General features: G+C 51.0%; 2 protein-coding genes and 1 long non-coding RNA gene across 8 annotated transcripts; 2 read left to right on the top strand and 1 right to left on the bottom strand.

Annotated features, from left to right (window-relative positions):
• The first annotated feature begins 58,370 nt into the window (after window positions 1–58,370).
• Window positions 58,371–193,189, top strand: MYT1L (myelin transcription factor 1 like). Of its 3 annotated transcripts, none has more exons than XM_061168841.1 (21): window positions 58,371–58,425; window positions 58,584–58,617; window positions 58,849–58,911; window positions 83,689–84,041; window positions 98,666–99,637; window positions 104,201–104,335; window positions 108,518–108,608; window positions 110,236–110,343; window positions 113,901–114,112; window positions 114,403–114,405; window positions 121,235–121,479; window positions 123,777–124,013; window positions 125,764–125,885; window positions 126,762–126,830; window positions 157,472–157,534; window positions 164,129–164,212; window positions 165,473–165,694; window positions 181,487–181,578; window positions 189,490–189,593; window positions 192,586–192,729; window positions 193,049–193,189. In XM_061168841.1, exons 1-21 carry the CDS (start codon window positions 58,371–58,373, stop codon window positions 193,187–193,189), a joined length of 3,549 nt encoding a protein of 1,182 aa, XP_061024824.1. The 3 variants fall into 3 exon arrangements, with proteins under 3 accessions (XP_061024824.1, XP_061024823.1, XP_061024825.1); XM_061168840.1 differs by having other exon boundaries at window positions 98,666–99,643; XM_061168842.1 differs by lacking the exon at window positions 193,049–193,189 and having other exon boundaries at window positions 189,490–189,599; window positions 192,586–192,741.
• Window positions 193,190–208,137: 14,948 nt separating this feature from the next.
• Window positions 208,138–274,508, top strand: PXDN (peroxidasin). 4 transcript variants are annotated; one of them, XR_009703835.1, is made up of 24 exons: window positions 208,317–208,595; window positions 232,748–232,819; window positions 233,776–233,847; window positions 237,520–237,591; window positions 240,830–240,901; window positions 241,256–241,327; window positions 243,369–243,538; window positions 245,898–246,015; window positions 247,986–248,155; window positions 253,304–253,576; window positions 254,671–254,787; window positions 255,913–256,071; window positions 256,856–256,968; window positions 257,693–257,849; window positions 260,405–260,513; window positions 261,073–261,230; window positions 262,275–263,778; window positions 266,452–266,586; window positions 266,894–267,102; window positions 269,460–269,580; window positions 269,755–269,890; window positions 271,729–271,839; window positions 272,403–272,728; window positions 272,846–274,508. XR_009703835.1 is itself a non-coding variant. In XM_061211329.1 (23 exons), exons 1-23 carry the CDS (start codon window positions 208,396–208,398, stop codon window positions 272,520–272,522), a joined length of 4,440 nt encoding a protein of 1,479 aa, XP_061067312.1. In that variant the 5' UTR covers window positions 208,138–208,395; the 3' UTR covers window positions 272,523–274,508. The 4 variants fall into 4 exon arrangements, 3 of the variants coding, with proteins under 3 accessions (XP_061067312.1, XP_061067313.1, XP_061067311.1); XM_061211329.1 differs by having other exon boundaries at window positions 208,138–208,595; window positions 272,403–274,508; XM_061211330.1 differs by having other exon boundaries at window positions 208,139–208,595; window positions 269,758–269,890; window positions 272,403–274,508.
• A 5,345-nt stretch (window positions 274,509–279,853) lies between these two features.
• LOC133105353 (uncharacterized) lies at window positions 279,854–281,798 on the bottom strand. The gene is made up of 3 exons (XR_009703841.1): window positions 281,062–281,798; window positions 280,819–280,980; window positions 279,854–280,333 (listed from the first exon to the last, which is right to left on the bottom strand). It is a non-coding gene; the product is annotated as an uncharacterized LOC133105353 (long non-coding RNA).
• Between the last annotated feature and the right edge of the window lie 3,974 nt (window positions 281,799–285,772).

The following is a 285,772-nucleotide window of genomic DNA, read 5'->3' as shown; positions in this document are numbered from 1 at the left end:
GAGAAGGTTTATGGACAATAGCATCTTAGGCAATGAAGAAACAGATCTACAGAAGTCAAGGGATGTGCCTGTGATCACACAGTGGGTCAGGATCAGGGCCTTCTTCAGAGTCTGTCCTGTAAGATGGGATTCCAACAGCCCTGCCCAGGGCTTGCATGAATTAATATTTATAAATTACTGAGAACATACCTGGGACTTAGTACGTGCTCTGGGAGCTTTTCTGTTATAATTATCATCCTATTACTCTATACTAATTTTGACCACATATACCCAGTTTAATGAGATAAATAAGATATGGATCTAACTCTAGTACAAGGTATAATTTTGGTGTTACACGAAAAGTTTAAAAAGGGTTTTGGTTTTTAAAAACTGTAGATTACATTTTGGGGAATTGAAAGAAGGTCTGTGGGAGAAAGTGACAATTGAGCTGGGACTAATTAAGTGAGTAGAATTTAAACTAGTGAATTTAATGGAAAGTAGATGAATTTACGGGAGAGGGCTGGTCTGGAAAATAACATGAGGCAAGAAGCCAGGAAAACATACATTTTTGCAAAGAATAAAGCATTCCTTCAAAACATCAGAATATGAGTTTTCTTGCTGTTCTTTTGTGCCTAATATCTTCTTTCTGTTATAACTTCCAGCTAAGGTTCTAAATTGTGTGTGTGTGTGTATGTGTGTGTGTGTGTATGTGTAAAAGAGTTTGATAAACCTTAGCAAATTATTAAGGTCTAAAAGAAGCAGCATTTTTATAAGTTCATTAAAAAACAGTGTCAACTGATCCAATTTGGTAGATAAATACAGGATCACATCAGCATAGAACGCAACAGATAATTATTAGGGAGGAAACAAGATGCCTGCTGCTAAGCCAAGGGTGGACCTTTTTCTTCCTTTACAGACAAGTGCAGAGAAATGCACAATGTTATGGAGGTCGGTAAATTCAAGTTGGGGGAGGGGGAGTAAAACCAGGCCACCTGGATGAATAGTTTAAAATGTCAAGACAGTTTGAGGCAAGTTATCAATTCTATCAAACGGCAGTTGCTTTAGGAAGGGCTGCCTCTTTGAAAGGATTGATACAGGCAGAGGGGAAGTGATGTAAGTCAGACAGAGAAAGACAAATACTGTATGATCTCACTTGTATGTGAAATGTAAAAAAATACAACAAACTAGTGAATACGACAAAAAAGAAGTAGACACAGAGATATAGAGAACAAATTACTAGTTACCAGTGGGGAGAAGCAATCTACGGGAGGGGGAGTGGGAGATATAAACTATTGGGTGTAAGACAGGCTCAAGGATGTATTTACAACACGGGGAATATAGCCAATATTTTGTAATTACTGAAAATGTGGTGTAACCTTTAAAAATTGTATAAAAATTTAAAAAAATTTTTTTAAGGACTTATACACATAAATTACTTAATTAATTAATCAAATGTTTACCTAAAAAGATACACTTAGCAAGGTGGGAGATATGATTAGACTGTTAAGGTTTAATAATGCTATACCTTTTAACTTTGAATATATTTGTGACTTTGTACATATGTAGCTCTGAATTCTGAATAGCCATAATAGGTTTTTGTTAACCTTTTATTTGAACCTTGTAGCTATCTGTAATTTGATGAGTTTTTAGAAGCTTGTCCATTTCATAATTTTGATTTTATTACAGCCAACGGTCACATATCTTATATATGAATCTCAGCAAGGCCGATGGGGTGAGTCGTTGAGGGAAGCCTGTGCTTTCCCTGAACCCCAACATGGAGCAAGGTGGGGGCACCTGGGCAGCACCCCTAAACGCTGCTAAAGTTGGGGAGGCAGTAGGGGTGCCCGGGGTGGGCCTCAATAGGAATCCTCAAAAGGTTGAAGGCAGTGGGGTGAAACCCTTCAACATCGAGGGAGGATTACTCCGATCTAGATTTTTCACTCAGATAAATATTATGGAAATAGGAAAAAAGAAAGAAGACCTCCCAAGCGTCTTTCTTTGGGAAGCAATGGAGGGGAACACAAAATTGTGGCTAGGAGTTTGGGCTCAGGAATCCAATAAGCAATTATACTGTTAACAGGTGAAGAGAGGAATGTGCTGGGCGCTGACGTCTAAGGCACCACAGAGAAGAACGCAGGACAGAAGGGTGAGGGGCCACGAGAGACACAAGGCTCGCACTTTATTTACCAGTTGTCCATTTTGCAGAGGCGTAATTTTTGCCAAACTATTTTTTTGTTGCATCGCGTTCTAAAGATACCAATGTAAGTAAAGCATGGTTCTACCCATGAGAAAGCCTCCTGTTTACTACCGTAAGAATCATACCCCCAAGGGGAGGGTCGCAGAAGAGAAAGAAGAGGCTGTAACATCAAAAGGCAGAATTTGTGTCAAAGGGAAGAAAGATGGGATTGGAAAAAGTGGTATGTGGTGAAAAAGAGAAACAATCAAGTGGAAATCATTGTGGGCTAATCACCCAGGAAACAGACAATTGAGACAAAAATGAGAAAATTCATTTTACTCATTGGTTTTAGGCATAAATGCTAGTATTCAACACACAAATCTTATTTAGAGTCAAGTCAAAATAAAGGTGGGGTTTTAGATGACTATTCTTTAGGAGGAAAAAGTTTTTAATAAAACGTACTGTGTTGTCTCTGTACTGTTCTTGGAATGCAGGTTTTCTGTAAAAGAGATGAACATATGTTAGACTTTGCGTGTTCAGTTAAAGATGTCAGATCCAAGCACATTAGCTTCTTCTCTCTCCTGAAATCCCACTAAAATGACAGAAGAGTCATGTTTATCAAAAAAAAAAAGAAAAAAAAAGAAGAAGAACAGAGAGGGGATAATGACGGCCCCATTTGAAGCTGGAGAGCAGAGACAGGAAGAAGTGACGTAGCAGAGCCCAAGGAGGCGGATGGGCTCAGAACCCCTCTCAGGACCCTCGGTCCCTCCAGGATTGGCAGACTCAGGCCCCATGGGAGGCAAGGTGACGCTGGACTAGAAACTGGCAGATTGGTTGAAAGGTTAAAAGCCAAGTAGACAGCAGGGATAATTTCTTTTCAGCAGAAAACTCCAGGTTTACTCTTTGATGGAATAAAGCAGAGGGTCTCTTTGGGGAGATGATAGAAACAGCTGAGGGCTGGGTGCTATGCAGAAAGCTGGATCTAAAGGAAATTCAGATATTGAGTACTGAGCCCCTCAAGATCCCTCCCCTAACCTCTACAGCACTTACTGTGTATCAGACATAATCCCGATGACATTACACTTTTAAAAAATAGTTTTATAAACTCCTCAGTGGTAACCACTTTACAAGTGAGGAAACTGATACAGAGAAAAGATTCAGTAACTTACCAAAAGCACACAGGTAATAAATGGAAGGGTTGGAATTGAAGCACATGCCGTCTGGATGCAGAGTCCGACTCTCACCCACTACACGCAACTGATGGGCCCCAGGAAGAGCCTGTCAAACGTCCTACACAGAAGCCCAAGATCCAGATGCATTGCCCATGTGAGCAGGGCCTCTAGGAGACTTTCTGATGCTGCCCTGGGAAGTCTGAGCAACAGCCAGGGACCCCAGATGCCTGAGAAAATCCCGCAATATGAAAGAGACCAGAACAAGCCAACAAACAAAACAGAAAAGGGATCAAAGCAAATTGGAGGAAATAGAAAGTATACAAGAAGAAAAAAGAAACTTCCATTAACTTTCTCAGATTATGGGAGACAACTATTGCATTTACTAAACAAGAACAAAATATTTCTTAAGTGGAAGAGGGAGAAGATGATTCAAATAACCAAGAGCGCTCACTTTGAAAGTAAAAATATGAGTGTTGAAATTTACATTTTAAGAAGTCTCACTAGAAGGGTGAGAAGGTAAAATAGAGGAAACGTGATTAGAGCAAAAGGACACAGACAAATGGATAAAGAAGATGTGGTACATATATACGATGGAATATTACTCAGCCATAAAAAGGAATGAAATTGGGTCATTTGTAGAGATGTGGGTGGACCTAGAGACTGTCATACAGAGTGAAGTAAGTCAGAAAGAGAAAATGAAATATTGTGTATTAATGCATATATGTGGAACCTACAAAAATGGTACAGATGAACTGGTTTGCAAGGCATAAATAGAGGCACAGATGTAGGGAACAAACGTATGGATACCAAGGGGGGGAAGTGGCAGGGGGGTGGCGGTGGGATGAATTGGGAGACTGGGATTGACATGTATACACTAATATGTATAAAATGGATAACTAATAAGAACCTGCTGTATAAAAAAATAAATAAAATAAAATTCAAAAAAATAAAAGAACAAAAGGTCAAAGAGATGGAAACCAAGAGAGAGAGACTCAGAGGTTGTCCTGTATGAACTGTAGCAGTTCCAGAAAGAGAAGAAGGGAAGAGAAGATCCCTGGGAGCTCTGCAGGGCACCCACCATGATCAGGGAAACAGATCCACACACCCACCCATTACGGGAACATCACAACACACATGGAACAAGAGACAGTCCTAATAATTCTGGGCATGCGCATCTAGCGGAAAGGATTCTACAAAGAATCTTCAAGAGGTAGAAGATAATGGAATGAAACCTTCCAACATCTGAGGAAGAATTATTCCGATCTAGATTTTTGTACTCAGACAAATATTATGGAAATAGTAAAAAAAAAAAAAAAAAAAAAAAAAAAACAGATCTCCCAAGAACCTTTCTCTGGGAAGCAATGGATGATGATCCATCCAAGAAAGAGGAAGGCAAGGGATGCAGTAAACAGGAGATGGAGGAGCAGACTGGCTGGGCTGGAGGAGAAGGGACCATCCAGCCCTTCAGGTGGCCCAACGTAAAGCGGCCGGATGGGAGCACACGGGCAGCTCCCTGAGATGTCATCCAGGGCCCCAAATGGACACCCAGTGTTTGCTTGCAGTGAGAGGAGGCTACTTAATTGGGAGACTTTGAGGATAAACTCTTGGGAGGCACACAGGAAGGATACAAGTGCACGAGCACAGCTGCTGACTGCGAATGAGAGATGTGGTAAAACCTACGATCCACCGTCCACAGTGTTTTCATAGTCATGACAACAAAACGTTGTTAATGGTCTAACGTAATGTCCCGTGTGACTGCATTGGCACAGAAGTGTCTGAGACAGGACGGCAGGTGTGCATGTTGGAAAGCGTTGTCTTCTTCTCCAAGCTGGGAAGTTGACAGATGAACGCTTCTGGGTGGGAAATAGTGCCCTAGAGGAGGGAGAGCTTTTGTTAGGGATGTGGATGGAGGTCAATGTCAAAAGAAAGGGTGAAAGAGTTGAAAACCCGGCCCTCTGGGGAGCTGGGAGTAGAATGCGGGTGGTATTTGGGGGAACAGTTTTCCATAACAAGCCATGTACAGCTACCTGACCCCTAAACTATGTATGTGTATAACTTTGGTGAGAACGCATAATACATCTTTTGATATGTAATATTACATCCTGTTGTTCATCATCATGGCTGGTAATTGCAGTCCTCAGACCACAGATGGTCTGGAGTGGAGGCTGAAGGCTCTCAGCTCCTGGAATTGGAGGAGCGCTTCCCAGAACCCGGGTCGCAGCTGAGCTGGGCGAGGGAGTGGCCGGTTTCTCCCGGGAGGAGGGCACAAGTCAGCTCTCCAGCCACTGCTCCCTGCGCTTCTCTGGTGACAGCACATTTGGTGACTGACAAACACTCACCCCTTGATAACAGCCTGTTCCCACAATAGCTGCTGGATTCCCAGCGGTTTCAAGGTTGTTGAGCGAGCGGGGTCCGTGTTAACAAAGACACTAAACACAGCTGTTTCATTGTCTATATTTAAAACCAGTCAAATAAAGATACTCTTGGCTCCCAGCAGAACTGTTCTGCGGGGCTCCAAATGGACCCTGGGTTGCTGGGGGTTCTGGCGGTCCCTGGATGCCCCCGGGTGTGCTCAGGGCCCCCTCTCAGCTGTCCGTCCTCAGCCACGTGGCTTGCGGGGCCTGGGTGCACTGCTGATGTTTCTTTAATGTGCAGCTGCATCCCATGTAAGCCATAGATCCACAGCGAGCCGTTAGTAAAAACAAGAAGCAGAAGGAGTACTAATAATAACATACAAATTAGCAAAAGGAGCAAGTCTGCCTCAAAATGGTCTACGCCAGCTCCGAAAGTTACGTTCATAGATCAGATTTCTCATATTGCCAGTCACAATTTCTCTGATACTCGTTTAAAAATGGTAAATGGAAAAACAATATAGAGTGAAAATTATATCAAAGAAGCTTTTTAACTACTATATATATATATATATATATATATATATATATATATATATATATATATAAATATAACCCCATTTATAATATGTTATATTTGGAGAAGTACTTACAAATATCAGCCTAGAATATTCTCTTCTACCTCACTATTTGGAAACAAATTTTAAAAAGAACAAAAGAAAGATGGAAGGAAGAGAGGGAAGAAACAAAGAAATCTGGTTTCCCTTAGCCCAAAATGGAAACATTTCAAACAGGAGGTCATTTATGTCTATTTTTCATGACAAGATAAATTACTAAATTTCAATCTATCTCTTAATACATAATCAGTCTAAAAACCAAATATGATGTAATCAATCATTCTTGAATCGGGGATAAACAATGCTTTTTATTCACTATATAACTAATCTAAAAATTAAGCAATACACACTCTTGTTAAATGGGGAAATTCAAAATTGGTCTTATATCATGAATATTAATAAAGGTAAAGTTAAAATGAATTTTATAATGCAACCATTTATAATGCACTGATCTAAAACTGAGTTTTTACTTAACACCACTTCTTTACTACAGGCTACTACATACTATGTTAAAATGAAGAAATGATTTGGGTTCCTGAGAAGGGACCCCAACAGCCCCAAACTGAAACCCGGTGTGGGCATTCCCCAAGCAGTCCCTCATCCCCGACCCCCCATGTGCCGAGCGCTGGTCGACACCACAAGATGCTGGCAGAGGTGTGTTTGATGGTTTAGCTCAGTTGTTCAGTGTGGCAAAATCTGCTCAGCAACCATTCCGTGTCTCCATGGTTGCGTTGCGGGCTATGAGCCACAACTACTGAGCCTGCGCTCTAGAGCCCGCGAGTCACAGCTACTGAACCCGCGTGCCACAACTAGTGAAGCCCGTGCGCCTAGAGCCCATGCTCCGCAACAAGAGAAGCCATCGCAATGAGAAGCCCGTGCACCGCAACGAAGAGGAGACCCCGCTCGCTGCAACTAGAGAAAGCCCGCACGCAGCAACAAAGACCCAATGCAGCCAAAAAAAAAAAAAAAGTCAACATCATCAACACACATAGCTACAAAGTTTTTTGTGTGTGATGAGAACTTTTAAGATCTACTCGCTTAGCGACTTTCAAATATACGACACAAATGTACACAGATGTAATGCTGTACGTTACATTCCCAGGACTTATTGATTTTACAAATAGACGTTTGTGCTTTTGACCCCATTCACTCGTCTGGCCTAGCCGCCATCCCCTGCCTCTGGAAACGACCAGTCTGTTCTCTGCGTTATAGAACATTCTCAAAATTATAGAAATGGAAGGCAGATTCGAGGTTGTGGGAAGGGAAGTGGGTGAGCTTATAAGAGGGTGGCCACCCTTGTGGTGATGGCGTTCTGTGCCTTGGCTGTGCGGGTGTACAGTGGACATACACAAGTGATCAAGTCACATACAATTAAACACAGACATGCACGGGAGCACAAGTAAAGCAAGATCAGTGGAGTGAATGGGTGTTGATATCCCGGTTGTGATGATATCTTAGAGTCTGGGGAGATGATACTACCGGGGGCGGTGGGTCAAGGGCACATGGGATCTCTGTATCATTTCTTCCAGCTGCACGTGACCTGCAATTATCTCAAAACAAATAGTTTAAAACAAAGTAAAATGTGTACGACAATTTCACATAATGGCCAATGCTATAAAGAAAGCCCCGTTGATCCTCATCTGAGTGATGGTGGATGAGAGGAAGGTGCCAGGAAAGCTGTACCTGAGGACACAGTGGGGCTGAACATCCGAAGGCACCCCCGCCAGCTAGTGTTATTTGCGTCATTTGTGTTTTGCAACTAAGCTACCCACTAAACACTTCATTTAAGAGCTCATCCTGGAAATTCCATTACAAATGATCACGAGCAGCATATGTGACAGAAAACTGTAAGCAGCCAGAACCATAGGAGCATAATCCTTCATCTCGTACCTGAGTAATTGGGAAAAGATGATGTCTTACAAGATCACGTCACTAAGGGACTCAGTCGTTAGTAGATGGTTCTGTGGATTCTTACATAATGAGAGGTGTTTTGTTCAAAGAATCATCAGCTCAGTTTCTTTCATTCTATTTTTTTAAATTCTGCCTTAAAGAAGAAATTTCTATTTTACATCTCAGTTGTCTTAAATCAAAATATATATACATTTAATAAGAAACATCAACTGCCCTTCAAGGGCATTTAACCTGTAATCCACCCGTTTTTAATCTACATCTGATAAATGACTCCGGGGTGAAAATACCTCTAGGAGAAGAGGTCGTGTCTACTGCTGACAGTCACCATAAGTTCCCTTCTTCCAAAAGGGCGGCAGAGTGTCTTGTATTTGTGGGTGAGCCCCAGCTCCCCGTGAGCTCAAGGGAACAAGGAAAGGATCAAGGTCACTGTCACAAGGATCAAGACACAGCAATATTTGGAGGAAGCTCCATGAACGGCTGAGAGGAGGGCATTGTCCATGTGGGGAATGAGAAAGGCATTTTCAGCTCCCTGACTTATTCGCGAATGTGGGCATGGAGAACAGAGGATGTGTCAAATACAACTTTGTCCACAAAATTCGATCTTATAGACCCCAATCAGTTTAATGAAAAGCCTGTCATTTGCCTGACTGCCCGCCCCTCACGGGTGAGCCCGGTGGTCTTTGTCCTTGCTGTCTTCCCAGAACCCCACGGAGTCCCCAGAATGATGGGGATCCATGTGATGAATCCACAGCACATTATGAAATGCTTAAAGCGACAGAGGTGAATTTCTAGGATGACCAGAAAAGTAAAACATGTAAATTAATATAACAATATTTCACTAAAATGTGATTTTTTAACAAAGTGTTGGCACTATATCAGATAGAGTGGCTTTGATCATTAATATCCAATCCTTTTCATGTATTTTCCAATCACTTAATTGTTTTGCTTTGTGTTGGTTTGTTTATAAGATTTATTTAAATTTGTCTACTTGATGTTCTTCATATAATGAGAATTAAGATGCCTTTTCATAAAACCACTGCACTGAATACCATTCAAACCATTCTTAACCAAGTTAGTAACATCTCAGAACATCTTCAAAATAACTGTGCCCACTAAGTACATATTCACCATAGAAGATTATGCACAAAGGCCGTTTTAAACACTGCATTTTGTTGTTGCTTTATAGTTATAACAAATGAAAATTTTAAATTAATACTTAAGAGGTTGTATTTTGTTTTCCTTTTTCATTAGCAAATAAGATGTCCTTATAAAACCTTTTATATGGAAAGGACTGTAGCCTATTTACTGTCTTTTGAATGGACAAGGATAAAAATAAAAACACATCTGACAAACTATGATGATAAAAGTTCTGTATCGACATGCAGATACATCACCATGCTTCCCTAATTCACTTCTAAATATTTCATACTGTCTTAATACTTTTCAGACTCAATCAAAGATAACTTACACTTAGTTTTATTGAGAACGTGTTAACAGTCTGTGTAATCTTTACATCAAAAACAGCAATTTAGTTTTCTAAAGAGATTTTTTTATAAGGAATCATTTGTCACAAATCAGTGCATTGTGATACGATCTCCAGGTCCCCCCGTAGTGTCTCCGTGTGTCTGTGCACACAGCCTGGCTGTCATCACCCCTCTGTCCTCAAGCGCAAACCTCCCTGGTGATTAGATCCCTCAGGTAGGATCCTTGTCGCATTATGATAATCAACCACATTCCTCTGCCCTTTTATTCTTCTCTAGAGTGACTGCATCTCGTGGAAGAGGAAAAATGTAGTTATTGGATCCAATCGAGTGTTTGTGTCTCTGAAATTATCAGCAACACCCCGTCAGGAAAGGTTCTGTTGGTCCACAGACGTCTGGCGATCCAAGCAGCCACGTAAAGGTAATGATCCCGTGTCCTACTTTAGGCTCTATGTGCAAACAGATGTTTGTATATTACCTTAACAAGAATTCAAAAAAGCATAAAGACAGGTTTGTGAATGGAGCATTTTGTATTTGATCAAGAGTTCAACGTTCCTAATCTTAATAAACAAACTCAGTACAAAGTCAGAATTTATCATCTATTACTAAACATAGACTCAAGTAGTCTTCTTTTATCCAATTACAACATTACCCAAAAAATAATTTCATAGCCATATTAATAGGTCTGTTCACCCTTTGGCAGTTGTACAGAGGCTGCTTCGTACAGAGTCCCTTTAAAATCAGATCTCTCTTTCCACAGTCTATTTAGGGACCCTTTATCTTTAAGGAAATTAAGCACATCTTTAATTAGGGCCCATTTGCGTAGCCCAAGATCCTCATAGGTTGCTGTCAATTACTGTTGATAAGCCTCTCTCAGTGCTGCTGTGGACCTCCAGAACTACAATCCTTGCAAACTTCCAGTTATATATGGCTAATGTTCTTTTTTAAGAATTTTAAAAATTGTGGTAAAATATATAGAACATAAAATTTACCACCTTACCTTTTTTAAGTGTACAGTTCAGTAGCATGAAGTACATTTACATTATGTAGCTGTGCGACTACCATCACCACCCATCTCCAGAACTTTTTTCATCTTCCAAAATTAAAACTCTGTCCCCATTAGGCACTCACTCTCCATTTCCCCCTCCTCCCAGCTTCTGGAAACCACCATCTACTTTCTGTCTCTATGAATTTGACTGCTGTGGGGACCTCATATGAGTGGAATCATACAGTATCTGTCCTTTAGTGACTGGCTGATTTTACCAGCATTATGTTGTGGCAGGTGTCAGAATTCCCTACCTCTTCAAGACTCAAGAAGATTCTATTGTATGTAGAGACCACATTTGGTTTATTCCCTCTCTGTCAATGGACACTTGGGTTGCTTCTACCTTTTGGCTATTGTGAATAATGCTGCTATGAACATGAGTGTGCAAATATTTGTTTCAATCCCTGCTTTCAGTTCTGCTGTGTATATACCCAGATGTGAAATTGTTTGATCCTATGTCAATTTTTAACAGTAAGGAACTTCCATACTGTTTTCAGTCACAGCTGCACCATTTTGCATTCCCACCAACGGTACACAAGAGTTCCAATTTCTCTACATCCTCACCAACGCTTCTTGTTTTTTGTGTTTGTTGTTTTGTTCTGTTTTGTTTTTAATAATAGCCATTCAAATGGATGTGAAGTGGTATTTATTGTGGTTTTGACTTGATTTCCCTAATGATAGTAATGTTGAGGGTCTTTTCATGTACTTATTGGCCATTTGTATATCTTCTTTGGGTAAATGTCTATTCAAGTTTTTTGCCTTAATCAAGTAGTTTTGTTGTTGCTGTTGTTGTTGTTGAGTGCAGGAGCTGTTTATATATTCTGGATATTAAGCCCATATTAGAAAAATGGTTTGCAAATGTTTTCCTGCATTCTGTGGCTTGCCTTTTCATTTGGTTGGTCATGTTCTTTGATGCACAAAAGATTTTACTTTTGACATAGTCCAATTTATCTATTTTCTTTTGTTGCCTGTGGTTTTGGTATCAAATCCAAGAAACCATTGCCAAATCTAACGTCATGAAGATTTTCCTATATATTTTCTTTTAAGAGTTGTATAGTTTTAACTCTTATGTTTAGTTTTGGGTTTTGATCCGTTTCAAGTTACTTTTTGTATATAGTGTAAGTTAAGGGTCCAGCGTCATTCTTTTGCATGTAAGTATCCAGTTTTCCCAACACCATTTGTTGAAAGACTGCCCTTGCTCCATTGAATGGTCTTGGCACCCTTGACAAGAATCATTTGACCATATACACAAGGGTTTATTTGTAGGCTTTCTATTCTATTCCTTTGGTCTGTGTTTCTGTCTTTATGCCAGTACCACACTGTTTTGTTTACTGTAGCTTTGTGTAAGTTTTGAAATCAGGAAGTATGAAACTTTCAAATTTGTTCTTCTTTTTGAAGATTGTTTTGGCTATTTGGGGGTTCCTTTAGGGTCCATATGAATTTTAGGATAGATCTTTCTATTTCTGCAAAACAACAACATTGGGATTTTGATGGGGATGGCTTTAAAACTAAATTGCATGACTAAGTTTCTTAATCAGACAGAAATAGAGGTTTCAATGTTTTATGATAGTGAATTTTCCTACCCAATTTGAGCATGTACCATTACCTTAAATAAATTTCTTTTCAGTGTGAAAAATATTAAGATTTTATTTTATTTTTTCTGATCCTGGTCTGGAGAACAATAAGTGATTGTAGGGAATGTTAACTATTAAGTTTTACACAAATCTGCACTGAGAATGAAGAGACAATTTCTGTTGAATTTCTTAAAACTCAGAATTTTGAAATCAGTAATTCCTTAGTAGAAAACCACCAATGTCATGGAATGTTTCACATAGTCTTTGCCATCAAAGGTAAGCTTATCTGGCATTCAGAAGTTCTTTATTTATAATAAGAGCCTAATACAAAACTTAGGTATGATGGGGCATCACTCAAGACCATGGTCAATATTAACAATGTGGAGTGGCACAGTATATTTGAATGAGTGATTAATCACACTCCTGTGTCATTTTTGAAATAACAAAACCTACCAATGATCAAGCTCTAGCACACACGCCAGCACCGGGCAAGCACTAAATTCCTCCCAAATTCTGCTAGACTGAGAGATTATCCTTCCCACTTCAGAGCTCAGTAAAGGGAAGATTAGAGAATGTAAGTGACTATGCTAAGATGACATAATTAATAAGTAACCAAGACAGTAACTGCACCAGACTCAGGTGGCTGACAACAGGATAGAAAGGAATTTTGTTTAGAGAGCTACAGTTGACACAAATCACTAATTCCAAGAAGCCTTCAAATTTCAATCTTCAATCCAAGTCTATTTCTAAACCAAATGAAAATATTCAGAAGTTAGCAGTAGAATAGATACAGCAAAAAAAGGACTCAAAGGAAAGGTTTTGTTCACAACTACCCTTTCTGTCCCAGATACCAAGGGATAATTGTGTATTAATCATTATGTTCATCCGTTTCCCATTTTTTCTACACTGTTGAGTACCTATTTTGTTCCATGAGCCCTTCTAGACTCTGGAGGTATAAAATAGATGAGGCACAGGCACTGTCCTCAAAGCATCACAACGGTGTGGTAAGGACCAGGAGTAAACAGGCCTGAAGGCCCTTCCTTCAGGGCAGAACACCTGCTTGGTCCCTCCGCCTTCCAGAGCCGAGCATGTTTCCCGGCCCTGTAAGGAGTTCGGTCACTTCTCATGGTATCAACAGAGGTCTGGGTAAGATGACTTAGGAGGGCGGAGAAGAGGTCTTAGCTCTGATTAGAGGGGCCAAAGATGTCTTTGCAGAGGAAGTGACCCCAGAACTGGGTCTCGAAAGTTTAGTTCATTAGATGGATGAATTGGGAGTGACTTCCCATGTAGGAGAAAAATACAAAACCCAGAGATGAACTCAGGGCATAGACATAGAAACCAGTAACTTGGCATGCACAGCTACTTGTTAGGACAAAGGACTTAATTCCTCCCGGCTTGGGTTTGGTGTTGGTAAAACAGTTGTGATTTCTGTGGTCCACAGGAGAGAGAACGTGATATGGCTCCATCTCACTGTCTTTTCAGACGGAGGGTATAATATGGTCCACACCAGGGCTCTCAATCCCAGAAACTGATTACTAGCTGCTCTCACTCATTTGCCCACCACCCTTTCTACTTCCAATGCCCAGCGTTATCGTATTCAACCATCCAGATTATTGTTACCTGCCGCCATGTGGTTGTTTGAACTATGGGTTCCCAGGATTGTTCTTTTGCTGGTTCTACTCCTTCGCTTGCAACTCAGAGTCAGAAGGACGCAGGTGGAAGGGCCCATGGTCCTGTCGCCATTGCTAAGCCGGCAGCGGTTGAATAGAGACAGCCCCGGTCCTGCAGCCCTCGCACTCCCAGCTCCTCCCCACCCTGTGACCACCACTGGCTCCCCGTGGGCCTTATATCATGTCCTCAGCCCTTGCTTCCCTTAGCAACCCCAGTCAAGAAGGACTTTGGGGCTTCCTCTTATGGGAGAAATGAAAGTGCCGTGGTACAAGATTTAGATTTAGGGCATTTTCTGTCCGTGTGTCCCAATTAGCCACCATGATTGCCGAGTTGAGCACCTGTGGCTTCCCCGCAGCTGGTGCTCTAGGAAATCCAATTTCCTCTGAACCAGAGCCCAAAGAGAAAATCACACTCCCATCCAATTTCCATGCTAAAGACTTTACTTAAAATAAAATCAATATCTATTTCCCAAAAAGCTTCATGAATTGTGTTCTGAATGGCGACTATTTTAAAGAAAAGTGTATCGTGTGACCAGAAGGAGGAATCTGCTGAAATAGCTCCAACTTTATAAATCTGTGGTCTTTGACCCTTTGAAATGGATTTATTTTAAACAGCTGACAAATACTATTAGTTTGATCCTAGCACTGCCAGTTACCATTTGTATCCCTTTGGGCAAATCCCTTCAAAGTCTTACTTTCTTTTTCTGTAAAATAGGGATAAAGGGCTAGATCAAGTGTGATGGATTACATGAAAATACTGTAAACTACGAATGATGGTGATTGTAGCTAAGTATTCATTAAGTAGCCACAATGTACCAAGCTCCGTTCTCAAAGTACCACTCACTACATCCCATTTAGTGCTCGAAACACCCTGTGTTACTCTTCTTGTCCAGATTTTTATCCATAATTTATATCAGAGGAAACTAATGTATAGAGAAGTTAAATAAAATGCCCAACGTTACACAGTAAATGGCACGGATGGAATTCAAACTTAGGTGGGTGTTTCAGCTCCTGGCCAACGTTCTTAACTGCTGGGACCTGCCCCTGCCACGTTCCCAAAGCCCTATGCAAATATCACACATTGCTATCCTTGTGTCTATTCCACATATATTTACAATAGATATAATTTGTGTGTGCATGTAAAGTATTGTGTGTATATATATGCTTACACACCAAGAATTTGTAAAACTGCTAGGTTACCACTAAATCACACTGTTTTGCCTAAAAGGAACAATGCTGTTAATGATTCTGAGTTCACCACTCTCGTGCCCCCTCGCTCAGAAAACAACCCAATAATTTCGAGTCATGTTTCCTCAAGATCATGCCTAATTCATGACCTAATGCTTTTCGATCGTTTTTATAGTGATTCATCAGTATTGCTTAAATCTTCTTTATGACCTTTGTCACCTGCCATTATCACAATGTTTATAAAATGTAATGTTATAAAATAGTACAGATAGTGAAAAATAAATAAAAGGGTTTGAGCTTTGATTTTTCTGGAATTTAGGAGAGAGTGGAAATCTGCATTTTACATGACTTGTCTCAAAGTCTTGGACCACCACTCTCTTGGAAAGTAGGATGCAAATGACTAATCCCTCTCCCCTCCCCTGGAGAGTGACAGGGACTGCTGATGATGACACTTCTCTCCCCCCAGCTGAGAACGATTGCCTCCATCCGTGGGCGTTTTGAGTGAAGCCGAGTTGGGGAATAGGCGGGTCGTGTGTGGGTGTGGATGACAAGGGGCATCAGATCCAGGGGCTTCTGCCAGCCTGAGCCCACCTGCGGGCGGGGAGCTCACCAGAGAGGAGCTCCTCTTGGCTCCGTGGAGGTGCTGCCGCCGCGATCGAGGTCAGCCTGGGGCCCCTTCTCTGTGACCTCATGCTCCTCCGGCATCCGGGGTGACTTGAGACTGGGAAGTTCCTGGACGCCCCGCGGGTTTATGAAAGCTTCCGAGCGACGTGCGTTTTCCACACATGAGTTTCAGAGTCGGAATGCCCTTCCCTCCTGTTCCCCTGGAGCAGAACCAGGAAAACGTGAAAAGCCAAAGATGCCAAGAGAGCCCAGGGCTTTGCTGAAGCTGCACATTCAGTTCAGTGAACCTCAGGCAGCTCGTTCAGCCCCGACCTCAACAGGACCGCTTTCTAAGTTATTTCTCCGGGGGGAATAGAGTAGTGCAGGGTTCTAAAGTGACCCCTGAGGTCACTGGCACCAGGAGATTTGAACATCAGACAGTATATCATAAATTTCTCAAAAAACCCAAAAGGCAGAAACACCTATAGGGCAGGGGCTGTGTGTCTGGCGTGTCCGTGCCTTCCAGGCACTCACAGTCTGAGGTCCCCCACACTCCACGATGTGCTCTGGACAGCCCCACACTCACGGCAGGGACCTGCACAAATCCCTGGGGAGACTAACAGTGCAATTATCGCCTGAAAGTCTGTGATGCGTGAGAAATTTGTGCCCTGAGGTCTTGCTGGGAGATTTTGTGGTGTTGGTTGAAGCCTAATGCTGACATTATTTACCATTTTCGTATTTCCTCTTTAATCATAGTTTACATCCTTTCCTTGGGTCTTAACGTTTGTTTGACAAAAAGATTGTGCACCATTTTATTTATAAAGATCTACCGTTACTAATAGGTGTAGAGAAGAACATTCTGCTTAAATAAACTGGTAGCATCTTCCACTGAAGCTTTGATAATTACACCTCTTAGTCTGCTAATGTCAACAGTTCCTTCTAGATGGAGTTAGTGGAACTTTTGTTATCATGGAAAAGTGGTATGTTGAGCTTTTAAATTTCCTTCCAAACAATGGAAAATTGCCACTTGATTTGACAGCCTGAGCCTTGTGTAATATGTACCAAAGTAGTGATGTTTAGTGATGTATAAGCTTTCTCCTCACTCCTAGAAGAGAATTTTCAAGGAGCCCACATTCCATAGAAGGTTCTAGAATGGCCATTGGAGGTATATGCATCTTTTCTTTGGGGGAGGAAATACAACTATCCTCAGATGTATCATTTTCATTTGCCTTGTGGTTGTGTTCTCATTTGACCAGAATAAAAATCATGTTAGCCCTTATCTCATGGGTAGCTTTCATGCACAATTTAAATCCAATGTAAAATTCATGGGTGGGAATTAATAGACACTTGCCAAAGCATAATGAATAACGTATTACAGTCTTGAAAGTGGTGTTAAATTTAAACACAGATCATATAGCAATTAAATGAATAAATCTTCCCTAATCAAAATCACTTTCAAAATATGGAAATTTTAGTGCCTGCCTTGTTTTAGGGTTGCATTAATAAACAAACAAACAAACAAGGAATAACCCCATTAGAACAGAGCAGAAAAAAGGTAGATAGTGACTTACTAGCATATTAAATTTGACAACAAATATTAACTAAACATGGACAAAGAATATGGAAAGATATTTCAGAGAAGATGCAAGTGGCTTTTACGTTAGAAAAAGTGTTCAACCTCATCAGCATCATCCGTGTGACCCACAGACTGACAATGTCATAGCATCGTTTACCTACCAACCATGTTCAAACTGTATTGAGGAGTGTGGCTTACAGACACAGTTATTGGCAACATCAGTGAAGCTTAGAGAGGATGTTGCCTTCATATTAGCACTTCCACGTCCACGTACTTAGTGCACAGATATTCACACTCAGGAGCTGCATGTATGTTGTATGTATGAAGCTGCAGCAAGGCAGTGCCCAGGGAGCGTGGCCTCTGCAGGGACTGTATCCAAGCATGACTTTGGACAATCTACGATCTCTGCCAGTCTGTTTCCTTCTATGTATGTCAGGAATGATCACAGCATATTTACCTTAGAGTGCTGTGAGAAGGACTGATGGATTAAATGGCATTTGTCACATAGTGAGCAGTTTAGAAGAGTTGGCTATTTTTGTTACACATTATAGACTTGTTTGTAAGAGCAGGAATTTGGAAACAACTATTCGTCCATAAAAGACTCGTTAAATGAATTATGTTGTGTTCATGCAATAGAACACTATGAATTATTTTTTGAAGGCGGGAACTTGTATGAACCTAGCCCAGCATATGTCGTGCGATGAAAACTCGCAGGGTGCAAAGCCACGTGAGTGTTACCATTTGTATACTTGGAAAGCGTGTTTGCACACAGATGCTTGTCAGCGCTGGAACATCAGAGGAGGGACAGTCAAGGTTGCCTCAGGGTTAGGAGTTAGCTGACTGGGCAGGGGAGGAGTTTCTTCTCCTCGTTGTATGCCTGTGGATACCTTAAGCATGCTGCCCCGAAATTCGTGATCGATGTTTATATTCACTGGATATTCGTGGAGAGACTTGAGTGGAGCCGGCAGAGGCCGTGACCCTGGGGGAGCCGACACTCCCAGTCAGATGGTCCCGGAGAAGTTGGCAGAATGGATCTGGGGTGGATTCGTGGGAAAGGAGTGGACAGAGCAATACCAGTGCCAAACTCAGGGGAGAAGAGAGGTGTCCTGGAGATCAGACAACTCCTCAGATCTGAGAGGCTGGTGGAGACGGGATCCTCCGCCAGCACCAGCAAAGGCACCGCGGCAGGAATCCCAGGTTCCGCCTGGAAAAGAGGCAATGAGTCTAATTTCTGGTGTGTGCAGCGCGCAACTGCGTGAGCAGAGGACAGGAAAATGGGGAAAGCTGGTTCTGGGAACATCTTTTAAACACATCACCCGCTCTCCTACGAAAAAATGCCAAACTATGATGGGCAGAGAATTCCATCCACGTGATACGGGTTATTGGTTTCATTTTGCTAACACTGTATATCGTGAGCAGGTGGGTGGTACTACCCGTGATCTCTGAGTTCTCCACACTCTTGCAGATCTGCTGCTTTGCCCCCTCCGCCCCCGGGTGGCTCTGCAGGAGCCCCCTCCTCCCAAGGCCTCTCCAGGGCCTGCTACTTCCGCACTTTAAGGAAAGGCAGGCAGAGCCCACAGCAGCCAGGCGGTCTGCCTGTTAGAAGCCTGCCCCAGAAACCGTGTCTGCAGGGTGATGGATGAGGTTAATCTCCCGTCGTTTCATGGGAGATTTACATGCATAAGTCTCATTAGTGCTAATGGGAGTTTCTTGCATAAATCTTACATGCGGGAAGGTAAGGAAAAAGCCGGTTTTCTTTTCTTCTTTATCGGTTTTCTTGCTTAAGGCTTTGTTCCTGCAGTCTGCGGGCTGGCTTGGGTGTCTTACCACGTGCCTTGCCTGGAAGCCGCTGGTGGTCTTCATTTACATGGAAATGGACCCTAAACAGGGTTCTGAACTCACATGTTTAAACACCTCCTACTTGCGCCATCATCTTTGCAAGTACAGATACCCAATTAGTGCCACTGATCCAACAAATTTCCATGTGTCAGTTGTACCTGCTGTGAATGTCATTCTGTTTGGTGATAACAGGGCCTGCATCCCAAAATAGAGATGGGGGGAGAGGGAAAGAAACACTGAGTCCTTGTTGTGAACTGAATTATTTTTAAAGTGACTACAGATCCCTGTCCTTTTTAAAGTGCCAGCCTATCTCTGAAGCTAGGATTGGGTTTGGAGGGAGGAAGGCTAGACCGGCCCCTGTCGCTCAATTGCCATCCCTTCCCTTATGTCTATTAAGCTGTGGGTCAGTTTATAATACCAAGGCAAACATGTAGAGTTAGAGCTGTTTCCAGGAGGACATCTGAACTGACAAACACAGGCTTAATTTCACCCTGCTTTAATTTCACCCTGCGTCTGAGTGGGAGACTGGCATTTTTCAAAGCCCGTTGAATACTTTCCGCTATTATTTTGAACGTATGCCAATTTCCCATCATGTTCACACTCAGAGTTGTGGAGTGTCGCTTGTTGGGAGGTGGGAGACGGTTGTGGAGGACTTTTTGACATTATATAGGTTCACTTTATTTGTATTTAAACATTTGCATATGTAGCTGCTGACAAAAGGTAACCACGATGACTTCAGGTACATCTAGTTCTGAGGGCAAGTCACGAGTGTGGTGGCTTGTGATAGAAAAACATTTTCTTTGTAATTTAAATTGTGTATGATTTACAGATAGATATTAACAGCAGCTATTGTCTATTGTATATGTCCATGTATATGTAAATGGATAACATGCTAATGCATAAAAGCAACATGTGTGTGAGTGAGACAGACAGATTAATAGAAGATTTTAGTGTATCAATAGGAAAAAGAGATACAAAATAATAACTTTAAAATTTTCCAGGAAACCAATACTTCAGTTGGTTAAATTAACAACAGAAGAAAAGTAACTTTCTGAGCTTTTTCTTCATTAATCCATTTTCTAGAAAAAATATCTGTTTGATGGAATCATTCTCTGTTAACCAAAATGATAAAAATTATGTCTTCCCCTCTAATCAAATTCTCCTTCAGTCAAATTTTGGCCTCATCTTTACTAGAGATTATTTGTAAATTGATGTTCATTTTGATCACTGTGTAGATAACTGGATAGTTTTTTGTGCATCCACATTCATGCATTCACTTATTCAACATATACGACTGAGTACCCATGAAATGCCGGGCATTGTTCTAGATGCTGGGGATGCTTCAGAGAGCAGAGCCCCTGCCCTCACTGAGCTCGCCTTTCAGGAAGACGGACGCAGGTGACGCAGGGCAGGAAAGGAGCCTTTCTGGGGAGGGGGGGGTCTCCTGAGCAGGAGGGAGCAAGGCTCTGTTCCAGAGAGAGGGTGACCTCAAAGAAGCAGACGTGGTCCAGTCACAGCTCCAAGGAGGCAAAGACAAGGTGTAGATGTTGGGGAGATGGGGTCGCTGTCTTGAACTGTTTCTGGCTTCTTGATGAGGTGGGAAGCCAGGTCATCCATGGGCTTGAGGCGAGGAAGGGACCAGGTATGGAGGAGGAGGAGATGTGATGGAGGGAAGGAAGGAGGGGACGGGGACCTTGAATTGCCAGCAGGAACTGAAGACCCACCTGAGGCCACATCATGCTTTGAGGTGAGACAAGACAGTCAGGGCCGCGTCCTTCCTTCCAGCCACTCTCTGGGGGAGGGCTGGCACAAAGCAGACGGCGAAGCCAACCTTCCCAGGGGAGGAAATTTAAGTGAGATACAGGCAGGCAGATTAAGGAGCAGGAAGAGCCGCCAATCGTGATCCGCCCAGTGTGAGCGCCCAGGAGGGGAGGACGGAGGACGGGGAGCCGAGGAGGAAATGGTGCGACCGGCAGGTGATCTGCTGGTCCTTGTGCAGTTGTTCAAAGGCTGGTTGGAGACTGGGAGCTGGAGGGAGGGAGCTGGAAAGGCACCAGGTGGCAGCCAGAGAGGGGGGCGTCTGAGTGAGAAAACAGAGGGGAGGCCATGGGAGCAGAGACTGAAGCAGGAAAAAGTGGTCCAGGAATCAAGAGGCCGGGATTCTGGAAGGATGGGTGCTGTGGGTGGAGAAGTTGTCAAGGATCTTGCGGGCTGGCTGGAGAGCATCCTGTGATCCTCAAGGAGTGGGGTGAGGTCCCCGTGTATTGGTGACATCAGGGAGTCTCTCTGAGTCTAGGGTGACCTGAGACTCAAGGCTGGAGGGATTTAGGGAGGATAGGAGGGAGCTGCCAGGTGAGGGGCCGCCCGGGGTGCAGAGGCCTGGGGCGGGGCGATACACAGGATGCTCTGCTGCCCGCCTTGAGCTCCAGAGGCTGCCTTGGGATGATTTCAAGAATGAGGCATGAGAGGTGGGGTCAGGAAGGGGACAATGCCCAGAACATGAGGCTTAGAAACTGAGTAAGGGTCACCTGGGAGCCTGACAGGAGGTGCCGACCTCAGGGCCGCTGGCGGCTGAGGCTGGCAGGTGAGGCCGGAGGGACGTTCATGGGATGTCCTCTGTGATTTAGCACGAATCATAGCTAATATGTTAGAGCGGGGCTCCTAAGGAAATTAAGGGATCAGTGTGACGAAGCGCACGATGTGTAACATTGTGACTCTGGGCACAGAAGTCGTTTAATGGCTCAGGAAAACATCATGTGTATCTCACAGGTTATTTACATTGTTTGCCCTTTGAGTGTCCTTCAGAGTCGACACAGATACATTACAACCGCCTTGAAAACAAAGTCCACAAATAAGGTTGACATAACGAAAGTTTACTTGGTAACAGAGCTAGACGGATGGAGAGGGGCTGCATGAAACGTTTCCCTGCAAGGACTTAAAAAAATAAAATCCGTGTACCATGCAATCTCACCAGAAGGGAAGGACTTTCCTTCAGCCGGAGAATCTTCAGGTTCTCAGTTACCACATATGATGGTTCAAGTGGGAAGTTGGTTGTTAAGAAGGATCTTGGCTGGACACAGCTGCCGATGACTCACTTGAAACCGTCTGCTTTGGCTGCGAGATGCAGGTATTCGGAGCCCCTCCCCTCCTCCCAGAGAGCCCACCAGGATGCCACAGGGACGTCACCCTGCACCTCCAGGGAACATTTGTTCACAAGGACTTGTTGGATGGACAAGGTGTGTGTAGGTGTATGTGCTGGGCGCACATCGACATTCATTCACTCCCCACACGTCCAGCGGACGCAGATGAAGTGCCGAGGGCGATGATTACACTGCCGATGGACCCCTGGTCCCTAAACACACAGCCTGCTGAGGCCGGGTCAACCCAGAAACCAGGGCAGAGGCAGTGAGACTGAAACGGCAACACCTGGACAGGTCACCAGGTTGTGACCAGCTCATACTGCAGACAGGGCACCCAACAAAGTTCGCCCAAGGCTGCATTTCACACACACAGCCACTCACACGCTTTCAGACTCACAGTAGTAACAACAGCCAGGTTTAGTCCTCCTCGTGCTCCCTCCCCTACGACCATCCCTCGGAACAGACATCCTGGTTCCTTCTCGCGTCTCCAGGCTCTGCCCGTCATCCACTGAGTAGGTCCTGTGCTCCTGGAGAGTAAGCAGATCACCCTGGCCCTGCAGATGGTCCTGGCGGCAGGACCAACCACTAGACTACACACAGGAACACAGGCAGATACATACGGCCCCTGAGCAAGAGGGCAGGCGGGAGGGACAGAATGGGCGGCTGGAGATATGCAGGGAGCCAAGCCAGCCTGGACAGGCCACTGGGGAATCAGGGACAGAGGGTGGGATGGAGGAGGGGGAGCAGGCAGGGGTCCAAGTCCCGGGCTGGGACCGCAGCTCAGGTGGTGGAACCACTCACGGGGCTGGGCGGAAGGCTGGCCGGCCACTCATGAGCAGGAAGACCCCACCCAGCCAAGGTCACACTTCAAGGTTACATAGTTTAACCTTAGGTTAAAAAGGCATCTCAAAATTTTATACACGGAGTTCAAGTGCAATAAAATAATAACATGATAAAAAGGGGCACATTCTCTAATCAAGTGAGTCTTAAACAGCGCCGGCCCTCCTAACATTCCCGTAAGAGACGCGCATGTCATGAAATCATGCCATTTAATTCCGCAAACATGTTGAACCCCTAGTTCTGTTGCTCAGCAAATGTTCAGTGTTTGAGTGATTTCACTAAACCCACGTGGAGTGCTGAGGTCACTAAGGCCTAACCCAGCTCCCAAGGACCTTATCATCTCATAAGGAAAACAAGACAAATGGGCAAAATAATCGCTTTTCAGGGCTGTGTGGAATCAGTGCTGGGGTGGGGAGGGGCACAGTGATTTAGGGACTCGTCCACACCAGCATCTTTCATCGCCTGAACCCTACTATGACGTGTCCCGGACAGGTGACCCCCTCCTTGTAGTTGGAGAAAGAGGTACTTTCGGGTCTCATGGCTGCAGTGACGGTCCCGCAGGCCTGCCGGCCACGTTCTGTGCCAGGACGGGGAGAGCCACTGGGGACAGCAGGGGACAGTTCCAGGTCCCATGGAGCGTGCAGTCGAGGGACGGGGCCCACAGAAAACAAGCAAACAGACACATGAAGCGACTGCAAGTTGCAGTAAGTCTACTGAGCAGGGCACGGGTAGTGGGGGAGAAGATGAAGCACTGCCCCATCCATTCTCAGAGGGTGGTTTGGAAACTCCTCTGCTGGGAAGATGGCGGTGAGGCTGGGCAGATAGTAGAGGAGAGACTGAGAAAAGTGGGGAGAGTTTCAGGCAGAGGGTACCGCAGAGACGGGTCAGGACTGTACCAGCTCGTTTGGGGAACCCAGAGAAGATGCTGGAGCCCGGTGGATGCGGGGCAGCGTGGGGTAAAGCAGGTCAGAGGCTGCAGAGGAGCCTTTCCATGCTGCCTTGTCACAGTCAGAAGGGGTTTGAAGTCTTAAGGCAATGGAAAACCACTGGTGGGTTTCAAACAAGGCAAAGCCCAGAATGTATTTATATCTCAAATTTGGTATTTAACAGACTGGAGGTTTGATTGTCAAGGGGCAGGAAGGGAGAGGAGAAGACAATTAGATTATCTCATTGGTCAGGTGAGAGATTATGTAACTTGGACTAAGTGTGTTGATGAAGAAAAAATGATTTAAGATGTGTTTTGGAGATAGAATCGTAAAAACTTGTAGATGTGGGGCTTTGAGAGGAAGGGAGGAATGAATAGTGACCCTGTTTCTGACGTGAACAGGCATGTGGACAGATTCTGTTACCTGGATACAGACGGCGTCAGGGAGAGAAGCTGGGGTAGGAATCAGGAGCTCCATTCCAGGCCCAAGAAGTTTTGGATCGGACATCACGCTCAGAGTATATATCTAAGTGTCTGAATGTTGGTATTGTGTTGATACTAACGTTCTTTTCTGAGCTAACTTCCCCTCAGTGTTTGTAGGACTTTTAGAAATCATAGAGAACTTAATAAGCTTTAATCCTTCTCTCACATTTTTAAAATGAGAGGAATTGAGCGGCTTATCTGCAGTTATGCATGTACTTAGGGAGAACCAGGACCAGCCCAGGCTCGTGTCTCCCACACTGTGTGCTCCCTGCTCAGGTCCTGAAAACACAGGTGCATTTATCCGTCGGGGTTAAACCCACACTCTGCGTAACCCTCCTCATTTCCACGATGTGACTGTGAACGGAACTGCAAATGGGGCACTGAGTCCAGGGCGCACAGCACACCGCCCACCATGGGCCGCCAAGCTGGTCAAGTCACTGAATCTTTCCAGACATTCCGAATGGGGGACAAAACAGCCAGGACAGTGAATCATCTTCATCCCATAGACCCCCCCCCCCCACTACCTGTCATCTCTGTTAGAATTTAGTGACTTAAAACCACATTTCTGTAGCCAGGTGAAACCTAGAATATTTTAAAAATGCTAATTCCTGGTGTCTCCTTCATATATTGAACAACGAGGCTGTTTTTCTCATGATATCAAAGTGCTTTTCACTCAGCAGCCCCGCACGGAGATTGGCCTCGAGGCCTCAGCGTCCAGGGCGGAGTCCTGTCTCGCTGCCCTGGGACAGAGGGAATGAGAGGGATGCAGGGCTCTTCTTTCTGTACCGGCCACGGCACCCTGGAAGAGTCACCCAATCTGAGTCCCCCACCTTTTCCTAGCGGTTTTTAAAAAGGTGATTAATTGGATCCGAGTTGACTCAGTCCTGATTGTCCCGCGCCCCCAGGGCCTCCCTTCCTGCGTCTGCCGCTGCTCCTCTTCGGTATCAGCATTGCAGCTGCGAAGCCATCGTGAGGGTAATCCCACAGGCCCGAGGTGCCCTGGAGCTCAGTGGTGCTGACAGGCCACGTCTCTGAAAGCCATGGAAACATAAAATTAACTTGTAAAGATAGAGGCTTGTTTGTTGGAAATTAGTAGCCACACTGTTTATTGGAGCTGGTGATGAAAGGCCCATTATTTTGAAAAATCAGTCCTACAAATACTTAATACAAAACCAAAGTATTTGAGAAATAGCTACATCCTCACAACGTGAGACACTAGAAACTAATGCTTTTGTCAGAATTCAGTATAGATGCTATAGATCTGATTCAGGTTCGAAAAGTGAAAACATTGGGGCCATAAGCATCCATAAGCACCCAACTGTATAGTCCCTCTGGTTAGAAGTCGAAACAGAGACATAGCTTAAGGCCGGCCGAACATATAACTAAAATGATATATAAATCATACTGGTTCAGACTGTGCCATGGTTTCCCATTAACTTACAGTATACTTTCAGGGACATTATTACAAGTTCATGAACTTTTACCTCAATATACTTTGGAGGAAACCTACATTTGTAACTCCTGCATAATGTCTAAGGATATACATTCAGCTTACAAATAACTTCCTAATAAAGCTGAGAAGAAAATATCTTAAATTGGCATATTTGTTTAAATTATAGTTAAGCCAATTGCTTCCTCTTATTCATTTTCATGAATCTTTAGCATCAGGAACAAAGCCTGGCAAATAGCAGGCATTCCTTTTGTATTTAGAGAGTAAAAAACACACGGATGAGCAAGTGAACACATGATAAGTAAGGATCAAAGGTGTTAGAAACAAAATATGAATCTGGATACTTTAAGACACGCTAAACTGTACTTGAGCTAATTGTTGCTGTAACTGGCACTCCACCAGAAGATAATTTGTTCTTGGTACCCTTGCCTTAGAAGGGAAGAAGTGAGTACCTCAAAAACCTTATGAAATATGCAAATAAGCATGGTTAAATGTTAGATAAGCAATTAGTAAGTCACGGTGAGATTGTGTGTATTTACTTTTCTCTAGTCTTACACCCAGAAATATGTGTTTGGTCAATATATATTGACACACGAACAATTGTCAGAGGCCAGTAACTTTCTAAATTAGATGCAACTTCTTCAGTTGGGAGTTCTGAAGATAATTTATTAGATTTCTTTTTAATGAAATAGAACCTAGATTATTTTATGCACATGAAGGTAATTCCAACTCCAAATCGTACGAAGCATGGAGAACCAGTTAAGTGAATCTGTAACACATTTGCGTGTGTGTACCCACGGGCACATCTGTGCATCCGTGCACATGCATGTGACATGGGCGTGGACATGCATGCGTCAGCCAGGCATTCGTGTAATTTACTGTCACTTTAGTCTAAAGTGGAAACGGCTGACTTGGGTAATTACAGGTCTGTAAAAAATCACCTTTCTCTTTTTGGTACGTTTAGAACAGGGTCCTTCGCTCTGAGTTATTGAACACCTAGAAGCTTTTTCAAAAATTCTAGAATATTAGCATTGAAAAAGACTTTAAAAAACATCAGTTCTAGGATTCCATTTTACAGATAAGGAAACTGAGGCTCAGAGGGACTTATTCAAAAAGAACCCATTTAATCACCCTCCTCTCAGGGGTGTCCTTACACACACGCCCCATTATTCTGGCGCAGGTGCTCCCCTTCTGGGTTAATTAACGGTTTGGGTTTTACCTCCCGTTAGACTGCAGGATCCTTGAAGGCTTAGGTGCTTTGCCCTGTGTCCCTGGTAACTGGCCTGGGCTCCAGTAAGAGCTGAGAAAGGAAAGAAAGAAGGTTTCTTAGCAAACTCAAGGTTAGCAGCTGTGTCTCCAGACAAAGTCTTGTCTTTGTGTTACACCACATGCCTTCCAAGAGCATATTTTGGAGCCGTGATGCTAGCTTTTTTAAACTACACACAAAATATTCCTTCCGTTAAAAAATGTTCTCTAAAGTGTAGGTCTTGGATAAAATCTGCCATTTCCGTGGTCCTGCCTGACCTTCCGTTTCTCTTCCTGCTCTTCACATGGCCTCCCTTTCATCACAGATTTACAGCCTCCCTTTCTGTTCATCACTTTCTGACCTTCACAGTGATTGGAGCTACTGGCCCTGTCACTCAGTCCCTTCGATTCTGCCCCATAAATTTTCAGCTGCCAGCGGTCACCCAGGTATGAAGCCCACGCTCCTTATGGGGCACCTGCCCCTCTAGACCCCGGCCCCCCGCAGGGTCTCAGGCCTGGATGGGCTCACACACCGGGCTCACCTCCCTGCCAGACCAATGGTCTCATTCTTCTTATTCTCCGAGAGGATGCTCTGCTATGGGCTGAGCATCGCAATAGATTATTAGGAAAGGGTTTTCTTAACTAACCCAGTGTTGGGACCCCAAATATGATAGAAACTCAGTTCTATCAGATGATGAGACTGGCTGTGAGGAAGCAAGCAAAAGCCATCATGCCACTATTACCGTCTTCAGTTTTCACATTTGCTGTGGTTCCTAAGCTCTAGACTAACTGTCCACTTAGCTGCCTCCTTCAGGCATCTTTCTGGGCACGGACACCACTTCTCAGCCTGACCGTATCAGCTCCGCTGTGACAGTCAGCAATGTCACCTACTTTGCCGTCGTCACAGCTAACGGGAGCGCTGGGTTGGCGAGTTTGGACACTTTGCTGGTTTTGCCACATTAAGTTTCTAAACAGTGTCGCTGGTGATTATTTCAAACCTCTCCTGTACATCGCATTCTTTCTTAACTTGTATTCCTAATATACTAACATAGTCAACTCATATTTGACAGCTACTTTTTGTTATATAATCTTAACGATACTATTTTACAAGTTGACTCAGTTCACAGAAGTCTACTTAGTACGTCCTCCATATAAATATAAAAATGTTCTGCTAGCTGTCATCTGCAATAACTTCTGTACTTTCTACCAACCAAAATTTTGACCTTCTTCTGGCGATGACAAGGGGAAGTTTGCATATAACGTGTGGGTGTGCTTCACCCCGTCCCTCCCTCCAGGGTCTTTGTCCTCTTTGCTCGGCTGGTCATGGCGTGACCATTCGTGCTCAGTGAAAAGCATTCACCATCCCAGCGTAAACTCACAAAGGCTGATTCTGCCCTTCCTAAGGGCGCAAGGGAGTGGGCTTCCTCAGCGCCCACCCACAGGGCTCAGCCAGCAGCAGAGCTCGGGGGGAATGAGGGCACTGGGTGGGTGGGTGAGCAGGGGACAGCCAACACCACACCTGCCCCAGCAGCAGGGACGGTACAGAGGCCACCAGGGGGACCCAGAGGTCCCCACACATACTGGCCTCAGGTCAGGAAAGGCTGACATCGATGATTAGCAGGGCCCCAGCCATGGCATTTGACCAGGGACGGAAGACAGACCACCAGAAGCACACCCAGGAGGCCAGGGAGAAGCTGCTTTTCACTAAGGCCCTGAGCCTGAGAGAAATCGACTATTGGGGTCCCCCTGGACAGGCTCACACATACCTGCTCTCACCCCAGCCCTCCCATCGCTTCCGGTCAGGCCCTTGCCCAGCCCCTCCTGCCACCCCCTTTCCCAGCGCAGGCAGTGGGAGTCCCTGATTAGCAGGGGCCCAGAAACCCACCCAACCCTACTCAGACCTGGTCAGGAGAACAACAGAGGGAACAGAAGTGGTCTAACTGTCCCCTGCAGGGAGCCTGGAGAAATGCCGACCCCGAGTGACCAAGGCTGTGCGTGGTGGGGATGGTAGGGGCGAGACCCCTGCATGGTTTGGTTCTGTCCGTGAGACTGGAACTCAGACATTAAAGCCGAATGCGCAGCCTAGCTCACCGTGGTGCCCACTAGGTGTCTGAGCACGAGGGCCTGTGTGCTGCCCCCCTGCTTTAACAGCCAGGGTGTGAGAAGACACCACCCCCCAGCCGCCCGCTCCTCTATTTCTCCCTGAAGCTCTGCCTGTCTTTGTCCTAATCAGGCATGTAATTGATTGGTTTAGATTTTTGTTTTGCTTCATGTATCTTGTTCTGAATATCAGGTTTGAATATAATTGCCATAGGTCACACTACCTTTTTAAAAAATTTATCCAGTATGCAGGTTTGAGAGCTGGGGGTGACAGGAATGTTATATGTAAATTTATGTAAATGTATGCTAATGACCCATTGCAGCCCGTAGGTGAGTGAAGTGGCTGTCACATCATCACAGGTTAGTTCACCAGGGAGCCCCGAGCACTGCCAGCTCAGGACGACTGCAGCATATTTATGTCCCCGTTGAAAACAATCCAATAGCTTTTCTCAAAAGATCTCACAATTCCCCCAGACTATTCCTGTTGATGAGAAAAATCACACTGGTGATCTTCCAAGTTATCTGTGCTTTCTTTTATATAGAAATCAGCCTACATGTTTCTTACATTTGCTGGTTTTTAAGTTGGTTTCAACTCAGTAAATACCACTGGGCGCTTTTCGCTGTGAAACACCGTGCTCGGTAAACGCAATACCGCTCTCAAGTTCCAGGACCTCGCAGCTCCGTAGGCAGCACTGCAATGGAGCTGGAACTCGGATCTCCAGAGGGGGAATGTTCCATGTAACTGTCGGGTTGGGGGAAACACCCCAGGATTCTAAGCAGTAGGGGCTGCTCAGCTGTGCTCTAAGCTCCACTTACAGAGCCAATAAACCCTGTGCCCTTCACCCCACTTCATCCAGAGTGTCGGACCTTCCATGCATCTTATACGTGGGGTTTCTGTATAAGATTTAAAAAACAAAAATCTTCCGATGTGAAAACCAGCAAGGCACACAGGATGGCTTAGACTCTAGAAGCTGATGAGGTAGTCCAGTGCTGAGACGGTGCAGCCCAGGCTCAGGGGGCTGCAGTGGGAACAGGTAGAAGCCAAAGGGGGAACGTCAGAGTCCTCTCAGAGCTAAGACAGAAAGGCTTCAAAGCCTTGCAACCGATTGAAAATTCGAATGGGGGCAAGGAGCGAGTAAACGGTGGCTTCCTGCTCAAGGAAGGGTGACTGAGAAGGTCCAGGTGGTGTACAAGGACCTGGGAGTCAGAATGGCTGGTTGGCAGAGAAAGAAACTAAGTCTGAGGAGCCCCTGGATGTCTGGGCGGGGGGATGGGGCAGACGCTTGAAATTCGGGCGAAACGTGGTGGAAGAACAGGCTCGGAAGTGAAACTTCCTGAGTTGTTTAATTAGAGGTAAAGGTTAAAGTCCTGCCGTGAACGAAACTGCCAAGAAGGAGACTAGAGGCTCAGGAACAGAATCTTGGGAAGGTCTTAATTTGCGGGTAGGAAGAGCAGCTTGAAAATTAAGAAGTGAATTGCATTAGCCACAGAAAGAAGGGGTTTCTAGACCAGTAAGAGGACCCATGATGTCCAGTGCTGCCTGAGAAAGACCGCTGGATTTGGTGGGTTTAAGAAGATCATCTCAGGAAGAGCAGACGGGAGACACAATATGTTAATGCTGAGATTACAGTCAAGATCAAAAATTTCAGAATTATTTGAAAGTGGCTTTTGTTTTGAGGCAAATATTTTTAAATCAATGTAAAATATCTTCTGAGAAGAGAGTTCAAGTTTTCCAGATATAACGACAGCAAGCTGGCGATAAGACGTTTGCCCTGACACCTAAGGCAGCAAATCATGTTTAATCTTATCAGGGCTTTACAATTCTCTTCAAAGGAAGGTCTCACCTCAGGAAATACATTCCATGTTGATTCTGATGTTTGTGGTTGAAAGCGTCAGTTACCGTGAGTCTGGACGCTCCTCTGCGTCAGAGACCAGACGGTCCTAGAACCTCCGAGAAGGAGGGAAGACTCACTAGGAACTTTCTCAGTTTCCACTCCACCCAACTACTCGCTGCTCTGCTGTCCAGAGAAAGAACAAAAGGAAACCTGTGTCTTCGGGGCCGGACACCCCACTCTGCCCGGCCCTTTACCAGATGGTGAAGGTGTAAGTGTCTCGCCTCCACCAGGTCCCCTGAGCAGGTGCTGGGAACTCCCTCCCACATCTTGAGGGTGTTAAGTACCACCCTCCACCGGAGAGGGCTTTATACAAGTGCCAGAACTGGTGAAAAACAGGTAAATTGTCCCATAGTTTTGCATGGAGGTCAGCCAGGCCCTAGAGCACAAACAGACCTCAGGGCATGGAAAACCCTTCGGCAGTCCCCGGCGGCCCTGGGTGAAACACCCCTCTTTTTATTGGCAGCCTGTGCACAGCTGAGAACCTGATAGGCCGCCCAGGATGCTCGGGTGTGGTTTAGCCCCTCTTGCGGAAGCAGCTGGGGTCCCAGGTTGGGCAGCTCCACAGAGCACGGCCGGGGCCACAGAAGTGCCTCGGCCCCTGCTCTGTGCTTCCCTGCAAGGTCCCCCTGCTGCCCTTCTCCCCCCAACCTCCGGTGACCTGCACCTGTGCCCCCCTTCTCTCTCCACGCCGTGATCCCTTCTTCCTCCGTCCTTCCTTCTGACACTCAAGGATTTGCTGCAGAGGTCACAATACCTGAGCATTGACTGATTTATCTTAATTTGGGGTTCCAGCTACAGTGACCTTAAATCCTCCTTCCCGTCATGGGGAAGGCTCAGACTGACATATGAGGAAATGTGGAAAACAAATATAAAAAATGATATTCCAAGATTTACTATTCACTTGTCACATCCCGCTTTTCCACAGAGACAACTGGACAGTTTCTGGGCCCTGATCTGAAGGGAAAAGGGCAATTGGAAATTTTCCCAAAATGCCCCTCATCCTGGAAGGTGGAACCAGGGTGACGGGCCTCATGGTTGGATGTGGCTATGACCCTTGACCTTCAGCTCCCTCCAAATAAACAGCCCCCAAAGGGATTGTCAGCAGTGGCTTTGAAGTAAGAGCCAGGAATGGAGTGAGAAGGGTCAGAGCCTTCTTCCCTGGATCCCAATGTTGTAAACACTTTACCCCCAAGGCTGGCCAGGGGCAGAGCCTCTGAGAAGGCAGAGCAATGAGATTCATGCATTTGCTCAGCTGCTTTGACAGCACTGGGCTTATATAACAAGATCACTGTCTCACAGTCTGGAGGATGGACTCATGCCCGAGACCCCGGTGTGGGCAGGGCTGGCTCCTTTCGAGCCATGGGGAGTTTGTGTCCTGGGCCCCTCCCCCAGCCCATGGGGGTTTGCTGGCGATCTTCAACATCCTTGGCTTGTAGAAGCATCACCCGACCCCTGAATAACGGTCACAAGGCACTCTCCCTGCCTGTGTCGCTGCATCCCAAGTTCCCCTTTTTATAAGAACACCAGTGATACTGGATGAGGGCCCACCCTATTCTGTATGACCTCATCCTCCTTTATTTAATCTGCAATGGCTCGGGTTACAAATAAGGTCACATTCTGAGGTCCGGGGGTTAGGACTTCAACCTATGACTTTTCAAGACACAACTCAACCCTAACAATTAGGTTGAGTGAAACAACATTTAGAGGAACGATGGTGGCACTGCTTTCACAGCACAGGAAGCTGGTCCTACAACGGCCGTGGAGGCTGTGTTCTCTTCCAGACGGTGGGGAAGTCTGCCCAGTCCTTGGTCGCAGCAGTGAGCCCTGGCCGTGGACCACACTGGCTGCTCTAGCCCCTCAGACGTGCTGCCAGTTCTCAGCGGCAGTCATACTTTAAGATGAAACATCCCTGGCATGATTTGGTCACACATGGGTGGATGATCCATCTTCTATCACATTTGACCGATGTGGCCATGTCAGCTTGCGGGCTGAAAAATGGCAGTTTTGGATGGATAAGTAAGGATGAAGGTTGACCTTATTCATCAACACATTGCATCTGGTTCTGACCCCACAGAAGCTCTGATTCCCCAGAGATTCTCAAGAGGGAAAGGAAAGATTGACGTATCTCCTACTACAACTTCTGTCACCTTTCACCTGGTTGAATTTGCATTTCTTCTTATAAAAAATTATTTTAAATTAATGCTATGGAACTCTGAGTGTGACAAAGAAAAACTACTTTTGCATCAAATAAAGAGGATATTAACCAACCTAGAGCTTACACTGTAGTTTCAGACCACCTGGAGGTGGGTGTCAGAGCTTGCGGCGTGAGACAGGGGCTCTCACCTGTTTGGAGATAGAGGAATCCCAGCTCATACCCTGCAAAGGCCTCCCCCGACTTGGAGGGGCCCTGTGTGTCCTCAGTAGAGCTGTGCTGTGGGGTTTCGTGGCAAAGTCAAGCCCTGTGCAGCCAATATTCAGAGGTTGCTCCGTTTACAACCAAAGCACTGTGCAAAGTGTGTGAGTGAAGTTGGGACACCTGCGGGGCTGTCTGCCCTGCAACCCTAAGCCCTGAGGTGGGGAGCCCAGCCCGCATCTGCTGACTCTCAGAAGTTTCTGGAAGTACAGTTTGGTGGCTGGCGCTCTACTGCACGAAGACGGAGCTTGGTCACGGCAGGGTCTCAGGATATGGACACCATCAAAGACACAAGTACAAGCCATATCGCCGGTCCCTCCATGGTCTAAGTATCAGCAGGTGTCAGACCTGTGGGGAACGGCCTGTTTGCCAAGAGGAGGGACCCGGGCTGCTCTGGGCCGCACTCTGATTCCCAGGTGGGGCACTGAGGACCAGGCATGAAGGGCCTGTTCAGAGCTTAACTGGATCACGTGCCCCCTCTTTGAATTCCGACCTCCTGCCACGCTCAGCACAGAAACGAGACCCGTTCTGTGGCATCAGGAGCCGGGAGGACCTGCCCTGCCTGTTTTGTCCCTTTAACCCCAACCTCTTTCTCTCCCTGGGCCTGTGCCCCCTCCTCCTCATCCTCAACCAGCTACCTCTTCCCTCAGGTTTGACCGCACTCACCCCCTAGAGAAGCAGGGTTCCCGACCTGCAAAGAGCCCTCTTGCTGCCCGAGACCCTGGCCACTTCCCTCCCGAGCGTCACCCCTTTGCCCGTTTCCCACCTTTGCTCAGAACTCGCAGTGTTACTGCCGCACCGGGCAGACAGCTCACGGGCTCCCAAGCAGGGGCGTCACGGTCCCAGGGCGGCTGCTCCAGGCTGCAGTGGTCCCTGGGACCAGGCACATCCTCAAACAGACTTGAGCTGTTTGTGGTTGGGGAGGATTTAGGAAAACATCCTGGGGTAAGTCTTTCACTCAGAGTCGGAAGAGCCGTCTTAATGCGGCATGAAAAGTAGAAGTTACACAAGGAAAGACTGAGTGTAACCCTGTCAACGTCTAAAACAGGCACAAACCGAGCAAAAGGCCAGTGATAACCTGGGGAGAAGTATTTGCTGCGTGTATAACACAAAAAACATAAATATTCGGAAGACATATAAAGACATAATCAAAAAGGTAAAGGAAACAATCAACTAAATCACAGAAGAGGAGAGAGGAATGGCAGTCAGCTCGGACTCGAGTCACCTGTGAAACAAGCGAAGTTTGGTAACACAAGCTACTGCAAACGTGCTGGAAATGTCGCATCCATACGTTTACTGGTTGTGAATGGATTCGGCCACTTCAAAGGGCAGCTTGCTGGTATCTGTTAAATTTTTATATGTTGAGAAATATCATTCCGTTTGCCTCAGGAGGAGACCAGACAAGAAGGTTTATTAGAGCACCAGCATCTTTTAGTGAAAAACAGGAAGCAATCTGAACTTATAGCAGGACATTTGATAGTTTCATGAATTGTGTGTAGCCATATTATGGAATAATTACCACCCATCATGAAATTTGAGGTATAGCTTATTACACCCACATGGAAATGTTTCCAACTGTAACTGAAAAAAAAAAAAAACTTTGTAGAAGAATGTGTAAGATGTGATCGAATTTATGTTTAAAAATGAGCAGTTCTATGCATTTACCTATTTGGTAGGGCTGACTGTGTCTAGGTAAACTGTATGTTTGCGTGTGTGTGTTTAGATAAGCATGTTACAGCAGATACAAGCAAAGCTAATAAACATGTTTGTCTCCCTGGAAGGGCCTGAGACGGGAGGGAAAGTCTGGTGGCTAAAAAGGATGTGTTCCAAAATCCCACCCCCCTCCCATCACAGGTATTATCAACATCTGTACTTATTTCTTGCCAGTATTTGTTCATTTCCATGGTGTTTTTGGTTAGGAGCATATTATACCTGTACTTTTGCAACCTAATATTTATTTCAAAATTGCATCGTAAGCACTTCAAACAGTGCTACAATTCTTTTCCGTGGGGAGAAAGGCTTGCAGTGATTGGGCACTGGTTCTGTGCTGGGCATCTGAGCCATTACCTCATTTAAGTTTCCCACCACCTAACGGGCAGGAATTAGCCCACATCATGAAGGGAACCTGGGACTCAGAGCAGTTGGGTCAACAGACCGAAGAACTGGCTGGCAGCTGGATCAAGGCAGAACCCAAGGCTGTCTGACAAAAATCGACAGTCCCCCCCCGCCCTCACTCTGGGAAGCGGATGAATGAGGAACCCCGTCACCTTCCGTGTTGCTGGGAATTAGGCTGTTTTCCATTTTCCACTCTCCTGCGTGACGTGTGCGGCGCAGAGAAGGTCGAGAGTGAGTAGGAGAAAGAGGGCCGTCTGTGTCAGGTGTGCTCGGGGAGCCGGGCCTCAGCTGGTCGATGAGAAGGCTGAGGCCTGCTCCCCAAGGTGACTCAGAGCTGAGTCCTGGAGGCCTCGGAACTAAACAATAACCCGCTGGTCTCCCTCCTGAGACACCGGCTCAGCTCGAAGTCCCAGGTGACGCCCCCCTTCACTGCTGTGGCTGCTCGAGATGGAAGGCGGCACAGCTGCTGGGGGCCTGTGGACTCAATTATCACCACCTCCTTTAAATCATAATTTAAGCAGGTAGATGTTTTTTAATTGCCATCTGTGTAGTGAAATCCATACCAAGACAATCAGGGTCTGCTTTAATTGGACGTAACCTGGCTGATAAGCGTCAGAACGACAGAGCTGAGATTGACAGGTCAGGGAATCAGACACTTTGGCCGCATATAATGGTTGGTCCTATGTGGCTTCATGGTCTCATATCACGTAAATAAATATAGGTGTGTGTATGTATGTATATATGTGTGCACTCTACATTATTATTTTCCTCTTCTCATCCAGCAGGCCAGCTTCTCTCTCCTGATTCTAAGTATTACTTTCTTTTATTGCCTTTTAAACTCTGCCTTCACACATGTCCCCCACCTCCCCTGGAAGCTGCCTTGCCCATCAGCAGCTGAAGGGGCCACACTAGGGGAGGCACTGGATTCCCCTTATTTCTATCCTGTGCCCCCAAGGAGTTGCCCCGTTGGGTGCCCTGTAGGATGCAGACAGCCCCTGCATCTGCGGGGCCCTGGAGTGGGTGTCCTGCTCGTCCTCGTCCTAAATTCCCAACAGGCTTGTGTCAGGGCTTCAGAGGCAGGAGGAAGAAGTTCCCTGCTTGTCTGTCCAAGCTCCCGGAGAGCCCTCCTGGCCAGCCTACCGCAGGGGCCACCCCTGCCCTCCCCAGCCCCCTCCCCCCGACATCCCACACACCCAGGATTGGACTATCTCTCCTGCCTTGGCTCTGGCTCCCCTGAGCAATGTCCCTGCTGTGTCCCCAGCACCCGACAGACACCTGACTCGGACGCGGTCTCCGCACCTAACTGCTGAAGGATCAAGTCACTTAATCCTTACCAGGCTTCATCTGAACCACAATCAATGTAAATGCTGCTTTCTAAGTTGGCCTTTCCTCGAAGGACGTGGTGCATGTCTCTCCACGTTACCAGCCTTTTGTCCGTTTTTGTAATTCTTTCTTTCATTCTGGCATCATCCGATTGCAGTGAGTACGTGGACGCTGGGACCCCGGTGGGGCTGCTCAACCCTCGTCTGGGTGAGGTGTCATCTGCAGGAGAGACTAAGGAGGCTACTTCACAGGATTGTTGAGAGGAAGGGGTGGTTAAATGTCAGGAAGGAGGGGCCCGGGACCCAGTGCACAGTAGATGCCACACCTGTTAGCTGGAAGTTTCTTCCCAGCCACTCCCTCCCTTGTTCTTTCCTCCTCCGTGTGGTTTTTCTTTCTCTAGAATAATGTTGAAGCCTCCTGAGCGTGCAGGGAGCACAGTAGCCATACGATGCTCTGAGCACCAGACACTGTAACAGCTGGTCCGACGGGCTCCTGCTTTGCCCTTGAGAAGGTGCAGGTGCAGAGAGGGTGGGACCTTCCCACGTCACCCAGCTGCTGCCGGGGCAGTGGCCCCGCTTCTCCCGGCTCTGGACCCCTGAAGGTGACAGGACAGCAGCCACCTCCAATGCCTGGGTTTCTTGCAGGGGCCAAACAGATGACTGTGAAAGCTCTCGTGAACCTCCCAAGTGCTGCACACCTTTTAGTTTTGCATCATTATGACTGAACCCCGAATTAGTCTCTCGTTAAGGCCTTCACATACACCCCTGTAGAATCACAGTGTTTGAGGACCCTGGCGCCCTTGGTAAATCCACATGGGCACATTTGTGATCCGCGTACCCAGGAGGCCACGTCCTTTCTTGATTCCTAAGTATGCAAGACCCAGCCCAACTCGATAACTTGCATCTTACGTTAGGATCAGCAATATCACCCACAGCATAGTTTTGGATTGCAGTCTGCGCTGCTCCAGGGCAAGCAGGTCAGCGTACGTGAGAGGAATTAGCCCAAATTCCCTCCTTCCGTGTCGCGAGCCCTTGCACCCGCCCCGCCCAGCTCCCCCTGCAGCGCAGACTCTGCCCCGTGCTCCTCCACCTCCTCCCGCACGAGGTTCCAGGCGAATCTCCTTCCCCCAGGTCCGCGTGGGCAGTATCTCCCTCCCTGACCCCTCCGGCCCCAGCCCTCTCTCCGCACCTAGCGTGTCCTGTCCGCCCGCCCGCTGGCTTCCCTTCCACCTACATGCGCCCCATCTGTATCCGTCCTTCACCTGGTTGAGCTCCAGCACCCACGTCACAAACGGGAAGAAGACCGGGCACAGATGTCCCTTCTGTGACAGGCCCACAATTAGAGGCCCTGCTCCCACAGCGCAGGAGAGACACGAGGCCCTGCTCCCCCAGCGCAGGAGGGACGCGAGGCCCTGCTCCCCCAGTGCAGGAGGGACGGGAGGCCCTGCTCCCCCAGCGCAGGAGGGACGGGACCTCCACAGGCCCAGCGACAGCCTCCCCCCTCCCCCGCCCCAGCCAGGCTCCCCTGGGCCCTGCAGAGCTGCACACCCTCCAGGACGACTCACCTTCCCAGGGCCCCTTCAGCTGTGAAGAGGGGTCACTCGGTGGCCCCGTGCACGTGCTGTGTGGGGATTAATTAAGTGACTGTAGGTAAAGAATGAAATTGGAGGTCTCCCACGAAAGGTGGCTCAGGAGGACATGGGCTGATTATTAAAATATTAAATCCCCACTTTGCCGCTAGATAGAAAGCAACTCAACTCTCCCAACCGCTCGGGAGGAAAACAGGATTCCTGCACATCCCACCCCCTGGTGAAGAATGAAATAGCATCAGTTAGGATGCACTGTACTTGCTGTGAAAGAACAGGGCGGCCGTCTGGTAGGGATCCAGGCCTTCTTCAACAGTTAGTTATTTACCAGGTAAATTTGGTACATAGAGAAGAGGTGCAGCGTCCAGTATCTTGGTCAGATGCTGCCATGGTGATGCCTTCAGCTAATACTGGTCAACCAGACGGTCTACGTGGGGGGACCTACACCACCGCGCACGAGGGAGGGGCCGTGAGGACACTGCAAACACTGCAGGGGCATTTCGTGTTGACACAATTCGGTCACCCGCCCGGAGCCACCCCGGGAACTAAGATCTCACCTTTCTCGTGAGCGTCCTCTCCCCTTTGTGAGAGCAATCAAGCTGCAGTGGGAGGGCAGCCTGCTTCCAAAGTGCTGCAGGGCACTCCCAGGAGCTGACGCTGGGCCCCCTGCAGGTGGCCGGCTGGTCAGCCCAAGTCACAGACACGCCAGGTCTCAGAAGGCAGCATCACCTGAGCACCTCCCCGCTCAGCATGTGTGCGGGCTGGCGGCCCTGAGGCCGAGGTCCTGGCCGGCTTCGCCACGGCCAGCTGTGAGCTGGGCCCAACACAGCCCTTCCGCGGGCCTGAGGGGGAGTCCGATCTGCTTACTCCCTAGCAGGACTGGCACAGTCAGAATCCAATTTGTTGGTCGGCGACAGTCAGGTACACTATCAGGTGCTATCTGAGAAGCGTCATGTTAGCTGGGAGGAGAGGGCTGGTAATGGGGATCCCCCAGAATCATACAAGGGAAGCCTCACACCTTAAACCCAGGGAGAAAATGCCCCTGGGCCCAAGAGCATCTGGCCCCAGGCATGGAGGCAGGAATGGGGTCTGCTCCCTGGTGGCTCAGAAGGTCCGGCTGGTTCACTGATAACTCCTGAGAGTTGCCCGGGGTGTCTTATGAATATTTTTAACAGCTTTATTAAGATATAATTCACCTACTACACAATTCACCCATTTAAAGTGCACAATTCAGTGGGTTTTCGTGTATTCACAGATAAGTGCAATTGTCACCACAGTCAACTTTAGAACATTTCCATCACTTTGAAAAGTGACCCCATAGACTTCAGCTAAGAGTAAAACCTAGGATTTAGTCTTAGGTTTTCTTCTAAGTTCTTTATAGTTTTATCTCTTACATTTGGGTCTTTGATCCAATTTGAGTTCATTTTGTTACATGGTGTGAGACAGGGATTCAAATTCATTCTTTCGCGTGGGGATGTCCAGTTGTCTCAGCACCATTTGTTGGAAAGGCTATCCTTTCCCCTTTAAATGGTCTTGGCACCCTTGTAAAAATCAGTTGACAAAGATGTATTAGTTTATTTCTGGACTCACAATTCTATTCAATTTGTCTATAGGTCTATCCTTATGCTAGTACCACACTATGTTGATTACTATTTTTTGTAGTACATTTTGAAATTGGAAAGTGTGAGTTCTGCTTTGTTTTGTGTGATGTTAGCTGTGGGTATATCTTCTGAGTCTTAAAGGTTACAAAGCTCATAGATAGCAGAGCTGGGATACGATCCTTGTTCTTTCTATGGTACCTCATTCCTAGAAGGGACATCTGAGTCATTATTGGGTATTTCTAGTGATGGGGAAGTTTTACTGCAGGAGCATCATTACATCATTGGACCAACTCCATCCTGACCTTCCTGAAGACTCCAAGAGGTACCAGGACTTGACCCAGGGTAATGAATCTGTACGTAGAGAGGCAAGACATGCCTGTGACACCGTCATGCCTTTCACCCTGAAATGCTGCCCTGAGCAGCGTCAGGCCCTGGTCTAGCAGACAACATTTAACACCTCCACCCCACCCAACACGGCTTCTGCACAGCTGAGCAGAACCTCCCAAGAGAAAGCCAGCCTCCAGTTTTCCTGACTCATAACTTCTTGGGTCACATTGAGCCCCCCGTTCCATTCTGAATGTCTTCACCTAGATCTGAAGAGCTGGACAGGAAAACGGTGTTTCTTGATTTCCTGCTGCCTGTACGTCTTCCCTGCTGGCACCTTCCATACAGAGAAGCAGCCATAGCGGTGGGAGGAATAGGAGAATCCAGTCAGGACTCCGGCCGGAATGGGCCTGACCATGGCACATTCTCTGTTTTATGCTGTAAATACCCAAAATATGAAAGGAGGGTTTTTGCACCACTTCAAATAGAAGAGAAAGCAAACTGTTACAGTACCATGTAATAATGCGCTTTCTGTCTGAAATAAGAAAAGGTACAAAAGAGAAGACATGAATGGGATGGGTGAATAAATAAATTTTGTGATAAAAAGAAACACAAGATGCCATAGGAGCATGAGGAGGGCACCTGAGCCAGCCTGGGGGTTGGGGTGCCCCTCAGCTTCTCCCAGAGGATGACAGGGAGTGAGTCAAAGGGAGAGAAATGGTCACCAGAGGCCTGGTCTTAAACCTCTTGTAAAGACAAATAATCACCAAAATAAATGCAAATGTATAACTGTGATAAAAACCAATTTGGGCATATAAAGTAGGATTCTTGAAATTTTAAAATTCAATTGAAGAACTCAAAGATAAATTTGAAAAAACCTTCCAAAAGATAGAGAAGAAACAGAAAGAATGAGAAAAAAAAAAAAAAAGCCAAGCTCAATAGGATCAACTTATCAGTAGGATACATTTAGACAACACAAATCCATTTGGTTGACATTTTTTTAAAAAAACACACAGTAAAGAAAATAAAAAGGGAGAAGTTATCAAAGAAGGGAGAAGCAACTTCTCAGCGATGAGCAGGCTTCAGGCCGTGTGTGCACTGGGTGCTGAGCAGTAAGCGTGGAGAAGAGATTCCCGCAGCGACACACAAGCCCAGGGTGAGGGCGAAGGCGAGGGAGAACTGCTTCTGATGAGAAGTGGCATCAGACTGGCCTCAGCGGTGGAGGCCACGCTGGAAGCCTGGCCTTCTAGTCTTGGGGAAGCAATTTACACTTAGGAGGTCCTGCCTGAGAGCGAAACAAAGACATTTCCTGACATGCAAGATCTCAGAGGGAAACTTTCCTGCAGGTTCTCATTCTGGGAAGAATGCCTGGGCTGAGTGTCAACAAAGTAGACGAGAAGCTCAGGGAAGAGACCGTTTTGGGGCCTGGAAAATAAACAGCCCCTGTGCCCTGCGTCTAGGGGGAGGAGGGGCACACAAAGCCGTGTGAGGCCCGCTGGGCTCCTTCAACACCCAGCAGTCTCTCTTGCCTTCAGCCTCTCAATACAGACACTTGTAATGCACGTTTTTCAAAAGCAAATAAAAAAATAATAATAGGTCTGAGACCTTGATTTCTTAAAATAAATTTCCCAGAGGGAATTTCTGCCATTGAAAAAGAAATGGACTGAGTCCCAAAGAAGAGGGGTTCAGCTCGGTTCTGAACCCTGGAACCACCTGGCAGGGTGCCTGACCCCCCCCAGGTGCTGGGCTGTGTGTGGAACTTGGCCCGTCCCTGTGCTGCCCAGGGAGGGAACCTCTGTCTTCGTGCAATAAGTACTCTGCTCCGAGTCACCGGAAGCCGTCCTCTGATTAAATAATGTCGACGTGCAGTTTTCAGGGGACACTTCGCTCTGTGGCATCATCATCCCCTGCTCTCCCACGGGTTCTGTAAGGGACGTGGTCTTACACAACTTTGTTGTCACCAAAACACAAAACCCACAGACGAGTGCACTGCAGGTTTATGTGACAAATGTAGTAAATAGGAATCTCAAATCTAATTTAATTTATGCTGAGATCAGGAGTTGAACCATAATTAACAGTTTGCTTGTCATTCGTTCATATATAATTTAATTGTTTAATTTTTAAATATTATGAGCTATTTATATGTATATTTCTGGATAATATTATTCACACTGAGTTGAATATTTGCTGTTTAAAAAGCGCTTTTTATAGCTATAGTTTTATAAAATAATTTATTTTAAAAGGCCAGCATCTACATATGTCACAGTATCAAAACTGAGCATGTTGTCAATGTATTAACCTGTTTTAATTTGTGTTTTAGTAGATTATGTTGTATTGTCTCAATTATTGGGGTTTCTTTGATAAATTTAGTGATGGGTATGGAATTTCTGTTTTACCCAAACGTACTGTTTTTTGGTTTTTTTCTTTCTGCTTTCATCCTTTCTCTTTTTCTTTACACCCCCCAAAAATTATTTTTTGCATATTTAAGGTTGCAACTGTGTTGATCCTAACTCTGAGCTATTCTTTCTTTTATTCTTCCTTTGAACTTATGTAGTAATGTCTTACCCATCTTGCTTCATACCGAGTCACCCAAGTCTAGCTGAGTGCAGGCAGGCGAGCCCTCAGTAAATAGTGGTTGAGTTAATTAAAGGCGTCCCTATTTAGGGAGCTGTCTCCATCATCATGGTTATAAGTGAGAAACTGAAACTCAGAGATATTATGGAGGCATATTAATAAATAGATATACAGTGATAATAATATATCAACATACTACCATTTACTGAGCATTTACGGTTAGCTAGATCCTTCTTGTATATTATCTACTTTAGATATTGAAAAATTCTAGGAAATTAATGCTTATAAACAACCAGCTCAGGTTATGAGGTAGTAAGTGATAGTGCTTTTGTGACCCAAGTCCATCTGATTCCAAATCTTTTAACCATTAAACATTTTACTGGCTGGTTGGGTCACTTGTGTAACAATACGCTCAATTAGATCAAAAATTCCTCCTGCGCGGGTCCACAGGAGCACTGTCTTCTTTTTTCTCTCTGTCTCTCCCTTCCTTTCTTTTTCTTTTTTCTTTTCTTTGTCTTCCTATCAACAAAGCTGTATTAACCAGCCCCTGGCTGCAGCACCTAAGACAAGGCAGGTGGTTAGGCTGCTCCAGAGTCACGAGGACCCGAGGGCTGAGCCCTGAGACAGATGAAGTGGGAAAATTTAGGGGAAGTTATTAAATCCCAAGGAGGAGGTGGGGAGACATTCTTTGTTCTAAATGGCAAACTTGAAAAGCAGAAAGACAAATCTGGTCTAATTCCTTTCTCTTTCTGAGAATTTATGAGTTTAAATCTTCTGTGGTCGATGTCCTCGTGTTCCTAGCAAGACACACATGAGCAAACTCTTAGTCCTTGTCGGTGTGGATCAAATCAGGCCTTGGGAAGATTAAGTGTTCAAGGAAAGGATTTACAGCTCAGCCCTCAGTGTGGATGGGAGTAGACAGGGCAGCTGGTTCCCAGGTAACGGGAAGGATGGCTGAGTTCCAAGGACAATGACCCGAATGACTCCCGCTCTTTCTTATTTGACTCAACTATCTGGTTTCCTGTAGTTCAAATGAGGAATTACAGAGAAAGCTGATGTCATACCTGAGCATTTTCCTGGTTGTCTGTGATAAGCTGGTTATCCGAAATGTCAGTGCCCAGAGGTTTTCATTCCAGCAAGCCACATGAGCAAGAGGCACTGGACCCTTCGGAATGAATGAACCCATGTGAATGAATATCCACAGCAACTGCTGGGGGAAAAGCACCCAAAGTCACCACTCAAAAGCTCGTGCAGGACTCTGGGACTCAGATTCCTGGCCCTGGGTCTCAGCCCCTCCGGTTCTCCTGGTAGGGGTGTGTGAACAGCCCAGCTGCATTGGGAAGAGTCCTAGATTTGGGAGCAAGAGGGTGCAGTTTCCCTTATGACTCTCCCGCTGACTAGCTGGGTAGCTTTGAGCAAATATCTCAACCTCTCTGTCAGTTTCTTCATTCAGAAAGTCAGCATCGTTTGGTTGATGCATAAATAACATACTGGATAAGGTGTTGTAAAGTCATCTAGCTCCGCAAAAGTTATGGAGACCAGCCTGGAGGGATGCTGGTCCCCCTGGACCAAGAGTTCTAGAACCGCCTCAGGTAGGGCAGAACGTTCCACAGTCCGCACAGCTGACTTGGCTGGCAGGCAACAAGTCTTCCCAGATGGAACCCAGGGAAGACCCTTTCTCGGAGACAAAGCAGCAGCCCCAAGTCCAGGAGACTAATTCTCAAGGGCACCGTTGTATGTGGGTAGGACAGAAGACGTGGTCCCTGGGGGAAGCTGGAGGGTCCATGGTCACTGCCGAGGGCACGTTCTCTATTCACGCTGCTTCCTGGTGTCGTCATGAAATCATTAGGTGGTTTACCCTGTGGTCCCTGTTTTGCAGATGGAGAAATCGAGGCACAGAGAAATTAAGTGACTTCGCCGCAGTCACAGGCTGGGGAGGACCCGGATTAGAACTTAGAGAGAACTTGACTCTGGGCCTGTGTCCTGCCCACGGAGTCACGCTGCCTCCGTTCCTAGGAGAGAAGACTTCCTGCAAGGTAACCCCCCCCGACCCCGCCCCACCGGCCGCGAGTGGTCCATGGGGAGGCCGTGCACTGCGCATGCATGGACCGCTGACGGCTCAGATGTCTGGTCTAGAGCGTTGTCGGCAAACTGCATCTTTCCGTGATGACGACGGCCGCCTGCTCCCCCACCTCCGCGGCCCCTTCCCCCCTGGTGCCCTCGTCCCGCCCCGAAGTGTCTCCACGTCCTCCTCTTCAAGGCCTTTGTTTCATCCTCGTCTTCTCCTCTTTACGTATCTACCACCCCCGCCCCCCATGGGCTGACCAACCCTATCCCAGGGGTTTAGAAACGAGAGAGAAGCTCCCTTCGACCCTCCCCGAGCTCTTGTCTCACCCCTGGGCCTGTGAGGCCAGGCCTGGAGGGGCCCCCTTCGTGGCCTGTCCACTGCAGGGTCTGTGGGCCTCCGGCCTGTGGTCCCGCCTTTCTCCTGGGACTTGTCTCAGAAATCCACCACCAGTCTCGTGAGACCAAGCCCAGGCCACATCAGGGATCAGAGGGGTCATCCAGCCCCGCATCCCACCATCCCAGGGATGAAACTTCCCCACACTGACCCGCGGCCGCCTGACCACTTCCCAGTGTGGTCAGTGTCAGAACAGCGGACTGCATGCAGTGCCCCCTCACACCCTGGGGTCCCAACTCAATACTCCTTCCCCCTTACATACTTCTAGAACTTTCTCTCACTTTCTGTTATGTGCTGTTTCTTTAGCTTCCCTTCCTACCATTTGGGTGACTTTTCTTTTGCGGGTACATTTACTTCAATCTCTGAAAGCTCCTTGAGGGGAGGGGTGCATCTCGTCTGGTGTGTTCCTCCCGCTGAGATGGACACGTGAAGTCACAGGACTAGTCAGGACACAACAACCCTCCTTACGTGGGCACGGCACTCCACAGTTTAAAGAGCCCCAGGGCGATCCTGAGTTTTCACACCCATCCGACCCCTCACTGAGCTCGCAGGAAGACACTCCTCTCACTGCGCAGTTTGTACGGATGATCAAACTGAGTCTTGAAGGGTGAAAATGTGCAGTAAGTGGGAGAAACTAAATGCCAAGCCCAGCCCTTTCTCTCTAAAATTCATATATGTTGCCTATTCAATAATTTCCAAGATATTTTAATTTCTCGAAATTTTCAGTGAATTGTGTATTTCATCTCCCCTGAACACAAACTTAGTTCACAGATTACACTTTCTCTCACTTGTAGACGTAAGCTTCTCTAATTTTTCTGTTCTTTATTCATTTAGTAGTGTTCCCCTCAAAAAAAAGAGTAAAATAGTTTTATAAAAACTGGATTTTAAACAATTTTATAAACTAGAAAATCACTCGGATAGTTTCAAATCTTTATATCAATGAACATTTTTATTAATTGTTACAATGTCATAACATATTTGAATCTTGGAATTTTATTTTTTGTGCCACTTCATCAAAATTTAAATTGGGAAGAAAGTTGGAAAATACTGAATATAGACCAGATATATAGTCTCAGAAGCAGACTTATAGATCTGCTTGTGAATATAGAACATTATTAACTATTTGTTCAAAGCAGTTTTCTCATCACATTTGTGGTTTTGTCACTGTCAGAAAGGGATGTGTTGTCTCTCTCTTCTTTTTCGCTCCCACCCGAGGGCCCTGTCTGGCTGAGGCAGGTGTTAATTAGACAAGGGGGCATCTTTCTTGGCCGGGTCACAAACACACAGCCCAGGATAGAGAACAGACCCCAGAAGTGGGCAAGACATGCCAGGCGGGAGCAGCCTGTGCCCACCGAGGTCATGAGGGGCTGAGCCCGGAGAAAGCCCAGGGGACCGGGGTCCACTGGTGGTCAGGCTGAGGACCTCAGGAGACGGGGCTGAGTGGGGAAGGCACGCCGGCCATAGAGCGCTGGGACTCTGTCCAGATGACTGTGGGATGGCCTGCATTGTGTGCTTCTATTTGGGAAAAACACCACTAGCAAGGAAAAAAAAGAAAATACTTGCAACAGATAAGATGGGCAAAGGGGTTAACACCTTAAACATACAAAGAGCTATTATGAATTGATGTGAAAAATTTTCAAAGAAGAAAAATAGGCAAAGGGTGAGAATAAGAACTTCCCAGCAGGGGAAACTTAGGAGGCTGAAGCTGGAAAATACTGACCCTCATTCTTGGTTGGAGAAGGAAAAATGTAAGCAACCATGTGACAGGTAACTTCACTCAGTAAAAATAACAGACTGGTGGGATCCATTGGAGATAAGCACTTAGATAATGGGCATAATCATACTTTACTAACGAGTGCATGGATTTTTACATTTTCTGACAGTACTGACAATATCTTTTAAGAAAACCATATTATGGAAATGTGTACAAAGATGTGTGTGATATTTATTGCACCTTTTTATAGTGGAATAAAACAAATAAATGAAATACACAACCTAACTATCCATTAGTAGGGGAATTTACAGAGATGGTTGGATAAATTTTTGGCTGCAGAATATTATGTAGCCATTCAAAAAATGAGTGTAACAAAAATAAACTCAGAATGGCTTAAAGACTTAAACATAAGACATGACACCATAAAATTCCTAGAAGAGAGCATAGGCAAAACATTCTCTGACATAAATTGTACTGATGTTTTCTTAGGTCAGTTTCCCGAGGCAATAGAGATAAAAACAAAAATAAACAAATGGGACCTAATCAAACTTACAAGCTTTTGCACAGCAAAGGAAACCATAAAAAAAAAAAAAAAATACGAAAAGACAACCTACAGAATGGGAGAAAATATTTGCAAACAATGTAACTGACAAGGGCTTAATTTCCAAAATATACAAACAGAACATCTCATACAACTCAACAACCAAAAAACAAACAACCCAATCCAAAAATAGGCAGAAGACCTAAACAGACATTTCTTCAAAGAAGACAGACAGATAGTCAATAGGCGCATGAAAAGATGCTCAACATTGCTAAATACTAGAGAAATGCAAATCAAAACTACAATGAGGTACCACCTCACACCAGTCAGAATGGCCATCATTAAATAGTCTACAAATAACAGATGCTGGAGAGGGTGTGGAGAACAGGGAACCCTCCTACACTGTTGGTGGGAATGTAATTTGGTGTAGCCACTGTGGAAACGGTATGGAGGTTCCTCAGAAAACTAAAAATAGAGTCACCACATGATCCCGCAGTCCCACTCCTGGGCTTATATCTGGACAAAACCATAATTAAAAAAGATACATTCACCCCCTATGTTCATAGCAGCACTATTCACAGTAGCCAAGACATGGAAACAACCTAAATGTCCATCAACAGAGGAATGGATAAAAAAGATGAGGTACATATATACAATGGAATATTACTCAGCCATAAAAAAGAATGAAATAATGCCATTTGCAGCAACATGGATGGACCTTGAGATTACCATACTAAGTGAAGTAAGCCAGGCAGAGAAAGACAAATATCACATGCTATCACTTACATGTGAAATCTAAAATAACGACACAAATGAACCTATCTATAAAACAGAAACAAAATTACGGACATAGAGAGCAGACTTGTGGTTGCCAAGGGCAGTGGGGGGAGTTGGGGGAGGGATGGAGTGGGAGGTTGGGGTGAGCAGAGGTAAGTTATATATACGATGGATAAACACCAAGGTCCTACTGCATAGCACAGGGAACTATAGTCAGCATCCTATGATAAACCATAAAGGAAAAGACTATTAAAAAAAGAAAAGACTGTAAATATATATATGCATAACTGAATCACTTTGCTATACAGCAGAAATTAACACAACATTGTAAATCAACTATATTTCAGTTAAAAAAAATTGAGTGTAAGCCATAGGCATTGACCTGGTGAGATAGCTGTGATTTTTAATAAGTGAAAAATAGCAACATACAGAAAAGTTTGTGCGTAATGGAGCCAGGTTTTATAAACAATAAACATACGAAGGGAAAGCTGCTCTATTTATTGATTATGCTTTCAGAGTAGAGAGAAGGTTAGTAATCTTGGGCTGAGGAAGTTGGATGAAGAGACTGTAGGTGTTGCTGTATCCCCACCGCAGAGCTGATGTGTCGCTGCACTTCTTTTGATTTTTTTCAACGCAGTGATGTAGAAGAAGTAAAGAAAAGGAAGGCAGGCATTGTTGCTCAGAATTAAGGAAGTCAACGGGAACTTTTCTGGGTTCCTAAGCCAGAGAATTCCATGATGGAAATAGGGTAGCATCACGGCTGTGCATGTAACGGGTTGACAAGGGGACAGGCCTCTAGGAGAGGATGGCAGTGAGTCGGTCTTAAAAGGTAAGGACTTTTAAACAGGTGCGGTATCCAGGGAGATGGAAAGAAGTGGGGAAAAAAAATACAATGGCAAAGAGTGGAACGTGATAAATGACTTGATGGAGAAATGAAGACTAGGAAAAGGCCAAATGTGATCTTAAGGTTTCAGACTGAAAGAATGACCCCTTCCTTTGATGTGTAAACAACCACTGAGAGATAGTGGACCGATTCTAGGCTTTCACAGGCTCCCTCCTCCCAAGACCTTACAAAACAAGGGAGGAACGCCTTCTGACCATGGTGCAGAGAAACAAACCTCTAATGAAGAAATGTACACGATGCGGAGGAGGACAGAAGTCACAGCCATAATAGCAGCACAACAGGAAGAAGTCGTGCTTCGGGGAGGGCCCTGCACGGAACAGAAACGTAGGAGGCTGGTTCTCAGATGAATTTGCTGTGAGATGACCATACCCTGGAAGCAGCCAGAGCGTGGACTCGAGGCTGAAATGAGAGGTCAGGACTAGAGACACTGGCTTGAGCCGTGGCAGCGGGGCAGTGGACCGTTCCGCTCTGGGCGTGTGTGCACCTGACAGACCGGACGGAGCCGGGGACTGGGAGCCAGTGATTCGGGGAAAGGGGGCGGTAGCGTGAGTGTCTGCTGAGGGATGAGACATATCGGCTTTGGGGAGTCAGGGAACAGGCCCCAGTGACCTCAGAAGCGGGTTCCAGAAGTGACGTCCTCTGGTGGCTGGGAGAAAGGCCACTGCTGGAGAAGTTGCACAGCGAGGGAGAGATGGGACCATCACCAAAGTCAGCAGGTCGGGTGGGGGGCCTGAGCCGAAGGGGAGCAGGAGGGCCCGTGAGAGGAACAGGTTAAACTCGCTGGGGCGGGGGTGGGCAGGGAGAAGCCCAGGACCCCCGGGAGGTGGCCTCGCAGCCCTGAAGTTGGGGGCAGATGGCGGTGGTCAAGCGCTTGAGCATGGGACTCGGCCGTGACCTCCAGCTCCGCTGTCTTTTCTAATTGCCTGACCTTGGCCCAAGTCACTGACCGACCCTCTGAACGTCCTGTACTTTGTAATCTTGACCCACCACGTGGTGTTGCTTCCAGGCAGGAGCCAGAGTCACTGTGAGGACCCTGTGAGGCGTCCCTGAAACCATCTTCAGCCTGTCTTTTTTGAATATTCATTCTATACTTTTTTGAAGCCTCCCCTTCCTATGGAGGGATACTGAGTTCTGGGAAATGATTCCCTTTTTTCCCCTCCTTTTCTTTACTGTGTAGAACATCCAAGCCCCTTAAATAACTTCCCTCCATCCCCACGTTGCCAAGAAAGTTTGCCCAATGTCCACACAATCTTTAAGGGAGCTTATGTATTTTTATTTAGTACAACTCGGCAAATATTTATCACCGAGCAACTGCTCTGTGCCAGGCACCGTGCCAGGAGCTAAAGAACCAGAGACCGACACGCCTGTTCTGTCCCAGCCTGCCTGGCACCGCTCACTGGGGCCAGGTCCACCCGTGCACAGGTGGGTCTGAGATGCCCTCGTGTCCCCAGGTGCCAGGACTATAGCAGTTCTCCAGCCTGGTCCAGGGAACTTAGGAGTCTAGAAACTATTAAAATACTTGGATTAAGGAAGATTGTCAAAAGTGCAAGAGAAATACTTGCAACTAGAAAAGAAAGTCGTGTTCCCCACCTCTTCACACACACACACACACGTTTTAAGTTTTGTAAATATAGCCAAATTTGGGGCTCTAGAAGTCATTATGGAGACTGTACCCTGAAGCTGTGCACCATGGTGCTTGTTCAGATACTCAAAGGCCAGTAAAATGTTTGGCATTAGGAAAAGCTAGTTAAAAATGCACAGATGGCATCATCTTACCCTACATCACAAGAGTTGTATATGTCCTTAACTTGGGTATTATGAGCATTTCTGTTTCCGTGCCTTTGAGAAAACACGACACCTAGAAAACCAAGCTGGGAAGGATGCACAGACATCTTTAAGCATCTCTTGAGTACCAGGCACCGGGCCGGGTTCTCCCATAAAATCATTCCATCCAAGTCTCTTGACCACCCAGCGGGATAAGTAGGGATTTTGCACATGACAGAACTGAGATTCACTTTGTTAGTAAACGTGAAGCCACCGTCACACCCGGGCCACCTGCTTCTGAGATGCACCTGCCTCGCCACACGCACAGGTAGATGGGCATCCACAGAGATGGGGGAGGATCACTGCTGACACAGAGGAGTCCCAGGATGCCAGCCCCTCCATCAGGAGAGCCGACAGTTAGAAGATTACCCCACTGTCTGCAGGGCCCAGAGATGTTCAGGAGCCGCACAGGACCTTGCGCCCAGCCCACATCCACCCTCCTGGTGGGTCCCTGCTGAGTGTCGGCACCCTGGGAGGGGCAGGAGGTGCAGGTGTCTCTGGGGAAGATGGAAGCCTAAACAAGCACCTTAAGACAAGAGTGTAATTCCTTTGAAGACAAGTACAAAGTCTCTGCAAACTTATCTGCAGGAACTTTCTGGGAAATTAAAGAACAACTACTCCAAGAAGAGGGATGGAGAGGAATTTAAATACATCATTAAACACTGAGCCAAACCTCCTGGCCAGAGACTCAGGTGGCTTTTGGAGAGGCTGCCATGTTCTGAACCTTCAGCGAATCCATCCGGGCCTCTGAGACGCACACCTCAGGCCCCTGCTGCCCATGGAAGTCCTGATGACAGATACGGGGTCTGGAGCTAGGACGGGATACTATTCCTATAAAATTACATAAAATCCCACAACGTTCATGTATTTTAGGTCTGGCTTCTCCTTGACTCTTGAGAGGCCCTGGAACTTAGATGTTCTGCTCTGCTGTCCTCAAACGCAGTTGTCCTCAAGGGCAGAGAGCCCTGGGCAGGAGCAGGGGCCCCCAGGGAGACCCAGCCCCAGGCAGCCTGGACACAGCTGTCAGCATTGCCCGAGCCCCTCTTCTGAGACAACTGGGACCAGATCAAAAGCAACACGGTCAAACACCCCGGGGCTGGGCGGGGGTCACACACAAGGTATGGGGTGGACATGGGGCTGCCACGTGGAACACAGCCACGCCGCCAGCCAACTGTGGCCAAGAGAGTAATGTTTCCAGATCCCCTGATTTTTCCAGAAAAAAAGTCAGGAATTCGGATTTGGATATGAAATCTCCAGATGTTTAGGCGTGGGCCTGATGTGTTACGTATTAAGAGCCTCAAGGAAGGGGTGTTTCCTCCTGCTCCAGTGCAGGTCACGGTCACGCTTCTAATGCCGTGTTTTACAATGACTTTAGGAATTCTTTGTAGGCCACAAAGAATTGCTTGACGTTTACTAAGTACTTATTGACCAGTTCATAAAATAATTAGCCTCCAAACCTCCTTATTCCAATGAACTTCAAATATGCTACTTCCTCTGTTATCCTAGATTTCCCCCAAAACTGCTACTCACAGAATCGTCCGGGAGTGAGGAGTGTATGCGGTTTTCCCTCTGGTCCCCGAGCACGGAGGCAGCGGCTCACATGGGGGTCAGGTGGGCAAGGCCCCGCTCACACCGTGGTCAGGGGCAGGAGGCGGGCAGCGGCCAGCGGCTTCCTTCTCGTGTTTGCCCAGAGAATTCCTGGTTTCTCGTCTCAGTCTCTCTTGCCTCTGTTGGCACCAGCCATCCCTCTGCAAACACACGCGTCTGGGGTGAAGCGGTGGGAGCTGCGGTCTCCTTCCTTTGAGGGGAGTTGACTGGGTACCCTCCTCTGTGACCCGGAAAAGGAGAGGAGGAAGCAAAGGAAAAGTTAGGAGCGGAAAACCCAAGGCTTTGCCTGTGTTTTATTTGTCTAATTTTTCCTTATTTCCATCCTAAGAGGTGGGATAACTAAACTGAAAAATTATAAACCGTGGACCATAAACCCCTTTATTTCTTCTAATTTTGTAACCTTTGGATAATAACGCTATCCTTTCTCTTAATATAAATATTGGATAGGAATCCTCAATTTCAACATATTTGCACTACGTTAAATTCACTAAAAAGCAGAAAATGTCACATTTTGGAAAACACTTTAAATTATTACAGTATTTTTTTAAACTCTACTCAAGGATGACTACGATACATCATCTCCGATTCTCGCTGATCTTTCCCGGTGGATTTTTTTATGAACCAAAACTTCCCTGCGTCTGAACTGAGACGAGGAAGCAGCTTCCGTCACGTGGCGCTGCGTGGAGCTGGGTCTCGTTTACCTAGGAGACCTCGGTTACCTAGGAGACGGTGACCCCGGGCATGAAAGCTCTCGGGAAACAGCTGCACGCAGTTTGATCTGCACACTTGGTTTTGCCAGAGCTTCTAGTTTCCCTTCATTATACCTTCCCCGACTTTCTCAGTGTCACACAACTCGGGCTGCCGCCTGCCTGCAATCTTCCCTCCTCGGTGATGCTAATGAACAGTGAGTGACCGCAGGTTGGGTGGCAGCAGGTGAAAGGTAGGGCCTGGCTGATGACAAGGCGACACCTACTTCCCCAGTGACTGGGGAATGGCTGGGGAGGAGGAGGGAGTCGAGCCCCAGCTGCCCACCGCGGAGACTGCGGCCCGAGGGTCCCCCTGCCCCGTCCCTGCGGAGGGAGAGCCGGTGATGGTGCATGGAGACATGGGTTAGGACTCCGATGGGCCCTCGCCGTCCCAGGACCCTAATCCAGCCCCCCCCAGGAGCATTGCTGCGGCCTGGAGCCTGTTCAGCCTCCAGAGGCCTGAAGGAATCTGCGAATGTGCGGTTTTGGTATAGTTAATACTCTGTTATCTTCACGAAGGCTCAACCTGACCAGGGTGTGCATTTTACTGGTGGGGAGGATGGGGGAAAATCAAACAGTAAAATAAATCCTGCTTCCAGATTCAAGTTTACATATTACAACATAATTCACTGCCCTCTCTTCAGTGAGTCATTCTGACGGCTTCTGTTGGTTCAAAAGTAAATTTTTTAAATTCTAGACTTTAAGTATAAAACCATTGTAAGCTCCTAAGAAAACTTCTCTTTATTTTTAAAATAAACAGTGGGCTTAAAAATAAAAGAATGAATGCTGTAGTCGTTCCTTAAGGGTGATTTTTCTAAATGTGAATCACTAGCGTGGGAATCAGAAACCCAGGCAGAGGTAACCAGGCTGCTTCTGTCCAGGCCCAGGCAAGACCAGAGCCCGTAGGTTAGAAAGTGCTGCTTACGAACTGTTCAGGCATCACCAGTGAAGCTCCTGCAACTCAGGTCTCAGACCCCTTGGAAGAGCAAATTCAAACACACAGCTCCCCTGATGCTTCCAAGGAAGATGCCGTCAGGTGGGAAAGGGTGGGTGAAAACAGGCAGGAGTGGGCACGCAGGCAGGGGGCCTGCAGGAGTCGGGGGCCTTGCCCACACTCCCAGTGTAGACTTGGAAAATGAAAACACCTCCTCACATTTCCCACTATGAATTGTATGCTTTCTGCTTAATCCGAACCTCGCTGGCAGTTTCCAGACATTGATACATGAGTGTGAAAAGGACGTTTGAATCTGTTTTGCTACTTCGCCTTTTCAGATTCTTTTCCCTTATGGGTTATGACAAAATATTGAGTATAGTTCCCTGTGCTGTACAGTAGGTCCTTGTTGCTTATCTATTTTACATACAGTAGTGTGCGTATGTTAATCCCAACCTTAAAGGCTTATTTACAAAAGAGCAAAACCCACTACAGAGCCTGGAATTCAAACAGGATTGGCCCTGGAATAGAGCAGTGGCACAGAACAGTCCACAAAGGGACCCAGCGGGGGTGGGAAAATAGCACAGCAAGAGGGTGTATTTTCGTTGGGGCGGGGGTGGAGCTAGTATTTACTAATTGAAGGATTAGTGGCAGAATTAACTGTCCATCTAGAAGAAAATAAGGTTGTCCCCATATGTAAAAAAAATGGATTAAAACTTAAATGTAAAAAATAAAATAATTCTTAGGCAACCATGCGAGCAGTCAGCTAGTAAGCCAAGGTTTTCGACTTTATACCCACAGAGGGATGGCCTCAATGCCCTTTTGGTGACAAGCCCCCTCCTGGGCGACGGCCAGAGTTTATTTCAGATGCTGCACAAGCATCCGTGACAAGGGTACGGGCTTCCCGAGCGTGACTGGCCGTGTCCCCCTGAAGCTCCGAGGAGCCCACGCCCGCCGAAGGAGGCCCCCCAGTGAACCCCGAGCACCCCCAGGCCCCCGGGACTCCCCACGTGCCTGTGCCCCAGGGCCTTTGCACGTCCTGTTCCCTCTGCCTGGAACATCTGCCCCGACCCTTTTTTAACCTGAAACCTGCAATTTTCCTCGAAAACGGCGCCTATTTTGATTTTGATTCCCCCTGGGAGCCTCTGTCCAACTCCCGAAGGGTTACCTTCAGCTCGTCTGTGTTCTGTTATGTTCTCAGCGCCCTGACACAACGTCTCCACTCGGTTTTGAGTTCCTTAAAGAACAGGCTTCCATCCCGTCGTCTCTGCATCCCTGGTCCTACGACAGGTGTGCAGTGTCAGGAGATGCTCCACTTGCACAGAACAGGACCCAGCATTTCCTCCGTCACCCACCGCCCCCGGGGCGTGTGGGCCCTGTTTGCGCGCTTTGCTAAACTGTTAGCGCTGGAGAGGATTTCCAGGTGCAGTAGCCGCCTCAGAGCTGTGATGTGCCAGCCGGGGTACTGCTGACTCACACCGCGTCTGCCTTCCGGGCTCCCGCACCCTGAGCGGGGCTGATGCAACAGAGGAAGGACAGCCACCCAAGGAGGCCCGGCACCGCGCGCCACGTCGACCCTCCTTGAAACGTTTCCCAGCTCCTCTCCGTCTCCCTGCGTCTCTCCTCCCTGGTCAGCTGCATCTCAGGACTCAGGCCGACTTGGTGGAGGCCCTTCCTCCCGGGAAGGTCGCCTCCTCTTGTCTCCTCTTGCCCCACTCTGCTCCCCTCTGCGGGCCCCTCTGTCTCTCGAACTGCTGCTGAATTCATTTCTTTATAAATATGCTGGCGAGGGATCCCTCCCGCGCTCAAGAGCCAACAACAGCTATCTATCCGCTGGGTCAGTAGTGACCCTCCAGGTCTGTCCAGGCCCCCAAGGTGCCCTTCCCACTCTCCCTGTGGCCCAGCACTCCCTGCTCCACCAAGCCCGTCATCTCAAGTTTCCACCTTGTTCCCGCCATCTCCTTGACCCACCATCTCCCCAGCAAACGGATTCGCCAGCTCATTCACCGGCGCGTTCATCCAAGCACGCGTTTCTAGTATCTGCATGTCAGCTGAGCCTCTGCATGTATCTATATACACGGATCTATGTGTAAGTCCCTTCTTCCTTCTACACCTAAACTAATCGTCCTGAAGTATCTCAGCTTTCCCTGAGAAATTCCACCTCAGCGATTCACCTCGCATTGGCTCCTCCTTTCCTGAAATTCTTCTTAGGTTATTAAATCTGGCAAATCTTATGTCTGTGCAGATACATCGCCCATTAAGATATGAAGCTCATTAAATGAACTCACATTGTTTATTATAGGTATTTTTATTATTCCACACACAAGAGTAATAAATAAATATTTGTTGGTCAGTTGGTATGAACGTTAAAGCAGGAGCTGCCAGCGTGCTGTTACGATTCTGTGCAGAATCTCGCCTTGCTGATGGTTTATTTCAATAGCAGATCCACCCAGGTCTTTTCTATAATGTCACCTAGCAGAGCCACAATTGTCCAACTAGAGTCTTCTTTCCCAAATTCTGACGTTTCTTGTCATAAACTGTGAAGGAAGTGAACTGTGCATACATGACTTTTTGTTGTTGTTGTTGGAGTATAGTTAGTTGATTTACAATGTTGTGTTAATTTCTGCTGTCCTCAGTTATAGATATATATATTCTTTTTCATATTGTTTTCCATTACGGTTTATCCCAGGATACTGAATATAGTTCCCTGTGCTCTACAGTAGGACCTTGTTGTCTATCCATCCTATACATACTAGTTTGCATCTGCTAATCCCAAACTCCCAATCCATCTCTCCCACACACACCCCCCAATACATGACATTTTACGATGTCTCCACCTTCTGCCCAGAATGCAGCTCTGGCCACAATGGGCAGGGTGAAAAATGACACAGTCCAGGTTGGAATCTGGTCAGAGCAGCTGTCGTCTTTACTGATCATCTCTTGTCAGCCCCTCTGATGCGTTGAGTGGAATTCTCCCACGTTGCGGTTTTGCTGTGTATAAATTACTCCCATTCTCCCACCTGGCAGCATGTTCCCGTGGCTTAAAGAGGAAGTGTAGACAGTGGCTGGTTTCAGGACCCTGCACCAAAGCTGCCCCTTCAATGATCTTGGGCAAGTCAGAGCTGTAAAGGAAGTGTAATAAAGACACCTCCCTTACAGACTCGTGTGAGGACCCTGCAAGGTAATAGATGGAAACACTCTGTCATCTCCAAGTGTGAGCCTTGCTGTGACCCTGGAAAGCGTCCTGACGATTTAGATCAAGGTGGATGCAATTGTCCTCCAGGACTAGACCATGGCGAGAGTAGCCCGCACGCTAAAACGTGTCCTTCTGTGATGCCCACCTCCTCCCCGCCGCAACTCCTCGATCAGGTTAAACACTTCAGCTACAAGGAGAATCTAGACATTAATATATGCATTTTTTTCCTTCCTGCAAACTTCAGCCCTATCCATTACATTCTTGGTACAAAGTACAACTCAGACTGACCGACCCAGATGTGTCCTAATCAAAGTCTTCCACTGCGGGGGCCCTGCAAGACGAGGTCTGCTTTGTAATTTTTAAACAACACGTTTAGATTGCCTGGTCCTTCCCCAGCAGCACCCCTTCACAGAGGGAAACCGTCCCTGAATCGCCAGCAGGAAAGTACGCTGACCGCCTTCCTCTCTCCCCAGATGGAGGTGGACGCCGAGGAGAAGCGGCATCGCACGCGGTCCAAAGGGGTTCGAGGTACGTCCCTGCTTCCAGGTCCCTGGGGCCCTGCTGGGGTCCCGTTTGTCCTGCAGAAGCCCTCAGACCCGGCCTGGACACCGCCCTCTCGGTAGTTGTCTGTGGAAGAGGGCTTCTTGGGATCGATCATCAGTTTGTCTCTTTTCCTCTCTCTGCAGTTCCTGTGGAGCCGGCCATACAGGAGCTGTTCAGGTTAGTGAACGGGACGGGCAGTTAGCTTGTGCAGCTAGCGGGCAGGATGCATCCCCAGCAGCGGTCACAGACTGTGCGTCGCAGCGGAGACAGGGCTTTCGCGCTCCCGGGGGACCCAGGGCCCGCACCCCAGCCCCCTCCTCCCAGTTTCCAGTCCTCCCTGTCTGTCGGTGTCCCCCGCTTCCCTCCCGTCCAGGTGGCACCTGAGTGACCCACCCTTTCCTCTTGCAGCTGTCCCACCCCTGGCTGTGACGGCAGTGGCCACGTCAGCGGAAAATATGCGAGACACAGAAGGTAAGGCCTCGGCTTCTCGCGCCATGCTGAGTGACGCGTGGGCACAGTGAATGGGGACCATCTTGGGAAAGCTTTCCCGTCCTCCTCGGACGTGGGGCTCTTGTAAGACGTTCTGACCACCTTCTGGGGCAGCGTTCACCCCACACCAGGGGTGACGACTGGGGACCAGCCTTGCACCTCTCCCCACTTGCTCCCTGGAATCCTCCCCTAGGTCACTGGGAGCCATTTTTCTCCTCCTCGTTTTCTCCTTCCATAGCTCAGGATGGTAAACATCCGGTGGTAAAGTAAAGCGTGAACTTCCTGATCTTCCTGTGGGCACTCGGCTCGTCCTGGGAAAGGAGGTCCAGGCCTGGCACCGGGCAGCTGCAGGGGAAATTCAGAGCAGGAGGAGAAAGTCCAGACAGATCACGCTCGTGAGGCTTTGGGGATTAGAGATGATGCTCATACATACCGGGATCTCACGTCTGTGACAGAGGTGGCAACACCTGGAGCACAGGATAGGGAGGTAATTGGTGCTAAAATGCGCCACAGCGGAATCGCATCCTTCACACCAAGACTGCGAGTCACGTGCAGCTAGCTCAGTCTTGAGATTCACTTCTCCTGAGATCCCTTTCCCTGTGGTATTAAGGCAGCTTCACCTTTCAGTGGAAGGTTTGGGTTATGATGAGTTAGAAATGTTTACAAGCCATGACACATTTTTGGCTAATTCCCACAAACAAGGGTGCGAGGACTGAGGCCCTTTAGCCCAAGCAGCCATCAGGGGCCAGGCCCAGGTACCCAAAGCTCGGGAGCTGGAGCAGGTGCCCTGAGCACCCCAGGGTGACCGTCCTTCGCTGCTTTCCACTTTCTTTCCTTTTCAGCTGAACGCTTATTTATGGATGAAATCAAGCAATTATTATGATTGCCCTTTAGCAACATCAAGGGGAAAATTACAAATTACTCCAAAATACCCATGCTAGCATTTAAGGAGGCAGGGAATTTTCAGTGGGCATCCATGATGAAATGGTTTCATACCAAAGGAACGACAGGCCATGGTTAAGAGAATTTTGTGACTTAAATTATTATATTTAATTTATTATATTATTATTTGATTGTGAAAAATTATTGAATTATGTAATTTAAATATGTGGGTTTTTTTAACTATTTGTTATTTTATGAAGGAGTACATATGTAAATTCTTTTTTAAAAATCCAGTTTTTAAAAACTGGATTGTTTGTGTTTACAATGGAAAGCAAGTTAGCCAACCATGAGTGGATTTTTTCCCCTAATCATCTCTTCACTAGACAATAGTTAAACTTGATTATTTTGCTACTAGAAGGAATGATTAAATTTGACTAAAAAGTTTTAATTAGGTGTCAGCTAGTTTTAATTGGGTGTCATAACCACACTTTTGCTGGAAAAATCATGAAGTTCCCAAAGAATTGTTTCAAGCATTTGTATTCCTACCCAAGGTGCATCCCCTAGAGCTGTGGACTGATGGGCCCTGTGGGATGCAGTGTGTGTGCACAGCTCTCCCTGGGATCTCCTCCACTGCTCAGAAAATGATGCTCAGCCTCAGGCTGGGAACAATTCGAAGACAGCTGGGCTCCACCCTCCTCTGAGACCTGATGCTGCTGAGAGCACAGAACACCCTGAATTTTTCAGGAGTGAAGTAGGCGGAATTTTAGAGAGGAGTCACAGAAACAGCCAAATTGGAAAATTTTACAACAAAAATAATTTCAATTTTTTTAATTTAAAATGTTATTTTTTACCATGAGTCATAGTGTTTGCAATTATTGGAATTCCCACTGTTTTAATAGAAATAGTGAATGGGGAGGCATACTGTGGGAACCCAGTACACAGACACTGGGCCCAGTTTTCCCTTTGCCACGAATCACCCAAGGGGCTTTGGGTGAATTATTTAACATATGTTGACTTCAAATTTCCTGGGTTTTAAAATGAGAAAGTTGCAGACTTTGTTATGTAAAACTAATTACCATTCAAAACTTATGTCACAGATAAGACTTCTCTCCAAGGAATCTCACTGAGGTATCAAGTGAGGCTTTCTAGATTTTATTTTTCAATGTCTGTGTATTATCAGCAATTTTTAACTAAGGGGTGATGTTTGAATTGCTCAGACTGAAAAGGGGCTCCTTGTCGTAGATAAGATTCGTGTACGCATCAATATCTTCTGACTAGTGCGATTTCAGATTTGTGAGACTTCAATTATATCTGGCTTTGTTTTTTTCTATTTTTAAAAGATTTCCTAAATGAAAGTTTCTCCCCTCTGACAGCTGCTCATGCACATCAATACCTGCACTACCCGCCCACACCAACACAGGTGTCACCTTGCCCTCTGCCCTGTCCCTGCTGAGACTCGGAGCACACGAGGCCCCTTCCAATAGGACAAGAGCAGCAGGTTCAGTCTGGGTCTTGATGAAACTGCCCATTACTTCGGTCTTTTAAAGACACATTTTCCAATGAATATATTCCCGTTAAGGCTACAATTTCATTTTACTCACATATCACGCCAGTTCATAGCCAAATAAAAAGGCATTCTTTTAGTATATTGAAGTATCTATTTATTTGAACATGCAAAAATTAATTGGAGGCAGGTGAGGGGAATCAACAATGTAAAAAATAAAATTTTTAGGAAATTTGGTATCAAGTGGTAAAATGATGCCGCTCAGTTAATCTTTATTTTGAACACAAGATAATTTCTAAGGAAATCAAATATTGATCACAGTTTCAGTGTACCTTCTTATTGCTTTGGAGGGCATGCACGTTGGTGAGTGGCCTTGCTGCTTCAACGGGGATTTGGCTTTTCATGATAGCTTCTAAGACTGACGGCTTTTTTCCTGTGTGATAGAGGTAGGGTTGTGGATTTGTAAGAAATGGGGAATAGGTGATAGAGGAGGATCAATCATCAGATAAGACCTGTGAAATTAAACAATAATCTGAATTCACAAGGCATTCACAATGTAAGATCCTGGTTAAAAATTGAGAGGTAGGAGTTAAAGTTATAATACTTACTTTATTGGTTGGTCTGCCTTATTCAAAAATTATGTCCTTGAACTAAAGACAATCTATTCATGGGTATTTATTTGTGTTAATAGTTCACCATCAATTTGAGGTGCCTGATAAACACATGTACAACTGCACAGTTAAAGGTTGAATCAAAGAGATAAATTAGGAAAAACATAAGGGAAATGAAAACGTAATTTTACCAGAAACCCAGGATGTATCAGGAGTTCTGATACCGTATTCCATTCAGTGCTGAGTCTCTGGGCAGTCAAGGTAAAAAAGAGGAAGACGAGTGACAGAACCTCGTCATCTGATGCAGGCAGCGCACCAGTTCCTCCGAGGGGCTACCCTCCTGGCACTGAAGGTCCATTTCTTTGAATCCCTGCACACTGACCAGCGGGGATCCGAGCTCAGTCAATATTTTTTGCCCTGATGCATGTGAACAGGGCCAGGCCTCCAGGCAGAGAACAAGATCACCAGCCGTTATCTTCAGAAACATCATTAGTATCTAGACACGTGACTCTGACTTTTTTAGGCTTTATATTATTAGCACATAAGTATGACAGAACATCATGGATTTGCAGTCAGGGCCAGAAGTAAGTCTCCTGTCATGAAGCAAAATACCGACTCAGTCTTTTCTGTACACAGCAAATCCAACCTCTTCTTTCCCACTCACATCTTACATCTTTCGTACACCTGACAGTCCACTGCTCTGAGTGCACACGTCTTTTCTAAACTGGTATTTATGGGTAGCTGAAGTTTGCATCTCAAACTCAGGGGCCGATCCCAGGCTTTCTTTGCAGGTGCAAAACTACCTCTCTGCCATCCTAAGTGAGTTTTCCAGAGTTTGGTTCTTAGACGCCCAAATTCAGGGAAGGGAGCGTCCTGGATGCCCCACTCTCCTCCCTGGACCACCTCCTTCCCAGTGTTCAGGCAGACTCGTGACCTGTAAGCATTTAAAACACCTATGGGTGAAAAAAGAGCGTTTTCCACGTGCCTGCAGCCTGGGTAGCAGGAAAAAAAATGGAATACGTGGAGGCCATGCACTTGGAGTTTAAGAAGTTGCTGGGCTGTTGGTTGGTTGGCTAGAGGCTTCAGGCAGGCAAGGTGTGAAGGATGCAGACCCAACCCTTGGCCTGGGGCTCCGAGGGCAGGAAGCGCTTCCCGACACCAGACCCCGAGCTGAGGGGGCGTCTTGGGGGACTGGGCCCTCTGCATGTCCTGGTGATGCCCCCCTCTACTGAAGATGAACGTCTTACGGATGGAGACATGTGGACAGGGGGCCACAAGTCACTCTATCTATAATTGTTTTAGTTTGGTTCAAGGACCTGAAAAAGAGATTGGTTATTAATCCAGAGAATTAGATGAACAGATATTAAGATAGGAGCCAAAATATGGAACGTCAAAACATGTCTGCAAAAATCTACTCCTGAGCATTTGACTAAGATTGCACATTCTATGCCATATAGTCACAATTTTTTCTCCCCACGTTGATAGAACATACTGTTTGTGTTAAAGATACAGTGCAACTTGATGTTACAAAGGGGTGAATATATAGACACTAGATTCATCATCAAAGTCCCAATAAAACTTAGAAATAATAAAAAATATTAGTATCTATTTCAGATTAATAAACATTAAACAATGCAGAGGAATTTGAATTTTAGCCTTCCTTATAATAGTTATATACATACTGGACCATTTGGAATTAATTGGATTTACTTATTTCTTTCTGAACGGTGATTTTTGTATAAGCCTCCAATGAGAGAGGGAGAGGGAGAGACGGAGAGGGAAAGAGAACCCTTAATGTGGATTCATTCTTCACATCACTGGTTTTGTGAACCCTCTGAATTTACTTCTGAAATTTAATGGATTTTATTTACATTTACCCTTCACAGCAGTTTTTTAAGTTACTGTTTGTTGAGCATAGGGTTCTGGTGAGATATTTGATCTGAAATCTAGCTTGAGAGACTTGCACAAGCAACAATCCCCCAAAACCCAGGGAATGGCTTTGGTATTATATTTAAATCCTTCCCCATTTAGAAAATTCAGAGTCAAATCAATTTATCTTGAAACTTTAAAATTAAAAGCTCCAAATGGTAGATTTATTTTTATTAGAAAATTATTAAATTCTCTCTGGCTTATGGTGCACGTTCCTTCTTCAGATTTTTCTCCATCGCATATACCTTTGCACCCACCAGTGTGATTGCCATGGCGGCAGCCGCGGGTGAATAATTGCCTGTCTTCACGGGAGCTTGTTCTGGAGCTGGAGCTGAGGGCTTGCTTCCTGATGTATGCATGCCTCATTTGGATGCTGCCAGCAGCCTGGGGGCTGTATTATTCATGCCTTGACAAAGAGCTCTCACTAAAAGCCTTGGAAGAGAGCCAGGCACTGGGAGAGATAGTGGAGCATTTCAACGTGCAACTGAGAGGAGAATCGATAATCAAAAAGGAAAGAAAGAAAGAGACAGAGAGGAAGAAAGAGAAATAGGGATCCCTATACCTCCCTTTTACTGGTTTCACATGGGTAGAATTTCCATTTGCATTAAAATAAAAAACCCTAAAAATAATTGCATTTTTTTCTAACCACGCTTGAAAGTTTAACACAATTTTCCACATTTAATTGCAAAGCTGATTTTAATTAGTAGGGTCCCGCATGTGAAAAATGAAGATCCACTTGGGTGCGTGGAAACACTGCAGTGTCGGCTTTATGCTCTAATTAATGTATGGCTGCCATGCAGCAGGGCACACTCTGGGGCGTTTATGAAGAATTCTGAGCACGCAGCCACCCAGCCAGGAGCCATGAGAATCAACAACTCCCCCTTCATTCTTTATGAGACATCGCTGTGCATCACCCCATGCATAAACTTTACGGCATGCCTGTCCTTTTTACTATTTGTCACTAATATTATGAATCAGAAGTTAGGGCACACCTATTTTAACATTAATTTGATAGCTTGCCCGGTTGCAGAGAGAGAAAAAATGTTGTGATCTCGGGAATTATCTGTCTGAAGTGGAGATTCAAAGCAAGTGGGTTTCCCAGACTCACCATTGCTTGATGCCTTGTTGTGAATTGTATGTGTGCAAACACAAAATTCAGGCATGGTCTTTCCGGACTGCGGTGGCACTTAACCTTCATTGTCGCAGTAAATCCTCTATTTAAAAAAAAAAAAAAGCTTCCTGGCCATTATCCCAAGAACACAATGTGCCTGCTGCCCGTCTATAGCGTGTCTGCCCAAATGGACAGATCTCTGGCCCTGGCTGGGTCTGTTACATATTTCAGAAGACAGTGTGACTGATTCAGTGTATTTAAAACCACAAATAAAACAGATAATGCATTTCAGGGTGGATTTTTGACATTTTATAGAATTCAGTATACTTTTAAAATAATTCCACATTCATAGAGGAGGAATATAGGTATTTTCAGGTAGGAACTAAAACATAAGTATACTTAGAGAGTCTCTAATATTTACCATCTGTATTGGTTAAGAACTAAACACAGGAATTATAATCTCGGTCTGATTTATTGGCTAGTGATTAAAGATATATAAACATGGCTTTGAAACATCTCCAGAATACACAGCAGACATCGGTGTGTGGTACGGCTACCGTCAGGGTTTACCGGTTCCTACGACCACCATCTGCGCTGGGATTCTAGCAGGTATGCGGCCGCCACGTTTCAGAACTGGTGGGCGGAGAGGGGGTCCTGACGTGAGGGTGAGGGGTGGAGGGGGCTGACCCGCTGGGCGATCGTGAACCAGGAGCCCCGCACACCTGCCCGTGGCTGGCTGCGCAGCCCCGAGCTGGTCTTCCGCAACCTGTGTGTGGGCTCTCTGCGTGTCCGCACCACCAAGGATGGGAGAGGTGATGCCCAGAGTCAGTGGCTGCTGGATGGTCCTCAGAGAGGTGTGAATGGTGGGGGAGGGTGGACGGGATGGACGTGTGAGCCCCTCACGCTGAGTCCAGCATGTCCAGGTGACAAGTCCAGGCAGCAACTCCAGGTGCCTGGAATCTGCAGTCAGAACCAGTGATTCTGGAGAAGTCAGCCTTGCGACCAGCTCTTCAAATCCATATTTGAGAGCAATCACGTCGTTAGTATTATTACTTACACCCACACTTTGAGAAGCCCAAGGAGTCCCGAGGATGACCTTTGTCCTTCTGCAAAGTGGTTGCTTCTCCTCCTTCTCGGATCTTCTGTCCTGAAGAGAAAACAGGGCTTCCAAGATGAGACCCCAAGAAATGACTGAACCCCCAAACTCCAGAACCTTCTTCCTGCTAAAACTGGTGGCAGAATTAGAGGAAAGAAGCTCTGCCCTCTTAGCTGTAATGTTAATTTGATGAGATTGCAGTGTTTTCGTCTGAAAAAGTTTCCGTGTGACTTAGACCATTTCCAACTACAAAAGAATGGAAACCCCACTGCAAACTGGCTTAAACAGTACAGAATGAATTGTCCGCCTAAACTGGGAATTGAGGTCAATTCACTTCTGCCCCATCGTCCGGCATCTCCCTGGCAATCACCCCCACACCTGGTTCTCACCTCATCCCAGGGCTGCCAGCCAGGGACCCAAAGTCCAGAGGAGGCTGGAGGGGTCAGGTCCAGCGAAGAGGAGCTCCGGATAAGCCACCTACACCGTCCTCATAATTCTGGTGCTCCAGTGGGTCCACAGCCGGGCCTGAGCCCTCTGACTGCCAAGCCATCCCTGGGCTGAAGGCTGAATCAGCTCCGCTCAGGCAGGGCGTCCTCCCCAAAGCCCGGAACGTCAGTATCACCTGGGAACTTCCTGGAAAGGAAGCATCCTGGCTACAAGCCCCACCCCAAACCTGCCAACTCAGAAGATGTGGCAGGGGCCCCGCTGTCTGTTTCCCTCCCCCTCAGGGGATTCAGATGCCCCCCGAGTGTGAGGTCACGGCTCCCGAGGGCACAGGCCTGTGTGTGCCAAGGGCAGTCACCTGCTCTAGTGGGGTTTTCAGGTAATGCAAAGAGAGGCTGTGTCCCGGGCGAGCAACCAGCAAACAAAGCCAGGGTATGTGTGAAGCTGGCAGTGGAGGAAATATTTAGTGGCCGTCTGTCTGGGGGAGGACGGGACGGCCTGGTGTGGACAGGTCAGGGCTGCAGAGGCTCAGCCTTGTCCCGTGAGGGGACCCCCTCCCAGAGCCAACATGGGCTTTGGGTCACGTGTGCGAGGGGTGCAGAGGCTCCCGGCTGCTCAGAGCCCCCAGCCAGCCCCACCCTGTGCCTGTCCCTTGGGCCAGCGAGGCTCTGTGGTCCCCGGCCGTTTCTGCCCTGCGTGCTTGGCCTGAGCAGAGCCTGGTGGCCGGGAGCACACGGGCAGTAAAAGTCCAGAGTGCCTCGGCTGGAAGAAAATCTGGACGCGCCCTGGAGATTGTGCACAACCTGTGGAGGGCTTACTTCCCTCGTTCAGACAGGGCTACCTGGGCCCCGTGAGCCTCCGCGAGGCCCTGTGGACCTGGGAGCAGGAAGATAAACACACCTTCCCTTTCCTGTTAGGGGAAAGCTCTGAGCTCCCCCTGTATAATTCAGCAGATTTTAAAAGATCCACTCGTAATTTAGTAGCCGCTGTGCGGGCCGTGGATACTACCTAATGCTGTATCTGACATGGCCAGAGATACGCTTCCCACAGGAGTGGATGCATCTCCTAAAACTCTGGGGAGGAGAGTAGGGGAGTGAGCAGCTCGGAAGAAATTTGATTCCTCAGTGATGCGTTAGGATGCAGTGATGCCCAACTCGCCCCGCCAGCCCCCAGCCCATCCCATGGCGGGCTGTGCTTCTGAATGAACTGTCCGCGCCCCCCTGAGAGCCCTCTGGACCCCCGCACCAGGGCGGGACTGAGAGCCGGGAGGGCAGGGAGGCAGCAGCGGCCACTGGGGAGGACCGGGCAGACCCCGATCCTGGAGCCGGGGTCTCCGGTGTAGGCTGTGCTGCCCGCAGTGCGACCGAGGCAGCCTCGCCATGGTTCACGCACATGTCGGGGAGCTAATTATGGAGCGGCTTCTTGGTGCTGCATCTAGGAGCAGACCCCGCCCTCAGGAGGGGGCAGAGGCCCCCCCCCCCACCGCTACTGTAGTAACAGACTCTCTGGACCACAGCCCCTCGCCTGCCCCCCATCTCAGGAGACGCTAATCAGATGCTTACGACAAAGCCACCACCTTGAGTGACTAATGGACTGAACTTTCCCTGAGGCAGCATGGTTTTGCCAGAGATGCTTCTTAAATTAACCCAAAGCGATTTCTAATAAGTGATGGTGTAGGCAGAGGGGAGGGGGTTCGGGGGCCGAGGCTCTCACTGGAGCCCCGTCTGCCAGGCGTCAGGACCACCCAGCCTGCATACCCCTGGACCGGGCAGCCCGTGGATGCTGCCCCTGGAGCCCACGCACAGCCCGCATATCCCTGGGCCGGGCCGCCCGTGGATGCTGCCCCTGGAGCCCACGCACAGCCCGGCCGCGGCCTCTCCCTGAAATGGGGCAAGAAGGCCTGGGACTTGCAGCTTTGAAACTTCAGGACCTGGAAAAGATAAAAAGGAGTTTGCTTTTCAAATTGTCTTAACTGATCCTCCCAGGGAATTTTTATTGACAACAGAAACCAAAAGAAATACTGCATGGGCACAAAGGTGACTTAGGATTAAAGGTGGGAAATGCTCATTTTCTTAAATAAGGACTAAAAATGGGATTACAAAGAGAGAAGAGTGGAAGTGGGGGCAGATTTTCGTGAACATCTGTCTCGTTCTTGTCACTGTGCTCCTTTCAGGGAATGTGACATTTGCCCAGAACATCAGACTTTTTCCTTGGATTTTTTTTTTTAATTAATTAATTTATTTATTTATTTTTGGCTGTGTTGGGTCTTCGTTTCTGTGCGAGGGCTTTCTCCCGTTGCGGCAAGCGGGGGCCACTCTTCATCGCGGTGGGCGGGCCTCTATCGCGGCCTCTCTTGTTGCGGAGCACAGGCTCCAGACGCGCAGGCTCAGTAGTTGTGGCTCATGGGCCCAGTTGCTCCGCGGCACGTGGGATCTTCCCAGACCAGGGCTCGAACCCGTGTCCCCTGCATTGGCAGGCAGATTCTCAACCACTGCGCCACCAGGGAAGCCCTTCCTTGGATTTTTAATGCATTTTACTCTTTTACTTAGTCTGATGTTATAGGTGTAAATTTGTATTTTTTAAATTTTTATTTAACTTTATAACATGAGCCTTTTCTGATGTCACTAAATATTTTAATTTTCACGGCTAACTTCCATCCTATGGTGATATTGTAACTTATGCAACTCTTATTATTGGAAATTATTTATTTAGGTTTTTTTTAACGTTTCCGTGTTGTAGATCATGTGTGATGAGTGTTGTAGATCATGTGTGATGAGTGTTGTAGATCATGTGTGATGAGTGTTGTAGATCATGTGTGATGAGTGTTATAGATCATGTGTGATGAGTGTTGTAGATCATGTGTGATGAGTGTTGTAGATCATGTGTGATGAGTGTTTTTGTGGCTTTTGGCTCCTTCTTTGGGGTAGTTTGTCACAAGCAGGAGCCTTGGCTTGAAGGACGTGAGGACGGAAATGGTTTTAAGAGTTTCTTTCCAGCAAGATGGAACCTGTTTGCATTCCCAGCAGCAGAAGGGAAAGTGTCCCTGTTTCCTTCTGCAAATAATATGGAATAATTGTTTTTAAAACATTTCCTTCTTACTAAAAAAAAAAATGTTTTTGTGAAAGGATAAACTTTTAAAGGATTGGTAATTTTTCAAACAATTCTAATGCCAGAAAATTCTAGAAAAAGACATGGTTTGAAATTTAAGCCACACTTTTTTCCTCTTAAATGGTCTCACTTGTCAGCGTTCAGGTGAGCTGGACCCCAGCTGCCTCCCCCCAAGACTGACCCTGGGGTGAGACCCTCCAGAGCTGAGTAAAGAAGAGGCTTCCAGGCAGAGGGGCGATGCTTCGTGCCAGGCAGAAGGTGAAAGGCTCTCTTTCTCTGTCTCGGTCACCTGGTCCCCCCTCTCGCCACCCACCAGCCTCAACATTCCAAGCCCAGGAGCAGAGGAGAAGCCAGTGTCCGGTCACCAGAGCCACAGCCACGTGGTCAGGGCGGGAACAGAGCCCCTGAGGGAGGAAACTGTGCCTGAACGTTATATAAAAGTGTCTTTAGATTTTAGAATGGTAAAAATTCAGGCCAGCAAAGAGCGGCAGAGGCTCTGCATCAGGGCCTGAGGGTCTCTACTGCCCTGTGCTCCTCCGGCCCAGCCAGGGGCCTTGGCTGTGGCTGTCGAGAGCGCCCCCTGAGAGTGTGGGTACAGCAAGCCGGGAGCGGGCGAGCGCACATTTCTGGGGCTGTTGCCGTGCAGAGGCCCTGGGGTCCAACCAAGGGTGGCGTTCGGCACAGCCCTGCCCTTGGCAACTATCCCTAGACACACACGCCAATGACACAAAAGGCAAACGGACGGTTACCAGTTACCGTACACATGGGGGATGTGGGCGTGTAGACGGTGCTCTGAGACCAGGAAGGAGCAAGCAGGTGGAGGGGCTGGATTCCACCCCGCTGGGGAAACTCGCCCAGTTGCCTTATCTCAGAAAGTACAGTGCTCGTTAGGGAAATGCGCAGAGGCAAGTGAGACGTGGTCACCTCTGTGACCAGGTAGAACAGGACCCTACAGACTGCTTCAAAGATGCTCTGTTTGGCTAATTACTGAGTGTTCACTGCACACACAGCCGTTGAGCAGGAGGAACATTTGGGGACAAAGGGACACCCTGCCCTTTGACCTAAGATGTGTGGCCCATGCCAGCAATGCGTCCAGACATACAGGATGCAGGGGAAAGTACGACCAGGGAGACAGAAGGAAGGATCCTGGGAGAAGCACTGGACACACGACGCCCGTGAGAGCCTTCCTCCTGTGAGCCCTCTGCCGTGTGCCCCCAAACACTGAGCAGGAGACAGGGCCAGAGGGACAAATCATCTCACTTCCCTCCTGGGCACTATGCATGCCCACCTTTATCCAAGGAACGGCATGGACACAAACATTCTCAACTTGCAACATCTTGGAAAATGGAAGTTGGAAGAGTTTCATTGAGTCCCAGCTTTGGCTCCAGCCGGGCAGGACCTCAGATTTCACCCGTGTTTCGTCTACATCCTGTGTTATTTACACAAGGATTCATCACAACTTCCCTTTAAAGAGTAGATCTCTTTCCCACACTCGAAACACAACATCTGAAGCAGGATCTTTGATCCGCACAAACTTTCTTAGACACTTGTCACCACTGCACAGCTTCTGCCCAGATGTAAAATTTTCTTCCTAAATGGATTGCCATCAGCTCCTCAGAAGACAGAGGAAACATCTCTCTTTGTCTCCCCAAGGCATCCTTTCCTCGGCTCAGGGTGGCCGTTCATTTAGTACCTGCTGGAAGATGTTGCTACTGACATAATGAAAGAGGGAAAGTGATTGGAAAGATAGAAGAACAATTTCTACAAGTAAAGAGATTGGGTTAGGTTCAGTTCTACCTAAATTTATAATCAGTGGGATCTTACTATCTTCTCCTTGGAGGAAGTCTTCTTGATTACCATCTGACATCTATCACCTCCACACCATGAGTCAGGACCATGGTCGGACACAGAGGCATCACGGGAAGGAAGCGATTCCTCCCCTGAGGAGGCCAGCTGTCCTGCGGATACACATATATGACAGAATGTCCCAAGGGCCCTTGGAGTCATGTTTGGGGACCAGGGAACAGAGAAGGAAGGGGCTCCATCCCCCTGGGCTGGCCAGCCTTCCCGAGGGGGAGACTCTCCACCTGGTCGGTGGGGGGAAGGGGGCCCTCAGGGGAGGGGATGGTGGGAGGGCTCGCGTGTTCAGTCACCCTTTCACTTGGTGACTCTGAGCTCTTTGTTAAGCAGCACTGTGCCAAGTGCCCAGATCCGCGTAGTAACAGACCAGATCCCCGGCGTCAGATGGGCTCGGAGCCCGAGCAGAGAAGCACCAGACCCAGACACGGAGTGCCAGCCCATGGGAAGCTCAGGCCTAGGGGAGCCAGCCTGATGAGGCCGGGTGGTGGGGGGGCCCAGGGAGGCCAGAAGAGGAGGCAGGGTCCTTAGTGGGACTGTGGCCGCCCCCAGCGGGGGCGGGGGGAGAAAAGCACAGCCAGGAAGGAGGCTGTGGCCATAAGAAGATCTCGATCATGGAAGGTCCCCCATGGGGACAAGGGCATGTAGAAGCCCCGGCCTCAGGATGTGGCCCAGTGGGTCACAGAGGACCGTATGTGCGCAGGAACGGTTAGGTTTTGTCCTCTCAGGAGGGAGAGAGAGAGAGAGACAGGGTGGGAGGGAGGGATGGAGGGGGGAAGGAAGGAAGTCAGTGCATTGGAGGAGGAGATAGGAGTGAAAGCTCTTGGTGACCAGAGGGACAGAAGCCAGCCTGGCCTGAGGCGGGGGCAGACTGGAGGGCGAGGAGGACACACTGGAGACATTCAGGGCATGGGCACAGCAGGACTCAGAGCCGCCGGGGGGGTGAACCAGGAGGAAGAGGGGCCGGGAGACTCAGGTCCTGCGTCCTCGGGTCCAAGGTTCAGTACAAGGAGCAGGAACCGGAAGGCGGACAACGCATTAAGACACGCTCGATGTGGCTTATGTTGCACGGCCGACGATTTCACGCTCATCTCACGTCCTCTGCGGTCCGAGGTCGACTCCACGCGTGAGCAGCTTGCATGTACCTTACTGTGTGCGAGAACATTCTGTCTGCCCCGTGCTGTGTGGTGAGAACTAGACCTCAGAGGCCGAGTGCTCTGCTGGGGTCCAGGTGATGGGCTGGTCACTGGCCGGCAGGCCAGGCCTCCCATCCCCAGCCCTGCCCACTTTCCACGGTGCCGCCGGCCTTTGGACCGCATCCCAGGCTGGGATAAGCCCTCTGTGCTGGAGTTCACTTCAGTGAGGGACATGCAACCCAGATGCAGACAGAGAGGGGGCAGGAGCGGGGTGGTCTGAGCAGGGTGGTCGTCGCGAAGGGGGCTGACGTTAGTTCCAGCCGCATCGCAAGGCATGTGGCCCTGGGAAGCACCGTGCATTCATTTGAAGGGACCCATATGCAGCCTTTTGTTTCAGGTTCTGTTGTTGCTGCTGTTTTTCCAGCAATGGGGCCATGTGACACCTCTGACTTTTCTTGTCATCAGTTGTCACTTTAGCATCCTTCAAACTCTGAGAAGCTAATGCTCTCCAACGGGTCCACATTCTGTACACGGATCCTCACTCATGTCTTCGTAGTACCTGATAGTTTTTAATTAATGAGAATGACCTGTTAAAAAAAGATGTGAGGAACCCAGTTGCAATAGGAACCATGAACGGAAACAGCGCGGAACCCTGGAATGAGAGCCCTTAGCAATCAGGCAAGCAGCTGAGCCCCCAGGCCCCGGCCCACAGAAGCCTTCCACGGACAGGGAGACCCCAGGGAACAGAAGCCCCGAGACACCTGGTCTCTAGCCCAGAAAACGTCCTTAAAGACCCCTGGGGATCTGACCAACCCCTTCCTCCTACAGACGAGGACCTGTGACGCACAGGGATGGAGCGACCCCCTCAAGGTCACACAATTAATAGGAGGCTTCAAATCCAGCTCTTCTGATCCAGACCAGTATTCAGTTCCCAACCAAGACGTCTGAGAACCTTTGCATCTGCAGGACTGAGAATTATCTGTCTACTCACAGGGAGGGGAGGTGTGCACTGCCTGAGAAAACTGAGAGAAAAGAAGAAAAATTCTCATCTATTTAGTGCTATTAAATATGGAGACAAATAAAACATAGCAGCGTCATTTACATCCAACCGATGGCTGAGCTGAAGGCAGTGGTTTAACTCCTAAGCTGGGAAGCCCTCGCCGAGGCTGGACAAGCACAGCTGGCTCTTCTTCCCAGGCCCCTCGCGGACCTCCTGCACGACCTGAACCGAGCCAAACATATAAACATCTCAATGCTTCAACCACCTGAATTTTAAATATTCCACAATTGAATAATTTCTTACCAGCCATAGAAAAACAAAGTACTCTGTCCTAGAGCATCCGAAAAAGAGGACTCTAGTACGTATTTGAGGAAGAGTAAGAAATCTTTAATTTTTCATTTGCATGTATTTTCTTATATATTGGTCCCTGGGGCAAAGATGTAAATGGCAAAATCATAAATTCTTATATAGTTTGATTCCCAGTTCTTCCTATCAATCTTTTTTTTATTGAAGTATAGCTTTTTTACAATGTTGTGTTAATTTCTGCTGTACAGCAAAGTGATTCAGTTATACATATATATTCTTTTTCATATTCTTTTCCATTATAGGTTATTACAAGATATTGAATGTGGTTCCCTGTGCTATACAGTAGGTCCTTGTTGTTTACCCGTTTTGTATACAGTAGTGTGTATATGTTAATCCCATACTCCCAATTTATCCCTCTCCCCCATCTTTCCCCTTTGGCAACCAGGAGTTTGTTTTCTAGGTCTGTGAATCTCTTTCTGTTTTGGAAATAAGTTCATTTTTATCTCTTTTTTTTTAGATTCCACATATAAGTGATATCATATGATATTTGTCTTTGGCTTACTTCACTTATGAGAAACAGAAAGAGTAATGATAACCTCTAGGTCCATCCATGTTGTTGCAACTGGCATTATTTCATTCTTTTTTATGGCTGAGTAATATTCCATTGTATATATGTACCTCATCTTCTTTATCCATTCATCTGTCAGTGGACATGTAGGTTGCTTCCACATCCTGGCTGTTGTAAATAGTGCTGAATATTGGGGTGCATGTATCTTTTTGAGTTATAGCTTTTTCAGGATATTTGCCCAGGAGTGGGATTGCTGGATCATATGACCACTCTATTTTTAGTTTTTTAAGGAATCTCCATACTGTTTTCCATAATGGCTACACACCAATTTACATTCCCACCAACAGTGTAGAAGGGCTCCCTTTTCTCTACACCCTCTTCAGCATTTATTATTTGTAGAGTTTTTGATGATGGCCATTCTGACAGGTGTGAGGTGATACCTCGTTGTAGTTTTGATTTGCATTTCTCTAATAATTAGCAATGTTGAGCATCTTTTCATGTGCCTCTTGGCCATCTGGATGTCTTCTTTGGAGAAATGTCTATTTAGGTCTTCTGCCCATTTTTTGATTGGGTTGTGTGTTTTTTTGATATTGAGTTCTGTGAGCTGTTTGTATCTTTTGGAGATTAATCCCTTGTCGGTTGCATCATTTGCAAATACTTTCTCCCATTCTGTGGTTTGTCTTTTCAGTTCTTCCTATCAATCTTAACTACTGTAATTCAAGGTAGCAGTACTGGCGCAACTTCAGGAGCTCCACAGTATCCCTTCAGTACCGAGTATCACAGCAGCATTGAATATCCCAGTAATATTGAGCATCCCAGCGGTGTTGCGCATCCCAGCAGTATTGAGTATCACGGTAGTATTAAGCATGACTGCAGTACCAAGTATACCTGCAGCATCGGCTGTTGCTACGGTATTAAGTACTGCTGCAGTGTCTAGTACCTGTGCTAGCACAAAGTGGAACAATCACTTGCTAACGATGTCACAGTTGCTGCCTCCAGTGTTGAATTCGTCTGGACTAAATGCAGACCAAAACGTCCGTGTTGCTGTGTTGTTGTTAAATGTGACCCAGAGCACTCTTGTCAACTTGTAAATATCAAGACCGATAAAGTTGAAGCCGGTACGCTGTTGACAGTCTAAGCACACACGGTGTTCATTTCCAGCGGTTTCCTCTCTGGACGTGTTCTCTAAGCTGATGTAAGTAGGGTGCTTCAGAGGCTTCTCTCCTGACATGGCAGAGTTGTGCTCACGTAGCAGGCGGAAAGTCCGGTCATATTCTGACCTCATGCCTGTCACTGACTCTCTCTGGCCTTAGCGTCTTCCTTTTCTAGGTGAAGGGGTAGATGGAGTGATTGCTGGGGTCCTCTCTCCTCCAGACTCTGCTGTTCTGAGAGTGTTGTCTTAGGAGTATCCCAGCACGTGGTTCCCCAGGCCGTCATGAACTGGCCACTTCAGGAACCCTTTTAACCATCCGAGATTTTTAGCTCAAATAGGAGGGGTCAAAGTGAATTTATAGAGCAGTTTAATTTGTCGATCTCACTGCCAAGGAGTACACTGGCTGTTGGGGTGATTTTATCTGACATTCTCAACATTCTCCCCCTTCCAGTCTTATAGGTGGCAGGTGTAGTAAATGCTGTTTTGCAGATGGAAAGGCGAGGGCAAGCATTTCATTGAAAGCCGGGTACTGGTGGAACCAACCTGAAGACCAGGAGGCTCATAGCAAAGTCATCAGTAATATCAATCAATAGAAAGCAATGTATTGAACACCCACTCCTTCACTGGCACAGTGGCAATTTAGAATAATTACTTCTATGGCACACCCTAATGTCAAGGAGGAAACAGTTAAATTGAGATGATAAAATGAACACACATGAAAAAGTCAATAACAATATAGTTACAAAAAGGATGCTAAGTATCTGATGGTGCAGAGTTTTTAAAGACAGAGGATCCTGAATTCCAGACTGACCAGGAGTGACTTTACGGAAAAAGCAGAACTTGACATGGTCTGGGAGGGTCAGCGTGAGAGGAAATAGAGAAGTAGGGCTGGAAGGAAGGAGGGGAGGAAGGAGGGGAGGGAGGAGGGGAAAGCAGGTGCTGCTGGCTCTACGCTCATACCAGGGCTGCTTTAGTTGAATTCTTTTGACTTTGGAAGAACAGAGAAACACAGGTTATTTCAGGTGAAAAGAAAAATGGGAGGCGGATACTGTAAGGATTTCAAGATTTCTTTTGAAATACAAGAAACAGTCTCAGCAGCCAGTTAACCAAATCTCCTGGAAAGCGGGTTTGGGAAAAGGGTGCTAGTTTCTCTGTGTCTCCACCCATCCTCCCTGGTGGACGTCAGCCCTGTGGACCATGGACCCACCAGGCTGCTGCCTTCCCCTGGGGAAGTGTTCTTCTTGAGTCAAAATAAATTACACAGTGATTATTTTATGTTTTATTTGAATCTTTAAACTGCCATTCAAGGCAATAAGTATTTCATTACAGGCTACATCATTTAAAATGATAAAAAAAAAAAACCCATAAAGCAAGTCTCTGCCTTCCAGAAACAGATTTTTTTTAATTCTCTAAAGCCATAAGGTCAAGTAAATATTTTGAAAATTTATTCATTGACTGTCTTACAATGCCTAGAACATTTATGTCACATTTAACTTAAAAATATATACTTTTCAAATCAGTCTGACTCTGTTTACAATACTCTACAGAGAATAAAAGAACAAAATTAAGGAAATATGTCAATATGTAGTCAAAACTGAATTGGTTTTATTAATATATATGTTGTTGAAAAGATATCAGGAAGATGTCTGGAATGCCAGCCATTTAATTGAATAATTCAGTGAAGTAAGTTACTTCTGCAGTATTTTTAAATACCTTTATATATTCTAAAGACATGTAGGAATACCCCTTTAAAAGTTCAGTGGTAAAGAGGGATGTCAACTGTACACAAGAGGAGGGAGAAAATAACAAAAAGAGAGCTCAGATTTCCGGAGCACCTTCCACATAGTCAGAAGGTATTTTATATATATTTTTATGTTTTTCATTTGCTGCCAAGAGTCTGAATTAGGTATTACTGTGCCCATCTTACAGATGGAGAAATTGAGGCTGGTAGGGATTAAATAAGCTGCCCAAAGTTGAAGAGTTGTGTAATCTTGAGCAAGTTACTTAAGTATATGTTCTCAGCAGAGTCGCTTTTGTGTTTATGTAGCTCTGATGCTGTTCACAGACTCTCCGCGTGTGTGATGACCTGGACCCTCTGCCGTCTGCGTAGATACGGCCCAGCCTTCCAGGCCAGGTTCAAAACCCACCTCCTGCTGTGACATCCATCCTGGCCCAGGTCACTCTTCTCCCACTCCTGTGGCCTCCCGGGGGCTCCGAGTGCTGTCCCGGGGTTGCAGGTTTCTCTGCTCCCACCCCCTCCAGCCAGACAGGGAGCCCCGGGGGACCAGCTCAGGCCTCCTCGGAGCCCTCAGGGCACTTGGACAGTCCTCTGTCCTCTGCGTCTCCTTCCGTCAGCCCCCCTCCCTTTCCTCAAATGCCCGTCTTCCTAGGGGTCTGTCAGTCCTCTCTCTCCACTCTTCCCCAGGAAGCCAGCTCCATCCCGCCGTGCACTGACCACCCCAAACCAGTGTTGCCAGCCAGACCCCTCTCCTGAGTCCACCCCTCTTGCTGCTATGGAAGCTGGGACACCGCACGTTTAACCCACCCGAGTCAGCCTGATCTTCCTGCCCCTCTCCCACCAAAAAACCCAACAAAATCCTGAGTCTTCCGCATCCTCCACATCCGTGGGTGTGAGCCTGGGCTCCTCCAGCTCCTTCACCACACTGCAGCCACAGGAAGGGTGTTTATAGTGCAAAAACGACGCGCTGTTGAACTCTTCCCACTGACCACCTTGTGATGGGCACCTCCGTCTCCAGGGCTGTCCCTCGCCATCCCACAGATGCAGTCGCACTACCCTCTGTCTCTGTCTCTCTCTGTCTCTGTCTCTCTCTCTCTCTGTGTCTTTCTCTCCTGCCCCATCCGTATCGGTTCCTCTGTGAAGCTTTCCTGACCCTCCGTCCTCTCCACGAGGGTGACTCTCTCTGCTCCTGTCCTGTGAGGTGAGGGCTGTGTCTGCAGTGCTCGAGGGAACGTTTCCTGAACAAATGAATCCATCTATTCATTCAGCAGCATTTATGGCGAGCCTACTTACCACATGATAGATGTCAGAGAAGCCAAGACGGGGGGAGCAGGGAGGGTGTCAACACCTGTTTAGTGTTACTCAGCCTTGAGATTTTCAGCAAGGAGCTCAGGATCTGCCCCTCAAAATGGGAATTATAATAGCACCTGTCTCACAGGGTCATTGTAGAGTTTAATGGATCCGTATATGTAAAGATTTTAGGAAACACCAGGCACATAGTAAGTGATCTGTGAGCGGTGTTGGCATTAGCCGAGCTGACAGTAGAACCCAGGACTCCAGAATCATGTTCAAATAGAATTTCTATTATTCCAAAATAATTATTTATCCTTGACACATTGAGGCTCTTCAAGCAACACAAGAAAAATATCACCCATAAGAACAGAGACCACAAAGAACCCCTCGTGAGCCTCGGAAGTGACCGTGGCCTTTCTAGGCTCCACGAGCATCGCCCTCAGCGGGGAGAGGCCAGAGCCAAGATCATCTCATCCTACATCCTTGTCTCCTGTCAGCAGCTGTAACAAGAGGGCTGCGAGCAGGGCACACTTGGCCGAACGTGTTTTTCAGTTTCTGAGACCCTGTCCCCTGTTTGTATTAAAATTGGAGATGTGAAAATGTCAAGCAAAAGACCATTAAAAATAACATGGAAATTGGCCTCGAGAGCATGTAATACACAATATTTTATATAGGTGTTCGCTGCAGAAACTCCGGAAACTCCGTGGCAGGTAACCAATTTTCTAGAATGACCTGACACAAAAGACTAAACGCTGTTTAAATCAAGTTAACATCAAAAGGACTGTAAAAGCTACAGCAACTAAAAGACCTACCAAGGCACCCAAACGAGTAAAGTAGCTGCAGAATAGCAAAGCCTGGAGGCTGATTCGCAACTTTAAGTAACTCAAGGAGGTTAAAGCATGAGCTGCCGTGATCTAATGAGTCATCATACTGGCACTTTGAAGTTTCCACTGTGTGAGAAACATATAAATGCATTTATGGTCATCTTCGAACGTTGCGTATTATAGAGAGTGATAAGGATGCAGGAGAGGGTGTGTGAAGTAGTTGTCAGTACATTGCAGACGCCGACCTGGCCTCTGGGCTCACTTCTCAGCTCGGAAGCGGGCAGACCTGGCAGGTCCAACAGCTACTCACGCCGGCAGCGGCTCAGCTACAGGGATCAGGAGAGACATTCACCCCAGCAGCACCCTGGTCCTTCAGGGGCGGCTGAGTCTGAGTCTGCTGTAAGTATACAGCATGTATTCCCTTGAGTGGCTGGGCCAGAAGACTGGGCTTTCTTGCAGTCACAGTTTTGTGAGCTGCCTCCCAAAGCTCAGCCCCTCCCTCCTTGTCCCCTATTCAGCTTCCCTCAGTGTCCAGTGAGAAGCCTTCCCATCGGTTTCTCACTCAGTAAATATTTACTGAGAATCTACTATGTCCAGTATGGTAGCCACTAGCCACATGTGGCTATTGGACTCTTGAAACCTGACTAGTGCATCTGATGAATTCATTTAAAAATCTCCTTTAATTTTATTAATTGGCTACATATGACTAGTGGCTACTGTATTGGATACTGCAGCTCTAAAAATAGAACAATCCCTTAAACACAGGCCATTTTCTCTGTCTCATGAAGGAGGAAGACAGTATGTCAACCGATAATCACACTAGGATGTGATAAGTGCTTTCATTACTAATAAGTGGAGAAAACTATGGTTTGTTCATTCAACAATATTCATGGAGTAGCCATCAAACACAAGGTTCCATTCGCTGCTATGGGAAATAGGCAGCTGTTCCCATGGGGGAGGCCTGACGACAGTGCTGAGAAGCAGAATGGAGGAGTGCAACACCGACTGTGAATTCCAAACCCTAAGTGAAGCTTGGACCCTCCTGCGCAGGTGAAGCGCCAGCCATGGCGCCTGCCAAGTTCTCTACCTGGGGTTTCACGTTGGCACCAGATTCCCGATTTTTCCTAAGACTCTGCCATTTGTTCTGTCATGCTAGGGACATTCCAGAACTGTGGGGGGTTGTTGGTTTTTTCGAAAGACTCGTGTGTGTTGATAGACATGAGCCCGGATGAATCTGGAGGAGGTTGCAGCTGGAAAGCAGTCTGGCTTTTCCAGCACTTGGGCCAGCAGCCCCTGCTAGGTGAAAGAGAAGCAACACCCGCTCTTCCTCAGCTGTGCAAATTCTGCCCTGCTGGCCACCCCATCAGCAGATGTGAGGTCCACTTATGGGTTTGGGAGGCTCCACACTCCCCAATGCGTGTCCCAGAGTCACTTCCCAAGGCTTCACTTTGAAACATTCCAAACCACTGGGCTTCATAGACCAGGAAGCGTCTGTCTATGGGAGTGGGTTCTTCATCCGGGAGCTGTTTGGCACAAGTAAAATGAAATCTGTCCTGTGGGCTTGAATTTGGTTGTCGTGTTTAAAGTAGATACCAGGAACTCACAGTCAGTGTGAATGGGTCAAATAGAGAAGGGACAAAACGAAATCTGTTTGTAGGAAGAGCGCAATTTTATTTCCAGTTTACATTAGTAGCTGTAGAAAAAAGCTTGAGCATCAAACCATGTAAACTGGCAGAAGACACTGGAAGCTTGAGGCCAGCTAATTCCAGAAAGTTGGAAAAAATGAATCCAAATGGTTTACAAAATGTAGGATAAGGAAGTAAAACCAATTCAGGTAAAAATAGAAGGGCAGTCTCCATTCTCCTACTCTGAATTTTGCAACCCTACCGTCTAAGGTCTGAGCTCCCCGTTAGCATCTTGCGATTTGGGGCTGCTGAGAGGGGAGAGAATCAACAAGAAGCCCACCGTAGTGCTGGGTTTACACCATCTACAGACATTCCCATTGCCAAGTGGAGGTGGGGCCGTTTTGAGTAACATGACTGAATAGTGCAAGGTCAACTGTTTTCCCATCATTTCCCAGCATCTGAATGAATCTGATAGTGAAAGCAGGCCAGTTGTCTGTCTCAGTGAACACCTGGTGTGCAGGTAGCACTGATGCAGAACAGACACACCCAACAATTTGTTGATGAACTAAGACAAGAGAGAAGAGTTTTGGGGAAGGTAACAGTAGTCCTCATGAGCTGCCAGATCACAGACAGGGCCCGAAGAAAAAGATTACTTATTGTTACACTTACTAATTTAGTCAGATAAATGCAGAGTGAATACACTAACAAGTCCACTCAGATCCAGGACCACGTCTTGAGAAGATTCGCTGGAACGGAAGTTGGACTTGACCAATTGTCAGGGATGGAGGCAGGGAGGATTCAGTCCTTCAGTGCTATGGAATGTTTCGCTGAGATTATTGACTCAGATTCTCCCCAAATCCATGTAACTGTTCACATAAGAGAAATCTCAGATACCTGTTTATTTCCTATTAGAAACACTCTCTAGACCAAAATTTGTTTCCTTCAGTTTTTTCTGATTATAATAAACATTATTTGTTTTGATTATTGTATTTTTACAATATGGGAACAGTCAAAAGGCAGAAGACTCATCACTCTGTGTTTCATGGGTGGGAGCTTTGCCTGCTTCCCCCCCGCCCCGACCCTATCTCGTCTCTCACACCCTCAATCTGTCCTCACTGCACCTGCTGTCAGCTTCCCAACATGCAAATGTGATCGCATCATCGATTGCATGGAGGAACTCAAATAACTCCCGTCATTAGCCTGCAAGGATGGTCTGACCCTGCAGGGCTCTCAGTTCTTCGTGCCATCCTCCCACTCCCTCCCAGACATCTGGGCATCTCCTTTGAGGCCTGTCTCCAGCGTAGCCTCTTCCTGGGGACGCCCCAGCTCCCTTGGCTGGCCGCCCCTCTATTTTATGACATAGTGCCCTCTCTATACTTTTATCATAGTGTCTGTCACACTCTCTATTCACTCAACAACTATTGGATGAGTGCCCACGACTCCCCGGGTATTTGGTGCACGGTGGTAAACAGTGGCCAGAGGTTCTAAAGCAGAATTACTGCCATGTCTGAGTCCCCACTGGACCATAAGTGACTTGAAGGGTGGATCTGTGCCTTTCACCTCTGAGTCTCCTGCACAGCACAGGGCCCAGCAAAGAGGAAGCTCCCAAAATAAATACACACTGGGTGGGTTCATGACTGAATGAATATTTTACCATTCCTAGGTCCAAAAGTAAGCTAATCATAGTCTGCAGGAATCCCCTATCAAAGTGTTCACTTAGTGATGAAGATCACACATCTCATTTTAGACACACAGAATAATTGCCAACAGCATTTTCCCGGATGTCTTTTCTCCCCATTCCTTGCAGTATATATACATCTAGAGTTTCCAGGAAGAAAAAGACTCTAATTAGCAACAATGCTTTGGAAAATTGCCCTTTTTCAAGGAAAGGTTATGAGCTCTTGCTGTAAGGGTCTTACCCAAGTTTGGGCCAATTTTAGCATGATTAGTGCTGACTGCCAAATACACCAAGTCTGCTTTCTGTGACGCCAGGGCAGGACTGACACCTTCTACAGAGTCTGAAACTTGCTCCCATCAAAGGCATTTACGGTCCATCTCCTTTGAGTGGTCATTCTGTCTACAGATATAATTTTATCTCGAGAATGTACAAATCCAAATATATCCAAAGCTTTTTGGCAACTTCTATATTTTCGTATTTCACTAAAATGTATATATGTTAATATCGTACGCATGAACTAATTCTTTTTTTTAAATGTGCGTCGCACACCGTGTGCATTTGGTAAGATGTTTAGCGGACTTGTGTTGTCAATTACATGATGTGGTGCACGTGCTTCCTAAACCATCCCCGGGGGTGCTGGGCGGATCCCTGTGTGCTCACGTGGATGGTAGCGATAAGGGACGAGGAGAGGAGGGAAAGTGTTAGCAGCAGCAGACGCAAGCCAGCTGTGTCTCTGTGCAATACTGCTCTGTGCACAGGTGCCGGCACACCCGCGGGAGTCCTGTGCTCACATCCTTTCTGCATTCGTGCCGAACCTCAGCCTCTTCACCCAGGACTCCTGTTGCCCTGAGATCCTCAAAGATAGTAACTCAGATCTTCCCTCTCTTTTTTCACAGCGTGTATGGCTGCCCCTTGGCTAAAAAAAGAAAAACACAAGACAAGCAGCCCCAGGAACCTGCTCCCAAGCGGAAACCGTTTGCGGTGAAAGCGGACAGCTCGTCGGTGGATGAGTGCTACGACAGCGACGGCACGGAGGACGGCGACGACAAGGAGGACGAGGAGGAGGACGACTCAGACGAGGACGACGAGCAGAGGGAGGACGAGGACGAGGACGACGAGGGGGACCGGGAGGAGGAGGAGGAGATGGAGGAGGAGGACGAGGAGGAGGACGAGGACGGCGAGGACGTGGAGGAGGACGAGGACGACGAGGAGGACGAGGACGACGAGGACGAGGACGAGGACGAGAACGGTAACCTTTAACCTCGCAGCCGAGGGCCGAGCGGTGGGCGGGGCCCGTTCCACGGCGCATGCGTGGTTGTTGCCCACGGGATCAGGCGGCCGGGGGCAGCGCCGGGAGGAGCCTTCCCTTTCCTTTTAGAGAATTTCTTTAAATCATCCGTCAGACGTGAGATGTCGTTACTCAGACTGGTCATCCCCAAAGGTTGCTGAAATATCTGTGGTGTGCACACGTTTGTTTAGCTCAGCAACTTTCATCGAGAGAGTTCCGTTTGCCTTTTCTCGGGGGCTCCACCCGAGAGATCCCGTCCTGAGCCTCCCCGGGGGCTGCGGTGTTGGCACGGGCAGCCCGCGTGCCTCCCGGGAGCTGGCAGCCTGTGTGGCCCCTGCTGCATGAGCTGGTGACGCAGGTCTGTCCGTCGGTTGCCACGACTTTCCTTTAGTGGCCATCAGGCATGGGGACGAGGGGGAGCCCGGCTGTGATGAGGTAGTGAATCAGCCCGTCATCTGCTTCCACGCTCAAGAGCTGTGTTTCTGATCCAGGGAGACAGACCCATGAAGAGCACGCTGCTCAGGGTAGCGGCATCTTTGGGGCAAAAATTTCAGGTGGTTTTGCTTTTGCATCCAGCTTACTGTTAGTGTCAGACTCAGAAATAGGACTTCAAAGCCAATCCCTTCACAAAAGTCCTTTCTTTTCTAGAAAGAAGTGGCAGGTTGCTGAAGAGTCTTGTTCTAGGCTTTACGGGCTTAGAGTTTGCCTCAGAGAAATGGCAAAGCAGGTTTAAAAAGTGAAGGGAATATGTTTTCCTTACACTTCCTCCTTGGGCTCAAAGCTCTTCAAGAATCTGAATTCTGAGAAAGGCTAATACCGCAACACAAAGGACAATGGTTTCAGCCAATGGAGAGAGAGTTTTTAGATCAGGCAGGTGTGAGTTGGTTGCTTCTAATCCCGTGGAGTGGGCATGAATCAACTTTCCTTCTTCAGAGGTTACACTAGTTTGTTCCAGGAAACCTGGCTTTTATGAAAGAATCCTCGATTGATACTGTAGTTTAGCGTCCTTATGAAAACAATTGACTGCTTAACTTACATGGATAATACAAACATATCTGTATATAGATGTATACACACGCACACACACACACGCATAAACTTCATGCATTAAAATCTGGTGTCCCCAGGTTATTTTTCTCGTCTTGTTGTCATAGATCGTGGTGTGGAGACAGCCTAAGGAGTAGCATCGGCACACACCCACAGACACACACCACTCGCTCTGCTAAGCAGACTGTGGTGTCATGAATGAGATGATGGGACTTCATGCTGAGTATTAAAAACAGCAGCTCTGGGTAATAAAATATGTGGAGAGTTGGAGAATCGACCAATTTGGCAAATTATTTCTGGACCCTGTATTACATGTGTGTAGTTCTGGGTGAAATCATTCATTGTTGAGGCTGACTCATGATTTGTAGCTTAACCATGGCTTCTTATGAAGATAGTATAAAATACTGCTCTTTCATATTCTCGTTCTATGTTTAGAGATCAGTAGACATTAATATTTGAAGTTATGGATGTTTGTGTGTGTGGTGAATTAGGGTGGGAGATATTTGCACATATGCATCATTTAACCAAATGCCTTAACCAGAGTCTAGGGTCTGCTCTCTGTTTGCTAGAATTAAACTTTCAGTTTTAATTTACTTAGGGCCATGTTTTAAATAATCTACTTTTAAAAGTGCAAAATGACATATTTTGAAAAAGCGATCACAGGTTTATTGAAACAGCTTTAGCATGTGACTGCACTGGCTTCATTCACTCTGACTTTTAACGCTTAGAGTTGTTTTAAAAAGTGAGAAAGCAAACCAAAGATAAAGACATTTTTCTAGGAAAATTCATGTAAGTGGGCATAATCAAGGGTGCATGATAGAGCCATGAAACAATTGCATAATTATAACGTCGGCCCCAGAATGTCTGATTATGTGACCCACCCTGCCTGGTGACCAGCACTCAGTGTTCTGCAAACATGAAGCCCCAGTTGGAGGCATGTAAGGAAGTTGATTCCAGAAAGAAAATGCCCAGTAGGAGGATGAATGATCAACTGTTGGTCCCTGGTGGCAGAATTCATATTCAGCTCTGGATTCTCCAGCTAAGCACCTTCTAGAATTATCTATTCTGTGAACTTTAAAGGAATCAACTAAAACTACTAAAGAGAGGTTCAGCCGTGGTGGCCATTTATGGATCATCAGGCTACCTCTTCTGCTGTAAGACAAATATGTCCATTTTACCAAATACTTTGGCAGTAAAGTGTAATAAGCTACTCCCTCGTAGACAGCCTCTCATCAAGTCCTAAGTCCCAAGGAGTTGTTGGATCAAAGGTAACCCATGTGATGGACCCTGAACTGTGGTTCTGATTGCTCTAAGTTCTGAGCAGGAAGGCCCAAAGGCTTGCTTGATTTCCAAGTCAAACAAAAGCATCCCTCCTAAGAAGAAACCACTTCTGAGGCCTGATTCCTGGAGAGGGTTTCACCAAGCTTTTCTGTTACAGGGAGAAAAAATCTCCCCTGGAGGAGCCCACGAACAGGTGTTCCAAGACCCCATGTAGCCAATATCACACAAAGATATGCCAGGTGGATTATCCAGTGGGTTATTTCATAACCCCCAGGGTCAGGAACCTTCAGGAAGGTTCTAGATCAAGGAGACACAGCTCTGCTGATGAAGTGCTCATTTCACATGATCAAACTCCTAGCTGTGTGTGACTTACGACAATCAGGCTTTGAAAGGCATGTGTCCATCCATCTCCCATTTTCATGTCCTCCCAAATGCATTTTATTTTACCTGATGGCTACGTTTAGTGCCAAAATCACTATCAGTCTGTGTGAGTATCTGCCCCCATAGCCGTGTCTGTAACATGAGAAACTCATTTCAGGACACCGCACATTGCATGTCTTTGTCCCCTCCTTGTATTGGCAGAAATTGTTTCTGAAAAACTGGGGAAGGTACTTTCTGTGTCTGGTGACCAGAGTTCTGGGCCAGCATCTCGAAGTCGGTCTTGCGTGTCCCTTGTTGACCCTCTTGGCGGCTGTTGCATTGCTGAGCCAGCAGCAGATCCTCTCCAAGGGGGACTGTGCCTCTTTCTTAGTAAACTGAAGCACAGACAGTGACTGACAGTTAACAGAGTGAGAAGCAAGGCAGGCAGGACTCGGTGTGCGGAGGCATCTCGGGCGCCGAGGCGCTGCTCATAGGGCCCGTCACAGCAGCTGATGGTCAGCCAAGGAAACCAGGGCAGCCAGATGGAGTCGCACGGACAAAGCTTAAGCTGCCCTCGGCTTCACTAGTAGATATAAAGTCTCAGACTATTTCTACCATTCTCCACCTCTATTATAAACTGAAATGTGAAGTTTATTGAGAGGTTTTGTTACAGAGAAAACAAATGCTTATAAACCACCAAATTATTACATAGGAACCCACCGATTACAGAAGGACTATTATTTATAACTTGCAAATTAGGTGTTTATTCTAATTCCAAGAATCCTCTGGCGTTGTAGTTACACGTGAACCAAAATATTACTAATAATGTACATTTACAGTCAGTATAGTAATGTACACACTGTGTCTGATCTTCACAGTGATTGTGTAAGACAGGGCAGGGTAGAAATTATTTCACTCTCATTGTGCTAATTAGAAACTGAGACTCAGAAAGATAAGATTATTTTCAGCAAGTGATAGATATATGGTCAAACTCTGTTGGTGGTTTTTCTTACTTCAGAGCTCATGTTCTTTTTGTCACTCTCTGCTTATTTGAAGAACAGGAAATGCTATCTGTGTAACTCATTTCAGATTACATTAAATGCATCACTAATTAATCAGAAGTATATTTTGTCCAGTTGACCTATCATAGGCTGGTCTTTTGCATGAAGAATTTTATTTTCAAAATGCATGTAATGGTCTAAGGTGTAATTATGAGCTTAAAGTTCCCTCGTTATCCTAAAGTTGAGAAAGTTATTATTCAGGGGTCATAGCTTTTTCTAATAGCAGATTTTTTACATGGTATATAGTAAGTACCTTTTCAGAGTCTTATAATTTGAGAAATATAGATTCAATGGTTATTTAATGCCTAGTAAGTTACACTTATTTTCATACTACAGCCCACTAAAAAGAATACATCTTTAAATAATAGATAGACTCACATATGTGTGTATAAAATAAGTGTGTGTATTTAAATCTCCTTATGAGTATATATTGTATCTGCCCACTGACAGGAAAGAAAATTCCGTGAGGAAGAACATAGCAATTTGCTGTCCAGATGACAGAAAATGTTCATGTCCACTGCCATTTTTAACACATAACTGTTTCTTTTTTGTGTGATTTGCTCTGGTTATAACTTTTTTTTTTTTTTAATGTTCATTGGAGTATAGTCGATTTACAATGTTGTGTTAGTTTCTGGTGTACAGCAAAGTGAGTCAGTTATATATATACATATATCCACTCTTTTAAAAATTCTTTTCCCATATAGGCCATTGCAGAGTATTGAGTAGAGTTCCCTGTGCTACACAGCAGGTCCTTATTAGTCATCTATTTTATATATAGTATAGTGTGTATATGTCCACCCCAATCTCCCAGCTTGTCCCCCCCTTACCCCCAGTAACCATAAGTTTGCATAACTATTTATTAATATATTCTGTTTCTGAAATACATTTGTAAATATGTAAGGTCCTTTCTTTGCTTACTCTTTATTGAATCTTGGGACTTTCTGGACAATTCAACCTTGAAGACAATTGACTTGGCCATTGGGTTAAATTAGGTAAAAATGCAAACACCTTCCTTTTCTAGAGGTTTTCTGGCTTCATGCTGTTCTGTGTGTGAATTAGCCAAAAGTGTGTGGTGGCCTCCTTGGAAGGTCACGTCTAAGAAGGAATTGGGGGGTTTGAAGGGAAATGTGAATAATTACGTTGAGAATGTACAGTGTACGGCAGAGCTGCTCTGGGCAGGGGTTAGTGAGCTGACCAGAGGCTGAGTGGCCTGTGAGGTGTAGAGCCCAGCATGCTTTGGTCAGGTCACTGCAGCTCGCCTCTCCTCCCATCCGTGGACACCTTCACAATGGTGTGGCCAGTGCCTGTCACATTCTGACTCTGGGCTCTGTTTGCATCGCCCTCCCCAGCAAGCAAACCCATACATAATCCAGCTTCTCTGCAGAAACTCAACTGTCTTTGAAGGGAACTCAAGACAAAACCCACCCTCACAGACACAACTTTTGTCTTAATTACCAAGTTTCCAGGGTGTTTTTTATTCCACACAGGATGATGCCCTAGGTGCCACGTTATTAAAGCATCATGACAACTTGCAATCAATGGGCTTGATTTTCCATAAGACAGGACAGAATGAGGAGGGTGAGGGTCTCTCACTGTGGCCTCTGAGCTCCCCAAACTCCCTTTCGATGAGGGACTCACACTGATCAGCCAGTTACCTCTTACCTCATTCTCAGGAAACGGCCCTGAGGCAGGAAGCAAGTTGAGATACAGACAGAATGTGCATCAAAATTAGCCCCCCAGCTTTCTCCTGCAGTCAGCAGAAAACGTAGTGAGTTCTGTGACCAGCGGAGAAACCAAGGTGTGTTTAGTAGGCAAGGTCTCAACCGTGCACAGTCGGGAGAAAGAATATGATGACTTTTTATCATCCTAAAAATTAATCTCTCCCTCCATCCATGAAAGTGTTATTTTAGGCAGTTTAGTATGCGAATACATTGAGTGAATGGCTCCACCACTCAGAAATGAGTAAAAGCAGAATTAGGCATTTCTAGGTATCAGTTTATGATAAAAATTAAACTTTCTTCTTTCAGACTAATTTTGCATAATTAGAAAATATAATTATATGTTATGTTTCATGAATTTTCAGACTCTTCAATACAAACCAGAAAACTTGCTAACAAGGTGAAGTCATGTACATTTGAGACGCAAGCAACATGCATAAAGTACAGGGAAAAATCTTTTTTTACATAATAATAAGAAATAATAGATGTAAGAGAGTAGATCTAACACATTTTTATTCAATTTTTTTTTATTTAAAAGCTTTTAATGACATAACATATATTTAACAGATAGGGCGAAAGTCGAGAGGTACAGGTCACATGACTGAGCACCGGGCCTGAGTGACCACCTCCATGCTCAGGCCCAGCCTCTGGAGTTCATGCCTATCAATGCCATTTTGATTGTGCAGTAAGATAAAAATTGTCATTACAACCATTACAGTGACAGAGAAATGCACACTATGTATCAAATAGCAAGGTAATGAAGCAAATTATAACACAGTGTGGCAACGCACAAGCAAGTAACCACTAGGGTAACATCACTTTGTCCAGTAAATGCTTTCTATTCCATTTGTGTTTAAGGTCCCCTTGAAGGGATGACCAGCTTATTTCTTTGTCTTAACTTGATTTTTATTCCAAATACTAGCTTGGCAGAGGGTGGGATAAAGGTGGGAAGGCATGTCTTGTAGCTCTGGCTGCCCTGCTTCCCTCACTCTCCCTGGACTTCAGTTTGGTGTCCAGAGATTAGGATGATAACACTTGCCCTTCACTCACCTCACTGCCTTGCTAAGCTTTAAGCTTTAAGGCAGGTGTGGTCCAGAGAGACGCTGGGGAGAGGCGAGCAATCCAGAGCTGCAAAGTAGAGACCGTAACTCAGGTGGCTTTTGCACGGTTCTCCTCTCTCAGGCACAAACTCAAGCTTGTCTGTAATTCTGAACCCAAGGTCCATGGCGATACCAAGCAAATATATTATGTACATCAAAGCTGCATTAATTTAAAAGACTCGGCCTGGTGACAGCTCACTTCAAAAAAATGGAATGTGTTTTCTGTGTACACACAAGTGCACTGGGTTCCATGGGGACACAAAAACTAAATAGATACCACGCTTTGCCAAAAAGAAACACACATAATATAGCATGAAAGAAGGGTATGTACATGGAAATAGATACATGATGGTGCTTTACAAAGCGCAGAATTAGAAACCATAAGCCGAGATGGAGGCTTTAAAAGTTTGAGCTGAAAACAAGAACAAAAGTTTTCAGATTTGAAGATTGTTGAGCTTTAGATTAGGTTACCAAAGAACGCGGTAGTGTTTCTGAAAGGTCTTTTCCGTCTGATGGGGACTGAATCCGGTCGAAGAGAAGAACGGGGCCCCGCGCCTCCCAAGTTCCTCCCAATCAAGCATACTCGTTGGAATGGCCACGTCACACCAGTATGTAAAACAGGAGGACCAAAGTTTTCACAGACTCATGTCCACTCCCTGGTTTACAGCGTCAGCAGTAGCAAAAGCAACCTTGGTCTGCTGGGCCAGGGATGTTCAAGGTCGTCCAGTTAATTTGGAAAGTCTCCAAGCTGTGTGTGCATGCATGCGCGTGTGTGCTTGTGTGATTAGAGAGAGAGAGAGAGTGAGAGAGGGATGCAGTTGGTTCGTATGTTTCAGTCCGTCTCAGTCTGAAAACTACTGATTTCAAATAGCTCTTGTCTGGATTGGGGGGTATGACTATTCTATTTCTTAGTCTCCAAACTTGGATAAACCACATACCTAAAATGTCATCAAGTAGAAAGGTCCTCAAAACTTAGTGAATAAATAAAACTTTATTCATTCACATTCCGTTAATTAAGATCCCTAATGAATAAAAACTTCAAGAAGCATAACTTACATATTCTACATTAAAAATTATTATGCAACTTGGATCCCTTGTGAAAACCATTATTTTTTCCTTCAGTTTATCTCATTTAGCTTAAAGGACATTTTTACATAATGCTTCAGCTTATGAAATGGACAACTTCTAGAATCAATAAGCCAACAATCCTCTTCTGAGCTGTTGTAGTGAAGTTAGCCTCTGCTTTGGATGCTGTCAAGCTGGCAGAACTCTGCCCGGGCCCCCATGCCTCGCTCTGGGCCCGGGAAGCTGACTGTACATGCGTGAGGTCTGACTCGGGGCGTGAAAGGGGATGCATGGCCGTGACCTTCACCTGTGCTGACGGGGCAGGTGACAGGGAGGGTCGGACTAGAGATGCACAGGGGCTGCGTGTGGACACGGGCCACCCTCCTCCACCACAAGCCCAGACGGCGGGCTTTCCCCTGGAGACGATGCAGCAGATGTGCCGGGACCACCTTCTGTGCTCGGGGCATCCTTCCTGCACTGCAGACATGGCTCTCGGGAGTCGGGTCGGGACCAGACTGTCACCTTCCAAACCAGGGCCTGGTGCCCAGAGCTGCCGCGGGGCCCCAGACGTCACGGAGCTGTTCCTCGACTGCACAGAGACCTGGTGGTGGGTGGTTTATATCAAATCTGTGTTACTTAAGTCCACGTATAAATTATATATATATATATTTTATAAAAGTCAAAATCAGAGCTCAGCTCCCACTGAACTTCCGTGTGCTGGCCCTGCACGGGCCAACACGGTAGCCCCTGGCCACATGGGGTTGTTTAAATATAAATATGTTGAGTTTGAATCTAACTTAAATTAATTAAAATCACATAGTGTTGAAACTCCACATCCTCAGACCCACCAGCCTTTGCCCCCCAGCTCCTCCTCCCGGGGTACGGGCCCCTCATCTCTCAGGTCTCTGCCCAGAGGCCACCTTCTCGGCGAGCCTGGCCCAACTGCACCCGAAGTGACCCCTGTCCGGGTCCCCTGTCCCCTCCCAGCACAGGCCACCACCCGACATCACTGCTTACAGTTATTTTCCATTTGTTTCTCTTCCGGCCCCTACACGGTGACGTCCCCGCCTCCTGGGTTCATCCTTCGGCTCCGAACAGCGGTTAAGTGAATAAATAAGCTGTATTTGTTCATGCCCCCGAGGCCTGTCAGAACTGGCCTAAGCAAAACTGTGACAATTAGAACATCTGTCCATGATCTGATAAAAACTTGTCCTATGTCGTCCTCTCCGAAGTTTTTGCATCTTGAAGTCAGAGGAAGGTATCTCAAAAAGCCAGTATTTGACCCAGTAAATGCGGACGGATGGAGCTCCCCAGGCCTGCGTCCCCAGGCCTCCGTGTACTGCGTGAGAGCCACGCGGCCGCAGTGAATCGGCTGCCCCTTCCCCGGCCCCGGCCTGCCCCCGAGGGTTGCTCTGCCTCAGACGACGGACATGATGCGCGGGTCTCTCCCACGTGGCTCCTCTCAGGCTAAGGAAGGCTTTCAGGTGAGGCCGGGAGCTGAGATCGGGAACGCGTTAGAAGCGCACGGCTCAGAGGGGAGCCTGGCGGGTTCCTGAAGCAGCCCTGTGCCGGGGCGCGTCCTGCCCGGGCCCGGGGACAGCAGGGGCTGGAGGGACCCCTGTGTCCTGCTGCACAGGATCAGCTGATTTACACAGACAGGAGCAAATCCCAGCCCAGTAAGCCAGCTCCTCCGGGGAGAAGTAGGTCCAGCCGCTCCAAGCGCGGGCAGGAGTGGGGATGAGACCGCAGCCCGGAAACAGGCACAGAAGCAACAACACGCAGCTCAGAAAAAAGGGCTGGGAAATGCATTCACTTCACCCACATCATCTCCCCCCACGACGCGCCCCGGTGAGAACAAAGCAACTACCTCTAATCACCAGAAACCACTGTTAAAACTGTGAAAATAGATAGGTGTAGTCTGAAATTCCCCGCCAAAGTGAAAACAAGACAAACAACAACACTGTTAAGTAAGAAGGAACTAGAAAATGTGACAGGTAAGTCCAGAGAGGTGACAAACCTTGAATCTTCCAGCCACGTCACCCGTCTGTTCCACTCTCACCTTCAAGATTCTCCTCTCATTCACACTGAACTTGGGGGGTGAGTGTGAAGGGGTCCTGGGAGTCCTCCAGCTCCGCACCCCACTGTTCAGATGGGGGAGAGGGAGCTTGAGGAGGAAGGGCTGCCGGGGCCCCAGTGCTGGCCATGGGAGACGGGCTGTGACCAGGATCCACCCCCCCAAGCGGCCGAGGCTGGCGCCTCCCCAGCAGAAGCTGTAGTGCAAGCCGCGCCTGGCGAGCAGGAGGGCCTCTCCTACCGCAGAGGGAAAGGGCCCACGACGTCTCAAAGAGGGTCGCGGGTATTTGCAGAAGGACCAAACTCGCATCGCTCTGTCTGGTCTTGGGGACGGGGCTGCAGGAGTTATGTGTCATCAGAGGGTCCAAGTCCGTGGATCACTGAGGGGGTCGGTCTGCCCTCTGGTCCTTCCCTCCCCCGTCTCTGCACAACCTCATGCCTGGGTGTCCCTGACCCTCCCACCTTCCTACCCACTCGGTCCCCTCACGCTGCCCAGGACGCTGGTCCTAGGAACCCAGTCCAAGATGTTCCTAATTTCCAAATCTTTTCTCCGCATCAGAATGGACTTAAACTCCGCCAGTCAGCACCCTCGTAGGTGACAGGCCAACGAAGCTGGCAATTCCGGCAGACATTTCAACACCTGGTGCTATAACTGGCCCTCAAACCTCAACAAACCAGCGTAGAGGAGGAAGGCTCCGAACAGCGACAGCAGTTCCGAGCGGCTGGCAGGCAGCAACCGTGGTGTATGGAGAGCTGGACGCCCGGCTGGGACTAGTCTAGAACGGGCCATGTCGGCGAGGACGGGCAGGTCTGGCTGCTGTGGAAGGAGGCTGTGCTGGCCCAGCATCCTGGGACGGCGTCCCACCCTGTCACCTAGCAACAGGATGATGTGGAGAAAACGCCAGCCTCTCTGGGGCTCCGTGTTGTCACCTTCGGAAGGGCAGTAGGTGACACCTCCTTCTCACAGGGCCCCTGTGGGCATGAAATGAGGACTGACAGCCACAGGCCACGAGACTGACCACTGGGGCTGTTATTCTGTGTTCGCTCGATGGGGTTTGTACGATGATCACCACTTTTGCTTCTTTCCTGTAGTTGCTGCGGCTATTAAAATGCCATCATCTTCTCATTAGGAGCTAATATATCATCACATTTCTGTAGTTACAAGTCAAAAATGAATGTTGATATTTATTTCTATAATCAAAAAAGAAACACCTATTGATGCCGTAAGAAACTGTGGCCTTTGGTGATTTGAAACCCACGAGGGTGGACTCTTAGACCACGTCTTCTCTGACCTGGTAAATCTAGAGCAGTTTCTGCTTTGAAGAAGTGTCTCTTCTTTCTGTTTGTTCTTGTATTTTTTTTTTTTCTAGTCAGTTTTCTATTTGCTAGCCTACGGCCTGTCTTAATGGCTAGAAGGAACAGTAGTAACACAATCAGGTTTAGGACTAGACACTGAAAGAATTAAAAGGTGCGTCAGACATATTTTTTAGAGACAAAATACTAAATGACGCCAATGCTTGTATTTATAAAGTAATAATCCACAGAGTTCTAACCACAGCAAATTCCGGTCGTGAAGATGGAGACAAAATACCATACATGGCTCCATTTTTTTAAAGAAATGTTTTTGGTTTTCTAATTGTAGCTACTGAGCCTAAATTGTTTATAACAATCTGATTCAAAGGAGATAAAATTCAGACCTATGACATTTTACAGAGCTCACACAGGAATCCAAAAATGCACGTAATTACAGTAAAAACAAGGTTTTTGTTTGATGAGGAAACACTGGGGAGACCCTGAGCCACTGAACCGCCTGTTCATAACTAGAAGGGTAAACTGCCTGAAAGCACAAAACCAGAGATGGAATTCCAAAAGCTCGCTGTGAATGATTTTGAATTCTGGAGGCTGAAGCTTAGAACCTGCTTGTTGACAGGCTGCCTGATGGATCCCTTCCATCCGCCCACATCATTAAGGCTTGACTTTATCTCACATGCGTTTTGAAAGAGTTAAATACCGATAACTTGAAAACGTCCATTAACCCGCCAGGATTTTCAGCCACTCATGCAGTCTCTCCAGACACCCCCAGTCTTGCTGCTGGGGGTCCGGCAGCCTCGGAGGACACAGAGGTTGGTGACCAGGAGGAAGAGCCGAGCCTTGCTCAGTCAGATGCTAACCCAGTGTCCCTTGATGCCCCAGATTTCTCCTACAAGTAGGCAAAGTCCTCCACATCTGCTGTGTGGGCCCGGCCTCCCCGGAGACCTGCCACCAGGCGTGCAGGGCTCATTCACCGTGCGGGTCTTTATGCGGCACAGAATTCTCATGGTTCCAGTAAGGGTTCAGGCCTGGCTCGGGCCGCCAGCGTCACCCAGCCAGTAAGAGCAAAGGCCCGGCCTGGACCGGGAGGTATAAGTTCCCCTGTCACTGTCACCCTGATGTGGCTACGCAGCAAGGGGCGGCCTGCAGGGTCCAGGTCTTCAGAAGGGAAAGGACCCCCCAGCTTGTTCGCAGGCTCCCTCACCTGTGTGGCTGGGAGGCCGTGTGAAGAGTGTGTCCACCTTCCTTTAATCTCCTTGTAAAGCGATAAGGTCACCTAGCAAGGAGTGGAGACATGAACAGGTGTCTGATGATTGGAAAGCTGAGCCGTGTCCCTTTTCTGTGTGACACTGAGGGGAAACCACTTCCTCTTTGGGGCAAATGAATTGAAGATTATCCTGAGATTCTGAATTTGGAGACTTAATGAAAATCATGCGGATGACAAGTTTGGTAGGAAGGTGGGGAGTTTCATAGACTGTGGGCCTCATCAGCATCAGGCTCCCATGCAGCCTTTGTTGTGGTTTAGACGGGCAGGGGTGGAGGGCATAGCCTCTCTGCCCTGGTCTCTCCTTTCACTGACTTCCTCCTACTCCAAGCTCTTCAGGTGACAGGAGAGAGTGAGAAGGAAATCAGGACAACGCCGCCTCTTACTTGACTTGGCTTCTGCTTAGAATAGACTTTCAAAATGCTTCCAGCGGTTGCACGTGGTGCCTTGTTTTCAAACCACAACTTGTAGGTTCATCTGGTGGTTGGTTCTTGGTGGGTGCAGTGGTGCTGGCTCCCCAAAAACGCCAGTTTCGTGCAGAGGTAACGCAGCCTGGTTAGCTAGAGGCCGCTTCTCTGATCAGCCCACGAATATAGAGACCAAAGTGCATAAATTGAGAGGAGAATATAAGTTACACTTTCAAGGGTTCCTGAAGGCAGGGGTGCCTTTGCGTCTTGAGAGCTTAGCCCTGGGCCGTGTCGGGTGTGCATGTTGGGTGAACACTTCCACGGTATTTCTGATGCGTTCACTGGTTTTGTTTTCCTCCCTCTGGATGCTCTTCGGGAAAACGTGTATCCTTATTCTAAGGAGATTGATTCCTAGGAATTATCCAGAAGAGATACAATATCTGTTTGGTGCAATTAGTGGTGCTGTCTGACTAATACACGGCAAATTTGATTTGCTGAGGTTTGGAGAGATGTGTTAGATTTCAAAACTGTGCTGGTTCTGTGTGTGGGCTAGCAAGGATGTTGTTCTCTGTTATTGATGTGCCGATGTCCAAACCCGGTTCACCAACAAAAGCCTGTTCTGAGGAGACAGCACAAAATCCATAAAGAAAACACTTGGGGTCCCTGAGTCAGCTCTGAGTCAGCTGGCATCTTCTACGAATCAATACGCCTCATTTCCTCATTAATAAGCTTTAAAAGTTCTTCTTACTCTGGTTGATTTAATCATAGAAACAAAGAATATATTTGAAAATGGCAGCCAGTTAACCAAATCTAACCTAAAGTAGGGGAGGGATCCATCTGAGAATCCATTTAGTATTACCTATATTTTGCAATATACGTGGTAGCGATCACGTAACATGAGGGAGAGAGATCGTCCCAGATATGCCTTTAGTGTTGAACGGAATACATTTCAGATGAAACACAGGGGTTTCGTGTAATTTTTAAGTTGGCCTTTTTTTAAATGAGTTTTCCTAAATATTTTTTGAGATTGGATATGCCACTTATTCACGGGTTATTTCTGCCAGCTCACCACAGTTTTCCCGAGGCTGTGGGGTGGATGCTGGTAGTGTGTCACAGTGGCACTGAGTCGTCACAGTCTCGCTTTTCGTTGGCATCTGGTCACTGCGTACTTTCCCCACCCACCCTCTCCAACCTGCTGAGATATGTATAAAGAAACACAGGGAATCAGAGTTCCCTTCTAAGCTTTTGCTGGGGCGTTCCTCTTGCTTCACTGTGTATCTGGATAAGTTGTCTCTAGGTTAGAAAATTCAAAACCACTCCCAGCCCCAACGTGTGTTCCTGATACTGACCGCCCAGAGTCAGTGTCGGCGCATCCCTGCAGGACCCTCCAGAACCTCGGGCTTTCTTCTGTGCTGCCCAAGCATCACTGTGAAAACAATTTAAAAGCGATTGGTGTGCACATCTGCTTACAAGTCGGCGACAAGTTCACGAACTCTTAGAAAGCCTAGTCATACGATGAGCATAATTATTATGCGTCTGGTTGGGCTGTCAATAAAGGCCAATAAAAGAAGTAATGCTGAAAATTTAGAAGTAACGGAAAAGTAATATTTTAAAATTATACTCATCCTATAGAGTGGTTGCTTTGAATGTTAATTCAGGAAGTTCGTCGTTTGCAGCAGGTGTTTTAATGGCCTACCGTGCTGTGAGCGCACCGCGTTTTCTTTCTGCCGCCGCTGTCCTCGGACCTGCAGGTGGGACTCCGGGTCCTGTGGCGTGACAGGCCGGGCGTAACGCGCGCCGTGAGCTCGCCGTCCGCGCTGTTGCAGCTACAAGTTCTAGCCACCTTTTCCTCTTCTTTTCTTCTTTGTCCTTTTTTTTTTTTTTCATTTTCTTTGCAGAAGGCCATCAACTGAACTGCCACAGCACTCGCATAATGCAGGACGCGGAGAAGGATGACAACAATAACGACGAGTACGACAACTACGACGAGCTGGTGGCCAAGTCCCTGCTGAACCTGGGCAAGATCGCCGAGGACGCGGCGTACCGGGCGCGCACCGAGTCGGAGATGAACAGCAACACGTCCCACAGCCTGGAGGACGACAGCGACAAGAACGAGACGCCCGGCCGGAAGGGCGAGCTCAGCCTGGACCTGGACAGCGACGTGGTCAGGGAGACGGTGGACTCGCTGAAGCTGCTGGCCCAGGGCCACGGCGCGGTGCTGGGGGACCACGCGGGCGACCGCGGCTACGCGGACGTGCTGGCGCCGCCCGACGGCAGGAGCCTGACCTACGGGGCGCTGGGCAAGGCCGCCAACAACGGGCTGGCGGAGAAGCTGGTGGAGGAGAGCGACGAGGAGGTGTGTCTGAGCAGCCTGGAGTGCCTGCGCAACCAGTGCTTCGACCTGGCGCGCAAGCTGAGCGAGAGCAGCCCCCAGGAGCGGCCCCCGCAGCCCGGCGCCGGCCCGCGCCCGCACGGCCGCCAGGACGACGACTTCCCGGGGAGGACGCCCGACCGCAGCTACTCGGACATGATGAACCTGATGAGGCTGGAGGAGCAGCTGAGCCCCAGACCCAGAACTTTCTCCAGCTGCGTCAAGGAGGATGGGTACCGCGAGCGGGAGGACGACGCCACCTCCGTGAACTCGGACAGGTCGGAGGAGGGCTTCGACATGACCAAGGGCAACCTGACCCTCCTGGAGAAAGCCATCGCCCTGGAAACCGAGCGGGCCAAGGCCATGAGGGAGAAGATGGCGGTGGAGGCGGGAAGGAGGGACAGTCTGAGGTCCTACGAGGACCAGTCACCGCGACCGCTCCCCGGGGAGGAGAGGAAGCCTAAGGCCGGTGACAGCCATGTCAAAAAGCCATACTATGGTAAAGGTAATATTTCTACCTAACGTAAGTTGCCTCATGAAAGCGTGCGCTAGGGTAAAAGCTGTCAGGTGTAGGCTACGATTCAAGGGCACATCCCACTCCATTACATCACGAACGCATGTTTCTTAGGGTTGATTCCAGAGTTATATTTTGTGATTACGTCTCTGAAGAGCAAATGAAATATCTGTCTGAGAAATACACAAAGCAGCTGGATAACATGACGTTTCGATGGAAAATGCATGCCTTGGAAAGACAGGGTCAGAGCCCAAGCCCATCACGTGATAGAAAATATTAGGGTGAGCCTGTGTTCTTACAGATGAACCGCAATCCGTGTGGAGCGGCGGGGGTTTAGGTGACAAAAAGTCCATCAGGGATGAAGCACGTATTTGGTAAATTGCATTGAGTAGGTGGCATCATGATTTATAAAACGATCATCAAATGGCAGTTATCGATGAAACCTCCCCCATAGAAAACACCCCCGACAGAAATTGAACAGTAACAGGATGACTGATAGCGTAAGACAAGGGCGGTGACTGCACGTTCATTATCTTAAGGTAGTAAGGAATGGGAGCCGTTTGCTACGCATGGCCTGGTGTGTCCCAGGCTCAGATCAATAGCCATCCCTTTAGTATATTCACCCCCTCACTGTTCCATTCCATCGTGGAAACAGTTATGGTGCTTGCTTTATTGGGAGACACTCAAAACCATCCACTGTGATAGTTCCAACCAGCTTTCCACCTGTGAATTTTGTGGGCACGTGTTTGCATAGATCTGTAAATTCAACCATATCCATATAGAGTCACTACACCTAATATGTATATTTCCACCCTGAATGACTGACTTCATGCTTCCAGTAACAGCTGCGTCCACTTTCAATACGAGGCGGGTGATAATTTGACCTCGTGTAGGACCTTGTGAATATTTCAATTACAAGACTCTCAGAACCAAGTGAGAAGCAACTTCAAGGGTGAAATTGGTGATTCCCTAAATTCTTCGATATTAGTACCAAAAATGTTTTCTGTTTTGTATATTGTCCCATTTCTGATGAATATTGAGTTTCCTTAGAATGAGGTTCAAGAATTTGATTTGAAAATCCGTTGCTACGGAAACATCAAAGGATCAGAACCTCCTTTTTCTGCAGTTACACAGGTGTGTATTCTCCTCTCCATGTGTGCATGTACCTCCAGGGGCACATTGGGCTTCGCTTTAACCAAACCCCAGTTGGAGATGAACCTCAGCCAGAGCCCCGTCGGGTTCTGGATGTGGCCAGTGCTTGGGTGCTGACCATCGTTTCAGTAAAGCAGGTGCAGGCCAGACCCTGTGAGGCTCAGGGTATGAAGAAGGGTCATCTCTTAAAGGCCATGGAGTGAGGCATCAAGCTTGCTTTGGGTGTTGCCAAGACCAGGAGACACAGCTTGTGTGTCTATAACTAGAGCGCAATCTCTTAGAAATCTTTAGTTGGATATTTGAGACTCACATAGGAACTAGACACTTTTAGGAAGAAATAGTGTCCTTTCTCATGGGCTGGCTCAGGTGGACAAATGTGGCAGCGTTCTGTTTGGGATTCTGCAGAGTGCATTTCAGGACTGGGTCTGGGCATTGAGAAAGCAGCGCTATACTTACTGAGGAAACACGCGGGCTCATGCGGACCCGATGTTGCCGTGCCTTCTTTGGTTTCTGTGGTTCCTTTCAACCCAGCAGCTTGCTGTAGATTTTGATTCATTTTGTTTTGTTATTCTTGTTATTTTCTTTTATTCTGTTTTTGGCAAGAAGTGGAATTCAAATCATTTGCTTCCCCTAAATAAATGGGGACAGGATGGGAACAAACAGTAAAACCCCAAAACCAGGATGTGCTTTTTTCCCCCGAAATGCGGGAAGGGTTGGGGATTTGGACTTCGCAAATGAGCTGGAAAGCACTGATTTCTGCCTCTCCCCAGTTTTTCCAGATCTTCCTCCTCTGATCAAAGCGAATCGCCGTTTCTTATCAGTGTGTTCCACATCACTTCCAAATTTCGTTTGAAGACGTCCGTAGTTATATTCAAAACCAAATAAATAAAGCCAAGCAAGGACACCAAAATGGGGCAAAGAGATGAATGCTCTCCTTACTAAAAAAAAAAAAAAAAGCTATGTGCTCTCTTACCAACACGGACACATAGCACATCACCAATCTATTGTCAGCTTCTCCGCTATTTTATTAAACATGGAGAGAACACTCACACCAATTCTCATTCATACACAATCTTCTCAAAATGATTTAAATTATAAATGAGTAACCTTTCCAAAAGCTTGAGCTGAAACAAAAGCAGTTCACCCCAGGTACTTCCCTGGCGGTCCAGTGGTTAAGACTCTGAGCTTCCAATGCAGGGGGTGCAGGTTCAATCCCTGGTCGGGGAACAAAGATCCCACATGCTGCGTGGAGTGGCCAAAAGATATTAAAAAAAAAAAAACAAGGCCATCACAAAACGTCCTCTGTCTTTCTTCTCCTCAAGCAGCTGCCGGAAAGGGAGGAAGGGTGCAGCCTAAACACAGCACACAGTTTTTTCTAGACATTGTTGCAGGGTTTTTGGTTGAATCGTTGGCCCGTTTGCTTGCTTGGTTGTTTTGCGTTTGTTCAAAGATTTGCTTTCAAGATGAACTGGGATTGCAAGAAGGGAGAAAGCAAGGGGAGGTGAGGGTATTGGTGAAGGCAGAGGAGACCCACCTCCACCAGGACGCAGGCATCGAGAGGAGAGTACACGCTTGGTGTTTCCAAAACTGCAGTAGACGAAGCCACACGGTGTTTGCACAAATCTGCACTTAACTTCAGAACACTTTCGAAATCGTGAAATAATATAATTTGTTAGGAAACTGTAAATATACTCGTGAAAAAGAGTCACTTAATGATTACTAGTAGTTATAACTTAGTTTTATCCTTTAAAAGTCCTTTATATCTAGTATATAGTTTTAAATTATATCTCTAGTTTATGATCTTAAATAATATTTTCCTTGAAACTGTTACTGCACACTTACTATTTTATATTTGCATTCATTCTGTTGTACCACTATTATTATGAAATTACTCAAAAGGCAATAAAATGCTGAGCTTTTTGGTTGCACACGTAAGAGAAGCTCCAATAAGATATTTAGAAATGAAGTCACAACAGCATAGGTTCAGATTTGTCTTCAGAGATGATTATCTATAAATAATGGTAGGAAGCAGCCGACTGTTATATCTAGGACACTACCCTCAACGCCATCACTGGTTTAAGAGATTCCAGGACCTTAAAGACACATTTCAGAGAATAGAATGTTAGCGAAAAATAAAAGGAGGGATTTTTATATAAACATAAAAGTCTTTATATATTCCTGTGAGTCCTTTGTCTGTTTCAAGTTCACATGAATGACTTGAGAAAAAAGCCCATAAGAGTTCCAAAATTTTTAAACCAATCTTTTTTTTGATATAAAATGAATTCTTTGCCAAAAGTAAAACATCTATTTTCCAGTGATCATGATTGGTCTGATTAATGAGATATCACTATAAAAATATTAAAGCCTTAAAGAAATTTTAACTATAACATCCCTGGGCCAAACTCCCAGTAACCACCATGTATCGATCATCTGTGCACCTGGTTTTGAAAACTGGCTCAAAAATAGTGTTTCACACACTCATGTGACTATTTGGTCTGGGTTTTTGGAGTTATTTTCTGCACATTTATGAACTGTGGTCAGTTCTGGATGTAGAAATAATTTTGTTAGCAATGTCATTGCATTTCTGGCATCTGCCATTCGAGTTTTGACCAAATGTCTGCTCTGCTCCTCCCCGACTGGTACTGCAGAGCCCACGGGCTGCCTAGAAGCATCACCTCTTAGTTTTGTGCATGCACGCACAGCTGTCAGAGCCTGCCTCTGGTTCCAAGTACAGACGAGGAGATCAAAACAAATTATTGCTCCAGCAGCTTCTGAAACATCTTTGATTGCCCATCATCTCTGTCAGGTGGGATTTCCACCATTTCGGTCATTTGCTTGCAGTGCCTTCTGAGAGTTCAGCTGGTCTTGAGAAAAGCGCTGAATTGGTGTGCTAAGGACAGTGTTGCAGGAGAAGTCTCAGCACCAGTAAAACTGTGCAGCTAGTAGCGCGTGCAACCAGAGCGCTCAGTAAGAAAGAAGCTCTGCTCAGGAGTGCTTAACTGGCGTTATGTGTCCTGGTTGGATGTAACAAAGCAGTTGCTGAAGGATCACGGAAACGTTTTGTTCTCTGAGAAGGTCACTGTCTCATCATTATTTATGTTGATTTCTTTGAGCAACGGCTTATCATGTAACACACGGGGAACAATTAATCAAGAGTTCAGGTAGGGAGAGCGTGTTTTTCTTTAGTATCGAAAGTAAAATATTTTATGATTCATGATTACACCGCTTAAGGTTAAAAAATCACCCCAAACCAAAGAACTACCCACGGATGTCACAGTCTGTCCCCGACACCTGCTTTGTTTCTTTATTGATCAAGGTCTCTTCGGTTGTGAAATAATCACATTTGTCTTCAGCTGGTAAAAAATTCATTCTATTGACACCTGTTGTCGCTTTTAGATCCCTCGAGAGCAGAAAAGAAAGAGAGCAAGTGCCCCACCCCCGGGTGCGATGGAACGGGCCACGTAACCGGGCTTTATCCGCATCACCGCAGTCTGTCCGGATGCCCGCACAAAGATAGGGTCCCTCCAGAAAGTAAGTCCATGTTTCACCAGCGCCCTGGAGCGCGCACACCTGTGACTTGTTTCTGCATCCTCCTCGCCTCTGTCATTTCCATCTCTGGTCAGTGCAACCTGACTTAGGTGTCCCCTCCTTGTCCGGGCGGGCAGCTCAGCCAGGACCAGGGCTCTACCCCGCCCCGCAGCGTCCAGCATTTCCTCGGCGTGGTCCCCGTAGACCTGCCCCAGGACCCGGGCTCACCATCCGGTGTTGCCTTCTGCAGCTTGGCCCCCGAGCAGCTGGCTGGGGCTCTGCTCCTTACTTCATTTCCAACTTGCTCTGTGACCCCCCAAGCCAGTCACTTCTCTCCTTTTCTCCTCACAAATTGTAGAACTGAATTTAGATAGTCTCTGAGCCATCCATCCAGCACTACACGGCTATGAATCCCTAAGGAAAATGGCCTCGAGACGTCTTTTGCCCAGTTATCTGAACTTCTCCATTTCCGTGAACCAGTACTTACGTGTTACTGCATTTTACTTGTAAAATCTATTTCATGTTGTCCCGACATTTCTACACAATAAAATCTTAAGTAAGAGGGTTTAACTTGGGTGGGTTTGGATCTTACACATGCATTTTAATTAGTTAAGTTCTGAGAATATGCACTTGACCTATGAAGACAACTAAATTTCTTTTAGAACTGAAATGATGTGCCCTTTTTTTGTTTATCTTTCTCTCGGCATATAAAGTATGCCAACTATTTAGGTAGAGTTAGGATTGATGGCTCAGAAAAAAGGCACATTTTCAGCAATGGCTCTGTGTCAGATCCTGACTTCAAGTCTAAGGTGGTAGGGATTTTCCTCATTCCGGGAGACTCGGTTTCTATGGGGGGAAATGTCATGGCTCGGCTTGTTTGTGACAGTGACCAGCTGAGTGGTGACGTTGCTTTCCCATCACAATGGCCAGCTTCGGAAGTACAGAGAAAAGTTTGTAGCTTAGAAAACAGGTTTAGCAGAGTGTTTTCAGGTGACATATTTGTAGAAGTTATTGTGGCTCCAGCTTTGCAAGTGGCCCCTCGCAACAATAAAGCCATGTGTCTCAGACCCGTCTTGCGGGCAAAGGCGCAGCGTTGCGGCCGCAGCGGATTGGAGAGGGGCCGCGCCCGTGTGTTACATGAGCAGGAGCAGCTTGCTTCACCCACAGCAGCTTCTGCCCTAGCACCCCCTGCGGTCGGGCACCCCGCTGGCTGGCACCCATCTAACCCCAATAAACCCTGCAGGGGGTATTGGCCCTGTTGTCAGATGAGGGACATGAAGGCCAGATGGTCACCGCCTCTCCCGGGAACCAGCACAGCACCCAGCGCCCTGAAGATGCTCAGAGCTTTCTGAGCTGGTCTGAGCAGAGAACCGAGCTCAGACCTAAACCCGCCTCTGTCCCAACCCTGAGCTCATCTGTCTCCACGGAGACCTGGGTTTGACGTCTCCAGTTCAGTCTTAACAAGCTGTGTGTCGCGGGGCAGGTGACACGCTCTGTACTTCTTGTTCTCATCTACAAAGAAGGCATTAGGACCAAGCTCTAATGTTTGAAGAAGAAAGAGCTTCTTTGTGCACTTTTTCTTTGAGACATCAAAGTAGAGCATCAGTTCCTTCTCGTGGCTGAACAATCCTCCTGACTCCATATTTTCACAAGAAACGTCTAAATGCAGTCACACGTGGCCTGTGTCCCAACCAGCTGCACCCCGAACCTGCTCACACAGCCCCGGTCAGATCACACCTCGCCTCGCCTTTGCTTACGTGCCGTGGGGACTCAGCTCTGACACCAGTATTACAAACACCTCCCAGAGCATCCACAGAAAATTGTTTCTAAAGATTTACTCATATGCAATTTTTTATAGTACCATAAAAATGTAAAAGAATTAAAGGACTCCATAGAAGATATGTCTCTCTTTTTCTACTTTTTATTTTTTAGCTTTTTCTGGGCTAGTGTCCCCTACTCACATTTCTGTCCACTTGAATTCCACAAAGTAGCCTGCACCCAGTTTGAAACACACCGTGTTAGATACACAGAGGACACACCATGGATGAGACACAGCTCTGGCCTCCCCCCGGAACTCCCGACCCAGCCGAGGAGGGGGCGTGAGACAGCATGGCCACAGCGTGACCGAGCTCCAGCCCCCTGCTGTAGGCATCAGGGACCGTGGCCTCCCACAGACTTCACTGGGGCGACGCTTGCGCCGGTCCTGCGTGAGAGAGAAAACCCATGGCATTTTCTAAAAGCCGTCGTAACGGTCCACGCGGGAGACCAGGGCAGAAAGGAGGCAGTAGCAGAGGGACAGATTCAAGGAACACTCCAGAGACAGGCTGGCAGGACAGGCCATGAGAAGGAGAAAGGGAGGGAGATTGAGAAGACATCTAGGAGTCTCCCTGGTCCATGGCAAGGGCGTTAAACCGGTCATCAAGCCAGGGCCACGTCTAACAGGGGAACGAACGCTTGGATCTTTCCAACTGAAGCTGGAAGCTGTGTGTGACATTCCCGCAGGGTGCTGGAGGGCCAGCCTGGACACCTGGAGAAGGCCAGGCACACAGGTGGCCCTGTCTGTCCTCCGCAGTGTTAGTAGAAACGGGATGAAACTGCCTAGAGAGGAGACCTCGACGGAGGCTGAACAGCAGCCCAGATTGGGGAAGGCACAGAGGGCGGCGTGTTTGCTGGGAAAAGCTGGCAGCTGACATCTGAGAGAGAGGCACGAGCCGCAGAGGAAGCTGGAAGCGTGTAGGCACAGAGCAGCGCAGATCCCATCCCAGGGCCGGCCTGGGTGAGGACCGAGTGGGAGTCGGCAGGACGGGGCGGTCCACGCCGCAGGCGAGCACGGAAGGCGCGTGCCCTCCCCAGGGGAGCCTTAATAGTTGAAGAGTTTAGCATAAAAAGAAAGGAACGATGTATGTTAATTTGAGGGGAGGGTCGTGTGATGTGATAAGAAGATGACAGGGCGTCAGGAAAGGATGGGCAAGGAAAGGTCATTCCCTGAAGGAAGAGGAGGAGGGTGGGCAGGTCAGAGCGCAGACTGGGGAGGGGAGGGAGGGTCCCCCGGAGAGGAGACCCCAAAGCCCGCTCCAGCCGGGTCCCAGCACGGAGCGAGCCCCAGATCGGCTCTCTGCAGGGGGAGCACCGCCCGCCTGCACGGACGACGCAGCTGTGACAGCGGAGAAGACGCAGCCAAAGTGGACCTGGCCAGGGCTGAGGAGAGCAGGTGTAAGGGCCACATGCGGAGGACATAGGAGGGGGATTTCAGGGGAAAGAGGGAGGTTGTTCTGGAGATGAGAGAAACCGTAGGAAATAACAATTACGTAACGAGCTCGGGCAGATCGTGGTCACCTGGCGCCAGGTGACCCTCGCCGCAGGGAAGGTCCAGCAGCCTCGCTGCAGCTTGTGCCGTGGAGCTCGGACACCGCTGGGCTGGGGCCCGTGTTGGGGGTCGGCTCTCTCGACCCGGCAGCACTGCTCACCCCCCAGCCGCCCCCACAGTCCAGGGCAGCGAGTGGTCACTGAGGACCAGAAAGGGAAAGACGACAGGAGACAGTCCAGGCCCATGACCATGGCGGGGAAATCGGAATGCGGTCTTCGGGCAGTGGGCAGTAGCTTCCCTGCCCTACGGACCATGCCCTCCGTCTCCCACCCGGTCTCACATGGGGGCCCGCAGAGCACTTCCTCCCTCCCTCCCTCATAGAATAAATAAGAAGGTACCCAGTTCCTAGATGGAAAGTCATCATCTAATTATCTTCATCTAAAAATCAGGTTTGGGCTGTCTGTTTGCCCATGACCACCACACCTTCCTAATACTGCGTGCTTCCAAAGCAGAGGCATGTTTTTAAAACCACCGATCGACGTGCTGTTACGTGGCTAATCACTGCTCCGTGCTTACGGCTGGGAGTTCCGCGGGGAGGCCCTTGCTTTCCTGGCCCACTGGGGGCAGTTCCGTGCTCCCGCACCCCGAGCCCACAGCTCCCGCCCAGCGCACCCCGCTTTGCATGCCAGTCAGAGTCAGGTGGGGACAACCTTCTTTTCCTTCCTCCATGTGTTTCGCTGCCCATGCCCATCACAGACGCGTGTGGGACTGTCTGTTGTGAACTAACCCAGCCTTTGTTAAAATGATTGCATATTCTTGTGTTGGGACCATTTCTGTGTTTTAACGCTGGGCTGTTTTCTCTGCCTCTCCTTGTCAAGTTCTTGCCATGCATGAAAATGTTCTCAAGTGTCCTACTCCGGGCTGCACAGGGCGAGGGCATGTAAATAGCAACAGGAACTCGCACAGAAGGTAAGCAGAGCTCCTGCGTTCTGGGCTGCAGGGGGGCAGATCCCTGGCAGCCGTGTTCCCGCGCCCTCCGGAGGGGCGCGGCCCCTGCACGACCTGCCCCAGGGGAGAGGAGACCTGGGGACTTCTCTCAGGGAGCCAGGGACCGGGGAGAGCCGAGCTGAGCCGGCCCGGGGCGCGCGGCGAAGCCCAACGCTTAGATCCCTCGTTTGCAGACTGGAATTTCTCAGCTGTCTCCCCCCACCTTGCTGTGATGGGGTGACAGTCCCCCGGCAGGTGTCCTCCTTGAGGTCAGATCCCAGGTGGAACCATAAAGGTCTGCGGCGACTCCAAGGAAGGCAGTAAAAGCTCCGTTACCTTCCAGGGGTCGAGGGGGCCCTTCCTGTCTGCCTCAGACTGGTCGGCGACTAGAGACCATGAGGCTGAGCTGTGTGTGACCCCAGCCGGCCGCCCCCGTGACCCCCGCTGAAACACTGGTCATCAGCGTGGGCGTCACCAAAGTGCTGGCAGGGGTGCAAAGGTGCTGGTGGGAGAACACACCGCAGGAAAGGGGGCTAAGGAGGCAGACCCTTCCTTCCTGGGCTATGGCTGCAATTACACGTGCTCGGAGTCACACTTTTGCTCTGGGCAAATTCCAGTTCCCTTTTCCTATCTTATTCTGACTTTCGCTAAGTTACTTCTAATACTCAGTTCCTCTTTTTTCCAGTGGCCTGAAAGTGATTCTGTCAAATTTTTCTTTAACTGCCTATAGCTTCAGCTTCACAAAGTCGCATAAAAGCATATCTAAACGGAGGAGACTGTTATAAGTTTCACTGTAATTTTTGCTTCTCCGGTAAATTTGGTTACTTGTGTTAAGTTTATAATGAATGAGGTCGCCAACCTGTGCCCTTCAGAGATGCTCCTGGGCGTCCTCTGGAGAAGGGGGACATGATGGTGGGTTGGCAAGGCTCCTCCTGAGCCCTGTTCACGGGGTTTACAGCATCAGCTTGTCCATCATACGTCCGCAGAATCGCACGGCTTCCAGATGCCGTGTGTATGTGGATTAAGCCCCTGCAGTGTGTGCAGAGACACATACAGATACACAAACAGCAGACACCAGGGTTTCATGAAGAATCAGCTTAAACACCAAAGAGCACATCTGTTGTCTCTTCCCGTAAATATTTAGTGACAGAAAGCATTTTCCTGCAGCCTCGAGATTATTCTGCTTTCCCCCTCCCTTCTGTGTCTCTTCCTGGGGAGGATGTAGACCGGCTGGTCACGCTGCATCCCCCGTGCTGTGGTCAGCAGCTGCCAGAGAGCCCTGTTTTCAGGCGTTTGAGAAAACCATCCTACCCAAGCGGTTAATTCCTCAGCTCCAGAAACCGCAAGCGTCCCAGACGGCAGCGGTGTCTAAAATCTCATGTTGCCTTTAACAATACAGCCTTTGTGTTGCTGTCATTGGAAAGGACCGTGTGTCCTGCATGCACGGCACGGCCATCGGCATGGTCTGCCGGAGGCCAGGGGCAAACACCGTGGTGTCCCGTGACAGGCTTGGGAGCCTGGTGCCGCCCAAGGCAGAGGAGGGGGGAGGCGATGGGGGTGCTGTCGGAGTGCCTCGGAGGAGACACTCAGATCCCTCCTGTCATTGCAGCCTCTCCGGATGCCCTATTGCCGCAGCGGAGAAATTGGCAAAGGCCCAAGAAAAGCACCAGAGCTGTGACGTGTCCAAGTCCAACCAGGCCTCGGACCGAGTGCTAAGGTACCAGACACACATTCGGGATCCGTCCACGGCCGTCCCCAGGGGCCAGGCGCCCTTGCTCCATGAGGGGTGGCCGTCCTCAGTGGGAGTGGAGGGGAGCCGGTGCAGCTACAAGACCTCGCCGGGGTCACGACCCTCACCTGCGGCTCCATCCTGGGGCTGTGCGGGGGCAGCGCTCGTCACCCCGGGGTCTCCCTGACCCCGTGTGACCGTTCGCGCGAGAGAAGCAGACAGAGCTGTGTCTGGCTTTCTTTCTGGCCCTGACGCTTCACGATTCTGTAAAGGCTGGCTGAAAGGGAGGCTTAGAGAGTTCATGAGGTGCCCCAAGTAGTTTTACCTCGGTTTGGAGGCGAGGCACCCCTCCAACCTGCGGGGTGGGCTTCGTGTTCTCGAGGACGTCAGGGTAACAGCATCCCCTCCCCCGCGCGCAGGGAAGCCTCGTCCTCAGATGCTTCCGGCAGGCGGGCGGGATGGTGCCATTATCCCCACTTGACGAGCGAGGAAACCAGGCGCAGAGGGGTGAGAGGCCTTCCCGGAAACCACTCGGTCACAGGTGGCGAAGACAGGGAGGCCGCAGGCGTTAACCTGCTCGCCCCCCTGGACAGTTAGGATGGTTTTCAGGAGCGCAGGTGGAGGCGGAATGCTCTCTTCCGTCAGCGCTCATTTCTGCGTGTTCCCTTCAAGCCCTCATCCACGTGCAAACTGTGACCACCTCCGTGTATCCTGCCTGTTTAGTCAGTGTCACACCAGCAGCTTCCTCGTCTGTGTAATCGTACCTGTCATCCTCATAGCTGCTGGTACCCACGGGGGGAGGCGCCACCTGTGCTGGGCCTGGGCTCTGGCCCTGAGGCACTTAGTGTGATTCCAACTTTACTGTTAAAAGGAGAGCAGTAAACACACACACACGCACACACGCACAACTTTGCTTCTGTTAAATTATTTCTTTGGGATAAATCACTTGGAAGAAACCACTAGGCAAACGATACGAACACTTCTTTGGTTTTTTTCCTGTATTATTTCCCATCTTTCTGAAAGGAATTTACCACTGTCATTAAACTCCTTTTTATCTCACAACAGAAAAGTTAAAATCTTTATAGAAAATGAGAAATATTTCTCTAGACAAAAATAAGAAAATAAAAACCATCTATGATCCTACCATTTAGAGATAAACCCTCAGTAAAGTCTGGGGCGCAGAGATAAACCCTCAGTAAAGTCTGGGGCGCGTTCCTCTAGCTATTTTTATGCGTGGGCGTTGCCGACCTAACCTGCCCCCGGGGTGCCTGTAACTCACTCATCTTACAGGTACGCTGACACCAAATACATGACAGGCCCTCCCTGAGGGCCCCCTCAGCCCACTCTTGGTTACTGGGAGCATGACAACCTCCCCCCAGGCCCCCGGGGTTGTGTGCATTTGAGAAGGAATAGTTATTAACCAAAGGAAAGTTTGAGCAAAGGGAGAGACAGTTGAGGCTGAGGACTTCTGTTAATTTCCCTCCCCCACTGGGGACAGACCCCCGAGAGCTGGAAAGATCCCCGTGTCCACATCCTTCTGATGTGGGGTGGCCGCGAAGTGACTAACGCCTGTCCTGGGATCCGTATCAAGCTTACTTTCCACTGAGGAGCTCCGCTGGCCGCTTGACGCGGACAAGATACGTCTGAAATGGCAAACATCACCTTGTTCAGACAAAGCCTCCGCTCTGATCCCGAGCCTGTACTTCACAGCCTGGGACCCTTTCTTCATGTCATGCAGTGGGAAACCTTCTGTCAAGTGACAACAGAACAGAAGATCGTGGGCCAAGACTTGTGCAGCTGCAAACAGTTTTCTTCCCGAGCCTCCGGCTGCGTGGTGGGGAAGCAGCGTGGGGACAGGCCCGGAGGGAAAGAAGGACCCCTCCCACCGCAGGGGAGGCGTGGGGCTCGGCTCTGCAGCCTCCGAGGGCTCAGCTCAGGCACTGACGTCCCGGCCGTGAGCCAGGTCTGGAGGACCTGGTGTCCATCCCCGTCACCTTCACATTCCCCGGGATGTCTCCACGCAGGGGACGCTCATTCAAGGCGGGAAGACAGGAAGACAGGAAGGAAGGAAGAAAAAAATAATTTCAACCAACAGTTCAATTACTTAAGATTTTAAGAGTCTTTAGGCAGATTGTCTAACAGGAAGCCGAGACTTAGGTGAGGCCTACGGGCCTGCCCAAGGCCACACCCGCTCTGCAGCCTCCCAGCTCCCCGCCTCCATCACCTGCTCCGTTTTGTCACCAAGTGTCCCTTCCCGATGCCTGTGCTCCAGCGCACCCTCCATTGGAGCTGGTCCCAACCTCCTGAAGGCTCAGGGGTCGTGCCTTCCCCGGCCCAAGTCCTTTGGCCTTGCCTGCTGGACAAATGGACAGAGTCCCAATCTGGTCCCACCCAGCCCGTCTCCTGCTGTTCCCCCAGAGATGTTCCCCATTGTTCGACTTTCCTGGCATGTTTCCTACACCACCCTGGATCTTAACCTTGACAAACGCCACCTTCTCCCTTGAAACTGAACGGAATCTCACGGCCGGGAGTGTCCTCCATTCCCCAGGATTCTCAGAAGCTCGGGCTCCTAAAACAAGATCACATTCCAGGTGACCTTTGAAGGCAAGGCCTACAGCTTCATTCATTTATGACCCCCCCCACCACCACCCCGCTCATTGCCTGGCAAAATGCCTCAAATAATAGACGTTTAACTAATCGTTACATCATTTGGTTGATTTGAGAAGAAGTAAATAGGCTAAATTAATGAAATCAAAGTAAATGGGTTGGTAACTTGATAAAGTTGTTAACGTAAGGGGAAGTTTTAGGTAAAAACTCTAAAGGAATCTCTGCACTACTTTCTGTAAATCTAAAATTATTTCAAAAAAAGTTTAAAAATTCTGCCTATGAGATAGATAGATGGACACACAGAAGAAATAAGATAGGATATTAATGCATATGTAATTGAGAGTTCTTCCATTTAAATATTTTATTCCAAAGTATAGAAAAATGAATGACTACTAGGTAACAATATTGAGAGTGCATGTTAATATTTGTCAAAATACATCACTACGTGTTCCGTTTTATCGTCCAGCAGGATACGTTTTTATCTAGCTTCATCTCCACGTCCTTAAGAGTATTTCTTTCATTTCCTCGTATTTTGTTAAGGGAGTTTCTTGTTAGCTCACTTCACCGTGTGTAATGCTTACTCTCTGCAACCCCTGCAAAAGAAAACGCACGGATGTGAGATTTTTTCCCACGTTCACATCTCATATCTTCATCGTACCTCCCCAGACTCTGAAAAGAAAAAGAAAAAAGGGCAAAAGGTTAAGTATTTCATTTTCTGTTCTTTTTATTTCCGAAGTTGGCATCTAGGCAGATAGCTGATTTGAGGTTATATCATTACAGCACACTTGGGTTCTTCTCAGGAAAATGGAATTGGGATTTTAGCGAGAGGTCTGGTTCCTAACACAGCTAAGCAACGAGGTGCTCTGATTTTAAGACCAGCCGTGTCTCATGCGCAGCCATGAGAAAGCCAGCTGTGCACTGTCTCTTTTTGCTTCCAGGCCCATGTGCTTCGTAAAGCAGCTCGAGATCCCTCACTACGGCTACAGAAACAGCGTCCCCACCACCACGCCTCGCTCCAACTTGGCCAAAGAGCTGGAGAAATATTCCAAGACCTCGTTTGAATACAACAGTTACGACAGCCATACTTATGGCAAGCGGGCCATAGCTCCCAAGGTGCAAACCAGGGATATATCCCCCAAAGGATATGATGGTAGGAGGTGCACCCTCTTATACATGAGAGTCACGCTTGCCGTTGATAATGTTGTTATTGTGTATATCCATTTCCTACAAACTGCTGGAGCATGGGGGTCACTTGATGGGCAGCAAGGAAAGCACGCCGGCAGCCTAGGCTGGTTCCTTCAGCCCCAGGTGTGGGAGAGCAGGCCCTGGGGGAGGGAGGGCGATGCCCTTCCCCCATTATCCCCAGAGCAGAGCAACCGGCTGCTGGCAGGACATAGGGGCAGACAGCCATGGGCTCGTCTGCTTCATGCTGCTGCTGAGATGGTGTCCTCATCTTTACTAACTTCCTTTAATAGATGCCCCAACACAGACAAAACCAGGAGAGCCGGGGGTAGCTGCCCAGGGCTCTTGGATTTCATGAGAAGCTCTGTGTTCCCTCCCTGTTCTCAAGCTGGGATGCACGTCGCATTCATCTGGGGAGACTTTTTAAATTCTCATGCCCAGGGCTGCACCCCAGACCAAGTAAATCAGACTCCCTGGAGGTATTCCCTGTGTGCAGCATTTTTAAAAAGTCAGCCAGTGATTCTAACATGCAGCCAGGGGTACACAACTCCCGCGGGTCCCACCAGCCTCCTTCCAGCGGGCTCGGACCCAGGTGTGGGCCCTGGGGAGCCCCCTGTCCTGGCTTTGTAACTTTGTCACTGGCCTCACTTGTAGCTGCCACTACGAAAATAGAACCCATGAAACAGATAAACACTGCGTGCTTCACGGGACAAGATCGTTTACTTTAACTCATGCATATGTGAACCCACTACTGGGGTGTAAACTCTAAACAGACTAGGTCTCATTTCATCACAGAGCTAACTTGGTAAGTAGTTGAAGCACAGAGGGGAAGACTGCATTTCTGTGATTTTACTTATTTATCTAACCACGCTTCTACTTTAAATCCTAGGATATATGGACTTAGTTGGCAGATTTTACCAGTGGGGATGTGGGTTGTATGAGTTGGGTGATTCAGGAGTCTCATCTTGGTGTTCACCAGCAGAGGTGAGGGGAGAGGGTTTGAAAGATCTCGGAGCTGCTCTCTGAAAAAGATATTTAATTAAAATCACAACACTCAAAAAAAAAAAAAAATTTAAATTGAATGCTTGGGGAGTTCCAAAACCTTTTTACAATTCTACATTATTTTAGTCATTCTTTGCCTTAATAACAATTAATTTGTATGGTGAATGAAATGTAATATTTCTTTGATGTATCTCAGATTGATTACCCTTGCATGTATCAATTCTAAATATATAGGAACAAGGATGGAAGTGGGAAAAGGGAGTGGCTTAGGGTATAACAGAAAATAATTTGGGTTTTTTGTAATAACAATTTGCCAATTTCAGGCTTTGTTATAACTTCATTCGATTGCAAATGAGGGATCAAAAGAATTTGAATCCACATAATTAAGGATTGTGCTTGTAGGATTCCCAGTTCACTGACATTTTGTAGTGATCAAAGTGTAGTGGGCACTTTCGCCAGGTGTCATTGCTACATACATGTCTTGTTGTTGTTGTCCTGTGAGACCCGATTTCCTTCACCCCGTTGCTCTGGCTGGATCTGGGTGAAGTCGTGACCAGGAGGGCACGTGTCTGGTCCCAGTGCGCTTCCTCAGCTCTCCCATTTAGGAGCCATGTGGTATTAGATACATTAATCTTCCTGTGTGGTAGTTTCCTCAAGAGCAGAGGTAGCGATCGTTCCCCGCCTGCTGGCCGCGTGCAGCTGTCGCGAAGCTCAGCAGACAAGGCTAAAGAGGGGAACTCACGCATGTTAGTATCACTGGCATCAATTCTCACCCCCGGAAAAAACACCTGTTGTTGGAAATGGGCAGAGCCCTGCTCTTCAGGTGACCCACAAATAAACAAGAACACAGAACAGAAACTTCAATGCTAGATCTTCGAGAAACTAAGAAAAAGGGAAAGTCAGCCTTTACGACAATCTACTGAGAAGAAAACAGACAACTCCATTCCTCTTCCACAAGATCCACAGTCAAAACAACAAGGGAAGCGCCCACTAAGGATGAGATGGGTAGGCTTAGGTTTCTTGGGGGGTGTGAGCTGGGGAGAGCCATCCCTGTGCCCGGGTGACAGGCAGTGGACAACCACAGAGTGACCAGTGTCTGCAGTCACCCCCCAGAGGGCTGTCCCCAAGGCTTGCCTCAGGTGCACAGTGAACTGGGCCATTGCTCCCAAAGAAAAACAGTGAAATGAGCCTCCTGTGGGGCAGGGGAGCATAATGTCTGGGAGTGAGGAGCAGGGCCTGGACGTGCACAGTGGGATAGAAAAGCAGGACCCTTGCCTCAGGCTTTGGGTGTCATCCCTCAGCTTCCACCAACTGTGATCAAAAACACTCAGCAAACATTGATTTATCCACCTGCATTCTTCCAGACACTCAATAGTTGCTATCTGTCTGTCTCATCTACCTGTCTGTCTATCCACCTGTCTATAGATCTATCCCTCCATCCGTCCACCCGCCCACCTATCCATCCCTCCATCCATCCATCCACCATCCCTCCATCCATCCATCCACCATCCCTCCATCCATCCATCCACCATCCCTCCATCCATCCATCCACCATCCCTCTCTCCATCCATCCACCACCCATTCCTCCATCCCTCCCTCCATCCATCCCTCCATCCATGGGCCCACCTATCTATCCATCATCCATCTATCCATCATCTCTCTCTTCTTTCTTTCTCTATAACAAGTTTCAAGGAAGAGATTGTGGGTAAAGAGAAGACAGTGAAACATGTACTCAGGCACAGTGAAGCAAGGCGTCCATTCTGCCTGGAGGAATTAGCATGAGCTTTACCAAAGTGGCAAATTTTAAACTTGGTCATGAAGCTTGAGTGGAAATTACTAGAGGGCAGGAAACCCACAGGTGAGCGGGAGCTGCCAGCAGGCTGGTGAGGCTGAACTTTAGATGCACGAGAGGAGGGACAGGGGGACCCTGAGGCGGCGTGGAGACAGCTTCAGGTCGCCTGCCTCGGGGAGGAGGACACAGACACGTGGGCAGGAGGTGATGCCCAAGGGAGGCCGGCAGCCCCTGCCCCCTGGGAGCGCCAAGCCGGCACCTCCCCCGCCTCTCCCCCCATGTCTGTGTTTTATGGTGAGCTAAGAATGGCCCTTCCATTTTAAAACAGATGGAAAACAACAAAAGAAGGAGAATTAGAATCTCAGTGTTCAGAGCAGTTTTACTGGCGCAGGGCCACCTCACCCGTATGGCCGGTGGCTGTTTCCCAGGACGACAGCCGGGTGTGCGGTCCCGGCAGAGACCCTGTGGCCGCCAAGGCTCGACTGCTGCCAGGCCCTTCACAGAAGAATTTTCCGGGCGGGTCTAAGCCATCTCCGCTGTGTCTCTGGGCAATTTATCACCACCCTTAGGCTTTGTTTAAAACCTAGAAGTTCCCAGCCCTGAACGGGCCCCTCTCGTGAGCCCCTCTTCGTTATTCCCAGCTTCTAAATTCTCCTGAGCTCAACACTCTTGATCATCTTTGAAGCCCCCTCTGCTCCTCCAAAGCCTTGTCTCTGATATGCCCACCGCGCCCACCATTGTCTGCCCTCCCCTGGTCCAGGCCTCATCACTAGGTGGCCCGGGCTGGCCCTCCAGGGCCCCAGGACCCATCCTCCGGGCTGGGCCTCCCGCCCTCCCCCACCCCCTGCCACCAGGCCAGCTTCTCCTGGGAATACCTGCCCTCCCGCCCCCGTTCTCCTGCTCCATGCTCTCCCACATTCACCTCTGCTTCCAGAAGCTTCTCCCCCAGCCAGATCTCTCGGACAGACGCCCGCCTGCACTCAGCGGCCTCCTCCCAACCTCCTTAGAGCTGCCTGTGCAGAATAAGGGGCGCAGGCCCGCCCCTGCAGCTCTGGGGCCCACGGTCCTGAGGGTCAGCCCCGAACCCCACAGGCCGGTGCCAGCAGGGCAGACAGGAGAGTGCAGAGAACACTCAGCCAGCGAGCGCGTGCGAGACCAACCACGAATCCGGACTCTGATTAGACACGATAAACCGCGTGAGCAAACTGCCTTCGGGGTCACCGAACAGGACATTCTCACGAAGAAGCGGCTTTTATTCTGCTTAGGACTCTGCATCTGTATCTCAGTTTACTTACGGGAAAGCACAGCCGTGGACCCAAGTAAAGACTAGGAGTCGCTGCTACAAGTTACGCGGCGTGGACCCCTGAGTCCAGCCAGACCTAACGGGGCCAGGCCCCAGCTGGTAGCGCAAATCCTCGGGAGGCACATCTCTGGGCTGTATTCGGTTTTGTCTGCTTTTCGTGGAAATTCAGATTGGAAGGACACAGTTATCTACTCCCTACAGGAAATGTTATTTCAGAAGAAAGTGAGACACACGCACTTAGTAAGACTCTTACAGGCAGAGTAGATTAATAAGGTGGAAGGTGGTTGTTTCGTTTTTCTCATTTGTCGTATTTCGTCGCTATAAATCCCATGTCGCTTTTCTTTTTCCTGCACGAGAGGGCAGGGTACCTGAAGAGGTATCTCTCAATACGGTGTAAGGTCGGGAGGACCTCTGACGCTGTAAGTGCAAGGGTGTCGTTCTAAAGGAAAGCAGTTCCATCGCATGAGTTCAGTGACGTGCTGGTGTCTGGGGGGACAGTTAACACATTTTGTCTGCGGATTGATCGGAAAAAGCTTTGATTGAAAATAGCTCTGTGCGTGGAAAGAAAAAGAAAGTGCGTTTTGACTTTGTTCAAGGGTGGGGGGCTTCCTCAGTTCTGGGCAGGAGGTGGTAAGAGCAGCAACGGCCTTCCAACGCCCCACTGCTCTGCGGTGCCCCATGGTGTCCACGCCATGAGCCCCAGAAACTGTGACAGGTCATAAAAATTACTGACACTAACGGTTTCGTAAATATCTTACAAACAGGCGATAATTATTAAAACCAAAGACCTTCTTTACCAGAGATTTGAAGTATAGAGACTCATTTTCATTTGGAACAAAGTAGTACATGATTGATGGCCCTTAGTGAAAGGATGCTTGTGAAATGAATGCTGTCCTCACTTTCCTCCTGGGTCGTGTGAGCTGACAGGCCCATCAATAAATTGTCCAGAGTTCCATCACCTGCTAAAATTCGGGACGAGTCCCATCAACTCAGCGTAATCCAGGGGAAGTAGAATCTTTTGATTTAAACGTTTGGTAAAGTAGAGGCACTTTCCAGAACTTTGCTGCAACTTGCTGCGTAGACACACGTGTCCTGTTTGCTTTGCTTTAGGAACTGAAATTCCTTCATTTCAGAACAAAACTTTTTCCTTATTTATGTGGACCACATTTCTTTTACCGACCCAGTGTCTAGCCCTCACTAGGGGAAAAAAATCCCTCATAAGTGTTAGATCATTTCTCCCACAGTTTTTATATTCCTATTTTTATAACAAAATTGTAAACGATGTAAAGCCGCAAACTTTAGTCAATTTGGAGAGTCTTGTGAGCTGTGGAGTGGCCTTGCTGCCCCTGGTTTACAGAACCCAGTGGGCAGGTCCCCCTGCACGCCACCCCCGGCACCCCGGTCTCTGCTCAGACGTGAGACCCCCGTCTCCCCACTGCTCTGGCTGCTGCTTTGACGTGATGCTTTCATGGAGGAGAGAGGAGGGAAGGACAGACACATGGACAGTGTGAGGATGGGTCCTCAGGGCTCAGCTGACTCTGATTAGCAGAACAGAAGTAACTCCCTTACGAGTTACTCTTCGCGTTGGGCGGGTTTGAGGGTGTGGAAGCGACCTCCGGGTCCGTGCGAGGGGCAGCGACAAGGCGACAACTTCCCTGAGGCCGCCGTGCGCTCAGAGCATTGCCAAGCCACATCCTTGATGTCAGGAAAGCTCAGTCTTCCGTCCAAGGTCAAAAGGTATCAATAGTGAAAGCTTAGCTCTTCTATCACTTGTATAGGAATAGGGTGCTTTGGGGTAGTTCTTGGTGGTGCTGTGATGACCAACGGTGATGTCTGTGAGGCTGTGCTCACTTCCGGACCATACCTGAGTGGGCAGGAAGGAGGTGCTGAGACGCCTGTGCCGCACGAAAGGGTGGCTTGCCGAGGGGTCCCGGTGCTGCAGAGGGGTCTCCTGGCTCCCTGCAGGCTCTCCCCTCAGAGCAGTTCCTCCCTCTGCAGGGTCAGGTGAGCTGCTGACCCCTAAGCAAAGGGCATCCTGTGCCTTTAACGACCAGGGCCCATCCTAATCAATCATCCAGCAATCGTCTTCCCGTCCTTGTGTCAAAGGAGGTTGTGAACAGCCCTAGAAACCACGCTTGCTCTTGAGGGCCTGTTGGACTGTTGGGGAGGCTGGCTGTTCAGAAGGACCTGGGAAGCGGAGCCGGGGCGTGTGGAGGAGGGTCGTTCCTGCACGAAGGGCGGGGCTGCGGGCGGCACACGGGTGTCTGCCCGTCCCTGAACGCCTGGGCATTTGCCTTGGCTTATGTGAGTCCACACGTGTGTGCGGTCCTCTCCCCGTCACTGGCCCTCCCCCGGGGTGGCTCTTTATTAGAATCACAGAGGGAAGGGGTTTCTGTCGTGGTCTGGCCTGCACCCTGACTGGAACGCCACTCCCCAAAGCGCAGGTGCCCGCAGGCCCGCAGAGGCCCTACCTGTTCAGCTGGGTCACCTGCACAGGACAGTGAGCCCCAAATGGCCACTGTGGCCCCTCGCGGCCGGACGGATCATCCGGTCTCTAGCGGGATGAGGGGTCGACAGGGTCCCCGTCACCCCGGCGAGCAGATGACCGGTCATAAGGGGAGCCTCCCTCCGGCGGTGATCAGGCTGGTGCGGCCAGTCGCTCCCCACATCTTGGTGGCCGCTCCCTGACCGGGAGCGCGCCTTTAATGGTTACGCAATGCGCCCCCGGCCTCCTGCTTGAGAGCCACAGGCGCTCTTCCCGCTGGTCCCCAGCTCCGCCCGTCCAAACATACACCATGTGAAAAAAGGCAAAACGGGGGGAAAGCCAGACTTTCCTCGTTCGGGAGTCAGCGGGTCGGCGGGCGCCGCGTCCCCCGGGTACCTGCGCGCTGGCGTGGGCGCCCAGGGCGGGCGGGCGGGCGGCGCGGGCGGCTCTTCTGTGGCCGTGGCCCCGGGCGAGGGCCCCGAGTCATCCCCGTCCCCTGTCTCCCCAGCGAAGCGGTACTGCAAGGACGCCAGCCCTAGCAGCAGCGCCGCCAGCACGTACGCGCCCAGCAGCAACCTGAGCTGCGGCGGCGGCAGCAGCGCCAGCAGCACGTGCAGCAAGAGCAGCTTCGACTACACGCACGACATGGAGGCGGCGCACATGGCGGCCACGGCCATCCTCAACCTGTCCACGCGCTGCCGCGAGATGCCGCAGAACCTGTCCACCAAGCCGCAGGACCTGTGCGCCGCGCGGGTACGGCCCGCCGGCGCCCCTGGCGGGGGCCGGGGGCGGGGCCGCGGGCGGGGGCGGGGCCTCGGCGCGTCCCCACCGCCGCCGCCCGCGCCCGGCGGCCTCGGCCCGGCGGTCCCGCAGGCGCCTCCCTCGCAGGGGCCGGCGCACAGCGTGCGCCCCCCGGGCTCTGCTCGGAGGCGGCCTGACAGCGCGGGGTCCTGGGGACGCACTTTCCAGACCAGGAGAAATCGTCCGGTCTTCTAGATTAACGTGTCCATTTGGGACCCGGAGTCACTTCTGGAAACAGAAGGACACCACGCTCCCCTCCTGGCGGTTCCGAGCTGCACAGAGAATAGGAAGCTCGAGGAGCCGTGCGCCCTGGACCTTAAGCAGAGGAGGGTGGGCCGCGCCGCGGTCAGATGAAACGCGGGACTGCTCCCTCCCGCCCAGCCCTGGGGAACAAAGAAAGTGCAGAAATCCCGTTTCCCCACGGGTTCCCAGCCAGGCAATTACAGCCGGCTTCCATTAGTTCAAAACAGCATAGATGCCAAAACGGTGAGCAATACTTAGGGCGGTTCCTCGTCAGGGGGCTCCTGGCAAGAGAGGGCGCCGTGCGGCCGCCGCAGCGCGCAGGCCTGCCCGGCGAGACCACTAGGGGGCAGGCGACGCAGGCGGCGCGGGCGCCTCGTGCTCCCGGGCCCGTGAGCGGCACGCCGGCCCGCGCCTCCTCTCCAGAACAAAGGGTCCCTCCGTCGCCTAGTGCAGCTGGGCGTGCGCCTGAGCGCACAGCACTGACCCTAGTTGTTAGAAATAAGTGTAATTTGTATGAATGGAGAAAGGTCAGTAATCTTATGTTTTGCAAATGCTTTCTTCTCTGTTAGTATTTTTATTCCTAGAGTTTGGAGGAGTGTCAGGGGCATGCAGTTTCCGTGGAGATCAGGGCTGCTAAAATGCGAGGCTGGCATGGAGGAGATTCTGTTTAAGGGGGGAAAAAAAAAGACAGTAACCCCTTCCAGTTTTTTTCACTTTGTTAAATTTAAACTAAGACAGACAGAATTATAATCCAACACGATGAAGGCTAAGTTAGTATGAAAGCTGGAAACCAGGAGTGCACTTTGACAAGAAGAGTTCAGGCAGAATAATATGCTATAATTTATCAAGGTAAGAGCCCAAAGGATGGGGTTTTCATTCCAAGCATCTTCCCTCTGCTATTACATTCAGAGGAAAGAGCTGCTAGACATCTGAGTAGGCAGCAGGTTTCACGCCAGCTCTGAAATCAAATTGCTCAAGAGAGTGTAACTCTCTGGGGGAAAAAAAAAAAAATGGAGGATTGTCGGGGGTATTTTGATTTTTCTTACTCTGTCCTCCATCTGCCCTTCCTTCTCTCCCTCGTCCTGAGAGGCAGGCTCTGAGGAATTCTTGATCTGTTTAAAGCATCATTAAAAAAAAAAAAAAAAACAAAACACCCTGTACCTCTTCGTTTTTTCTAAAGCTGGTTGACGAAATTGCAGGTTTGCTGAACCATAGAGCAGGTCAGCCGTGATCACTGCAGCAGTGGTGTGTTGCGCTGTGATTGCACATCTTCCTGCTTAAAATGGAAAAGTCTCTCTCCATCATAGGTTTTGTATTAGAAAGTAAATTTTATGTGGGGATTTTTGTTTGGTTTGGTTTCCTACTATATACCCAGAGCCTGTGCCTGATAAATAAACAAATAAATATTTGTCCAAAAAATGGAAAAAAAAAAAAAAAGAAAGTAAATTCTAGTTCCTCTCCTCCATTCTTCTAAATTCTTGTGTTTTCCTCCACTCCAAGTCTTGGAGTATTAGCATCAGTGAAACTAAAGGAGAATTCTAAGTATATATACATTTTTAGGTATTTATGTATAATCTGTACACATACACACACATACATTTCTGATCTCTTAAGAGGTCTTTGAACTGGGATAGAATTGAAATTAGGCACTTGTTTTTCTTCTGGCCAGGCTTATTTCATAAAGCAGAAATGTATTAGGAAGAAAACATATAGATCTCTGATAGGTAAGTGATAGAGAGATGATAGATAGTCGATAAGAGACAAGAGAATGAGAGACTGATAGGTGATTAGTAGATAATAGACGGATGCGTGCATGCCTCTGCCAGCCAATTTCCCAGCTGCGCGTGGGGAGCAAGGCAGATGGGGGTCCACGTGCGCTCGCCTTGGGCACTTATACACGTGAGACTGCAGTGAGCAGTTTCCAGTTTGAACTGTGTCCTGGCGGAAGGCAGGGCTGTGGTCTGGGGGATGGATTCTCATGGTCCCTGTGTCCTTCTGTCCCGCAGAACCCTGACATGGAGGTGGATGAGAACGGGACCCTGGACCTGAGCATGAACAAGCAGCGGCCGCGAGAGGGCTGCTGCCCCATCCTGACGCCCCTGGAGCCCATGTCCCCCCAGCAGCAGGCGGTGATGAACAGCCGGTGTTTCCAGCTGAGCGAGGGAGACTGCTGGGACTTGCCCGTGGACTACACCAAAATGAAGCCCCGGAGGATAGATGAGGATGAGCCCAAAGAGATTACTGTATGTCCTTTTCACTGACTGCCCCCCCTACCCCGTCCACTCAGCATGTGAAGTTGGCACCACTGAGGGAAAATGCCCTTGGCACACGCCTTAACAGAAAATGTCTTTCGTCTTGAAAAATGACCTTTAGCTGACTAGGGCTTAGAAGACACTTTTGGTTGACCCAGGAGAGATTTGGCACTAACCCTGATCAGAGTGAAACAAACCATTGCCTCCTTTAAATGATGAATTTTATTTTCTAACACGTGTGTTTTGTTGCAAACGATTTCTGTAGGAAAATGTGTAAACAGCAGTTCATTTTTTCTGGGTGATAAATTGATAGAATGCAGGGTTTTCCTTGCAGGTAGGGAATTATAATGAGACTCTTAAATACTTAAAATGATTAATTCTGTGCGATTAATTAGCTGGCTCATTGAAGCAAAGGACAGGGTCTGTTCTCTAAGAAACCTAAAATACGCAGAAGAGCCTACCTACCCCAGCCTAGAACAAATCATTTTAGTACAGTCACCTGAATCTTTGTTGACTATAATACTACCAAAACACCTATGTCAAGGACATATTTTTGAAGTAGTTACAATTTTCAAATTCAGATCATTAAAATAGTTATCCTTTAGGCTAAGAAAATAAATGAAAAAAAATGGTCTTTATTAGACTGACTTTTCCTCCAGTGCTCAACTCTGAAAATTATGACATCTTCTTTATTCTCTGAAAAATGAAAATTCTTTTTGAACACAATAGGGAGACGACCATCCAAGCAATAGCATCTTACAGAAACAGGGAGGTGGAGAAAAGGGAAACATTAGCTATTTGTAGGAATTGGCAGGGAAGGCACCTGTTTATAAGGCCATTACATCAAAAGCTTATTATGTTTATTCTTCAAACTGATTTAAGTATCCAGGCATCTTAAAGGAGAATAGAATCTGAGTGGCAAGCTAAATTCCAAGGTATTTTTTTTCTCCTACAGTGTTAAATCGTTACTACCAAATAAGGCATGGTAGTTGAATCTTCGAATTTATTTTAATTAAAATTAAGCCCCCATAAAAGGACAGCAGTATTTCTGTCATAAGGTGTCACACAAGTGAAAACCCTTGCACTCAAGAAACACGTTTACTGAACATCGCCACCTGTAGGAACTTCTAGGTTACTGCAAGGGCCCCAATTAGCCAAAGTAGGTACATTCTATTTAAAAACAAAAAAAAATGTTGCCTAAGAGTATTCTAAAATCACAGTGTCAGTCTAAACTGGTCTTCCCTTGCCTTGGGACTTACAGCACATACAATACTTCTGTAGTGTAGAATACTTACCAAAGATTGTTAGAAGCCCCAGTCTAAAATATCTTTGGATACAATGCTTAAGCTCTGTCCAGTGATGTTGGATAAAGTGCCGTAGGTCTTAAACCCAGGTGAGCAAGGTCCGCTGAGCAACCTCTCTGGCTGCCAGACCGCTTATCTGTCCCTCCTGTCGGTACAGCTGCAGGAATTTGAATAAGGAATTTGAATTTGCCCACTGACAGGTTACCCTAATTTTAGGAATTTAGAGCAAGTGATGAGAAATTAAAGTCCCCCAGAGACAGAGGTACTCTTTGAACGAAGTTGGGTTTGCATCCTCAGGATGAGGGTGCATCGTGACTTTAAGGGTAAGGTTGGGAGAGGTGGACAATTCAGGGCAGCCACCCCCCGGGGGGACGCAGCCTCTGGTCTGTGTATCCAGCCGTCATCGGTGTGGCCCTGAAGCTGTGTTTTGCCCGCAGCCGGAAGACTTGGATCCCTTCCAGGAGGCTCTAGAAGAAAGAAGGTACCCGGGGGAGGTGACCATCCCGAGCCCCAAGCCCAAGTACCCCCAGTGCAAGGAGAGCAAGAAGGACTTGATAACGTAAGCATGACGTGAGGTGAAATTATCACTCTTCTGAACCTTCCCTTTCTTTGGCTTATCTTTAAACCGGGTCTGTATATGCCTTGCCGTTTGAGCATGCGACATGCGCAGCGTACAAATGTCCCCAACTGCCAGTCGGGTAGAGCGAGAGGCCAGCCGTGGACGCGCTTGTTCTGAGCGATGCTCTGTGCTATGGAGACATCATTTCCATGTAATCCCGTGCATTTTGCAGCTTTTCTTCAGGGCGCTTAAATCCCCGTGCAGACATTGCAGCTAAACTGGAAACAATGAAACTTTTTTCAAGTTTTTTTTTTTGAAACATACTTACTATTTTGGCTGTTTTTGTTTTTGTTTGGTGGCAGATGTCCAACACCAAGGTGTGATGGGAGTGGTCATGTGACTGGTAATTACGCCTCACATAGAAGGTGTGCCTTCATTTTTCTCATGGTGGATTCTGTCTTTTCAATTTATTGTTTTCAGCTTACCTCAACAATGCTGTCCAAGTACAAACGTTGAATTATGTGTCACCCCTTTAAGTGCTATATGTTGACCTTCAAAAGCATGCTAATTGACGTGTTGTATAATGTCTTTTATTTTGAAACAAACTACCTGAATTTGGAAAATGACTTACAAACATTGAGACAAAAGAGCACAAATATTTGAATCTTATTTTTTAAAGTTTCTGGAAAGACATGTTTCCTTAAATTTCTATGTAAACGTGAATTAGTTAATTATACCAACAAAATTCAATATACAGCACTTGCCCCATCGCTTTTCTGCATTCAACTTTTTAATTTCAGTTTTATGTTGTGTTTGTTCGGGAACGTAAGCTGGGCCTCGGGGCTACTCACCTGACTCTTCCGCCCTGTCTTACAGTCTGTCGGGCTGCCCGCTGGCTGACAAAAGCATTCGAAGTATGCTGGCCACCAGCTCACAAGAACTCAAGTAAGATTTAACGAAAATCCTTCTCTTTCTAAAATCTGTTCACTTGGTAGTAACAAAAAGGACGTGTCGTTTGAAAAGAAAAAGTGTCTTTAAAAAGCCACCTGTGTGCATCAGCGCCTCAATTCAGCACACATGACTGGTCTTCAGGATTTTAGTCACTTCTCTGGACAATCCATCTGCCTTTTCCCTCTCATTTACCTCCAGCTTTTTCATATCGTATCCTTCTTCTATCTTGAATTTTCTAAAGCGTAGGTATTTTCTCTCCAGATATGCATGCACGTGGAAGGGAAGTTTTACAGAGTTACTCAGACTTTTAGGAAGTGATTGATCGTAATGTAAAAAGTCAAAAATTGATTTCTTAAAAGTCAGTAGTTAATATGATCACTTTAAAAATGGATATTTAAATAGCACGAATGACAAAAACCCACCATGACCGTAGCTAATTCCTTCAGTATACCGTGGTTATAGCTAATGAGACTCCTTAGGGCAGTGATAACTCACAGTTAACTAAGGCTTTTACCAATGCACAGACAACACGGCCCTCTCTCTCCTCTGAGCCTGTAATTTTCTCTATCTTTTCAGCATGAATCTGGTCAGCTACATTTACACCACCAGACTAAGGGTTTTCTTCTTTGTGTGTGTGTGTGTGTGTGTGTGTGTGTGTATACACACACGTATATATACACACATATATATATACACACACACATACATATGCACATATATACATCCATATTCAGTTACTAGACAGGTTTTGGAAGAAGTCAATCCAAGCCATAGACAGCAGATTAAGACCTTTGGTCATCCAGTTAGAATGGATATTCAGGTGTCTGTAAGGAAAGAAGGGCAAGACTTGAACATTCCACAACATAATGAGAACCAAGATTCCCAAATAACTGTTTTTAATTACCTGCCTGTTATAAAAATCGTCACGTCAACTTGCTCGGCTTCCGTTTTGTTTGGAAATGGCTTTATTTCCAATGCAGAGAAAATTCTGTTTTCAGACCCTGTTGGATTCCTTTCCCAAGGACCCCACCCCCTGCTCCCACTCCCTCGAGACAGACCAGGGCGTCCGCAGAGTGCGGGCTCTGTTTCACACCGTGTCGTTTTTTACAGGATCCCCGTCCGGGGCCCTAGCGCCATAGATCACCTGCTCATGTTCAGTGACCTACTGAACTAGCCCTTCCGGCCCGAGACCCTGGGAGCTCTCTTCATGGCGTGTAAACACCAGGAGGTCGCCCTCTTACTTAACAGCTGTAAAGTCTGTAGCCATCCTCACGGTGCCTGACGGACAAATAGCTTTTAGAACCTCAAATGGACAGAATTAGCAAGAACCACCCAGGCCGCTGTGTTAAGACCTCCTTTTTCCATGGCTTGAAACCATACTCCCCTCACGATCAAAACGTGGTTAACTGCACTTAGAACTTGGCTAACATCAGAACGTGGCAACTTCCCTTTGACTCTCTTGATGAGGAATGCTTTGCCATCTCCAGTTCCAACAGGCCTGCTGTAAACAGGGAAACAGCCTGTGGACGACTTGCATCTAGTGTGGCTTCTCCTTGGTGGTCTCCAGACCCCAGAGACCAGAGTAGGCTTCTGATGGGTCTGGTTTTCATGGCTTTGCATCCTCTGACTTTGGGCTTGGAAGGTTGTGTTGATCTGAAGTCCCAGGCAGACCTGCTTCTCCTCCGGTGTTGGCACTTTCTTCTTGTCGTGTCTTCTTGGAAGATGGTGTGATGGTCCATACCATCTGCATCTTCAGAGTGGTGTCCGAGTGCCCTTCACATCCTCCTGGGCGGTGTCGGACCGTCTGTTCCCTCCTCCCTCCCTCCTCCTGGGGGTGGGGGTGGGGGTGGGAGGCGAGTATCTTCCAGAGGGCGATGGCCTCTCCTGATTTACACTGATCTAAAGGCCACAGTCACCTGTAACTTGTCTTTGCAGCAAGTGAATCCCACTTCAATTGACCCTTTTTCTGGGAAATCCAAACTTGACAAATTTTCTGAAATGATTTAAGAATGGATCTTCAAAACTAGGGATTTCACTTACATGTCTACTATAAATAGTCTGACCATTTTTACTTGATGAAAAGTCTTTCTCAACTGAGGAAACCATATATTTTAATGTGGTTTTTTTCCTTTAATCTTTTAATTGATGACACCCCTCCATCCATGGCTTTTTCATGCGGGTCACAAAGGCTTTCCTGTGCACAGGAGCAGAGATGAATCCCTTTAGGATTTGCAACTGCTTTCTCTAGAATAATTCATGCATGCGCCCTTTTCAATAGCTTATTCTTTGCATATGTATTTTAAAAGCTTTGGTCAATTCCCGCTGCACAGCCTCTTGCCTGATTGAGAGAGCCCTTGTGCGATGCAGTGATCTCCACTTCTTCATAGAGACACCTTAGGAAGTGGGTCCCAATTGCCTCAAATATTTTTCTCACTTCTGCATCAGCTAAGAAATAGAATCTCCTGGGAATGTTCCTCTTGTCACGTCTGATGTTGAATTTTGTTAGTTGGCCGTTAACAGGACATTCTTGATCTCAGACAGATGAGTTTTGCCACATACACTCTGGGTCTTGGGTCCTCCATCCTCTTAAACTTCCTGAGGTAAGACCTTGCTCCATTCTCATCCAGAACAGCACATGTGGGGTAGTCTTAAAAAGAAGCTGATCGTGTTGTCGAATTATGTACAATATGTAAACTGAACCTGTATTAAAATGTAATGTGTTCGTGAATATCATTCAGTCTCTGCGACTATTGCTTTCTTGTCCCTGGTCCGTCTGGCATAGAAAACAGGTTGGTGGCTGGGTCAGAGGCAGGTGACAGCACTGGGGGAGGGAGCCCCAGAGGCAGGCGAGGGGACCCGAGATGACCGCGACCCAGGGCCCCGAGACTAGCAGACCCTCCCAGGCTGATGCTTATGACGCTACATAGATGCCCAGGAACAGCCGCCCCCCCCCCCTTAGAGGACACCTGACTGTGACGTTCATTGAGACCCCAGGCCAGGAAAAAAAAAAGAATAAAATTGTCCAAATGAATGTGATTTTTTTGGTGAGGACTCTGCCTAACATGAGGGAAGTTTCTTCTCTAAAAGTTTCATTGGCTAAGATCCCCTGAAAGTAGCAACTTGAAAGAACTTGCAAATCACATCACATCATCCTCAGCCTATTTTTTTTTTAAGAAACCACACCCTCCCAGCCAGAAATTCTCTTTCCTACTTCCAGATGCGAGATCAGCACAGACACGGGGGTGATGTAGGTGCTTTAGCCACCTCCATGACCAGTTTAAACCGATTAAAAACTGATTTCAATCAGAGGCAATTAGCTCTAAAAACAGGCCCCCAAATTGGCTTCCATTTATACTCAGTTGGCCACATTTAGATTCTCCCTTGTTATTCCTGTCTTTGTCTTTTAGAACCAGAATCCCTGTGGTTGATGAGGGTCCTTGCAGGAGAAGGAATTGTCCATCCCTGGTTCTCTTTACTTCTTCACCTTTGAACTTTGATTTAATCCTCGTGGGGTGGGTGGGGTCCTCCTTTGGATTCTCTGACATTTAAAAAGTTCTTGTGTGTTCTGTCTTTCCGAGGCATGTCTCCCAGGTATTTTCACCTTAGACATAGAGGAATTTTAACCACATACTCAAAAAAAAAACCTTGTTTAAAACCTGGTTACATTTATTTAAATCAAAGAATTAAATTTTTGAACTTAGGCCAAGATATGACTTTTCTCTAAGGGCTCCTTATTTCTAGAATTTCCGAGGGCTTATTTCTTCAGCTATGCATGTCGTGCTGGCGTTGGGAGGATTGTTTACCAGGGTCCAATACAGCCTCACTCCGCCCGCAGCTTCCACTGTTTCGGGTGCGGAAGTTCACCCACTTTCACTGCACACCAGGTTCTGAGAACTAATCCTCATTTCCATCATCTTCCGCCTTCCCGGGTCACAGTAGTAAATCCAGGGGACTTTGTGAATTACAACTGCCGTGTTCTGAGGGCTGTGGCCTTCACAGAGGACGTGTCTCCGCGTGGAAGGATGTGTGGACCCCTCTGTACAGTTAACTCCTTACGGCAGAAGTTATCCTGAGGTTCTGGCCCTCACGTTGGGGGAGGCATGTGATACGTGATCTTTCACTTCAAGGAGTACCCCTCGGACGCCCTCCTTTCAGTTAGAAAATCATTTTATTCTGCAGCAGCAGGGCCACCTGAGCACACCTGCTGCATACGTGTGAGTGTGGGGGAGAAGGGCGCATGTCACACCATAGACTCGACCTGCTGGTCGAGCGACGCACACCCGAGATTTAGCTAAATTTAGGAAATTTAGGGGAGCACAATATAGGAAAACTTCTACAATAAGGATGTTTGAGGGTAACTCCAGTTATACACACACACACACGCACAGGCACACACACTCGCAATGCACGCACACACATGCTCACGCACTCACACACACAAACACACACGCTCACACAAACACACACACAGTCATACACTGACACACTCTCACAGTCACACAGTGACACACTCTCACACTGACACACACGCACACACAATCACCCACTCTCACAGACACTCACACACGTGCACACACTCACACACACACACCCACGCACACACACTCACATACACTCTCACACTCACACACATACTCTCACACACACTCACAGTCTCACACAACACACTCGCACACACTCTTACACACACACTCACACGCACACACTAACACACTCACAGTCTCACACAACACTCACTCGCACACACGCACTCACACTCACTCTCGCACACGCACAAGCACTCACACACACTCACACTCACTCACACTCCAACGAATGAATGCACAAACATATAGTGAATGAAGCAATGCCGCATGACTCAGGCCTGGGTTCGCTGAGTTTCTTATTAAGGGAGGGTTTGGGGGGGAAAGCCTGGGTTCTTCTCTCTGTTTCTGGAACAGGTGGACTTAGCCACGTAGCATCATAGGGCCCATCTCCCTGGATGCTGGCCCAGCTGCCAAGTGTCATTGGGTCTTTTGCTGTTGTAACTGGATCTGCCAGGAATCTCCCTTCCTGCTTCTTCTCTTTCTAATAGCCGACATTAGACTCACATTATTTAAATCCCTTCTTTTAATATTTATTTATTTATTTATTTGGTTGCGCTGGGTCTTAGTTGCTGCAGGCATGCTCCTTAGTTGTGACTACAGGGCTCCCTCGCTGTGGCTTGCGGGCTCCTTAGTTGTGGCATGTGAACTCTTAGTTGCGGCATGTGGGATCTAGTTCCCTGACCAGGGATCAAACCCGGACCCCCTGCATTGGGAGCATGGAGTCTTAACCACTGCGCCACCAGGGAAGTCCCTAGACCCAGATTATTAAGGGAGAGTTCCAGGGGTTTGAGTTTGGGGTTATGTTTTAATCACGTTTAACCATATTCACATGCAAATCAACCAAAAACAAAACAAAGCAAAAAAAAGAAAAACGTTGATATTTCATTTATTTTATACAGGGATCTGTGCTTTACAAAAGCATGTGTAGAGTTCTCTGACAGTATTTGAATGCAGTCTAGGTGTGTTTGTCTTTGGTTTATTTATTCTCCACCATCTTCCAGGTTTGGGTGCAGGTTATGAGGAAGTTTGCAGAGTGAAAAACCAGACTTCAGCCATCAAAGAAAGGCACAGGTGTAGGAGGGAAGTTGACTAATCAAGACACAGCTTTGTATCAATAAACTCTTTGTGCAAAACAAAACACAGAGACCGGCCTCTCCCGTCAGAGGGGCGGCAAGTCCTCATCTGTGAAGTGGGAGAGTCCTGGTACCCGGCTCACTGTAGACGTTCAGCTATTGTCATTGTCACCACGGCAACACACACAAGTCCCACAGCTCGTGTTGAACTGCTGGGTTTTGTGACAACATTAAGCAGAATTCAAAGGAGGAAAATGTAAGCGTTAGTTTAACGTTTACTTAGTGACTTCTGTGACCTCCCTGAAATAAGGAGAACTTTAATTCACTCCAAAATCTTCTGAGCCTCTGGCTTTGGAGGACTTTATGGCAAGTCCTTTAATTTAGAAAGAAAAATAGAGAAGAAGGACACCGCAGCAGTTACATCCGCTGGAACCCGGGGGTGGGCGCTGATTACAGAAAGGGGTGCCTGTGTGCTTGGCTCTCCCTGCCGTGTTTCTGCAGTGCCTGTGCACACGTGTGTGCATGTGTGCGTGTGTGCACGTGTGTGTGAGTGTATGCAGGTGAGCACGTGTTCCTCTGTAGGCCAGCACAGGTGTTCTCACGTCTGGCTGTCGCATCAGCGTGTGGGCAGCATTCTGCTGCCCCGGGCATCATTTCCGCCCCTCTGTGCTCACATCCCCTCAGTAAAGAGGGATGTTCTGCAAAGTCCCTGAGCTTCGAGTTGGAAGCAAAAATCGGGAGAGGGCATCTCCCGGAAAACCATAAACGGAGCTGTTTCATTCTTTCGTTTTCAAAACTTGTAATCCGCACCCAGAGATGAGACACCGTTTCTGCCCTCAAGGCACCATGGCCAGTCCCGTGCCGGGCATCCTGGGAGGCGGACCATCGGGGTTGGGGGGCGGCTGGGGAGCAGAGGTCGTGGGCCGGGGCCTGAGCTCAGCTGGTCCAGGCGCGGGCAGCAGATGGACCCACCGAGGCCGGGAGGAGGCCGTGCGGTCGGGGCCGCAGAGGGGCAAGCGAGGGGCCAGGCAGAGCCGGCGGCGGGGAGGATGGTCCGGGCAGGGGACCGGAGCCCCGAGCTCCGAGCCCCGCTCAGCCGGGATGGGGGTGGAAGCAGAGGGGAGCCAGCCGTCCGGGCCGAAGCAAGGCTCATTGCAGGCGGTCTGTCATACCGAGCACCGCCCCACGGGAAGGTGCCTTGGCTTGGCCCCCTGCGCTCTTAGGGATCCCTTCTCTCCTCAGAATGAGGGATTTCCTGGGCGGGCCGAAAGGCTGCCCTAAAATCTGGGCTTCGTCGGCTCGTAGAAACTGAATGTTTAAGTTGTTCGTTGGTGCTTCATCACCCATTTTCATTGTAACTAAATGAAACATGACGAATGTGGACCAGAATCCCGATCCACTACCAGCCAAGTCACAAACTAGTGAAAGTCTTGTGTGAAAGCTCTGTGGATCCGAACCATCCGCCTTAGGGCTCCTGGTCGAGGGGTTTCACTGCAGCAACCCCTGCTCCCGCCCCTGGAGAGGCAGCGTCCTTTCTTGTTAACTCAAGTGTGGATTCAGCTGGCATCCGTGTTTCATTTCACCTTCAACCTGCCTTACTTGCTGTCTTCTGGGCTAAACCAATCTCTCCTGTCACCTGAACAGTCCATACACTGGCCATTTAAAGACCAGCTGGCAGTGGCCACTGTGTCTGACCCGAGAGGAAGGAGCCCAAGCCCTCCCGGGGATGGGGCTGAATTTCTAACTTCAAGCTGGCCTTGAGATTTTCATGTTTTTTATTGTGACAAACTTGGGGAAGGTTTTAAATCCAGAACAGGGCCGTGAAAAAGACCTTCCTTACGAAATATTTCTTAGCATTCCATTCCTCCGTTTGGAAATGGTGAAATTTTAATACAGATACCGGACAGTACAGAATGATACTATTTCTAAATAAATAGAACACAATTTGTCATCTAATCCAAGCTAAAATAATACACCTAATACAAACTATTTGAAAATGACTCTTTGAATAAATTTATTTTTTAACTGTAAAATTACTTTTCTTTATACAATTAAGAATATAAAACATACAGCATATTTGGTGCATGTGAACAGAACGAAAAAAATATTTTCCTTACAATTTTAAATACTGCCATTTTAAAGGTATTTTAAATGTATGTACATATGTATTTAAATATGCTGTATGTCAATGTGTAAACACACACTTATGTGAATACATGTATTTTGTTGCCTGTGTTGTCAGGCCAGGATTCAAAGCCAGACACATGGCCCTTCATAAAACATGTTGAATTGGCTGAGTCTTCTCCATACATTACATCTAGTTAAATTTGGCCTTTCCTAATTATTGGGAATCTGGTCCCATTTTCATTTCATTCTGGGCTCCTCTGGGGCAATTCTGACAAATGGCCTTCCTTCAAGCTCAGCGGCTGGCCACCACCCCAGCCGTGAGCTACAGGAGAAGCTGCTTCTGTGAAGGAAATGAAGGTCTGCAGTCAGGAGCAGGTTACGTTGGCCTTTAATTGTAAATTTGAGGTTTTATTCCCGTAAACACTTCACTAATTTATAGTTCCCTGGAGCAAAATGAGCGAAACTGGAAATAAAGTAGATGTTCCCTTTGGGAAATTATCAGCAAGGATTTTGGAGGGCATTTTTTCCTAGCAATTTCAGAAAAGAGAACCATCCTCTTCGGGTTTCTTTCTTGATTGGAAAGACCGACTCTGAGCGGGTGAAGGGGGCGTTTGATGGGCCAGGGAGGGCCAGGGAGCCGAGATGCTCGTAAGGAGCAATCCCACCTATCTGTGCATTTGACCCGTCTGTGTATGTAACGTATCTGTGTATTTGTCCCTAAACATGATCCCTGATCTTCCAGGAGCCATAATTCAAGGAAAATCACATCCCTTCTATTCTATTCTATCTTTCTTGCATTTTTACAAAGAGAGACGTGTTCCAGACACCTGTGGATTCTGCTTAGTTGTCTCCAGGTGGTCCAGGTGCTTAATCCTGTTCTCTGTCCACAATAATCCTGCTACCTTCAAAGAGAATTAGAGAATATTGTGATCGTAGAGAGAGATGAGAACTCCCAGTCTTACCTGACCTTTTTAAGGAAAAAAAAAATTAAGTGCAAATACTTTCTTAATAATCAAAATGAAAATGTGATCTGGCTTTACAAAATGAGTTTCTACACTTACATGACTGTCCAGCAGAACTTTCTGGGGTGATAGGGATGTCCAGGAGGGCAGCCTCAGCCACACGTGGCTCCTGAGTGTGTGAGGCCACTGGGGCTGAGGAACGCATTTCTAATTGCACTTCGTTTTATTAATTCAGATTTAAATAGCCACACTGTCAAGCGGACATCCTTAGTGGACAGTGCCACATAGAACCTTAGACTTCATGGATGCTGTTCGTCATATATAGTTTTACTACATTTTAATACACATTCAGGAATATTTTAGTCCTACAACTGAAAAGTTTATGATCTTTTTAGCGTCTGTGTCCTCAACTTTTTTGTTATATTATTAAGCCATTGACAGATAGGTTAGCCCTTTTATATTTACATGCTGTCCTCTTTTTAATTTAATGCCATTTATAGACAGATTAAAGCTAAATATTATATAAGCTTCACGGTGTGTTTTCAGAATAGAATATTTGCATGTTACACCAAAACCTCATTGCTTTGGACCATTCGGGCCGTATTCAATACAAGGTAGTGGAGAGCCTCTGTTATGTTATTTTAAAAATACGTTTGACTTTATTACTTTCAAACTTGTACAGAAATTCAAATCTAGTTAAGCAGGTGTCACCAAAGAGAGCTCCTTAGGCCCCCTAAGGACTAAATAAGCCTGACTTATAATTAGCATATGCATTATTAATACTTGGGGCATCGAAGTTGTTAGAAGCCTGCTCTCCATTAGTAGCTGGAATACTTCTCTTTCAAGCTGGCTTATGCCCTTAATTAGCCTACCTGTGGGGAAAGCTGCTCCACGGAAGTGACCTTCAGCCCCTCCCCATCCCAATTACCATTAGCGGCTGGATCCTGAGGATGCCACCACAATGTACGGTGCACAGTCTGGGGCTCAAATTGGGGGCTTGTTTAGCTCGCTTTCAGCCCCAGGGCCACAGAGAGCAGCTCCACCCGCGGGACAGGGCCGTGCACCTCCCTGCTCCGTGCCCCCGCCACGGGCACGTGAACAGCGGCTTCGCATCGCCTCTGCTCTTGTCCTCCTGTGGGCAGGTAGTGGTGGTGCTTTACTACATGCCTGTCTTCTGGTGAGATGAATTGCACTGTGATATGCAATCGCCCATCGCCGGCACGTGTAAGGGGGCTCTTGGCGAAGAGGGGGAGAGTGTGATTTTAACAAGACCAGGGCATTTTTAAATGGCATTTTTGGAAACAAAGCTATTGTAAGCTCCAAAAATTGAGAAAGTGGGGGAGGAAAAGTTATGTATAATCTCATCTCTCTGATAAATATTATTTATTATTAATTATATTATTAATCACATCCCTTGAGGATCTTGAAGCCTGCTTCTTTGTGTACTGTGTAGGTTATGGAATCTTTAACAGCTGCATAATATTCCTGGGTGGCAGGGGATGTTTCTGTAGCTTCCCTCTTGACCTGGAACGATGAGCAAACACAGACCCAAGCCCGGAACGCGGGCGGCTGGCGCGTGCACGGTCCCCCAGGGCCTCGGCCCCGTGAGCCGACAAGGGCGTCTCCGCACAGTTAGGACCTCAGGTGGATCGTAGACGGGACAGGACGGGACCCTGTGAAGCGAGGGGATGAGCTCTGCGCGTACACGGCTCACTTTACAGACCCGACGGCTCCCGTAGCTGAGCCTGAAACAAGAACGACAGGCTAAGGGCGGTGTTCTTCCTGGGGTCTGCGTGTAAACCCCCGTGTGCGGGGAAATAGCAGGAGCACGGCCCCCGCATGCTGGCAGGGACACCCGGGGGTCCGAGGAGGGACAGCCAGGGGAAGGTTCCAGAACGTGAAGCAGAGCGTCAGGGGTCAGATCCCATCAGGCCTGCAGGACCTGGCAGGACTCTGGTCTCCACTCTGAGGGGGCTGGGCTTCGGCACGGCAGAGACATCACCTGACAGCTTCCACTCATCGCTCCAGTTCCTGCCAAGAGGACGGCTTGCGGGACCGCAAGGAGGTCAGGAGGGCCCACTGGGAGGCCTTGGCGACCGTCCGGGTTGGCGATGATCCCACAGGCGAGGTCAGGAGCAAAGACGGTTGCAGGAGCGGTCAGAATCTGGGGGTTCTGCCAGAGGAACGCGGTGTGGCCTGAGTGTGAGAGCATGAGTGCCACCCAAAGGTGCCCCCAGCACCTGCACCTTCCGAAAACAGGGGGAGCCTGCGGGGGAGTCGGGGGGCGGGGGTGGTGGTGCAGGCTGTCGAGGGTTGGATGTCCTAGGCGGTCAGGAGTGGGTCGTGTGAGCAGCCGCAGAGTTCAGGAGAGACGGGGGCTGGAAACCTGGATGCGGAGGTCGTCAACATACACACGACGGCTAAAGCTGCTCAACTAGAAGAAGGAATCACCAGGAGTGTCAGCAGAGAAGACAAGGACCAGGACCACAGCCCAGCCTCTGGGTCTCCTGCTTTAACTCAGTGGGAGGAGCCCCGGGGTAACCTGATCGCCGCCTGGAAACGGAAATTATCACAAAACTTCCAAGTCCCGTCACAAATACGTTCCCTCCAATGTCTGGCAGGCCCCTTTCATCCCAATAGAATGGGGCAGCCCCAAGGATTTCCCACTTACTGACAGTGGCAGCCAGCCCACAAATCTCACCATGGGCTGTGTTTGGACGGAACGACATTTCAAAAAGGAAATAGTATATCTGACTTGTGAAGATAGTGGAACCATTGGAGGACTATTTAAACGTGACTGCGATGATACGTTTTTTCTTTAACACATTGTCAGAGCGACAGGACCTCCGTTGGGGTAGGCGCCTCACCTGCCCGCTTTCCCCTGACACTCACTCTTCTTGCCGGGCTCCTTGGATAAGTCAGGCCGAGGCTGAGTGGATGCCCTGGAAGAAGGTTGGGAAAGTGTGAAAACGAGGGTCTTTCGGAGAAGTTGGTTCCGGCGATGATCTGATTATCAAATGGTGCTGCTTCCCCTCTTGCCGTGAGGATCACATCCACACTTAACGGCGGGTGACCCCCAGCTCTGCGTCGGGCAGGGAGGGAGGACGGTGAGGCTGGATGTACTTGCATGGGAGAGTAGCCTTGGTTTCACCTTGAACGTAGATTTGCAGACTGTTTCACCTTGAGGCTTAAAGATGGCTTGAGAGATCCTGAGATGCATATTTCTTAATTCTTCAAATAACTGTCTACAATGTATGCATACTTCATGGTACAAGAACTTCCTGGTGCCCTCCGCCTCTTGGCCCTTTGCAAAGCAGGCATGTCCCCTTGAGGTGACCTTCCTTGACCCTCCTCTCGATCCAAATCCGCCCTGTCTACAGGAGCCCAGCCATGGAGCCAGGTCAGCCCTTCACTGAGCTGGCTAATCCCCTCACCTGGGCTTAGATCCCACACCCACAACACCAGCGCCCTGGTTTCTTTCTGCAGACATCATGTTCCATCTTACGCTGTGGCTGTGTGGTCACCTGGACCAGGCACAGAGCAGAGGTTCCTGAGGGCACCCCTCGGGGCTTCAGCATGCGGCTCCTCCTCAACAGCACTTTGCCCTGTGCTGGGAACCCAAGCCATTGGGTAAATCAGTCAACGAATCAGAACAAGTTGACTTGTACAACACAGCCTTGTAAGGAGCCCATGAATTCTGCAGGGAGAACTGCGGAGGGAAAGCAGTGGGGTCTGCAGGCAGGTCAGCCAGGTGACCTTGGGCAGATGCAGCCGCGTCTCTGAGCCCCAGGCCTCCACTGTGGAGGGAGGGGATTCGGCCAGCTGACCTGGAAGGTTCCGGTGAATTCGGAAACACTGTTGCCCTGGGTGCAAAGGAGGCAGTGGTGGCGGGCGAGCTCTATGAGGTCACTTCTGTACAGGGGACAGAGCTGCATATGGGCGGCATCAGTGGCAGGGCCGTGTGGAGGTGAAAGCCTGGTGGCACGTGCCTGGCGCGGCTCTGGACGCGTTCTGCTGCTGGACACACGCGGCGTCTCCTGCACCAGGACGGTGATTTCCGAGTGAATAATGGAGGAAAGACGTACCTTCTTGGCCGCTGGATGGGAAGCTGGGGAGGAAGCAGCATCACTGTCCAGCGGGAGGCCGAGCTGCCCGTCAGCTGTGCCCTGAGCCCTGCGCAGACTCGCAGCGTCCTTGTGGGGCGGGGGCAGGGGTGCGTGCGGAGGACGAGAGCCAGGCCCGGCCAGCACTGGCCACAGGTCAGTGGAGCTGGAGGGCCTGAGAACACCTCTGAAAAGGGGAAGAAGAAGCACTTCTCTCTCCCGACCGCCAGACCACTGAGTCTGCAGCGAGGAGGGGCGCAGACTAGCCCTTTACAGCTGGGGACCTAAGACTGATGGGAAGGGATAGCTTGCATCTTTCCACGCCTACCCACCCCACGTTTAAAACTTGTCTAAGAAAAAGACAGTGGGTTTTACCTGTTTTCAAGACATGGTTGTTTGTGGAAGGCAGTGAGATGCTTATTCTCTTGCCGGGGGAATTGGGCGCCTCCCGTGGTACGCCCCCTCCACCTCCTCCCTCCTGACTGTAGCTTCTGTCTTCCTGCAAAGCCCCACCATAGATCCCACCCCCTCTGCCATCTCTGGCCGTCCCTGGCGGTCCCTCTCCAGCACCTGTGACGTGTGTTAGATTGAAGAGATTTGTCCTTTCCGAGACTTTCAGTGCGTACATTTTTAGGCCATATAACTTTGCGTATGCTCTCTTCTCCAAAGTTTTTGACTCCCAAGGAATGTGTATATCTATTCGTTAGACTTTCCATTTTTGTTTGTTTGTTTTAAAACTGAATGGGCTGTGTTTTCAGTTTAGCTCTCTCACTGCATGAGGTCAGGGCTCCCTGGAGGCCACAGGCAGGTGGGCTCAGAAGGGCTGGGCTGGGGGCAAGCACAGCACCTGGGACGGGGCCTGGGTCACACTCGGCACTGGACATGTCCTTGGTGAAGTTAAGTGAACTTCAGTCATTTTTGCTACTTCTGGCCTTTCAAAGGAAGGTCTGTTTCGGCTCAGACGCGCCTTCCTGTCAAAATCATCCCGCAGTGACTTGGTCACGCTCTCTCCGTATACTTGGGGCCTTTGCCTTCTCTCTCAGGTGTTTCTGCTTTTCTCCCTGTGTCACGTCATGACAAGATTTTTTCGCCCTTGAAAATGCCCGTCTCTGGCTTTTAGTTCCTCGGGGCTATCAAATGGAGCCAGTTTTTAAGTTAAGTAGAAATAATTTAAAATCTTGTTTATTGCTTCATTGTGAGTATTTGAGGTCTGTCGATTAACTGCTTTCTTTGGAAAACCCTTTTAAAAGTCCAGGCGGGACATTCGAGTTGCACTGATAAAGGCGCCTCAAATACCGGGAGACATTTTCACACCTTCGGGTTTTCACAAGTGCGACCTAAGAAGGGCAGTAAGCGTCGAGAGGTGACCTCCTTCCACCTCTGGGTGGACTTAGGAGCAGGGCCAGGGCTCAGCGGCGAGGACCCCCAGCAGGCCTCCTGGCTCCAGGGCCCAGCCCTGCCGCCCACCACGGGGTGACCTCTCCCGTCTACATCCAGAGCCGGGCAATGCGGACAGCCACCTGATGGTTCACGGTAAGGATGAGACGGGCTTCTATCTGTAGAGGTCTCAGGACAGCACCGGCTCCCAGAGTAAAGCGAGAGGAGTTTCTTCATGAAGGACTGAGGTCTGAGAGGAAACAGGAAAGCAGGAACGGCCCGTGGGGGCCTGGTGGGCCAGGCCAAGGGCGTCTCCGCAGACGTGAGGCCAGCTGGGTTGGGGGTAGGGGAGGTCAGGGGAAAAAAGACAAAGATAATCAACCCCCAAAGTCTGACCCAATTCCAGCAACAAATGAATGAAACGGAACCTCTTATGTTTGAAACTCCAACAACCAAGATCAAAATATTTCAAAGATGAAAGGATTCCATTTTCCTAATATGTCTTTTTCTCTCTCTTGTCTAATATGGTATTATTTTAAAATGCTCATATCAGACTTGCAAATCAGGTTTAAAATCATCAAATAAAAATGTCCATCAGCCCATCAAACTCACATCAGATCTCATCCCCCTTACTAATTTCACTCTCTTCTCCCCACTTTCTGAATTCTAAAACATTTTCCCAACTGGCATATTTTGATCATCTTTCTCTCTGTCATTTTTTTATTTTTCAATCTGCCTCGAATACTTGCTTCAGTTCCCTTGCCTTTTTTGGATGACATGTGTTTTAAGATGAGCACATGGTGGAAACAGAGGCATTTTTATTCCCTGGGCATCGTTGTGGGTCAGAACAGTGCCAGAGATATTGAGAAACCCTCTCTTTTTCCTCTCCCCGTTTCGTAGATCTAAAGCAGACTAGACCCCGATGTCCTAGGCAGTCTAGTCTACAACAGATAGCATTTCACCTTTCCTAGTTACATGCTGGCTCCACCTGGGTGAGCCTGCACCCACATCCCCTGGACTAGTTATCAGCCAGTGTATCATGGACCGTGCTGTAGTTTTTCCAAAAATACCTCATCTTATGCAAACCCATTTTGATTCTTCCTGAACTTCTGTCTCAGGCGTGACCTTCAGGGAGCCTTTGATGTTAACTTCCTGGTATCAGAAATGATAGCCTTGCTTTAAATCTCAAGTCCTCTTATACGTCATAGCATCTTATACTTTCTGGCACTTGAGTTCTTTCCAAAGGCTCTGCTGTCATTTCATCTGCACAACCGATGATCTCAGCATCCATGTCAGCCCTGAGAAGCTGAAGGCAGACAAGGCAGGCAGCTGATTTCAGGGTGCAAGGCCGGCGGTGCGTCTGGGCCAGGATGGGGGAACAGGACTTGGGGCCACAGAACGTCAGTTCAGATCCTTTATTCTGTCTAGCTGCGTGGTCTTCAGTGAGTTGATTAAACTTCTGACATTCAGTTTTCTTACCTAGAAACAGTGAAGGTAACGTCTTCCGCCAACCTCACAGGACGCGTGTGTGGGCCTCCCGAGGTCACGCTGCGCCTGGTGCTGGTGCAAGGCCGGCGGGTGCTGAGCTCAGCAGAGGAGGGGCACTCACGACCTTCCTACGGGGCAGGGCGCAGCGGGTAGGGAGGCTGAGCGACCTTCCCAGAATCACAAGGAGACTCAGCTATCGGACCAGCTCCCGTCGGCCCGGCCGGTGTCCCTTCCAGCAACCCCCAGCAGACTCTCCATCCGGGCACGTCCAGATTTCCAAATTGCTTTAAGGGGTCGGCCTTCGGGGTTAAGGAAGTTGCCTAATAGAGGAGGATCCCATTTAGACTCTAAGGCATGTGGTTTTTAGTTCATCAAAATAACGAGTTTTGGGTGAGGCTTAATGACTCTCTTTGGGAAGCAGGTTCACTGATTCCAGAAAGCGAGAAGGGCCGCAGGATTAATAAAGGGACCATCTCGTACTTGGTAACTCCTCATCTGTTGGTTTCCTCTAATAGCCATTTGCTGCCCTTTTCTTGCCCTTCGGTGCAGACTCAAAATACCAAATGTATCCATTTCACCAACAAATAGTTCTAGCAGAGGGCAGGGTGAATAAAATGGCAAGACCAGAGGAGAAGAAACGACCATCTAAAACCCAGGTAATTAGCTTGAGGGAATGGGTTTCCACATGCTGGAAACTATTCCACCAACAGGAAACCGTTCCAATACTGCGCGACTTGGAGTATCACGCTTCAGCTGAAATTTCCAAGCCGCTCTTCGCACAGACAGGATTTCAGCCCAATCGTCCATAAACTAGAGGAGAAAACGATGTGACTGGCATTTCTGGCGCGCGGTGGGCACTGGTAAATTGCACAAATGAAAGGTAAAAGTCACGGAAAGTGCCCCTGTCAGAATCCCACCAGAGCGGGTGATTCAGAGTTGACGGTGGACTTGCGTCTGAGGCAAGGCTGGCGCCCAGGTCCAGGAGAAGAAAGCTGCTTTCATTGTCTTCTACCCATGGCCGGTTTTGTCCAAAGACAGCTGGAGAGCCGCGGGCGGCAGTGGCGAGGGCTGGGATGCTTCGGCAGCCCTCTGCGGAGGTAGAGCCCCCCCCCCCAGAGCGGACAGCAGGCTCCTGGCGCCCCACGGAGCTGGGAGGCTGCTTCTCTCTGGGGACCCCCAGGAGGTGGAAAGGCCGAGACCTCTCCATGTCCCTCGTCCAACAGAGGGGAGTGGAGCTGAGAAGAGCCAGAGAAAGGCCAGTCCCCAGGCGGCAAATGGTGACAGAGCGTGAGGACTTCCTGGAATTCACGGCGCTTTTCCGGCAAGGAAGCCAGTCTTCTCTGGGCCAGGAAATAATTTCAGTGAATTACCTCAATGAAGAAAGTCTTATGACTGGGCTTCAGTATGTCCGGGAGCCTCCATAAGAACTGGCATCCCACAGGTGGAGGAAACAACCCCCGTGCTTGACTCCTCGGCCTGGAAGCACATGAGGCAAGAATGTACCAGGTCCCCCATGGCCTCTTCCACAAGCAAAGGATGAAGCTCGTTTATTTTTACTTCGACAAGCAAAGAATGAAGTTCGTTTATTTTTAATGTCCTTTCAATTTAAACAGCTTGTTAGGTCGAGAGCTCTTTTCCTGATATAAGAAGTGAGTGTCCTTGCCACCTAATGAGGCAAACACAGGCTCCGGGTCCGCGCAAATTAGAGTCACAGCCCGCTTTGGCCACTTACTAGCCGGGCAGCCTGGACTAGGCACGTGGCTTTTTTTGACCCTAGATCTTTTACCTCTAGACCCGGGTAGACAGCAGCCACGGGGTAAGTCTGGGGAGGGCTGACAAGAGGAGGGACGTGTCAGAGCCTGGGGGGTGCAGAGAGGCCACAGAGCACAGAGGCCACAGAGCCCGGGGACGCCGTGGTCCTCCCATCTGCAGAGCAGACACTTCCCCTCAGCCCCACGGGAGCTTGTCCTCCATGAGCCTGTGGGTGTGTTGCACACACATGTGCGCACCCAGCCCAGTGCGTCGTCCTTAGTAGCCTGAAGGGAAAGGATGGTAGCAGCACAGGACTCTGATCTATGTCCTGGGACACAGAAGTGCCAGCCGAGCTCTGAGTCACTGTGACTCAGACTGTCCCGGTGGCCCCGAGGGGTGACGGCTGCAGGGAGGCCCCCGGCCCTCCAGGCCCTCAGAGCCCTGGCTCCTGAAGCTCCGAAGGCCAGTGTGTGTGTCCCAACAGTTCCTGGGTCTGGTCGTGTGCTGCCATCCGGGCGAGAGGCTGGCTGAGCTGAGCCCTACCCTGTGAAAGGCCTTCCCTGCCTCCCCGGCATCCCCACCCCTCCCCAGCCATGGGGGCAGGCAGCCTCCCCCTCAGCTCTCTCTGCTCAGAACCAGGTTTTCCCAGTTCTCCTGCACACAGAGAGCCAGTAGCACCGTGGGGATGACTGAGGGAGGAAGTTGCCATAGCAACTCGCTCCCTCATCCTGCGGTCCCTCCCAGTGTTGGGCAACCCTGCAGTGCCGCGGGGTGGGGAAGGGCAGCGCTGCAGGGGGACGGAATGTCCTCCAGAGAGCCTTCTTCCCGGGTTGGTGACACTCGCCCTGCCTTCTGCGCTGAAGGATGCCCCCCCACCTCGAAAGATCTCCCCACGCAATTGCTGATGAAATGGGAAAATTAAAAATTACTGCACTCCTCTGGTCCTCTAAAAGTGCCCAGTTAAAAAGGTCCTCTCCTTTCCTTCTTTCTCCTTTTCCTTCCTTCCTTTTTCCAAAAAATAATTCTGATCCTTCCTTTGCAGCTTACATAACAAAAATCATTTTTAAATGTGATTCATTTCCTATGAAACACATTTTTGGTTTTGGGCAAGTGAAGTTTCCATTAAAATATGCTCTGGAACACCCATATTTTTAAATGATTTTCTTAAAAATCAGATCCAGGTTGCCTTCCGTTAAACACACATAGATATTGTTGACATTTACTTTTTCCACAATCGGCAGACTCCACAACATGGTTTCATTTGGAAGAGTTTTCCATGCACGTAATAATGGAGAATATGCAGTGGCAAAGCGTCCACAGTGACCTGGATCTGGGGTCCGTCTATCTCCCTAACGAGCACCTCCGCCTCTGAGCTCACCTCCCTGCCCACAGCTCCGCGCGGCATCCTGGGTGTGAGCGGAACTGTCCACGGAGCCCCCTGCAACCTGAGGCCCGCTCCCAGGGCAGCCAGGCGCCAGCCGGGACCCGCCCCGGGCAGAATGCCACACCCCAGGACAAGGACCCCCGTCCCCGCTGATGATTAACGCTCAGGAGGACCCGACGCGTCCGAACCAGACCCTGTGATAGGAGGAAACAGGCACAGAGATTGCTGTGAGCCAAGCAGAGGGGCATCCAGACCGAGCGCGCACCCGTGGCCGTGCGTGCAGACCCTCCAGGGCTGCTGCCCACACCTCCCATCAGCCTGCCTGGGCCTGGAGGGCAGGACCTGTACCCGCACCTCCCTTTCTCTCGCCCGGTGACTGGTCCAGGGAACGTGACTGTGCCTGCCGTGAGGGGTCCCTCCCTGTCCCCGACCAGGTCCCAACCCTCCCCGCCTCCCCTCCCCCTTCCTGTGGCCCCATGGGTGCTTATCCCCACATGACCCCGGTCTGCCCTCCCAGGCTCACTCCGAGCATCCCTCAAATGTGTCCTTTCTTACTTTTCCATCTGCACCTGCTGCCACGGTCCCATAAGCGCATCCTATCAGACCAGCTGCAGGTTAAACCCACCGGCCCTCGAGCCAGCAGCTGGCATCGAAGCCCAGCCTGGGGCCAATCCTGGGCACCTCTGTGCCTACTTCGTCTGTGAGATTGGGTGAAGGTAGCAGAACCCAGCGCCCGGGGCTGCTGGGGAGCCTAGGTGAGCAGTTAGACCATCCGCTGCTTCGTGCAGGCCTTAGTGGCGGCTGGCACTCGCCCTGCAATGGCCTGGGACTATAGGGGTCAGTGAGAGTGGCCATTCTTACCAACCACACTGCACTGAAGCTTAAGTGGGCTCCAGGCCTGTCCTCTGCGCCAGGGGCAGAAGGTCAGCAGCCTCCCAGAGATGCAGGATTTCTGTGACCCAGCCCACCTTTAAAAAAAAAAACAGCTAAGCTGTGTTACTTTGGCTCTTTACTCCTGATGAGGGTCCTGAGTGCTGCTGGGCACCCTCCATCCTGCCCCTCCCCTGCCTCAGAGCTGGACCTCAGGGCCGGGGGCCGGGCGCTGGGCTCGCCTCTCCTCTGCACAGAATCCCCCACCCAGCGCCGCACACAAAGATGCTCACGACCTGTGACCTGGTCAGAGCCACAGCCTCACTGGCCAGCAGGCTGACACCCCCCCGGTCAGCAGGCTGACGCCCCCCCAGAAAGCATCCTCAGCCCTCCCCCCACCACGAGAGTGGCTGGGTGGGCAGTGCTGGGGCCCACAGACCGAGGACAGGAAAAGGCAGCTCGCCAACTCTGGCTGGAAAGAGAGCCGGCGCTTAGGTGGAGGACGGGCTCACTCCCACAGCTGAACGGTCCCCTGGCTACTGAGACCCGCGGAGACCAGGAGGGCATTTGGGACAGGCCCCTGGAGCCCACACGCCTGCACACCGAAGCATTCGCACCCGCGCTGGGACCCTCAGCACCTGGTCTGCTAATCAGAAACCTGAGAACGACAACAACGCTGCAAGGATCGGCTGCCGAGGTCCAGGCTGAGGCGGAAACCAGACGCCCCCTCGCCACGTCCACTGCGCCACGGACGCGGAGCCCAAGGGGGGGGCGCCGGCTGCTGGGCCCTGAGACCAGCAAGAGACAGGAACACGGAGGACAGCGCCCTGCTTCCGCGTGCCGAGGGCACACCGGGGCAGAGGAGGGGGCAGCTCTTGGGAGGCGTGGCTGGGAAGACCCCTGGGAAGAGGAGGAGGTGGGGAGCTCTCGGCCCCGTGATGCCCGGGAGGACTGAAGGGTCTGGACCTGGGGGGCGTGCTGGGGAGCGCAGGCTCCCACAGGGGGTGAGACTGCGGCTGAAGGAGACAGAGGAAATGGTGCGGAGGAGCAGGTGGGGACGGGCAGCCCAGGGCAGGGGTTCCAGGAGACCCGGACCTGCGTGCTCCTGCCAGGGGCTTGGAGAAGACTTCCCGAGTGTGCAATCACCTGGAGAGAGGCTGGCCCCCTGGAAACCCCTGCAGAGGGGTCCTGGTCTCCCTGAGGGGTGGCCCCTCTGGGCCATCCCAGGCCGTGGAGGAAACCTGGACCTCGGCCCTGGGGCCTCCAGGACGGTCACGGGCAGGCCCGGCCTAGCCCGCCCAGGGGGTCCCCCTGCTCCCCGTGGTCACCCCGGTCCCCAGGAGCGCCTGTGCTTACAGCAGCCGCCTGAGAAAGCTCTTCCTGAAAGCTCAGAACCAGAGGTCCGTCCTCCTCAAGAAAGCCTCTTGGGTTTTCTAGTGCAGGACTGTTTCCTAGAGTCTTCTCCAAGCTAAATGCTTCCAAATGCTTGTCCTTTTTCCCAGGTGACCTGGCTCGAGGCCTCATGACCTCATCGCCCTCAGAGCACTTGGAGGACCTTCCCTCCAGGAGGATGTGCAGTGCCAGGGTCTTCGGGAGGCAGGGGGCCCATGGCTGGGCCCACAGCCTGGACTCGGGGGAGGCAGCCTCTCAGGGTGGCGGGTCGCGGGGCGGCCGCATCTCACTCAGGCCATCGGCTCATCTCAGTCCACTTCTCGCTCTGTCTTTCTCGGCATCTCTCTCTCCCTTCACTCCGGCTGCTTCTCCCAGCTGGCCCTGCAGACACATCCGGGTGGGGGACCCCCAGCTTCTCCAGCAGGTGCCTGGTGCGGACGTCTGCTCATGGGCTCAGTGGCCCTAAGGAAGCAGCGGTTCCCCTCTGTGCTCCCCCCGCAAACAGCGCGCCCCGCCCAGACGTGTGGAGGTCAGAGAGAGGACAGTGTCCGCCCAGCCCCCTGGGCCCCTGACCTGGCCACCCATGGTGGCCCCGGGCTGGACGCAGGCGTGTCCGGGAATCCTGGGTCGTTCGTACCCCGCATAGCATCTCCTCCTCCCCTCTGCCCCCCTCTCTCTTCCTCTGTCTGCCCGTCCCCGCCGTGTCAGGCCTCTCCTTCTTGACTTTCCCAGGAACATTCTGACTCATTCGGGGCTCTTCCTCAGAGGAACGAACCTTCCCGATTCCAGCCCTGCACACGGGGTCACCACGTCAGGACCACATGGGCTGTCGATGCTCTGAGACCCCTCCTGCTCTCTTGTCCCTCCTCGTAATCGGAGGGAAATCAGGACAATCGGTGACTTTTAGATACCACTTGTGACTGTGCCCTTGACACAGAAACCATAGAAATGTGTTTCCACTCTCCACTCTGCCCCGTTTATGAGACACTGAGAGGTCCATGTGGGTCAGTGAACTGCAAATAGGGGAACAAGTGAACTCTTGTGTCTTTACAGTCAAATGGACTTCCCCCCAAATAAGCACTATACCATACGATACAGTCGTAGGCTAGGAATTATTGATACAAAGAAGACATTTAAAAAGAGTCTATTTGAGTAAAAAAGCACCAGAAGAGGAGAGATTTCTGTTCTAATCTCAGCTGTGTCCCTCTTTGCGTGACCTTAAACATATAATTCACCGGTTTGGATTCGTCTTCTTACCTTTAGAGCAAGGATATCTGATGAATCTATTTCTAAAAACTTTTGCAAAACTAAGCGTCTATTAAATCATTTAAAATTTGACCAAAAATAAGATGTGAGACAGGGGAAAAGGCAGATTCCACAGAGGAAGGGAGGACATGCCAGAGAGACTAAGAGAGGAGAAAATAAACTGAAAAGGGTTTAAAACCAGATAGCTGTAAACAAGAGGACAGGGCAGGAGGCGAGGCTCAAGGACAGGAAGAGAGAAAACATAAAACGTGAGAAATTATGGAGAATCCCAGGATTACTCAGGTAGCAGACGGAGCATGGAATCTTTTTAAATTTCTCCTGCTTAGAATAAAAACACTTTCTCTATGAGATGAGATAGAGGCTTCAAAAAGTAAAAGATCTATAACCATGACAAACATAAAAAAGTGAGAACACAAAAAGTAGGCACAAGATTGCAGTTTCAAGGGACCACGTGGCCGGTCCCCGCACCTTCGTGGCCCTGGAATCTGTCCTTTCTTCTGCCCCGCACGACCTGCCTCCCAAATGCTTGCTGCCATCAGCAGCTTAGGAAACGGGCCTGCTTTTAAATTATATCAGCCTCCTTCCTCCGATACCTTGAGAGGAGTTCTAAACCATCTGTGGACAGGGAAGTGAGCTGATAAAGGCCAGAGTCACCGTGGCTTTGACCGTCCGGAAGTAACAGCCACGTGGCCCTGTGGCGTGCTCCCACTGAAGTCCGTGTCCACGTGGCAGGCGACGCTGGGCCTCACACTTGGCCTTGGCGTCCTGAGCCGCCCCTCCTGTCCCCATGGCCTCGGGCAGTGGGGCGTGGCCTGTGCATGAAGCCTGGAGCCTCCCCGGGTGCAGTGGCCGTCCGTCTCCGTCTCAGGTGCCATCCCATTGGTTCGTGGTGTTGAGAAGATTATCCTGGACGAGCCAGCAGTCCCCCCGCACCCCATCCTGGTCGGTGGGCTTCACCACCGGCCGCTCACCAGTCCAGGGTCGACTTCTTACCACTAAAGACCAGTTGGATACGGTCACGGACTTTCTTGCCCGAGAGGTGGGGGACATGGGGGAGGACGATGTGAGGGCAGCGGAGGGGACCCTCACACATCCCCATCCTGCTCCGGGGCCAGAAGGAGCCCCTGCCCCGAGGGCACACCAGTCTCTAAATGCCCGTTTTCCACCCCATGTAAATGGTGTGACTGCCCTAGTGCTCAGTGTAACCGAGGAAGGTGAGTAACCCCTGGCGGCCCAGCCCGCATCCAGCCCCCCAGGCCCCTGCATGCCCGACGCGAAGCCCCAGCCGCGGCCTGGTCACGGCGAGCGTGGCGGCCCCGAGATGCGTGGACGGCTGGCGGGGTGGAGCGGCGGTTTCTCCAACAGTCACCTTTTGTATGTTCTTTTTTGCATGGGTCCTCCGCGTCCAATTCCAATTCTGACCGCGGCTGCCCCAGCTCTGGTCTAGCCGCTCCCCTGCTGCTGGACGTGCATGTGCTCCGGCAGCAGTGCCCCATGGACACATCCCGTTATTGAGAGGGACGTCAGGATTGCTAGGTACGTTGGCCGCCCTGGACAGGAGCCTGTCCCTGGATGTACCCGGGACGCCGGGCAGCGGGCAGCGAGCGGTTCAGTGTGGTGCCCAGGGGTCCGAGCTAGCTCCCGCCCCGACAAGGAGGCATGAGCAACACCGATGCATGAATGGAAAGTGCAGAACTGCATGCAGCATGGACAACAGAACTGGCGTCGCAGCTCCCGCCCCGCTGCCCAAACAGCCAAACCTGCACCTCGAGTGTCCCCGGAAATGGACCCAGGAGAGGGCCAGGCCCAGCCCCCGCTCTGGCCGGGGCCAGCACCCCAGAGCCCTTACGGTCCAGCTTTGACAGCCAGGGCCTGGGCAGCATCCACCCTCCAAGGGCATCCTGGGGGCCTGAGTGGGGGGATGGGCAGAAGAGGGTTCTCACGGCTCTCGCTAGAGGTGACCCAAGGCCGATGGCAGGCGTGTGAGCCTCTAAGGCAGAACTTAAACCTACTAGTAAACACCGTTTATCAGCGGGTTGTATGGTAAGCGTATCACCCAAACTGTCTTTGCAGAACGGAGCCTGTGCTCTGGTGAGTGCAGGCAGCGGGCATCGTGGCTCTGGTGAAACCCCTGCACCCACCAAGCCACCACCCATGCCCACCCCACGGCTCCGTGGGCATTCTCGCAGCCCTGGGTCCCCTATAACCACAACTTTGAACTTTATCTGCAGGGTGACGCTCCGCTCTCTTAGCAACCTGAGGCCCAACCCATTCCAAAACGGTATCTGAATCACCAAAATGAAATTTTAAAAAAAAATTATGTTAAGGGTACTTTTATAATTCTTTTTCATTTATTTGTTTGTATTTGAGCGTAACTTAAAAAGAAAAGTGCTTGGAACCAAAAGAAAAAGGTGGTTTTGGTTTACATGTCCTATCTGAAATCAAGACTTTCACCCAAAGTCTACTAATATCAGAACTTGAAATGTGTAGAAATTCAAAATCCTGGGAGGTTCCAGGCATCCCGGGTAAAGGCCCTCACATGACTCTCGGGAACAGGAGAAACTGTGGGGTGCGTCTTGGGGAGGAAGGTGGGAGGCCAGTCTGCAGAAGCCTCCCCCAGACCTGTCTCCCAAGGGCCGGGGAGGAAGGGGCACCGCCAGCCCCCTCTGCAGGCGAGCGGTGGCCATGCAGGTGGCATAGCACCGGCCAGGACCCCTGGCCCCACCAAGCCCCCATCCCAGAAACCCGCAGTGGCGTCATGGGTTTGTGCCCACGCCCTCAGTGCGTGTCTTCTGTGCTCCTGTGTCACCTGCCACTTTTAACGGGAGGCGGGAAAAGGGACCGGGTGAAACATGGGGCCTGGGGGGGTGGACGGGGCGGGGGGCTCCCAGTGAGATGTGCTTGGCAGGGGTCAGAGGGGGAGAAAGGTCAAAATTTGCATACTCAATACCGAATTCCAAAAACAGAGAAACTTACTGGATGTTGTACAAACTGAAAAGTGATTTACGAGATCTTGGCTTTCCTCTGAGTTTCCGGTAATTTACCTAGGAAATTGGACAGAAGTGATGTATATTGCTTTTAAGTGACCCGGTTTCCTTCTGCTTGGAGAGAAAATTGCAGAGGGGCAGCGTAAGAATCAGTATATTCTTACTGATTTTAAAATACCTTTTATTTTAAAATACCCTTTAAAATATTTTAAAATACCTTTATTTTGCACTCCTCTGCATTTCTTTACTGTTTCCCATTTATATGACAAAAAATTCAAAATAAAGATATAAATTTTTAGAACCACATCTCTTTAAGCCAAAACAATGTTTTTGAATTGAACTTTTTATATAAATGGGGCAAGTCTTTTACGTAGGTGACCTGAATCATATTACAAATATATTTTCCTACTCTAGACGAGGCCTAATTTTACATTTTCATGGTTTCTTTTAAAATTGAGAGTATTCAAAATTGAGAGTATTTTGTGTTTTATTTAACAAGTTCCCCTGTTAGAGTGGTCATGAAAGAAAGGGACAAAAAAGGCTATTAAAGAAGCACACCATGAAATTCTTCAAAGAACTGCCAGAATCTCAGTCTGACCTTTTAAATTATTATCCCACATGTTCAGTGAGCATTTTTCTGTCTGTTTCAGCTACTACACTCAGAATCAGGGCACGTTTGCAGGTCGACCTCGTAGGGTGGGTTCAAACAGGCGAGGTGAGCCCCAGGGACAGTTCAAACCAGTGCTTTCAGCCTTTATTTGTAAGATTTTTAAAAATAAGTAATTGACTTTATCAAGATGAAAGACCATGAGTCTCCTCAAAACATTTTTCCCTGCAAACCGGCTCTGGGGGAGACGGGCCGCCCTTGCCCCATCCTGTCGGTGTAGCAGGCACTGGGGCAGACGGGGCCACACCAGACCACAACCACTCCCAGGCCCAAGCACCCTCGGGGTCCTGCTGCTTGGCCGGCGAGGCTGGCCTCCAGGTGGATTGAGAGAGACTGCCCAGCTCTGGGTCCTTGCCCACATCATGTCCGGCAGCCCTGATTGCTGAGAACAAACGGACGTGCATCTGAGGCTGCCCTGGACGCCTTCCTGGGGAGTCCGCTGCCCCCCTGTCGATGGGCCGATGCGACAGCCCACCTGTCTCAGCCCAGGACAGGCGGCAGCAAGGACACCGTGTGTGCATCGTTTAAGGAGAGGCCCTCCTCTTGCAAAGAAAACGCTGTACTTTCAATGCCTTAATACAACTACTTATCAAATCCTCATTTCATTTCAAAAGAGAGAGAGGATGATGGAATATGATAATTAGATGATCACACGACTTCAGTCAGTAGATTGAACTATTTCCATTTCTGCTACCCTGTGTCAGGGTGGTGGTTTTGTAAACGGGAGAAAAATCACAGGAAGAGGTTATCTGTCTTACAGAAGGACGACTCAGAGGCACAGGGGAGAAGCTGGTCTGTGGCCACATTTTGTGATGTGCACCTGTGCAAATCAGAGGATTTCCACGATACGTACTGTAATGCACAGATAGTACGTTCTCCTTTGATGATACGTCTCAGACCCCCGTGGAGGTGTGAGCCACAATGATTCTCTTGGGGGTAGGCGGTTAAGAGAAAGTCATGAGCACAAATGGCCTTCCCGGATGTTCGGGCTCAGAGATGTTTCTGACGTCCTAGACCTACAAAAGCCACAGAAATCTAGTCCGTTCCTACTGAGGAAGGCTAGTTCCAGGAAATCAGAAATCCAGAAGTTTGTGAGTGGTCCTGATTTCTTTTTTTTAGATTTTTGCCTGGATTCTGCAAAAATGTAAGCATGGCTTAAAGCATTTTATTATGATTTTTCCATCGATATTCTTAAATGTCTATACAAGACCAATTTTTCCAGCCAGATAGTAACATGAACTACCCCCAAATTACTTTCTCTCGATATTGCTTAAATTCCAAGGCAAATGCAAGATCACAGACAAGGCAAAGGATCACCAATATTTTTGTCTGGAATTTACAGAGATTCTAAGATTATGTATTCATCATTTCCTGTCTCAGAGTGTTTTTACCAATACTACCTTCGGAGTGGAGAGGAAAAAATGAAGAAGCAAGTGTTTTATTTATCACAACTTTACATCTCTAACCATAGGAACTTAAAATAGACCTGGTGCAAGTATCGGTGACAACTGGCAGGGAAGAGGGAGGACCATCGGCTTGGGTGGCCTCCCTGAGGTGCCAGGCGCCGAGCGCCCAGCACCAGCGCCTGCCTTGTCGGGAGTTTCCATGGAAACCCAGTCAATCTCTGCTGCCATTTCTAAACCCAAGCTGTGCAGCACATGCTGCTCTCTGATTTTATCCACGGGGGATCTGGATGATCCCACAGGGGCCTCCCTTCATGGAAAAGACGTGCTCTTAGATGGGGAGGTGCAAATCGAATGTCTGTGCATCGATTTTACAGCAGCCTGTTACCAAGGGTCCTGGAGCAAAGACCCCTTTTGTTGCATGAATTGTCACATCCACCAACTTCAGAAAACTGTGTATTTTTGAATGATGAGATTTATTAAAGCGAGGAAATTTGTATGTACATCTCAGAGTTTCTAAAAGCCTTAAAGTCTTGAACAGGAACATGAAAATGAGCATCATAGAACTGGTAGAAGAAAGAATATTTGAGGGCCCATCCAGGGCTGCCTCGTGTGGTCCAGGAGCACCATCTAAAGATGAAAACGCCAACTTAACACCCTCGAGAAACCAGAGCTGGCTCTTTCAGGGGTGGGTGCTGTGAGCGTGTGTTCACAGCCTGCATGGAGCCCTGTGGTCCTGAAGCTCCAGGGGATGGCAGGGTCCCAACAAGCACAGACAAGCCCCCTCCTCCGTCCTCTTCCCCCGGCCGAGGGGCGTGACCTTGGAGGTTTAATTTCCCCACATTCTCGCAGCCAGCAAGTGGCAGGCCAGGGATTGGACCCCATCGGCCGAACTTGAAACCCTGAAAATAATAACAAACCTTTCAAGAAAGCCAGGCCTCTTTCTGGGAATGTTTATTCTTTCCTGACACCGTGAAAGCTCTGAAAATGAGCCAATAACATTTTCTTTGTTTTCATGGTGACAAAGGACATTTTAAATGCCTCTTTTTTTATCAGATGATGCATTTGTAAATGGCTTAAACACACAAAAACTACTCCAAAATCCTTTTCTCTTTTTTTTATAATTAGTAAATTCTGGTTTTCATTTGCATGATTTTGGTTAAAATGCCTACTTAAATTTGAACAGAATATGTCAACCTCCTCCTGCCTCTATCAAAAAAAGACATTAAAAAATTTCTACTCATGTTTAAATGAAAAAATTTTAAATAAATTTGCACTAGGCGCTTAAATTAGGAAGACTTTAAGGATTTTTTTCTTTTGACCAAAAAGCAAGGCCACGTGTATATTATTGGTTGGTAGGAAACATTTCTGTTTCTTGATACATTTTCAAAACAGAAATGTGCATGCAGATTAGCTTCTCTTAGAATGATTTTTATTGCTTTCAAAATTTCCTCCCTCTGGGGTTGGGGGTGTCGCCACAGGAGGTGCCATTTGGGAAATCAGTTAAATTCAGTCATTTAAGTCATTATTGACAGAATAGTCTTGAGATCAAACTTTAAGTTCATGAACAGCTGTTACTTTAATGACAGTCAGGCCAACAACCTGATTCAGGGTATTGTTCTGATGTAAGGACAGCGTTAAACTCCTTCTGCCTCAAACTCCTATTTTTAAACCCTGATTCCACTTACACACATTGACGATTTCTTGACCCCTTTTCCCTCAGTGCCTTTCTAATTCTCCCACAGCACAGTCTATAAACTTTAACCCTTTTAGGCTATGCCAAGTATCAACTCTATACCTGAGATCTGTAATCATGTTCCTTTTCTCAGGACTAAATGAGAATTGGCAGTTTCTAAATACCAACAATTGATTGCACATCTGTCAAACTGTGACATTCACACCCTTGAACTCAGCCCAACTGCATGAATGCCCATCACACTCCCTGACACTCTCACTGATTTTGAGAAAGTCTGTCTGTAAGCAAGTAATCTGCTGGCCTTAACCCAACATCCAATATCCAGGGTGGCTTTCTGAGTGGAAAGCAAATTGAAATCTCTTAGAAGCATCTACATTTATTAACCATTTTTAATTTGTGATTTTTGTCCTTGCCAGGAATTCAGATGCTCGTTGAGTAGGCGGGGGGGGGGGGGGGCGCACAGGGCATGATCTGAATGTTACTACTGGGTGGTAATTTTGTTACTAAATCATCTCATCCTTGTTTCTTGAGAGTTAAAATTTAGTGAAAAGAAAAAAAATTTTTTCTTAATTTTTGTCCTTAGTTCTTACATTCGTGGTGGGTGCAGATGCAGCTGATGTAGGTTGAAGTGAAAGTGTCTTTGTAGGACTGCTTGTTCCTGTGATGGCGTATTTAAGAAGTTCCACGGAGGGCAATGGTCATAAAACGCTTTGGAAAAACATCCGCTCCCGTTAGCACAGTGGCAACGTGGTAGTTAAGAGACCGCATGCAGTTTCCTGGAAAGGTTTAAACACAGGCAGCCTAGGTGCCCAAACTCATCTCAGCGTCTCAGCTGACTTGGCTTGTTGACCGAGAGAGATCTGTACCCTACTCCCTACTCAAGTCAGTTAAAAGTTACAAGGATTTTAAGGTAAATCAAAGCTACCTGAGTGCCCAGTGACGGTCTGAAAGACAGCTAGTCTAATTCCCAGGGCTGGCACAGGAGGCTGCCCACACCGGCCTCTGGGGTCAACCAGGAGCAGGGCTGGGAAGGGTCACTGTGACGGGCCTGCTGCAATGCCGCTGTCTTGAGTTTAGACGGGGACCAGTCTCGGGCCACTGTGTGTGCCTTTTCATGAAAAATCTTGCATCGTGTTCGGATGGTGCAGCAACAGGCCCTGCTGTGACTGGTTCCACTGAACTTGAAGTAATAACGGAAGGGGTGGGAACGTGGGGTGAACACCTGGGGACCAAGGTGCTGCCCGGCTGTGGAGGAAGGGCAGCTGGCCCGAGATCGCTGGTCCCCGGACGGCACCGCTGTGCGCGGAGGGAAGAAGGGGTCCGAGCCGCACCTGGTGGTGGACCAGGATGGGGACGCCCCACGAGCCCAGTGGGGACCCTCCAGCTCCATCTCGCCTCCTCACCCAGGGAGGCTCAGCATTAAAGAGACTTTGGAACTGTATAAATAAGAAAGTGACTTGTTCAGGGGTTTGATGCCTTTCAATGTGCCTTTGTAATTGCAGGTGCCCCACCCCTGGCTGCGACGGCTCCGGGCACATCACCGGCAACTACGCTTCCCATCGGAGGTATGCACGGCTCGCTCCCGCAAACACCCCCTCCATGCTCGGGACCCCTAACGGGGGCTCGGGTTGCCTCCACTGGTGAATTAAGGGTCTAGAGGCCCTCGCCCACAAAACGGGGCTGTCCCCAGGGGCCTCGCTTAGCACACCAGCTCTCGGGACCACGGCCCCCCTCTGACGTCCCCCTCATGGTGCCACCGGCTCCATCTGCAAGAAACGTTTCTCAAGTCACCCAGGAGCACGTCTTTCTAAATTGAAAAGGGACGAGAAAAAGAGCCAGGATGTTATAAGATGCCAGAGAACAGCCATTGAGAGACAAGCATGCTAATCCCACTGAGAGTGGATCTCTTAAATATTGAGATTTGAGCCACAAAGCTGTACGGTTATTATAAGCAGAGATCAGCAGAGCTGAACACACAGAAATGCCTGACCTTCCAAATCCCAGGCCCCGCCGGTCCCAAAGAGCAGGGAGCCTCTAAGTACAGCGTGAAGAGTCAGTCGTATGAGACAGCAAGAGGCCCACGGTCGCTGAATAGTTTACAAACGTCTGTCTTACACCAGGCCCTATGTTAGAAGTGGATTGAAAGAACCTTTTGGTACAACATCTGCACAAAGGTGGGTCTAGACCCCGTGGGCAGGAGCAAGAATTCCTTGTCGTGTTCAGTCAGGATCAACAAGCCAAGGTCAGGACGAGAGCCTTTCTGAACGGAGACCCTCGTAACTCGATGTCTCCAATGCGGGAAGGGGAGCTGCGTCTAACAAATAAACAAACCATGTTACAACATAGCTGTCGCCTTGCCACCCTCTAAAATCAGATTATAAAGTGGGCAGTCGGAATGTGGATGAGCCCTTCAGATTTAAATGCTTCCCCAACAAAAACAGCAACAAAAATGAAGAGAAAAGAGAAAGGAGGGGGAAGGAGAGAGGGAGGGAGGGAGTCAGGACAGTTGGTGTGGGTCACCCCACAGCCCGTGCACCGCCCACAAGCAGAGTGGATTGTGTGGGTCACGGGGTGTCCAGACCGTGTGGCCGCCCGAGTGACCAGATCCCGGCGTTCAGAGCAGGGCACGCCCCCGGGCTGGCTGGCTCAGCTTGGCTTAGAGACAGAGCTGGCAGGGTGGCCTGTTTCCTCCTTAAGGTCACAGGCTTCTGTGTTCACTTTCCAACAGTTTGGGAGCAACGTTTCAACAGCTCAGGTCTGGGGAAAGTAGGGATTATGATGACCAACAAGGAGAACCGAATTATTCGATTTATGGGTGGATTCTTCATACTGACTTGATGAAAACACCTCATTCTCTAGACCAGGGCTGTCCACCTGGGCAATGTGGCCATTCGGGGTGAGATCATTCTTTGCTCTGGGGGCCGTCCCATGCGTTGTAGGATGTTGGGGAGCATCCCTGGCTCCACCCACTAGATGCCGGTAGCACCGCCATCCCCATTTGTGACAACTAGGTGTCTGCAGACATGTCCGAATGTTCCCAGGGCCACTGCCATGCACCACAGGGTCGAGAGGAGCCTTGCCAGGTTGTCTTGCTGGTTTTACCAGGCGGCCCAGAGCCAGCTGCTGTATTGTGAATGTAGAAAGAGGGTGAATACATTCCAAAAGGGATCCCCAGAGTAGGATCACTGGTTTAGAGAAAATGAAATAAAATAAAATAAAGCTCTAGTTAAGTATCCAAGTCAAGCACATTCTATGCTACTCTTTATTTTAATTTATCTTAGAATTTATCTCAGTCCTCACAAGGCCAGAATTCCCAGCACTGAATAATGCCTGCAAACTAAAAGTGAACATTTACTGGTCATTTCATATCCAAATGTCTATTTTACTACTTTTTTTTGGTTTGACATCATGTAAATTTATTCATAATTTAAACATGTGCATGCATTTAACGTATATTTTAGAATGGTGGGTATATTCGTATAGCATAAACTTGTGAATGAAACGTAATTTAAGCTTGGATTTAAGCTATACTCTGTGCCTGGACTAAATAGCACCAGGATTGCTCTGTACATTTGGAAAGTAAATTTGATTTGGCTTTCAGCACATTTCAGTGCTACATACAGCCCTACAGGGGGTGGCATATTAAAAGTAGAGCACATTTCGCAGTATCGTTTATCCGAGAATACCTTCCATGCGTAGAAGTTAGAGTGGGCTGGAGCTCTTGGCTGGGCAGAAGTGGGACCAGGGTAACAGTCCTGTGCACACTGGGCGCTGCGGAAAGACAGAAGCAGCCCCCCAGGCCCGATGACCCTGGAAGGTCGTAAGTACACGTAGAAACACGCCTTTCAGGGTTACTCTTACTTGATCCATTCCCAGGAACATGTGGCGATGTTACCTACCTGCAAACCACAGGGAAACTCCCCTCAGGGACCGATTCTTAGCCTTCTGATAAATTGTGCCAAGATACCAGGCAGTCACAGGCACCTCAGAGATACCGCAGGCTCGGTTCCAGACCACTCACTGCAATATAGCGAAGACCACGATAAAGCGGGTCACACACGTTTTTGGTTTCCCAGCACATATAAAAGTTATGTTTACACTATACTGTAGTCTATTAAGTGTGCAATAGCATTATGTCTAAAATGATGTAATTACCTTAGTTTTTAAAATGCTGTATTGCTAAAAAAATGCTAGGTATCATCTGAGCCTTCAGCAAGCTGTAGTCTTTTTGTAATAGTAACATCAAAGATCACTGATCACAGGTCACCATAACAGATATAACAATAATAGAAAAGCTTGAAAAGTGGGAGAACTATTAAAACGTGACACAGAGACACGAAGTGAGCAAGTGCTGTTGGAAAAATGGAGCCAAAAGAACTTGCTCGACTCGGAGTGGCCACAACCCTCAGCTGGTGAAAAATGCAAGGTCTGCGAAGCGCAACAAAAAGAGGTCTGCACGCCCGTCCTCTGGCTCCAGGGGAAAGAACGGTCACAGCACGAGGACCCTTGGGTCCCCCTGAGCAGCTGTGGCTGGGATCCCCCCACCCCCGGCCCCCAGCCCGAATGCACACATCCAGATGCTGTCTACATTACAGGAGGTCACTTCTCCCTGATGTAGCTGCCACCAAGGACTGTGTGTCCCAGGCACTGTCCCGGGAACTAGGAAAGTCTCCTCGGCCCCGCCAGCCTTAGAGTCACCCTGAGCAGCAGGTAATTTCATTTCTCTCTGCGCTGGAGGAAACACACCCTGAGCGATGACATGTCGGAGACAGAACTCAGCCGAGTGGCCACCACCAGTGTCACACATCTGGTCGTGGACGGACCTCTGCACCTGGGACGGCCTGCGAAGTTCACACAGGGAAAGGAGGGCCACCCCACCGACCCCAGGTGGGATCTGGTTTGCCTTGCTCTCGTTTGGGTTGTAATGCTGACGTGGTTTTCTGTCTCAACATCACCTCTGAAGCTTTTTTAAGTCCATTTTAATCAATATTATTGACCATCTCTAATGTTCTATCAAAAAATCCCCATCATCAGAAGCTTTGTCTCCCCTCTGTCCTCCGTGGAGAAACCTCATTCAGCGTCGCACACAGAGGAGTTCAGGCTGTGTCTTAGTCTTCTTGTCTTCAGACCACGATAGAAAAAAAATATTTGATAGAGATAGCTCTCTCCCTCAAAGATCCTATTTCCAGGCCTCTTTTCTCTTCTCCTGACCCTTCTCCAGGCTGGCTTGTTCCTGCAGTTTCCAGACAGGCTGGCACAGCGACCTCTTGGCCAGGTCCTCCCCGTGGCCTCCCCAGGCCTCCTCCAACTCCATCCTCCCACCTGCAAATAGCAGCAGGCCCCACGGCCTGGAGCGGGTGCTCCGAGGCAGAGGTGGCACCCAGGTTTTTCACAAACGGTGATGCTGCACGAATCTGACTCCCCCGGGGGCCCCTCCCCATCTCGCAGAGCAGTGGCACCCTTCGGGCTCCAGAATGTTCTCTGACAACAAAAGACAAGCTGTACTGAGCACTCACTATGTACCAAGAGCATTTGCATGTATAATCTCACTCTCCGAGTGTTGCTTTCCTCCTAAGGGCATGTGAGGGGCCAGTGCACACGGGACCCACGCTCAGAGGTGACAGTGACCACAGACCGGCCTGGGAGAGCCGGCTGTGGACTTCCTCACCTAGACAAGGATGCCGGGATTCCAGGCCAGCCCGTGTCAGAGCCAAGGTTTCCTCGGAGTCAGAGTCGGCTCCAGACTAATTTCCCTGCTGTGCTGTTTGTTCTGTTTTGGTTCTGTTCCAGTTTATTTTCACTCCCAGCCCCGCGTCGGCGAGGACACAGAGCCTCACCTCTCTCCCAAGTTCAGAGTGAAGGAGGCGGGAGCAGGACAGAGCCAGGCTCCCTGGCCAGCGTCCTGGCCTGTGGCTTCCCTTCACCACCAAGGTCCCCATCTGGGGACAGGCAGGAAAGACGGGCTCCCGGGCAGGATCCGCGAGTCCCACCCACCCCTCCTAGTCATTCACTGATTAACTCACGACAAGCATCTAACTATGACCTGCTCTGTGCAAGGCACTGGCCTGGGAATCAGAGGAAGAAAGGAGAATAAACACACAGGGAACTGACACTCGTGTGGACGAGCGAATGGCCAGTCACCAGGATGGAGTGAGAAACGCCACGGGGACCGGGGGCCGTGAGAGCCCCAGGGATGCTGTCAGGACGGCAGGTGGGCAGAGAAGACTTCCTGGAGGAAGACTGTCCAGGCTGAGGCCAAGCAGACGGGGAAGGATGTGAGGCCCGAGGATGGCTTGGCCGGGACGGGGACGTGCCGGAAGCCTCCAAGAGGACCATGTGGGGCAGGGACAGCAGGGCTGGCGGCGCCGCGAACCAGGAGCCTTGGGTGCTGCGTGCAGGGCTGTGGGCCCATCCTGAAGTGAGTCAGAAGCGGGGGGAGACTAAGCAGACCGCACGTGCGTGCAGCTGAGTCCTGCTACTCTGACACCTCATCGCAGGAGCAGGGGCGACATCGATTCAGAAGGCACTCAGGACGGAAGAGCCACAGGACTCGTGGGAGAGAAAACCCGGGAACGGCCGTGGGTGACCCGACCTCCGGCCCCTGAGAGGAGCAGACGGGAGTGGCGTGGGCTCGGCCGGGGAGGATGGTGAGTTTTCCGGTAGCAGCAGCAGCGAAGGTGTCCCAGCCCCCGCGGGCAGCGGTCGTCGGAGCACGGCTTGCAGAGGGGCAGCTGGAAGTCATCGCCACCTGGTACCTGGAGACCAAGGAGCCGTGGCAGCGTGAGGACAGAGCAGGGCCTGGCGGGGGGACCGGCTCAGCACGGGCAGAGCAAGCCAAGCGGACCGCGGAGTTTCCAGATCGCGGACCCGCCGAGCCGAGGCCGGACGCGGGCCCCAGCAGGACGTCAGGAGCTGCAGCGGGTCATGCGGTGCGAAGGCGGCGTCCTGGCTCCCGCGGGTCACCGTGACCCGCCCGGATAAGAGCAGTTCTCACAGAAGACCCGGGGGGGCCAGAGGGGTGAAAACGCAGCCCCCACTTTCTAAATTTTTATCCAAAAAAGGAGGAGAGAGATGGAGGGAGCAGGAGAGAGTGAATCAAGGCGCACGCACCCTGTCTCTTTTGCTGTCCCGTAGAGGGTGACAGGTGAAGCGGCGGAGGGAGGGAGGCTGCATGCGAGGGGAGCTGGAGCACGTGAAAATGGAGACGCGAGGGGCAGGGGGCTCCAGATCCTGTCCCACCCCTGCCGGGAGCTGCAGCTTTACAGAGAGGAGCCAGGCGCCTGCACAAACGTGGAACAGCACCAAGGAGACGGCCGTGATGGGGTGATGGGGGTACCCCTCAAGACAGCCAGGCCCTTGCCTGAGGGCCAGCGTGCCCAGACAGAAGCCAGACCCGGCAGGAAAGCACATACTGAGGTCAGGACGATAGAGTGGAGGGCACAGCCCGCCCGGACGCGCCCTGGCTCAGCCCTGGGGCCTCTGCCTCCGCACTTCCCTGGGGGCTCCAGAAACGGTCCAGTGCTGGGTTCTCCAGTTCTCTGCAGAAATTCCCACTTATTCTATATAATCTCACATCTGATAGCCTAATAGCCTACAGTTAGCTGTTGTTGAACCAAAAAAAACTCATATATAGACATTCCAGCTAGCAAAGTTCCTTTAGACAACGTGAGCCGCTATTTCCAAAATTCCAAAATTAAATAGAATAAGCTTGGTCAACTTGCACTGCATCTTCTGCAGATGCCACGGGAAGCCGTATTCAGGTACATGGGGACGGATGCCCAGGACATGCCCTCTCCCAAGACGAACGGCTCTGGTATCCGGCCACAGGAATGCCACCAAGAAGGACTGGGGAGGCATGCGTTTCTTCCTCCCCGTGGCCCCTTCTGTGCAGGAAGCTCATCCCCCTCTGGCAAGTCAGCCCTGCCTCTCCTGGCGACTCCTGACACCGGTTTCTCCCACGCAGGCTCTGGGCGCCCTCGCGGGGGCCTGACAGTGTCTGAAGGCCTAGGGGGAGCACCGAGGAGCTGCCCCCAGGATACCATTTTCATGCCAAGAAGCACCAGCTTCTGGAGGAAACTGCGTCAGAGCCCCATCGACAGTGAAAGGGGTTTGCAGGGTGAACAGCGTGGGCGCTTCCTGAAATCACGCTTCTTCCTTAGCCTTTCAGGTTGCCCGAGAGCCAAGAAGAGTGGCATCAGGATAGCACAGAGCAAAGAGGACAAGGAAGACCAGGAGCCGATCAGGTATGTGGGCCGGGGGGCAGGTCGGGGAAGCGGGGGGCTGGCGGGGAGGTCAGGCTTGCAGAGGTCAGTCAAGCGTGAGGTCACAGCATTGAAACCAGACCATGCACACCTGCTAACGGACCAGAAACATCCTCTGAATGACAGGTGAGGTGATAACCAAACATCCATCCATCCACTGCTCTGAGTAACCTAAGTATAGGAAAGTTCCCTCTACCCTGGACGGGAAAAGCAGTGTAATTTACTGGGAAAGGCAGGTCCATGAGAGTATAGGAAGTTATTAACTACAACAGCTAAAGTGAACATTTGGCTGACTTCCAGCTTAGGAAGGTCGCTTAGCTGTCTGTACTCTGCTTCTCGCTAAGGCGGGATGGAGAGCACGGTGGGTAGAAGGCTAGCCCCCTACCCCTCCCCACAGGCGTTTGCCCCGAACCGCTGCCCGGTGAGCCTGGGTCTCAGAAGTCTGTGAGATAAACCTGTTGCCATCTTCATGAAATTTTAATCTCATTCATTCAGTGTTTTTGGAGAAAAGTTTTGATTAAAACAAAAAAATTAACATTAAAATGTGTTTGCGGTTTGGCTGTGAGTCCTCAGCCCTTTGCCATAACTTGCAATAGAGAAGTTTCAGAAGCACGATTTAATTACCCTGTTGTTGAACCTTAGCTCCAACCAATGACTTTCCTATTTATTAAAAAAAAAAAAAAAGTGCTCCTGGGGTACCTCGTGCCAAAGCTATGCCAGGAAACTTAACTAAATACCACCTCTGCTGCTCAAAAACCTATCTAGCTGGAAGGGTATGCTGTGGTCTCAGAAAACATAGCCAAACAAATAAATATTCTCTAGCTCCTGAGAAGAACACAGGTTTATACGACAATCTTTTAAAAATAATCCTGCAGTTTCCCATTGACTTTGCACATCTCCACCATAAAAGCTGTGACTCACCTCTCGAACAGATGCCCGCATCTCACTTGCTCCAACAAACTGGTTCTTCCTTTTCACGCATGGCATCTGCATCCCTCACTAAGCCTGGACTTTCTGTTCCAGGAAACCTTCTTCCCACCTGCTCTGGACCAGGGTTTCCAGGAGGGTGAACTACTTCACGGCTCCGCTAGGTGGTGTCTTTTCGTGACTTTTCTTTTTCTTTCCTTCTGCTGCAGTAGAGAGGATGCTGGTTTGTCTCTCCTGTCAGGTTAACTTGACCTTGCTGGGGGGCCACCAGGCGTAGGGTGGCGAGACAGCCAAGCTTGCCCCTCTGTCCCCCAGGTGCCCCGTGCCCGGGTGCGATGGCCAGGGCCACATCACCGGCAAGTACGCCTCCCACCGAAGTGCGTCCGGGTGCCCCTTGGCGGCCAAGAGACAGAAGGACGGGTACCTCAATGGCTCCCAGTTCTCCTGGAAGTCCGTCAAGACGGAGGGCATGTCCTGCCCCACGCCGGGCTGTGACGGGTCCGGGCACGTCAGCGGGAGCTTCCTCACGCACCGCAGGTGAGTGGACCCGCCCAGGCTCTGTGCCGCCGGGGGCGGCGTGGGGAGGCCGGGGGCGCTGCTTGGCCCGCAATGGCGCCACACCCATCCCTCAGGTTGAGAGAGGAGACCCCGAAGACTATGGTACCAACTCATGACATTCTGAGGCTCGGGAAAGGAGGAAACAAACAAATTTACTTTGAAAGGCACAGACGCGTCCTACCACGTCTGTATGTACGTAGAGGTTTCCAAATGTATTTGATCAGGATCCCCAGAAAGAAATAGGCTGTCATTTTACCCGCGCGCGCGCGCACGCTCACAGGAGTATCTGTGGATTTAGTTATTCGTTCTGGCTGAATATTGCAGGCAGGTCCCACTCGAGGAAAGTGGGTGGCACTTGGTTACAGGGGCCTCATCAGATACATCAGAAAACCTACAGAAGAGCCAATCTTCGCCACTGATTGTTATTTGCTTAATTGTAAAATATCTATATATGCGATTACGTTGCCTTAGAAGAAGAGGCTTGCTCTGTTGAAGCAAGTGGCTCCCTGTAGAAGTCAGGATGAATGACTGACGTGGACAAATCACAGGCGTGTCCCAGCTTCCCAGGATCCAGGTGGGGGGACACAGCATCACACATACGACGTAAACCCACGGGGCTCCCTCGGCCTCTCCGACCACAAACCCCATGCACCTTGCCTCCATCTGCAAAACTGCATGGAACACACAATGAGCCAAACGGAATGATGCATGACGATGCGCCTTAACATTTTTAGGAAGTGATTTTATTGTAAAAGAAATTCCTGCTCAGGTAGAGACTCAGATGGGATAAAGGGGCCTAAAGAGAGCCATGAGTGTCTTTCCCTGACTCTCCCCAAGGCGGGAAGTCCCCGCGTCCCCCTTCAGAAAGCACCCTTGAATAAAGAGGCACGCAGCCCGGCTTAACGTGCCCAGGGGCACAGAGACCCCTGACCCCCATGGCACACCAGTTTCTTCTTTTTGATAGAAGTAGATCACAGTGTTTCCTAGGTGTCTGCATGGGACGAGGGCTGGCCCTTCACCAGAACACCCCCGGGCCCAGCTGGTAGCAGGTGTGTCCTTGGCCGGGTAAACGTCTCACTCCTGCTCAGAGCGGCCCCCTCCTTCCCAGAGGGAGGGCTCAGCCTGTGGCCCCCAGTCTCCACTCTAGATGGGATGTTACCCGGCAGGGAACTCCCTTCTGCTGACCTCTGTACGTCCCTGTGCCAGGGTGTCTTCAGGGTACCGTCCTAGAAGCAAAAATGCTAGTTTTTACATGTTGATAGGAAGTGCCAAAATGCCCTCCAAAAAGTGCCTACTTCCTTAAGTCTTGGGCAATCAATAAAATTTTTTAAAACTTTAAAAATCCTGCCCACATGACCTATGAATGAGGGTATACGTGGTTGGCTAATCTGACACAAATGAAGACAAGCTCCACTTCTCTGATTAAATGTAAGCACTCAGTGTCCAGAAACTACAGCAGAAGAGGGGGGCGTAGGAGTAACTGCTACCTGTGTGGCGTTTGCTCGTTTCCAAGGCTTTGATTGGATTGTTGCCTCAGAGTTGGAAGAATAACCCTTTGTTCAGAGCCACCCAGCAGATCCTACTCGCCTTCGCAGGCTGGTTACTCAGCGCGTCCTCAGGGCTCGCAGGGGGGGACGGCTCGAGCGCCCCGGACTCCGAGAGTCGCAACCACCAGGCAGGACCCTGGGGGCTCACCCCTCCCCCCATGATGCTGGGCTCACCCCACACACCTGCTCACCCTCCAGATTCACACCCAGGTGCCAGGACGGAGGTGATCTCGTAAAGACGCCCAGGCTCTCCTGGTTCCTGGCCTTCCCTATTTCTTTTCCCCCAAGGGACACATCTCCCCAGGGTCTCTGGCCAAGAAGGGGGGGGTGTTGATTCAAAGGCGCCTTTGCCTTGACCAGCTGGAGGGAATCTCTGGACAGGCCTAGTGAAGACAGGCACAGCCGGTGACTCCTGTGACTTGGGCAGAATGTCTCTCACCTAGAATTCCCCATGACGCGCCCTGGGGTCTGCAGACAGCTCACCCAGAGTCCCAAGGAGGGTCCCGGGAGGAGCTCCCCGAGTCCAGGGAACAACCAACCAGCCTGGTCCGCCCAGCCTGTGCCGGGAGCCAGGGCTCTGGTCCAGGGCACCGCGGCTCCACCGTGAGATGGAGCTGGAGGGTGGACCCTCAGAGCATCTCAGAAGCAGCTCCATGGGGGCCCTGCTTGTGGTGGGCAGAGCCGCGCAGAGACTTTGATACTTTATTTCACAGTGAAGCTTAATCAGAACAGTCTGACCTGCTACCTGTCACCTCTGAGGAGGAAGGTTATGTAGATGCTTCGTGGAAAGGGCTGGGAACCCAGGGGTGTCAGGTGACGGGCGGGCGCCCTCCCTCCGGGTGTGAATCTGTCTGGCGGGGCGCGGGCGTGGGGTGGAGTGGTTAGAGAGATGATCGGGACCCTGAGAGAGCTGACCTGCATTTTTTAAATTGTGGTAAAAAGCACATAACATAAAATTTACCGTCTTACCCATTTTTAAGTGTCCAGTTCAGGGGCAGTAAGTACAGCCTCACTGTTGCGCAGCCACTGCTACTGTCACCTCTGGAGCCCTTCACCTTCCCAGGGAAACCCTGTCCCCACTAGACACGCACTCCCAGCCCCCGCCCCGGCCCCTGGCACCCACTCTCCAGCGGATCTGACTCTCTGGTCCTCACCTAAGTGGAATCACATGGGGTCTGACCCGTGATCGCTTATCTCACACAGCATAGCATCCTGGGGTCCCTCCACATTGTAGCCTGTGTCAGAATCGCCTGTCTTTTTAAGGCTGAATCATGTCCTGTCGCACGTCAGCCTGCAGTTTTCAACTGTTGAACAAGTTTTCATTTATTTTGTTGTGTAGATGAAATGTTGTTCCCTGGAGGTGTGAGAACCGAAATCCTGGGCAGGAGCATGGCTTGGGCACAAACACGGGCTTGGCAGGGTTTCCGTACGCCTCTTCCCCCGGAGGCCCAGGGCCTGGCCGGCTGTCCGGTTCCCCAGACCTTTAAGGCCTCAGTAAGGAGGGGCCTCTCAGAAAGACATGGGTGGTACCCTGAGATGCCATGTGCCATGAAAGCAAAGCAGCTTTTAGAATCAGGAAAAGAGCGGAAGGAAACAGAAATTCCTGTTTTATTGCTCTTTTCCCTCCAAGTTGTGACCACCCAGTGAGATGATAAAGGATCACTTCCTAAGGTGCGTGGATGAAGGGAGAGCACCCGCCCCAGCTTCCGGGTCCCAGGAAGCCCACTCTCCCCACTTTCCTCTTTGGGAGGTGACCACACGGATAGTCTGGGAAAAGGACATTGAGAGGTGACACGTGCCCTGAGCTCCCACAGTCCCTGTTGGCTGCAAAATCATTTCCACTCATTTCTTCTGTGTAAGGATGGGTGGGAGGACCTCCTCCCGGTCCCTGTTTCCTGGGCAGAGCTGCTATAAAGGACTAGGAATGGGCTTACTCTATGGTTAGGATTGGCTGCGTCAAAAACGGCGGGTGGGGTGGGAGACAACACCTGGGAGTAGCTCGTAGGGGCTCGGGAGCAAGGGAGGGTTTTCTAGGAGGGGTGAATCTGGATACGAGATTTACCTGAAGGAATGAAACCAAGGGGTGAAAAGAATTAAAGGCACAGAGCGGTCACGGGGACTTTTTGGGGCCAGATCTTGAGAGGTAGACCGAGGCACTGGGATCTCATCAGAGGCACGATGAGGTGCCTGAAAGGGTACAGGGCCTCGGGATTCCAGGCTCAGGGTTAGAGGTGTCAGGAGTAAGGACAGGAGAGAGGATCCTCTTCCAGGGTCTCAGCTGGCTCAGGGGGCAATGGCTCAGCTGGCCGGGAAGGCCCCCCAAGCCTGGGTGCGGGTGTCAGGACTGTGTGTACTGTCGGGCCGATGATGCAGGAGGGAGGCTGGCTGGAGGGAGGGTGTGGGCTGGAGGGAGGGAGTGGGCAGGAGGGAGGGGGTGGGCAGGGGGTTCTTTACCTGTGGAACCGCTTCTCTGTGTGCGGGTGTGCTGACCATACTGTGCTATCACCCCAATCTTACCACTTTTTGTAGATTAGGAAGATTCTCCAAAATTAAAGCCACGATTCTAACCCTAACAAATAAATAAATAAATAATCTTAGAAGTAAGTCATCTCTCACTGAGCTTGACCAAAATAATTTTTTAAAAAATTACCTCCCAGACCCCCTTAAACCTCTTCCACCTGAACCACATGACCTAGTTTATTTATTTTCAGTTCCTCTACAGTTCTTTATAAATGAGTAGATAGGTTTTTTTAGGATGTTTATTGTGCTTGATACTTCCCAAGAGAATTGTGGTAAAAATAAGTCACCATACTGAGTACTTACTATGAGGTTTTTTTGCAATCAACCATCTTGTTTAATGTAAATATGAGCTGGATAGGCTACCTGCCTTAACAGATACACCCAAACTGGCTCCAAAGAGTGGAAGTTTACCTCTTGCTCACATGACAGAACTGGATGAGGGAACAGGAGAAAAGGGCTCGGCCACCTTCAGCACATTCTCCAAGGGTGGTCTTCATTCCACAGCCACAGAGGGAAAGAACACGCAGGATCCACCTGGGAGATGTGGGAGCACGGATCACTTCCTGTACATCCCATGGTTGGAACCAGGTCCATAGCATCACCTAATACAAGGGATGCTGGGAAATGTAGTCTACCTGGGATGCTGGGAAATGTAGGCCGCATGGGATGCTGGGAAATGTAGTCCACGTGGGATGCTGGGGAACGTAGTCCTTCTGAGCCCAAGGAGAAGAGTGAGCCTTTAGGCACCTGCCTCTCTGTAATGTGGAGAAGCCATAACTTTTACCAAAACCTACGTAAACAGGCAACCACAGCTCCCTGAGGTCTGCATAGTTCCCATTTTAGAGACGAGAACACTACTGCCAGTAAGGAGGAAGCTGAATTCAACCAAGGACTGTCTGGGGGCTTCATCCATGGACCATCTGTATCCCAGTCTGTCTGTCTGTGCATCTGCAAGACCAAACACAGGGCTGCCGCAGGGCAGGTACTGAAGAAACCAGGTCTCATGGGCTGGAGCCCAGGAGAGGGAGTGAAGAGGGCTGACCTCTTCGTCCCGCCCAGCCATCCCGCCAGGTGGAATGCCCACTGCCCTTGGCCTCTGAGGACGGGTCCATGTCTGCCCAGGAGCACGGAGGTGGGCCTTCCGTTCCATCTCAGACTGAGACCAGGGCCATGCTCGCCCAAGCCACACGTGGGGACGGAGGACACTGAAGCAGCCCCAGCGTTCCTTACTCAAGACCCGCTGATGGTAAATCCAGATTCCACAGCGTCGCAGCCCAGGAGCTGTGACCTGGCTGCAGACCAGCCCTGTCCCTGCTGCCTCCTGGGCTCTCGTCCAGCCCCCGGGGCTGTCATGCACCCCTTCCCGCCCTCTCTGAACCCCAACCTCCTGCTCCTGCTGCCTCCTGGCCGGAGGGTGGGGGGGAACAGGAGGCATGGCCAGGGCCCCCCGGACCCGCGGGTGGTCTTCTATTTGACAAAAGCATATTGGAAACATCATACTTCGCTCTACGACGAGAGGAAACATCTGCATTTTGGATTTCTCTGTGAGCTGCAGGAGGTGAGGAGGGTGGAGGGTCGAGGTGGCCCCTCCAGAGGAGTAGATGCTGTCGGGGGTGGAGAACGTTTTCACGCAGAGCAGACCTCGTGCTGATCTGGAGTGTTTGCGGGACTCAGCCAGCTGGGCACCCATTTCACTCCATAACCCTGAGTCGTCCAACCAGGCTGCCCGTCAGGAGGACAGAGGGACGCTGAGCAGCCCTGTTCTCTGCTTTGGTTCGGATGCGGGAAGAGGCCGGGCACGCGGCAACACCCGCCCCCCGCAGGGGGCTGCCCTCTGCTCTGCGCGGGGCTGGGACCCCCAAGCGGAGGGGTGCAGCGAGGCCCCGCGGAGGGACTAGTCCTTTCTGTGGGGAGTCTCCCGGGGCTGCGGGCCTCCTGCCCTGACAGAGCCGGCGCCCCCAGAGGAGGGGCGCAGGGCTCACTGGCGCCACGATGATGAGCCGCCAGCACCAAGAAACCACAGTCATCACAGCCACATGCCTCACTGCCCCCGTTTCACCTGCTTCCTTGGAGCTGCTCCTTGGACCACTGGCCTTACTGGTCCCACAGCTGCATGGGAAAGCCTTCGGGGGATTTGAATCCACTGCCCTTAAAAGCCCAGCTTCCCGCCGGGTCCGTGGTCCAGGTGCCCCCGTGGGAAAGGCCCCACATCAGGCAGCTCGGCCCGTCCCCTGGGCACCACCCTGCGCCGACCTCTGTCCCCGAAAGCACCTCAGGCGTCCCGACTGTTTAATCTCCGCATTCCAATATCTGACGAAAAGCACTAAGGAGGGGAAAACTCAGATCCAACATCTGTTCCAAACCGTGAATCCCAAAGGGCCCATGAAAGTTGGGAGCCGGGGTCGCAGCTGCCAGCATCCTGGGCCTGAGCCCGCAGGCGGCCCTGGGGCAGGCCTTGCTGGGGAAGCACCACCTCGTTCGGTGTTCTCAGACTCCGCCTCCCGAAGCGCGTCCATGCCCATCGCCTGTCTATCTCGGGCCTGGGGCGCATCCCGCAAAGACGGGATGGACACACCTAAGCGTCCACCTCACCTGGAGCTGGGCTCGCAGGGGCACACGCGCCCAGGCTGCTTCCCCCACAGGTTTCTGGACATTTTCTCACCAGTCCTCTAGGGAACCGCAAACGCAGGGGCTCAAAGCCACACCCCGCTGCTGTCGGATTCTGCAGGTTGGAGTTCAGCCTGGCCTCCGTGGGCCCCGGCTCGGGCCTCACCAGCTGGAACCAAAGTGTCTGCAGGTGCGTTCCCACCCAGCCCACAGCCCAGGGCCCACCCCAAAGCTCATCCGGGCCTTGGCAGAATTCAGCTCCTCGAGGCGCCAGGACCGAGGCACCATCTTCCTGCTGGCTCTCGGCCGGGGTGGCTCTCAGTGCTGGAGGCTCCCTTGGGTGCTGGCCACGCAGCCCTCAATACGGCAGGGGGACAGGCCCCGCCAGCCGTCCAGGGCTGTTTATGCATCATCACCGGGTCATGGGGGGGCCACCCCATCACCTGATCATAGGAGGGGCCTCCACCCCATCACCTGGTCACAGGAGGGGCCACCCCATCGCCAGCACCTCTCTCTCCAGGATGGGGCTAACCTGGCCTGGGCACCTCGCAGGGACCCAAGGGCTGGTTTAGAACTCGGCCTCCCACAAGCTTGCTGCTTTGGCCACAGTGCAGGGGTCTGTGGAGAAATAAATCTCTTAATACAGTCCTGCCCCAAGAAGCTTGGCCTGTCACAATTTTATAGGGAAAAGCAATGTACAAACAAAAAATTAACAATATGAACACACAAGGTCATTTTTCTCTCCAACAAGCAGATGGAGAAACTGAAGTCTTCAAAGCTTTCAGGTCCAGGATGTGATTCAATCTCAGTTACACACACGCACACACACACACACACACACACACACACGTGGGACTTTTGACTCTTCCGATCATTTCCGATCAGGACAACATCGCCCTCAATTCTTAAGCGAGCCTGAAGTAGGTTTTCAGGAACTCAGCAGTTTCTAAAATGTGATTGTGTTGTAACAAATCCAAAGTCCACACGTCCCCCCATTTTCTGTGACTTTCTCCCTCCTGTCCTCACTGTGGGACGAGAGCCTAGCCTGGGGCCTCCAGCACCTGTGCCCCCTGCATCCACCAAGGGTGTCCCTTCCGGCCAGCGGGCAGCCTGGGGCCTCCCAGGTCATCTCGTCTGGCCGTCAGCCCACGTGGCTGGCCCTTGGTATTCCTGGCCCCGCCAGGCCTCTCCAGCCAGCTTCCCCCCAGCATCCGCCTCCCCAGGCCTCTGAAGGGCAGAGGCGGTGGGGCCTCTGGGGGTTTCTCCCAGCCAGGCTGCTCTCGGGGGAGGGGGCAGGGAGTCTGTCCCCGGCAGCCAGGTCTCTGCTGCGGCCCTGTCTCTTGCCAGGTGTGGGTCTCCTCTCCGGACCACCAGCACCTCAGCTCTCTTCGCTTCTCCATCTCTTCTCCTTCCCCTTCTCTAGGAATCTTTATCTCGCCAGGATGAATTCTTCCAGAACCACAGCCTGTGCGCTGACTTCTTTCTGACTCTGGGATCCAAAACACTGAGACTTTGAAACTCACAAGCCCTTTCTCTGCTTTCAGCTCTAAGGCAGCACATGCTTCTCCTTCTAGCAAAGCCGGTGGTGAAAGAAAGAGGAAGAACGAAAAAACGCATCAGCTAAGGAACACTGGTTCCCACTCACGGCTCCCTGCACTGACCCCAGCCGGTGGGTGCCGTGCAGCCCCACCCAGTCAGCAGCGTAGCGTTCGGGGGCACCGCAACATGGCCAGGCCTCCCCACACCCCTGAGGTCCAGACACTAGGGCCACAGGGACATGAGGGCACAAAGATGAGGCTGGGATGAGGAGTCACCAGGCCCACAGCCTGCAGAGGGAGCGTCCCCTCCACGCCCTGAGAGCAGGAGGACCGGGCAGCTGGGACAGACCCCCCCCCCCTCGGGCCTCCCCGCCTCCTTCCTGGCCTCGTTCCCCTGGACGCATCTGGTGACCCCCGTGCTCTGGTCCTCATGACGGTTTGAGAAACGCTCACACTAAGACTGTCTTCGTTGGTGTGTTCCTGCCGAGGTTTGCTGGGAGGCAGCACTGGCCCCGAGCCCGTCATGTCTTCATCCCTCTAAAGGCAGCATCCTCCCTGCGAGCTGCCCCGGCCCCCCAGGTGCTCTGTCCAGGCCTGCGTGGACCCGACACGTTTTGTCCTCTGTTCATCCCCCGAGTAGCGTGGAGTTGGAAGAAACGTCCTGGGAACCAAATAGCACAAGAGGCCAGAGCCCTGTGCACTGGCCCCGCGGGTGGTGTCACCGGCAGGTCATGAGCCTCCGTGACTCTAGAGAAATGGGGAGAAAATGCCCCCGTGACCTCAGATCCCTGAGAGAGTCAGCGGGGCCACTCCAGTCCTTGCTGCCCGTGCTAAAGGGTCTTAGACGTAAGGTGAGCTTAACACGTCTGCCACGGTCGCCCTCTCCTCCTCGAATTCCCTTTGCAAGAAGACTCTGTCTCCAAAAACCTGCCCGAGCCCCCAGAGAAGGCTCGCTTCCTCTGAAGAACCAATGACACACTCCGGGGCTCTCCCGCCAGCCCCTCTGAAGGCCGATGCCGCCCCCCGGCACAGAATGCGTGACCGGCCGCCGTGTCCCGCTGACTGCTCTGTCATCACCAGATGTGCGAGGCTGCCGGGCCCACGGCTGACGTCCAGTCCCCATGACACTTAACGTTGTTTGATTTCAGTTAATACAAGCTTAAATGTGACCCACGCGGGCTGGGGGCTCCCACCCTGGACGCCCTGCAGGCCCCGACACACTGCGCCCGGTTCCCCTCCCAAAGCTCCGTGGCCCCGTGTCCCTTGGGGTCCCCCTCTGCCGTCCTCACGCCGGGTCCCCCCTCCCGGAACGTGCCCTGAACAGTCCCACTGCGCAGCCAGGGGTCCAGCTGGGTGAGGACACGCCTGGCCACACTTGTCACCACTGGCCAGGGGGCCGGGCCCCGCGTCCCCCTCTGCTGTGGAGCCTTTACCCTGAGCTCTTAGTGCCGGGGGGTGTCTCCTCTGTTATCATCTGTCACCCCCCGATGCGTCAATGCCGCCTGAGCTCATGGCAGAAACTCATATTTACAGAACAGTTATGTTCACATATCCAAAAACTGATAGAAATGTCATAGGAAATGGGAAAACACCTGGATTAGGAGTCCAAAGTTAATTAACAAGTATGATGGGATCAGTTTCCTAGGCTGCCTGACACACACCACAAACTGGTGGCTTCAAACAACAGAATTTATCCTCTTGGCGTCGGAAGACAGGGGTCACGACACGGGCAGGGGTGTGAGGGGACGGCAGTCCTGGGTGTCAACCCAGTCCCTGCCCCGTCGTCACCGGCTTTCCTCTGTGTCTCTCTCGTAAGGACGCAGTCACGGGACGAGGCCCTCCACCCCAGCACGGCTTCATCTTGACTCAGCGGCATCTGCAAAGGCCCCATTTCCCATAAGGTCCTGTCACAGGTTCTGGATGTTAAGGTGTCAGCATTCCTTTGGGGACACGATCAGCCCCCAGCAATGATTTACAGGAATGTGAGCCCCGGGCTTCCTAGAGACAAGCAAAAGGAGAAACACAGAGAGAAGCAGGTTCCCCGCCATCTGCTAGGATGCGGCAGGAGAACGAGTGGGGCTCAGGGCGGTGGGGACACTAGGTGTGGTCCCGCGTCACCAGGCCCAGGCCAGCAGGGCTGACCTGGATCCCGGCTCCATCCCCCGTGGCTCTGCCCTCTGACGCCCACCCACCCCGGGAGCTTCGTCTCTAGGCTGTTTCTGTCCCTGGATGGTCTGTCTTTGAGGATGCTCCCCTGGGTGTCATGGCAACACTTAAGCTTCCGTCCCCTGGACCAGGTGTGCCTAGGATGTGGCTACCAGGGCCACCGTCACTCCAGGAGGGAGAGACTACCACACTGGCCCCTAGGAAAGGGGCGGAAAGAGCACGCACATTACAGCAAAATGCCCGTGGACCCCAGACCTCAGCGGGCATCTCTACGGAAAGTCCTGGTCAGACGCCACAGGCTGAGAGCACAATCATCTCCGCTCAATCTCAAAACTCTACGGAAGTGACCTACTCTCAGTTTATAAACCCACAAAGCTTTTTAAACGGTAAAAAATTTTTAAAAGAGAAGTGAATTCCATCTCGTCCACCAAGTCCTGGGAGCTGCAAAGCTGACGGACAAATGACTCAGACCTGCATCTCCGGGAGAGGAAGGGGTGGCGGGGGACATGGGTGAAGGGGGAGCTCGGGGGGCTGCGGATCCCACGGAACCCACAGATCAGTGGGCCCTCTGCGGGGGGTTCGGAGAAGGCTTGAAAACAGAGGACTAGTCCAAAGTCTCTGTAAGAAGCAGCCTGACCCCTAGATGTCCAGCCCATGCCTCCATCACCCCAGTGGAGTGGGAAGCTCTGGCCTGGGACCCCAGGAGCATCTGGACACAGGGGTGGCCCTTGTGCTGGACTCAGGAGCATTAAGTGAAACATGGAGGCCCCGCCACCCCCCAGCTTGTCTCAGAGCCGCTGTGGCCACTCCAGCCCATACAGACAGGGGGTTCTCCACCCCCGAAACCAGCAGGTCCCAGAGAAAGGTGTGATGTCTGGAGAATGGGAATGAACAGCCTAGGATTTCCAGCTATTTAAGGGATGAGCCAGGTAACAGGACAGAAAGCAAAATAAACACACTTAGAAGATGACAGAAAAGGAAAAAAAGCTCAGAGAAAACAGACATTTCTGGAAGGAGAAGACTTTAAAAAAAAAGCTGTGATTTGTCATCAGACAGAAAAGGAGGATAGAAAGAATATTATAAGTTATTACATTCATAATTCAAAAAACATTCAGAGAACAAGAAAGATCTCTTTAAAAAAAAAAAAAGGTAAGTAAGACATAAAAATCCACATAGAAAGTTAGAATACAAAGCTGAGGAACTCTCCCTTAAATTATAAAGAGGTGAGAAAAGAAGATAATCTTTTAAAAATAGAGAAACAATTCATGTGATTTAATAACCAACAACTAGAAGTTTGTGAAAAAGTAGAGAGAAGAGAGAAAATGGAAGAAAGAAAATGATCAAAGAAGGAAACCAGAAAAACCTCCAGGACCAAAAGTCTTGAGTTTTTGGGAGCTTGAGAGTTTTGAGTTTTGAGAAGATCTTGGGTTTCTGGGTTTTGAGAAAGACCTCGCGAGTAACCAGTGCAGTGAAGGGAAGGTGCCCCATCGGCCAAGCTGCCCCCAGAGGAACGGCCACAGGAGAAGCCTGGGGGCTTCCTGGGACTGCAGGACCACCCCTCCCCAGCACCCAGGCCTCCCCGCAGGAAGTACCAGCCTCGCTGTCATAAACAAACGTCATTCTCAGCCACACCAGAGGGACACTCGCCCAAGAGATGAACTTTGGAGCCTCCTCGATTCAGCAGTGTCGGTCACAACACTGTCAGGAAAAGAACACCTGAAGAAAGACCCTCTGAAATGCCATCCCTGTAGGTTGTCTGACTCCATACCTGCTTTCACCTGCCCAGCAGTGGTACTGAGCGCCCTCGGGCTCAGCAGTAATTCCAGGCAAGAAGGGGGGTCAGAAGTGTATGAGCAACCCTAGCAGGAGCGCGTGAGTCACTCAGTCCCCCATCTGCTGCGGGGAGAGACCCCAGCGACCCTGTGATACCCACCAGCTGGGACCCAGACGCTCACAAAAGCCTCATTCCTCCATAATGCCATCAAAATGCATGGACGGAGGGGAATCAAGCAGGAGAAACAAAGCGATTGCAAAGCCTGCTACTCTCCTGTCTGACCCACAGCCCCTGCAAATTAACACCTGTGACTGGGAGACCCCCATCTGTCCCAAGCCCCAGGTGGGCACAGAGGCTCCTGCCCCAACGCTTCCCTCCCTCCACGGCTCAGGGCATGCTTTCGACACCAAATATGTTTTTGGAGAAACTCAGAACGTTGCGGGGGGATAAACTCCAAATCCACATCTTGGGCTGAGAAGGAACCACAAGGACACCCCTTCGCACTGAGATGGGAGCAGTTCAGACAAATAATCTGGGGGCAGAAATTCCATGGGGGTCAGAGGACACCCTGTGCCCCCAGCACATCCCCCGTGGTCTCAGGAAGCAAATTCCAAATTGGCTGCTCCGGTGAGTGTGACGTGTGCCCTTGGTGTTAACGCCGGTTCCCTCACTCAGCGTCTGCCTGCAGTGCCCGCCCCCGAGAGTCCCCAGTGTTACGACGCAGATGGTAACAGTAGTGCAGTGCCCGTCACCAGGAACCAGCTGGTGACACGTCCACAGTGTTACGATACAGAGGGTGGCATTAGCATAGGAATCTGTGCTGTACAGGGAGGTACCACGTCCTTACTAGAGGATTCTAACATCAATGGTGAAATCGTAAATAGTGAAAAAAACAAGGTACATAACAGCCCACCCGCACTTCTTGGGAGAGAGACTGAGTCACAGGGGCCTTTCACATCGGGGTCCTTTATTCTCGATTCCCAGCCACTCTGGGCCGTGAACAAACAACAGAGCAAGACACCCCACGCGCTCTCGAATTTCTTACTTTCCTCCCAGGGGACAACTGCACGGCCCCGAGTCTTTCTAACCACCCCCCTCCCAGAAATTTTTACTTATTGAGCTATTTTCAGGGGTGATGTTCTCCTGAAGGAAGTGCCACTTGGGGGGATGTCCTCATAAAACGCTGGGCCTCCGTCTCCTCTGTCCCTTTCTGAAGCCCTGGGCAGTGTCTGCCTGGAGCCTCCCAGGAATTCCTGGTGGAGCCTGGGCCAGACGTCTGGGGCCCCAGAGGTGGGTGCTGGTGCAGACACGGGTTAACTCTTTGCTGCCTGGAACCTGGTTTTAATTAGAAGCGTCTCCATAAGGGCCGCTGGGTCTCCGCTTCAGGACTCTCCTCTCACCACACCGAGATCCCCCCCGGGGTCGCTCCCTGGCAGGACTCGGGCAGCGGACTTTGCCCTGAGATCCTGGACCAGCGCAGACCCGGGGCACCCGGTGCGGTTGGCTCGGGCCGCCACTAGATGGCACTGCGCCCTCGCCGGGCACCCGCCACCCGGCACCGGCGCCCGGCCTGCTCCGGACACTTCCAAATTTGACCCAGGCTGGGATGCAGTCACTGGATCGGAATGGGAGGAACACGGTGCAGGCGTGTTTGCACAGAACACATCCTTCTGTGGGCCTGTCTGTGTCTCCTAATTTAGTTCCCAGCTCTGGCTGAAGGACACCGTTATTTGTCATTCTCGGCTGGCAGTTCACTTAACTGGAAGCTAGGAGAAGCAACTGGAGACTGAAATCTGGTTCTGACCCTCAACGTGGGTCCAGGAGTCTGTGTTTTAAACTGTTTCCAGGCCATCCTGCTGCTGCGCATCCGGGTTTGGGCCCCGCCAGCCTGGTGATGGATGCGTGGAGACACCCGAGTCCCTCCCTCCGCTGGCTTCTGCGTGACTGGGCTTCCTTCTCGTTACTTTCCGCCCTCACTCTGTCCTGTAGCTCCCTCTCCCACTTCTGTTCATGCGGGAGAATCGGGGCGGGCAGTCACGCGCTGTGCACAGCTTCCAATCTACAAGCATCCCGGAGCCCCTGGGCACACCTGGCGACGTGCTGGCCTCCGAGCAGCAGGCCTCAGGGGTGATGGCCCCAGTGAGCGCTAACAGGATGCTGTGTCACCCTCTGGGGTGACGTCCCACTGCCCCTTCCTCCCCCTGTAAATCTAGAAGCTCCGTGAGCGAGCGCAGGGCCCGCTGAGGCTCTGGGAAGAGCAGCGGGCACGGCGGTCACTCGGCCTCTCGGGGAGAGTCCTGCACAGTTGCCAGACGCAAACGTCTCCTCGAACCAGCACCTCGGAACTTCCTCGTGAAAACATTTGTTGTACGAAGGTGTCCTCCCCCAAAACACCTGCTAAAATCCCCATCAGAAAAAGTATTAGAAAATGTATCTGAAGAGACGTTCAGAAGGTCTCCCTGTATAAACGCAGATGTCCCATGGATGTTGCTTAGTGGTCGCGTAAGTGTCACTCTCTAAGGACAGGGTCCATCTAGCCCTGAAAATGCAGACGAAATACAAAATGATACACGTAGTATGAATATACGTAAAATGCTGTACATATACACTGGTTTACATTTCACCTGCGTGTGAAGCGCCAGAGGGACCCTGACAACGGTGCAGCAGGGCCCTCCAGTGTGGCCCCTTGAGGTCGTAGCCAGGTGGCGGGCGAGGGGTGCGGAGGCCCAGGCTTGGCCCCCGTGGAAGGTGCTCAGGTGGCTGTCCTCAACATGGACCCAGAAAGCAAGAAAGAGGGAGGGAGGCGTCCTGCAGAGACGCTGCTCAGACCAGGTCCCAGCTCAGGACGCAGAGCACACGCGGACCGGGCGGACGACCGTTCACGAGGTTAGGAGGCGGATGGGGGCGTGTGGACCCCGACAGGTGAGGGTGTTGGCACGCGTTTCAGACGCTCAGGTGGCACCCTGACGCTGAGGCTCTGTCTGGGGGCTTCTCCCTGACGACTCCGGCGGGGGCCCTGGTGAGTCAGGATGTGAGGCTTGCTGGTAGCTCATCGCTCTGCCCCCTTCTGCTTTTGCACGTTTGACGTTAAGTTTTGAATCCAACCCTTCTGTAAGTTTGAGACTTTCCATAATAAGGAAGTTTTTTATATTTTTATCTACTTTTGGCCGCGCAGCATGGCCTGTGGGATCTTAGTTCCTCGACCAGGGACCGAACCCGAGCCCCCTGCCGTGGAAGCGAGGAGCCCTATCCACTGGACCGCCAGGGAAGTCCCAATAAGGAAGTTTTTTAAAGCAAGATAGTCTCTCCCTCAAAGTCCCAGGGGCCCTCAGAGGGCTCATCTCCCTCCCGCCTGAGCCACAGCGGTCAGACCTCGCCCCAGGCCACACTGCGGCCCTGTGCTGCGTATCTGCCCCGAAGTCCACCATCCACAGACACCTGCCTGTGGGCACGACCGGCCCTGCCCACCTTCCGCTCTGGTTCCCTATCTGCAGGCGGCCCTTTGCCGGCAACCAGCCCAGTCGGGTGACGTGGGGACCTGCAGCCCACGGCACTTTTCCCTGCAGGCCCGGGGGCCCCCTGAACGTGAGACTAACTCCACCTCCCGTCTCGTCCCCAGCTTGTCGGGATGCCCGCGGGCCACGTCGGCCATGAAGAAGGCGAAGCTGTCGGGAGAGCAGATGCTGACCATCCGGCAGCGGGCCAGCAATGGTAACTGCGTGCGCCCAGCGCGCACCCCCCACCCACCGCGTCGGGGACACGGCCACAGCCTGGCCGTCCTCGCGGCCCCAGCGGAGCCCAGGCACAGCCTCGTCCCTTCGGGAGGGGGCAGCGGTCACTCCCGCCCGGGCAAAGCCGGTCCACCCGGGGGAGGCGGCCTCCCCACGGCCCTCCGCGCCGGGCGCTGGGTCAGGGGCCCTCGGGCCACATGCAGCCCACGGCTGTCTCCCTCACCCTCACTCTGGGGCGTGAGCTGCGTCCGTCTGTCTGCGCAGCCCTCCTTCCAGACGCTCCCTGGCCCGCCGCAGGAGGCGCGCAAAGATGCGGGCAGAGCGCACGTGGGGGGCGCGGGCCTCGGAGCCCGTCCCAGCCCGACCTCGGGGCCCCGGGTCCGTGTCTGCGAGCTCGCCTGCTTGCTACAGTCAGTTCGTGACCCCAGACCAGCGCCCGTGGTGCTTTCAGGGCCACGGGGAGGGGAGGAGAGCCTGACTCTCCAGCCACTTTCCCGCGAGGCCCATCCTCTCTGCCTTCTCCCTGTGGCTCAGCCATAAATGAGGGTCCTCTTCACGGTCTGTGGGGTGCTGCGTTTGTTGAATTTTTGTGTTTTCCCGTTGGAGACGCCACTGTTGAAAAGGCCCCCAGAGCAGGGCAGGGGTGCCGTCTGGTGTCCTGGGCATAAGGGGGCCGTGACACGCCTTAGGGAGGAAACCGGCTTCAGACAGGCTGCTGGCCGAGACTCCGGTGTTAATGAATCAGTACGCACGTTAAATGAGGACGTGTTTTTCACAGAAACACACACGCTGATGCGCTGATGGCCGTATTGCCACCAGAGGCTCGCGGGGGCATGATCGCGTGTGTCCCTGGGAGCTGAGGTCCAGCGGTCCCTAGTGCAGTGTTTGCAGTGACTTGGGAGGACAGAACTCACGCGTACGGAGACCAGTGCAATTGTGGTCACTCAGCAGAGTGGCCTGTGAGAGCCTCCCCTCCCAGCCCCTCGGGGGACTTTGTGAGGGACGGGGCTCGGGCAGAGCAGGGCCTACGGTGAAAGCGCTGAAGCCAGGCAAGGCGCCTCTCGAGCTCCGTGCTCCCCAAAGGAACCAAGTGCCGAGAAACACGGGTCACCCCCATGCTGGAGGCCTGGACCCACTGCAGGTAGCTCGGGCCCCAGGACTGGGTGGCAGATGGAGCCGACCCCTCCTCCTCCGCTTCCCGGGCTGCCCCGCACCCAGGATCCACGCAGACGAGGACCCAGCCCTGATGCGCTCCTAGCCTGGCGACGCCTGGGGCCCGGCCGCTGCCCTGAGGCCTCCATGGCTCACCGGACACTCATTCTCGGTCCTGAGGACAGCACGAGGGGTTCAGCAGGAAACGTGCCTCACCCTGCCCCCCATCGTTTACCAGGAAGACAGTCAGGGCCACGGCGCTTCCACCTGAAGGCTCAAGTCCCGTGAGCCCCACCTCTGCTCAAGGCAGCTCAGGGGCTGGAGATGGGGGGCGGGCACCAGTTAGACGGAAGTTCTCAGACGCACCCGCCAGCGTGAGGAGCCCATCGGAGACGCCAGGGTCACCAATGTCACTTCTCACTCAGCCATCGAGGGGCAGGACGCGTTGCCAGAAAGAAAACAGTGTCCCCTGAGCTCTTTCCAAAATATTTAGCGCGACATTTCACCCGCAAAACATCCCCGGGGCTAAAGCAAAAATCCTTTGGCAAACTGATGCGAGTCTGCGCCAGCGTAGGACTCCGGATAGACGGAGGGCAGTGCAGACACAGCAGGGAGAGACATGGAGAGGGCGGGTCTGCAGACCCAGAGGAGGAGGCTTCCCAGCGGGCGGGACGGCCGGGGAGAGCGGGGAGTCCCCCGGGCTGGCATCTCTCATGGGGGCATCCAACATTCAGAATCCTTCTGTAACCGCCAGTCACAGCTGTTAACCAGAAAGGACTCATGCCCTCTGGGAGAGGAACCAACCCCAGCCTTCATCCAGACTGGGCACCCGGCTCTCGGCTCCACCCTGGTCAGTGGGGTCACCCACGGGGTCGCCATTAACCCACCTCTCTGCATCTGAGCTCAGCTTCCTGATTTTAGGCTTCGGAATGTTTCTTCCTGCTGTAGGTTCTGTCACTTGCTTGTCCACAGACGAGGACCCTGGGAAGCCCAGGTCAGCTGGAGATGAAGCAGCAGAAGAGGGTCAAACCCAGGTCTTCCCAAGCCCAGTCTATGCTGGAGCCCAGGGCTGGCGGTCCCCTCACTTCTCACCTGTCGGAGCACCTTTTCTGCCAAGATCAGGGCACTTCTTAGTAAATCCAGAGCACACGTCATTCCGTGGATAAATGGCCTCATCCCTGTGTGTGTCTGACCAAAGGGCAGGACTGTGGGAAATTCACTTCTGCTCTTTGGGGGACGGGAGCTCAGCGGTCACTGCCCCCTGCAGCTGTGCCCGACCTTCACGGTCAAAGGCGGGGCCCTCACTCTGTGTGAGGCAGAGACCATCTCTCACCCTCTCATCTCTTGAACATCCTGAGTGCAGACCTTACCCGAGGTCACTCACCCTCCATGTGCAATATGTCTTCTTAACGGTGACTGAGCACCGCGGCCAGGGGACCACCTGAAGCCCTAGGGCTGACTCGGGCCGGGCCGCTCCTGTCCCGGGATCCAGCTTTTTCTGAGTGTGTATCTGAAGAGGAAGGAGTGCATCTAAAAGTCTCTGAGGTTTCCTTCCGGCTCTAAAATCCAAGGTTCCTTCTTTTTCTTTCGGAAGTTTAGAGAAGAGTCTGTGCCCGTCTCTCCCCACAAAGACTCTCACTATCCTGTGTCTCCCCTGAGTGATCCCACATCGTCGGTCAGCTCTCGGCTCTCCGAGCAGCCGGGCTCTGCGAAGTCATCAGGAGTCTCCTCCAGGACCCTCTGCACGTGGTCACTCCAGGCCTGTGAGCATCTCTGCCCGGAGTTGGGCTGCAGGCGGCTACGGGGTTTTGTTTTTTTGGTTTTTGGTTTTGGCCAAGCCTTCAGGAGAGAAGGAAAAGAAATAACGTTTTTCTGCTCTTCTCATCTACTGTCTGGGATGGTGAGCTGAGGGAAGGCCCCCTCCCCTGCCTGCAGCTCTGTCCGGGGATATCATGCACTTATTTATTTATATTCCCAGCAGCCCCAAGCATGGGTACTGACGCTCCCCTTTACCTAGAAAGAAAAGGAAACTCAAAGCGGTAAAGAGGTGAAAGCAGTGCCAGGCGACCTGGATGGGCACACCTGCAGCCAGGGCCCCGCGCAGAGGGGCCAAGTCTCTGAGCCTACCTGGCGCTCTTTCCTCTCCAGAAGTGGGCTTCGCAGCCAGGCACTTGTGCCCTGGGGCTCTCAACGGTGACCTGGGGGCACGTCCACATGGATGGCTTTCATTCCAGACCCTCGAATTCCACCTGACTCACTAGAATCCGACAGTCTGAAAACCCATCTGTCATCTGCCAGCTCTTCCCCAGCTTCCCCAGCGTCACGGAAGAAAGGCTGCTCCCGAGTCCTGGACTCACACACGTGCAGGCACTTAACGAGGAACCACTCACGAATGCTGGGCTCCTGAGGGCACTCCCAAGAGGGCAGGAGGGCAGAGGGCAGGAGGGCAGAGGGCAGGAGGGCAGAGGGCAGGAGGGCAGGGCCAAGAGCTTCAGGAGGGAATGGTGCTGCAGCCTGTGCTCCTTAGTTCATCCAGGCAAAAACTCACATCTTCATCCATCCACCCATCCATCCACCCACCCATCCATCCATCCACCCACCCACCCATCCATCCATCCACCCACCCATCCATCCATCCATCCATCCACTCATTCATCTCCTAGAATAAAATTTAGAGACGGAAAGGTCATCATGGGGGCCCTGGCTAGTGCTTTTATTGGATTTGTGGTGACCTCTGTTGGAAGGTTGATCTGATCTGCAGATTGTTTTGATAATGAAGCCTGATTTGCCACTTAGTTTACACAGTAGATTTTTTCCATGAATTAAACACTCAGTCCAAGGCTTTGATGAAAGTATACTGAAAGCACTCTGCAACATACAATTTTCTAGAAATATATGAATTTTTGGCAACTAAAGTCACAGTCAAAACCATCAGATGGCAATTTCGGACTTGTGAGGGAGAGGTGTGTCTTTTTTAAAGTCTTTAATTCAACAAGTATCGAAGCCCACTGCACTAGACCACATGCAGTATTTTTTCTTTTCTTTTAACTGTTTCTCAACTCACATGTACTGGGTCAGCAGGACAAAAGCAATTTGTGCTACTTTCCGGCCAGAGCAGAGGTGAGCCTGCAGACACCCCGGGGCTGTCGGGCTGCTCAGACAACGCAGCATTTAACATTTTTCTTTGGCCCCTGTTTGGCGAGTCTCGCTATAGGTCAGGTATCTTATATAGTTGGCTTATTTCTTACAGCCAGTGTGACAGATAGGGACCTTTTTAAATGGAGGGATTTGAGGTTTCTAGGAATTAAGGGAAGTACTCATCACAGGACTCTTAAGTAGCAAGATACGGATTCAGATTCCAGGTCTGTCATGTTTCAAAACCCAGCTCTAAACCCCAGACTTCTAAAACCTCTCATCAAGGCAGTTCAGGAATGCTGCCAGCTCGGTGCTTTGTGACGACCTGGAGGGGTGGGATGGGGAGGGTGGGAGGGAGGCTCAAGAGGGAGGGGATATATGTATACGTATAGCTGATTCACTTTGTTGTACAGCAGAAACTAACACAACATTGTAAAGCAATTATAATCCAGTAAAGATGTTAAAAAAAAAAAAAGAAAAGAAAAGAAAAGCAACGCCGCCAGACTTCAGGAAATCTCCCGGTAACGTGATCTCTGTCCCCTGCTTAGACGTTGGTTTTCCACAAAAGTTAAACAGAACATAATAATTGTTGGAAACTCTTCCATGAAAATTCAAACCAGTGAAATGGGCTCCCAAGATTTCACCTATATTCCAGAAAGACCACATTCTTGTCTCATAATTTTATCAAAATTCTTCTAGGTTTCCATTTGCTGGAATCTAGCCTCAAGACAAAGATGCTGACATGATGGTGTATTTTATATGCTTCACTGTATATTAGGTACCACTGATGGAGTGGTCCTGACAAGCGAATTAAGGTGATTTAATTGGAAATTCGAGGCGTGCTATTCTTTCCCACCGTTCTCTGGGTTTTATAATAGTGTAGTGACCTTCAAACCGCCAACCCTGAAATGGATTGTTTTGCTTACAATTCCACTCACTTCTCAAGGGAAACATGAAATCTCGGTGTTGGAAACAGGCAGTTGCGTAGCACATTTTTCACCCTTCCTATCATGATTATCCAAAATCAAATCTCTTGATCAAATAGCTCTGGGGGTGCACAAGAGGTAGTTCCCCAGGAAGAGCTACCCCAGCCTCATATACAGACTCTGGCAGGAGTTACCTTCATGACACGCAGTCATGTCTGCTCTTTGACACTTTCAGTGTCATATGCAAGTAAAAATTAGATGTTTTATTTAATATGTGAGAGAAGACTGCTCCTATATTAACCAATGCGTTTCCTTTGCACAATGTATTCTTACACTACAGAGAGGCTCAGAGCCACTGCCTAAGGGGCCTTGGGGAGACGTGCCCCCTCTCTCAGCAAGCGCCCGCACGGCAGAACATTAGAACCTGTAACAGTGGCTTCAAAAAGAGCCTGAATCCAAACAAAGATCAGGAAATCTTAAAAGGCAGCCGGACCTCAGGGTCCGAGAACAGAGGAAGATCTTCTGTGCTGCTTAGAAAAATGTGATAACCCTCTCTTCACATGGCTGGTCTTCAACAGAAACTGCAAAACACACCTGGAAAAAGAGAAAGTTTTAAATTGTTCAAACCTAAAAAGCTGAAGAAATATGACATGAAGAGCTTGCCCAGAAATCTTAACAGAAATTCACTTGGAAAATCTGACAACCCTCACAGCCCAAGGGTTCAGTTTACACAAACGCTTCGGAGCGGTTGGAAGACTAGCAATTTAAAGGAATGTGTAGCGAATCCTCGTTAAATGATAAACTGACTCATGATTTAGTTGGTTTACAAATCAGGATTCTTATGCACTTCTCTTGATTATTTTTATGCATTCTTATCTTGAGCTGTACCTGAACTTCAACTACGGAAGAATAATTACGTTGGCCACAGCCTTGATGGAGACCTCCCGTGTGTCAGGTTTTTTATTTACCCTAACTCAGTCAATCCTAACCCCTAATTTTGAGAGATTGCCATGAAGACCTGGTCACATATAAAAAGTGGGGGAATAGCAGACTACACCTGAGAAAGGGTGAACCTCGTTTCCTTCCTGGCAGTATTTTTTATTATATCCTTGACCTGCTTTTCAGGTGCATTTGATAAAAAGGAAGACTTTGCTGTTGATGTTCTGGACCCTGTAAGATGCTGGCAGAGAAGCACCTTGAGGACCTAAGAGGCTGATCAGGGGTCATGGACGAGAGAGCCATCGCTCTGGTTAAGGTCCCCCCCGCCCCCGGTCCCCTGGGTGACGGTGGGAGCACAGCAGGGGGAAGAGGGAAGACTTGGGCAGGTGCTCAAGACCAGCTCGTCCGTGAGCCTCGCTTCACACCTAAGACAGATCCATGGGGAGAAACGACTCAGAAGGAAGGATTATTAAAGGGGAAATTAAATTGAACACGATGACACGTTCCTCCTGACTGCTTTTATGAGGAAACATCATGCCGTGGAAGAAATGTGATTCTTTGCAGGAAGATGCTTTACTCCTGTGAATCTTTTTTTTTTTTTTCCATTTCACTGAAAACAGCAGCTAAGACTCAGACCCCCAGTCTCTCTTTGCTTTGTCTTCTCGACGCCTGGGAGGGGAGGAACCCTCCATGGAGGGTCTGCAGCATTCCAGGTTTCTGGGGCCTTCCGTCCCAGGCAGACTGGACCCCTCTCTCTACAGAACTGGACAGCGGCCCCCCAAGCTCCTCCAGGTGCCGTGCGAGTGACGGGTGTGGTCGTCCCGTACCTGCATTTGCCGGGTTTCTGCTCTTCCCCTAAGGACACTCAACCGTGCGATACCCGTGTCAAACACCGGAAGGATCGGGGTCTTTCTGACGCTGGCGAGGCCAGGTTGCCAGCAGCCAGCCAAGCGAGCCGGCCTCGGAAACGCCCCTTGTAAACCCTAACGATCGCCCCTGCAGCCGAGCCAGGGCCCCGGCCGGCGGCTGCACAGCCCCTCTCCCCCGGGACGCGGCCCAGCCAAGCTTCACACCCTGGCCATTCAGGCGGGGGGACGTGTTTATTAGTTAGCTGTCAATATTCAAAGAGCCTCTGTGACCACCCGCCTGAAGTCTGTCACTGCCCCCTCACCTTCCCGCAGGGGACGGCTACCTCAGCACCCACCGAGTCGGGTTTTTGGCTACCGGTCTGTTATCAGTTTTCCTACCCAAAATCTAGGCTTGGGGAGGGCAGGAACCCTGTTGGCCTCATTTTCAGATCTGTCAGCAGGCTCCTTCCCAGAGTGATGGGGGAGAAAGAGAGAGGGAGAGAGACAGAGATGCAGGCAGAGACAGAGAATAAACAGAGGAGACAATTCATGGGCTGCACCGGGTAAATCCATGTCCAGGACAAAGATGGTTTCGGCTGGAGTCGGAGGGTCACACCCTGAGGCTCTGGTTAATCGTCCCAGGGAGGTGGAGCCTTTCAGTTTGGGGGGCCTGTGTCCCACCAGTTGAATTTTTCTGTTTTTAGGTGCCTTAATTGTAAGGAGGATGGCAGTGGGGATAGAAGACACACAAACTGTGACTATATTTTTTAATTCAAGAGTATACTCTCCCAGCAAATTTGGTTCCAAATCTAGAAAGAACGACACCTCCGGGTTCTACCTGTAGTGTTTCCAGGTGCAGTGTCTCTAACCCCCTCCCCTCCGCCCTTACAGGCATAGAGAACGATGAGGAGATCAAGCAGCTGGATGAAGAAATCAAGGAGCTGAACGAATCCAACTCCCAGATGGAAGCCGACATGATCAAGCTCAGAACTCAGGTAACAGTTTCTGAGGCCCTCAATCGAGCCGTCACCTGCGCTGATGCCGGGGAGACGAGGGGTGGCGTCATTGCCTTTTTCTTTGCCCAGTTTTCCCTTTATTTATTCACCTTTTTTCTCGGTCTTCTGCTGAGATCATTTCAGTGGCAAAACTTGCTGTGACAGAGGGGCCGCCGGCCGACTAGTTTTCCCTCTTGTGTTGGTATTTTTAATGACACGTGGCTATGAGTAGCCGGTCCCGAGGAGCGCTGTTCCTGCAGCGGGTGAGCTCTTTCCCCCCCGGGGATGCAAAGACCCTAAGGTCATCACTCGGGAAACAGGGAGCTTGTTCCTCGGGTTCCCGGGGGCCGCTGCTATCTGTGGCCTCACGAGCCTGCTGGGAGGGGAGGGGTGGAGCCTTTATTGAGCACCTACTAGATGCCCCATCCCAGGGGCTTTGGTCCTATAGCCCAGGTGCCCACAGCGGTCCACATGGTAAGTGCCCACAACTCCTGCTGCACCTGAGATCTGCAGCGGCTCAGCCAGGGCCGCAGAGCAGTGGGCCCAGCGCACCCCGTTTGGCTCTCCACAGGCCTTCCCCGCCCCGGCTCCGGAGGCTCTGGGAATGGGGAAGCACTGCAGCCACTCACGGGCGAGGCCAGGGACTCCTGTCCTGTTCGAACCCACGCCCTCTGTGGCCTGGACCTGCCCCTCCCCAGCCATCCCCTCGGGGCACCACAGCCTTACTGGGATTCTTGCCCATGGGCTTAGGGGGCAGGGACAGGTCCCTGCTGGTCCCCGTCCCCGAGGGCACAGCCTCTCCAGGGAGGGGGACCCTCCAGCTATGCCCCCACCAGGGTCACCACAGGGACTCCAGGGCTACCCTTTCGTGCCCTCGGGCGGATGTGAGGCTGAGGTTCTCTGCCTGGCCTTCTGTCCACTTGTTTGGACACCAGCCCAGCTGCTGACCATGGCCTCACCTCCGGCTGTGCTGCAGCCAAAGGCGTGCCTGAGACAGGCAAGGGTTTTCCTTACCTTTAATCCAAAACCGCAGCGGGGAGGGTGGAGGCCCTGCCGCTGGGCTTTCTGGTATCCTTCGCCTCCAGCCGGGTCAGCGACACCGGGAAGGAGAAGACCGTGCTGCTGTGTTTTGTCCAGTGACTGGAGGTGAAGACAGAGCTCTCCAGGCCGCACATCCTGGCCACACAGGGCGCGTGCATGGCCCCCAGAAGCCCCGTAGCACGGCCGCTGGGATGGTTAGGGAGCGACGGTCACCGCGCCTGATAGCCCTGGAGCCCAAGCCCCAGCTGTCAGAGCCCCCCTCTTACCTGTGTTACCTGAGGGCTCCAGTGAGCCTTCAGTGTACAAATAGATTCTGATTCTGCTGCTTCAAAGGCACTGAATGGTCAGTCTGACCCACACCTCTCTCATCTTACAACTGCAGAAACTGAGGGAGACCAGGGTCCTCGCAGGGTCCCAGGTCCAGAGCCTGGACAGAGTTCACGGTCTCTCCATCGAAAATGCTCAGAACTGGGGACTTCCCTGGTGGTCCAGTAGTTAGGACTCTGCACTTCCACTGCAGGGGGCAGGGGTTCGATCCCTGGTTGGGGAACTAAGATCCCACAAGGCGCCCAGCATGGCCAAAAAAATAAAAAATAATAAAGCAAAATGCTCAGAACAGTATGAAGAATTACATTTTTTTTTCATATCATCAAATCAGTGATTGCTAAGCTCTATGTTTGTCTCTTATAAATCTTATCTTTATCCTGAGCCAGGTCTAGATTTCGTATAAACACGCACATGCCATCCTAGCGCCCTCCTCCCTGCACTGCAGGAAACGAGATGTCCCTCAAACACTTAGTCGGAGGACATGCTGCCAGTGGCAGGGAGGGGAGAACGCTCCCCATCCCCGAGGCGGAAGACCGTGAGCCAAGGCCCGGGGCACAGAGCCAGCTGCGCGCCCAGCCCTCCCCCGGCTACGAGCAGGGAAACCCCACCCGAGACATCAGAGTTTAGAGTTTATGAAGCAGAGATTCAGGTGATTCGGGGCACTCAGTGGTTGCAGTGTGAAGGCGCGAAGGCTCTGAGCTCGGTGCACGTCTGGCAATTGTGTCTCGTTTCTACGCATCCCCTATGATGCTGGCCTGCGGCTGCCAAGCTGCACAGGTGCAGGGGACCCACAGAGCCTGGCACACACTCTGTGGCTGCCAGGAGCACCCGTACCCATGTAACCAGCCTTCACTACAGCATCCAAGCTGCCTATTCGCGTCCACGACTGTGTCCCTGCAGCCCATGCAGATGGGGGCAGCTCTCCTGCCTGGCCGGGTAGTAAGTGCTGGTTGTCTGGTGGCAGGTGGAGGCCAGAAGGCGCCACAGCAACTGTTAAATTCTCTCTGGAATATTAGAGGAAGGAAGAGGCTGCCCAGGAAGCCATGGTAGACCTTTATCCGATGGAGGGATGCAGAGATGTCATACATGCCGGTAGAGACACCTGCCTCGACCCTAAGGAGAGGGCAGTGACGTGCCTCACAAATAAATCAATATTTCAAGACTTATCTGTGCAGAATTAAATTCAGGCTAAAAAGAAGACGTATTAGCTGCCGCACTGCATAAGATACTAATCCAAATAAATAATCCCATCACGCCAGCTGGAAAGGCCAGGGTGGGACAAGGACACAGTTGTCATGTGATCCTCTATGCACAATGGCAAGCAGAACTTTTTAAAAAATTGAGTGAACGTCGACACAGCCCAGGAGCCTAGCCCACCCTAACGCATGCATCCCTTTTCAGAAAGACAAGCCCTTAGAGTCCAGTTGCCACGTGCTCAAGTGTGATGACTCAAAGCACACAAGACAAGGACCCTGAAAATGACCTATCCTGCACGTGGAAGCCTCTTGATTTAAGCGGAGGGGTTCTTCCTCCGCATCAGGAGCTGAGGCCTCTCCCTGCGGGAGCGGGCGCGTGCCCCCCAGGCCGGCTCGTGTTACATGTCCCACGCGTCTGTGCGTTTCAGATCACCACCATGGAGAGCAGCCTGAAGACGATCGAGGAGGAGAACAAGGTGATAGAGCAACAGAACGAGTCCCTCCTCCACGAGCTCGCCAGCCTGAGCCAGTCCCTGATCCACAGCCTCGCCAACATCCAGCTCCCGCACATGGTAAGTGACTGAGCGCACGGAGCAGGCCGCCGGAGGCCTCGTGCAGTGCGCATCCTAGAGTAGATGGCTTTTTCTTTTCTATTTTCACCGTTCTTCGAACTTTGGATGTTTGCGGTTACCTCCCCCAAACCATAACGTTCATTGCTAGAGACTCTGGTGGGGCTGAACCGGTAAATCCCCTAAGATTAAGTCACTCTGAAAAGGCCGTTTAACTATGATAAGGACAGTGGCGTTATGCTATGATACTATTTTATGCTGATGTGAATATCCTATTAAGAAACTAAAAGTTGCATATGAACTACTATTTAATATCTCGTAGGATCCAATCAATGAACAAAATTTTGATGCATACGTGACTACTTTGACGGACATGTATACAAATCAAGATCGTTATCAGAGCCCAGAAAATAAAGCTCTACTGGAAAATATAAAGCAGGCTGTGAGAGGAATTCAGGTCTGAACAGCTGCTGTAGTGATGGAATCTTGCTTAAAAAAAGGATGCCTCTTGTTTTTTGCTGCTGTAATTTACCAGAAAGTGTTATATATTTATTTCTGTTTGAAACAGTGTTATGCTTACAAGACTTCATAATGATTTTATGTCTTGCTTTAAAGATAGTACCTGCAGAATAGTTTTGGAATACATTCACATTTTTGTACGTTTTCATATAAGCTGACATAGTGTGATATGCCATGTAATGTTTATAGCTGCTAATGTATGCACATTTGAGGGTATATATATTTCTGAAGAGGTAAGCCGATCAAAATAAATAGAGTGTAAATTCTTTTTAATGCTTTAGTGATTAAATGTTTTAGTATTTTGAACTGAAATGGACAAAAAACAAAAACAGCTTTGAATGATCATTTGGTGGTCCTGCAGCCACTTTTTAGATGTTATCATTTTGCCTCATGTTGGAGGATTTTACGGAATTTAAGAAAAACATTTCGTGTGCATATTGTTTCATAGCAAGAATTGGTTGCAAAAAACAAATGCTTTATTTTTGAACAATGCTTGGAAATATTATGTGATTTTTTTGTTTGTTTGTTTTAGGAGGATGGTGTATGGTGGGGCAATAAATGAGGTTTTTTGCATTCCAAGGAAATGGCATATGGATTAACTGTAAGAAATGAGATGATAAGTAATTTATTGTAAGACAGCATCAAGCCATGGAAACTTGGCAGAAGATTCAAAGCAGCTTAAACAGCACTTTTTAAACTAACTCCTGAGCATTAATTACATGGTGTGACTATGGGACCTTCAGTTAAGACAGGGGCCTATTAGAGGTGGATGACCCGAAGACTTCCTCTTCCATTCTCAGTACCCTTTGGAACAAACTTCTCTTACCTCCCCAAGAGTTCCGTGCCCCTCTGAACTGTCTAACAGAATCTGTGTGTTTTCATTTACGCTCAAAGATCATTTAAGACTATTTATTTCCCCTTCCACCTTAAAAAGAATTATTCTTACTGTTGTTGTTGCTGTCCTGATTTCACGTATGGGGGATGAAGGCACGTGATTTGTGAGTCCTCGAGTGACTGGGCTGATCTGTCTGCTGGCCTGCGTGGGCCAGCAGCTCCGAGAAGTGCCCTCGCCCCATGCTGACTTTGAATAAGCCCGGGTCCTATTCAGAGTCAGGACAAGTGTGCCCCACTGTCCCGTCCCGTCCGCTGGAGACCAGCTGACCATAGAACGTTTGCGTAGCCTTGTTTGACCTGTCGTGACCTTCTCTAAGAATGAATGCAATCAGATGTTGAGAGTAACTAAATATGCTTCAGCACGTTTTTGCTTTACACTAGATCATCTTAGACTCATTTGCACCCCGGAGACTGATTGTTTTACCCGACGACTGCACTACGTGATGCATAAGGACCGCTTTCCACGACTGCGCTCTCCCCTGCTCGCTCGTCCCTGGGACGACGTGTGTCATGTTTTCCGATTGCCGTTGACTTGATTTACATGTAATAGCATTCTTCCTTCCACGTCTTGATGTTATGCAGGAAGTACAAAAGTACTTAAAATTTTGTTATGAAAAAAAAAAAAGATGGGTTTTGTAAAAATAAAAAATAAAAATATTTTTAGCAGAACAGGACTTACAGGGTCATTGCCCCCACACGTGCCAGTCGACTATTTGCACTTACCTTGTCCTATATATCCGTACGGAGGTGTGCAATTCCCGTGTCAGTAGCCTCGTGACACTGACCCTGGAGGAATCTGAAGAGGCCTCCCGGCTGACCCGATGATGCTAAGGGAGATTACAGGGACCTCACAGCAAATACTCTGATACAATACTCAACCTCGGTATATATATATATATGTATAAATATATGTACATCCCAGCGGCACTTTAGACTGCTCACTGTACAAAAGCTTACAGTTTTCCAGGAGGACTTTAATAATTAGCTGGGAAAAGATTACGTCATGACTTGGGCTCTGCAGCCCCTTCTCTGGAGAGCCCTTTTTCTGTTGTGTGATTAGTTGTAGCTGCCCTGCTCAGAATTGCCTTTTTGAGAACTGAAGCCAGGTGCTGTGCGTCACCTGCGGCCATATGTCCCATCCAGGGCCCCGGCCTCCTTGCGGGGGGGCCCCCGTTGTTCATATCGGCACATGCATCTCCCCGCCCCGTCGTGTCTGCAGCTTCTTGGCCAATATAGTGATGCTTTTGGTAGAGTAATAGGTAGTATCAGTTTGGGATTCTAATTGTTCTCACCTATGTACAATGGAAAGGGGTTTTAAGCACAAATCTGCTGCTCATCTAACGTTGGTACATAATATCAAATCAAAAGTTATCTGTGACTATTATATAAGGATCACAAAAGTGTCACATATTAGAATGCTGACCTTTCATATGGAATTATTGTGAGTCATCAGAGTTTATTTATTATAACTTATTGTTCATATTCATTTCTAAGTTAATTTAAGTAATCATTTATTAAGACAGAATTTTGTATAAATATTTATCGTGCTCTCTGTGGAACTGAAGTTTGATTTATTTTTGTACTACACGGCATGGGTTTGTTGACACTTTAATTTTGCTATAAATGTGTGGAATCACAAGTTGCAGTGATATTCATTTTTAAATTGTGGACTTTGTACAAATTTTGTCATGCTGGATGTTAACACATCTTACTCTAAATAAAAAAGGTGTTACCACATTTGTAGCACGATGGGTCTCTAACCGGGTGTGCATCTTCACTGGAGTCTGGAAGTGCTTGGTGTCTGGGGCCCCCAGCGGGACCCCCGGGAACGTTTCTCCCCAATGCCGGATGCTTTTATTGTAACGTTTTTGGAGGTTGAGTGCTCTACTCCGAGGCTCCTGAGAGCAGATGCGGGCAGTTCAGGAGGTGCCTGCACGGAGCCTGTCTGGAAGCCACTCTGCCACATCTGCCGCCACCCCGCTCTCTCCCCCAAGGTCACGTCACACGCAGGCGTCTCCCCAGAGCGGGGCCATCCTCGCTGCCACAGTTATCCCTCTAGATATGACATCGTCATTACGTAACACGCATCCGCGTCCCAAAGCTCCCACTTGAGCCAAGAACGTCCTTTACGGATTTTTCCAGATCTGGTGTCACGAGGGCTCACAGGCTGCTTCCGGTTACCACGTTCCCACCCCTGGTCCCTTCACTCCCCTGTCTTCCCGGGTCTGCAGGACACAGAGGTTTGAGAGGTGTCCAGGCGGTCAGCTGCTTTGGTCTGATGGTTCAGCTCCAAGGAAGACGCTGTGTCTTTCTCAGCACCTCCCATCTGGGGTTCCTGGGGCCACTCGCCCTGTGATTGGTCCCCTGGGAGTATCATCACCATTGTTCCTTCCACACTGTCAGCAAGGATCACCCACAACCCTTAAATTGCCCTCCAAATATGATTTAACAGCGATGAGTTACCCAGCTGCCCATCACCTTCGTTAGTAAAAGTAACCCTCTAAAATTCCAAAAACACTCACCTGTACTAGACACAGACCCCCAAACTATAAAATTTGAGGAAGAGACCCGCCATACTCTTTGTTAAATCCAAAACAGAGTCCCAGTGGCGTCTTCCGCTGACTCAAGGCCATCTGAGCCCCTCTTCCCAGCGAGTGTTGCTGATATTTTATACCTAACAGCTCGGTCAGCTGCATCAGGGCTGACGGAGGGGGAGGGTGGAGGGACGCTTTTAGGACCCTGCCACCTCTGTCTCTCCATACCTCGGGGTGCACCTCTGTGCAAAGCCCCGCCTTCAGGATCAACTGCAGTTAAAGCAGATGGTGGTGCGTCAAGGAGCTGCCGGCAGTGACTGAAATCCTTCAACTTGATTGTCGAAAGCCGTCTTGCCCTTGCCTGAGAATTGGTATAAACATCTCGGAAAGCAGTTTAACAATAATATCGAAGATCTTATGAAATTCAAATTTTTGACCCAGTAATTCCAGAAGTCCCCCTAAAAACACCAAAACAATTGTAAATGCATTGAAATACGTGGAAACACCCCCAAAGGCCTATTACAGAGGAAGGTTTGAGCAGCTGGTGACAACTGCACCTTACGGAACACTATGGTGTTCCTAGAAATGCTGGTTATAAAGACTCATTAATAAGATGCTCGTGATAAAGCAAGTGAACAGTACAGAAAACAAAATCACAGATACGTTAAAGAGCAGCTGAGTGGCAGCAAGGTTGGGTCAAGTTGACCTGTGTTAGTGATTGAGAGACCCACAATTCTCGTGGTCCAGCCAGCCCCCAAGCCTGGGGAAGGGGGAGTCTGTCCAGTTCTGTCCTCGGTCTCCTCCCGGAAGCCCCATCACCAGGAAGGAAAGTGATGTCCCTCTTCCTCAGGAGATAGCCTCTCCAGGAACAGGAGAAGCCCTTACTGACGGCCAGAGCATCTCAGCCCCCCGAAGGCCTAGTCCCTGCACCGTTAATCTGGGGCCATTTCTGCTGCAGGAGACCTGGGTGCACTCAGGGCTCCCATGAGTAGAGCTCTCCCTCCGCAGCCTGAACTCCAGTCCGTGTGGACTCCTCAGCAACGCAGAGCAAAGCAGGAGAGCCTTGGGCCTTAAGCAATTTAAAATATACATCAAGAGAAACAAATGTTATTCATTGTCTTTTTTCTTTTGCATTTACACAGCCTTAGATCTAGAAGTTTATTCACAAAAACCATCAGACAGATTCTCTCCATGGGATCAGATTACGAGCCTTGTTCATTTCCTTCTTTATAGGGTTCTTTTTTCCCCAGTTTTCTTGAGGTGTAATTGACATAATCAGATCTAAGCATCATTATCGTGGAGGGTCATGTGACCCCTTATAAAATCAAGAAAAAATGCTATCTTTAAGGAGTTCTCTAGTTGATGCTGGGAGAAGGTTTCTCTTTATGGTGGAGCAGGTATTGCCCCCGATGGGGAGGTTTGGTCGATGCCTGATGCAGATACACAGTGCACAGTCAGGGGAGAGAGGAGGCCAAAAGGTAGAGAAAGTTTTTTATGTTTAAATTTTTCTTGTCTTGCCATAAAATATGAATTTTATTTCACATTAATATTCACAGGTGTTACTGCTCCCTTGGAGCTGTATCTGCCCGTACTGACCCCCAAAGCACCTCCCTGAAAGCTTGCTTTTTGACTCTCCTTGCTTTCCATCTGGTTCAGCATTGCTGTGACCGGATTGGTTGATTACACTAGAAGCAGCCAGACCTCCAGCTTCCTCGTTCCCATCCTGAGTGTTAGAAGAGCTGGAAGTCTCTGCAGTTCACTTGCTTTGTGAATTACATCTTATCATTTGCTGTATTGCCAAAAATATTTCCCGGAACCCAATCAAGTGTTGATTTGAAAATGTTCCTAAATATTTTAGGCTTATCTGATGCAAAGCATGAAAGATTAGCTCGTGGTCACATTTTTAAAGTTCTTTTATTCCTGCAGAATAAGGGGAGAATCCCTTTCACTTTCCAGAATGAGAAAGCCTTTCTGGATTTCTGGATTTGAAGTCTGGATTTGAACCTTGATCTGTCTCATTCTCTGACACATGAAAGGGTTTGGTGTCTTAGCCCCACCTGAAGCTGCCTCTCCTCCAACCTCTGGTCCTTCCTCTGGCCGCTCCTCCATGTGCTACCAAATTGATTTGTATGGACCCTGCTCAGGCCCCAGCCAGGCTCCCCGCCTTAGCAGGAGAGGGTTCTTTTTCCCTTCAGGATGGAGCAGGCAAAACCAAAGTTGAGATCAACACAGCACAAGCTTTATATGGAGAAGAGGAACTAAACTCACAGATAAGCTTCTCGCCCACCTGGCCAGAGAGATTTACTTTAACCAGTAAAGACAAAGGGAAGCGGGTGGGGCTGATGATGGGGAGGTGTATGCATTAGTCTACCCGGGGAAGAGGTGGGGCTCCCCCCCCCCACCCAGGGAGCGGGGTGCCATCCCCTTTTTATCCTTTTCTGGTGCTTTCTGTCTGATCATGTCCCACCCTGTAGGTGTGTCATTTATATGCGAATGTAGTAAAATCAGTGTATAACGAGACTGGGGCTCTGTTGGAGGTCAGACTCTGAGACAGGAAGGGGGCAGGGCACAACCTTTAAAAGAATGACAGCCACTGAGGACACGACATGAACTGATTAGAACCAACTAGGTCCAAGAGGTGGACCTTGAGCCTCAGTATACGCTCACTGCAACGTATCAGCTAAATGACACACCCATAGGTGCCATGACAGTTCTGAGACCGACCATAAAAGGCCAAAAAGTGGGCGGTGGCCCAGTTCCTGGAAATCTCTGCCCCTTCTCCAAAATAGTTGGAATAATCCTCCCACTCATTAGCCTATGAAATTACCCGGCCCATAAACACTAACCACCCCATATTTGGGGGCCTCTCGCTTTCTGAGATGGACCACACCCTGTGTAGTGTGTTTCTCCCAGGGCCGCTCTCACTTTCTGAGACAGACTGCATTCTATCCATGGAATGTGGATCTCTCTAAGTAAACCTGCTTTCACTTTACTATGGCTGCTCTTGAATTCTTTCCTGCACAAAGCCAAGGACCCTCACCTGGCGGCCGTGCCCGGGAGACCCAGGACGTGACCTGGAACGTGACCATCCTCTCACACCCCACTCTTTTCTGCAACAGTTCCATCTGCTTTTTTTTTTTTTCTTTTTTTCTCTCTCATTTGTTTGTAGCTTCCTTTCTTGTCTCTGGACCCTTTAACTTAAAGATTTACGTTCATCTAAAGGCGGGGGTTGAATGCTTTGAGCAAAGGTCTGGAGCAGCTCCAGAAGCACAGCCTTTGTTCTCAGCATCTCACCTCCCCGGTACAAAACTATATTCGTGGGGTTGTGAATGAAAAATGTTGCTGTCGTATCAGTAAACAAAGGACGCTGCAGCCGTCCCGCCACTGCAGCTGCCCCGAAGGTGAGGCCTGAGAGAGGACTCAGGATGGAGGCGAAACGGGCTGCAGCCACCCTCGCGGTGCCCCTTGCGGGGACTCAGGATGGGAAAGCACAGGACACTGGCCCCAGGTAGCGGAGGTACGGATCAAAGGGATGATTTCAATGAGCCTGGACTCTTGCATCTTCCCATACATAGAAAAGTGCTAAATTCCTTAACTTGAGATGTCTGGTTTTATTTAATTAACAGTAATCTTTTGACGTTCCGACTGCCTGGCCTTTGTGGCAAAAACCCCTGTAGATCCTGGCTCCCCCCTCAACTCTTGTGAGTGGTCCCTCAGAGCTCTCTGAGAGGCTGTGTCCTGGGCTTAAGTCCTCAGCAAGTCCACCCAATAAACCATAATTCCTAGCCCATTTGTCTCCATCCTGAGTTCCCTCAAGGCTCACCATAAGGGCATAGGGGAAGCTTTAGTGGCTGGATGGCTGTAACATCCTTTATTCACTAATACAGCAGTGACATTTTTCATTGACAAGGGAAATCTCCATTTGTAAGGGGGTGTCCTCTCTGAGCCTAGGGAGAAGGATGATTCCAAATCACCAGAGACTCTCATCCACAGGGAAGTCCTGACTTAAATCTGCATGACAACCTTATCTGTTTGCCGTTCTGGGTCCCCTTCCCATAACTGGCCTCCACACGCTTCTTCCTCAGATTTAGCTGAAGATGGTAATTAAACCTGAGTTCTAAACCACCTCTTTGAGATGCTCACTTCCCTGGGTGTCGCCCCTGAGTACAGTAGGCACACCCTTGGATAAACTTTTTGATTTTTTTTTTTCTCTTGTTCATTAGTCTTTTATTACAAGGTCCCCAGCCAAGAACACAGGAGTGAAACCGAGCAGGACCCTGTGGGGCCCTCCCGGGTGCAAAAGCCTCTCCGTGTCCCCCAGTTCTTCATAGTGTAACAGGGAAGAACAAAATCTGACTCCATGTTGGATATGTTTCTTTGACTTTAACCTTTGCTTTTCGTTGCTTTCGTTATTATAATCATACATAATGACCTCCCTTGGGGAACCCTGACCCTCTGCCTGAATGTTAAACTAAAGTGCCTTTGTTCAGCTCACAGGGAAACACCCTGCCCCTGCCCACCTGTGAATGGCTGCAGAAAAGAAGAAATTAACACATCCCCTCCCTGATGCTGGCCAAGCCAGGAGATATTTTACAAGACTTATGGCATTTTTACTTTACATTCTCACCTCCTCCCCTTCTCTGTTCTATCAAAGAAACTGGCATCCAGCCCCCGATAAGATGGTACTCTAGGACATTAATCTGCCATCTTCTCAGACGCCCAGCTTTCCGAATAAAGTCACTATTCCTTGCCTCAACACCTCACCCCCTGATTTATTGGCCTGTTGTGTGGCCAGCAGAGCGAGCTTGGACTCGGTAACAATAGGAAACAGGCTTCAGCCTCCCAGACCTTCCCTTTGTTCCAAAGGGTAGATTCCAACAGTTACTAATCCAGGAAGGGAGGGGATGCAGAAACACCGGAAAGGCAGTCAACAAACAATAGTGCAGCCTTGGGGCAGGGTCCTGGTTCCTCCACAAGGAATATACATAACAATACCTTTAAGTTCTTCTGCAGGAACTAAGGCCACCACCCAGGTGGAGGATGGTAACTTCAGGCTGAGCCCAAGATTCCTGGAGCCCCACCTGCTACCTCACCACCAGCCGGTCAGAAGAAAGTCACACATCCTGCAGTCCTCACCCCAAATTCTGCCTATAAAAACGCTTCCCTGAAAACCACTGGGGAGTTTGGGGTTTTTGAGCACAAGCCACCCGTTCCCCTTGCACGGTCCTGCAATAAACCTTTTTCTCTGCTCCAAACTCCGACATTTCGGTTTGTTTGGCCTCACTGCGTGTCAGGCACACGGACCTGCAACAGAAGGGCAGAGGGAGAATTGTCCTGAGAACAGGCCCTGTCTTGGGACCCTGAAATAATCAGGGTCAACAGCAGTCTGAAGGGGAGCCTAGGAAAGCGGTATTTAAAGCGAAGCCAGAGAAATTCTACTCCGACCCTGGTTCTTCGCAGAAGATGATGGCCCTGCTGAGCCCTGTTAAGATTTTTCTCAAAAAGACCTGAAGGTCAACTGATAGGCTGGCTTCCAGCCCCACTCAGGGCTCTTCGCGTGCCTGGGCCTGGGTCCCCTCGGCACCAGCTCTCCAGCGGGAACTCTCCGTCCACCCCTCCCCGTGCAGCCACACTGGCATTCCTTCTGGAACATTCCTCAGGTGACCAGCAGGGTGGGGTATGATGCTTTCCACCCAGAGATCGGGCTTCCACTCAGTGCAGGTGAGGGGGTGGAGGCTGCACTTGCCCCCCTGGATGTGCCAGTGATGCTGGGCAGAGCCCGCTGGAGTCTGTGCTGCGATAGCTCCAGGGTCAGGGGAACACAAGGTAGAACCAGAGGCTTAATTCTCCCTGTGGAAGACAACGACTTCCTGTTTCCCTTTTCTTTCAGAAATCTTTCTCGGGCCTTTTCAAATGTGTGTACATCTTCCTAATGGCTAAAGTAAGCCTCTGCCCTCCTGGCAGTTCCCCCAGGACCTGAGAGCATCTCTCTGACTGTGACCCTCTGGACCCAGGCCTGCTGTCCAGACCCCTGGGAGGAGATGGGTCTGTGGTCTCCAGACTCCAGACTGCAGTGGGTGGTACGCAGTCAGCCACACAAAGCTGAGGTTTCCCCGGCTTTGTGGTCTCTGAGCAGGTTGCCTGTGATGCCATCGCGTCCTGGCTCAAAGTTGGGGTGGGAGTAAAGCCAGGCCCTCTGCCCTCCTGGCTTTGATGGCCAGTCTGTGAAGTGAACGGACCACAGGCGGGTTAGCAGGAGGAGAGGCACAGACGTCGGTTAACTTTTAATATAACGTGAACGGGGCATCACAGGATAAGCATGAATGAGATGTGAGAGTTTATGCACGTCTTCGTTGAGGAGGGGAGAGGATGCAGGCCTCCGAGGGGAGAGCTTTAAGAAAAGATGATCTTAGGAGGTGGGATGGGGGGTGATGGTTTGTGACTATTCGTCTGGGTGTGGGGTCGCTGCCCCGTCTCCAGTCCTATGACAGGAGTCATCCTGGGCGGTGAAACCCTCAGGGAAGGGGACCCAAGGTACTGCAGCTCCTGTCGGAGGACCTGCCTAAGCAGGTGAAGGGGGGCAGACCGTGACACCCCAAAATGCGCCGCCTTGGCATGTGGGTGATTTTGGGCTGAAGGCAACCAGGACCCAGCAGGCTCGTCTGCAGCCGACCTCGGCCCACTTCTGAGCACCCCTGCCTCAGCCCGGGCAGTGGGGATGTGCCGCCAGGCGGGGTGCTCACCTGGGCCTGGTGCTGGCCGGGCTGCGGTGGGCGGGCTCTCGTGGTGGACGGGAGGCCGCGGGCCGCAGGGCGCCGGGACCCACAGAGGCCACCCTGCGGCCTGCTCAGGGCCGAGCCCCCCCCCAGCTGGATGGTACCTCCGTCCACTTCAGCTCCCGAAGGGGTGGTCAGAGAACCAGGGCTGAGCCCACTCGCGGCTGTGTTGATTTCGGTCTAAAACAGCGCTAAGTGGGTGTATTTAGTCATCTGCCTTCTTTTCAAAATTTAAAGGTAAAAAAAGAGGCTCTAGATGATCTAACGGGAAGCAGTATAACTCGCGGATCGAAGCTTCAAGATACAGTGGGTGCAGGAAAGGGTGCCGTGTGGGGGCGTTTGTCAACAGGAATGGCTTTAACTTGGGAAAAGCTGATCTTAGACCCATTTGGCTGAGAAGTTGTCTCCGAGTTCATGACAATTAATGAAACCACGCGCTCTCGGCTGTGCTTGCATCCCTGGGATGGAGGTTTCAGACAGTCGTGGAAGGAGGAAGGGGCCCAGCGTTACCGATGGCCTCACCTGGAGCTAAGGCACGGAGCACACGTGTGCGGGCCTCCGCGTCTGCCTGTGATCCTCACAGCCAGCTCTACATTCTAGAGTTTCAAGTCTGTCTGGCTGAATAAAGGTCCGGGCCCTTCCCTTCCGTCAGCCAGGAGCAGCCTAGGAGGTGAGCAGGACCCCAGGCCACAGTGTCAGGGCTCACCACCACCCCCGCCCGCTGTCTCTGCCCCCCTGAACCCAAGTCCCGCCCCGGAGCTCGGGATGTGAGCTTCTCTGGAAACGTGGCCGCTGCAGGCGTAGCCAGAGTCAGGAGGACGGCATCACGGTGGCCCTAAGCCAGCGCGTCCTCGTAAGGAGAGGGAAACACTGGGTGAGGACAAGCGCGGGGGAAGGTCTTGTGGCGACGGGACCAGAGCCGGGCTGGCAGTCTGCAGCCCTCCTGGCAACACCAGAAGCCGGAGGGAGGCTGGGACGGATGCGCCCTCTGAGCCTCCAGAAGGAACCTTGGCCTCGGCCTTCTGGCCTCCGGAACTGTGCGAGAACAGGTTTCTGCTGGTCACGGCACCCGAGTGTGATGTTTTGTGGCAGCAGCCCCAAAATGGGCTCTTGGAGTTACACCCAGGTCAGCCGGGGGCCCCCGCTCCCCTGGGCTGCCAGCGAGTGGGCGGGCGCAGGGCAGGGAGATGCAGGCCGAGGCCCTTGGGACTGGGGGGAGGGGGGCTGCCCCAGGCACAGCCAGGTCCTCAGGGGTGACTCACCGTCTGGGAATGGCCCCTAGGCCTCCAGACTGGGGGCCACCCAGACCCGGAAAGCCTCCCCAGCAAGGAGAACACTCACCCTGGCGTGGCTGACGGTTCCCAGGCAGGCACTCCCGACAGCCCTCGCTCAGTCCTCACGACAGCCTGCGTTTCGAGTAGGAACTGGTCTTCTCCTGTTACAGACGGGAAACCAAGGCCCAGAGAGGGCGAGAAAGTCGCCAGGAGTCACAGAGCTGGGGAGGCTGCCTCCCAGCTTGTCTTGTTCCAAACCCCACGTTCTTTTCCTCTTAAATCCTCGAAGAGGCAGATGCGGAGACAGACCGGTAGACAGGAGCAATGTCACTCCGGAAGACGTGGCAGAAAATGCGGACAGTCCTGTCCTTGGAGGACCCCGTGGCACCAAGGAGGGGACGCAGGTGTCTCCTCAGCAGAGCCTGATGCACAAGGGGTGAGGACAGCGACCGAGCAGGGGAGACACTGGCCATCGATCGCCTGAGGCCCAGGAAGCCCTGCGGTCTGAGGGCTGACTTGTGTCTGCAGCCGCGGGCGGCATCAGGAGGGGCAGAGTGCCCGGCATCTCCAGGAGCGCGGCCCCGTAGCCCCCGCAGCCCTAGCAGGGCTGCGGGGGGGGGCATGCAGGGGCCCAGTGACGTCTGGGAGGGTCCCCAACCCCGTCCAGTGCGGTAGGTGAGGCTCGCAGGTCAGTCAGCATCTTGTCCCCTCCCCTCACCCCCTCCCTGGATGAGTGACAGGTCCTGGGACATGTTACTCTGAGCATCGGTTCTTTCTTTTGCAAAATGAGGATAGTAACACTTCCTCAGGAATGTCTGGAGGCTCAGGCATCTGTGCACCGCGCTGTGAGCAGGCCCTGCCTCGGAGCCTGTGTTCAGACACCGGGAGGATGGATCTCCTGTCCCCACGGCTGCCTGATCCACTGGAGAGCTCAGCGATACTGCTCACAGAAGGCAGACGATCGCGGTAATCTTGGCTCCTTTGTATGCACATCTGAACAACTAGAGCTTGTCAACCAGCACAATCACACCTGAAAGGGCTGTTTGCTGTAGGACAGATAACAGGATTGCGGGCAGACAATGAGGTTTGGAGAGTGGTCATCAGAGAGAAATGGGAAGAGTCACCAGGGCCTTGGGCAACAGAAAACTTGAATGGCTTTGATGTGTGCACGTGATTCCCCAGGAAGGTTGAGTTCCTGGAGGTGTGAGGCCTCCGTGGGCCTCTAGAGGGCAGATGCAGGAGATGCTGCACAAAAGGTGCGGGAAGCACACTCGGCTCGATGTAAGAGCTTCGTTACTGAAACACGAATTCCTTCAGGCCTGAGCATCAGTCATTGCACTGCCCGCTGCTGCCACACCTCCATCCAGAGTTCTGCAGACGGCTGTGTACCCGACAGACATGTTCAGGGAGGCAGCACAACGGATGGATGGAGGGATGGATGGAAGGGTGGTGGCTGGATGGATGGGTGGATGGAGGGATGGAGGGATGGAGGGATGGAAGGAAAGATGGAAGGGAGGGAGGGAGGGAGGGAGGGAGGGAGGGAGGGAAGGATGGAAGGAGGAAAGGTGGGAGGAGGGAGGGATAGACAGATCTTAAGGAAGTGGCTCATGCACTTGTGGGCGCTGGCAGGTCCTACATTTTACAGGCAGGTCAGGAGACTAGAAACTCAGGCAGGAGTGGATGCTGAGGTCTTGCAATAGCACTACTTCTCCAGGAAGCCTCAGTTTCTATTCTAAAGACCTTAAACAGAGTGGATGAGGCTCACCCACATTATGGAGGGAACTCCTCTTTGTTGAAGTTCACCAATGTCAATCTCATCTACAAAATACCTTCAGCACAACACCTGGATTAGTGGTTGATCAAATCACAGGGTGTGACAGCCCAGCAGACAACACATAAAATTAGCCGCAGCTGGTGCTGAACTGAAAAGAGAGGCTAAGACTGTGTGCTGCTCAGGACGCCTGCACCTGGGGTGGCAGAAGTGGAGGTGGTGGGTGAAATTTGATCTTTACCCACTGACACTGGAGAGGTCCAGAGACATTCAGATGGCGGGGTGGGCAGGGTCAAAGCAGTGGCACCTTCTCTGCCTGCTGCAGGGAGGACGGACCTGGTAGACCGGTGGGGGGTGGCGTCTTGGCGGTGGTCCAGGGCGATGGCCAGGGCCAGGACCCTCAGCGGTTATGGGAGGGAAGATGGAGGAACAGAAATTGACTGAGCCACTAGGAGCAACTGGAATCCACAGGGTTTCTCAACTCCCTACATGTGGGTGAGCACCGAACAGGCCACTTCTGGGTTGGAGGGTCTGAGAAAGCAGTTTGGAGGATCACATCAGCGATCCAGAAGAAAACAGACATCTTTCAGGGAAAGTAAGGTTTTGGGTTTCTGCATTGAAGTTTGAAATTCTTGTGGGGCAAGCAGGCAGCACTTGTAAAGGAGTGTGGAGCCCTGGGGGATTTGTGACTGGTTAGTACGGGACCCTTGGCTGGCATGGTCCGGGTCGCTGGAGGACTGGGAAGGCTTCTCCCTGTGGTAACAGGGATGACAGCTTCCGTGACAAACGTGCAGCATCTGGAGGGGCCTGAGCCAGACCCCAGCTCAGCTGCCCGCAGATGCAGACCCTGGGAACCCTGTAGGTACAGGAGGTTACTGACACAGCAGCGGGCAAGCGCCCCGTCACCCCAGCCCCGCCGCAGCATGCCTGAGGTAGAGCGCCCCTCTGGTCACACGACAGTGTGGAGGTCAGAAGAGACCCAGGCTCCTCTCTGACGCTGGGACTTGGTGATCGTGTCTTTGGACACAGGACAGCCTGGACTTCCTCAACTGTAACATGCAGAGCCTGGATCCTGGCGAGTGAAGTGTTAGAATGGGGCTGAAGACAGACGGAAGAACGTGGGACTGCCTCCCCTGCTTCCCACGGACCCCTGTGTCTTCTGGTGGCTCCAGGCAAGGTCCCCTTGGGGGAGGCCCGGTGGGGTTCTCCCGGGTGTGGCCACAAAGGAGGAAACTAAAGGACACTGAGCGTCCACCTGGCCGAGCCCTGCGCCCAGGCCTCTACGGAAACGTCTTCTGCGCTCCCAACGGTGCCCTGGGGTCAGCAGTGCCCAGGCCGTGGGTGCTTAACAGGCCTCACGGGCTCAGACCCCTGGCTCCGATCCTGCTGCAGCGGGTGTGTGTACATGTCAGACAGAGACAGAGAGACACGTGGAAGGGGAGGGGGCGAGAGAGAGAGAGAGAGACTGAGTGACAGAGACAGAGAGCGAGGAGAGCTCCAGCGAGCGCTTGGAATCGTGCCTGCAGCTTGCTAAGCACTGCGAACGTGTTATAAAACCACCCCCACCCCTACTGCACACATGTGGAAACGGCGGCTGGGCGAGGCGGAGCAACTTGGCCGAGGCCTCCGGTCTTGGGCGCAGACCTGCGACTGGAACCCGCGGGCCCAACCTGAGCTCAGCACCCGGGGCCGCGCCGCGGCCCGACGCCCGGCGGGAGGTCCTCGCCCCGCCCCGGCCCTTGGGGAGGAGGGGGCGGGCGGGGAGGAGCCGCGCGCATGTGCACAGCTGGCGCCCCCCGCCCCCCGCGCGCAGCTGGGACGTGGGCCGCAGCCGGCGGCGGTGGACACGCCGGGCCCTCGCGGTCGGTCGCAGAGTCCGAGCGTCCCGCGCGCCGTGGGCCATGGCCGTGCGCGCCGCGCACCCCGCGCGCCCCTGCTTGCTGGCGCTCGTGCTGTGCTCGTGCTGGGGGGCAGTGGCCGCGGTCGCCCCCAAGCCGGGCAGCGGGTGTCCGAGCCGCTGCCTGTGCTTCCGCACCACGGTGCGCTGCATGCATCTGCTGCTGGAGGCCGTGCCCGCCGTGGCGCCGCAGACCTCCATCCTGTGAGTCCGGCGGGGCGCGGGGGACCTGGGCGCGCGGGGCGGCCGGGGGCCGGGGGGAGCGTCGCGCGGCGGCGCCTTTGTCCTCCGTGGCGGGGCGGGGGGCGGACCTGAGCGCAGCGCGCGCCGTCTCCGGAGCCGCCTTTGTTCGGAGCTCGGCATCCCCGAGGGACGGGAAAGTTGTCGGCAGCCGCCGGGGAAAGCCCCCCGCCCTGCCCGGCCCGGTCCTGCTGGCTCCCCTCCTCCGCTCGCCTTCCTCCCCCTCCCGCCCCTCTCCGGCCCCCTCTTCTCCCGGGGCCCGGCTTCCCCCTCCTGCCGCTTCCTCTCCTCCCCCTTCCTTTCCCCTCCCCCTCTTCCCCCCTCCTTCTACTCGGCGGTTCCCGCTCCCCGTTTTCCCCTCCTCCCCGAGCGCGGCACCCCTGTCCCGGCTCTGGGGGCGGGGGAGGGGCCCTCCCTGGCGCACCCTCCGTGACCTCACGTCCCCGCATCTGCCGGGGTGCCGAGAGCCTCCTGCCCGGGTTGTCCCGGGGCCCGTGGGGCGCACGGTTCTCTGGGGCTTTCTCCGCGCCTTGAGCTAGCCTGGCCGAGTTCCGGGAGGCGCCGCGGTGCGGGTCCCCGAGTTGCGGGGCAGCGCGGGCGGCCCGGGGGTGGATACAGTCGGGGTCCGAGCGGGTTTGCGCCCGGGGCACGTCCCCGCCCTCATCTCCAGCCGGGGCGCGCCCAGGTGGTGCCATCGGAGACCCGGCACTCCGGTTGGCAGGACGTATCGCGCCCTCGCCGGCCGACCCCCGCCCTCCCTAGAGGATCCCGGCCCCGGATGCCGCCGAGGCGCTGCTGGCCTGTTTGGATGCGCCTCTGATTAGAAATTTTCAAAATCTGTAAAGGCAGCCTGCGTTTCAGGCGGTGACTGTATTCAGCGTCCTACAGCTGCCCTTCTGAATGCCAAAAATAGTTTCCACTTTTCTTGGCCAAGCCAGAGTACTTTGGCACCATGAAGAGCCTGCAAAAGTTGTAAAATTTTGAGTGAACTATTCAGGAAGTGGGCGGTCAGTGTTCCTACTTTTAAAACAAAGTACACGGACAGGCCGTTCTGCTAGCGGTCGCCGGCTGTGCTGGCAGCTTCCTGCGGGTCCTTGGCGGGACTCTCCGCGCAGCCTGGAAACTGTCCCTCCGAGAGAGACAGACACGGGCTTCCTTCCCGTGCGGAGGGCCGGCCAGCCGGGCGAGGCGGCGAGCAGGAGGGCATCAGGCTCTGAGGAGAGGGACCGTGACAGGCCAAGTGAGGGTGTTCTGGAGCCAGTCATGTCATTCTTCAGTGAGTCAGTGGAAAAAGCCTGGACCCCGAAGCCATTTTTCACATCTGGCCGAAGTCTTAATACTCGTACTGTGCTTTGCCCTCACATCTTAATGGCTTTTTAAAAAGAACAATATTTTAAAATGTGATGGTTGTAGAACAGAAATGGAGCCACCAGCCTCCTGCAGGTGGTGAGATTCTCCACAGAACCTCATAGGGTTTTGTAAAACAGCTGAAGGTAGGCAGGGAAAGTGACCTAATAAATAGGTAACACTGGAGATTTCCAGAAATGCTTCTGCTTTATGCTTCCGTGGGGTTTTGTAGTTTTCAAAGATGTTTTGAAATGACCTTGCGTGGTCTCGTTGATTCTGTGAGGGGGCAGGGTGTGCTAAGCTGACCAGATCCCTCACAGAACCAAGCGGATTATCGCTGACATGGACACACACCCAGCTGACAGCTGCGTAGACACAGGCGCAGGGGGTGGAAGCTCCCATCGCTGCCAGTGTAGACCTGGGACAGGGGACGAACTGAGTCCTGGTGGGAGGGGGTCCAGCTGGGGGCCCAGAGCTGGGGACACAGAGGCGGGCGGTGATGATGAGAGAGACCAGCTCGGGGGCGCCATGTTGCCGCCTGTGGGCTCCGGGGTCCAGTCTGGCACGTTCCTGGGGGGCTGCTCCTTGGGGTGCAGTCATGTCACAAGTTCCACTTGTGCAGAAACATTCAGTGTTCACTTTCAGCTTTTCTCCCAGGTCTCTGCTCTCATGCATCGGCTGCTGTTTTCTATTTTTAAAAAATTATTTGGTGGCAACTGGGGACTTAAAAGATGTGAGGGTAAGTGAAGACCCTGGCCCCAGACCTAACTGCGCCGTCCAGCCATCACTTCATCCCTTTGCTTTTGGGACCCTCCCCTCTCCCACCTCCCCTCGGCCCGCCCAGAAAGACTGAATGGGAATCGCTGGGCATATCAGACTGGTCTCCTGCTCAGGGTGTTTCAGGGTGTGTCCAGGTGGGGCCCGAGAGTGGCCTGTTTTGCCTCGTGGTTGGGCTTCAGAAATGATGGTCCGAGAGTGTCCTGTGATTCCAGTTTGACCCTGGAAAGTAGAAAGTGGTGTTCTAGCCGCCCTAGGATCTGGAGTCCTCGGGCTCTGGTGCTGCAGCTGGTCCCTTCACCATCGGGTGTGGTACTCAGTTCAGCTCAGCTTTTGTAGAAATACTTGTTTAGTTTTTGAGTATTTTACTCTGCTCCGCACTACAGGAGACGTTTGTCACGGTGATGATGAAACAGCTAGCGCTAAAACCTAAGCAGTGTGCCGTCTTTACTTGGCCCGCTTCCCGTCCTCCCCTCCGCCGGGACCTCTCGGGGACGACACATTCTACACCTCCCGAGACACATTCTTCACCTCCCGCCTCGTGAGTCCTCACGAGCCCTCCGCGCCCCACCCCCGGCCCCGTCCTTCTCTCTGTGGCCTCATCTGTGCCGTCGTGGGGTCGCCTCCTTAAAGCTGGCTCCCATCGCACGGTCCAGGCTGCTCCAAAGCCGCCGTCCATGTGACAGGAAGCCCTGGCCTCGGAGGGCGCCCAGGGCCGGGGGCTGGCGAGAGCTCCTCCCCTGGGGTCGTGGTCAGCCTGCCAGGCAGCTGTCCCCACATCCCTCGACGTCTGTGTTTGGGCCTGGGCCAGCTTCCGGTTCCCGCCTCTCGGGGTCCCGGGTCCACTGGGGTGCTGGGGAGGGAGGCCCTGCGGCACTGTGATGAGGGCAACTGGCCGTCCAGGCGTGCCTGGCCGAGGGGGGCTGCGGGAGGCCAGCCCTGGGCGCCATGGCCTCTGGCGGTCTGGGGGAGTGGCCGCCCGTCTTTGGGGTCATACCCGTACTCGGAGAAGGCCCTGGTGCTCCCTGGAGCTTAGCCCCCCAAGGCACAGCTTCTCCCCTTACCAGCCTCCACTGGAGTTCCTGGAAGCTGGCCGATGGGAGGATCTAACTTCCCACCGCTTCCCTGTGTGCCCAGGTGAGGTCTCTGGCCTACAGGTGGCCGGAGGGAGGGAGCGTTCCCGGGTCAGGAGGTGGGTGGGCTGTCCAGCTGCACCGTTCACGTCCCCCTCCCCTGTCTTTCTGGGGTTCAGGGAGTTCCCTCTCTCCCGCCACCCATCCTGCGGGGACACGTTCGGCCCCCAGGGAGGGCTGGCCTCTCCTCCCCTGGGTGAGGCTTCACCAGGTCAGCAAAGCAGCCTCTGGCTGTCGGTCTCTGCAGGACACCTGTGCAGGCCGGGACAACAGGCTTTAAGCTGAAGCCTGTGGCTTACCTGAAGCAGATTTCTACTTTTAGACTCCCTGTTGGGATGAAGTCAAAGTCTTCATTCTCACAGCTCAGAGGAACATTTTTCAAGTATCTGAATGTTGGTAATTTATTTTTCCAAAATGGTGGTGACCACTCTGCAGCGTCCCGAGCCCACAGCTTTGCCAACGCCCAGTGTGCTGTGTGCAGAGAGGAGACCTCGGTGACCCGAGGAAGCTTCCAGAGGCCACCTGGGATGCTGTGTGTGACGTCGGCCATCAGGGAGTGGTCCTGGGTCCGTGCTCAGTTTGGACACAACTTTACATTTGAAAATATGCCTTTGGAAGCTGCATCTGGAAAAACTTCCTTGGAAACTGCAGCAGGGCAGCTAGAAGGCTCCCCTTCCTCTGTGTTATTAGCGAGGCAAGGAAATCGTTGTAAAAAAGAAAGCTCATCGGGCCCTGTGACTCCGAATCCGGGGGTAGCTCCGGCTTCGTCCGGGGTGTGGACACTGCAGCCTGGACGCGGTCTCCTCCCCTCTGTGCATCCCCGGCCGCCTCCTCAGTCCTATGACTCAGCTTCCCTGCCTGGTGACGCCCGGCAGCTGTCGGCTTCCCTTCCGAGGGCCTAAGTGCAGGAGATGAGTCTCGGTCACAAGCACAAGTTCTGGGAATCGTGTGAACAGACCCGCTGTCTGTCCCCAGCACACCCTGGGTGGTGGGCGGTCATGCCCACCAGGCCTGGGCCTGGCGGCTCCTGGAGCTAAGGACAGGACCTGCCCTGCCCGAGGACGCTGGCCTGGAAGCGGGGGAGGGCTCCTTGCCTGGGGGAAGGCGGGCATTTTATTAGAAGAAGTGGCGGGGGACAGGCTAGAGAGAGCTGTCCACTGCACCCATGACAAGCGCCACGGTCAGGTGTCAACAGAACAGCGACAGAATCCCAGTCTCCGGAGCTGGGCCCGTCATCCGTTTGACGGATGGGTGAGCGCTGGAAGGTCCGTGCGCATGTGCTGGTTCCCGCTGGCTGAGTAGGAGGTTCTGTCTTGTTGGCTGGAGATGCCGGGCTCTTTCCTGGGCACTTGCCAACAGGAAGAAACTGGAGTAGGTGCCGTGGTGAGGGAATGGGGGCCTCGGGGTCCCAGCCGAGCTCTGAGGGCAGCGCCCAGGGCTGGAGTTGGGCCCGGCCTCCCGTCTCCCTCCACCGTGTGCACTGGCGGGGCGCTGCCGGCCTTCAGTGCCCTAGACGTCAGGTCTCTCAACTTAGCGTCCGGGTTTAACGAGCATTTGAATTGTGACAGTTTCATGTGCTTTTGGGGGTACACAAGAAAATGCGGTTTGTTTACAAATACAGTTTTGGGTGAATTCAATTTAAAAGCAGTTAAACATCACTGAATTTGATGCTTAAATAGTCAATTTGGACGTTTCGTGTGTTACTATATGTCTCTGCTGGCCGGTAGCTCCCTGGGGTCGGCCTTGGACTTGAACTGCTAACTACGTGTCTCATGTAGCACCTGCACAAAACTCAGCCCACGTGTGGCAGTGGGTGAGGGAATGCTTTTTGGTGTTTAAAATAATATCATCGATAACTTAGGATCTTGCTAAATGGGTCAGTCCAGTGGTTCATGTTTTCTTTATCTTGAAGTTAATTTTGAAAAATAGAAATCACACGTGCTCCTCTCCTGGTCCCTTGGTTTCTCTTCAGGTGGTACCAGCCCACAGAAAGCTTAGGCACATCCCGAGGTAGCTCAGTCCAACGATGACTCATGTGACTGAATCAAAACTGGCAAAAAATTTAAGTAAGAATGTGTTAGTTGTTTCAGGACTTAATTCTGGGCTCCCCTTTTCTTGGCTCGGATACAGGGTCAGTTATCCCTGCTAATTTGATCAGTTTCTTTTTTCTGGACACTGTTGCCTTTCTCTCCTGCTTCTCAGCCACCTCAGGGGTAGGGAAGAGGGGACGCAGACTGCAGAGAACTTCCCCTGCAGACCCTGGGTGGGCAGTGATCTGACGCTGTGTCCCCAGGGCTCTCCTTGACCATGTGTGGTTTCCTTCCGCCTCCTTTGAAGGGTGGTTTGTTCAGACCTGGGTGCCCACTGGATAACCGACTCATCGAGCGGAGGGATGGTGCCTGCCGGCATCTGGATGCCCAGCCCCAGGGGGCCTCGGGGCGGGTGGTTGGGGGGGGGCGCAGGCTGCTGTCACCCAGCCCACGGAGCTCAGAGGCCCACGAGCAGCCCCCAGGCTCGTCCCCTTCTGTTCTACGGTCAGGTCCGCGGTGGAAGCTTAAGCAGTGACGATTCCCTTTTCTGACCTCTGTCTGGATGAGTTTTCACTGAGGAAAACAAAAAGCCTCATGGGGATTGCGTTGACAGGACAGCAGGAGTTCGTGTTCGCGGCGCGCACGTGGGGGACTTTGCTGTGTCCGGTCTGTGCAGCCGTTGCCACAATCAGGATAATGAACTTCCTCACCCGCCGGGTCCGCGCCCCTGGCAGCCCTTCCTCCCGAGTTCTGCTTCACTGGGCATGACTGCATCTGTGTTCACCAGGGGTTCTGGGCTTTGTTCTCCTTTCCTGGAATGTCTTTGTCTAGTTTGCGTATCAGGGTAGACCTTGCCTCCCAGAGTGAGTGTGAGGCGCTGCCTGGTCTCCAGTGTTTGGGGAGAGCAGGGGGGACGGGGCTTAGCGCTGCTTGAAGGTCTGGTCCAGCTTCCCAGGGAAGCCCCCGGGCTGGGCTTGGCTTCCTAGGAGGGTTTTAAACTGTGATCTCAAACTCTTCAGTAAACACCGAGCTGTTCGGGACAGTTTCTTCCTGAGTGAGCCCTGGGAGCTGGGAGCTCGGACAGCCATCCATCGTGAAGTTCCTCATTATCCTCCTAACGTCTGAAGATCTGTAGGGATGTCAGTTCTCTTGTTCCTGATGTCAGAAATGCGTGTCTTCTCTCTCGTTTTTTCCTGATCAGTCTGCCTAGAGGGTTTTCCGTTGTATCGATCTTTGCAAAAACCCAGCTTTTGGATTCATTGATTTTCCTCTTTGGTTTTTCCTTTCTCTGCTTTGCTGAGCTCTGCTCTGATCTTTATCGCCCCCGCACGCACGGCTCCGCTGAGCGCTTGACGCTCCGGGGTCCCTGGCGTCCTCTCTCTGTCCCTGGAGCTCCAGCTGCCCTGTCTGCGTCATGTGGGTTCTCGCTGTCCCTTGGGCAGCAACGTGGGGCGGTTCTGTGCTCACCCCCTTCGTTTTCACTCCCTCGGGGATCCTGTCCGTTGCTGACCCATGCACAGTATCCTGAAAACAGTTGTTTCATGTATTTTGTCAGCTTTTTGGTTGTTTCAGACAAGAGAGGAAGTCTGGCCCCTGTTATCCCATCTTTTTTTGTAATTTTGTAAAACCTTCATTAAATTCTTCTGCGACTTTATAACAGGGTGGCTTATAAAGAAAGTAACAAATAGAATAATGCTTTCTTTCACATGCCCCAAGTCCTGATTTAAAAAAACTAAAAATTGTCCAGCCTGCTGTTCTCCATTTGCCTTTGGAAGGCTGTTGTATCGGGCAGGGGAGTTTAACTGCAGCTGCGTAATAAATGGTCGCAGGGTCCCGGTGGATTAAAACAGTGTGAGTTCCTCCTTCCCTCACACAGAATCCAGGGCAGATGTCCTTGCTGGGCAGCTGTCACTGGAGGCTCTGCTCTCAGCCCGGGGCCTGCAGACCCCGGCCAGCAGGGCAGTGGCCTGGGTGCTGGGCTGATCTGTGCGGAACGTGCCACGCCCTTCACCCACCTGTGGCTGCGGCTGCTTCTGAGGACAAAGGCAGAGCTGGGTAGTTGTGACATGACAGTACATTTCCTGTCTGGCCCTTTAAGGTAACGGCGCTCTACCAGTGACCTGGGGACCCAGGCTCTGTCCACCCTGTAGCTCTGCTGTCCTGGTCCCTGGCCCTCAGGTTGTCAGGGAAGCGGAGGGGGGAGTGAGCAAGAGGAGGGTCCAGGGCTTCGACTGCCCCGAGGGGACACGTCACTTGTGCTCACATTGCCTGGCGGTCGCCCGTCCCCTGTCCCCACCTGGTGCCTGGCGGGCTCTGGCACGTTGTTTAGGGCCTCACCAGGAAGGGAAACCGCATTGGGAGTGTCGGACGTGCTGGACGGGCCTTGCCTGGCTGCCGTGCTGCCTTCGCTGTGTCGTCTCCAGGCGCTGCCGTTGCATGTGGGCACCTCTGGCTCCTCAAGTGCAGAGCAGAGAGGGCTGCGAGGTGTTGGCCCTGCTTCCCGTGTCCTGTGCCGTGTGGTGGTTCCCTGCTCCAGGCCCCGTTAGTTTAGGTCCCACTGTGGGCTGTAACAGGGACCATCACGGGTAAACAGAGGTTAAAAACTAGAATCTCCTTCTTCTAACAAGGATTTTGTTCATTCCTCCTCAACAGAGAGCTGCCCCGTGTAATTATCGTGGCAGGTGTTGAACAGCCTGTGGTGGTGACCCGTAGATCACAGCCGGATTTCTTAGAAGCCAAGCGCTTGACTCAAGATTTTCTGCCAGGACGAGGCATATTTGGGTTTGCACTGGGTTTTTGGAGATTTGCAGCTGCCTTCTCTCAGGCCCTGCAGGGGTGGCTGCAAGCAGGAGTCTGTGGACCCTGCCCCTCACCCGCTCCAGTGCCCTGTCCTGTTTACTCTTCTTTTACAACATAGTTTTAAATATTTTTATGCAAGCTGTACATGTTCATGGTAGAAAAATGTGAAAATAGAAATAAAAACACCGTAATAAATGACTCACATTTCCATTATTAGAGGAAACTGTTAGCCTGCCGGGCTTTCCCTCAGATACACAAACGGTCATGTGAGTGCACATGGACACGGAATCACTGGGGTGTCTGCGTGTCTGTCCGTGTCCGCAGCTCTGTCTGTCCATCAGCCATCTACGTCTGCTGTGTTCCGTGGATCGTCTATCACCTGTGCATCTATGGGCCTATCTCTCTATCTCTGTGTCTATGTGTTATCTCTCTGTATCTACCCACCTCCCTACCTGCCCGTCTACCTGTTTCCAGACATTGGAAGGGGACGTGTCCTGTTCTCTGTGCCCTCTGCATGCTATTCAGCCTGCCCGCCCACGGTAGCCATGTGTCTGCAGTGATTAGAGGTCTGCACCATCGTTGTTGATGGCCACATAGTATTTATTTTTTGGGATTGCCAACTTTATTGAATCAGATTCTCATCATGGGTCATTTCTTTGTTTCCACTTTTCTGCTAGTGTAAACCATACCTCTGAATGCCTTTGTGTACATTTTTGGGATTATTCGCCTTGATTATGTGTCTGTAATCTGCAGGCTTGGTCTGCACCAGGGACGGGTCTGTGCGTTGAGGGCTTTTCCTGTTCCGTTTTCTTCCTGGACATTGTCCGTGTTTTCCCGAGGACAGGTGTCTCCCCTTCGCTCGGCATCGTTTGCCCACCTGCCGCAGAACTAACTCTCACCCACACCAGGCCGAGGTGCACGCCCGCAGAGGGAGGTGGCTTGCAGGACGCGGGGCGCACGGCCCCAAGGGCGCCGCTCACACCTGACCGTGGAGACATGGCATGCGCACCTGTGCGCCCTCACTCGGTAGCCGCACTTCGATGGTGGTCCCGGGTTTTCTCTCCGGAGGCTTTGATGTCAGCGCGTCCTGAGGACTGCGCCAGCTCCGGTGTGGGCCCCTCCCCAGGCTGCAGCGCAGCCTGCCTTATGTTGGGTCCCGGCCACCCCGTCTGCGGCCAGTTTCCTGTGTGGTCTCTGCCCTGTGGTTGGATGTCCCTGCTGGGCCCCGAGATCTGAGGTGGGAGAGGCTGGGAGAGCCCCAGCTCAGCACCGCCTCTGTCACCGGAGGTGAAGTTTAAGGTTGATTCGCGTTATTCGCGGGGTTGTGTTCTACATAGTCTCTGCGAATTCTGAGTTAGTGACCCGGAACCCTTGCTTCCGAGAGACACAGGGTCAGGGTCCAGCCCGGCGCAGGTCACAGCGTTGTTGTCATCCAAAGATTGATGCACAGCCCGGTTTTGTGAGCTTCTGTTTACAGAGGCCTTACTTAACGTCTGTTGTTGGTTCATCAACGTGGAGCTCAGGGCAGCACAGACGCGTGCCTGGAGGAAGCTGATCCCACACACACATGTTTTCCCCATGACCGGACAGCCCGTCGGCGCCACACTCGGGGGCGATTTTAAACAGCAGAGTCACCAACAAAAGGCACAAAAATGCGAACAACATGGCACCGAATAGACCCTGAAAAGGACACGAGTCCACGTCCTCATCATCTCCGCGCCTGTCCTCGATGGTGACAGAGACACCGCAAGGATCGACTTTGGATCACAGATAGACTTTAGCAAGCGGGAAAATTCTCAGATCTGGAATCCGTGAACGATGGGGCGGGACAGTGTCCTCCCGTGTTTCAGGTGGAGATGCTGTGACCTCAGGGTGCGGGGACTCGGGAGGGGCCTCGTCGCGCTGCCTGCCCCGCAAAGTCCCCCTCGCTCACCCCAAACCTTCCTCGGAGTGGGGTCTCAGGGTTTACGTGGTTGGTTAAGAGCAGGGCAGTTCCCTCTAGAAAGCAGGACGCTTCTAACCTTTAGCAGTCTCTACCCAATCTTCTCTGGGGAGAAAGTATCTTGCCTTTGAGGTTCTATCAAATTCAAAGCCGTTAATTATTATTTGCGACATGCCAGGAGGAACCTCCTGCGTGGAGACGTTGCAGGCCAGGTGGCGGGCGTGGAAATGGACAAGGCTGCCTTCGGTTTGGCCGAGCTGTGGTCTCCTGGGCAGGGAGACGGAGCCAGTAAGAGCCACGGTGTTAATGACGGAGGCTGACCTTTTGGGAGATGCCCGTCCCACTGAGGGGGAAGGATAGCTCGTCCAGCCAGGCTGAAGCTCAGAGTGTGGTCGGCCCCGGCCGGGGCGCTGCTTCCCAGCTTTCCCGATGTGCACCCCTGGGCAGGGTTCTCGCCCTTTGAAGCCTCGGTTTCCCACCTGCAGGGGCGTCCTGGGCATGAGGAAGGGGATGCATGTGTATCTCCTGACACTGCCTGATCGATGCTCTGCTGGGGAAGCTATTGTTATCATCACGTCTGGGTTTATTGACCCTGCGGACGTGAACCAGAGGAGTCCAGAGGAGGGAAGACAGGCAGCGAGAGAGAACTAGGACGCTGGGGCTCCTTTAATTGAAGCAGATACTTGCGATGCAAACAGGAAATACCACCAGGCTAGTTTTCAGTGCATATTAGATAGGCATTCTCTCTCCCAGGCCAAACCCAAGTGTTTAAGAAGCATCTAAACTCCCCTTGTGATGCAGCACCCAGAAGGTGCCTTTCATGGGACCCAGGAAACGCTCCGTAATTGTGAGCTCCTGCCCTCCCCAACTTTTCTAAAATGCCATTCCTGCCAGATCTAATGTTAATTATTTGCTAGGAATTGAGGACGTGAATGGAAATTCAGAATTACTCTAAATAAATGAAAGGCTGGGATTGGTAAAGATGGGAAGATTTTGCCTCTGCAGTGTTTGGATTGATATGTTCCCTTTCTGTGGGGAAAAGTGAGGCCAACACAGCCCTCAGGCGGGAGATTTCTTTACTCAGAAAGAAATGAGATTGCAGACAAATGCGAGAGAGGGAGCCGTTCACCCGCGGAATGCGGCCTGCACTCGTCTGCAGCGCTGGTTAAATTTATGCTTCTTTTCCTGGTCACAGCTTCCTTTAGGGGAAGAGCCTAGATTAGGCTTGTCACTTCCTGGAGTGAAACAGTATTTCTAAAAATCCATAACCAGCTAAGCAGCACTTTAACTTTTAAAAATAGCAGTTAAAGTGGATGCAGTTAGTCATCGTTGTTACTTATTCGGACATGTGGGATGTTTGTATTGGCATGGCAGTGGGTGGCCAAATATTAATCCTGAGCATCTGTTTTCTTGTGCATGTTATTTGGATGTGTAATTTTCTTAGGTCAATGCCTGTGTCACCCCTCCCATCCACTCACGCACGCATCTCTCCACCCATCCATCCATCCATCTGCCCATCCATCAATCCATCCATCCATCTGCCCTTCCATCTGTCCATCCATCCGTCCATCTGTCCGTCCATCCATCCATCCATCCATCTGCCTTTCCATCTGTCCATCCATTCATCCATTTATGCATCTATCCTTCCATAACCACCTACGCCTTCATCCATTCATCCATCCATCCATCTGCCTGTCTGTTTGTCCCTCCCTCCGCCCCCCGCCCCTATCCTGGTGTCCTTGGTAAGTGTCAGGCACTGGTGCTGAGATGCGTAGACCCCACTGCCATGAGGCAGAGTCTGTGGTGTAGGCTGTGCGCCTCTATCCTGACGCAGACCTGTCCCCAATCCGTCCCACCCCCATGGTTCAGGGGTGGGGTTGGAAGCCCAGCAAGGGGAGGGAGGTGGTTATAGAAAGGAGGTCGCCTGGGAAGAACTTACTTAGACCCAAGCCTCTTTCCTCTTAAACTCAGAACGCACTGGCTTTAAAATCCAACTTCCTCTTTATTTTCCCTAGTCTTAGAGAAGCCGCCTTCTCATTTTTCTGTGGTTTCTCAGAGTTCTGTGTCTAGCAGCCTTTCTCAGCTGGGTTGTGAGAGAAGGAAGCCCAACAGAAAATGATTGGAGTGATTATTTTCTCAGTTCTTTCAAGGACCCTGCTGGCCTAGTACCTGGGTGCTGGAGATAACCCAGTTCATTACATACGGTGGACGCTGCATTAAGGCTTCCGCGTCTCGATTTCTCACTGGAGAAGGACTCTGAGACCATAGGAAGTCTGGACATCAGGGCCAGGGAGAGGACTGCGCCAGCATCCCTGCCAAGGAGAGGCCGGTGAGGCGGGTCAGCTGGCAACGTGGGATCCCCTTAATGAAAGTGAAGAGGAAATTTCGGGAGGGACCGCCTTGGTTAAGGTCTACTTTATTCCCTTCACAAGGATCCATTTCGTGTCCCCTCCACCAGAACCTTTCCTGAGGGTTCACCTCTGACCCATCCATTTTAAGTTCCTTGGGGTTTATTATTTGCCCCACACTTCTTTTGTCCTGGTTGATGAAACGATATCACTTACACCCTAGAAATGTGTTCTCATTCAGTAATTAACTTGGCTTGCACGTCCTGTCTTCCTAAAAACTCAAGGTCTGTGTATGTAGGAAGCCTCCTAGGTGAGATGCTCCCGGAGCGTCTTGGTAGAGGGTAACTCTTTGGTATCAGTATTTGTTGATTCTGTTTTTGATCCATTTCCTCCGTGGTGGTAACTACAACGCAGTCTGATTTGAGGCTGTTAGAAAAGCAACAGGCAAAAATCAATCTGTTTGGTAGAACCTGAAATCTGCTTCCTGGGCTTGGTTTCTGCTGGATTCTGTGACTGTCCGCTTGCCAGTTGGCTAAGTCTTGGACGAGCGCCCAGTGGGATAACATGATTTATCCGTTTATTTTGCTGAACTCAAAGAGTAAGCTCTGTCTGTCTCTGTAAGAACAAACTCAGCCCGTTCAATTGTGTAAATTATAATATTTGTTGTAACAAGTACGGTACATCTCAGCACGCCTGGGTATCTGGGATGGTTAGTTTTATGTGTCCACTTGGCTGGGACACAGTGCCCAGATATTTGGTCAAACGTTATTCTAGAGGTTTCTGTGGAGGTGTTTTTAGAGGAGATGAACACTTAAGTCAGTAAGTAAGCAGATGACCCTCCACAGCGCAGGTGGGCCTCATCCCATCAGTGGAAGGACTCAGGAGAAGAAAAGCAGGACGGCCCTGGGATCAGACGGCGGCCCTTCCCTGGGGGTCCATCCTGCGGGGTCCATCCTGCAGTCTCACCTGCAAACTGTGGACCTGCCGGCCTCCACAATAAGTCTTTCCTTAACAGAAACCAATCTCAATCTCTCTCTGTACATGCGCACCCCCCCCACACACACGCGCACACACACACACACACACACACGCACACACACGTCCTGTTGGTTCTGTTTCTCCAGGGAACCCTGACTGATGCCGTTCCATGTCGAGTGTCGCGTGACCCTGGTTCTCTCAGCCATAGCTGGTTGGATCCAGGTGGACACCAGATCAAAGACAGTCTCCACGTGCTGGCCAGTTACTTGTGATCAGGCTTCGATCAGACAGATGTCTCTCTGGGGAACAGGAACTAGAAAATACTAAGGCAATAAACAGCCAGCAGTGGAGCTGAGGCTGGTAGGCTGTGCTCTGAGGGTCCAGGGCAGCCATAAAAGCCCATTAGAGGCTCAGAGCTCCCAGGAAGCAGAGAGGGCAGAGGTGGGGCAGGGGGGTGGCTGGAGCACGGACACCTGGACACCTGGACGCCTGAAGGCACCTCTGGCCCGGGAGAGAGACTCTCAGAGAAGAGCCAGTGGGTGTGGCGCCTCTGTTCCTGTTCGAGGCTGCAAGTTGTTGAATGAATTTTTATTGCTTGAGCCCAAAACTTGATTACTTTGTTTAAAATTACATTTAACAAGGAAAGGAAAAAAACGATCTTTTAGTTATGTGCTATTATATAAGCGTGATCATTCATTTAAAAATTTTTAACACAGTAAGGAAAAGAAAAATACTTTGTATCCTGCATCCCGTAACCCTTGGGGCATAGAAACTTTGTCTCTTCCCAGGGCGTCCGTGGACTTGCTTCTGTATTACTGATCTCCTGACCCTCCACGAGGAGAATACCTGTGTGCCTGTGTGCACCCTGCCCTCCCTCCACCTGTCCCGTCTGCTTCTCCGTCTGTGAGCTTTCCTCTGCGCCCAGATCATGTTGGTGACCCAGGGGTGGTGTCAGCGGGTCCCTGTGTGCCTCTCCCCGCTCACCCCGAGGTGGCCGTCTTCCAGGCACATGGTCTCCGTCCTGACTCACTGAGCATCTGGTTTCCAGGTGCGGCCACAGCATGGCTGTGGGCGGATGTCTGTGCCCGGCAGGTGGCAGGTCAGGGGCGGAGCCAGGACCGGGCGGTAGGTGGCAGCTGTGGACATGCTGGGCCGCCGGTGCCCGTCCTTTTAGTCCGACCAGCCCTGCAGGACGCGGGGTCAGGGTCAGCGCGTGTGGATGGTGCGTTGAGCGCGTGCGGAGCCAGGGAGAGCCCAGACCCTTCAGCAGGTGCTTTGGCGTCTCTTCTGGTGGTTCCCGATCTGCCCGTCCGGCCGGGCTGCTGTTCTAATTCTGTGATTGTTTCTGCATGAGACTCCGCTGTAAGTAGGACTTGCCCATGTCAGCAGTTTCACCGTCAGGTAAATGAGGCGCGTCTCCGGAGCTGGCCCATGGAGTCTTCCCCGTGGTGTACAGCATCCCTTGTTCTTGCTGGTGTGGTTACCAGTCAGGAAAGCCGCTGAGACTGGTTGGATCCACCTGCCGGGGCTGAAAGTGTTTGTGCTGATCCGGGGGCGTCGGACCTGGGAACGTGCTGTGGACTCCTCGCTGTGTAGAGACCTGCTGGGGGATGGGCGGCGGGAGGGAAGTCTCACACGGCCGGGTTTCTAGACGTGCACTTGGGATGGCGTTGGCACCCCAGAGAAATGCTATGCTGAAACCACACAAGTCTTTCCAGCTGCACCTGCATCTTCATCAGGTGGAAACTGGGGCTTGCTGGGTGCTGCTCTGGTGTCTTCAGGTCACACTGATGGGGGCTGGTGGGACTGTGCCTGGGGAAGGGGGGTCTTGGGGACACGCTTTTGGCGCGGAGGATGAGGCCCCAGGCACCCTGTAGGCTACCCAGGTGGGCTGTGTGGTTTCAGGCCAGTTAACTCCCTTCTCTGAACCTCTCCTCTGCGTGTGAGATGAAGGCTCACCGCGCACGCCAGCGGGAGGTGGCCTGTCTCTTTCTGGGGCTGCCGCGCACTCGGCCCACCTATGACCTGTGCCCCCGCCCGTTGCCGCCGCTCTGGTCCTGCCCGTTTCCTGCTTGGCTGGTTTCAGTTCATGTGGTCCTCACAGGAGAGGCAGGGACATCATCCCCTTACCCTGCAGATGAGCAAACCGAGGAAGGATCAGAGAAGTCAAGGCATTTGTCCAGGATTGCACAGCCAGGGAAGAGCAGAGCAGGGACTTGAATCTGGACCTGCCTGGTGCCAGACTCGGAAGCTGATCCACCTACGCAGAGCAGCCCTCGGGGCTCCCTGGCCTGGAGGGGGTGTGTCTGTGGACACACGTGGGCACACGTGCACAGATTGCTCCCGTGTCCCACGCGAGACCTGGACGGCAGGCTTTCGGGGCCCCTTGGATGGGCGCAAGGCTCGCGGTGGCTGCTCAGGGCGAGACCAGCGCCCAGGCCCGTGTCTGCACCCCTGCAGCCCCTCGGGCTTCCACAGGCTGGAGCGCGAAGCCGGGCTCGGCAGAGACCCCGAGACCCCTAGCGGGGGACGGGGAGCTGTGGTGTTGCAGAGACCCCGCCGCGCCGTGCCGTGTTCCTCCGGAGACGCGCTCACCTGCACCTGCTCCTGTTCTCCAGCAGAAGCAGGAGATCGTTTCCCACGCCTGGGCCGGTTCTGCTGGTGTGGGCACTGCTTCCTGGGCTGTTTCTAATTAGAAGGGCGTCAGGCCGCTGTGTTTTCACTGACACGCTGAGCTGGACAGAATGGATTTCACGCTCGTCCAGGCTGTTTTGGCTCCTCGTTTGCTTGAGAGACAGAGGGGGGCCTTTTCCCCTAATTACACTGCTGTATTGGGCTTCACCCCTGCACGGGGTCTTCCTGGGATGCAATGAAATGGCCTTGGGAGGGAGAAGTCTTTGGTACACAGTTATGGCCATTTTTTGGTCTGGAAAGCAAGAAAAACACTGATTTCATTTTTTAAACAGCCATGGGAGAAGTTTGGGCGTTTTTCCCAGAGCACACAGCCTGCGGTGCGTGAACCAGTAGATACATTTCGTTCGTTTGTGAGGCGCTGCGGGGCAGGGGGAAGGCTTTACATTTGCATGTGGCCCGGAGCGATGCTCCTGACACGGAAGCCCAGGAACAGTCAATGTCCTGGGACGGTGGGCAGACACCTGCCTCACCGCACCCTCGTCCAGACCCGGGGCCGAGGCCGGGAGCGGCCAGCGCCTGCTTTTGCTGTCCTGTGAACTCTGCGTTTTACATTTTTAAATAGTTGAAAACAGAAGAGTAGTGCTTCCTGATGCCATAGTTTTTTGAGTTTCAAACCTCAGTGTGTGATCACAGCTGTGCATGATCAGAGCAGGTCCCTTGCTTTGGCACTGCCCTCGGCTGCGTAGCTGTGACAACGGAGTGGAGGGGTTGCCATGGAGACTGCGTGGGCCCGAATCCCACCATCTTTCTGCCTGGCCTTTTAGGGGACAGGGGGCACTGCCTGGGCCCACATGGCCGGTCTTGGAGCACAGCCAGGTGCGCCTTCCTCTGGGACCTTCCCCGGTTCTGGGAGGGGAGGGACGGAATCTGGGCTGGAGTTGAGCCCTCGAGTGCTCCCTGGGGCCCCCGGCGATGGTGACACCAAGGAGATTCTTAACAATTGACCGAGCGGTCCGAGTGCAGTGGCAAGGCGATGAACCTGATGGTCCTCAAATGAGCAGCGTCCTCCTTGCTGACTCCTGGCGGGCTGGAGAGGTTGCAGGGGCAGTGCATCTCTCGAACGCTTTTTGCTGAGGGCTGTCCCCAGAGCCCCCCCAGCACTGAACTGCCCTCGGTGGTCAGGAGCAGTGACGCAGTAATGTTTTCAGGGTGACGGACACGTTGGCTGTCCCGTGGTCTGTGCAGGCCATCAGGTGGAAACCAGGGTCCTCTCCGAGGTCAGAGCTCACTTCTCACTCCCAGTTGCCCAAACACTCTAAGCTCTTCCTCCCTTCTCTTTTTAGCTGTACGAAACCTAAAACCAGAACCGGAGTAAACGCTTTTCCATGTGTGCTTCCTTTGAATGAATCAATACCTTGGTTTATTTCCCAAAGTCCGTTTTCTTTTGAAGTAGTTTTCTGTCCTGGGCTTTGAACCATTCAGTGTTTTAAAAATTCTCTATCAGGAGAAAACAATGGCTTTTTTTTGCCTTCCCGTTTTCTCTTTATTCGTACACATGACTCAGTGAACCAGACTTTACCGAGTTGGTCAGAAGGTTGTGGAAGAGTTGACCTAATTCAGGTCCCGCCTTCAGGACGCTGAGCTGGGGCGGCGGGCTGAGGGCCCAGCATAGTTTGGACGCTGCTGCCCCTTGGAGTGCGTCCCCCGCCCTCCCCGTGTGAAGGGCTGCCGACCCCCGAGCTGTGTTTTAGTCCCCCCTCCCCACGAGTGGGAGGCGGCCGCGCAGGAGGACCCGTTGGCCCGGAGACGGCGGCAGCTCAGGGCCCGTCCCGGCTCCGTCCGTCAGCAGCCCTGAGGGAGCCCCTCCGAGCAGGTTCCATGCTCTCGAGCCAAGAGGTGGGTCCCTGGTTCCACGTGCTTAAATCCTGGAAGGGGAGATGACAAAAAAATGAAACATTTAGCAAATTGTGTCCCAAGCACCCACGTCCCTCCTCTGTCCGTGTGGCCTTTTTCTGGGATCTGAGGTTCTGGATGAAGAGCGGACGCAGCAGGAAATTCAGAGCTGTTCCTGGAGAATAAAGGACTCGCCCCTTGGTCACCCCCGGCTCCGCCGTCACCCAGGGGCCTGCACGTTACCCGCCTCCTGGGAGGGCTCCAGAGGGAAATCCTCTAGGTGATGGTCAGCAGAGACCCCGACGCCTGCTCCCCTCGTCGGGAGCGCCAGCCCTCGGGGGAGGGGCATGATTCCGCCGGGGCCCCTCTCTCTGTGCCCTGAGGCTCCTGTGTGGGGAGGGCCCGCGTGTTCTCTGGTGCCCTGGACGTCATCCGAAGAAGCCAGGCTTGGAGTGCTGTCTGCACAACTGACCGCACAAGGGCCGCTCTGTCGCCGATAAATACAGGTGCTTTCCTGGCAACTGGGCTTTGTTGCCACATCGGACGACATGACGTTTTCCGTGTTTTACAGAAGTCCACAACACAGTGGGCGGAAAAAGCAGACCCCGCAACCTGGCCTTTTGCCATGGTGGCGGGTCAGGCGCTGACCTCTGTGACTCTTCTGAGCTCGTCCCTTCAGGTGGCCTGTGGGTCACCTCATGCCACGGCAAGAAGGACGAGGGGCAGAACCTGGGCAGCCAGGACTTTCTGGTCCCTGACGGCTCCACTCCTGAAAGTGAAGCGGTTTTTAATAGGTGTGGGGCTGAGGGTTGTGTCCTGGGGCCTCACAGGCAGCCAGGACGCGTGGTCACCCTGGGCCCTCGGGAGGGGTGGGCTGTCGCATTGTTGCAGTGGACGCTGGACCATCCGGTGTCCGAGAGCGCCCTGCACATGCAGAGACGGCGTGTCCAGGCCCTGGGCCCCGCTGGAGCAGGGCTGTCCCCTGTGATGGGTGCAAGTGCAGGTTCTGTCACTATCCTTCGTCCAGAATGCCTGGCCCCGTGTGGCCTCTCCCCAACCTCTGACCAGGACCCACGTGCTCTTCACCATCAGACGCTGCTTTTTCCTTTGCTGACCTGCATTTCTGTTTCTGGTGTTTTGTTTTTGTTTTGTTTTTTAATTAATTAATTTTTTTATTTGGCTGCATCGGGTCGTAGTTGCGGCGTGCAGGCTTCTCTCTAGCTGTGGCACGCGGGCTCAGCAGTTGCGGCGCACGGGCTTAGTTGCCCCGCGGCATATGGGATCTTAGTTCCCTGATCATGGATCGAACCCGCCTCCCCTGCATTGGAAGGCGGATTCTTAACCGCTGGACCACCAGGGAAGCCCCTGTTTTGTTTTTTTTTAAATTTCAGTAATTTGAGTGAAGAAGGAGAGTGGGTGCCTATGACACCTGTAGGTGACACACTCCTGGGAGGATTAGTGAGTCCTTGATACAAATCAGGGTCCAGGGAGGCCTCGGAGGCCGGAAGGATGCACTTGGATGGACAGGATGAAGTTCTATAACTGTTTGCCCGAATCACACGCTGAAGTCCTGCCATTGCATACGGGGAGAGGGGAGCCCCCCCGCAGAGCCAGTCATGAGACCTGTGCTCGGGAGGTACACCTACGTGCCCAGTGTTTGTGAGGACCCTTGTGAGAAGTTTTGCCTGTGTCTTAGCATCGGTAAAGCGTCACTTCTCCCGGGCAGTGTGCCGAGGGCTCTTTGGAGCTGATGATCTTGTGCTTGATCAGGCTGTCTCTGCACTGGCGGCTGGGATACTCTGAGCCAGACCTGCATCCCGCCGCCAGCATCTGCTTCTCCATTTGTCCTGTTTCCTTTCCCCCTCATTCCTTTAGCTATTTCTTCTATTGTTTTATGGGTACTTTTTCATGCTGCTCAAATTTTTTGTGAAAGGAGGAAGAAAGAGATGAAAACCAATAAAAATACATGTATCATAGTGTATCAACATTCTGTGATTTCTAGCCGTGACCCCTGTTTTTTCAAAGCTATCAGTAAATACTGAATTGAGTTAAATTATATATATACACACACATATATATTTTTAAATTTATTTTATTTATTTATTTTGGCTGCGTTGGGTCTTCGTTGTTGCGCGCAGGCTTTCTCTAGTTGTGGCGAGCGGGGGCTACTCTTCGTGGCAGTGCGTGGGCTTAGCACTGTGGTGGCTTCTCTTGTTGCAGAGCACGGGCTTCAATAGTTGCGGTACACGGGCTCAGTAGTTGTGGCTTACGGGCTCTAGAGCGCAGGCTCAGTAGTTGTGGCGCACAGGCTTAGCTGCTCCGCGGCATGTGGGATCTTGCCGGACCAGGGCTTGAACCTGTGTCTCCTGCATTGGCAGGCGGATTCTTAACCACTGAGCCACCAGGGAAGCCCTGAGTTGAATTACATTTTAAAAATCAGCAGCATCAGTACTAGATTTTGGGGGGAGACTAAAAGTGAGTCCTGTGGTTAAGTGTCATGAGCGTCGTTGAACCCAACTCTGCAGTGAAGCGGGTGATGCCGGAAACGCCTGACCCATCACTTTCCTACCTGGAGACACAGGTCCCATCGAGGGGGTGACGTTCAGGTCTCTCTCTCCTTCCCAGGGCCTGGGGGTCAAGACAAGGGCATTGGTCTCTGAGCCCCCACGTCCCTTGGAGGAGAGGAGCACTGACCTTGGGGAGGTCACCCTTTTAGGGGGAGCGGTGGGCAAGTATTAGGGTGACCGGAGGTGGCATTACCCATCCTTCAAGGCTGCTCCCTGCAGACACTGCTCTGGGGGCTGCCCGGAGAGAGGGGCGTCGGGCCTTGCATCCCTAGCACAGCTGGCAGGAATAGGCGGGGTGAGGTCCCGTCCCACTGACATCTGCACTGCTCAGACCCGGCCTGGGGGACCCCGTGCTCGGGCACCGTGTTGATGACGGATGCACCCGAGTCAGCCCTTAGGGATGTGGCTGGCAAGGGCTCTGGGCGCTTAGGCAGGTGGAGGTGAGCGTGGGAAGTATGACGTGTGTGCCCGCCGCTGGGCCCTCAGGACTGTCACTGGACCGCCTGCTGTCACTGCTCCTCCAGGCCCCTCCTGTCAGCAGTGGCTACACCTCTCAGCCTGGGGCCACCCCCGCCGACTCTGTCCCTCCCTGCCACTGTGCACAGCCTGCCCTTAACCTTCTCCTGCTCGCAGGCTGCCCCACCCCCTGGGCTCTGGGGGGTCCTGCCTGCCTTGTCTGGACGGTGCAGTCGCCCTTGGGCTGCTTTGTCCCCTGTCTCCAGCCTCCTGGAGCCCTCGCTGCTCAGCGTCATGCTGGGATCAGAGGATGAAAGGCAGTGCCCGGGTCTGGTTCCCGCAGGTCACCCGCTCCCGTGCAACGTTGGGCAGATTCTGAGGCTGGGCTCCCACAGCGCGTGGCGTGTTTATGGAAGTGATGGGCACTTAGCAAGCTCAGAGACGTCAGCTGTCATGACGCCTGTTTATCCTTCGGCCCAGCCATGCCTTTCTAGGACTCGATTCCGTGAATACCTCAGCGACAGTGTGAATTGATGGGTCCAGAGAGCCAGTCCCGGGTACTGTCCACGACGGCTCGGAGCGGTCCTCCGTCCGAGGTGGCCCGAGCACAGGCCGCGGTCACTGCCCGGAAGGAGGTGCGGGCGTGTCCACACACGGCTGCGGGAAGCTCCGCAGTTTATCCCGGGAAGAAAAGCGTGTTCACAGCAAGCTGCCTTTTGTGCAGGAAAGGGAGGGAAATAGACACACGTTCTATGTGCTTAGATTTTCAAAAGGACACAGTGGAGGGGTGAGGTAGAGTAACCCCGAAGAGCGACCGGGGAGGAGGGGAAGCTGTGCGGGGGACAGGGGCGTGGCCTCCAGACGCACCTTGTTTAATAGTCAATTACTTACTAGTGATGACGCTCTGGAACCGTTTACGTGTTGCAGAAAATGGAAACGAAAGTTCAAGCTGGCTACGATGCACCGTGTGGGCCACGTGGAGGTGCACGTGGCTGCCCTGAAAGGCCCCTCACCCCATGCTGGCAGTGGGTTGGGCACAGGTGCCCCTCTGCACGGTCCACTTAGAGGTCTGCAGGCTGCATCCCTGGTCGGGGGACCTGCGTCCTCCATGCAGGTTGCCCGTGGGCCTGAAGCATTAGGAGGGGTGGACGGGGCCCACCGGAAAGGCCGCCGCGATCCCGGTCGGGAGTTGTGTTACGGCGATGGGAGCAGTGGGCAGGGCACTCATGGATGGTGTCCAGTCCAGGAGTGAGGTCAGGTTTGCAGACACGGCCGGGCCTGGCTGAGCATTGGTGGCAGAGGAAGAGAAGGAGGTGGAGTTGGTGCTGCGCCTTGTCTGGGGAAAGTGGACGGGCCTGGCGGTGCGTTAGGATCAGGGGATGCGGGGGGCTTGAAGGACCAGGGTTAAGCTTTTGGGGGACAGAACCAGACGCTGAGGGGGCCACCTTAGCCCTCTGAAGTCGAGAAGAAAGGGGAGCGTTAGGGTCCCCAGGGGAGCTGCCCCCATCTGCCCTCTGCTCCCTCCCCTTCCCAGCTCCCCCCCAAGGGGGCTGTTCTGAATCTGAACGTAAATTACTCTTTATTAGGAAACAAGCCTGTCTGTGCAGGGGAGGAGGGGTCCTAGGGGGAGCATGCTGGTGGGCAACAGGGTCTCCAAAGAGAGTGAACCCGGGTGAGGGTCAGGTGCTGACCGTTTGCCCGGGTCCCGAGGACTTGACCCAGAGCGAGGAAGCAAATGCCCGAAGGCAGTGCATCGCACTCGCTGCCCGACGCAGACACGGATGGTTTCAGCCACTCAAACAAACGCTTTCCGAGAAGCCTCCACCGCAAACTCAAACCAGTTCTGTCATCAGTTACAGCTATTGAATCGGGTCAACATAATCAGATTCCTGAAAAGATTATGAACACTGAAAGGGCTCAGTAAATAGCATAAGAGGGCTGTCCATTCATGACCTGGACCAGTGCTGCCCCAGGATGCCCGTGGGAGTTTCCTGTGGCCGTCCTATCGAAGCACCACCGACAGGACAGGGGTCTGTTCTCCCAGAGTCCCAGAGGCCGGACATCCCAGGTCACCTGGCAGGGCTGGTTCCTTCAGTGGCCGCGAGGGGGATTCTGAGCCAGGTCTTTCCTCCATGCCCACCCGCCACCCGGCTCTGGAGGTTTGCCGCGGTCCTTGGCCTTCCCCCGTGTGCCCGTCTCCAAATCTCCCCTTTTTACAAGGACACCAGCTGTCTTGGACCAGGACCACCCCAGTGACCTCACTGGAACTTGGTCACGTCTATAAGAACTCTATCCCCAAATAAGATCACATTCTGAGGCCCTGGGAGCCCGGCTTCAACGCGTGAACTTGTGGGGACACAGTTCAGCCGACATGATCCCTGTTGGGCTGTGACGGAAGGGGTTCAGCCTGTGAGTAAGGAATTTTAATGTTTCTAAGACTCCTTGGTCAGGAAAGGGGTCTTTGTGTTTAGTTGTCAGTGACCTTCACACTTGTTCAACTGATAGATTTTGATTCCAGCTGGGGGAGGGTGGGAGCGGGCATCTCAGCAGACCTTCGGTCCCTGCACTCCGGGCCCCGGCCTGAGCCCCGCAGGCCTGCTCCGTGTCTGCGCGTCTCCCGCCGCTGGGCCGGCTTCTGCCTCATGCTCAGCTCCTCCCTCCATCCACTCTTCTACTTGTGCATTTAATTTTATTTACCGTGTTAAGATGCACACGTGAAATAGCCTTGTTTTTCCAGCTCACACGCTGAGTGACCTTTGTGGCTCTGAGCGTTCGGGCTAAACGTCCTCACTGGGGGAGTGAGTTCCAGCTCAGAGGTTACAGGAGGGAACCCCAGTGTTTCCACGCCTGCTCCAGGGGTGACTCCCTTCATGAGGCCCTGCAAATCCGTCCTGTGTTTGTTGTCTTAACGCTGAGACTTGAGCGTTCCCGTGGGCTGGCGGAGATGGATGGATGGGTGAAAAGGAACCACTTATCTCCCCATAATTACTGTTTAAACAAACTCTGTAAGGCGAGAGTGCCCACCTGTCAGTCAGACAAATATTTATGTATTTGTTAGCCTTGGCCCAGGGTTGGTTCATCCAAGGAATGAACAGGGGGGTTTAATTTCTTAAATGCCTTATTGCTGCTTGGAAAGTGAATATTTAAAGATGACACACAACTAGTGACAGCCGCAGATTTCTCTCTGTAAATGCGTTTCTTGTTCTTCACAGGGATCTTCGCTTTAACAGAATCAGAGAGATCCAGCCGGGGGCCTTCAGGGGGCTGAGAAACTTGAACACATTGTAAGTGCAAACGTTGTACTGGGAGCCAGTAGAAGAGAGATACCAAAATTATCACACCTTTCCCTGTGGGTACATCCCGAAGCTGGGGTCTGAGACATCATCACACCTTTCCCCTGGGGGTAGATCCCGAATGCTGAGGGACGTCTACCCCATTGCCCACCATGGGTGGGCATGGCTGAGAGGTTGCCGTGGAGCCTGACAGAGGGATTTGCACGTTAAGATGCCAGGACTGGGTCCCAGGCTTGGCGGCCGTCGTGGCCTTTGTCCCCGTGTGTCTCACCTGACCTCTGTGAACCTGTCCATCCTCTGGGTGTGATCCAGGCCTGTGCTGGTCACGTCTCCCACTGCAGGGTCGAGGGGACGGCCCTCCTCCTGAGCTAGTACGGGCCCTGGTGGGGTTGGGGTGCTGTCCAGCTGTGTCCCAGGGTTTAGACCCCAACTCCAGGCTGCCATGGGCTGTGCTGAATGCCGTGGGCGGAGACGGGCTCTGGCCCTTCTGCCCCAGGAGGTGACTCTTCGGTGCAGGGCCTGGGGGTCAGGAACGGTCACCACTGCCCTGTAAGCCTGGTGGGGGGACATGGGTGGCTCGGCCCCCAGCTCCCTCCCTGTGAAAAGGAAAGCTCCGTGGGTAGACACCCACCTCTGGGACACCCTGCCCCTCCGCGAGGGCCTCCCAGCTGGCTGCAGGCGAAATGGAAGAGACGGCAGGACAAAGAGAGCCATCTTGTGCAGGAGAGAGGGGATTGCTTCTCCGCTGTGTGCAGAGCTGCAGCAGTGTATGCTGATACGGACCAGCCCCCTGAGGAAACTTGCAGCCGGGAGCGTCCGGCACCCACAGGGCTCTTGCTTGTGTTAATTTGCATTTAGCGAATGTCGGTGTTAGGTCTGTGGCTTAATCATAACACAGTTCAGAAGCGTGTTGTTTTTTAAATTCTTACTGAGACTTTCTTTCACAGGCTTCTCAACAATAATCAGATCAAGAGTATACCTGGTGGGTCATTTGAAGACTTGGAGAATCTAAAATACCTGTAAGTCATGACCAGTTCTTTACACCAGAGTCTGTTATCTGTATTCGGACTGTTTACTCACTGAGCTAAATTTTGTACTGTTCATGAATTATTGTAAATACAGTCACGTGAAAAAGAGGTTTTATTTTCGAAAGGTGAGTGAAATTTTGGTTAGGACATTTAAAATGAGTTGTTATCAGTATAAAGTGCTACCTTATGTGATTTCTAGTGTTTATCTGCTAAGCCTTAAGTAAAATAGGTTGAATAAAATGAAAAACTATAGCCTCTGAAAATCATTCTCGGGTAATAATGACGCTTCTTGAGATGGAAGGTGATAACTTTTGTTCAGCCGCCAGTGTGAACAGCTGACATATTTTGTGGGATCTGAGCTTTCAGGGGTGGGCGAGATGTGAGATGGGAATGACAGATCCCTCTGGAATGCCACTAATTCCTGCTGATTTTCCCCATCTTCCGCCAAGTGATTTCACCTCTTATTTTTATGTAGTTAAATTTTATTCTACCTTTAAAAATTGATTTGAATTAATGAGTTTATTAGCATTTAAAACATCTGCTTGTTGAAGTCACTTTTGCAGTTAGAAAATGACCTCGCCTGGTTCAGTACCTTCACAGGCACTTATTTTGAAGTTGGAAACTTTAACAAAACACTGAATACATTGCTGGTTCTAACAGATTAGAAGTAAGTATCATGTGCTTTGAGGAAATTACTCTTAACTTTAGGACTGTTCAGCTAGAGCCATTGTAATGAGAGATTGGTATCAGTGATTTTGGGGGAAACGTGTGGCTTAAGTGAACCTGGATGTCTCCAAGTCCTGTTGAGTTTAGGTGAGACAGTGGTTATGAGCAAGAGGTAACATTAACTCTTTATTAAATACATCTTCCTCCACAAAGAATCTGAAAGTGTCGTGTCTACACACTTTTCTCCATCACTTTTGACGCAGTATATTAATTTTTCATTAGCAACGTTCACACTAAGCCTTGTTGCTCATTTTTAAAATGAGGGAAAGGTCTTCTATTTATTCTTGAGTTTTCATTTATTTACTTACGTTTTGTTTTGGTTTTTGATTTTAAGTGCTGTGTAAGCTCCAGAAGAAAGCCTAGATTTCTTAGAAGCGGAGTCCTTTAACTGATAGCCAGTATTTGCAGTGTGTGTGTGCACGTTTAGTCTGTTTTTATAAAAAAAATTTTTTTACTTTATTGTTTATTTTTTTGGTTTGAATTACTTAAGAGCAACTTATCATTTACCCTAGTAGTTAGGGATACTTCATTTTTCACTTAGGACAGTTTTTAAAAATAATACTTTTAAACCTCGTCTGTTGACGGGCTTCCTTTCAAGGCATCCACACACCAACCTTTCCCCCTCCCACCTGAACTCATCCGAGACGCCCACGCGGTAGGTTCCGGGGTCACCGGGATGGGCTGAGCAGTGGTCGGCAGTAACGGCGGGGAGATGGACCACGGTGAGAACAGACACCAGGACAGGGTTGCAGCTGTGGCGGGAAGGGGTCCCGTGACCCTGCCATGCTGCTACTGCAGCTCCCAGCCTCCTCCTCCGACTTCCCAGACCACATCGGGAGGGTCCATCCTGACAGGCACTGACTTAGGAGACTGTGTGGTACGCATCTTAAATGTTTAAGAAGGCTTCCACAATTTATTGATTATTGCAGCCTTGGTATTTATCTAATCGGTGCCAAAGTGTATTTTTGGAGGTTGAGTGTTCCTTACGTGCTGGAGCTCCAGTGACTTCTGGTAAGGAATACACCTTTGCCTTCATTTAGCTTTCCAAATGATAAAATTAACCCTTGAGGTAGTTAGAACTCATATTCAAAGGGTCAACTCTATGATGAAGTAGAAAATTATTTATGATTTATTGTTAGATCATGATCAATACCGAGTTATTCTTAGGAAAACAGATTACACTCCAGTGTCTTTAACAGCATGCATTCATCCATACTGATTTGGTTCAATTGTATGTATTCTTTGACAGGATTCCTTTACTCTCATCTTCTTGAAGTGCATGCAAGGTGATGTCCATGTTGATATTTTGTTTTGCTTGTTTGTGTTTAAGAAACAGGCACAGAAACCTTTGTTCAGACTTACCTCCTATAGGGTTAGCAGCAGGAGAAATAACTCACACCTGGACAGGAGTTGCACGGGTGAGGCCCTATTCCAAAGCTCTCTATATGTTTGTTGAATTTCAGTGACCCTGTGAGGTACTGCTATTCACTCCATCTTACATACGAGAAACGGAGGCAGAGAACATTAATTCTTACTCAAGACGCACAGCCAGTAGGTGACAGTTCAAGGATTCAGACCCCACAGCCTGGAGAAGTAATGTCTGTGCCAGGCCTCTTGCAGGCACTGGGCCTCAGTTTCAGGGGAATTCTGGCTGGTTTGTGTTAAGGCTTGTAGTTCTTGGTGAAGTCGCCTCAGGAGATTTGCACAGAGAGAGAAGGGAAATCGCTTGGAAGGATTGCAGCGATTAAAGGCAGCACAGCAGGTCCTGTTAGACTGGGCCCTGCACCAAATATTATTAAGTAAAATGCAGTAAAACGCATGTCCTGGAAATGAAGTAGGCGACGTTACAAGCATTGAGACAAAGCGGTGTCGTTTATTAAGTGGGTAGGTAGGTGAGAGCCCAACTCCAGTGTGCAGCATCCAGTGTGCAGAGAAGGGTCTGCCTGAGTTACACTATAGGAAAGGTGTGGATTTTGATCCATCCCTCTGCCCACATCAGCGATGGAGAAATGCCCGGGGCAGGTATCTCCACGTCTGAGTACAGACGGCCGCGGTAGAGATGTGTTCTGAGGTCCAGGACAGATGGGTGGACCCAACACACATGGTTTTGTGTTTCTGGTGGAATTGGATACTTTGGTGTGAAAGTCTTCACCCTTGATGGGTTCCTTCAGGAGTTGGCCAGCTTCTTCTGGAAAGGACGGGGCAGTACACACTTGAGGCTTTGAGGACCATACGTCTCTGTTTCCACGGGGCACAAAATCAGCCGTAGACCACAGTAAATGAGTCGGCATGGCCGTGAGCCAACAAAACTGTATTTTCGGACACTGAAATGTGAATTTCACGTGATTTTCATGTGTTTCGAAATATTCTTCTTTTGAAATTTTTAACCATTTAGAAACGTAAGAACCTTTCTTAGCGTGCAGGCCATACAGAAACAGGCAGCGGGCCCATTGGGTGGTTCTTCTGGTCAGCCTTGATTGCTTCTGTTGTAGGAGAATGGTATTCTGAGTGGAAAACAGATTATGTAGTCTTTGTAATTTCTCTTCCCCAGATTATTTCTGGGCATTTTGAAACTGTATCAGTATCAGTTACAGAAGCTTATATTCAATGCATTTTACCTGTTTGTCGGGAAATGATTTTATTTTCTTCAGGCTTTGAAGCAAATGCTTTGTCAGCTGCTCATAAGCTGTCCTCCAAGAATCTGTGAGTTTCCTGAAGACATGGCGGTGGTCTGATCATCTCCAGTGGGAGGTTTTCCTTAGAAAGGGGAAGGGGAGCCTCCTTGGAGGAACTGTACTTACTGTGTAAACGTTCTGTTTGTATCGTAATACGATCATGAATTTGAAAACTGTCCCCACGTGCCAACTGAATTCTTCTCTCCACCCTGAGTTATGGCCTGGCGTGCGTGTGCTAATCCTCCCGTGTTTCTTGTTTCAGCTATCTGTACAAGAATGAGATCCAGTCAATTGACAGGCAAGCGTTTAAGGGACTTGCCTCTCTAGAGCAACTGTAAGTGCCTCTCCTCTGCTCTGCGGTGTCTTGGATTTCACCTGCCCTTTGCCTCTTGCAGGGAAAAATAGGCCAAGTCTGCTGTTTGCACGATGCATGTCTGTGCCCCGGGGGCGTAGGGCTGTGTGCATGCAGATGACAAAGCCGTGGTCCCTCCCTCCTTCTGACCCCGCCCATCTGGGCAGCCACCCCACACCCTGTGCCCTGCATTCCTGGGACAAGGACCAGTATCACCGGTTGACCCCTGTCCCCATGGTGCTTCCAGTTTAACAAGATAGACTTGCAAACAGATCTGAGCAAGTAGAGGTCTTTCGGGGAGAAGTGGGGACCAGCAGGTGGTTTCCTCGTACAGTATTTCCTGTTTGTGAATCCGCACGTCCGGTTTACTTTGGTCATTCATGACGTCAGTATTTTGGAGAAAATAAACTTTTCCAGTTAGGGTACGCTGGATGTTGCTTCTTGGGCTGCATATGAAGTCCTACTTTGCTGTGAAGTCAGCATGCCCATTTTAAGTAGAATTCCTGGTCAGAGGCATTTTCTGACTTGTTTGCTTGGCCGGTCACCTGTCCATCAACGGGCTGGAGTCGTCGCGTGTCAGGCAGTTTTATTCACGTGATGCTGCAGCTGAGGCTGTGGTTAGGGTTTTGTCACTTGGCCGGACATGGAAACATCTCCAGAGACCTTGAGGCAGAGCTGGGGAGGCCTCACCTGAACCAGGAGCTTCCGAAGCACACGCAGGGCTCTTGTTTTCAGATACCCGTTTATTTATCCAGCTGAGAGCCGCTTTCCCGAGCCTGCTGTGCTCGTCGTGGACTGGGTTTAGAAAGAAGCTGCATATGAGGGGTTGTACACCCTCGGCTTCCGGGAGAATGACACAGGGATCAGATCATCACAGAAACACGTGGGAATATCTGGAGAACTCCAGGTGGAGGGAGGGTCCCCGGAACACGTTCCTGCATCCGACTCAGTTTTAATGGATCTGGGGCTGGGATTTACACGTGCTGTCAGGTGTGGAACTAAGTGAGGCCCATCAAGTCTTGGGAGGGGGTGAGCGGGGTTATTTTTGAGGAAAACAGGGGCAAAGTCTGGGAGAAATGAGGAGGGAAGGGGAATGGCATCCACGGAGCGCCGAGTGGGAGTTGGTGACCAAGGTCCTAGGGATTCGGGACAGCGTCCTAAGTCAGGCTGCCTCCAAACCCAGGATCAGGCGCTGGGGGTGAGGGGTCCCTGCTGCTGAGACTTAGGGATGAAGAGAGATTGGGACCCGTCCCCGCCCCTCGGGGAGGCACTGTGAGGGGGAGGGGAGCGTTCCCCTAGGAACGCGCTCAGATCTGCCCCCACCGCGTGCAGAGCGCTTCGGGTCCCCATCCTCGCGGGGCCCCCCATGCCCAGCGCTGGCACACATGCTCCAGCGGAGGGGAGGCTGGTCCCGAGCCCCGTGTCTGCCCAGCATCTCGGCTCTCGCAGGCCTTAAAAGGTAAGCGGAGGCTTATACAAATGTTTAGAGTTTATTTGAGCAAAATCGATTGGGACAGAGCCTCAGCAACCGGCCGTGTGTGGACACCCCCTGGCCCAGGGCTGGGGGGAGGCTTGTGGAGCAGGTGCAGATGCAGAGCAGGGCACTTGGTGACGGGCTGCAGCCTCGGGCCGGCCGGCTGCCCGAAGTGTGTCCTTAGCTCTGGTCTCTAACCCGGAGGCGCTGACAGGCTCCTTAGGCCACGCGTTAGACCCGCCCCGTCCAGCAGGCTCACCTGGGCTCCCTGAGAGGCCGGCCGCGGGCAGGGGGCAGGGACCGTGGACGGCGCTGGGGGCTCCCTTCCTGCCTTTGGCCCGTTTTCCTCCACCATCGGGAGAGGTGGCCACAGCCCTGGGGGCCTGTGAACCCTGAGCCCCTCAAGGCAGCACCCACGTCCGGTCAGCCTCCCCCTGGCTGTCGGCACGTGGAGTTTTAACAGCATCAGATTGGGACCGGCGTGTCTTCCCTTCTCTCCCTCCCTTGGCTTCGCCCTGGACCTGGCCGGCCCGCAGTCTCTGGAGCAGCACGGTTGAGCGTGTCTGCCCCCAGTGTCTGTGCTTGATGGGGCGGTCCCAGGGCTGCTCCACGGTGGCCGCTGGAAGTCCCCGTCCTGAATAGTCAGGACGGGGCGCTTCCTGCCCCCGTCATCCTGCCCGCAGGCCCCCACTCTCGCAGGGAGGGCGGTGGGCACAGACCCAGCCCCCACCAGGCTGCCTGCCGGCGGAGGAGGGTGGGCAGCTCTGCGGCCGCATGGTCACCGGGGTGGTTCTCCCGGCGAGCTGGCCCAGGGCAGGCCGGACACCAACAGGACAGGGCGAGGGACCTTGAGGTTCCATCATTTCAGAAAGTCAGTGAGAGGCTGTACCTGGTGGAGGGAGTGTGGAGAGAGCTCTCCTTTGTGTGGGTTTGTGCTGTGACCCTGCTGGTCCCAGCGTCTCGTGAAGACGCAGCCTGGCGTGTCGGGCCAGGTCCCGGTGTGGCAGGAGGGACTCTTGCAGGAGCACCAGTTAGAGGGGCTTCCGTGTATTTCTAAGGGAAAAGCCCACCAATTTTCGAAGTGAGAAAAGCGGTGTGCAGGACAATGAGAAGAAATTAGTTTTACGAAAAAATATGTAACTTATGGCAAGTAAGGACTCAAATGGAAAGAAGTATAAGCTCTGGATGGTCTATGTAATTAAAGGACATTTGAGGAAATACATTATTTCGCCTAACTCAGGGTCAGGTTTCTTCTGTTGTTTCTGTAGTTGCTGTTTCTGTAGCTGAAAAACAATATACCCAATGTCACCTTGAAGTGTAAGTAAGTCTCCTAAATCCGTGTGTAAGTTAAAAGATTGGAATGAAGGCATTCACATACCTGCGTGTGTGGTGTAATGAAGATCACGTTGATTTTTTTCTAGAAAGGTCCATGTATTTGGAGAGCTGGGCGTCCCTGGCCTTCCCCGCTAGGTGGGGAGGAAGCCCAGTGGGTGTGCTTGACCCTTAGTCGTATTGTCCAGTCCATCATTTACGGTCTGCACCCAGCTTTCCGTTGTCTTTAATCTTCCTATTTGATGACTTCGTTTGTTTTCCATACAATGTAGGAGATCTAGAGAGTTATCTATTGACGTGTGGATTTGAAATGACTTAGAGAACAAATGTTTTCAGCAAAACCGTATAGATCTGTAAAAAGTATAAAATTATTTAAAATTTGTTTCTTTTTCCCATTTTTAAAAACTCCTCTAGATACCTGCACTTTAATCAGATAGAAACTTTGGACCCAGAGTCATTTCAACATTTGCCGAAGCTGGAGAGGCTGTAAGTAGTGTTACCTTCTTGGTTGCCCCTCTTTACCTGCAGGTCCTGGAGCTTGTGGCTCTGTCCATTTCCTGTAACAGAAAGAATATCTATGTCTGTTCAAACAACCGGGAAACGTCTCAGTAGGAAATCTGTGCTCTCCTCTAACAGTTCAGAAGTGGGAATAGTGACAAAATAGAAAAAAATGTAGTTATTTTCTGTACTGAATAACATTGTTCTTAAATTCATTTATATTAACAAAGGCAGTCACTGGGATGTTCTTTAAAAGCTGATTTATTTGACTGCTATACTCTTTTCTGCATGTCTAGGAAAGTATTTTAAAGAATTGCTATGGTTTATCACCTCTTTCAACAGGTTTTTACATAACAACCGAATTACACATTTGGTTCCGGGAACATTTAATCACTTGGAATCTATGAAAAGATTGTAAGTATAATAACCCTTTATGCTGTCTTTTGAGCAAAGACTAATAATTTCTTCATGTCATGCATTTACCTTACCCCTTTTACTGGGTATTTCAAAGAAGAGTTCATCACAGTCTGGATATGAATTAGGAAGGGAGGGTGGATTAAGCCATCAGAACACCGAACCAAGACCTAGCTGGCTTGGGGGAATGTGGCAACAGATTAACCCTTTAATAGGCAAGGAAGACGTTTTTAAAAATCAATTTTAAATTCCTCAAATTAATTTTTAATTCCATGTTACATATTGTACTGGTGGGAATAAAATTGGCCTAGAAGTAATCTCTAAACTGTATTGCATTCCTTTTATTTAAGCATGCACATAACTGAATTCTGCCCATTTTTAGGTCTCTAAAAATAAGTTATCTTTACACTGAGTAATTTCTTACAATAGCTGATGGAGAAAGCTATCTGACATCTTTTTTGTGTTTTTCTCCGATGTCTTGAAGGCCATTGTTTTTCAGTTAGGTATTACTGAGAGTGTACAATGAACTGGACTTAAGAAAGAGATAGAAAAATCAAATTACCAAGCCTGGGCCCAGAGTGGCCTTTGTTTCTCTCTTGAGTTAAGTAAGACACAGAGTTTCCTCACTATTTACGATTTTTTTCTTCATAGGATAAAGAAATCCCCAGCCAAACTAAAAACTACGTTCTAGGGTGGCAGATGAGAGAAACACCGCCTGTTTGGTAGATAAGAGAGGGTAGGAAAGAAATTGCCAGAAGTTGCCAAGACGAGCTCAGGGCACGCGGGGGTTACCTGAGTCTACAGAAGGCTGGAAAGGTTCTTCTCCGCCTCCGCCTCCTTTTTGGCCTTTTGATGGTCTAGCTCTGCCCTCTGCATCGGCTCGGCCTGTGAAACCCTAGGTTTCTCGGCCCCAGTGGGCCTCCCCCTCCCCGCCAGACGGCAGAGGGGAGCACGCAGTCGGGGGCTTCCTGCTCTGGCCGCTCGGCCCAGGGCCACTGGCCAGGGTCACACGCCTGCTCATCCACTGTCCCTGGGGCCCGTCCTGAGCACAGAGGTCCTGCCGTTTATTCAGAGGGGCTCTGGGGTCAGCGGGCGCCGGGAAGGTCCTGGGTCCCCCACGGCCTGCTGACCTGAGGAATCGGCGGGGGGGAGGTTCTGTCGTGTCTGCGTTGAGCCCTGTGGATTCCGCTGGATGTGGTCATCAGAGCTGGCCATCCAGGCAGAGGGCCAGTTCTGCCTGCCGCCCCCTCCAAGCCAGCGTCCCAGAGAAATGCAAGTGGGAGTTGTGACATCACGGGCCCGCCTCCCTGCAGTGTGAACTCAGTGGACGCCCGAGGGCAGCCCCTCGGCTCTGATCCCGGGGACCCCCCCCTCTGAATGCAGCCAGCCCTGCTGCCACGTCCTCGGTCTTGACGCGAGCTGGTTCACGTCCCCCCGTTACACTCCTTACCCTGTGCTTTGCTGCATAAATGACCATCGTCTCCGAGGGAGGAGATGACACCCTGCCTGTTCCACGTGTTGGGATGAATGTGTCCAGCCTCATGGGGCACTTTCTCCCGGAACTTTCAGGATAATTCAGCCGCTGAGATATGTGCCCTGTGGGCTGACTGTCCTTTAGGGCGTATTTAAGGGTTAAGTGAGGTAGTACATGATGACGCGGTGCCAGTGGTGATGAGAGTTCGGGAATAGTTCCGGGTGGTGGGGATTTCTGCATTACTGATTTTATGAGGCTCCTGTCTTGTGCTTTTCCTGAAACTTCCCGGATTCGTCCAGCACGTATTTGCCCCTCAGTCTTGAACCTAAAATATACGGTATTTGATTGCTCCTTTCACCACCCTTTATTTGCATTATTCGGGTTTCCCCCGCTCTCGGGCTCGTCTTTCTGCCGAGTGTGGATCTCTGCTGGGTCCCCTGGTCGGGCAGGACCGGGTCAGATTCTGTTGTCTGTGGGCCCCATCACTGCTGGTCAGTTCGGGTCTGCCTGGCCCGGTTCGGCCCTTGCCCATCCCACGTCTCACTGGCTGTGGCTTCCTTCTCATAGGCGTCTGGACTCCAACGCGCTTCACTGCGACTGTGAGATCCTGTGGCTGGCAGACTTGCTGAAGAGCTACGCCCGGTCGGGGAATGCGCAGGCAGCGGCCACCTGTGAATACCCCAGGCGCATCCAGGGGCGGTCGGTGGCCGCCATCACCCCGGAAGAGCTGGACTGTGGTGAGTGAGTCCTGGGGCCCAAGCCCGCATTGGTGTCCAGAGGGCATGGCGTGTGCAGCCCTGTCTCCAGCTGTCACTGGCCGATCCCACAGATCAGGTCTGGGTGGGGCCTGACCGGACCCTGCTTTACAAAGCCCGTCTCTGTAGTACCTATACAGAGAAACTAACTATCTGGTAATAAACTTGGGCTTTATTTTCAGGTTTCCCTGCAAAAAAAATAGCAACCTGAAGTGCACCACTACCTCTGTTGTTCCTTCCAGCCCTCTGCCTTTAGAGGCTGCAGCTGCCTGGCCGGCAGGACCCCACGGTGGGCTGGGGGGCGGGAGCGGGGGCGGTTTCTGGGGGTGGGCGCAGGGCTGCTGGCTGGGAGCTGGCGGCCTCCTGGGTCTGGATCTGGGTGGTGGCCACGCAGAGTGGCCGTAGGCCGAGTTCATCTGGCTTGTTGCACCTGTGCACCGCTTGCGCGTACGCAGTGCCTCACGAAGAAACACAAGAAAAGGAACGAAATCAAATCTCGCAGGACAGATCTTCCTAATAAATAAACGCCCAAGGAATCCAGCTTTTCTTTTAAGTTTAGCACTTTTGCGGGGGGGAGGTGGTGCTAAAATTCGGTTCTCCAGAGCATCATTATTATTTTCAAATATTGAAAACGGAATTAATTACTTTGAAGGTCACTCCACTTCATAGTAACCCCCCCAATTACGTAACTTCACTCGTCGCCGTTTGTAACGCTCTATGAACGACCCCTGTATGGTCAGCCTCCTTGCCTTCAGTGTGTGCAGGTGACTGATTTCAGTCCCAGGGCCACCCTGTGGCCTCTGCGTGTCGAGCCCTCGTCTTTGTAAGGGCCGCTCTGGTGGCAGGGGCCCCTCAGGGTGGGCAGCAGTGCTGTGCTGTGTGCACCCCATTCTCAAGACTGTCTCCTTAGGATCGGCTTCCTGGGGAAAGGACGGGTGGGGGAGGGGAGGATGCTGCCTCTGACCTCTGCCCTCTGGACCTGCTCGGGGGTCACGACAGGTTCACTTCCCTGTGCCCATCTTGGGTCTGCCCTCCTGAGTCAGCCTGGGTTCTGCCCACCTCTCTTCTGGGGGAGGAGCAGACCCTCCTCCCCCCACCCCACCCCGGCCCAGCTCCGACCTTGTCAACAGGGGCCAGGCTGGGGTGACAGAGGCAGTGGTGCCTTGAGCTTTGTGAACTCCCGGGGCCTCGCGGGACGCCTGGGGACGATGCCTCTGCCCTCAGTGTCCTGGAAGGTCCTCAGTTGCTGCCCGTCACTCGGGGTCACTGGGGGGCGCTCAGGGGGGTGGTTCCCTCCTCCAGCTCCTTCAGCACCATTGCCTCTTCCTGGAGAGAGAATGGAGAAGCAGAGCTTTCTCAGAGTTCCCAAATCCAGCACATCAGAGAGGATGGCGCGTAGGGCTGAGCACTGGGGCTGGGGGTCCTCCGGCTGCGCAGAGGGGGCCGCAGTGTCCAGGCTGGCCCGGGGAGCAGGACGCCTGGGAGTGGAGACGGGAGCAGCGCAGTTTCGGGGGGTTAACGCAGACGGCGGTGAGTCCGAGGGGTTTCCTGTTGACGCTGTGCAGCGATAGACACGCACACGGCCTTTTGTGCCTGTTTAAGATGCCAGATGTTGTGAAGGCACCGTGCACACACTTGCAGGCACACGCACAGGTACACACACGCACATGCACGCATGTACACACACACAGGAGCACATGCATTTGCACGTGAGCATGCTTTTTCTTTTTGCACGTGGCAGGTCAGTGACTACATCTGGGCTTAGAGGAGTCAGTTCTCCGAGTTTCCTAGTTGGTAGGTGACCAGTCCAGCCTGCTGTGAGGACACAGAGAGGACAGTCACCCAGCAGCTGGAGTGCAGGAGGGATGCCTCTCTGTGCTCAGTGACTGGGTGGCCGCGGGGGACTGCAGCGGGAACCCCACACTGAGATGGTCCCGGGGTTGGGAGCCCCTGGCCGCACCTGCGCAGCCTCTGCCTTCGGGGTGGCTTCAGCTGAAAAGTGCCGTTGTCTGTCCTTTCATTCCCTAAAACTGTGACTCACGAGTGTCCGGCTCTCTCGGGGGGAGCGTCCACTGAGGTCGTCACCCGGTGCTTTGTCTGCCAGAGGCTCAGCGCCACCCGGTTGCCAGGGTTCTCAGCGAGTGGACCTCAGATGCTGGCAATGCTGTGTAATTTGGCTCTAAAACACCGTCTTCCCCGTGGAGATGCCCCCCTGCCATTCTCGTGGGAGTGATTTTGGTTTGAACGTGTGCGATTTTGTCTTGAACAGAAGGGATTTGCTCTGGGTTCTTGTCACGTGACGGTTTAAGACCAGGAGGGTCTGCTTTCCTTTTTGGTGCAGAAAGGCCGCGGATCACGTCGGAGCCTCAGGATGCAGACGTCACCCTGGGCAACACCGTCTTCTTCACCTGCAGGGCTGAGGGCAACCCCAAGCCTGAGATCATCTGGCTCCGGAACAAGTAAGTGGCTCCGGACGGGCCGCCGGGGGCGCCGGGTCCCATTCCATCCAGATGCCCGGTGAGCCGCAGCCGAGCCGCCCGCCATCCGGCCCACCCTGACCCTTCCTCCTCCTCCCTGGAAGGAGAGTAAAGAGGAGGGAACGTTTTTCGTGTATCCTTCCTGCTTTGAAGTCGCCGCCCGGCACACCCCGGCCTCTGCGCGGCGCACGGCCTGAGTCACCCTCTGCCGGGCTTGGTCCTGGTCAGCGAGGCCGGTCAACACGGAAGGGACGGTTACCCCGCCCGGGGTGAGGAATGGGAGGGAACCGGGGCTGTCTCCCGCCCGCCCACCTGCTCTGGCGGCAGCCGTGGGGTCTGGTCCCTGGGTCCCGAGGAGGTGAGGGAGGGTCTTCCCTGCGGGTGGCATCTTCAGGGAGACCCTGTGAGGTGAGCGCATGCACTTTGCTCCTGTGCATCTGATTTGTCTCCGGAAACCCAGGCCTCGCCTTCTGTCCACAAGCATCTTGGTATGGGAGAGGGGGATGCAGTCAGATCCCTGCGGGGCCCTGGGGTCAGACCCCCGAGGGTCGTCTGGGTTGAAGGGCAGCACTTGCACGCATCCGCTTTGAACCGAGTCCTGGGAAGGAAACCTCCGCGTGAGAGCAGGTCGTCATCGCCCGCGTGCTTCTTGTAAACACGAGCACCCCGGCCCGCGCTCGCTCACGAACAGAACCCTCCTGTGGGTTCAGTGTGGCCCCGTAGAGCCCCTGCCGGGTTCAGTCGCAACGGTGAGAGGCGATGAGTTCCCGACACCAGCTCTCGAGTCCAGCCATGTTTGCAGAGGAGAAGAACAGGGCAGCGAGCCTGGGGGGGGGGTCACCTGAGATGCACCTGCCACGGAGGCATGCAGTGGTTCTAGGCCTGGCTTTGTCGTCGACCTAGCGCAGCTGACGCCGGGCTTGGGGCCAAAGCTGTGTGGGGAACGTGAGATGCTGGCCTGTCCCCAGTGCCTTGGGATCTGGGACAGCTCTGAGGGTGACAAGAGGTAAATTCCAGAGCGAACACCGGAGGGCTTCCTTCGGGGAGTGTGCGTTCAAAAGGCAGAGAAGCACAGATTCGCTCAAGGCTGGCACACCTGCATTCGTGAGTGGTTCACACCCACGTTTGTAAGTCAACACATTGATACCAAGAGTTAACATTGCAGAGCCAGTCACGGCAGAGGGAGACCCAAGGCCCCGGGCCTGCGTCTGGTGCAGGGCTGCGCCCCGGGGCCCATCTCTGCAGCAGCCCAGCCTCCCCCGGGGCTCACAGTGTCTGTGGGAGAAAGCTGGGCCGCATCAGGAAGAGCCTCACTTACGGGGCCCGAGAGGTCTGTTGCCTCCGTCCGGAAGTGCTCGTGAAGGGCGGGAGATGCCAGTTTTGGGGGCTCGGTTGGTGCAGTTGGAGCACGGGATGAGGGAGGTGAGCGGGGAACCGGGCAGCACCTCCCGCGGCCGGGTCTGTAGCCTGTGGGCACCTGGATTCTGAGAGGGGTCCTGGGAAATCCCTCAAACAGTGGCGGTGTTGTTCTGGGGACATTTGTAATCTTCCGCTTTTAATAACTTAAATGTTTCTACCCCTTTGTCTCGAATGGATTTGCCAAAAACAAAGGGTAAGTTTTCCTGTGAATTTTTTCCACTCTGTTCATTTTTTCCCTTTGGAATGAGGACCACTTTGAAACATTTGTAGGTTGCACATGTAAACGATAAAAGTGGATATGTGAGTTAATTACAGATGCAAATAAACACGGTGCGTAAACACCTTTCCCAGAAATGCCAGTAAGTCAGGCTGCTGGGAAGGAAAGTTTCCAGGAAGGTGAGTTAAGGCCGCGCATCTCCAGGTGCTCCATGCCTCCAGGCTGGGGTCCCCGCGCCAGGACAGAAGCCCCCTGCGGGGGACTAGGTGTTTCCTTGTGCTTTCAGAGCCTGAGCCTGCCAGGTCTGTCTTTACAGTAACGAGCTGAGCATGAAGACAGATTCCCGCTTGAACTTGTTGGACGATGGGACCCTGATTATCCAGAACACGCGGGAGACAGACCAGGGCATCTACCAGTGCATGGCGAAAAACGTGGCTGGAGAGGTAAAGACGCAGGAGGTGACCCTCAGGTACTTCGGGTCTCCAGGTACGTTGAGTGCTCACTCAGACACTTAGAGCCCGCCTTCTTCCCGGTGCACTCCCTTCCTTTTTTTTTTTTTTTTAAATTAATTAATTAATTATTTTTATTTTTGGCTGTGTTGGGTCTTCGTTTCTGCGCGAGGGCTTTCTCTAGTTGCGGCGAGCGGGGGCCACTCTTCATCGCAGTGCGCGGGCCTCTCACTATCGCGGCCTCTCTTGTTGTGGAGCACAGGCTCCAGACGCGCAGGCTCAGTAGTTGTGGCTCACGGGCCCCGTCGCCCCGCGGCATGCGGGATCCTCCCAGACCAGGGCTCGAACCCATGTCCCCTGCATTGGCAGGCAGATTCTCAACCACTGCGCCACCAGGGAAGCCCCACTCCCTTCTTTGTTTGCACCTGGTGGTAAAAGACAAACACCAAGGTCTCCCATTTAAGCTGCTGCAGCAGGGTCGGCTCAGGGTCATAGGTGACCCCCGACCATTGCCCTGGTCCACCACCAACCGCTAATCCAGGATGGTCACTCAAAGTGGACAGTAGAGACAGGCGCTGCTGGAAGCACAGTCCAGAGGGGCCGTGGACACCTGGGGAGAAACGTCTCCCGTCTCCCGACGCCTCCCGCTCACGCTGGTCCCAGGGGCTTCTCTCACTTGTTGCCATTTGGCAGTGGGCTGTCTCTTGTGCTAAGGGCTTTGGTTATTTTAAAAGAAGCCAAAAATCTGAATTTTTATGCAGAATTCCCAGGTCTAAAATATTGGCACCTGAACTGAAAAGATGGTTTGAGCCAAAGGCAGCATGGCTGTGGCCTTGAGTGGCCTGGGTCCCACCAGGTTACAGACCCCGCCCTTGTCGAAGTGTTGACTTTTGGAGCTTTGGTCAGAAGAGGAGCTGGCCCTTGGAGAAGAGCCCAGGGGGGTGGTCCTGGTCCCCCGTGGCCGCTGGAAGAGCACAGGTGGCTAGGCCTCCTCCATGGGCCTGTGTCATTCTCGTGTAGGCGGGCCAGGGTCTGTGTTTCCCTCATGCTTGATCGTTCAGGGCATTGCAGTACCCTCAATCCCAAGATAAGTGGTTTGTGTGTTTCTTTGATTAGATTCCTAGTACAAGACCTTCGTATCACTTGGTTCATCCCAGCATAGGCACAGTCAAGATTTACTGATGAATGAGAGTTCCCAGCTGTCGAATTTCCCTTCAAGAGAAAGTGCAGTGCAGTGCACATATTGCAGCCACATCAAAGCCCTTTAATCCCATGTTCCCCGAGTGGAACAAGGCGTCCAGCATCTTTGCAAAGTCACACGGCTGTGAATCTACCACAGATAAGTTAGAGCTCCCGGTCACGGAAGGAGCTTGTGCTTTATTTGTAAGGCACAGGGAAACCCACAAAATATTGAACAGAGTGGTGCAGTTCTGCAGGTGTATGTCAGAGGACAAAAGGGAATAATAGAACATAAACAGTGCATTTCCTTAGCAAAGTTGCTGTGTTAGCAGGATAATTGATTCCTAGATGGGAATATTAAAATCTCTCTCTGGCCTGAGAGTTCCAAATCTAACCCCTTTTGATCTGAATTTTTGTTTCTCTCACGGGAACGAGAGCCTTCTTTAGTGCACTAGTCTGGACATGTTGGCACTGCTCCCTAAAATGCACATGGAGGGTCTCCTACAATCCGTGACTGGAATGTCACTGCAGAGTGAGGGGGTCAGCCAGTGGCAGCCTGCCAGCCTAGACTAGGGGCTGCCAAACCTGGACCACTGCCTGTTTCTCCAAGATCTTTGAAGTAAAAATGTGTCTTACATTTTTATGTGATTGAACAACTTAAGAGTAATATTTTAGAATACATGATAGTTATATGACGTTCAAATTTCAATGTCTATTAATTAAGTTTTATTGGAACATAATCACACGCAAAGATTTATAGCCTGAAAATCCCAAAAAATACACTCTGTGGCCCTTTACAGAAGTTTGCCAACACCGTGATGTAGGTAATGATAATGGACCCATTTGTAAGTCTCCATGAGTCACAAAGGGCTAAATGTACTTTATCTGTTTTGAAGCTCTGTTATTAGGGGCATATAAGTTTGCAGTTTTTATCTTCCTCATGAATTAAACTTTTGATTATTAAACGCTTTTTGCCTTAAGGTTAGTTTGATTTTATATGGATGCAACCCGCTTTCTTTTGATTAGTGTTTGTCAACTATACTTTTCCCATCATTTTGCTCTGAACCTTTCTTTTTTACTTTTTTTTTTTTTTTCTAATTTTTACTGGAGTATAGTCGATTTACAATGTATTAGTTTCAGGTGTACAGCAAAGTGAATCAGTTGTACATATACATATATCCACTCTTTTTTAGATTTTTTTTTCCCATATAGGTCATTACAGAGTATTGAAATGAGTTCCCTGTGCTCTATAGCAGGTCCTTATTAGTTATCTATTTTGTATATAGTAGTGTGTATTTGTCAGTCTCAATCTCCTAATTTATCCCTCCCCCTCCCTTCCCCCCCTGGTAACCACAAGTTTGTTTTTTATATCTGTGACTCTATTTCTGAACCTTTTTCTATATTAATATATTTTGGGTGTTTGTTGTAAACAGCATAGAGCTAGATTTTTTTTAAAAAAACTCACACTGACTTTAAAAATGAGTCCATATACATTTATCATGGTTAGCAATGTATTCAGATTTATAAATTCTACCTCTTATTTTGGACAATTTATCCAACCTTTTCTATGTTTCTTGCCTTATTTTGAAATAATTATTTTTCATCTTCTATTTCCTACTTCTAGTTTGGAAGTTATATACCTTATTTCTTTTCTATAAGTGGTTATTCTAGAAAAATTTCAAATGCATTCTTAAATTATCAACGTTTACAGTTACTGTCTTTACATTTGTCTCCAAATTATAACTACCCACCTTAGTTTCTAGGCTGAGTTCTGTTTTTTAATGTGTAAGAGGTTGTTATGTTGTACTGTTAATGTTTGTCTAACTGTACCGTGTAACTATCACTTCCAGTTCTTTTTATTTCTTCCTGCATCTCAGCCCTTCCACTGAGGTCACTTTGCTTCTGCCTAACGTAGTGTGAATTAGACAGCAGGCCTATGTGACGACCCACTTGGGGTTGATAAAGCCTGACATGAGGTTTATTTCTCCCTTCTACTCAGCAGAGTTCCCTGCAGGGGGCTGGGGGGTAGGAGCTGACTTTATCTTTCTCGTACTGATGGTGGAGCACTTTGGGGACCCGTCCTAGAGTTTTCTGTCTGACGCTCATCCTGGGGTGTCCTCATCTTTCTATTTCCTAAGGCTCCTACAAGCCACATGCACGACTGCAGGGCGGTGCCAATGCCTCACGATGGGCTTCACCTTCGGTTCTTGTCCCTGTACGTGGCTCCACGTCTCCAGTTTGCCATCCTCTGGAAATGCTAACATTAAATGTCACTTCTGTGTTTTCTGTGATCCACTGTTACTTAGATATGTGATAAGTGGGGTTTAAAAATGAACAAACGTATCCGAAGAGTTCTCATCACAAGGAAGAAAGATTTTTCTTTTTTCTTTTATTTTGTATCTGTATGAGGTGATGGATATTCACTAAACTTATTTTGCTAATTACCATAATTGAAAGCATTGATGTAAGTCAAATCATGATGCTGTACACCTTAAACTTATACAGTGCTATATGTCAATTATATCTTAATAAAACTGGAAGAAAAAAATAAAGCAGTTTAATAATTTTTTAAAAAAAAAAATAAAAATGAACAAACGAGAAAAGATGTAGAGAAGTCTCTTTCCTCTCTCCTTCCCTGGTCCACATAATTCCCACCTCCATCCAACCTCCTTCTAGAAAATACTGCCAGTGCCTGCAAGGCCAGAGCTGCTTCTTACTTACTGGATGTTAGAGACCTTTCATTTCAACATACGAGGGAATTTCTTACTCTTGCCCTTTTTATGGGTGGTGGCATGGAATCCCATTATCCAGATGAAACATCTATTTAACCCGTTCCCTTTGGGGTACATGAAGTCTATTCCAGATCTTTTGCTGTCACAGGTCTCCATCTCTTTATCCAAAACCCTTTGGGCCAGAGGTGGTTTGAAATGTGGAAATTTGGGGATTTTTTTTCAGAAGGGCCACATGGTACATAATCCATTTACTGACTTGAACTGTCACAGAATCTTGGATAATGCCCCGCCCAATCAATATATAAAATCCTATAGCAAACTGAATGAATGTTCACAGTAAGTGGAATAAATGAAGATTACGAGTAGCCTCGTGCTAGAGAGATCAAGGAAAGAAGTTATGAAAAAATACTTTATTTTTGGAGCTTTTTGGATTGGAATATTGTGGGTCAGGATGTCAGCCTGAAGAAACAACACAGTAATAAAAAACCCTTTTTGTACATATATTGTTTTACAAGCCAGTAAAAAATATTGGGTTGGCCAAAAATTTCGTTCGGGTTTTTCTGTAACGTGGACAAACCCGAACGAACTTTTTGGCCAACCAAATATCTGTGGGGTACACTCCTAGCAGAGTAATTTCTGGGTAAAAGGGTGAATGAATTTTTAGTTTTGATGTATGTGGGCATGTTTCTGTCCAGGTGGACCATGGCAACTTGTGCTACCCACGTGTGAGAATTCTGTTTCTTCACGTGCTCAACACACAAGCTCAATAATAAGCGTATGGATCTTTTTTTTTCTGGATTTAGAGTTGAAAAATTATCTCATTGTAATTATAATTATAACCATCTCATTAGAGTATTAATTTGTATTTTTCTTTCTATGAGGGAAATTTGTTATTTCTATATGTTCTAAATACCCTTTAAAAACAATGTTTTATAACCAGTAAGAACTACTAGCAAGGTTTACTGAAAAGACTGACATAATACATTTAGAATAAAAAAAAAAAGTAAGACTTCTGCAGAGTTTGATCCATGTTTGAAGAAGGAATCAGTCAGTTAGGGCTGCTGATGGTGGTTTGACCTGAGGCCACGGACCCTCTTTGTGGTCTGCACATTTCTTGAAAAAAGAAAGGAGACAAAGTATGCAATTGTATTGTGTCTGTTTTACTTATTTTAGACTTTAATAGCTAGAATGAATAGCATGAAAATAGAAACCCCAAGCAAAAACGTTTGCTAAACTGGAGGATTTTAATTCTGAATCTGTGTTTCCTGTGACAGCTCGCCCCGCTTTTGTAATCCAACCCCAGAACACGGAGGTGCTAGTGGGGGAAAGTGTGACCCTGGAGTGCAGCGCCACGGGCCACCCCCCGCCGAGGATCACCTGGACGAGAGGCGACCGGACCCCCGTGCCCGCTGACCCGCGGGTGAGCATCACGCCGTCCGGCGGCCTCTACATCCAGAACGTGGTGCAGGAAGACAGTGGCGAGTACACCTGCTTCGCCTCCAACACCGTGGACGGCATCCACGCCACGGCTTTCATCATCGTCCAAGGTGAGAGCCGTCCACGCGGAGGCCCCTGCGCCCCGCAGCCTCCCTGGCTCGCCCTCGAGCCAGCCCCTCTGCGGCCTCCGCCTGCTCTTTCAGTCCCGGCACCTGCTTCATCCTCTCCCGTCACATCTGACCTTCGGTGGGACTTGGTGATACGTTTATTTTCCACGTGCAGGCTTTAGGTGGTCAGAGCTTTATTTTTCGGCTGTGTTCCCCACACGAATGTGGGTATGCATGCCAGTTCTCCAAGGCCTGCGTGTACGGAATCAGTATGTCTTGCACACGTCTTGGAATTTCCTTAGGGTCAATTTTTGGACATAGGGTCTGAGAATATGTATAGTTTTAAGACTTAATGCTGTGTGTTTCCAAATTCCTTAATTGACTCTGTAATGAGTTTATTAGTTTTCAAATAAATTGCCAAGCGGGACTTTGGTTAAGAAGCGCTGGGACAACACAGAAGTGTGAAATGCAGAGAATGAGTTCTTTCCTTCTCCTCTGTCCCCACCAATTCCTCTGTCCCCAGTGGAAGGCACGTCACTAAAAGTTGGTCCTTAATCCCTCCTCTGGCCCTTTCTTTGCACGTATGACCATGCAGTCATGTCACTGGTTTTTACCTTTTTTGATTGTGGTGGTTGCTTTTATAAAAATGGAATTATATTGCATGTATTATTCTGTAGTTTTTTTCTCACCCAGTAATAATAAAATAACTCCTGTCACTATGCACAGTTGCGCTAGATGACATTTTATGCCATTTGCAAATATTAGTTTAGGTTGAGGAGTGAGATGAATCTCTTCAAGTCAGGCCCCTTCCAGGAGCTGAAGCAGGTCATTACCTTGTTCTGTGTTGTAGCCTCAGTGCTGTTAAAGTAAGAGTCTTCTGCACACTTGTCAGTGTGATGCTGAGACGCACCCAGCGTTTGGTATTCTTCCTTTTCACTTTCCGGCATCTTCCTCTGCTCGGGATGCTGCACCCACAGTCAGGGTCCTGGTAGGACTCTGAGGGCGGGCGGTGTGCCTTCCTCCAGGGAAGGAAAACGGCGTTTTCACCCAAAGCTGTCTCCTAAATGTTGCGTTTCCAACGTCTTTCCCTCCGGAAGCGCTTCCTCAGTTCACCGTGACGCCCCAGGACAGAGCTGTCATCGAGGGTCAGACAGTTGAGTTCCACTGCGAGGCGAAGGGCTACCCACAGCCAGTCATCGCCTGGACGAAAGGAGGTGAGGTGTCGGGCAGGACGGTGACCCAGTCCCTCTGTCCTTCCCTTCCTGGAACTCGGACCCCCCAGGCAGGCTGGCGCTGGCTGAACCCAACGTGACCCAGAGCTGCGGGCACGTCCGGTCACCAGCCACCCCCTCACACACAGGACAGGAGACCTGTCCACACCGAGGACCTGGATGTCAGGCCCATCTCCTCCCGAGTAGTGTGGGTCCCGCCTTCAGTGTGCACTGAATTAGCCTCTTGAGCAGATTTACTAGTGTGCAGATAGAACTTTCTAGAAACTGGTGGTAGAATATATGTACTGTATATATGACTTTCTCACTTGAACTCTCACAGTTCTCTTGCTGCTCCCCAAGAGGTGTTGTGACTTGATCACGTTAATTCCTTGGGTGGGACCCCAGCCGATTTCTCCAGCTGGGAAGCTGCTGGGCACACGATGTGGGGAAGGCCCAGCCCGTCACCCCAGGGGGGTGACAGCAGCCTGGCTGGGAAGGCTGCGGAGAGGCAGGTGCCAACATTGGTAGACCATCAGGGTCTGCCCCGGCATCGAGGGGGTGACTAGCCCTGGACCAAAGGGCACCACCATCCCTTCCGCCCCTGAGGGGCCATTTCCAGGGATCCTGGGAGCAACCTGGATGAGAGAAGAGCTCCATGTTTTCGGGAGGGGAGGCTCATCCCTACTTGGGGAGCTGCTTGTCTTTAAACAACACCAGCCCCATCCCCTTCCCAGCCCGCGACCCCTTCCCATCCCTCGTTCCCTTTCCATCCCCCATCCCTCTATGCCCAGCCTGGGACCGGCCTCTCCCTGTCTCCGAGTCTGCATACCACCCCGGCTCTTCCTTACTTAGCCCTCGACCCCCTGGTCCCTGCCCCTTGCTCCTTCTCTGGAGAGTCTTGGGGGGGCAGGGTCTGTGTGCTATTTGTCCCTGAACTGTCGCACACGCACAGGTGTGTGACAAAGGCCGGGACGGTGACTCCAGGCCAGATCTGGGGAAGACAAGCTCTGCGACCCCTTTGTCCCTCAGTTAGGGTTCTGCCTGACCCTGAGGCTCCCGTCTCCCACCTCGAAGGCTAGGCTTGTGTCCACGTATCCCTGTCACTGAGAGTGCATCCCCACCTTGCAGGAAGCCAGCTGTCGGTGGACAGACGGCACCTGGTCCTGTCGTCAGGGACCCTTCGGATCTCGGACGTCGCCCTGCACGACCAGGGCCAGTACGAGTGCCAGGCCGTCAACATCATCGGCTCCCAGAGGGTCACCGCGCACCTGACGGTCCAGCCCCGAGGTAGGCAGTGGTCCCGCACCCCTCCCTGCGATGGACCGTCCCCCGGACTCGCATCCCGAGGCCATAGCCGTAGCCCGTCTCTCCCATGTCGGCAGTGAGGATACTGCTGCCTGTGGGACACTGGCACGGCCAGCTTCTCACAGTAAAGCAGGTCACGTTATGTCACTGTGTCATCCCTGCCTTCCCTGGGGGTGAGCGAGGTGGCCCCGGACCCAGCAGCAGCGGCTGACCTAGGAACAGGCCCCCATGTCCTCTTGGACGCGAGGTTCTGCCTCCTGCTGGCCCCGGGTCCCTGTTGAGAGCCGGGAGAGGAAGGCAGGAGAGGTGATGACCTGGGGGGTGGGCGCGGAGGGGGGCTGCCTGCAGAGGGTCCCTGGGGGTTGGGGCCTGGGTCTGCTTCGGTGGATGGGCTCTGGGTCTGCCCTCCGGTGCCGAGCAGGCAGGACAGTGGGCGGCCCGTGGGTGAGGTCATCAGCCAGTCCCCTGCTTCCTCCCGTCACCAGCTCTTGGTGGGGGGGGCTTGGACTTGGCAGCCCCAGGCGGCCCCGAGCAGACCGGAGCCGTGCGGACAGACCAGATGCTGCCGCGCAGGTGGAGGGTGGCAGCCCTGGACCGTCCCTCGGTCCCGTCCGGCTCCTTCGCTCCAGCAGCTGCGGCGGGAGCGCTCCGTGCCCTGGGCCTGCCCGGACCGAAGGCGGGGCCTCTGCTCGCCTGAAGCTTTTGGGACAAATCAGGAGTCTCCCGGGTTCTCCATGTGTGTCAGCCCGTGTCCCTTGCCTTGCAGTCACCCCGGTGTTCACCAGCATCCCCAGTGACACGACGGTGGAGGTGGGCAGCAGCGTGCAGCTGCCGTGCAGCTCTCAGGGGGAGCCTGAGCCCGCTATCACCTGGAACAAGGTAAGGGCTGCGGCGTGTGGCTGGGGGCAGGTGCCCCTGCCCGCTGCTTCTCCAGACCCCCTGTAGCTGGAAGGCAGCCATGGTGTAAACAAAATGAGACAAACTTTGGACAAGCTCCTTTACGAGTCCTTCTTGGTGACAAAAGCAAAGAAAACCCTTTTGTTAGATCCTTGGTCCCGTAATCACTAGAGAAGGTTTCCTGTTGCTTCATTTCTCTGTGGTGTTGTTATTAAGCCCAGTAAAGAAATGAATGTCAGTGTTTCATTGCAAGCGTTTTAATATGAAACTTGTCCCTGGAGGTCGTGCCGTGGTTCCCCGGGAGGGAAGTGCGGGTCCTCAGGGCCCTGGAGCCTCGGCCTCGCCGGGTGTGGCTCAGGCATCCTGGCTTCTCCCGCGCCAGGTGCCCCTGCTCTGCACCATCCACCCCAGTACACGTCCCACGAAGGTTGCCTTCTGTGCCCACGCCCCGGCACGCGCACCCCAGAGATCCAGGGAAGTCCCCCAGAGTGAGGTCTTGGGCTTTTTTGGGTCTTTTGCAAGCAGGTAGGAGAAGTTCATCCCCTTGAATTTGCATCGGGCGAGTTCCTCCCAGCGTCGGTGGGTCTCAGCACAGCCACCGTGATGGATCCGTTAGTGAGGTCCTGACAGATGGCGCCCCTCTCCAGGGTAAACGCCTCTGCTCCTTAGTCTGACCCCACTATTTCTTCCATTTATCTTGCTCCAGGACGGGGTTCAGGTGACAGAAAGCGGGAAATTTCACATTAGCCCCGAGGGATTCCTGACCATCCACGACGTGGGGCCTGTGGACGCCGGCCGCTACGAGTGCTCGGCCCGGAACACGATCGGGCAGGCGGCGGTCAGCATGGTGCTCAGCGTGCATGGTGAGCTCGCGGCACTGACGCTCCACGCGCGGCCAGAGGCGACCGAGGAAAGCAGGGAGTTTGGGGGTTCGGTCGTTATCAGAAGACAGCACATCCCAACTTGGCAGGGCGGTGGGCGGGGCCCTGCTGCCCTAGGCTCTGCAGGCCGATGTGGTCGTGCCCTTGGAGATCTTTCCTCGCTCTGGGTTTCGTGGTTGGTTTAGTGGTCACCCAAACCCCCTCATATTCTACAACATGTAATTTACAGTCACCATTTGGCAAAGCACAGACGTAGTTACTGCTGTGAAAGAATCCCGACCCCTTCACTCTGTTTTCTCTCTGTTCCGGGCGTGCGTGGCCTTGGTGCGGTCCTGGTGTGTATTAAGTCTTCATTTTAAGCCCCCAAATAATCAAGGACCGTTCCCTTCCCTGGATCTGGTTGGTGGCCCTGGAGCCAGGCAGACCCCAGCTCTGTGCCAGCCTGCAGAGCTCACCCAGGGCATCCCCTCCAGCCCCACCATCTGGTCCATCCCGGTGTTACCTCCATCTTCCTAACACTCTCCATGTGTTCTGGGCCAACAGGGTAAAATGCACAGCCTGTAGCTTTGCATAAGGTCTTTTTTAAAAAATATTTATTTATTTGGTTGTTCTGGGTCTTAGTTGAGCTCGCGGGCTCCTTAGTTGCGGCACGCGAACTCACAGTTGCAGCATGCGTGTGGGATCTAGTTCCCTGACGAGGGATTGAACCCGGGCCCCCTGCATTGGGAGTGTGGAGTCTTAACCACCGCGCCACCAGGGAAGTCCCTGCATAAAGTCTTACAGTTCGACCCAGACCTGCACTTTGTCTCCAGCTCTGTCTGTGCCCTGCTTTCACCTCCCGGCCCCCAGCACAGAAAGCCTGAGTTCTCGGGTAACAGAGCCTCCACACCCAGGCCCTGCCTCTGGACGATCCCCCAGTTCCTCCCGCAGGAAACATCCTCCACCTGCATGTGCGTTCCTGCCTTTTCCACTTTAATCACCTAATCTGCCTTCTCCGAGGGCTGGTGAGCCTCAGACTTGCCTGGGTGTGGTTAATTTATATGCCGACCCCTCACGCCCCATACTCCACACTCCCTGCACAGTGCCTGGAGCCTGTGGGCACCTGCAGACAACAGTACAGGCAAAACTGGAAACCTTTTTTTTTGAGGGGGGGAAATGTTAAATGACCTTATTTTCCCATTATATTAGAGTGTGAAGTGATTATAAATTAAATCGGTGAATCTCCTGACTTAAAAACAGTGTTTTTTTCAATTAATGTTTATTTTTATACTTGAAAAATAATGTTACTTTAACATGAATTCGTTATACATGAAGTTTAAAAATAATCTCCCACCCATAATCCCACTCCCCAAAAATAACCACCCTGAACATTTTAGTGAATTTCCATTACCCTTTTTTTAAGGCATATAAATAAGTGTTTTTGGATTATTTTTCTGTGATCATTGCTTGAAGAAAAACAAAGTCAGTTTAAATCATTGGTAGTAATGAAATATTAGGGTAATAAAATTATGTAAGATTGTTCTGTCCATTTGTCTTAACACGTGGCATAAAAATATTAGCTTCTAAAAATTAGTAAATTGGGGGTCTGTTTGAGATCGGTGTCAGGAGGGCATATGTCCCAGTCTGGAGGGGTGTGTATCCCAGAACCAAGTGAAGGCAACATTTCAATAAGGACATTTTCAACCGTGTCAGATTTTCCAGAAGGGTTGAATATTTTGAAGCAAAAGGATACCGTTTATTAAAATGCATGTTGTTGGTGACCTGGCATGAGACATTTTGAAAAATAAAGATAAAAGATTGGTTGGAACAAGGTTATTTTATTTAGCAAACTCTAAACGCTAGAAAAATGTCAATATTAAGTGAAAAAGGAATGAAAAGAGGAAAGTAGAAAGGGAGCCGTAGCTTCATAGGTGTCAGGTTTAGCCGAGTGTGCCTGAGTGTGCGTGAACATATGTGCATGTATGTACAGTTATGTGTGTGCATATATGGTCATGTATATGTGTGCACATGTGGTCGTGTGTGTGCGTGTGCCCACATGCACACATGTTGGGTGTAAGGATGTCTGATCCTTCCTTGAGGGGATAGAGTGAAGGGAGAGCAGAGTCTCGGGAGGGTGAGTGGGCTGAGATCCAGCACCCAGGCAGGTTGGCCTTTGATGGGAGGAACACACAGAATCCACTGGAAGTTAAAGCACCACACTCTCCGCCCAGCAGGGCAGCTGCTCCGGTGGGCCTGAGTCAACGCCTCCCCTACTGGGCGATGCTTTGGTAGAAGAACTTAAGTGTTTTAAGTTACAGCTACCTTGTCCTTTTATGGGGTATCCCATGATCTTAAAAATTAAGCGTCTGCAACTTCCATACAGTTTGAAAACAGCTTCTCATAGAATTTGTGATGAAATAACTTAAGGTTTGGTGTGAAAAGTAGAAATAACATTGGAGAAAAGTATGCCTCAGTCTAAGTGACATAGAGTCTAGACATTTTTCTCTGACTCACTTGTGTGCACGTTGTCCGGTGACATGCGACCTCACATTTCCTAGTTCCCGATGTCAGTAGGAACGGGGACCCATTTGTAGCCACGTCCATTGTTGAAGCAATCGCGACGGTGGACAGAGCCATAAACTCTACGCGGACGCACTTGTTTGACAGGTATTTGCAGAGGCGGGCGGGGCTTCAGAGGGTGATTCTCGTACGCAGTTTTCACCTGTTTGATGGGAATAAAACACTGTTTTAATTTGAAAATCATAAACAGTGTTGGTGTTAACTTTGCTGGGGGTTAAGATAACAGAAAGATGCTCCTTTCCAAGTAGAAACTGAACTGTGATTCACAAATGGAACATTAAAAAAAAAAATTCGACTCATTATTTTGGCTTATTACTCAGTGATTTGGCAAAAACAAAATATTTCATAAGCCCTTCGTGCATTTGTTCATCTTGGCAATTCCAAAGTGTTTTTTCTGCATGTGAACTGAAATAGTATATTGGTGTTTTTTTCTATTGACGTAATTAATTATCTGTTTTTAGTGTCTTTTGGTTTTGTTCGTTTGTTTTGTTGCCTTCCGCTTGGGATAAGTAAGGTACGATACCTTGTGTCTGTAGAAACGTAGCCACAGAAATATTTAAGAGCAATAATTCTCCTTTGGGCGCGAGTGACCTTTGTTCTCAGTCATCTGTTCCGTTCTTCCCTTTTCTTCCCAAACACCCGCTAGCCGACCCCGCTCTCCGAATGACCTGCTGGCCTTGTTCCGGTACCCACGGGACCCCTACACAGTGGAGCAGGCCCGGGCCGGGGAGATATTCGAGCGGGCGCTGCAGCTGATTCAGGAGCACGTGCAGCACGGCCTGATGGTGGACCTGAACGGAACGAGTCAGTACCCGGGCGGGGTCCACACCCCGCAGATCCCTCCCCGTGACGACGTCTAGCCTGTCGGGCCCGGGGTCTGTGATGATCCTGGTCACGTGCGGGTTGCCTTGAGCTGGGACAATCCTGTGGCTCCCCAGGTCTGATGGGAGACCCGGTGGTGACGTGACATGTGCGCAGCACGGGTGGTCGTGCTGTCCTGGCCCCCGGGCTCTGACCATCGGGGCCTCTGGACAAAGGAGAGCCCCTCGGAGGCCGTGGGTCCAGGTTGGGGCTGTTAGAGAGGACGTTGATGGAGCCCCAGCAGGTGCTGCGCAGACGGTGAGGGTGAAGCCACCCCCTCCTCTGCCCGCTGCAGGGGCCCCGCCTGTGAGCCTCTGCAGGGCCGGAGGGGGATTAGCGCCCAGACAGCGTTTAGGAGGAAGCGTTTTCCTTGCTGGCTCTTACAGCCGTTCAGGACTTCCTCAGGGCGGCTGTGACAGAGCAGGCGTGCCAGCCTCGCCCTTCTCTCTGGGGAAGCGGGAGACGCCAGGCTCTCAGGTCTGAGCCCGACGCCAGATGGCGACGGCAGCCCAGTGTCCTGTGCCTGCAAAGCCCCTTTCTCGTGCAGGCCACCAGCGCTTGTGTGTCTGACTGCTGCTCCCCCAGCCTGGGAAGTTTCACCCCGGCTCTTTACTGCTTCTGTACATGGGTGCTTAGCACAGTGTCCTCTGCAGAGGGGAGCTGCCACCTGTCTTCTTTAAACGTCCATGGGCGTCGGTCCCGATGGGAGAAGTAAGATGCGTGGTGACCACCCCGCAGCCGTGTGGGGAGCGTAGGCCCCGCGTGTGGAGCCCCAGGCGCCCGGTCCGGGAGAGCTTGGCGTGGGAGTTGGTGCGTCAGGTCCTTGCCGGCCTTTCCTGCTGGAGCCTCCTCACCTCCCTGCTTTTTCTCCCCCGGGTCCCGGCACTGCTGCTTGGTCCGGCAGGCCCGGCTGGGAGGGGCCGCGGGACAGCGCTCGTGCCCGCCTGGTGCCCGGGCTGCTGAGGCGTGTCTCCACCTTCTGTCCAGGTTACCACTACAACGACCTCGTGTCCCCGCAGTACCTGAGCCTGATCGCCAGCCTGTCGGGCTGCACGGCCCACAGGCGTGTCAACAACTGCTCGGACATGTGCTTCCACCACAAGTACCGGACGCATGACGGCACCTGCAACAACCTGCAGCACCCGATGTGGGGCGCCTCGCTGACCGCCTTCGAGCGCCTGCTCAAGGCCGTGTACGAGAACGGCTTCAACACGCCCCGTGGTATCGACCCGGGCCGGCACTACCACGGGCACCCGCTGCCCATGCCCCGCCTGGTGTCCACGGCCCTCATCGGCACCGAGGCCGTCACCCCGGACGAGCAGTTCACCCACATGCTCATGCAGTGGGGCCAGTTCCTGGACCACGACCTGGACTCCACGGTGGTGGCCCTGAGCCAGGCCCGCTTCTCCGATGGGCAGCACTGCAGCTCCACGTGCAGCAACGACCCGCCCTGCTTCTCGGTGGCCATCCCCCCCGATGACCCGCGGGCCCGCAGTGGGGCGCGCTGCATGTTCTTCGTGCGCTCCAGCCCCGTGTGCGGCAGCGGCATGACGTCGCTGCTCATGAACTCCGTGTACCCCCGCGAGCAGATCAACCAGCTCACCTCTTACATCGACGCCTCCAACGTCTACGGCAGCTCCGAGCACGAGGCCCGCGCCATCCGCGACCTGGCCAGCCAGCGGGGCCTGCTGCGCCAGGGCATCGTGCAGCGCTCGGGCAAGCCGCTGCTGCCCTTCGCGGCCGGGCCGCCCACCGAGTGCATGCGCGACGAGAACGAGAGCCCCATCCCCTGCTTCCTGGCTGGCGACCACCGCGCCAACGAGCAGCTCGGCCTGACCAGCATGCACACGCTGTGGTTCCGCGAGCACAACCGCGTGGCCGCCGAGCTGCTGGCGCTGAACCCGCACTGGGACGGCGACACCGTCTACCACGAGGCCCGCAAGGTGGTAGGGGCGCAGGTGCAGCACATCACCTACCGGCACTGGCTGCCCAAGGTGCTGGGCGAGGCGGGCATGAAGATGCTGGGCGAGTACCGTGGCTACGATCCGGGCGCCAACGCCGGCATCTCCAACGCCTTCGCCACAGCCGCCTTCCGCTTCGGGCACACGCTGGTCAACCCGCTGCTGCAGCGGCTGGACGAGAACTTCCAGCCCGTGGCGCATGGCCACGTGCCGCTGCACAAGGCCTTCTTCTCCCCGTTCCGCATCGTGAACGAGGGCGGCATCGACCCGCTGCTCCGCGGCCTGTTCGGGGTGCCGGGCAAGATGCGCGTGCCGTCCCAGCTGCTCAACACGGAGCTCACCGAGCGGCTCTTCTCCATGGCGCACACGGTAGCGCTGGACCTGGCCGCCATCAACATCCAGCGCGGCCGCGACCACGGCATCCCGCCTTACCACGACTACCGCGTCTACTGCAACCTGTCGGCCGCCCACACCTTCGAGGACCTGAAGAACGAGATCAGGAGCCCCGAGATCCGGGAGAAGCTGCAACGGTGGGTGTTGGGGGGGGACCGGGCAGCCCAAGGGGGTCGTGGTCCCTGGATTTGAGTCTCTGCAGCCTCGGGGTCGGGGGGCAGGCGGAGACGGGTTGGGGGCGGGTTGAAGCTTGACTTCAGAGATGAGGGGCCCTGTCCGGCGGGCCTGATGGGAGGGGTGCGGAGGGGTGAGATCGTCGGGCAGGACGAGGCTGGCCCGCCTGCGCTTCGGGGAAGAGACCCTGCTGCAGTCTTGGGAGCCTGAGCGCCAGCCCTTGGCGCCGCAGGACGGGGGGGGGCCCCCAGCTGTGAGGCTTTGTCCGGAGTCCTCTCCCTAAACCCGCTATCCCCCCGACCCGGCCCGTCGCCACGTCCCCTGCACCCCCGTCCGTCACAGGCAGCAGCCTCCCCCTTCCCGGGAGAGGGCTCGCTGGGCCGGGGGCACAGAAGTGGAGGACGCCCAGCGCACGGGGCAGGGCCCCTGGGGATCCCCGGGCAGCCCCTCCTCCATGGGCCCGCAGAGGCCGAGGCCGGCCCCGTCAGGCCACGAGGGCCCGGGGTCTGGCGGGACGGGGCTTCCTGCCTGCAGCCACTGCCTCCTCCCCAGAATCTCTGCGTCCAGGTCGCTGGTTAGACAGCGTCCTCACGACTCACCCGCCCCCGCCCCTCTCGTGTCCAGTCGGCCCTGGCCCCTTAAGTCCTGTTTTCCTCGTTAATTGTTCCAGTCTCTCTGGGGCGTCTTTAATGGAAATAACCACTCACTAGAGTTTTCCCACAAGGATCCCCTGTAGCCCACTGGTCGCTGTGTACTTGCAGTATGTTCTTTCCCATTTGAAAGAACGGTTTTAAAAACAAAAAAATACTTTTCTGTAAAGGCTCATTTGGGTCATTTTCTGGACTCTGCTGCTCACTAAGAGGTAAATCACTGATGCTTCAGTCACACGCTCAACGCTGCGGTTCAGGCGTGTTCTCTTCAGGGCCTGGCCTGTGCCTTCCGGAGAAAATGACTTTTACTCCTAGTTTATCGCAGGTTGTGAATAAGTGAACATCGTGCTCTACAGTTTAAGATCTTCCGGTGTTCGTTTGCATAGCAGTGTCCGGTTGCCGGGTACTAGACGCACGCTCCCCCGGTACAGAGACCTGTGTGGCACGGCTGCTCAGCTAGGGTGTGTGGACTGTCTGTATTCTTTACGCTCGCATGCCCGCCATTGTTCTTGTCCAGGCTGACGAGATCACTTGCCCGGTGTTTCTTCCTTTGCCCAGCAAGCCGCCTGCTCTCCAGCTCAGCGCTGCTGGGGGCCGGGGGCCCTGGGCCTCGAGTTCCAGGGGCCCTGGGGAGGCAGTCAGCGTGACCCACCCCCAGGAGAGTCACGCGTTTACCCTCTTCTGCGTCAGGCCTGACTCACCGAGTGGGGATGAGACAGGCGCCCGGGCAGAGTGACGACACGGGACAGTGGGTCCCAGCTGTGGGCCAGTGAAGCTGTCAGGGAAGAGAGGCTTTTAGACGGGCTTAAGGGAGCGTGTGCTTGCACCCGTGTTAGTGGCATCCGATCAGATCTGTCCATTTCTGGGTGCACAGCGAGGGGGAAGTGTGGCCTGTGCCGGGGGGCTGTGAGCAGGAGGGTGCCCTGCTTCGGTCTGGGGTCTGCGGGGCCCACCTGTGTGGCCAGTCACCCGGGGGTGACGAAAGGGGGCCCTGCCCAGGAACGGGGTGTCTCCTTTGGGAAAAGCCCCTGCAGGCAGAGAGCCAGACTCGCAAGGCTCTTTCTGACTGTGTTTCCATCCGAACTAAAGTTCAGTATGAATGCCCTTGAACTTGGATAAAGTTCAGTGTGAACGTCCTTGAACTTGGGAAGAGTGAGGATGGCATGTCCTTGGACTGAATGCCCTTCCGGCAGCTTCACGCTCACCCAGCTCCTGAGGTGAGGAGCGCTGAGGACGGCCCAGCACGGCCCTGTCCGCAGTCAGCACCCCTAATCCAAGCAGGTGGAAAAGGCGTCTCAATTACAGGACGCACTTAAAAGGTCCAGTGGAGCTTTGGATGGCAGCTGAAACTAAGCCATTGTCATCTTCCGAGGGTGTCATGAGAGATTAGGTAAGAATGATGTTATAGAAGTTGTCAGCTCTTTGCTTGTAAACATTTATTTCTAAGGAATTGGAAGAATTTCATGGAAAAGTTTGTTCTTGAACATTTAAACCTTGCTGTCTTAGTCTTTTGTGCGATTTCTACTTAGTAAGTAGTTTCTTCATAGCAAGTATATTTTCAATATATGGTAGAATCCCAGTATTGTTTTGAAAATGTGTCTCTAGCTGTTTGTAGCTTATTCTTCATGTGTATCTATGACAAAAACACTGGAAGGGTTTACGTTAAGATGTCAAGTTGTCTCTAAATGGTCAGGAAAGGTGTGGTTTTAATCTCCTTCCTTGTGTTTTCTTGGCTTCTCTAAGCTTTGTATGATAAATATATCTGTGTGTGGATTTTATCATGCGTATATAAACGGGAAATAGGAACATATCTTTAAAACATAATGGATAGATGCTTTAAAGAAATAACTGGATTTTACTAAGTGAAGATCTGAGTAACGTCTAATAATGATAAAGAAAGGAGGATTTTTTTTTTCCCCTAGTTGCTGTGCTCTTTACCAGGTACGGCTTTGCTCAGTGAATTTAAGGCTCCGCTTGGTCTCATAGGTTGTACGGCTCCCCGCTCAACATCGACCTGTTTCCCGCCCTCATGGTGGAGGACCTGGTCCCCGGCAGCCGTCTGGGGCCCACCTTGATGTGTCTGCTGAGCACACAGTTCAAGCGCTTACGGGACGGTGACAGGTAAATGCAGATGCGCCTGCCGCCAGGTAATTCCGTAGGTGGCCGAGTGCCGGGCAGTGTTTCTGGAAAGTGGCCTGGGCTGGTTCATCAGAGGAGCTGGCCTCTGCTGGTTTTAGTGCAGATATCTTGGTCTTTGTTTTTTGAGTGGCTCACAGCAACGTTTGAGTCCATTTTTAAATGATGACCTAATTGAACCACTTAGGTCTCATCGCTGGCGAAACTGAGTGTGAGGAATATTTTAACCAGCCCACTGGGGCTTTTGCGTTTCGTGTTTCCCCTGAGCTTGCTGTCGTTCTGGGGAACGCAGGTTGTGGTATGAGAACCCGGGGGTCTTCACCCCCGCCCAGCTCACGCAGATCAAGCAGACGTCGCTGGCCCGGATCGTGTGCGACAATTCAGACAACATCACGCGTGTGCAGAGGGATGTGTTCCGAGTGGCCGAGTTCCCCCACGGGTACAGCAGCTGCGACGAGATCCCCCGGCCGGACCTCCGCGTGTGGCAAGACTGCTGTGAAGGTGGGCGTCCAGGGGCCCTGTCGCTCAATGGGGTCCGTCCTCCTTCCCGACAGTTTGGGTGGAAGCTTAATCCCCACTAACGCACAGGCTGGGATCAGCACAGCAGTGGGAACACAAACGAAACAGGCAGCTCTAGGGGGTTGCTAAATTCTGGAGTATCCATACTGAGCAGTACTGTGGAAACTAAGAATAATTGAAGTCATGATTTTGAAGAATTTGTAGTGCCGAGAGATAGGAGTTAGTAATGAGAACTACGAAGTAAAAGAAACAGACAGCAAAACTTTAATGAGGTTAGCTCCCAGTTTTTCTTTAAAACCTGTCACACGTCTGCATTTGGTAGCCTGCCTGTCTGTGCCCGCAGATGAAATATGAACGAGAAACAGCCCGAAAAGCGTGCCAGACATCAAATTTGATTTTTAGAAATGTGTGCCGTGTGTTCTGAATGTCCAGAAGAGCTTGTGTCAGCAGAGAAATGTCTACAAAACACCTTCTGAGGGAGTGGAGAGTGACAGGCGGCTGCGCGGTGCCTCACCCAGGCACCTGGGGGCCCATGAAGGTGGCGATGCCAGGCCTGCCACCGCGGCTGTCTCCGGATGCCCATCCAGGCGGCTCCTACGCGGCATTCCGGAGCCGGGTCGTAGCTAACCTCGACCGCACGTTCTCATTTGAACATAATTTTGGTTTTATTCAAACTGTGATCAGAGACCCAGGGAACATTGCAGTGGGGGGAACACTGAGGACCCATTCTGGGTAACCCCGCTCTTGTAGTGAGGAAATGCGGCCCCGAGCCTGGGGCAACACCACGGGCCACACAGCCCCTGCGGGTGAGGTGGGCAAGGAGGGCCCAGAGCCCCGGCCCCCGGCCCTCAGCCTTCGGCCGGCGATGCCCGTGGACACCAGGTGCAGAAACCAGAGTTTTCTTTTCCACCTCGTTATTTCCGCAGGAATAGCCCTGGCCAGGTTGTTCTCGCTAGTAATTAATTTTAATTAGCTGTTATTTTCATTAGTAAGTATTGAAATCTGGGTTGATGCACGTTGTGTGTGTGTGTGAGTGTGTCTGATGTGATTCTGTGTCTGTGGCTTCTCTCTGTGCATATGTATGATGTACGTAACTAATACATGGAATATGTAATATGTTAAATATATATATAATGAATACGACTTGCAACGGTGTAGGAGAATTCACATAAAAATTAAAATTTTGCTCACTGCATGCCCAAGTTTCCAAAGCATTAATTTCTCATTTTTATAGTTGTTGGGAACTTGGGAACTTGTTTTGTTTTTTTCACTTTTTTAAAAAAATATTCTGACTAGTTTATTAAGGTCACAACAGTTTTCCACACATATGGCAGAGAATTTGATTCTTGTGTTTGCAGACAGTTGTTCTCTTTGAAAATCATTGGAAAAAGCCAAGTCCTTCTTTTCAGATACAGAAACTTCATTTTCTGATAACTTTACCAGATAGATTCCCTGTAGCTGCTTAGAAAGGAACAGAGACAGGTTTTCTGGTTTTTTGCTCCAAAAGGCCGAAGTCCTCTGAGAGCCTGCATCTTGGATCCAGGCTTTGTCCTCTGTGTCACAGCCCAGAGCCTTTTCCTGCTTCAGCTGGACGGTCAGAGATTTAGGCACTTGATGCAATTTCTGACATCCTTTCTTCTGGATTCTTTTCCTCTTAAAAATAGCAGGCATAGCCCTCAGCTGACAAAACTTAAAGAATGCTTTATAAGCTTTATCTGTTTTTATTTTAGTCCAAAAGCCATATCTAAAAAGTGGCAGAAAAAAAAGAGTTATGGTTTGACAGAACCAAATGTCGATAGCTGTTATCGACACCTCAGTGTTTATAAAAGACTCACTTAACCCAAACTTTCTTAAGCTTCATCTCTTAATTGTGTATTTGTTTAATCCAAGTATGAAACCTGCACACATGAGAAACCTAAGAAGCTGCTCTTGGGAGGATGAGTGTCTTTTTCTCTTGACCAAAGTTAGGAATTTCAGCTTCTCTGTGAGGACTGATGAGTCACGGAGAGGAAGACACACACATGCACACAACTTTGAGATCACTGTAGAAGTTACTGAAATAGTGCCCGCAGCTCCCGTGTGGGCAGGACAGCAGCTCCTGTGTGGGCAGGACTGCTCCACCCGGAGGAGGGGGTCGTCGGGGGGAGCACCAGGGGTCGGGGGGCTCCAGGCCGCTCACCGGGGGAGGGGAGGGGGAGGGGAGTGGGGACGGTGCCTCCACCCCTGCCGACCTGAGCGCCCAACGTGTCCTGCGGGAAGGATAGTGATACTTGCTGAGCTGTTCTTAATGTCCCCTGCGTGGGAGTCGAGACCCTAACGTGCCTGCACTTTGCCCTCAGACTGCAGAACCCGGGGGCAGTTCAACGCATTTTCCTACCACTTCCGAGGCAGGCGATCCCTTGAATTCAGCTACCAGGAGGACGAGCCAGCCACTGATGCGGGGCCTGGGAAGATGCCAAGGTACGGCCGAGCCCCGCCGGGACCGTGCATTCTGCCAGCTGGCCCTTGGGTGTTGGGTGGGGGGGGGTGGTGTGCCTCGAGGCCACCCATGCAGCCACTCCGCGCGCCCCGCCCTCCGGCCCGGGAGCCACACACCCTTGGCTGTGTCGCTGAGTCTCCCTTGCTTCTCCCTAGCAGAGCCGGGACGCCCGGGACGAGGCTCAGTAACGCCTCGGCCACCGCATTTGAGCGCCCACCAGTAGCAGGGACCAGCGACTTCCGGGAGTTTGTCCTGGAGATGCAGAAGACCATCAGGGACCTCAGGAAGCAGGTTGGGCGCTCCCCATCCTCACCTCCCCGGCCTGCCCGGCCCCTCTCCACCCTTGGGCCCGGTGTGCGTTTCTCCTGTGACGGTGAAGGGAAGATGCTGCCCACACACCCCTGGTCCTCGGTCCCGGAGCCTCCAGGGAGGTCACTTTTGTCTCTCTGCCCTTCTTTGTGGCTTGGCTCCAGCTGGGCCACACTGAGCTGCCCTTGGACTTCCTGGGACCGGGGACCCTCGGCCGTGGGCTGCCCACTGGCGCGTTGGGTGAGGGGCGCGGGTTCCCCCCGAACACGGGCTGTGAGGGGCTCAGGGTCAGGGCCATGCAGAATTCAAACCTCAAGTCCTGCCCAAAGCCTCCTCTTCAGGGATGACTGTTAAACCTCTGCTCCCAGGGTGGTCAGGAGGTTTTGATGGAGGTCGGGTCCCCTTGGATGCCGGAGGGGCACCGGCACATCCGTACTCCGGGGCTCTTCCCTGGGGGTCTGCAGGGTTCGCAGACAATGAATGCTCTCCCCTCCGCACCCCGCCCCTGCCGTGTCTGTACGGGGGTCTCAGTGTGATGGCACCTAAGTGGGAGTGAAGAGTGAGATCTCAGGTTAACAGGACGCATGCAGATCTCAGAAGGTCCTAGTGAGAAGGGCTTCTGATGCTGTGGAACCTTCCAGAGACAGGCCTGCGAGTGGGGGATCTGTGCTGCAGGCCACGTCCTGCTTCTGGGGGCGTCTCAGTCCGCGGGCTTGGAAGACGTTTGTATGTTCCGTTCAGCCACGGGGAGAAGTGCTTCGGCTGCTCTGCATCTGCCCTGTGCTTGCCCTGTAGCTTCTCCTCCCGCCTCGGGGTCTGGGGACAGAGTTGACAACCTCAGGTGCTAACAGACTCGGCCACAGTCGGGGAGGAAGGGCGGGCCCCAGCCGGCCTCCCGCTGGGTTCAGGGCCCGGACAAGAAGCCCTTTGCCTGGATGGAGCTGGAGACAGAAAACCCAAGCAGATCCTGAGCTGACTGCACAGCGTGTCCTGAGGGCCCAGGGTGGGGGCTGCACCCTCGGATGAGTGTCCAGGGCCAGACAGCTGACCCCCGACCCCTGAGAGTCCACAGGGAGTGGCGGAGAGGCCGGGTCGCTCTGCACAGACGGGTCAGGCTGACCGGAGAAGGGGGATGCAGGACGGGGCGGTGAGAGGCTGGCCACCCCATGCCCAGCAGTGCCCGCCCCACACCTCGTTTATCAGTTAGTTGAGACTCGGAAGACCCGAGCGAGGGTGGGCTAAACGAGGTGGAAGTTTACTTTCCTCTCACGTATCCCAGAGGGAAATGGGCCGGGGCTGCCGGACCCTCCACGGTGCAGAGGCCCAGGAGTTTCCAGCCTCCGCCACCCTGTCAGCGCCTCCCTCCCAGCAAGAAGGTGGCCCCAAGCAGGGGCCGGCGTGCGTCGGGGTCAGCAGCCAGTCACAGCCCAGAGCTCCTTTGAGAAGCTGGCGCAGAATGTTCTCGTCACCCAGCCCTGTGCCGGCATTCTCTTCGCTGCTTTCTAAGGTTTCTCTTCTCTTCCTTACCGACTACTCACCGTAGTTACAGTCGTGCACTTCTGGCCTCAGACACGGTGGAGGTCAGGCTGTTCGTGCACTTCTGGCCTCAGACACGGTGGAGGTCAGGCTGTTGCCATGGAGCTTTTGGACAAACAGCTGCCAGCTGCCTAACGAGTAAATCTGAGGTGCCAGGAAAGTGCTGTAGAATATTCACCTCGGTCCCCGTCCGTCGTGAGGCATCGTTTCAAGTGAGGGAGCAGGTGCGCAGTACCCGAGCCGCCCGCTGCATCCGAGTGACCAGCGCTTCTGCTTTGCCGCAGATAAAGAAACTCGAGTCTCGGCTCAGCACCGAGTGCGTGGATGCGGACGGCAGCCCTCGCGCGGACGGTGCCGCGTGGAAACGGGATCCCTGCACTGTCTGTGGATGCCGCGTGAGTGCGGATGCCGCGGGGGACCCGGGCAGGCAGCAGGGCGGTCAGGGCGCTCAGCGGTGGGGTCCCCTCCCACGTCCCTTGAGAGCTCAGGGCTCCTCCCCCGGAGCCGTTGTTAAAGGTCGACACGGACATCACTGCTCCTGGTCGGCGCGGGGCTGTCCACACGGGCGGGGAGGGGCTGGTTCTCGGTCCTGGAGCAAGTGGACAGAGGGGGCAGCAGTGGCCGCGGGGGAGAGGGACCTGGCCGCTGCCCAGGCTGGGCGGAGTCTTGGGGCGGGGTTGGGAGCCAGGACGGGAGGATGGCGGGTGGGTCGGTGCAGATGGGGAAGGGACTTTGTGCCCTGGCCCTGGAGGAGCGGGGGTCCGTCCGGTGTCCCTGGTGGTTGTCAGGTTTGGGCACAGCCCTGTCCTCCCAGCTCCTCTCTAGCCGGTCCTCCTCCTGGTTGACACCCAGGGACGTGATCCCGGGGTCCCCAGTGGGAGGTCAGAGCTGGGGGTGGGGTGAGATGCAGGGGCCGGGTCCCCAGGACTGATGGGCTCGGGCGCCATCTCTCCTCCAGGACGGGCAGGTCACCTGCTTCGTGGAGACTTGCCAGCCAGCCGATTGTTCAGCACCCGTGAGGGTCGGCGGGGCCTGCTGTCCTGTCTGCCCAGGAGACTCCATGGGGAAGAAGCCCTGAGTGCCTCTGAGCCCTGAGCTTCCCCCTCGTCCCCTGGAGAGCGAGGCCGGAACGGGCAGTGCAGGGGACAGGGGACAGCGAGGCTGGGACGTCTTGGGGCCACGGCACGGAGCCGTGTCGGAACTCGCCCAGCGGGCTCGGGCCGGAGTGTTCGCCAACAGACCACGGTGCAGACACGTGTCCTAACTTCATGTTAGATTTCTCAGGTTTTTATTTAATTTTTTCTAAATGAAAAATTGGTGCTACTATTAAATTGCACAATTAAATCATTTAGGCTCCTAAATTGATTTCACCTAATATCACCGTTTCTTCTCAACTGAAAGTTAGTCCCGCTTGGTTCTGGCACCAGGAGCTTGCAGAGTGGAGCCGCCAGAGGAGGGACACGGGATTTGCAAGAAAATCACTCTGGCACACGGAGCAGTGTCTGCGGAGCGTGTTGGGTGACTGGTCTGGGCAGTGAGCGCATCCCCCAGCCCCGGCCCTCGGCAGCTCCCAGGGCATCGCCTGGACCCACAGGGCGGTGACCCCGCCGCCTGTAGCAGCAGCACGTCCTGCGGCTCCCGACTCCTTCGCCCGGGATTGGAAAGTTTTTCAGCCGCGTTTAGAACAGGTCCGCGTTCACCTGTAACTTGCACGCACGCTGGCTGGTGTGGACCAGACGTGAAAACCCTCCGCTCCACACCACGGTACCTACTGACCTGCGCGGCCAGCATTATCCACGGCCAGCGCGCGCTCTGTCCCACCAGAGCCCACGGGAGGGCCACAGTGCTCTAGATTCTTCCTCCAACGGGAGGAGTTCGAATGTTGGGAACTTTCTAACTTCAGGTTGTGTGAGTGCATTGAAGAAAAACAACCAATCCCTATACCTCATTTCTATTTTCACAACGTGTGATGTTTTATGAAATTTCGCCCATGTTTTAGTTTTAGATACATCAGAAAAATCATTTCCACTCTGCAAAAGTTCTCGTAGGATTCAGTGAAAAGCAACTTCCATACCTCATGGTCTCTGTCTTTTTAACTGACCAAAAGCCTCCTGTCTTGTTCCAAATACAAAGTGGTGTGTGTTCTGAGAAACGTGTCCCTGGACATCCTGCTCAGTTCCGCAGACCTGAGTGTCCACAGCGAACCGGGTCCTGTGCTGGGCACGGATACAGCGCCCACCTGCCCTTCCCACGGGAGACCCTCGAGGACCCCGGCCATCTCGGTCCGAGGGGCCGAAGCCTGTGGCCCCTGTGGAGCTCATCACAGGGGGCGGGGGAGGGAGGGCAGGGCTCCCGCCAGCATCCAGCAGGTAGCGGGCAGTTTGAAAGCCTGGTTTCAGCCCAGCACAGGCCTCCTTCCCGGCCACAGGGGACCCCAGTGCCTGCCCTGCTAACATTCCAGCCCGAGGACTTGACAGCAGCTTAAACACGGTCGGCTTGAAGTCTGTCCTCACACATCACTAAGTGATCAGTAAAAACTCCAGTGTTTCACGGGCACGGGACTTCTTTTGAAATAATAACTCACACTGAATAAATAACCAAATCTTGGAACCAATCTCTGTAAGCAGAAAACAGATAACTTTGTCTGAAAGTTGATGGTTATGTAAGTTGCTCAGGGATAAAATCCCGCCTTCTGGAGTGTTTTGGTGTCTGAAGGTGCCCGGGAGGTTTATCTGTGGTTTCATGCAGAGGGTGGGTTTAGACAGGCAGCCCAGGATGGCGTTGTCTAGCCCGACAGGAGGCTGACTGATTCACAGAGAAGTTCTGCGGTTGCGGTTGCAACGTCTGCAGAATCGGCCGTTTAATGAGGTGGTGGGAGGGGCCTGGACATGCCTCCAGCCCCGTGGGGAGCGGCGTGTACATATTCCCTGACTTTTCTAACCCTTTGCCAGGAGCAAGTGCCTTTCTTCTGTTCATTGTAATCAGTCCGTCACCAAAGAGACGTTTGCACTATGTAACGATGCCTTTCAGTTCCAATAAATGGGCCACATTTTCAAACGGAGAATGAGTGTTCTTTTCATGAGCCGATCCCAGAGGCGGGTCCCCAGGGGAGCCCAGGGACTCTGCATGGACCACCATTCATAGAAAAATGTGAAAAAGGAAGAAAAACAAGGGGATTAGTTAAATGGAGGCTGTCCTCCCCTGTGGCTGGGATGCTGTCCTGTGGACGGAGCTGACCTCCGTGTTGTGAATTTTGGGCAGGTTGGGGGCAAGCTCCCAGGAGAAACCCAGCCCCTACCCCACCCCCAAGGTTTCTGGCTCTGTGGCCAGAAACGTGTGACTGTGCGACAGCTTTCCAGCCCCTGGTGCCCTGGGTCCAGGCAGGAGAGAGGATGCCGTCCTGAAGGGACCTGGAAGGGATGTGAGGGTGTCTTCGCAGGAGCTGGAAAAATCATGACTCTTTATGGAGTTATCACAAGAAGAAAATTGAAAGGGAAAAATTAAGTACTGAATTTTTTGAATTTGCCAAATCATTTCAAAATTTGTGATGAGACACTTGAACTTTCACGATCCTGCCTCACTGCAGGCAGTGCTGAGCCTGAATCCTCTGATGGTCTCCTGGGGAGCTCGCCCAGGTCGCAGGGGAAGGTGAGGGATTGCATGGAAGGACTCGAGCAGCTGTCCTTTCTTCGAGTGACAGATGTCATGTTACGTACGTTTTTGTGTAACATGAATAAACTTGCGCTCCATGTAATGTTGGGTACTTCAGGATTGCCATGAGCTGGAGCTTGGGGAGCAGGTACCCAGGTAGAGTGGTTACAGAAGGACGTGTGGGCTGAAGGTTGATAGAAAGACTGGACGAGGTGGATGTGGAGGCCAGGCTGTGGACCCGGAGCCAGACCTGCCTGGACTTCCTCTCCCTCCCCCAAGACCCAAGACCAGCACCTGTGCCATGTGCCGGTCACACCTGGTGTGCCGACCACACCTGGGATGGATGGCGGCCCCCTGGCCCATGGAAGGACCATCAGTCAGTCTGAGCTGGGGGGTGGGATAGAGCAGTCCTCCTTCGGCCAGGTTCTGAGCAGGCACAGTGATGGCGTGGTGCCCTGACCCCCTCCCCAGGGGTCACCTCCCCTCCTCCACCCGGGGTGCACAATCCATTCCACTCAGCTGGAGGCCACCTCTGCCAGAGGCTGGGGCCCGAGGTGCAGAGGTTCATCTCACCTGGGCCACCTGCAGCTCACCTGCTCTCCACCCCTCGGTCAACAAAAGACAAATTAAATGAGGCGCTTTCCTGGTCAGAGGTTGACCCAGGTCAACACAGGGCCAAGCGTCCTGTGCCATTTCAATTGAAATGAAATGGATGATATAAAGTTGGCAAAAAGCGTTTGTATCTTGCTTTAGAAAATGAGGAGAGAAGAAAAATGGTACAGATGAAGCGGTTTGCAGGGCAGAAATAGAGACGCATGTAGAGAACAAACATATGGACACCAAGGGTAGAAAGCGGGGCAGGGGAGGGTAGTGGTGGTGGGATGAACTGGGAGATTGGGATGGACATGTATACGCTAATACGTATAAAATAGATAACTAATAAGAACCTGCTGTATAAAAATAAAATTCAAAACTTCAAAAAAAAAAAAAGAAAATGAGGAGAGAGATTGATATAAAAAAAATCAAGAGAGGGATTACCTATGAGAAGAGACCAGGTGGTAACTGGAAATATACACATGAAGGGATTCTGAGATGATTATGGTAATACCTAATTTCTTGATCTTGGTGGTTTTCATGAGAGTTTCTTTACAATAATTTATTAAGCTGTCAATTTATTTTTAGGTAATTTTTTGCATATTTTATTTCATAATAAAAATCTGAAGTCATTAGAAAGATATTAAAAAATTAAGCAGTTTTAACAGTTGGGGAGCAGGGAGATATGTGGGACCTCTCTGTACCTTCCTCTCAATTTCGTTGTAAGCCTAAAACTGCCCTTAAAAAAATAAAGTCTTATTTAAAGGAAAAATGAGGAGAATGTATGGAAACATCCCTCGTGCCTTCTTAAAATATTCACACCTGTTTCCTGTGGGCAAAATTATGTGCTCAATGACGTAAATAGTTGTGTTTTGTTTGCCAAATGATTTGCCAAAAGATTCTTCCTTATATGTATATGTATAGCTGATTCACTTTGTCATAAAGCAGAAACTAACACACCATTGTAAAGCAATTATACTCCAATAAAGATGTTTAAAAAAAAAAAAAAAAAGATTCTTCCTTGTGCTTAGAGAATGACCCAAAAGCATTTTTTAAAAAAAGTATTTTCTGACAGAGTTTCAGGAAGTCATCTGAGTATTTTTTTTCTGGTTTTACCACCTCATCACCATCCACAGCTGTAGCCATGAGACCCTAGAACCTTGGAGACAGGAGATGGGGGAGCAGGACAGAGCATGTCAGTGATTGGGGTATGGAGTCCTCTGTCCCCAAAGCCACCAGAGCCTTGCATTTCCCAAATCCCCACCATGGACGGTTGGGAGCCTCGGCTTGAACAGCTAACAGGTTGTCCTGTAATTGCAGAAGAGGGGATATGGGCCCAGAGGCGGGGGACCTGCACCAGGCCACCCGCAAGTGGAGGGCAGCCCTGGGGCTGAATCCAGATCTGACTCGGCCCTGGGGCCCCCCCGCAGCCAGCTTGTACCGCGACCTGTGTCCTGTCCCATCGGCTCCTCTCTGAAAAGGCTCCTTCCCGCTGGGGCGTCCCTTTGGGCTGCCATCCTGTTTTCTTTAACGTGGCTACTTTGACAAAGGCCCTGAACAGACGACATTCTTGCTTCCTCAGGTATTGAGTGTTAAGGCTTTATGCTTGAAATCTTCAAATTGTGGATTTGCCTTCTTTTATGCTTATGGTAACAAATACTCTCAGACCCAAAACCTGGAGGCGTTGACAGCGAGGCAGCATGTTTGAATTTGGAAGGTTCCAGAAGCTCTAGTGGTGCTTATTTTAATGTTTGTGGGATTTGTGAAAAATAGCTCAGTCTTATTTGCTCTTTCAGTGTCTGGATTTCTTTCTCCAGAGACGGGGTCTCCAGAGGAAGGAAGACTGCCAGAAGGTCTCCATGGTCTTTCCCATAGCAGCCTTACCTCCTGCCATAAACGTTTCCCTAACTTAGCAGAGTGATCTCAAAGTCAGGTTTTTTTCCCATTATAACTCTGAACATCAGCCTAATGCTGGTCTAGTCGGTTCTGCCAGGAAGCCCCGTTTTTCAGAAATAGCTTCTTTATGGGCACTTTGGTGTTACTGGGGAGGGAGGGGACTGTCCCTTTGTGGCTTGCAGGGACTGTTCAAAGGTAGAACCGTGAGTCCGGTGTGGCTTTTCTGTCCGGGAGGTTTGGGGAAGGAGAGGGGTAGGAATCTTCTGATTTTCATTATAACTTTCTTTCCTTTTCCAACATTAAGCATAATCTTAAGTATCATGGAAAATGTTATTTTTGATGTGTTTTATCAAAATCGAATCTCTCTGTAATGGTTATTAACCCTCGATTGAAAGCCCTAAATTTCGGAGCTGCATGACATCGTTGTTACATGCTTTTCCCATTACCTTCATCCTTCCTGGCACCCAGACGGATTCTCCTGTTGTTTTATCTTCGAGCAAAACAAATCAGGGTACACAAACGGAGCCTCTGCTGGATGACTTAATTTGCAGCTGTTCTCACAGGAAGTTCCTGGAAAACATTGGTGTTTGTGTTCTTTAAAAATTATGGCACCAGAAATTAACTCAGAGAATAGCCACGGTCATCATTTCTTGTAATCGTGATTCAGCATGAGTAAAGTGAGAGGGGACAGGATGCTGGTGCTGCCTTGGCCGTGTGTCTGCGGAACATCTCATCCGGGCTGGGTCTTGCCTCTGCTGCCCGTGGCCCCCAGCACCCACAGAAGTCGGGAATCGTGGACCCAAGACTCAAACCCACTTCTTCTGACACTGAGGCCAGTACTTTTCTCATTTCACCAAACTTAGAGAAAACAAACGCCTACGTTGAATTAACACTTTGATTCATGCTGTGCTTCACCCAAGATGCTGCTAGAAGTGCCTAATTCATTGAATGTTCCTCACACGGGGGGACAAAATTCTGTAACTTTGGGAATCTGAATGCTTGAAATATGATTTCTTATTTGTGCTGAACTACTATCCTAACTACGCTTGTATTAGCTTACCAAGACACTGCACCCGGGGCCATACATGTGTGTGTGTGTGTGTGTGTGTGTGTGTGTATAGTTTAATTCACACCACCTGTTCCTGCTGTACAGACAGCTGGGGGGTTCATACCGAGTGCCTGGCACAGAACCAGGCTCTAACACAAGTGCCATAGGCATGTGGTTCTCTTTCTGGCCACTCGGGTACAGCTGTGCTCCTGGAGACGTCTGGCTTAAAGACCGATCCCCCAGGTTCCACATTTAGTTCTCAGAATAACAGTAAGCAGTAACTTGTGTTTTCATGCAAACAGGAAGAAGGAAGAGGAGGATGAAATATTTCATAGGCTGCCTGAATTTAAAGGCAACAGAGTTTTAATGAGAAACTCCCTCATTGGACTCAGAATATTTTGAAACGAGAGGCCAACGGCTGACACCCCAGGTCTTGCAGAGGCCGGGATACACCTGGACACAGCCTCAGCCCCCAGCCTCCTTCCCGTGTGACTGAATCCCACCCCCCCCCCGCCCTGTACCCCTTTCCTGCTTTTGTGTCTGCCCTTGTCCTTATCCGCCTTACGTGAACTATTCCCATGCGCCCCCTGCCCACTGCTGACCACCTGAGCCCCTGGCGACCGACCTCCGAGAAAGTGCCGGTGGGAGCAGGGGCGCCTGTCTGCCTGAGCTGCTCCGCGGACTCACCCATTATCGTTCCTGAGTTCAGCTCTACGTCCTGGCCACGTTACAGACTCCGTAGCGACCCCCTCTTACCTTTATCTCCATGAATTCTTACTTGGTACATACATACAATAGAATATTACTCAGCCATTAAAAAAATGAAATAATGCCATTCGCAACAACATGGGTGGATATAGAGGTTGTCATACCGAGTGAAGTAAGTCAGGAAGAGCAAGACAAATACCGTATGATATCACTTATGTGTGGAATCCAAACTGTGACACAAATGACCTCATTTACAAAACAAAAACAGACACACAGACATAGAGAATAAACTTACGGTTACCAAAGGGGGGAAAGGTTGGGGGAGGGATAAATCAGACATCTTGGATTAACAGATACACACTACTATATATAAAAGAGAGACCCAACAAGGACCTACTGTATAGCACAGGGAACTGTACTCAGTATTCTGTAATAACCTATATAGGAAAAGAAGAGATGTATATATATATATATATATATATATATATATATATATATATATAACTGAATCACTTTGCTGTATACCCGAAACAATTACAACGTTGTAAATCAACTACACCCCTATATAAAATAAAAATTAAATTTTAAAAAGTCATTGCTGATTCTAGCCCTCATGTCTCACTGGCAACGGCCCCATTGCTCTTCAAGGTGAAGATCTTTACTTGGAGGCTGATTGTAATAACCTTATTTTTGCAGATAGCGTATCTGAAGAGACAGGCGAGACAGCGAAGTCGCGGGAACAGTGTTTGAGGCGTGGGTCTGGGGGCGCGGGGAGCAGGTACAGGGCTGCCGGCTGCTGCGTGACCACAGCACGGTCACGGCAGCCTCGCTGCTGGCCACCAGCCGCCGTCCTGAGGGCGTGATGGTGACCTTTCGCCTCTGTCCCCGTTGTGCCACCGGCCTCCTCAAAATGGGTGGGGCTTGCTGCCCTTTATTGAACCGACGGGAATGGGCTTCCTCCCCTGCTTTCTCTCGGCGGTGGAGACATAACCCTGGAGAAGAGAGAAACTCCAGGAAATTCATGCAGGGGGTTCTCTGGTTTTCACAAAAATGAGTCAAAAAAGCCCCCCCATTATTTATTTCCCCTTAAACATACCGTTCTCAGGCCTAGGAAAAGCCATATAAACCTAATTTTCTTTTCTATACCCTATAAAATAATTAGTCCACTCTAAATTCCGATCTACCCAGTGGGCAACCAGGCACAGGTCTCACTGTCCTAGCGTCCAGGCCCTAAGCTGATGTCCAGAGCAGCAAAGGTGTGCAGACTTTCCACAGCTGTGGAATCTGGGGAAGCAGCTGGACCCTGGTCAGCGAGTGGGGAGAACTGAGAGCTGAGCTGGCCACATCTCCGTCTGGTCTAACTCTGCGACCCGCTCCCGCACCCCTCCCCGCCCTGGACGAGGCTCCAGGACCCCGAGGGGCCCGTGCGAGCCCAGGTGCTGCCGGCTCCTGGATCATTCTCCCTCATATGACTCACCCGCGTGCTGGCGTGGCCACAGCCTCGTGGGGTCGTAGAACGGCTCTTGGGGACGTCTTCCTGCTGTAGCTGCAGTTAGGGTGATGTAAGGGCCACCCTTTCATCTCTGGGCTCGAAGAGATCTCTTTGATTTCCTTCTTGGTCACTGTACGGGTCGGCGTGCTGGGGTGGAAAACCAGTGCTTTGAGTTCCCCTGACACCTACGTGCCACCTGGCTGACTTTTGACAAGTTACCTGACCTACCTGGGTCCCCTTTCTCCTCACGTAAGACAGGAAAAAGCGCACCTTCCTCATAAAGCGGGACAGCATTAGGTGTGGATTTCTTCTCTCCTTCCATCCCTGGAGACAGACACTGAGTTCTGCTGACGCCGAGGGGACGTTTTCAAAGCCTGAGCTGACACCCTCTGGCTGAAATTCAAAAGACGAATTGCCGAGTCCCAGAATTACAACTTAGATCCGTCAGAACTCTTGTTGCCAATGACAAAAACGTAGCTCAACCCCCAGAGAGAACGTGAACTTTGCTGGCCAGGCCCGTGGTAACGTGGGTGCACCTGAGCCCCAAGGAAGCAGGCCCCCCGTGTGAGCTCCTATCTCCACGTCCCTCTCGAGGCTGCTGTAAACTTTCAGCGGAAGACGTGGATATTGGTGGCATCCAGGGTCGCGTCAGCTGCTTCACCCCCAGAAACACAAGGACCCCCGTTCACAGCCCGGGGGACAGTGGTGATCGCGTGTCTGGGGCAGTGCCCACCGCTGAGGCTGTCCCCGTGGGCTGCGAGGACATGGCCACTCATGCACAAACCACCGCCTGGAGGGCAAGCCCCCCTCGCAGCAAGACGGGGTCTTCAGGAAGGCGGTGGGCGTGCCGGTCACACTCAGAGGAGCCAGGAATGCAAGTTCCCCATCACAGCTGTGTGAGGGTCCCTCGGGGGCCAGTCGCACCTTTAACCACAAGGGAGCACAGGTCCTTTACAGGAAAGTAACCATGTGAACAGTTGTCTGTTATCAGGACAAGTAACAACTACTCAGACTTTATCCGTTTATTATCTTGCCCTCCACCTTTTGTATTTTTCCATCTTTTAGGGCAACTGTCAGTGAATCTTACAAAACTAAAGGTGTTTCCTCCAGATTTGCCCTAAGTGCCTTCATGGAAATCTGGTTTCCTGGAATTATTGTAATTACTTACGCTCAGGAAAACGTTAGCAATCTGAATTGTCCATAAACTGGGAGTGGATGGCTTTGGTCCCACCCAGGTCTTCTAGAATCTTCCAGCCAGGGTTGGCTGGACCTGCAGTGCTGTTTCTGTTAGGAGGCTGTGCACTAGGGCCCTTGGAAGGGTTCCTAGTGTTTGGCAAAAGCTGGAACAATTGGTGCTTAAAATTAATCCCAGAGTCGCCAGTGTGTGCTGTCTGGGCCGGGTCCTTTCCAGGTGCTTTGTCATCTCACCCCCCAAGGTTCTGGACCATACGTTCTCCCAGCCTGAGGCCTTCATCCAGCAGGAGTCAGCAGGAATTTCTGCTGCCAGGTCAGGGAGCCACGAGAGACTCTGCTTCGGACAGAGTGGCTGTCAGGCCAGGGGCAGCGTTTGCTGGATTCTCCCCCCATGTGCAGTGGTGTCCCTACGTCCTGAAGTACCTGCAGCAGAAAAACCGACAAGCTGGAAAGAGCCTTGGTCCCGCACGGTGTCAGCCAAGACAGGGTTTCCTTGTTTGAAGGTGAGGGTTCCTGGAGATACGTCTAACCTCCCCCGAGTCTCCTGCAAGTGTTTCTGGAGCTCAGAGCCGTCCCCAGGCTTCAGATCGCCTGCCTGCCTGGTCTCCACCAGGAAATCTGAGAGCAGCCCACGGGGAGCGTCTGATCCTCCCGCTGTGCCCCCAGCTGCCCCTTCCCAGTGACAGTACCACTGTCCGCGGCCTCGTCCCAGACCTGAGTCCACAAGTGATGCTTCGCACTCTTGGGGCCCTTGTCCGGCACCCGCAGCAGCAGATAAAAGACCAGTGTCACCGGGGGAGGTCACCCCCCAACCGTGCCGTCCTCTGTCCTCTGAGTCCTGTCCGGCAGCTCTCACAGAAAGCCCTCCCTGTGGTCCTGGCCCCTCCATGGGGTGGAGCTGGGGTCCTGTGTGTCCAGGACATTCGATTGTCCCAGTACATGCACAAGTCAGGCCAGCAGAGTCCTTCCTGTGCCTGGCGGGGGCCATTCAACCACCAGCGCATCTGCCAGCGGTTTTCCAGGCATGTGGCCTGTCCCCACTGCATCCTGGAGACCCTCACGCCCTCCTTGCCGGTCTCCCCCTTCCACTCTGCCCTCTTGCACCCTGTCCCCTCCGTACGGGACAGTAGAGCACTGGTTCTGAACCTTGGAACATGGGCGATGCCTGGGGACGACAGGGGCATCTGGGGGGGCAGGGTGCTGCTGTCCACCCTGCCCAGCCCAGAGCAGCCCCCAGTGTCCTGGGCAGAAGGCAGAGACCCGGGGCAGATTCCCCGATCTGCCCCAAACTCTGTCCAGCGACCTCCCGGGGAGCGCTCCAGGCTGAGCTCTCCCCTGTGATCCGGAAGCCCAGCCTCGCAGGGCTCTCTTGCTCACCCCCTGCCCTTCCTACGCCACGTGCCACGCCCCGGCCCTTCAGTGCCGTCCGTCCACACTGCCTCCCGCCCTGCCTCCTCCAGCCGTGACGCAAACGTGGGGTTTGCCGTGGCCTCTGCCCGGAAAGCCAGCCTGTGTGGCGGGTCCTGTGCGTCCCGAGCATCCCAGCTCGATCTTCCCCGACCTCTGGATCCAGAGCATCTTCCTCCTGCCACTGGGCCTCGTCTCCTCGTCAGTGTTCTTCACGGCACTTAGGTCAACCTGAACATCTCCCAGATTCATTTGTTTTCTTGTGTTGCCTTGGTGATTGAGTCCACCTGCTGAGTTCCCAGTGAGAATGGATTATGACAGCAGAAAACCTAAATAAGAGTCACTTCAAAGAGACAGGAATTTGTTTTTCTCTCATAAATCAGGACATCTGGTGGTGGGCAGTGTAGGGCGTACCTTTCTGCTCTGCCATCCTTGTTGTAGGGCCCTTGTCCTCATGCTCTCAGAGTGGCTGCTGGGGCTCCTGCCATTGTTTACTTGTTCAGAGCAGCAGGAAGAAATACGGGCCAAGAGCAAATGGGAGCCTGCCGGTTGGATTTGTCCCTCTTGAAGACATTCCATGGAAACCCCCCAAGGACTCAACTTCCACCTCTCTGGCCAGCACTGTGGCTCACGGCCGCTCCCGTCTGCAGCATGGGCTGAGAAGTGTCAGTTTTCAGATGGGCACTTTGCTACCTATGAGATTAGAGGCTCTTTCAGTAAGAAAAAAGGAAAAGTTGCCACAAATAGTTTTTGTCTGATATTTATCCTCTAATAAAAGAGAGTTGAAACTGTTCACCCGGAATCTCTAGCGCTTACACGGCACCTGGGATGCGGCAAATTCTCAATGAGCCTTTGTGAGAGTGAAAGGTAGGCTTCTCATCAACCCCGGAGCTGGCCTCAGAACCCTCGGCACATGGCGCAGTCGGCTCGGCACAGGAACTGGGGAGAATCTCCCTGCAAAACTTTCGGTGGTTGTGAAGCCCCGAGCCCTTCCTCCCCGGGGCCGTGAGCTGCGGGGATGGCACCCCCAAGCTACTCTGTGCCACGGGTGTGGGAAGGCGGTCACCTGAGGCGGAGACCCCTTTGGCTGTGCCCGCGGGACAGAGGCGGCGTCTCTTCCATCGGTTCTGCTCTCACGTTGACCGGCCGGGCCCTAGAAGTAGGGCCACCTCCTGCAGGGGCCCCGCCTGGGGAGGGGCAGGAGCTGGACGGCCTCCCCAGGGCTCCGGGCCTCTGCTCTCCCCTGGGCCCCGGGTCGCCGTCTGGTCCGAGCACATCCGTGGTCACAGCCCCTCCTGCCTGGTCAGCCCATATCCACCCGCGTGGCTGCGCTTGGACGTGCGGGGGAAGCAGGCCGCCTTCTGTGCCTGGCCTGGGAACGGGACCCCTCACCAGACCAAAGGCAGCACTGAAACCCGTGCACCCCATGGTGTAGGAGACGCTGGGCAGGGCCCGGGGGGATGGGCTTCTCTGGCCTCGGCTCCCACCTGTGACCAGGGACCCCCGAGGTGTCCTGGACCACCTGAGCGGGACCCGGTGTTTCAGTGGAGTCCAGGCACCGAGGACACAGGTGGACGACGTCCGCTCTCCAGGACCTTCTCTGGGGCCGCGGAGAAGAATGTTGGCCCAGAGCGCAGGGCCGGGACCCACTGTGGTCTTGGGGAGACACCGAGGGCTGTTTGGGGACGTGGGAGACCTGCCATCCTGCCGTGTAAAATGGGCCCCCGTGAGAAAATCCGTGTGTGGGGGGACAGTGGCTTCGCTGTGGGCACAGAGGCACCAGCTCCCAGTTAGTTGACCTGCCCGCGGGCAGCTGCTCTCCACCCCCAGGAGGCAGGGGTCCTGGGGATGTGCCTCTCCGACTCTGACACGAGCTGCGGAGAGAAAGCGCCGGCGCCTCCGAATAACTCGGCCCCTGAAGGCGAGAGTTCCCGTCCTGCTTCCCCAGGAGCCGGAGCATCTCAGGGTCCAGGCGGAGCCGGGGCTGCCTGTCCTGACGAGTGGGAGCCGGCCCCTCCCGGCCAAGCCCCTCTTTCACAAAAGCCGGTTGTTTTCCTCTCTGCTGGGGAGGTTTCCGGGGGGGAAAGGGTGGCCAGAGCAGCAGGGGCACCCAGCCCAGCTACATGAGGCAGAATAACGAGGAAAGGATAATGGGGCGGGGGAAGTGGGTGTGGTCGGGGCGCTGGGAGGAGAGGGCATCTCCCGGACCTCCTCTTCCTCCTGCAGACCTGGCCGGGGAAGCCAACGAGCTGTGCCCCTGAGAGGAGCATCTGTCCCAGTTCAGGCAGAGGCAGAAATGATCTCTAGTGTTGGAAGCGGGGTTGGCTGGGCCCCTCCC

The sequence above is a fragment of the Eubalaena glacialis genome, chromosome 14, assembly GCF_028564815.1.
Source record: "Eubalaena glacialis isolate mEubGla1 chromosome 14, mEubGla1.1.hap2.+ XY, whole genome shotgun sequence".
Classification (NCBI taxonomy): domain Eukaryota; kingdom Metazoa; phylum Chordata; class Mammalia; order Artiodactyla; family Balaenidae; genus Eubalaena; species Eubalaena glacialis.
Note: the sequence above shows the minus strand (reverse complement) of the source record. Positions and strands in the feature narration are given on the sequence as shown.

Bases quoted from the DNA above. Each gene is read 5' to 3' on its own strand.
- PXDN (XM_061211329.1), top strand. From the start codon at position 208,396: ATGGCCGTGCGCGCCGCGCACCCCGCGCGCCCCTGCTTGCTGGCGCTC. The intron at 253,577-254,670 runs GTGAGAGCCGTC...TCCCTCCGGAAG, and splicing joins GGCTTTCATCATCGTCCAAG to CGCTTCCTCAGTTCACCGTG. The intron at 261,231-262,274 runs GTCAGTACCCGG...CCTTCTGTCCAG, and splicing joins GGTGGACCTGAACGGAACGA to GTTACCACTACAACGACCTC.
- MYT1L (XM_061168840.1), top strand. From the start codon at position 58,371: ATGGAGGTGGACGCCGAGGAGAAGCGGCATCGCACGCGGTCCAAAGGG. The intron at 58,912-83,688 runs GTAAGGCCTCGG...CTTTTTTCACAG, and splicing joins AAATATGCGAGACACAGAAG to CGTGTATGGCTGCCCCTTGG. The intron at 125,886-126,761 runs GTAAGCATGACG...CCTGTCTTACAG, and splicing joins AGCAAGAAGGACTTGATAAC to TCTGTCGGGCTGCCCGCTGG.